Source organism: Urocitellus parryii, chromosome 13 (genome assembly GCF_045843805.1).
Source record: "Urocitellus parryii isolate mUroPar1 chromosome 13, mUroPar1.hap1, whole genome shotgun sequence".
NCBI lineage: Eukaryota > Metazoa > Chordata > Mammalia > Rodentia > Sciuridae > Urocitellus > Urocitellus parryii.
The window spans coordinates 30,544,053-30,832,410 of NC_135543.1; the positions used below are offsets into that span (position 1 = coordinate 30,544,053).

The 288,358-nt window shown below is 36.2% G+C and overlaps 1 protein-coding gene across 2 annotated transcripts; it reads right to left on the reverse strand.

Annotated features, from left to right (window-relative positions):
- Window positions 1–39,125: 39,125 nt before the first annotated feature.
- Pik3c3 (phosphatidylinositol 3-kinase catalytic subunit type 3) lies at window positions 39,126–160,940 on the reverse strand. Of its 2 annotated transcripts, XM_026409521.2 has the most exons (25): window positions 160,805–160,940; window positions 156,865–157,053; window positions 152,435–152,578; window positions 143,692–143,821; window positions 128,084–128,170; window positions 126,204–126,299; window positions 123,133–123,204; window positions 122,148–122,252; window positions 121,455–121,547; window positions 114,680–114,865; window positions 109,361–109,515; window positions 107,645–107,735; window positions 101,537–101,604; window positions 94,845–94,950; window positions 93,094–93,210; window positions 90,359–90,490; window positions 86,562–86,690; window positions 85,879–85,948; window positions 83,616–83,680; window positions 81,845–81,929; window positions 79,969–80,043; window positions 67,803–67,971; window positions 59,883–59,973; window positions 47,220–47,345; window positions 39,127–40,344 (listed from the first exon to the last, which is right to left on the reverse strand). In XM_026409521.2, exons 1-25 carry the CDS (start codon window positions 160,870–160,872, stop codon window positions 40,330–40,332), a joined length of 2,664 nt encoding a protein of 887 aa, XP_026265306.1. In that variant the 5' UTR covers window positions 160,873–160,940; the 3' UTR covers window positions 39,127–40,329. The 2 variants fall into 2 exon arrangements, with proteins under 2 accessions (XP_026265307.1, XP_026265306.1); XM_026409522.2 differs by lacking the exon at window positions 122,148–122,252 and having other exon boundaries at window positions 39,126–40,344.
- Window positions 160,941–288,358: the final 127,418 nt, after the last annotated feature.

Here is a 288,358-nt window from a genome sequence, read left to right on the forward strand (position 1 = left end):
ATCTCGGACTCTAATGCTGTTATAAAGGGGTCTCAACCAGGCCAATCTCTAAACTCCTTATAGCTCCTGGGGGAGTCCCTCCTCAGGCAGCAATGGCTAGGTTTGGGAACACCCACTGTGCTGGTCATAGGCTGGAAACAGCCTGGTGCGAATGATACAATTCATCACTAGGTGTGGCAGTTGAAGACTGTCAATCAACTGTGCCCTTACAGCAGGTACTCTGAAAAGGAGGTCTGAGTGGAACACTGTGCTGACCACCATATAGTGGGACTGTCAGTCAAATAACCCAACTCACAGACAGGGGGAAAGCAAGGCTGAACAGCATTTATCTGGAATTGAGGTACAGATATTAATAGAAAGCAGCTCTTTTTTTTCCACTGAGTAATCTGAAATGAGAAAACTCAGGGCTGCTAATTTGCCTTAGCTCATATAGAAATCCAAATTGCATCACAGAACACATAATATCAAACCAAAGAATGAAATAAAGTTCAAAGTTGTTGAGAAAGGGAGACCTGCAGTGAGAAACCATTGTCTTTTTTTCCCTTATTGAGTTGAGTTGTATTTCTGCCACAACTAAAATAGTATTCTGCTTAATACCTAGTAATGCTATGACTATTATCACTGAAAGACTGAGGTCATCTAGCCCTTACTGCACTTTACAACAATGAGGAACATTGTTTTCATGTCTAATTCTGGACCTCACTGTCTTCCAATTAAAATCCCTACTAGTGGAACTAACAAGGCAATTTGTTTATTAAAAATCTATAGATTATTCTGAAGTTGGCCCAAGGTTTAGAACCAACTTCATTTTGCAGATGCAGAAACTTAGGTTCAAACATAAAAAGTGGCTGGTCCCAAATAAACAGGCTCCTGGAGATAGAGCCAGGAACTAAACTCAAGTCTTCTAATCCAATACCTTTAAAAAAAATTATAATGTGTCTTCTTACCTGAGTGTAAACCATTTTTTTCATTCTAGAATAAAAAACCCTTTGTTCTTTAAGCCATCTAAGTCACTAATTCACTCCCAGTTCTTATGTTACTTATATAATTATCAGGGCAAGAAGAAGTTACCACGATCTCAAACAGGATCAAGGTATGAAACAGTGCATCACTGCCCCAGCATGCATCACCATTCCAACCTGTCATCGACGAGAATCCATCCCCTACTTCCATCTTTCAGTAAGACACTGGAGAGGGTGTGGAGGATCCAGCCTGATCCACACCATAGTATTGAATATCATCCATCAGGAATAAAGGTTGCTGGGTTTTACTGCAAACCGCTCTGACACACAATGGCCAATGAGAGTCTATAGCCCAATATAAAGATGCATCTCCTTTGCCACAGGAAACAGTGGTTTTTAGAACTCAATTGCTTTTGTACAATTAGCATGTAGAGGCTGCTCAACTTTGAGTCTTCTGAAAAGCCACCGTCTTTCTGGGTCTCTCTTTCTAAAGGCATTCTGGCATCATTAAACATGTTATCTTTCAAAATGTCAGTAGAAAAAAAAAAGAAGAAGAATGCAGAATTATCATTGTGATGTGATCACAGCTAAGTAAAATATATAAGAAAATATATAAGTTAATGATTCCCATGTCTGAGTCATGGAGTTTGAAAGCTATGACAATAGGACAGAAGCCAAATGGAATAGGCTCTGACCAGAAGTCTAGGCACACAGATGAATGAGATGATGACAGATGATTTGAAGACAGGGTCAGTTATTCCTTGATGAAGAAAAGCAGGGATAGTGGGTAGACACAGGAAAGATTAGGGATATAGGAAAGGATCAAACACCTACAAGGAGATTCATGTTTTAAGGGAAAATGTCATGTAACAATTAAGGAAAATAGACTGTCACCAATGCAATAATAATTGTACCAATAATTTAAAAAATATTTTTGAAGGATGAAGACAAAGAATAAGAACTCCTAATTATGTCCCTCATCAGCTTAATGACTTTAGAAAAGAAGTTTCATTTCTCTGGGCCACTGTATTATAACTAAGATAACAGGGTTAAAAAGATTAGTTATTCAACAAATATTTATGGAATATTTGTTTGGGCTAGCACTGTGCTAGACCGAGGACATGCTGTGATAAGGAAAACAGGCATTTTCCTGTCCTTAAAAAGCCTTAGGTTTAGTGTAATGATTGTACAAAATACATATGAAACCAGTGTGTGTCTGTGTGTAAGAGAGAGAGAGAGAGAAACAGAATTTTCATGAAACAATATCTAATCTTATTGTTGCTTTGGACTTTATTATTGTGGTTCTACTTTATTCTCTTTTTTATGCTGATGTTGAATCAATTTCATGCCTGACTAAAAGGTTATAAACAGTATTTTGGAAAACATAATTCTAGGAGATGCTCTAATAGTTTTTGACCTTTTAAATCTATGATTCCATCACGCTAGGATTTTTTCTCCTCTCTCAAGCTTCTCTAAACAAGTGACTGTCTACTTATTCTTTCCCTCAACACTTCAATTTCACAAAATAAATCACTGCTCACAGCAGAAGTTTCATCCAAGAAAACATGTCGAGTGTGTATTTCCCATAGAACCCCTTTCTTCCCTTGTCATTTCTCCCCTGGTAGAGCTTGGGATTACTAAAAGCACATTGTATCAAAAGCACTCTTCCTGAAATTCAAGTTACTTTTGAGACAGAGCTGTGAACAGAAATGAAAAATAATTACACTTTCTGATAGAGAAGTCATGCTTTTCTGGTTTTATGAAGAACAAATTGGGCCAAAGATGTTGTTTGGTTGCTTGTTAGTTTCCTGGGAGAAGAAGGGAATTTCTAAAGGGTAGTGGGGGGAAAAAAGGAATATTTCAAATATGTGCTATGAAGGTGAAAACTCATGTCCAAGAGGGTGTACCCCTCCCTTTCCCGACATTAGCTAGTATGGTAAATGGAAATGCCATAGAATCAGAGGCAGAAAATAAGAATTTGAGCCCAGCTTCTCTTACTTACAGGTTGATACAAATAATGATCAAAGATATATACTCTCCACCAAAGAATTTACAAAGCATGCAACAAAAATTCAAAAAAGATAATAAACAAGCTGGGTATGGTGCACACGCCAGCAATCCCAGCTACTCCGAAGCTGAGGCAGGAGAACTGAGAGTTCCAGGCCAGCCTGAGCAACTTAGTAGTACACTGTCACAAAATAAAAATTAAAAAAGACTGGAGATGTAGCTCAATGGAAGAGAACCCCTGGGTTCAATCCCCAGTGCCACAAGAAAAAAAAAAGTAATAAATAAGCAGAGCAAAGGGATTTGTGAAAAATTATGTGAAGAAAATGAATCCTTAGCACCTGGAACTCAATAAGCATCAGGCTTCTCCTCACAAACAGGAAGCAGCTGGCTTTGCCAACTCACAGGGAAGAGAGCAGTAGAGACTTAGGGAGAACTGGAGGCACCATATTAAAGGCTTTGATCCCACATGGATGATAGAGTTCTAGGTCCATCAGCAGGGGGCTCTGGCAATTATTTCACTCTGTAACAGTGAAAACATCATTCAGTTTAAATCAAAAATATTAGTTTGAGACCCACGTCCTTGGCCTTCAATCTCTGATCTCGACCACGTTCTCTTTGTATGACTCCACAGTCCTTTAATAAATTTTTTAAAAGGTTCATATTAGTTGCCCTCCTTTTATAATATTCTAGTTTTATCAGAAGAAATTATTGTTGGAAATACAAATGAACAATACTCACTCCACAACCGAGGTCTAAGAGGCTGGGCTAGGATCTCAGAGTCCAACTGTGAATTTCCGGTTACTTCCCTCCAACTCTTCTGAAGCTAAATGGAAGAAGAGAACCACGTGAGGTTTCCCCACAGAGCAGATGCACATGCAGGTTCATGAAAGATTAGAAAGTAGCTCACCATCCCCCAAATGCAGCAGAGTTGGGGAGGCATGGAGGGAAGAGAGACTTAATGGAAAAAGAAAATTCCCAAAGAAGAAATAGCCTGAACAGAGATCTATAGTCAGCTCATTCCCACATAGTTGCCCAGAATGGGGAGGCTGAATGTGCTGAGCTATTAATTGCCCCCCTAGATAGACGAAGGCAGTGTAAAGTGGCACATTCCATATCATATCGACAGAAGCATTCTAGGGTGCTGCTGCTGTGTCAAAGAGCAAAAAGTTAGCCAGGTAATACGGGAGATGTAAATCACACCTCAGAGCGAGGTACCAGTATGTGGACACAAGGGCACAGAAAAGCATGAGCATGCAGGGAGAAAACATGGCCAGACAGGGGGAGTACAAGCAGCCCAACCAATCTGTTTTATGTCAGTGGCCAGGGAAAATAAAGATGGCTCATGCATGGCTTTCAATAGAGAGCTAATGAGTGTATTCTTTATCCTGCAGGAGGCGGGGCACAGAAGAAAGTCTTCCAAAAAGACAAATGATACTGTTAGGAAGAATAATTCCGACAGCAGTAAGCTGGATAGAGAAGAAGTAAAAAGACTGGTTAGTTGGCTGCAGAAATAAACCAGGACTGAATGAAATCGTGACGGCCCAGGCTCAACTAGCAGCAGGAGATACATGTTTCTCCACCATCAGATGTAGGTGGGCTCTTTTATACTATCAGTTGATGCTATTAAATAAAGATGGATTTCTTGTATTTCAAAATTCTGATATCAAGGGCCGGAGATGTGGCTCAGTGATAGAGGGTCTGACATGCAAGGTGTCCTGGGTTGCATTCCAAGCACAGAAAAAAATAAAATTCAACACCAAGCAACTGCTCTAGTTTCAATGTGTGAAGCCATCAAAATTCGTGTTAAAACTTAATCGTCATGTCATTGTGGTAGTAGTAAGAAAAGAGGGTTTGGGGAAGAGATTAAGTTGCTAAATGGATTAGTGTCTCTTATATATATATATATATATATATATATATATATATATATATATATAAAATATCTCTATTAAGTCAATTGATTTGCATCTCATGAAAGGACTCAGGGGTGGGGGGACTAGTTCAGCCTTTACTCTTCCATTCCTTCCACCATGTAAGAACTCAGTGTTCATCCCCTTCAGAGGATGCAGACACAAAGTGCCATCTTAGAAGGGGAGACCAGGCCCTTCACCAACATTGAACTTCATATGGCCTTGATTTTGGACTTCCTAGCCTCTAAAACTGAAAAATATTTTTTTTCCATTTTTTAAAAATTATCTAGTCTCCAATATGATGTGATAGCAGCACAAATGGATAAAGACAGCAATATTCTACTGTTGATGCCTTAGTGTACATTAAAAAGATCATCATTAGCATCATTAAGCACTAGAAGATCATTAAGCTCAGCCCTAAAGTGGACCAACAAGGAAAATGAAGCCCAGAAAAGAGAGAAGACAGTCCTAAGGCACGAAAAATTAGTTGTAGATAGAGAATAGCCCCATTCTTGGGACTCTAATACTCCTCTTAGAACATCAAAATTTTATCTTGAAAAGTGTCAATCATCCTCCAGAGAGACCAAGATACAGACTGGGGATGTGCTCTTGACAGTGATGGTAGAAGTTCTCAGCTCCTGGCTCTGCTAGTCTCTCACAGCTCCAGGCAAAAACTTCAGGTCCCTCAGGCACAGCCCTCTGGAGTCTCTCATTACTGAACCCTGCTATGAAAGAGCTCCGGTCCTGCATGCTGGAAATGCAGGCACAAATAAATCCCAGGCTTTTGACAGAACTTACGTGAGTCCTTACTGAGATGGACAGCACTTTGCTGAAGTGGACAGCAAACCCAGGAGCTTGGAGCCACTGGAATTTGGAATTAACTTTTGCTGTCATTTAGTCTGGATGAGATCCATGTGTCCATTTCATGTGCTCATTGTGGTTAAAGTATTGATTTGAAATCCAGTCTTCCTTCTATGAGGTCCTTTAAAGTCTGCCTTGTAAATTTCTCTTCCTGGTCCCTGGGCCTTTGTCCCAAATCTTGAGCTACTAACTGGAGTCCCACTCAAACCAAACAGACAACCTGACATGTTCTGACTTTCAACATCCATACAATACTCATTGACACACACCCACATTTTAGCCTGATCAGAATCTCTTGAATTCTGCTTGAATTAAATCTCAGTTTAACATACATTCACATCATTTTCTTTACATATCACCTTCCTAGGGGTCATCTTGGTCAATTCCCCTAGTCCTAATGATGCCTGGTCCAAAGGGTTCCTCTTCACAACATCTCTGCTGCAGACCCAGATTGCATTAGAGCAGAATCACTGTAGAGCTGACAAAAATAACAGGTATGGGAGTCCCAGGAACCCCCAAATGAAATGGGTCTCCCCAACATTACCTAGATACTGGAAGCCTGTTCCAGGAAATAGGAGAAGAGACAGGGCAGGTCATATACAAACTCGTGAGGCCAGGAGACAAGCAGAGCCCAGGTGTTTACTTGTTGAAACCTGCTTCATTTTACTCAGAACTTATTTCATCTGGGTTCAATTGTCTCAATGTCTTTGGTGTTAAGAGTTTGGTGGGTTATTTATATGCATGTGTGAACCTGTTATGGGTATTCTTCACCTATAGCCACCAGTTTTATTTGTGTTTCAACCTATCACTGTGTTTCTCACAGCAAGATGAAAAGTAAAACAGAAATAAACCACCCAGAACCATCAAGGCGGGGCTTCTCCTTCCTCTAATGAGCCACCAGCAGCCAAACAAATGATGCTTTCTGATAATGCACACATATTGCTGTAGCCATGGAAACACACTTAGCAACAAAGAAACCTTGACCTTTCCCCATCTGTTTAGAATCTTTGCAATGACACATTAATTTCAACATATGAAAACAACAAAAAAAGAAGGGCGAAAATGTTACATTATATCTAATTCCCAGGCAGAGCCTAGCCCATGGTAGGTACAATTTCTAGATAGGGAAGGAATGGTGCAATGGCTTAAGGTGGAACGAGGGTGACATTTCACCGGCATTAGGAAGATGACTCAGACTTTCTCTGCTGCTAACGGAGAGACTCCGGGAAAGGTTTCAAAATTGGGCCCAGAGATGGACACTAGCCAGCGTAAATGCTCCCAAGAGACCATAATGGAGATCTACAATAACTGATATTCTGTGTGAGCAAAAGCTTTCTTTCCATGCAGGCTATTGTTAGCAGCCTAAGGCTGAAGACAATGGAGACAGATGCAGTCCAATCCTGTTCAATCCAATAAAGGTTTAAGGAGGTTGTCTCTCTTTTCACAGATAAGAATTGGGTATAAAGGTAGTGTGCCACAGAGGTTCTGCCTCCAAAATTGCACACTCTTTAAAAAAAAAAAAAAATATATATATATATATATATATATGGATATTAGCTCACTTAAATCAATTACCAAAACTCTGAAAGACATGATAAATGTTGCCAAAGTAATAAGGGACAGTCCTCACTTGTCACTTGACCTCAGTGTGAAGGAAACAGAGAGTTTTTCAAAAAGTTCATTTTATATGAGTAGACATATGGATCAAAGGGAAGGAACTGGCCTGGTGAACGCTGATTTGAAAAAGAAATTTGAGAAACTGATATATGTCAGTGGGATAAAAGGACAAGATTGAAAACTGATTAATGTCTGACATAGCAATAAAACCATAGCCTTTGGAGGTACCTGTTTTACCCAATAAAATCATTTGCAACATATCAACTACCCACAATTCCGCATCCAACTTTACAGAGTCGGAGTCCAAATTTAATAATAAATAATAAACTAAACAAAATTATCTTCTCCCACATGTGAGGTGACCTTTGAGTGGATTTGTTATAAAACACTCTTGTGTGACATCAAATGACACACAGGATCATTCTGCCTTGTTTCTAAGGTTTGGATAATTTTCCTTAACAATGACAGAACATAGGTAGAGAAAAACAGAGGAAACAAACATCATTAAAACTGAAGGAACAGTTGGTATGACAAGGTCATCCTTCAATTTTCCACTTAAGTGCATTATTAAGAAAATACAACACTCAGCTATGGATTGCTTAAGAGAAAAAAAAAGATTCAGTTTCAATCTGAACAATATAGGATTGAGCATTCAATATTTTACAGGATTAGAAATATGCTGAGAATCAATTTTTTTTCCATTTACTAAAAATCCTTGTAGGTTACAGACTAATAATGGAGTAGGAAATCAAAAGGAAATCACTTTTGAGATTTACTGACTCCATAGACAAAAATAAATCATGAGCTACATACAAAAAGGAATTTGATTTATTTGGTTCTGTTTCCCTGAGAGAAATATAAAGTGGTCAACACTGGCTATTTTTCATTAAGAGCTAACTAATATATTCAATACAACCAATACATACTCAAAATATATATTACTCTTCAATTTCATGTTTGTGTACGTTGAAACGGAAGAAAGGGGGGAAGGTAGGAAAAAGATAAGCGATGAGAAAAGAGTGGAAAGGAGGAATATGAATAAATTAGACAGGAATGAAAGAGGTCAAAATGAAAGGGTGGAGAAACCAGGAAAGAGGGGCATTGAGACAGGAGGAATCAGAAATCAGTTTATAACTATCTACAAGGAGGAACAAGGAGAGCAACATTTAGAAACAGAGATGCCAAAAGAGATGAGGTGACAATGAGATTCCACTACATGGGAAAACTTAGACCACTTACTCACAAGACCAAATGCAGGTGAGGATATGTAGCATCAGATGCTCTCATTCACCCCTGGTGGCATGGCACTTCGGCAGAGTTTGGTTATTTCCCACAAAATCCCTCTTAACCTTTGGCTTCATCAGTTTGAGTTTTTTTTTAAAAAAAGAATGCCATAGACTAGTGTCTTGAATAGCAAAACATTATTCTCACACTTATAGGAGCTGGAAGTCCAAAATCATGGTGCCAGCATAATTGGGTTCTGGGTGAGAGCCCTTCTTCTAGTTCACAGACCATTGCCATCTTGCTGTATCCTTAACAGAGAGAGAGAAAGATCATTTCTCATGCATCATTTCCTATAATGATCTCATTTGTGAGGGCACCACCTCATGACCTAATTATTTCGCAGAGATCTCACCTGTGAACACTAATGTACTGAGGACTAGTGCTTCAACATAAGAGTTTGAGGGGGACACAAATTTTGAGTTCATAGTTTTATATGATCAAATAGATGTGGCCCCTGAGGGTTGACCCAAAGGGGCCAAAAACATAGGTCCACCCCAAATCCTGCACAGAGATGTTTACAGCAGCTTTATTCATTGACATCCAAACTTGCCAGTAACATAGTAGGTGAATGGAAAAATAAACAGGTACACCCAGATAATAAAATGTTATTCAGCACTAAAAAGAAATGAGCTATCAAGCCATGAAAAGACATGGAGGAATTTGAAATGCATATTACTAAGCAAAAGAAGTCAAGCTGCAAAGAATACAGACTGTATGATTCCAACCATGAGACCTTCTGGAAAAGTCAAAACTATGAAGATTGACAAAAATCAGCAAGTGCCAGGAGTTAGCAAGGAAGGTGGAACATGGAAGATTTTTAAGCTAGTGAAACTATCTTGTGTAATTACGTGATAGTGCCTGTATGTACTGATTTGTCTTGAAAGGTGCCAGATTCTGTCACCCCAAAATATGTCATTTTGCATAACAATTATTTTTAGCAACAGTCACTTGAAAAACAAAAGATAAAAAAGTCACTCTGCGCATCCCATCCCAGTAAATTCTTAACCCCAGAGACAGGTGGAAACTTAGATGTGAATGGTGCCCTCCCTGATCAGGAAAAAAAAAAAAGAATTCTGTCACCAGAGATGGGAATAAAAGCTGAGAAAAAAAAATCTGTACATACAGACATGGTTAAAATAACTTCTCTCCTCCTTTGGCCTCCCCTACCTTTTTTGTTATTTTTCCACAATTGCTACTTTTGGTCCAACCTACTATATGAACACTTATGTTTTGCTACTTTAGTTTTATATTTTTCTGTGCCAGGTCCTGTATACATTTTTACATGTATACTTTTCTCCTGTTCATCTAGCTTTTGTCAATTTAATTCTCAGTCCAAGCCAGAGACACAAATAGGGTAGAGGAAAAGTTTTGCCGCCCTCTAGTCCAAAGCTATACAATGTACTTTACCAAGAGTGAAACCTAATGCAAACCAAGGACTTGGTGATAAGGGGGCATCAGTGCAGGCCCATCAATTAATAAACGGACTGCTCTGTTGGGGGCTGTTGATTGCAGAGGAGGTTATATAATTGTGGGGACAAAGACGTATGCAGGAAATCCTCATACCTTGTGTTTAATTTATCTTGTCAACTTTAAACTGCTATGAAACCAGTCTAATAAAAAGAGCTTACAGAGTGAGAGGATATAGTCATCCCTCCTTATCTTCAGGATATGTTCCATGCCCCCAGTGGATTCTGAACTGCAGATAGTATCAAACCCTATAGGTGCTAATTTTTCCTAAACACAAATAATTATGATAAAGTTTTATTGATAAATTAGGCATAGTAAGATATTAACAGGAATAACTAATAATCACAGAAAGCAAGTATAAAAATACATTGTAACAAAAGTTATTTGAATGCAGTCTCTCTATTAAAAAAGTCAAAACAATCTTTTCTGACCATGGCAGGCTGGGTAACGGAAATCTCAGAAAGCAAAACTATGAATAACAGGGAGTTAGTGTACCTGCAAAGAGAGCACGTCAATAGAAGTAGAAGGAAAAACAAGTTAAATAGAAGTAGAAGAAAAAGCAAGTTAAATGGTCTTTGTTTTTCATTTGCTTGCCCTGAATTTCTTTCACACTGTCACAAGCAGTGATCATATAATGGGCCAATATTCAAAGTTCTTTGGTTTCCTTATTCCTTAACCCTAGAGGGAAGAAATCTTACTCTGGTCCAAAAGTTAACACTACACTGACAATGAATTCAAGCTCAAGTCTGAGATTATTCCATGAGGTCACAGTTTCTGCTCCCAATAAAACACAACAGCTGGGGTCAGGGTGGCCAGGAACCCAAGCAAGACTCAGAAGCCCTGGCCATAATTTCATGTGGACACAACAATGTGCCCCATATCAAGGATGGAATAAAGTTCTGGTAAGATAACAAGACGATTCTTCACTGCCAGGTATTTGGTAGCCTTCCCCTCTCCAAGCAAGGCAGCTGCTTTCTGGATTGAGTGGGTTAGGACTGCATCCTCAAGACAGCAGGGCATAAGGGACAAGGCCAAAGCCATCCCTTCTCCTCTCCTCCTCTGTGTCAAAACCTTCTCCAGCCAGCTGTCCTTTCCCTTCAGTTACGGACACATCTGACTCTTCCTTTAAGAGGTTAATACAAGTTAGAGAGAAGACACTTGGAAGTTTTCTGCTTTTAATTTCTGCCTAATGACTTATTGGCCGGGGTACTATCATATTGTCTTACTTAACAGCCTCTCCTGCACAATAAACGGTGCTTGGTACCCACCTCGGCCCACAAACTCTACAATTAAGCGATCGTTTGTCCTCAGGAGCTTGACAGAAACAGGAGTCTGAGGCGGGCTGGGAGGAGCTCAGATTTATTAAAGTAATAAATAACCCAGAAGCCCCCACCAAGCCGCTGCCTCCCCTTCTTATTTACTTCCTTTTTGTGGCTTCTGAGATGGGGATATGGAGGACTTAATTGCTTGGAAAGAAAGTTGCCTAAGAACTGCACAACACTCGCATCCCAGAAACAATAAAATAAAACTGGGAGGCTCCAGGGCTATGGCTTAATAGGGGCCGAGCTCCTGGATCCTTGGCAAGCTCTACTCCTGCTGCTTCTAGAAGGGCCATGCTCACTTGTGCACATAAATGTACTCGGCAAGTGGAGAGCTGTTGCTGGCCAAAGGGAGACCCACTAAGCTGAGGCTCTTACTCACCTCCTCCTGGGTTCCATCTCCTATTTTGCTTTTAATTATAAGGATTAAAAAAAATCATTTGGCAAATATTACTTTAAATTGTATAAATCCCTAAATATTCCTTGTGCTTAATTTTTAATGTCATTTTTTCCCTCAGATATTCTCTCATTTGATCACAAATTTTTTCAATTATTATCACAATGTGTTTTTGTGGCTCAGAAACTACTAAGCTGGCCAGAATGAACCTGTCTAGAACACCTTCCTTTCCAAAGTATTATATTATAGAAAAGCATTCAACAAGGAAAACTGTGTTTTAGAAAGTCAAAAGAGACCCATATGTACCCGCAGTGGTGCCCACTTCTTAAAAAATTTTACTTTTATATGCAATCCTTACAAATGTACTTATTTTATTTTCCCATCCCACAGCCTGGAATATAGTAGTTCTTTCTACAGGATCACTATTAGAGGGCAGATTCTCCCCTTTCTTCTTTCCTTAATTAAGTTAAGCTTGTGAAATTCACATCTCATGAAAGGAGCCATTGTGAAGTGAATAATTGAATGACATTTAGAATACTCACAATATTGTCCAAACATTACCTCTATCTAGTTCCAAAATATTTTTGACAGTCCAAAATAAAAACCCCATACCCAATAAGCAATCACTTTTGATTTTCCCCTCAACCTAACACCAGGCAACCACCAATCTGTTTTTTATTCCTTTGGATTTATCTATTCTATTTCATCTAAATGGAATCAAACCTTTGTTTCTGGCTTCTTTTTGTTGAGTGGAAGGTTCAAGGTCCATCCACACTGTAGCATATATGAGTACTTCACTTCCTTTAAGAGTTGAATAAGATTCCATTATATATATATTGCACCTCTTGTTTATCCATTCATCTGTTGATGGACATGGATTGCTTTTAGTCTTTGACTACTGTGGGGCCAAACTATTTTCCATAATGACTGAACCATTTTGCTTTCTTATCAGCAATGTGCAAGGGTTCCAATGTCCCTAAATTTATTTTACACATGATTGTCATAAATATGTTCAGCTACTTTCCTCATCCTTCTTTCAGCTTCCTATTAGGGCCCAGTTCCCATCCAAGTTAAACTTCTTTCCAGAAACACATGTCTACTAAAGCACTTCAATGTTTTCCCCGAAGCTGGAAATTTCCATTAAAATGTACATAAAGATGTTGCAGAGGAACTTTGATATTTTTAAGCACCGAATTCTAAAAAGATATTTTCAGATATGAAAACCCCCCCATATTTTCACAATTCTATTCCACCCTGGATTACAGAGACAGGATTATTCAAGGTTGTCATTATCATATCCTCTCTGCTATGGGACCATCTTTTCAACATGGAGACTGTGTACCACCAAAATAAGGAATTAAACCAAAGAAGAAAACAGGAACTCTAGAACACAGGAAATCCAAATGGATGAAAATCAAAGAACTTTTCTAAAAGGCTAGTTTAAGAAATCCTGGGATGACCTATGGGCAAAATGCTTAGAGAACAATAAGCCCAGATAGAATGAAAATGAAAGTTTGCAGGTGAGATGACTCCAATAAAAAAATTGAAATTATTAAATTACCTCCTATAATTGGCTTTTTCCAAAACTGTTCTGAAGGCCCTTGCAAGGAGAGGAAAACAATTTAGTTCAAGAAAATTAGGCAGATTAAAAATCCAGGCAAGGGCTGGGGATGTGGCTCAAGCGGTAGCGCGCTCGCCTGGCATGCGTGCCGCCAGGGTTCTATCCTCAGCACCACATACCAACAAAGATGTTGTGTCCGCCGAGAACTAAAAAATAAATATTAAAAATTCTCCCTCTCTCTCTCTCTCTCTCTCTCTCTCTCTCTCTCTCTCCTCTCTCACTCTCTCTTTTAAAAAAAAAATCCAGGCAATTACTCAATCACTTAAAAAGATATAACGAGTAAGAAAGGGAACGATAAAAGTATACTACAGGCATAAGAATATAAGCTCAGTGATTAATTTAACCAAAATTTATAAAACAATGTCAGAAGGATAAGAAGAAATAGAGATCTTTATTTTCAATTTACCATAAAAGACAACAGATTTTGTTTAAAATTAACAGATTAAAAGATTGCAATATAGATGAATAGTTCAATCATCCAAAACTCAGCTTAAGACAACAACCATCCTTTATTATTATCTTTCACATGAATGGAGTTGATTCTGCCAGTAGTCTGGGACCTCAGTTGGGGATGTTGGCTAGAATACTAAAATGTTGGCTTTTCCATACTTTTTATGGATTTCCTTAGTGTATGGTGGCCTCAAACTTCTTACATGGGAGCTTATATCTCTAAAGTCAATTGTCCTAGAAGGATGAATCATTGTTTATGACTTGGTCACTGAAATCACAAATTCACAAAGTTTACCAAGTCAAAAGCCCACATTAATTCAAAGTGAAGAAATGTGGACACCAACTCTCAATGGGAGGCATTCAATGTTACACTGCAAGAAAAGCACAGGAGATGGAGACCTTATTGCAGATATTGTGAAAAACATAATTTGCCACATGTATTATTTAGAAAGACAATATTAAATCCAGAAAGAAAAGCTAAGAGTCTTAAATGTTTGCTTTAGGAGAAAGAAATTGGGGGTAGATTTTGGAAACTATTTGACTTCTCAAAATAATTGCATATATTACTTTGATGAGATTTTAAAATAATGTTAGAACAAAAAAGCCAATATTCCTCTCTAAATGGAATACCCTTCTCTAAATGGTACACAAAGCCACAGGCATTCCACAGGACATACTGTTGGGTTATGTCACGGTTACCACAGCTCTGCATCTTGTTGTCCTCTCTGAATTGGTAGTGTAGTCTAAAGGCTATATGCCAACACCAATTGTTTCAAATGTCTTTGTATGTGAAAATGAGAGCCCTCCGATTGCTGACACTTATATCAAAATGAACATGAACTGACACTGAATTAAACATACAGGAAGTCAATGATTGAATACTGTGGCCAATAAAATCTACCAACAATGGGCTGGAGTTGTGGCTCAGAGGTAGAGTGCTCACCTAGAATGTTGGAGGCCCTGGGTTCGATCCTCAGCACCCCATAAAATAAGTAAATAAAATAAAGGTATTGTGTCCAACTACAATTAAAAAAAACTACTGACAAGAATTCTAAGAAGCAATCTTACAAAATTTTGTTCCTTTCAACAATATCAAAACTTTGAATCCTTGAACAAAAGGAAGCAACAGTTGATATTTACAAATCACTTCATTGTTCAAAAATTTTTCTTTGCTATATCCTGTTCTTTCAAACCATTTGCCTACTGACATCAACCCTGAATAGGGTAAAATGATGAATGTAGTGGCTACAGTGAAAATTAGGAGAATTCTAGGGTCTCTGCTCAAACATCAGGGTTCTGGAATCAAACCAATGTAATTAGTAGTTTTTGTCATGTTCTGCCAATACAATTTTCAACCTATTAAGCAGAGACAACTAATTATAACCTGTAATTCTTTTCTTTTGGAATTTGTGCTTTCATCTCTGCCCACCTCCAACATAGTTGATATATCATAAATTGCTGTTACATTTCAATATTTTCCAAGTCGATAGATGTTGGACATGAGGGGGAAGCCCCTGCTGATACTTCGGTCAAACACTCTGGAAAAGCCCCAGCTTGCAGCTATGAACCTTTCAGGATAATTTTCTCTCCTCAAGTCACATGATACAGATGGCTGCATTGTACCGAGGAGGTGAAACTGATGGGTGATATGAAATGTGGAGGTAGGAAAAGATTTTCTCTTTTTTGATGCAGATAGTTTTCAAAGATACTATTCTAGAACTAGGGAGGAGATGTCCTCATCCTAGCTATATATAGTAGTATTGTGGCATACACATTCTCAGAATCCTATGAATCAGATAGTTCTTAGACTTCATAAGTTACTCCAGGGCTACCTCAGAAGGGGTCTGAGGTCTAGGACCAGTGAATAGGAACTAGATCTTCAAAAAAGAACTAGAAGCATACAAATGTGCACACACAGACACACACACACTCTCTCTCTATCTCTCTCTCTCTCTCTCTCTCTCTCTCCATTAACAAATGATCCCATCACTATCACTTCATGTAACACTGAATAAATCATTTACCTCCTATCAGCCTGAGTTTTTCAATCTGTGACACACAAAAAAATAATACCTTCTTAGCAATTTCACTGTTTCTTATTTTATTACCATGTCCTACATTGGCCAATTCTCTCTGTACCTCAGTTTCCTTTCTCCATATATACAATAAGAGTTTTGATCTCTAACAATTCTTCCAATTATAACATTTCTCCTAGAAAGAAATTTATAGCACCAATCATCTATATTAGAGAAAAAAATCCTCATTAATGACATTAACTTCCCACCTTAAGACACTAGAATCAGAATAATAAATAAAGCACAGTGAGAGCAGAAGAAGGGAAATAATAGATGGAGGTGGAAATCAATGAAAGATCTGAATTCCAAGATTTAAGAAGCACAATGATTTCTAAGTAAGACCAATGAAATGAATTTATATCACACACTTCTGAATAAAACTAAAGAATCTAAGAGAAAAAAGAGAAATTACCATTGCTACCAGAAAAAAAAAATCCTAAAAAGAGACGATAATTAGATTGATAATTATGTCAGTCAACTTTCTGTCCTGTGACTGTAATACCTGACAACAACAAACTTAAGGGCAGGGGTTGTGGCTCAGAGGTAGAGCACTTGCCTACCACGTGGAGGCACTGGGTTCGATCCTCAGCATCACATAAAAATAAAAATGAAGATATTGTGTCCATCTACAACTAAAAAATAAATATTAAAAAAAAGAACAAACTTAAAGTTTGTTTGGGTCTCATGGTTTCAGAGGTTCAGCCCACAGTTGACTAACTCCATCCTTCTTGGCCTAAGATGAGGCAGAACATCTTGGTGGAGGGTATGGTAGGGGAAAACAGCCCAGCTAATGGCAGTAGGGAAAAAGAGAGAGAAAAAACAGGAATCAGGGACAACAAATAATCTCCAAGGGCACACTCCTAGTGACTGACTTCCTCCAGCTTCGCCCCACCTGCTACAGTTACCACCCAGTAATCCATCCAATTTATTACTCCATCAAGTGGATTAATCCAGGCATGAGGTTACAGTTCTAATCATTGCTTAAAAGCCCCACTTCTGAACCTTGCCGCATTTGGGGACCACACTTGCAAAACAAAACCTTTTCAGGGAGCATTTCTAGAATCCTAGAATCAAACCATTACAGTGATATGTATTCTTATAAGCAATAATAAATGGAAGAAGACAAAAGACTGACATCTTCAAAGTAGTGTGAAAATAACTGTCAGAATAGATTGCAACAGAAAGCTAAATGATTATTCAAGACCAAAGTGCAGAATAAAAATATTTCCAGAAATACAAAAAAGGAAGTGTTAACTACTTACAAATCCTTAATGAAATAACAGAGATATAAGAGACATACTTTTATAAGATGGAAATTAAACCCAGAAGAAGTTTAATACAGAAAGCAATGAGCAAAAAATCATAAATATGTATTGAGAATTAAAAAAAAATAAATGAAAAGGTAATGGTGATTAAACTTGGTGAATATTTTAGAGGAGAAAAGATATTAATTGGGCTGGGGATGTAACTCTATGGAAGAACACTTGCCTAGCATGCAGGAGGCCCAGGATTCCAAAAGAAAGATCCTGGTTTATTTGTATAATTCTTAGGTTAAAATGTAATGGCAACCACCAGTAGACAAAATTCATATGTAAAACTTACCAGTAGAAGTTACAGTTGATTTTTAAAATCATAATGGAAGGGGCTGGGTATATAGCTCAGGTGGTAGAGTGCTTGCCTTGGATGCACAAGGCCCTGGTTCAATCCCCAGCACCACAAAAAATAAATAAATAAAACTGTAGTGGAAGGCAGAAATAGAGGTTAGTTGGAGGAAGACAAAAAGGGTAACAAAGTCGACTTTTGTTTGAGGGATCATGAAAGTTTCACTCAGGGGAGAGATATTTGGATTTTAATGACAGTTACCAGGCCTGCAAAAATCTGGGAGAGGAAGAATTTTGGAAACAGTTCTTGTCCTTTAGCTCTTACAGAAACTAGTGAGGTTGTTTGTGGGACAAGAGCCTCATCCAGGGGAGGAATGTATCAGAAAAGATACCCAAGAAGCAAACAAGGACAGAAAGAAAACCTGAGAATCTCATGTAAATGAAAACTGGTCTGCTGAGATGGAATCAGGAAGGGAGGGTGGAGATGACACAGGATCAGGCGATGAAGGTCGGTTAGTGACGGATGCCTCCCACACAGAGGAAAAACCAGGACACAAGCTCTAAGGTAAGCTAATTCCAAATCCTGGAGGCCACTCAATGTCAATTGAGATCAAAATATACTGAGTATACTGGTGAACCATCCCCATGATTCAGTCTCTCATCCTTGAACTTCTAAGTACTGTTTCCATTTATTCTATAAGTCCTTGTGTTTAGCCACCCTAATTCTCTGGTGTGTAGGACAGGAGGTCAGCCTCATTCTTTTCTATCCAAAATGTCAAACATTATCTGTAAGGCCGATTCTACCATAATTCCTAGCAGTTTTATTGACTGCCCCCAAATTTCTAGTCATCCTTTGTTCCTCCTTCTCCAAACTCACCAACTTGTATTCTTTTTCATTATTTTCTTTTTTTGTGTGCATTTTACTGTGTAGTATTCCAAAATTTATCTTGCTATTGACCTTACATAATTATGACTATATTAAGATAAGATTGAATATAACAGAATTTAAACAACAAACTCTTCATTTCTGACATGAATGTATATGAAGAATCAGAAAAATCCCCCATGATAGCATCCATGTAGAGAAACTCAGCTTCTAAAAAAAATCCATGTTTGTAATTTTCATCCATCAAATAGAAGCATCAGCCTACAAGCAACTTTACAAATAATCCAACCCAACTTCTTTGTATTTACATGTAAGCAAGTTGATGCTAAGAGAGGAAACTGTTCTCCCTGTTTGAGGCACAGCCTGCCTTGAAATCCAGAGGCTGTTTACCATGAAGAAGCTGTAGGAAGAAAGATAAGAAATCAAATTTTCTTGTTAGTTTTAAAATAGGTCTTAAAAGCAAGTCTTTCTAAGAGGATTAAAAGACAAGCCACACACGGGAAGGAAGTATTTGCAAAAGACATAGCTACTAAAGAACATGTATCAAAAAAAAAAATACAAAAAAGATTTGAATCTGGACAATAAAATAACAACCGAATTTAAAAGATGAGCAAGATCATATAGACCCCTCACAAAGAAGATATGCAGATAGCAAATAAGCATAGGAGAGGACATTCAACATCAGATGTCGTTGGGGAAATGAAAATTTAAAAAGCAGTGAGATACTACTATATGCCAAAATGGCCAAAATCCAGAACACTGACAACACTGAATCCTGGTGGCGATGTGAAGCTACAAGAACTCTCCTTCATACTGATGGGAATGCAAAATGGCAAAGTCACTTTGGAAGGCAATTTGGCAGCTTCTTAACCAAACTAAAAATATAATCTAGGAATCCTGCTCCTGTGCATTTATCAAAAGGAATCGTAAACTTATGCCCACGTAAAAACCTGCACTTAAATGGTTACAGCAGTTTTATTTATAGTGCCCAAAATCAGAAGCAAGAAGACGTTTTTCCATAGTGAGTGGATAAACAAACTGTGGTATGCCCACTTGATGGGTCTTCATTCAGCAATTTTTTTTTAGATGCCACAAAAAGACATGAGAAAATTTTAAATCCAATTGCCAAGAGAAAGAAGCCAGTCCCTAAAAGCCTAAATACTCTTTGATTTTAATTACATGGCATTCTGGGAAAGGCAAAACTACAGACAACAGTGTAAAAAAGGTCAGTGATTCCCAGGGGTTGGGCCTGGGAGAATGAGGAATGAATGGATGTAGCACAGAGAACATTTAGAGTGGTGAAATTATTCTGTATTGATTCTGTAATGGTGGATTAGTTAAAACCCCAAAAGTATGCAATGCAAAGAGTGAACCCTAAACTATGAATTTTAGTTAATAACAATGTGTCTTGATATTGTTTCACCAATTTTAATTAATATACCACACAAATGCAAGATATTAATAACAGAGGAACCTAGAGGGAGAAGAAGGAAATGAGAATACCCTTTACTTGCTGGCCAATTTTTCTGTAAACCTAAAACTGCTCTAAAATATAATTCTACTAAATATACAAAATAAAAATTTTAAAAAGCAACTATCAACAGTAACCAAGACAGAACTATGCAGTAACACAGAGTATACTCAGAACACAACCAATATTTGTTTATATTTATTAATAATATTTTTAAATATTTGGACTAGAAAGAGCATATTAACTAGGCACACAGAAACTGGAATTCTGCATAGTATTAACATTATTCCTTGTATGCCTGAAAAACATAGAAAATGAAATTTTAAGGTAATATTGCTCTTATTTATTCTGAATTATTACTATGAAAACCTTATCCAAATGGTATGTTTTTTCTCTCAATGGTATTGTTTTCAACTACTTAGCCTTGTTTCTATACATCCATATTTTGTCTGGGATGTAGAATTTCTTTTCTTGATATCTATATCCATTTTAATTGTGACAAAGTTTTTAAACAATCCAATCTTCAGAAATATATAAATGCTGCCTGCAAAACACCAGTCCTCTAGAAAAGAGCATATTCTTGGAGAAAGGCCACTTCAGATAGGTACAATGACACTGAAGGCACTAAACTATGGTTGAACCGAGACGTCATGGAAGACCCTTGCATGTATAATGTGGGCTGCTGCTTTTAGTTATTTAATGGGGAAACCTGCACTGAGCAAGCCCTGTGGACCATTGGCAGAGCAGCGCCTGGCTCCAGCCTCTAGCTTAGTGGGCAGCGCCATCTAGTGGAAAGAAGATGTTCTTAGTTTCCATTTTACCAACCATTAGCTAAATGACTTCAAGAAAATCATTCCACCTCTGCCTCAGCTGCTTCCTCTGCCTCAGCTGCTTCGTGTATAAAACTAAGGATGATAATGACTGCTCTGCCAATCTCCTTATAGTGACTGTTCTGCCTATCTTAGTTACTGAGGTAAAAAGAAATGAAGTAATGCAAACTCTCGGATCTTTATTGTTCATAGCTGCTCTTGAAAGAGGCAAGTGAATTTCTGCTCTAGGAAAAAGCAGAATTGTCAAGTCCCTGTGAGTGTAGATAAATTTGGCTGAAAGCTATTGGTTTTCTCTCCCTCTAGGATCATGACACATATAAAACTAATTAGTGCATCTGAAAGTTTATGAAGTGACTGGTTAGAGCCCAATAACCTTTATTGCATGTGGCCCACACAAGCCTATTATGAAGGAAAATTATGGGCGCCGTTGTGATGTAAGAGCGGGTAAATCTCAGAGGAGGCCACAAAAGGGACCCCATTCTCGGTAAGGAACCAGACAAAACCGGACTTAGACTTCTGCTGCTTGACAACAAGGTCATGCCTGGGATTCTGCAGGGATTGATGTGACCTGTCTGAGGCCCTCTAATTGCTTTTCTCTAGCCTCTGGGTCTCCTTTGTTTCCTCCTCTCTCATTCATATTCAAGAGCATGATTGGAAGCCTTGAACAGCTATGCAAAGTGTTTCTTAAATGTAGACAATTGAAATATAAATGTTCCTCCCATGCACTATTAATTATTTTATAGCTTTCCCCAAGCACCCTTTGTATATATAGCAATTTAAATGGTGACTATAAAATGTGAAGAGAACATTTTCCCAGTCTCTGCTTCTCAGTCCCCCACTCCATCTATACCCATTCATTGTCCCCTCTTTAAGTATTACATTTCAAGTGGGAAAAACTGCCTCAGAGGACATACTTTTTCTGTCTTTTTCAGTTGAGAGTGAAAAAAACCTGAAGATCTTTCAGTCCAATCACTGACACTAATCACAGGTGTGACCCTGGTTAAGCTGACCTAACACTTGGGCCACAGTTTCTCTATCTGAAAAATAAAGAGTAGGAACAAAGAGAGTTGGTGCGTATGCTATGCAGAAACTAGTTAGACCCATAGACAATTGTCTCCTGCAAATGAGTCAGTAAACTGCCCAGAGTCAAGAGTGAAAAACCAGCCTCTATCTCAGAGCAAAGCCTGTCTAAGGAAGGGTAATGACCTTAGTCCTTGGGAAGACCCACAGAGCACTCCTAGGCACATTCCCACCCTGCTAAGTTGTTTATCTACAAATAACAGGAGAAATCTGCTGCACTAGGTGTCCCTGACTCAGTCAGGCTAGGTGGGGATCCATAGCAGCCCCCTAGCAGCCACCAATCAGCATGAGTCAGGGAAATACCTAGGATGCCAGATGACCCTCCCAGTAGTTTATGGTGTTGGGAAACCATGTAGTTCAGCACTAACACCCCTCTTGGCTTAAACCAATCAGTTCAAATGAATCCCCCTCTTGTAGTAACCAATCACCCCTACCCAACTTGTTCCCGCCAGTGAATGTGCTAATCATGTTTTAGAGTTGTTATTTGATTTTCCCGTGGTGTGTGATGATTTGCTAAGTGATGCTATGATGTATGTGGGGGTCCCTGCCTTCTCCAAAGAATGTATAAAACTGGGACAAACCCTGAGCTCGGGGCCTCTCAGCGTCACCAGTTGCTGTGTGTGCGCGCGGAGGACTGAGCTAGCTTGCAATAAACACCTCTTTGCTGCTTACATCGATCTTGGTCTCTGGTGGTCTTTTGGGGGTCCCGAATTCGAGCATAACAAGAGTTCTTCCACAACATCTTGTGGAATTTCTTTTCTTTTTTTTTTTTTTTGAGAAAACTAATCAGTTTTCCTGAACTGAGCTCATTCTCATGAACAGTGTCAGCTGTGCCTGGCACAACATAAGAACTCAATGACATTTGTTTTTAATGTTTGGAGAGAGGAAGGCTTTACCTCATGTAAGAACCCAAACTTGATTGAGTCAACTTGCCATTCGATAATAGAGAAATCATGCTTATGTGAATTAAGGTTGGTTTTATTAACCCCAAGCCAAACTATGTGTAAACCTGAACTATCCTCTTACCTGGGTTTTCTTTGGACTCCAAATGAAGAAAGCAAGAATGTTAATGATCAGGAATACCATGTCTCCATTATTTCCTGCAAACCAGGAACAGTATAAGCACGTCTCAAATTTTCAGTTCTTCAATGTTTTTTTTTTTTTTTTCATTTTATGGAAGATGAAACTAGGAATCAGAGATATTAAGTACCTTGCAAAGATCACACAGTAGACAAATTTCTAGGCTGGATTAAAGTGAATTCTTTCTGATTCCAAGTCAGTTCTACTCCACTACTCTCTATCCTTCTAGATGAGGTAGTGCAGAAGGTCATCCTCAAAAGTATTAGTAAGCTTGCCTAACCAAAACAAACAAACAAACAAACAAACAACCTCTCTTCCTTTCCTATTGCCTGAAGTCCCAGCCCCATCCATCATTAGAGAAGAGAGAAGACTGCGGTTTCACGGTGGGAGGGCATTTCAAATGAGGTGGAACAAGCCTTCATATCTTGAGTCTGGAGCTCACAGTGAAAAACTAGCTGTCGCCTAGTTTGCTTTTGTTTTGTGGATTTTTAAAAATAACTATACTCTTTTTAATGTTGGACACTTTAGTCCTTCAAGAATGTTCATTTAAAACACTATAGAAGGGAGAGTGCATCTTCTATGGACAGCAAAACCCAGAATAAATCTTTGGGGACCTGGAAGGGCAGTCAATCTGTAGATGGGAGGTAACAAAAGAGAAAGGAATAGGGAAGCCTCCTATTTCACTAATATGACCATGTGCAGCATTGACCCTAAAAGATCACAGATCCCAAGTGCAAGGGGACCCCTAGAACTGGCATTGAGTCAATTGCCCTAAGCTTTTCATCTTAGTTTTAAATATTATTTTCCAAATAGAAGCTGGAATACTAAATCAACTAAGAGCATTCATCTGATAAAAGATATGCAAATATCTTTATAAATATACAGTATCATCTATAATGTTGACAGGTCAGATAAAGACACCGAGTTTCACTTAAAACTCTAAATTCCAAATACAGAATGCAAATACTGAGGCTACCCCTTCCCCCAAATACATACACACGCACACACACATGCACACACACATGCACACACAATCTATTTTATTTTCAGCTTTTACAGATGGTTACAAGTTGCATATATTATTCATATACTCCCCAACCCCAGCCTGCCTTCACATGCAAACCAAATTCAAATATTGTAGAAACCTCCAAAACACCATGACTTGAATTTTAAAAACCAACAGATTACCTGAACTGTCAAAAGTTGTTCTGAAAATACAATTAGGGCACATACCATCTTTGGATATGTTAAATAAAAACAGCAAAAAAATCCTATCAAAATAAAAAAACATGATAAACCTGGCCTCACATTTGCCAAGTGTTTTAGTCAGCTTTTTCATCACTTCCACCAAATGACCTGACAAGAACAATTGTAGAGGAGGAAAAATTTATTTGGGGCTCATGCCTCCAGAGGTCTCCAACGGACGTCATTGCTCCATGCCCAAGGTGAGACAGAGCATCATGGTGGAAGGTTTGTGGAGAAGGAAAGCAGCTCAGGACATGACAATCAGGAAGCAAAGAGACTAAGCTCAGCTCATCAGAGACAAAATATATACCTCAAAGTCACAACCCCATAACCTGCCTCCTCCAGCCACACCCTACGGTCGGTCATCATCCAGTTAATCCATTCAAGCAGATTACTGATTAAGTTAAGACTCTCCTAACATCATCATTTCACTTTTGAAGTTCCTTGCATTCATTGTCTTACAAATGAGACTTTGGGGGACACCAAGCAAAGCATCTATCTGCAGCAGCTGTCCATGGCTACCTACTGCTGTCTGACCATAGCCTGCATCAATTAGTCCTTTTGTCTTCTTAATAAATAATTTGGGTCTCAAGTCCCAGAAGGCAGTGGTGGGAAGTCCCCTCTGGGGAAAGCAGGGTGGCTGCCTGGGGCTGGCCCTGGGAAGAGACTGACAAGTGAATGACAAGTCAACTCTCACTTGGTCCGAGCCGCCTCTGAGCTGATTTCTGATCTGAGAGATGAAGAATGGCTTGGTATTGACTTTCCACAGTGAAGGTGGCTGTGCAGAGAGGTCCCCATTTGCAATTCTTTGTTCTTGTGTGTCTGTGAGCACTGACCTCTTCACTCCCTCCTCTTTGTTCCTTTCCCTCTCCCTCCTTAGGCTCCCCTTTGCCACATTATTCTACAGCGCCAAGAAAGAAAGGAGAATAAAAAGAAAGAAAATCAGGGTCAAAAGACCAGAGGGCCCATCTCTGATCTGTCCTTTGTGGCTGATGAGGCTTCAGGCTCCAGAGCATGTGACAAGACATCAATAAGATCAATGTGGCTAAATTAAAACATGTACAACATCCTGTGTTTTACATGCAGCTATTGGGAGAGAGGAGACACCATCAGTGTGACCTGACAATGCAAAGAGGAGCTGAGCTGATCTGCAAGGCTTCTGAAACTCTGCCAGCCAGGCCCACAGAGCTGATGAGAACGCAGGTCTGCGAGTCAGTGGAGAAAACAATTAAAATAGAGAAATATTGATTATAGTGCTTATTGGTTCAGGTTGGAGGGGATATTTTTCTTTTATAAAGAATGAGTTCATTTAGTAAAATTTGGAGAAGCTAGGACTTCTCAAAGATGGTGGACCCTCAGGGAATGGATGACTGTACCACACAGGTTACAGTATAGGGTGTTCCGCAAAGACTCACTGAGCATGTGCTGCCCAGTGGGACTCATGTTGGGTACCCAAGCTCTGCACCTTTCTGTAGCCTTAAGAACAAGAGCACAATGGCAGCTTGATGCCTAAAATGGACAAGGACCTTAGGGCTGATAGGTAGATATTGAGCGCCTGTGTGCTAATGATTGGACATCTTAATTCCTATTGAGGATTAATTTCTGCCCATATTTAACAAGTAGTATGCTCCATCTATGGTCTCTTTCAATTTGGCCAAATGCATAATGTTAATATTTCACTATCCAGCTATTTAACATCGCCTCTTCCTGAAGTCTTGCTCAAAAAAATTTCAGGAGTATTTGTTTTTAATTTGCTTCTCTCTGGCAAGTTAATAAACCTAAAATACTTAAGTGCCCTACTCTCAGTTCCTGGCCTTCTGTTCAAAATGAATCTTTTTTGCTTCTCCAGCCACACATCCGTGCTGAAAGTCCATGGAACTAGAAGGAGGAATGAGGAAGTTCATCTGCATGGCATCATAATTATGATAATAGCTGATACTTACATGGCAATTACTGTGTGCCAAGATCTGTTGTGCTTTCACACCTCCAGTCATTTAACCTTCACACAACCCTAGGAGATAGGACCTGTTATTATCTTCATTTTACATGTCTAGAAGGTCTCTGGAGTGGTCAGCTTTGAAAACTATAGTCTATTGAAAAGCGGAGAGAAGAAACACTAAGATCAAGGATATTTATTTAGGACTGAAAGGAAGAAGAGATCTGAGCCCAGCTTTTCTTTTCTCACTCAGTTTCTCCTGTGGTTCAGCTTCCCCCAGCAGCCCATCCCTGTAACTAAGTGCTAAAGAGAAGAGGCTCCAGGTAAGAACTCTGTGGGTCTCTGGTAGACAAGAGAGTGCTCAATAAACTGGTTCAGTCTTGGAAACTCATGGGATGATAGAAGGTTGGTATGTGGCTTCCGAGGGTAAGTAAAGGAGTCACTGCTCTGTTGGGGCCAAAAAATACATACAAATTTCTCATGGATCGAATGTCATGGGAGAAAGAGCTGGCCTGCAGCCAAGTTAGATCCCATGCAAAAAAAAAAAATCTGCCAGGAAGGGTCACAGGTCCAGGAGAGCATCTGTGATGTAAACTGTCAAGAAAACAGAAGGGCAGGGCAGTGCCTTGGGGGAAGTCATGGGTGATATCTTTAACAGAGACCCCTGAAAAGCCTTCTGGAGAGAGAGAGCTTCGGGCACACACTGGATGCTAACATCAAAGCTATCCCTGAGCAGAGCTGTTCACCTGGTGCCTTCCAGGTCCCTTACCTCTCCTTCACCACTTCTCTACCTTTGAAGGGTGGGAAATCTACCTTAGAAAGATGGTATAGGACAGGCGTACAAAGAAGTCAGATGATGGTTCCTCCATCCCCTTCACCAGTCATAGGGCTCCTGCCTACATCCTGTCCGCCTGTGGGAAGGGGAGCTTCTATCATTCTGGGCGAAGCTGGGATTGTGACCAAGTATTAAAATTCAAAGTGTGCTCTGTGCTTAAAACAACATCAGGAAACTTTATTACCTAAACATGAGAACCCATGAGATTCATCAAATTTCCATCTCAGAGCAGCAGAGGAATTAACCACAGATCAAGACTGAAGGAGTTGAGGGGGACAAATGAAGTGGCTCCCCTGATTGCACCCAAGAATTCTGCTTGCTCAGTATTGCCACTTAGAGCTTGCACTAATAGACCCCGAGTCACACAGCAAAGAAGCTGCAGGGCTGGGACAACACTGCTCCCTAGTCATGTCCTTCCCTTTTGTGATCTATAGAGAGAGCAAAAGCAGATCAGACTTCTAGCCACCTGAAAGCACTTGTGAAATATTCAGAAAAACTTACTTACTAGAACTAAAAGGTAAGCATGAAAAGTGGATTCTACTTTTCTGCACAAATACTAGATAAAGGGAAGTCCAGAGACTGTAATCATTGCTTCCAGAAGGGATTAACATCAACTTGGCATTGACTCAAAGCTGGAATTCCTAGAACCCATGCTAATACCATTCTTAATTTCTTAATTATTAATGTGTGCTTATCCTTTATTTTCATAGTTAAATTTCAAATTCCCTACAGTAGCCCTGCAAGATAATTGAAAATGAGCAAGGGCACAACAGCACAGTCAAGAAACAAGCGCAACGAGCAGATTACCACACATACCAGCCTGAGGAAAGCTCTGAAATGGAAAACAAGAGAGCAAAGGAACCAGGGAGAGTGAAGGAAACCTATTACTATAGGTTTGTCCGAAAAGTTGCCTCTGAGAGAGTGAAACTGTGCCTGAGACTTGGAGGGTGGGAAAACAGCCATGCAAAGGGCCAAGGAAGAGCAAGTCTGGCAGAGGGGATAGCATGTGGAAACGGCACTGAGGTAGGAAGGAGTCAGGCACATAGAGGGAGGTGATCCCAGTGTGATTGGGGAACAAAGGGAGGAAATAGATGAACTTACAGAGGCCAGGGAGGCCTGGATGCTGAGGCCCTGGTAGGTCATGGAATGAACCACTTTAGTCTAAGGGTGTGGCAAAGCTGGAATCGCTTTTAAGCACAGTGATATGACCTGATTAACATCTTCTTAAAGCCACCCGAAGTGCTTGCTGGAGAACAGACTGGAGGAAGGCAAAAATAAAAGATTCTTTTGAAGTCCATTGCAATCCTCCTGGCAGCGACAACATTGTTTTAAAAGGAGGAGACTCAGAAGGAGCCCTGGAGAGATAGGAGACCTACGTCTGCCATAATTTATCAGAGTGGCAAAACTGTAGGGTAGCCACCAGTGTGGGAGTGTAGGATGTATTTTGGTGGCTGGGGCTGTAGCTCAGTGGTAAAGCACTTGCCTCACATGAGTGAGGCACCATGTTTGATCTTCAGCCCCACATAAAAATAAATAAAGATACTGTGTGTTCATCTACAACTATATATATATATATATATATATATATATATATATATATATATATATATTTTATATATATATATAAAGAAAAAGAAACTGGGACTTTGACTTTGGGGTTAGTGTGAGTATAATGAATGAAAAGAGTAAAGAATCAAATTGAGGATGATCTCTGGCATAAAAAAATGGTGGACAGTGGTGCCGTCTACCATGATGGAAAAGACTAGAGAAGAACCAGCTTGGTCGTGGGAGACAGGGGGCTCCACTGGATAATGTGTTAATTTTGAGATCCCGGAGGTGGTGATGAGGAATGTCAGCAGTTGTCCATGAGTCTGGAATTTTGAGATAGAGATATAGTTGGAGAAGTCACTGTTACATAGATGGTATTCAATAGCAGAAGAAGGGATGGAATTATGTCAGGATAGAGTGTAGAGAAGGAAGAAGAGGTCTGGCAGAGGAGGAGGAGGAGACTCAGAAGGAGCTGTTAGAGAGGTAGGAGAAATACCGAAGAGTGCCATGTCAAGCAGATGAAGGTAGAACAGGTAGGAACAGAGATTGGCCAACACCCTTGAAAGCCTCTGAGAAGCTGATTAAGGTGACAACAGAAAGATACTCTCCACACCAGGGGAATTGTGCCCTCAGAAATTACTATCGAATGGGAGCTTTTCGCTGACGAGCACTGTGATGGTCAGCTTGACATGAGACTGTATAGGCAGTAATTCCATCATTCTGTCAAACACGTGCTTGATGTTGCTCTGAAAGTGTTTGTGGATGTGATAAGGTTCTCAATCAGCTGACTCTAGGAAATGGAGCTTATCCTAGATAATTGGATGGACCTGATTCAATCATATCTCTTTGAAAGCAGAACTGAGGTTCTCAGAAGAGACATTTTTGAAACAAGATTTCTAGCCTGCCCTTCCTGGTGGCCTGCCCTACATATTTTGGACTTAGTTCACCAGCCCCTTCAGCAATGTAAGTCAACTCCTTGCAATAAACCTAATGTAGACTTTTAGTAGTTTAGTTTCTCTTCACCCTTCCCTTTTTTTCTGGTTTTCTTTCAATTTCCTTTTTTTTTTTCTTGTTCCTGATTTTAAAACAAGTGCTCCTTATTCATTTAAAAGGATAAAAAATTAAGAATATGTGTTCTTTTTGATTCAATGAACTTCAGATTAAATGGAAAACCAGAGGCCATACATTTTATTTCACTGTTTCAAGAGAAAAAATTGAAGCTCAGAAAGGAAGGCTCAGAGTCATGCGCAATGGGAGACAGAGCCACTCCAAAGCCACTCAGGGCATGGAGTCTTCTCATTGACCCAGTTGGATGGTGTCTGGGAGACTGGAAGCACATCAGTAACCCCAGAATGCTCAGAGATCTGTGAATGCCATACGTTTGAAGTCTCTTAAAATTCCTTTGAAATGAAGTACATAGTAGATACCTAGAACAGGGAGAGGGTTTTTAATGTGGAAACTCTTGTAAACCAGATGGTCTGAGTTATGGCCCATTTTTCTTTGAATTCTTAGTTTTCCATAATAAAGCCATGACCATAGTAAGCTGGGCTTACAGAGTGGGCCTGACATAGGTGTTTCTCAATGAAAACAATGCTAGCAAAAGTAATGTCCGAAGAAGCACCAGAGGAGGCATATACAATGTCTCCCAAGGGCAGGCACAAAAGCTAAGGCCTACACAGAACTGAGTTTTGGAAAATGAGAGGGTGTGCAAGCAGCCAGGCAAGGAAGTCTGGGGTCTCATCACAGTTAGAGATGCCAGCTTTGTTGACTCACTAACTTAGCAAAGCTGTCTGCATCATGTGCTGCTAAAATATTACTGTATATTTCAGATTTGTATAATCTTATAAAACTATCACTACAAATTCTTGAATCTGAAATTCTACTTTCCCTGTAAATAAGTGCTCCTCTGTTCTTCCTAGCCCATGACTAGAGAAGTGACCCCAAAGTAAATAATTTGTGAAACTATGGCATTGATTGGTAATTCAAAGATTTTTAGAACAAAATTTATACAATCATCAGTTCCAAAAGATATTGATTTAAAGATGGTGCCAATCACAGGAGGCTGAGGCAGGAGGATCACAAGTTCAAAGCCAGCCTCAGCAACAGTGAGGCACTAAGCAACTCAGTGAGACACTGTATCTAAGTATAATACAAAATAGGGCTGGGGATGTGGCTCAATGTTTGAGTGTCCCTGGGTTCAATCCAGGGTACATCGAAAGAAAGAAAGAAAGAAAGAAAGAAAGAAAGAAAGAAAGAAAGAAAGAAAGAAAGAAAGAAAGAAAGAAAGGAAGGAAGGAAGGAAGGAAGGAAGGAAGGAAGGAAGGAAGGAAGGAAGGAAGGAAGAAACCTAGTACTACCCCTCCAAAAAAAACCTCATGGGAATAAAAAGAATACCAAAATTAGGATATTGATTAGCTCTACAAAGCAGAGAGGGAAATGAAACCAGAGTTGGGTTTGCAAGGGGCTTGAGCTATATTAGAAATGCTTTATTTCTTGAGTTTGGAAATGATGACTAGTTGTGCATTGTATCTGTCCTTATACCTTTTATATTTATTAAATATGATAAAAACAAATTTAAAAATAAAAATAAAGATGGTGCCAATGTTTCAAAATTTTAGCTTTCCTTTAAGAAAAAAAAAATTCACAGAACTATGTTGTTAAGACTTCAATTCTTCTGTGATTAGTTACTTTGTTCTGATTCAGTCCACAAACAGTTGTCACTAGTATCTTGTTTTTTTCCTCTGTTTGAACCTTCTAAGAAGCAAGTTCAAAATAACTATCTAGAATCTTTTTTCTTATGCAGCAACATTAAGCAGGCTAGATAATACAGATTCTGCGATCTCTTGCTTTCTGATCCCTTCATATTCAGCCCACTCATTTCTCAGGTTCCTGGAGAGGGCAGCTAGTATCTGGATACCTGATGATCCTTGGCCTTTCCTCCTCCTCTTTCAATGTCACTTCTGTTTTTCAAAACTCATTCTAGATGACTGGCTGAAAATTATCTTTGTGTTTTGTATTTTTCTCAAAGATGAGAACAGAGTAACAAAGGCAGTGGTCTTCATCTGATGGGGAACATATTCCTCATTTTACCTCTTTTCCTGTGGACCTGATGAAGTCTCAGGTCTCCCCTGCCAGAGTGTGCTAACCCGTCGCCAGAGCATTGGGTCCATCAGAACTGAGGCCGAATTTAAAAATCAGCTATGTGTATATTTTTAAATCTGGATTTTCAATAATTTCACTTTCTTACCCCAAAGTTGTGCATTTCTACTGATATCTCATTTGAAATTTCCTTTCAAAATACAGTTCATCCTGAGTTTAAAATAACTGCGACTACCAGGAAGCCTCTGCTCACTGTTTCTCATTCTTCCCAACCCCCCATACAAGATACTTTGTCCTAAGTTGCAGGTTTCTCCTGTGCCATTGCTCATTCCCAGCAAGATGTCCCTGACCCCTCCATTACCCAGCCCTTCTGACTTATAGCATTGATTATTTTTAGTTATTTTTTAATTGTATTTTTTAATGCTTAGGATTCTCTTATTATTAGTTGCTTCTTACAAAAGTTATGTACACTCATTATTAAAACATCTGAAAACGGACAGGCACAGTAATATGAAGAATATCCATCCTGCCCATAGGCCAGTCACCTGCTGATAGTACACTGGCATGTATCTCCTTTTTGACCTTTCTTTATGTGCATGATATTATTTTCTATTAAAATGGGATTATGCTATCTGTTATGTTCTGTAAACTACTTTTAATTGATTCAATAAATTTATCAGTTGTTGGAAAGATTGAGCCAACTTTACCCCATTACAAATAATACCAAATCAGAAATAAAAATTAAAAAAAAAAAAGAATAAAACCACACAAACCTGAAAAGAAAGAAAATGCTTAAAGCCTATTAAAAAGTTATAAAAACTACCCTATGGGTACCACAGTTACCAATACTAGAAAATCCTGGCTAAAAAGATATTTTTTATTTTTATTTTTTTTACACCAAATCTAAATTGCTTTCAGCTCAAAGTACTTGAGAATTCAATGTAGGTGGCTCCCACTTGCTCCAGTAGGCCTTCTCCAGATTTCCCCCTTCCATACACATGCAACTTGAGGGTGATTTCAGACTTACCATGTTCTGATTTGCTCTGCTATTTCCTTTTTCATTTTTGTTTTAACTATCCTAAGTTGAAGTGTTCTGCAGTGGCAAGTGCTCAGTAAATGAATAAAAACGACTAAAGTTGCATCTAATAATTAGGAAACTACTATACACTATGCTTGGAGTTTGATTTTTTTTTTTCCCTGATCTGGGTCTAGTTCCCAATTACATTAGTTAGGAGTCTTTCAGGTAGGGTGGTAGAAACTCCATTCAATTTAGCCTAAGCAAAAAGAAAATATATATATATATATATACATATATTTTTTCTGATGTAACTGGAAAGACCAGGAAGTTACTTCAGTCATATTTAGAACAGGGATTAAAGTGACTCTTCTTTTTCTTTCTCACTCTGCTGTTTATGACCTTAAACAAATGAAAATTCCTCTGACATAGTAAAGATGTTTTATACAACCAGTGGAATGCTTTAGTATCTGATGCATTTCAATGGCAACATTCATTTTCAATCACAATTAAGTGTTCTCAACTAAGCAGAATATATGTAACTGAGATATCTGTGAGAGTTAACTTTAGGAAACAGTGAGAAAGAAAAGCATATAAGAAGTTGTCCTGTCTATCATAAAACCCCCATGAAGTGCAACATCAACATATGTTTTTGAAGCCCAAAAGAAAGTTAGAATGTAGGAACAGGAGTAATGTACATGAAGACTTTCATAACTCCTATCATTCTTATCACAGTGGGCAGGAATGGGCTTGCAAAATAAGATCATTAGAAAAGTAGAATCAAGAATATGTCATTTCACTGCTAAGTTCAATTACGTATATGCCAAGAAATTGGATTGGCTGAGCCCCTCAGCAGAGCTGTTACCTACTGGCTGAAAAACAGAAGAGGACCAGCCACACTGGTTAAACATTTGAACTGTGGAAGAGACAGTTTTTCATCATTCCAGGCAACTTTTGGAGCTTCCCATGTCATGTTGAGTGAACCTGTTTCTTACCTCGAAGCAACTTGCACACTCTGGGAAAGGGAACCATGCTAACTACCCTCCTTTTACAATGGAAGAATCCCTCTCTTCTATTTAAGATCAATTTCTCTGCTTGGAGTGGCATGCCCTTCATCTTCTTGGGAATTACCCTCCTTTACTTACTGTTCTCCTCGAATTATTTGTGATGGCTATACTATCTTTTATGTTTAAAATGTATACACACACACATACACAACATATAGTGTGTATACACACACTCCCTTTGTCTAATATCCTCTACTAGCTGTCCCCTATCTGCTCATGCAATAGACAGAAAAGAGATGTCCATAATTACTGCCTCCAATCCTTCAGGTGGAGCCGTACCCTTACTACAACCCACCTGTCTGCTCTATCTCTGCTCTATTCCACATAAGTTGACATTGCCATCCATCTTCCTTCAAGGAGAAGGAAGATAGGAGATAAAGCTAATGTTACTTTGCCAAACCAATGGTTATCTGTTGGTTCTCAACTTCTCAGGTTCTTGGTAACATTTCTGCTGACCACTTTTTTTTTTTTTTTTTTTTTTTGTCAAACATTCCTAATTGACCTGAGTCACCACATACCCATACATTTTTCCTACTTTTCTGGCCATTCCATTCTTTGCCTATTCCTTCTCCCCACCCAAATTCGAAGCACTAAAATTTCTCACATATCAGACTTGTGTACCTTCTGCACCTTTGTCCCTAGGTTACCTTACCAATTTTTTAAATAAATGTTTTACTGAAATATGATTCACATATGATAATACAGAGTAATACAACCATTACCATTATTTTACTTTGTAATATTTTCATAAACCCCAAAGGAAATTCTATACACACTAGCACTCACTCCCTATTCCCTCTTCCTCCCCATCCTTTGGCAACTACTAATCCATTTTTGTCTCTATAAATTGCTTACTCTGAACATTGCTTATACACAGTGTCTTTTGTGCCTTCTTTCACTTTGGCATGTTTCCAAAGTTCAAATATCTGGACTTCATTTTTTAATTAACTAATACTTTCCATTGTATTATATACCACAGGTGTTTCTGCATTCATCAGTTAGTGGAAATTTGGGTTGCTTCCACTTTTTAGTTATTGCGAACAGGACTGCTATAAACATTTAGCTATGAAGGTTTGCATGGATAACTGTTTAGTTTGTGTGTCCCCATCACTTTCTTTTTTTTTATCATTTCATTATTATTTGGGTTTCTATTAGGTAAGAGACTATAAAGGAGGTAAAATGCTATTGCTACTCAATTGTTTGTGGAACAATAAAAAGTACATCAGCAAATTTCTCAGATTTAATTACATATGCTATTCTCATCCCTAGTCTGGCAAGCTAGAAGTTATCTATTTAATTGAACTACTATAACACATCTTTAACAAAAATGAATATCTCTTCATTTTAGTTTTGACATTTCAGAGCAATAAAAGAACATGAATAAACCTTGCTGAATGTTATTTGAAAAGAAAAAAATGAAATTTCAATAAAATATAGGATGATATCCTAATAAAAATGTGCTTGGCACCTTACAAAGTATAATATTATACAAATGTTTGAGAATATTATATTAATACTATAGTAATAAATATCTCACAATGACAGTTTAATTATAGATTACTGTCACATTAAGAAACTATAATAAAGCTAAGTTAACATTAACTGTCACTTTAATGGAAAATCACAAATGTGGACAAGTAATCGATTAAGCAAATTAAAAAAGGGAACTACCTTAGTTTAGTAAGTCATTACATTGCTTTAGCAGAATAAAGATACCTCCAGCTCTAGCAGAAAAGGCCTTCAAATGACCCCAAACAAAATATATATGCAAATGTCTCAGTTAATAGTTTAAATAATCTTTGCAGTTGTAGTCCAAGGTACTTGTCAAAAGTACTTCAACTGTTAGGGAAAGGGGCAGAAGGAAGGGGGAAGAGAGGACAAGAGGTTAGTAGAGAGGGTGGATACAGTCAAACTATAATATATGTGAGCATGGAAATAAGTGAAATCCACTTATTTGTATAATTAATATGATTGAATGATGATAATAAAAATTCCTCTCTAAAAATAAAAAAAATCATGCAAACTATATATATAGAAGCCAACTAAATATGCCTGATGGAATGTACAGCATTCTTCATACCACATACAGAAAACAAAACAATTAAAAGCTAAGGAAGATCTTCCTTGGCATGTTGTAAAACTATTTCCACCAAAACACACACAAACACAAACACACACAAACACAAACACACACACACCCTCTAAAAAGCTGTTGGCTTTAAACCTTTAAACACAAGGTTATACATTATCGCTTGTAGTTTAAGTACACCAGATATCCCTCATATTCCTTAAGAATTTTTGCCATGTTTTCCTCCCCATCTTCATCAAGTATTCTCTCATATTTATTATCAGACTACTAAAATATTGATTTGGTGATTATATCCTCATGTATAATCTGAATTATTTTAAAGTCCTCAGCAAGAAAAGCCTTTTCTTTTTTATTCAGGGATCCTTGTGCAGGAACTTCATGACTGAAAAAAATTAAAGAACCAACCACAGCCATTACTGAGTCACCTGGAATTTTTCCATTTACACACTGCATTTCTTCTAAATGGTTTTGCACCTGATACTCTTTCCTTTGTTCCAATCTACTTAACATTCTATGCACCTCTAAATTTCAAATCCTTGAGAAATGTCAGGATTTGGGTTAAATCCTGTTCAAGTCTTTGTTAGCACTTCAATGTTAAAACATTCACCAGATCCAACCTGAAACTGGAACTTCGTGGCTCTCCAAGATCTGAAAAACTCAGTTCAACATCTTGCTAATATTTTAGAACAAGTTTACACGCTTCTTCATCACCAAATGAAGGAAACATTCTTTAAAATAGTCAACCCAAACCCAGTAGTTTCTTGTTTGTTTGTGGTCCTGGGGATCGAAGCCAGGGGAACTCTACCATTGAGCAACATCCAACCCATCCTTTTTTTAAAATTTTGAGACAGGGTTTTACTGAATTGCCCAGGATGGCCTCAAACTTGCCAGCCAGATTGCTGCGATAATGAGCATGTGCCATCATGTCCAACTTTTTTTTTTTTTTTTAAGTTTGGTCTGTTATATTTCTGCTTTTTGCTCTATTTTGCAATCTCAAAAGTTTCTGAATTGTTAACCCTACATCTCATATTGAGGCTTAAATAATGCATCACACTTCCATTATAGATCCTGATTCCTCTTAGCAATTAGATTTGCTATTGAGTGCTGGGACTAGTCAACTATTTATGATCTTGACGGCTGCAGGAGGGTAGATTCCTCTCCTTCCTGGGCTTGGCTAGGTGGGTCCTTAACATTGTGTTTAGCCATGCTGTAAAATGTGGAAGCATGTAGGATGTCAGGGCAGAGAGGGCAGGGAAATAGCCAGGGGAAGCAGGTGAAGATCCAGAAGAGTCCAGACTGAAGCTGCAGCCAGGGCAAGGGGACCTGCAGAACGTGCCCATGCAGAGGTAGAGCCCGACCAGTTCTCCACATCTGCCTGTTCCGGGCTGGATAGATGTCAAATTTTTTTAAAAACTGGCTCTACTTTTAAGTGCCCATAAAACACATTCAACATATTCACCATGACTTCTAGCCAATGTAGAATTGTGCAACCATTATCCAAATCCACTTTTAGAAAAATTCCCCGATCCTTTAAAGTTCCCTGAACACCCCTTTCCAGTCTATTCCATTCCCACCCTCAGCCACCTGCATTCCCTAATCTGCATCCTGCCTTGAGATTCCCATTTTAGAAAGCAACTTAACAATATGTGTTTCTTTTATGTCTGGTGTGTCTTTATTTTTGAGGTTCTTCCAGATTGTCATAGTGTCTACCAGTGGTTTGGTCCCTTTTCCTAAATAACACTTGATCAATCTTCACATTAATTTTTAGCCATTTACCAATTGATAGTTTTAAGTTGTCCCACTTTTTGAGGCTATCATGAATCATGCCAAGAACACTTATATGTTAAAACTTTCATGTGGACATGTTTTCATTTTTCTTCTTGACTAAATACCAAGTAGAGCTGCAGTATTATAAATGAAATAGTTTTTTTTTAAAAAAACAACAAACCTAGGTCTTTCGATTTAAAGGGGATCTTTAATCAAGAATCTAAGGGAGAATACAGCTTTCCAGTCAAAAAGGTGTTAAGTAAGAAAGAAGCATCTCCATAAAAGAAAGACAATTGCTACAGTTTTGCTGAGAATGTTTTGGCTAAAAGGTGGTAAGCCCACATCAGAAAAAAAAAAATTGACTCATCAATCCATATTTTTATTGCTTAAAACAATATGGACTGGGGGATTACTCCCCCAGGGAGCAGAACTAAAACCTAGGCAAGAAACACATCCTACCCACAGAGGTGAGGACCCTGGAAACATCTGTCTGATAAGAATTAAAATTCTAGAGAACCTTGATTACTGCAAGGTTCCTACTCTTCCCTTTTGAGGGATGTGGAGGCCACAATGCTTATTTTTCTTTTTAAGTTTGCATGAAAAAAAAAAAAAAAGGTTACTCGTGATCAATCTTCCTTACTTGTTGTCAGTGTTTAGATTCTGAATTTCGTATTAATGCAAAATTTACTTACTGAGCCCTATTGGGGACATATCATAGTATCTATGCTGTGTTATGGAGTTTAAATCAATAAAATGATACAATTTTGCCTAGCAATGAATTAAATAAAACAGGGTCTGCAAATTATGGCCAGATCCATTCTGGCCATGCCTCATTGTTTACATGCTTCCAAAGCTGCATTTCCATCATATTATAACAGCAGAGATGATCTGCTCCTACTGAGATCAAGAGATCATGTACCTCTCAAAGACGAAGATATTTATCATGTTGTCCCTTTAAAGAAAAGTCTGCAATTCCCTGAAATAGAAGATGCAAGTATAACAATAATATCCAACTTTACTAAATAGCAATTAAAAACAAAAATTTCAGAAGTCCAGAAGTAGAGACCTTTTTCAACAGGGCTATTAGGAGAAAACTTTTGGAGGAGGTCCCAGTAGAAAAAAGACCAAAAGGACAAGTATGGTAGGTGTGAAAGCTTCCAGGCCAAAAAAAAAAAAAAAAAAAAAAATATATATATATATATATTATATATATATTATTCTATATATATTATATATATAAATATGTGAAGAAAAGAAAGAAAGAAGAGGATGGAACTTACCAATTAGTTTAAGTATAAACTCTTTTTAAGATGTATAAAAGGCTTTTTGTCTTTTACCATTTTTTAAAATCTGCATGTACATTATGCACAAATCATATTCCATACACCTGTAGGATGTCTCTTAATTATATGCCTGCTTTCCAGCTGGTAACCTCATTCTAAAGAGGCAAGCTCAAGGAGAATTTTGTGACAAATAAATATCATAATTAATGCAATTCTCAGAAACTGTGCTATAATTTAACCTTCATCTTTCTTGCCATTTGATACTTTAATATTTATTAAGCACAAAAAACCCGAAATATTCTTTTTCTTCCAAGACAAAGTTGTATGACTATGTAACTTCTATATGAAAACATTATTATGTTGCTCAGATTAGAGGAACTTCAAGTCCTAAAAGACCAAAACTTATTTTAATTCAATCAGAAAGGATGCATTACATTAACAAGTCTAGGTGAGCTATCTTAAAAACCTTTGAAAATTCAGCTTGTATCAAAAAAGAATTTATTGCAGAAAGATCACACTGTCTTACATGAATGTGTAATCTCTTATGCTCAATATGAAAATCTGCATCATATTACCTTCTATCCAGTTACAGATAACTATACTTCCACATTCTACTTTACATCATTACAACTTAGAATTGTGAGCTGTATCTAAAAATGAAACAAAAGACAACATGGCTCCCCAAAACACAACATTTATAAATAGAGAAAATGAGTATCACTTTGAAGTATAAATTTCTTTTTCCCACACCTCTAACTGCCCCATCTATAGGCTTCAGCAATGTCCCCAGGAACTGCAATGGCTCCTCAGCGTATCCTTGTATACAGCTTGGTGGCCTTCCAAAGCTTCTTGTACTGCCTACAGCAATGGTGAGAAGGGACAGGGGACAGAGAACACAGGGCCGATGCTTGAACCCACACATTATCAGCACCACTGGAGTTGGTGGGATCCCACCCACTCCACCCTGGAAAATAGAGGTTTTCTACAATCAGTTCTTCAAGGATAAAGAACGAGCTATGATGTGTAAAACTTTAATTTTTAAATAAAACTTTATGCAAATTATAGAAAACCAAATAAACAGAAATGGTAGAATAGGAGAGGTGAATGAGAGAGAAAAGGAGAAAGAAGAAAAAATAAACAACTTCTAGAAACAGAAATTAATCCTAATTCATATAACTCTGTCCCAGTGCAAAATATGAGATAAAAAAAGAGATTTTAAACTCATAGGTTAAAATGTTTTTTACTATTTCAACATGAAATTTCTCAAATTATGTACATAATTCTGGAATAAGATCCTCACTTCTTATTAACAAGCACATATTAGAAAAAAATATATACAATATTTTAACAAGTTCTTTAAGATCATATTTAAGCAGTGACATTCAAGGAAACGGAATTCAGACATTGTATAACATTTAAGAAGCGCTCTCTTCATTTTTTTGTTATTCTGAAGTCTTCATTATATACGGGATGCTTCTAATGCGGTTTTCTTACTGAGTCGTACATCTTCATGGGGCAAACTCAGTTTCATTTTCTCCAATACTACAAAAATTAAAAACAAACAAATTGAATATAATTTATTCACTGTTCATGAAGAAAGATAAACAGAAGTCTATACTTACAAAAATATTTCTATTAATATAAAAAGTGAATAATTTACTTTGCTAAAAGCTTTTACAGAGGATTTTAATTGACCACAGTGTACAGGGTTCCTGAGGCTTAACTTAAATACTTGAGGGAGGAGCTGTTTGCTGACTGTAAGCTCAAGATGACCCAATTACTATATGAGAAAAAAAATGGATTGTGTGGTGATCAGATGATTCATACTATAACTAGTGTCCTCACTTCTTGATGCCACATAATTTAGACAGGCTCTAACAACCTGTAGCTTATTACAGAGTTCAGCCACTTCATTCCACAAATTATCTGGAAGCCAAACCAAAGGAAGTAGTCCTGAAAGAAGAAAAGCAGCCAAGTGAACAGTTGATTTGGGGTAAATATGGCAATATGTTCAATATTAGGATATCAAGTGGAAAGCAAAGAAACAAAGATTTCTTGGTCTGAGTGAAGAGACAGTGATTCACACCCCATGCACCCTTTTGTTGTGTCTATGAACTGTACCTCATTATTCTGCTCAAAAAAAAAAAAAAAGTGAAGGGGGAGAAAATCTCACTGACATGTATGTATACACATACCCATGCATATGTAAAAATGTGAAAAATACGAAGATGTTGACTGATTTTAATCTCGTACAATTTATAGTAGCAATTCTAGAAAGAATATGGCAAGATTTACTTTTACAACTGTCATTTGTAATTTCAAAAACAACTTAAGTATTTTCACTAAAGGCAATATCGGAGTATAAAACCATATACATTTATTTGGTACCTATATGTGCCAGGAACTGGTTTAGGTTCTGTGGAAGATACCTAAGATGCTTCAGACTAAACCATGAAGACCAAATCTGTATACACAGGAAGAACCATAAAATATGTACACGCACTCAAAAGTAGAGTAAATGGGTGGGCAACACATTCTGGAAAAGCACAAAGAGTACAATGCTGGTGGGACTGCAGGGTTATCAGGTCTAAGGAAGTGTCACAACAGGCAGATAATCAGAGCTACAAAGGTTCTTTCTGAAGGCTGTTAGACAATGATAAAGGTTGAAAATGCAGGTAAAAGCCAAAGTGAAAATATCTACACTGACAAGCTAGAAGTCTAAGCTGGAAGCACTTGGGAAGCAAATAAAAACTGCATATGTGTATATGTACATTTTTATGTGTGAGGGAAAGAATGATACTGAACAGATGGCCTCTAATGTTTTTCTACAATATATTAAAATATCTGTATCCATGGAAAAGAATTAGTAATACTATGTAGCAGAGCTGGATCCGAATATTCAACTCCATCTTCATTTGAATAATTTTTATTTAAGTGTTTAACACACATAAAAGACAGGTGTTAAAAAAAAAACAATGACTATAAAACAACTTTGCTAGAAATAGTTAATGAATCAAACAAGGATATGTCTTAAGTGTTTTAAGTCTTCCTTAGAGAAGATAAGGAAACTAAATTTGTTTGCATAAAAAATAAACTTCAGCACATTTTAGATGAAAATTATTAAGCACTCTAATATCTGCTGCTGCTATTACAATAATTAACTACTTGGATGGCTTTAACACTTGTCATGTGATGAATGGGTACTATGTAGCAGTGCTGACTATAGATCAAAGATGGGACATGGGGTCAGTGAAATTCAAGACTGGTTGTGGCCAGTGTGAAAAATAAACGTTATACCATTTTATCATTTTTCTCAGATTAACTGGTACTGGTGACTCCACTGCTTATTATATTTTCTTGGCTATTAGAGCATTCAATTTTTTTCCATTTTGATAAAAAGATGAATGATTAAGGAAAGAAAAGAAAAAAACATTAAAATTTACAAGCATGTCTTTAAAAACACATTATGCACAATAAAATCTATTCATGTATAACAAATTAAAGCTTAGATGTATTATCAAGAAAAACATTATTTAGTGACTAACATATATTTTCAATATCACAGGTTTGGGTTTGAACCAGGAAACTGTCACCTTTTTGCTTGTTTTTCTCACCTGTAAAACAGTTCTGGTGATAAACCTACTTTAAAAGAGTGGGAATTAAATAAGGTGATACAGAGAATACACTTTATCTATTTCCCAGGACATTTATTTAAATGTTCAACAGGCTACGGATATTTTGACTATTATTGTTTCTTAGTTGTTATTATTATTTTTAATTCCTCCTAAGATAAACCAAATAAATTAGAAACAGATATGAGACATGAGAAGGTACAAAACAGATCTGTATTGAAGCCAGAATTAGGCAGTTAGGAGATAGGTAGATTGAGTCAGGTTGATCAAGGAGGCCAATTTAAAGACATGCTTTGAATGAGTCCAGGAAGCTGGAGACTACCCACTGAGGGACTGAAATGTTAATTCCTTCAGAGCCCTTCCTCCTCCCTAAGAACACACTCCCCAAAAAGCAAAACAAAACTGTTGCTAAGGTAACCTGTCCCAGGAATTGCCTCTCCCTACAGGGAGTTATAAAGTTGTTAATTAATGTGTCCTTGGTTGCTCCATCCTGTGCTTTCCCCCCTTGAACACCTAACTTCTTGTTAAATGGATGGCAGTGATGTGTTTCTACTACGTTGATTTGGAAAATTGGAAATTAGGTAAAATTTCTGAACTCAAACTGTTCTTACTGCTTTAGTTAGTTTACCAAAAAAAAAAAAAAAGTATCTCTAGCTCTAATCTGTACAGATTCAATTAGTTAGATTCAAGGTGTATTAAGATAAATGGAAACCACAGCCCAGGCTCACTATCAGTCAGTGACGAAACAGGGAAAAGCAGAAATGGAGGAAACACACTGGAATGTGAGAGACTGCCACTGAAAAACCTATTTTATTGCTTTAAGTGACACAAACTAGGTAACCTCTACCTTTCCGATGCAGACAAGACTATAAGGCCCTTTAAAGACCATTTCATTTAAAGAGTGAAGTTCTGGCATTTGCAGGTAAATGGATGGAGTTAGAGAAGATAAACTAAGATTAGAAGATTAGCTAAGTGAAGTTAGCTAATCCCAAATAACCAAATGTTCAATGTTTCCTCTGATATAAGGAGGCTGATTCATAGTGGGATAGGGAAAGGGAGCATAGGAGGAATAGAGGAATTCTAGATAGGACAGAGGGGTTGGAGAGGAAGGGAAGGGGCATGGGGTTATAAATGATGGTGGAATGTGATGATCATTATTATCCAAAGTCATATATGAAGACACAAATTGGTGTGAATATACTTTATATACAACCAGAGGTATGAAAAATTGTGCTCTATATGTGTAAAAAGAATTGTAATGCATTCCGCTGTTATATAAATAAAATTTTAAAAAAATTTAAAAGAGTGAAGTTCTGATAATGTAATTTCAAAGACAATGATCCAAATAAGTGTGTTTTTTTGTTTAAAATTTATACCACTAATAGATGGGTGTTGCTAGGCAACGAATATTACAGTGTTTAATCTCTATACTTCCTAAGAAATTGCATGATGGAAGAAAATAAGCCTTTTCAGCATTTCAAATAATAGTAGTATCAGGCAATTTTTATTCTTCTTTTGGCATATAATTTCTTTTATGCTAAAATAACTATAACTTTTGTTAACATATATCAACCTATCCCCATTTTTAAAACTTTAGGATTAATAATCCATAACAATGAACTGAAATGCACAAAAATTACAAATCAATTAGCAATTTTGAATTATTATTATAAATACTATGACAAAACCTGGATGTTGGACACAAGAATTTGAATGTGCATGTAATTTATTAATACTTAAACATTATGTGTGTGTGTGTGTTTTAAAGAGAAAATAAATTTCTCTTGAAATTAGATGAGAGAGTTGTGCCCCTATTATTTTGTAATTTAAAAAGACTTGTATGAAGCTTACTATGCCACATAGACTTTTAAGCTTAGGCAAGTTCCAATGATACAAATATACTTAGGTTATTCTTATTTTATTTTAATATTATTTCAGTTGTAAAATAGTATTGGCACAAGAAAGTCTAAACAACAGCATGAGCATTTTAAAACTCATCTCTAAGAATATGGAATTCTAGTAAAGAAGACCTGAATGTGATAAGAAACAACTTTTTATTTAGTAGAGTCTTCTGATCTATAATATGATGACTAAAACACATTTATATGGTTGAGGCCCAGAGACATAGGCAAACCAAGATCCCTCTATTATTCCTCCCCTGAGTAACAGTACAGCCCTCTTTATCTTTCTTCCTTTCTTTTTTTTTAAAATCAGGCTCTTTATCTTCTCTATCTTTAATACAGAGAATGAAGAAAAATGGCCCTTTTATTCTTAAATCCAGATAGCAAAACAGATATCTTCTATAAAATTAACAATAAAATTTAAAAACCAAACCACTAAAATAAAGTACGTAACAAATTTAACAGAACTTGAAGACTCAAACTCAAGGCAAGGCATGTTAAAATGCCACACTTAATTCAAAGTGCCAAATGTGGCATTTTGAATTAAAGATACCACACTTAATTCCTTCTCTCTCTGCATATGCTATCCTCTTCTCCCATCAAGAAGTTAAACTATTTCTTCTCCCTATGAATCTGGAGTGTGCTTATGACTCATTTTAAGAGGCCCACTTTTGCTTTCCTATACTCTCCTGCATCACAAACAACAAAACCTGGATGAGGGAATCAGTTTTAGTTCTGCCCCTTGTTAGGCACTTGATATTGGATAAGCCACTGTACCCTTCTGGGCTTTTTCCAATATAACTCTTAACATACTCTGCTATGCTAGATACGGACTGATAATCTGCTACTGGCGAACTCTATCATGCTATATGTAGATTCATATCCACAACTGGTTAAATGGTTGACTTAAGTCACTTCACTACTACTATCCGAGTTGAGTTTTAATCTCAATAAATGATTGGTTAGAATAATACAGAGGTGTAACACTTGTAATAAAAATGTAGTCCAAATAGCTAACATTTAGAAGAAGAAATTCCTTTATGTTCATTTGATATTTTTCAAGTATACAAAGCACGTACTACTATGTGACTGACAGAAGATCAGCCTTCATGAATTTTGCATTTTAGGAGTTAAAAGGCAATCCAAATATAGAAAGCAAAACGCAAGTACAACTCTTGAGATAAAAAGTACTAGGAAAATTCAGAGAAAGATGAATCAGAGTGGCATTAAAATAAATAGCTTTTGGAGGGTAGGTTGAATTTTGGTGGGCAGAAGCTTATAGCAGATGCATTATTAAAATGATAGACATTCTGAGCTAACGAAATAGCAGTAGCAAAGTGGCTAGTAAGGTGAAATAAAACAAGATAGAGAAAAAGAATTGGGAAAGTAGCTCAGAACACAGCATTCTGGAAGGTTTTGAACTGCTAAAGATTGGACTTCACTATCAGGCAATGGGGAAAATACTAAGCATATTTAAATTTTAAAAAGCAAAGTGAAATATTATTTTGTCAAAATGTATCTGACTGGAATATTTATAAGAATAAACATAAAAGTTGGGTATGGTGGTGCGTGTCTGTAATCCCAAGCTCATGCGGTTGAAATAGGACGATCATGAATTTGAAGCCAGCCTCTGCAATGGTGAGGTGCTAAGCAACTCAATGAGACCCTGTCTCTAAATAAAAATACAAAACAGAGCTGGGGATGGGGCTCAGTGGTTGAGTGCCTCTGAGGTTCAATACCTCCCACCAAAAGAAAAGAATAAACATAGGAAAGCTCAAAAAGACTTGAATCACCAGAAATGGTGGCACATGCCTGTACCTCTAGTGGCTAGGGAGGTTGAGGCAGGAGAAATGCAAGTTTGAGGCCAACCTCAGTATCTTCGCAAGGCCCAAAGCAACTGTCTCAAAATTCAAAGAAGTAAAAAAAGGCTGGGGACATGGCTCAGTGGTTAAGTGCCCCTGGATTTAAGCCCAGGTAGCCAAAAAAAAAAAAAAAAAAAAAAAAAGCAAAAGAGATGACAAATCTACTGGACACTGACTGGTGGTGATATCATAGACAGGCTTTAAGCTTGGGTGATTAGAAACATTATTTAGTGAATGTATGAAGTCAGGAAGGCATTCACAAGGAAAGCAGTCTAATTTTTCTATTTTGTTAACCATTTTCAGATCATTTGCACTATGAAATTCATAAATAAGGCAGATATTAAATCTGAATATCATCACAACAGGCTACTATTTAAAGATCTTCCCTTTTATATTTATATACATATATTCACATATTGCTAACAGTTAAGTATTGCGAGACCTTTATGGTGTGTGATGTGGATTGCTTTCCATGGATTCTAAACTCTTTAATTAGTATTTCAATGTTTATCAAAATCCAACAGAGGCTGAGCATGGTGGCACAGGCCTGTAATCCCAGAGGCTTGAGAGGCTGAGGCAGGAGGATAGGTAGTTCAAAGCCAGCCTCAGCAAAAGCAAGGCACTAAGCAACTCAGTGATACCCTGTCTCTAAATAAAATACAAAATAGGGCTGGGGATGTGGCTCAGTAGTCAACTGCCCCTGAGTTCAATCCCTAATAACCTCACCACTACTCGCCCCCAAAAACTCAACAAATACCTAAGTCTCATTTCCCAAAGCTTCTACCATACCCCAAATCATTCTCAAGAAATGGTATCTATGTATGTCCCCCCCAATTTAGTCCATGCTAAGAAAAATAAATGCTTTGAAGTTGATAATGCATGGAATATAGTCGCTTCAACTGGATGGCAAGATGCCATTGAGGCTTGACAAAACAACAGAGAAGATGACAATCAGGAGGCAAAAAGTAAGGCTCTCCAAAGACTCTTGAGGGAGACAAATGCACTGCCCTCCGAAAACTTACCTGGGCAAACTTGTGAATTTGTTCTACCACTGCAGCAAACAGAGCATGGACGCTTTCATCAATCAAACTCTGCATGTAATGCACCGCCTCTTCATCTGACAGGTCTAGACGAAATTTATCCTGAACCTACAAGATAATAGTCTATTAGTCTTTTTAATGAAGAAAAACATATATATTTTTGAACAGACAGACTCAAACTGATACAGATATTATTAAAATATATCAGGAGTTATTTATATGCCAAATAAGAGATTCATAGCTTATAAAAGGAACTCTGAGTATCATTCTTAATGCGTATGGAAATTTACTGGAAATTATTCCTTTCAAAAATAGGAAAAATAATTCTTTTAATTCAACTTATACTTTTTTTTTTTTTACAAAAATTAGATGTAGAACTACTTTGTGATTCAAATTGCAACACATTAATTAATTATTCCCTTCACTTTATCTCTGTCGTTCACTGTGGAATGGATATATCAAGGCCAGTCTTTAACATTCTCCCCACTTTCATTACCATAGTTCATAGGAACTATGTTAATCCCTGGCAAAATAAACTAAACCAGATCTTCTAAAATGTCTCCTTTTTTATTGCAGTTGCCAACAGCCCTGCAAAGAAGTACTTCAATGATCTGTAGTTTCCAAAGACTAGGGAATTTTTTCTTTTAGTTCATATTTAAAGTTATAATTGATCTTCAATAGCTTTAACTACTAGAAAAATCAGTTTATGTACATGTATCTGTATGTATTTAAGTGATGATCTCGATATTAAAAGCCAAAGTTCCTGAACAACTTTGTACAAAACTTTAGGCAAAGTACTACATATGCAACATTTCATCTGACTCCTTCATGGCCTCAAAATAGATAATATCTCCATCTATGAGGTAAAGAAATGAAGAGAATTTATAAAGCCAAAACAGGGACCTTAATTCACCATAAGTGATGCATGCTTATAGTCAATCTCACATCACTACAAATAACCATCACATCTTACTCTGTTCCCCTATTATAAATGATGCACATCTACTTCTGAAGAGCATATTAGGAGTAAATGGGATTTCCAAGTGGGTACAATGTGATCTACAGCAAGGCACTATGGTTTACATTTAATAATTCCAGTTACTCAGGAGGCCAAGGCAGGAGGATCACAAGTTCAAGGCCAGCCTAGATAACTTAGTGAGACCCTGTTTCAAAATAAAGTAAAAAGGGATGTGGATATAGCTCAGGGGTAGAGTGCTTGCCTAGTATGCATAAAACCCTGGGTTCAACCTCAGTACCAGAAATTAAAAAAAAAAAATGCAATCCATATTGAGTATTTCCTTTTAAGTACAGGATCTAACTACTAGAAAGCTAGGAAGATGAAAAGATATACCAAAAACCTATAGTCGTCATAGCTTAGTGCACTAGACTAGTATACACCATATAATTTGACAGCTCTGCAGCCTCAGAATAAAGAAATAAAAGTAGGTATAAAAAGTGAAGGGTAATTTGATGGAAGTGTGTATAAGGGTTTATATTCAATAACCTAATTCTTTCATTTCTAGATCCCAGATAATGACAACCATGTTATTTTAGCTTAATCCTTTGTTTTCATGATTTCTACTTTAGAGACAGCATGTGTGTTAAGAACATAAAAAATTACAGAGCCTGAGAAAAAAATATACTGCATGAAAAGAAAATGCTCTTAAAACTAATTATGAAAACATTCTCTTTAAAGAGGTATAATTTAAAAAAAAAAAAAAAGGATCTAAAACTACTAACTGGAACCAGGCGAGGTGGCGTATACCTGTAACCCCAGTGAACTGGGAGGCTAAGGCAGGAGGATAACAAGTTCAAAGACAGCCTCAGAGACTTAGGAAGGCACAAAGTAACTCAGCAAAACCCTGTCTCTAAATAAAATATAAAGAGAGCTGGGGATGTAGCTCAGTGGTTAAGTGGCCCTGGGTTCAATCCCCAGTACAAAAAAAAAAAAAAAAAAAAAAGGTCTAGGGGTTGGGGTTGTGGCTTAGCATTAGAGCGCTCGCCTGGCACACGCAAGGCACTGGGTTCGATCCTCAGTACCACATAAAAATAAATAAAATAAAGGTATTGTGTCCAACTACAACTAAATTTTTTTTTTCTATTTGGTATCACATTTACTACTATGTTAGACTACTGTTATTGTCTTCTAAGTTTTTAAGGTTTTCATCATTTTTTTTCCTTTTTCTTTTTAGTCCTAGAGATTGAACCCAGGGGCACTCTACAATTGAGCTATGTCTCCAGATCTGGCTCATCAGGTTGCTAAGGCTAGCCTTGAACTTGGCAATCCTCCTGCCTCAGCCTTCCAAGTTGCTGGAATTTCATAAGTGTGCTACCATACCTGGCTAATTCTAATCATTTTTATTGCATTACATTCTTTCTATTCTTCAGATTACATAATTTCTATTGATTTATCTTAAAGCTCTATAAGTCCTTCTTCTAATGTCATATCCAATCTGCTGTTAAGGCTATCCAACTACTTTTCATTTTAGCTAGTGTACAGTCCTAGAATTTAATTTCTACCTTTTCTCTGTTGAGAGATCCCTATATGCTAAGTCATTATATATTTTACCTTAGTCCTTGAACACATTCATAATAGCTGATTTAAAGCAGTTTTCTAATGGTTGTGACATGTGGGTCAGTCATCTCAGAGTTTCTACTGACTGCTTTCTTTTCATTGACTTTGTGTCATAATTGTTTTTCACATAGCTAGGGATTGTTTTTTTTTATCAGAATACTAGACATACCAAATGGTATGTTATAGAGACTGTAAATTCTGTTGCATTCCTAAGAAGATTCATTCTAGTAAGTGGCTACTGGCTAAAATAAAAACAGTGCAGTGTAGAATTCTCAGTTTTTTAAAGTTTCTAGCTGCTGCTTTTCCATCTGATGGAACCTTTAGTTTTGTAAAGTTCCATATTCTGTCAGGATTTGGGAAGATTTTGTATGGAGACTGGAACAACAATGAGCTTACTTCTGTGACGGTCACTTTTCCAGAATTTCTTTCCTAACTTCCTGCCTATCACACAAGCACCAAACACTGTCCTCTTATACTTCATCAGTATGCCTACACTCAAAACAATCTGGAAAGTACTTTCAAGCAAAAGGTTACCAACTTAAAAATCTCACCTTTGCTCTTCATCTTTAAAAGGTAGATACTCTTTGTGTTTATGTCTGGCTTTGGTTACTCCTTATGCTTCCAAAGAATACTCGTGGTTTTTTGCTTGTTTTTTTACTGCATTTTAAAATTATTATCTGGATCAATGACTTTCAAATAGGGTACTCTAATGCTTAGTGCATTGGGGATATGTCAGATTATTAAGAGAAATAACTTAATATTTGTTCACAGCTTTTACTGTAATGCAACCACCCCCCTCAGTCCTAATGATCCACTTACAATCTCACACCACACTAGAATCATTTCAATCACCAACCATTTGCAGAAAATAAAACAGCTCTGATAGTCATTAAATCAGTAATAAAATTTCAGCAGTGGCTAATTATGTTTTGAGGAGCCCATTTTACTATTACCATTACAAGCTGCTCTAATGAATCTAAAAGAACAGGTGAGCCAAAACATGGCCACTCATAAGGTTTCAGTCAATTATGGACCACATCCATGATGGTGATCCCCTAAGATTTATAATGGAACTGAAAAAGCCCTCACACCTAGTAATACCATAGAGGTCTAAATCACAGTGCAAAGCATTACTCATGCTTGTGGTGATGCTGGTGTAAAAAAAACTTTTGGTATTGCCACTTGTATACAAGTATAGCACACAAAATTATGTATAGTAATAATACTTCAAAATAAATCAATATGCTACTAGTTTATGTATCTGCTATAATTTTTATTATTATTTTGAGTACCATAATTAACTATCAAAACCTACATGTTCTACTTCCTAACAACAAAAGAAAGAAAAAGAAACTCTTACACAAAACAACACATCCTATTGTATAAGAAGTAATTTCAAACATCTTCTGTTTACCACATCTCTTGGTAACATTATTTTCTCTTTGTTAGATTTAACCTTGTGGATTTTGTTCATCATGTCTCTAGTGGCAACAGGCAATACTATATATACTTGTGTCACATAGCCTAAGTGTATAGTGAGTAGGCTGCCCATCTAGGCTGGTGTAAGATAAATAACGTTTAAACAATGATGAAACCACCAAATGGTGCCCTTCTCAGAACACTTTCTGTCATTAAGCAACACCTGAGTACATTTTTTCATTTTAGTTTTGCTCTTCAGAGTCACCTACGTTTGTATCTGTGTTGGGTTTTCTATATATTTTCTTTCACTCTGATTAAATTTCTCTCATGTCTTTTTGTGTTCCACAGATCAAAACCTTTAAATTACACTAGACATAGAGGATTACATCATGTTCATTTGAAGAGCTACAATCTTCCAAAGACAGTCTCACCAGCATTTTCTTTGCAAACAATAATTAGTATTGAATTTCACACCTAAGTACATGGTTGTATAACTTGTGTATAGAACAAAGGGAGAGGTTTAATCTGGACAAACCTTCCTTATATCAAGCCTATAGTAATTGATTTTTTTTTTTTAACTTACCAAAAGGTATTCCTACTTTCCATATCCAACACAAAAGGGTAACCTCAGAAATTGTGCTGGACAGGTAATTATTTATCCCCTTGGATTATCAGTCATATCATCAATTGAATTACCTACAAACTCTTGTTTTTGTTCCATCCATAATCAAATGATAACATAATGAATAAAGAGATATATTAGAATAACTTTATGGAAAAAAGGTACATATTTCTATATTTCTCACAAAAATATATAATAAGCAAAATCTACATGTTCTAAAAACATACTTTATCATTCAAGTGAAAGGATTTTAGAGCAGCTATAAATAATGACACACATACTCACTAGTCAAGTAGACAGTAAGCAAAAATAGGCAAGTCTCCTGAGTATTTAAATCCCAATTTCAGAGATCAATTGTACACTTACTATCTTTTAATTACAGAGAACATGTTTTCATTATAGCTTCACACTTCACATCTGAAAGAAGATTTACTAAAAACTAGTCCTTGGCAGCATGACTTTTAAAGAAAGCCATGGGCATTTCACAGCAGAGGCATCCACTGTAACCAATAGACAGCTGGAGATGCCTACTTTCAGCAATCGGCACAGAATATTCCTGAAGTTTACTAGTCCCTTGAATGTCAGTGAAATTATCAGTTGCTGATGTTCACTGGAAAGGTTATAATTGCCACTGAGCACATAATCAAGTTATATGACTTCTCTATTTTCAAAGCAGAAATTTGTCATATTAATTTTTCTTCCCATTAGCTTCATGAACCTCAATTTGGATCCATTTAAAAACTGAAAACTGGACAGCTTATTTTTCTATTAAAATGTATACACATTTAATGATTACAAAATAGAAATAAGTAATACATTTCCTTAAATTTGTTAGGCTAATTTAAAACTATATTATTCTAATCTGTCCCTGAGGGTTTAACATGCTATTATGAAAGAAACTATTGTTAAGGAAACAAAAGCCTGGGTGACTAAATCTGCTCTTCTAAAAAAATCTCTGGTGGCTGATACTAATTTTTAGATTTCTCATTCCTGGCAACAAAGATACCTTTACATTCCAGGTTGTTATTCTGAGTACCATAATTAACAACTATCTAAATGTGAAGAAGGTAGGACACCTTATTCCATCTCTGATCTGTTACTTTATTCTATTGCCAGACCAAACTCTGGAAGAAGTCAGGAGCCATTTGCTTTGTACACCAATAGGGTTGTCAAGGGGCAAAAGGCAATCTTACTTTTAAGGAAGAATTTATTAGTTATGAATTGAAACAATAGAAGAGTCATAGGTTAGCCTAAAGTTTCTGCACCATATGGAAATAAACAAATGTACGTTTTCTACACACACACACACACACACACACACACACACACACACCCCTAACGTTCCAATTATCTACTCCCCTCCCAAGGTGCTGGGGATCAAACCCAGGCCTTGCCTATGCCAGGCAAGTGCTCTACCACTGAGTTATACCCCCAGACTTTAACATTCCAATTATCACCTCACATTAAATTTTATCTCTAATATCATTTCAATGTACACTCTATTTTTTATATATGACAGCGGAATGTGTTGTAATCCTTATTACACATATAAACACAATTTTTCATATCTCGGGTTGTACACAAAGTATATTCACACCAATATGTCTTCATATATGTACTCTGGATAATAATAATCATCACATTCCACCACCATTTATAACCCCATGCCTCCTTCCTTACCCTACAACCCCTCTGCCCTAACTAGAGTTTGTCCATTCCTCCCATGCTCCCTCTCCTTGTCCCACTATGAATCAGCCTCCTTATACCAAAGAAAACATTCGGTATTTGGTTTTTGGGGATTGGCTAACTTCACTTAGCATTATCTTCTCTAATTCCATCCATTTACCTGCAAATGCCATGATTTTATTTCTTTAATTGCTGAGTAAAATTCCATTGTGTATATATGCCACATTTTTTAATCCATTCATCTATTGAAGGGGATCTAGGTTGGTTCCAGAGTTTAGCTATTGTGAATTGTGCTGCTATAAACATTGATGTGGCTATGTCCCGGTAGTATGTTATTTTTAAGTCCTTTGAGTATAGACTGAGAAGAGGGACAGCTGGGTCAAATGGTGGTTCCATTCCCAATTTTCCAAGAAATCTCTGTACTGCTTTCCATATTGGCTGCACCAATTTGCAGTCCCACCAGCAGTGTATGAGTGTACCCTTTTCTCCACATCCTTGCTAACACTTATTGTTGTTTGTATGCATAATAGCTGCCATTCTGACTGAAGTGAGATGAAATCTTAGAGTGGTTTTGATTTGCATTTCTCTAATTGCTAGTGATGATGAACATTTTTTCATATATTTGTTAAATGATTGTAAATCATCTTCTGAGAAGTGTCTGTTCAGGTCCTTGGGCCATTTATTGATTGGGTTATTTGTTTGGTGCTTATATTTTTGAGTTCTTTATATACCCTAGAGATTAGTGCTTTATCTGATGTATGAGGGGTAAAGATTTGCTCCCAAGATATAGGCTCTCTATTCACCCCACAGATTGTTTCTTTTGCTGAGAAGAAACTTTTTAGTAAAAATACTTAGGAATCAACTTAATGAAAGAAGTGAAAGATCTATATAATGAAAATTTTAGAACCCTAAAGAAGAAAGTCAAAGAAGACCTTAGAAGATAGAAAGATCTACCTTGCTCTTGGATAGGCAGAATTAATATTATCAAAATGACCATATTTCTAAAAGCACTATACAGATTTAATGCAATTCTGATCAAAATCCCAATGACATTCCTCATAGAAATAGAAAAAGCAATCATGAAATTCATCTGGAAAAATAAGAGACCCAGAATAACTAAAGCAATCCTTACAAGAAGAGTGAAGCAGGTGGCATCACAATACCACAAACTATACTATAGCGCAATATTAACAAAAACAGCATGGTATTGGCACCAAAACAGACTGGTAGACCAATGGTACCGAATACAGGACAGAGACTAACCCACAAAATTACAATTATCTTATATTAGACAAACATGCATTGAAGAAAAGGTAGCTTCTTCAACAAATGATGCTGGGAAAACTGGGAATCCATATGCAACAGAATGAAATTAAACCCCTGTCTCTCACCATGCACAAAACTCAACTCAAAATGGATCAAGGATTTAGGAATAAAACCAGAGACCCTGTGTCTAGTAGAAGAAAAAGTAGGCCCTAATCTCCATCATGTGGGATTAGGCCCCAACTTCCTTAATAAGACTCCTTTGGCACAAAAATTAAAATTAACTTACACTCTTTTGGCACCTACATTCTTAGGTGTACAATGCTATTCTGAAACAAAACCCTCAGCACAAGACTAAGCTATATACGCCTGCATAAGAAAAACAGTGTTATAACTAATCTTTACCCTTACATAACTCAAAATACAACATTTAAAAGACTAAATGTTAACATAGAAAAAAAAGATCTTTGTTTAAAATAATTTAGTGTTTAGCATCTCTAAAATAACAACTTTCATTAAAATAAGAAAAGCAGAGTCATAAAATTCTTCTTATTCAAAAAATTAGAATTAGAAAGTTTTTCCTGAACCAATTTAAAATAATTTAATCACAAAGTGATTACAACAAAGGAACAAATCTGATTCATTAGGATGAAAGGAAAAGTTTCAATGTAAACATTATTTTCTTGCTGAATTCATTTATTAACTGAGCATCATTAAAATTAAACAAAAATCCTTTACTTGAATGAAGACAAGAATTTAAAAAGAGTACTACTGCTAAAAGAGAATGCTGAAATTGTTTGAAGTAAAACATGACATATTACTATAAAGGAAAAAGAAAAACAACAACAAAAATCCAAAACACATTGCCAAAATTCCATCAGAGTAGGCACTATGATTTGTATACTTGTTAATCTTATAGGCATCAAAGGTGATTTAATTTTACAGGTCATTTGAAATAGATCCTCAGCTGTTTTGTAGCTGCTTATATTTAAATCCTTTGTTTTAAAGTTTAGTAAGACATAAATTTAGAGAAACATACCATTTAATTCTTCAAAACAAAATAGTTACCTAAAATTACTCTGAATAAACTTGTTACCATAATTTAAAATCTTTTTTTAATTATTAAAGGAACCATGAATCAAAAAGCACTGGGAGTTCAGCAATCATGTTTATATGCTTATTCACTGCACTTGGTCTTCTATTTATTGCTTTGTTTATTTTCCTAAAGAGTCCTATAAAAAAGCAGACATCTAAAACTCCTTGAAGGTACTGTTTTCTTTCAGTTACCCTAACCCTAGTAAACAAAGTTAATAATTGGTAGAGAATACATATTTTTTTTTGAATATCAAATGTTCTAAGGTTCCTTCATCCCAGTGTTATAGAAGTTTAAAAGAAGTCTTACCTCTAGACCACAGGATTATAAAATATCTCTGAATTTTCTCCAAAGAGTTCATATCTTCTCCTGGCTACCAAATCTAAAATTTCCAATGTCATTTCCAACTCAAAATTCATCCTTTTTAGTTTCCCTACAACATTGACCTTTACCTAATAGTAGATGTATTTACTTACTGATTTCTTGTCTGTTTCATTAACTAGAAGATAAGCTCCCTGAAGTCAGGGACATTTTTATCATATATATTTTTTTTCTACGACAAACACACTATGACAGTGCTTCACAGACAACAGAGAACAAAAAAAAAATACTAGAGTAAATGAATAAAGTATAGAATACATTCATAGGAAAATGATGCCCAAAGTATGAAAGTATGATTACCCTTATTAGAAAATGTGAATGGGCACAATTTAATACTGAGTATAGCATTTTCATTCATTAATAAAACATGATCTAATGTAAATAGGTAAAATGTTAACATTTGTTATAAATGACTGGTGAGTAATGGGCACTTGTTACATAAACATCTCTATTTTTGCATGACAAATATACTTGCTAATATTTGTAGGAATCATAAACATTATATTTACATACTATACTAATAAGATTGATTTGCTCATTGCTGAAAATTATTCTATCCACTAAGCTTTAGTTACACTAGCAGCACAATACTTTGTTTTTAACAGTATGTATTATTTTTTAGATACCTTTGCTATAAATGATTAGCTTTAAAGAATTAAAATAATTTTTTAAGTAAGCTTCTTACAGAACTATGCACTGCATGACACACTACAGTATAATAACCACTCAATTAACACTTTTTTGACTTATAACTTTATGTGTAAAATTTTGATCCTGTAGTGGGGGAAAAGATTTCTCACCCATCACAAGTTTCATGGCTACATAAAAAAAAACATATTAGCTTGGTGTGGTGGCATAGGCCTATAATTCCCAGTTAGGGTGGAGGCTGAGGCAGCCTGGGAAACTTTGCAAGACCCTATCTCAAAAATAAAAAAAACTCTGGGAATATAGCTCAGTGGTAAATTGCTCTTGGGTTAAACTACCAGTGGCCCCCCAACACCCGCCCTAAAATATTAACAAAGGAATATAATTTTATTTATAATATGTAATATAATGCTTTATGCAACACAGGAGCCTGCAGAATATGAAGATACTAAGAAACAGAAAAAACTGTATATATCTTATCTTAAATATGATACAAAATGGAATAGTTGTATAGAAATATGATTAGACAAACAAAAACGGGTATGATCAAATGGAAACGAAATGAAGGAAGCTGAATCTCTGTTCAGGTTTTTCTTGGCATCATTGTGTGACATTTCTTTTTCACAGGTTTAGAATAGGCCCACTCTGAAATGGTGGTCTTATGAACTATTTTTGGCCAGAGAATTCTTTTACCACCTGCTTTAGCACAGAATGGTAGGAGGTCAGAGAGAGACTTTCCTGTTTCTGCTATTTTTTGAAATGCCATATTTTGTTATTAAATCTCATCAAATCCATCTCACATTTTTGGACAGCCATATTTTCAAAAAAATAAATAATTCTGATTAACAAAAATGTCACATAACCTGTTTCCAAAAAGCTGAAAAAAATTGATACTATATTAAGTTATGGAGACAAAAAAGTATCATTGTCATGTTGTTATGATAACTCAAATAATATGAATAATCTACTTCTTTGAAAACAAACACTACTTTGTTTCTCTAGCTGGCTTTGATTTGAGGCCACTGTGGAAATTTTCCAATTAGTAACACTATGAAATAGTGTTAGTAATCATAATCATCAAAGTATAAAAATCTATTTCTTGAAAAATATCAACCAATATTAAACATAAATTTTAGCCAATCCCAATTTTTCAATATTATATTATTTAAATTCCAAGTTCACGTTGAAATTGATGACTTCACATTATTGATAAAACATCAGAAAATAAAAAAAAACTTATAATACTCTTTTAAGAAACAATATGCTCAAATGCTTTTTAAAAAATATTTACTTAACTGAAACCATAATAAACAACTAGAGAACTCTAGTCTAAAATAAAAATGACTAAATATGATGCTTTTGTTCTTTGCTTTTATCATGAAATGAATTGCTTTATGTTTTAAAACACAATATTATAAAGATAGCTGGTAACAACAGGGAACTCTCGGGACTTCCTAAAATAAACAGAGATGGATCTAATAAGCAGCAGAAGAAAACTGCTTAACTAGCCAAACAAACTGCCTCACTCAATTTGACAAATACTGCTAGAACTTTCATAAATGACTTTTGAACATTCTGTAGTCAAGGAAAAGTGAACATATGACAGACATCAGATAAATGGATTTAAAATAAACATCGAAAAGATCCTGAATATAATAGATTGAAACAACAAAAAAAGCAACATTTGAAATAGAAGAGTCATTGATTACAGCTAAAGAAATTTTCATCAACCAATATTTCCTGATAGATGAGTTTTAGTCAATAAAAAGAAATTCAATGATTAAAAAATAGGACATGCCAAAAAGTAGTGTGGTAAATAATCTATTTTTTGCTGAAGAAAAAATTAATTTTTATTGAATAGTGCTGGCTGAAAAAAATGAATAAATGGGAAAAGTCAATGTGCTATTGAGAAGAAAAAAGAAAGAGAAAAAGAATTTTGATAAAAGTATACTTTTCCAAAATGGTTTAATAATAAAATATTTATATTAAAATTCCTCATTGTTTGCTAATGATGTATAAAATTAGGAAAGATTACTCTCATTTGGTTCAGTCAGAGGTACCTAATATTGTTCAAAGTCAGATATATTAGAAATTAGAGCATTAAGGTGCTCTTTATAATTTTACAAACACCAGATCAATTCCACCTCTGAGAGTGCCAACACTCAAGAGATTTTTATACTTCTGTAAGTTGAAAATCATATCATATTGATATCTAATATCATCTTATGTTACCTTTGGATAAATAGTATGCTTTATTTATTGTTTTCCTTTCAATGATTTAGATAATGAGAAATTAATTCAGATAAGAACCTTCAACTCCACTGCTGTTCCTCCCATCTCTTGCTAGAATTCAAGATAAAATACCTGTGGAAAACTGACTACATGATGGCTTTCCTTTGATGTCCTTTCTCTTTTTTTATATAATTTTAAAATTGGTTTTAATTAGCTATACATGACAGTAGAATGCAATATGATACATCATACATAAATACTGTTCTCTTTTCAGGCTGAGTTAAAGAAGTCTCTACCCCTCTGACACAGTAACAAAACAAAAAAACATAATCCAAGGTATGGATGGAAAGGAAAAAAAGTGGCTATTTTCTCCTATATGATATTATAGTCTCTGCATTTTTCTCTTGGGAGTGCCATTAGTCTTATTTTAAATGTTAAATGAACAAAGAGCAAGCAAGGCTTGTAGTAATAAACTATCTCTCTAGATATGGTATCCTCTTCCTGAGACGTGGGCAGGAACAAGGCAGGGAGGAGAACAAACTGGATTCAGACAACTTGAGAGACTAGTGCATTCTAAAATTTGAAAAAAAAATCATACAAAAGGCCTCTTAGTTTTTATTACTTAATAATTCACAGGCTGAGACAATAAGGGGAAGTGAGTTGCTAAAACCCTAAACTTTTTTTATATATGAAAAGTAAACATGATATCTGAAGATGTACAAAAATTACCTTTTTCACAGTTTTATCTGGTTCAAGAGCAATATCTGGAATGTTTGCATCAACCATCAAAGAAAACAAGTTCAAAATCAGATTTGAATACCTAAAGGAGACCAAGAAAAAAAAGAAAAACACAGCGATGAATTAGAATCTGGCATTTCTTTACCATATTAAGAACATTTCTGTAAGTAGTGGTATTTGGATCTTTATAATGATTAATACTACTTCAGACTTTTCATTAGCTGTCTCAATAAAAAACAAGCCTTGAAAACAATCTTATCTTTGGGTGTTCATACAGTACCATTCCTAGGTCACTATAAAGTAGAATTTTAGAGTAACTGTCTAATAATGACATTCTTTTCATTGTTAAGGAAGTACATTCTTTTTAGACAGGACCTGAGAGGCATGCTAATCCTATTTAATTAGTACTTTATAATACTGAAGATCTGTTTTTGTTAGATGATAACTATTGGCTCTCCTAAGATTACTTCATTGTATCATGGCAAAATGAATGAGAGGGAAATAATTTCATTCCATGAGTCACACATTAGTATTCAGGGGTATGAATCATAATTTCAGGAACTACAGTGATTGGTTTGAATATAAGTAGTTAGTTTGAATATAAGTAGTTAGTAGTGGTTTGAACATAAGTGGTTAGTAGTCTACTGCTTTGAAACTGGTTAAGATATCTAATATTTTTGAATATGCTTGCCTCTAACAAAAACTAAGACTTTACTAATTCTCAAACTCTTCCTTTTTCCTTGAACAAGGAGAAAGGATGCTACTTATTCCAAATGCACATGTGGAGCCTTAGAGAAGTCTTAGTCTGCTCTGGACACACCCTGGCTCCTGCTCTACAACACTCTCTCTTGGAGCATTTATGTCCTAGGTGGGCCCTTCTTATTAGTTTGCTTGTGATAAAAAGGAATTCAAGTTTGAAAGTGAGGATAGACATGAGCACAAGAAGTTTTGGTTTTAAGCAATGAAGTTTTTAGCAGCTATTTTCAGAGAAAGTATCAATACAAGTGCCTTGCTTTGTCTTCTCTAGGGGACAGAGGTCGGAGTCTCAGTATGTAGTATCTTTTTTTTTAATATTTAATTTTTAGTTGTAGTTGGACACAATACCTTTATTTTTAGTGGTGCTGAGGATCAAACCCAGGGCTTCACACATGCTAGGCAAGTGCTCCTCCGCTGAGCTACAACCCCAGGCCTCAGTATGCAACATCTTTATCCTAGTCACCTACCTCTCTATAATAAAAAATGCACGAGCTGTTACAACTGTTTAATACTTGAACTTGAATACAATATGGCTATCTATGTATGGTTTTAAAAATTACCTATTTTATCATTATTTCTGAATTTTATATTGCCTATGAAAATCAAGAGGGACTAAAATGAAAACTTCTAACTTGATGTAGTTTTGTAATCAAATTGGTCCTAATCCACTTATACTTTTAAAAAGTTATAATAACAACTAAACAGCTTTAAACTACCTTTAAATTACTGATTTCCTGTGGGAACTGATAAGAGCATACTGCAGATATCCCATTTCTGCTCACACAATTTTATTCATTTACCCAACAAATACAATATATATTATTTTAGGCACTAGGGATATAGTAGTATACTGAATAAACAAGATTCTCACATTCATGAAATTTAAACTGTGGAGGAGGGTGGAGTCTCACATGATAAATTGATAAAGATACTTTTGTGTCTGGTTTATAAGTAAAATGATTTTTAAAAGGAAAACCACCCAGGGAAATGGGTCAGAAATTGATAGGGTTGGGGAAAAGGAGCATCCTAAAGAACTATGTTTTACTCCAAATGCACTGAGAAGCAATTGAGTTTGAAAAGTAGGTGATATACTCTGATATGCATTTTAAAAAAATCTCACCCTGGTCATCTTGTGGGGAGTATGAATGGAGGTAGGGAAACCTTAACAAAAACTTCCAGGTGAAAAAGACACAACATACAGGCTACTGGACTATATTTTGGGGATATAGTAGACCATACTACTGCTTAGTTCAACGGAGGTAGGGTGAGAAGACAGAGGAACAGAATGTTGCCAAGGAGATAGCTTAAGTAACTGAGAGTTACCCATCAAAACAGGAAAGTCTGAATGGAGGAAAAACAGGTTTTTAGTTAAGAAATCAAGAATTTCATTTTATACACACTGAGTTTAAGATGTCCACAAGTCTTAGGACAAAGATCAAGATAGGCTGCCAGATAAACATCAAGGGGTTACCAGGGCTGATTGTATGAGCTGGAAGCCATCAGCAGGGGATTCATGCTTAAAATTCATTGGACTGGATTAAAATGGGTAAAGAAAGACTTCAGTGGAAAGAAAAGATCTAACACTAAACCCTCTATAAAGTTAATAAAACTTCTATACAGTTCAATATGCAGAATGTAAGGCAAAAGGAAGAATAAATCAGTGAAGAAACAGGACTGTGCAGTAGGCAAAACAAAAACAGAGAAGTGGATTACAACAAATCTAAGGAACAAGGAGGTCAATTGTGTCAAAAGTTGCTAGGAAATAAAAATGGCTACTGTATTTGGTATAACTAATAATTCACTTTGATAAAAGTATTACTAGCATAATAGAAATGAAAGCCTTATGCAGAAGGCAGAAGAAATAAAAGGGGCTACAAAGGAGGTTAGTGGAGAGAGAACGCAGGTTTGCTATGAAGGAGCATGAAGAAAGACAGCAAAGTCATGTTCAGCAATAATCCTGGCCTCTCCCACTCAATGCCAGTGGCACTAATCCAGCTGTGACTACTAAAAATGTCTCCAGACATTATCAAAATGTGCCCTCCAGGGTAAAGGGAGTTCAAAATAGCCCCAAACTGACAACTAGTGATTTAAAACCCAGTGGTGAGAACATGATTATTGTTGGGATTTTCTTCAGTGGCATAGAATTGTCCCTCTGGACACATGACCAGAGCTGGGATTTTGGCAGATGAAGAAACAGCACTAGATAAAATTGCCAGATGGGATTTAGAGGGAAGGACAGTAAGAGTGATTGTATTCTTAGGCAATAAAATTTAGGGGGAAAGGGAAACAAAAAGACAACATGAGGTAGATGTATACACAGTGGTGGTAGACTAATGAGACAACATCATCAGTGAAGTAGAAGAATTACAGAAAGCAAGGCTCATCTAAAAATATGCTGAGAAATAGGGAACAGTGGCACGTGTCTGTAATCCAAGCTATTCAAGTGGCTAAGGGGGAGAGAATGGCTTGAGCCGAAGAGTTTAATGCCAGTCTGGGCAACATAGTGACACCCTGTCTTAGAAAAAGAATAAAAAGGATTAAAAAAAAAAAAAAACTAAAAAGAAACAAAGTTTTGCTTAGAGTATGAAATTAGGGATTAAGATTTTAGAGAGAAAAATTTTCTAATATTGATTAAAGAGAGTGGCCAAGGCAGACTCTATAAATGAGAAAGACAAGCCCCAAAAGACTAGCTCTATGTGGATGCTGAAGCCACAGCAGGAGTCATGAAGATGACAATGAAAGTTTTCACACAATGACAGTGCTGCAGAGGTAGGCAGATGGACACAGTATATGTATCTGACAGTGTCATCTTTAATAAAAGGTTCTGTCAATGCTTTCCAAATGAAGAAATGGGTTGAAAATATTAACAGGGAGCAAAAGGGGCACCAAGCCCTTCTCTTAAGAAAATAAAGATCCATTTGAGAGGGCCACAATGGAGGTGGTAGTAGAGTACAGCTAGCCATTTCATACTATGCGATTTAAAAAAAAGAAAAAAAAGAAGAAGATGATGCTCTCTCAACTAACCCTTGATTATTCATGCTCTGCTTTGTTATTTTATAGTTTCTTCCCATCTTTTTATGGGGAAATCCTTAGGAATCTACCATACACAGGAAGGAAATATAAGAATCAATTTTTAAAGTGATATATCAGAAGTTCTCAAACCTGGCTGCTCAGGGTTTTTTAAACATATTAAGGCCTGATCCTCATCCCGGGTCAATTAATTCTGAGGAGGACCTGAACTGTTCTCTCCTCAATACCCCAGAACCACAAGTAATTTAATGAAGAGTGAAGACCTACGTTAAAACACGTGACTTTAGCATAATGTGTGTTTCTTTTATGGCTGTTGTCATTAACTTGCATTTTCTACTTAAGTAAAAATACCTAAAATAAAAAGTATGGGGGCTGGGGCTGGGGCTCAGTGGTAGAGGGCTTGCCTAGCTTATGCGAGCACTGGGTTCGATCCTCAACACCACATAAAAAAATAAATAAATAAAATACAGGTATCATGTCCAACTAAAAAAATATTTTTAAAAAATAAAATACAAAGTATGTATTTAAGTAGGACATTCATTTAATCTTCTACTCAGCAAAATATGACTAAGGAATACAAGAAATCATTAAAATCAGTATTCAAAGACAAAAGATTAAAGTTAAAATATGATAGGGTAGGAAATTATGCAAAATTGAGTCTAGACATAGACTGAGGTTATAAAAGGAATAGGTCTGCTATAGTGTTCAAGGAAAACATACCCTATTTCTTATCTATTTTATATCAATCATTATGCTACCCACTAGTTAAATACAGATGGCTTAAATTTTTCAGGAAAAACCTTTAGTGTCAAAAAGTACATTTAATTACATGATGTAAAGATCATTCACTACATTTGAGGTCTAATTCTCCTATAATTAATCATTTTGCATGGGACAAACATTAGCTGAATTATGTAAAAATATTTAATAAGTATACTACTCCAAGAAGTAGAAACACTATAGTTAATGGAGAAAAGTGGGGAGACCAACAAATTCATTGATGTTCAATGATTCATCAAACATTCTTTGAGACAATATAAGAGTCTTACTTCATATAGTTAAGTGAATTCCTAATTTCTGCATTGGATGTTTTTACCCCTTTTGAGGTAAAAATGCAAAGCCATCTTTGCATCATTTGTGTCTATCATGCTATTTGCATAAACATGGGTTAGGAAGAAAAGCTATATTCTCCTTGAACACATAAGATTTAAAAATGTTTCAGCATTAGAATTGTTGCCATGAGAATTAAAAACTAGTGCAATATGTACTAATTTATAAGAGATGGTAAAATATTCTGTTGAATGAAAATCACCACACCATTAAATGCGTTCTCTCCTCTACACAACTGTAAACATTCATAGACTTAGTTCAAAAGGCATCCCAACAAACTTTTGACCATCTGGTTAAATTCTTATATTCCAAAGGCTTTTTTTAAAAATATTTTTTTAGTTGTACGTAGACACAACACCTATATTTATTTATTTATTTATTTTCACATGGTGCTGAGGATTGAACCCAGTGCCTCTCACATGCTAGGCAAGCACTCTATCAATGAACTACAACCCCAAACCCCCAAAGGCTTTTTATGAAGAGAAAAAAAATACATAAAGTTAATAAAAATTTTAGTAAGAAAAAAAAAAGTAAAGTCATGTTTGTTAAATTCAGGACATGTCTGATGATTAGTTAAAAATGACAGTATCTGCCAGGCATGGTGGTACAGACCTATAATCCCAGTAGCTTGGGAGGCTAAGGCAGGAGGATCGTGAGTTCAAAGGGAACCTCAGCAAAGTGAGGCACTAAGCAACTCAGTGAGACCCTGTCTCTAAATAAAAACTACAAAATAGGTCTGAGGATGAGGCTTCGTGGTCTAGTGCCCCTGAGTTCAATCCCCAACCCTCAACCCCCACCTCTGGCAAAATGACAGGATCATTTGACTCTAATGGTATTTCCAACCCAACTATATAATTTTCTTAGTCCAAAAGAAAGGTTTTTAAATAAATAAACCATACTCTAAAAAATAAGTATTAGCCAGGTGGATGGGGCACACCTATACTTGTAGTTACTTAGGAGGCTGAGGGAGGATGATCCAAGTTCAAGGCCAGGCAACTTAGCAAGACACTGTCTTAAAATTAAAAAAAAAAAAAAAAAAAAAGGACCCAGGATATAACTCAGGAGTAGAACATTTGCTTGGCATGTGAGAGACCCAGAGTTAAATCACCAGTGCTGGTGGAGGGTGGGGCAGCGTTTATCAAACATATTAGAGTCTACCTGATCTTAAATGACAGGAAAATTTTAAAAAGAAAAGAACAATTCTCATGAAAATCTAGCACAAGATTATTAAGATTAATCTCTTTGTGATATTTCTTTGTATTTAAGAAAGTTAACTTCATCTCCAGATTAATAACTTGCTTCTGTTTTCTCATTCTACTGAATTGTTACTAATCCATTATCAATGACAGTCTATAAAGCACATTGTTTTCCTTCTGCTTTCAGTAAGATAGAACACCTTTGACACTCTCTAGCTATCATTCCATAACATCCTGTCTGCCTCTTCACTGAAATCACCATGGTTCCATCTAGTTTTCTACAGGCTTTGACTATTTTAAATTACAAACCCCAGATATTTAAGTGGAACTCTCTTCTCTCTGAAAGTGTTATTGCATCACCAAGCAGAACAAAAAAACACTAATCATCTCATTTTTTTTTTTTTTAAGCATTGCTGGAGAGTAAAACTGAGTTATTCTGTCACCCAAAGTATAAATAAACCAGCTATTTGTAAAATGCACGGTGTAAAGTTTGTGACACATGAAAGAGTTTATAAAGTAAGTGCATTTAGCCCTTGCAAAAAGTGAAACCTGATTAATATAGTACTGCTATTCTTCTGAGACTAGCAGCATCAAAATCACTCAGGAACTTGACCTCAAAGCAAAGATTTTGGGGGTTTTCTTAAAATACTGAGAATTCTCATTCAAGAAACATACACTGACTGCCTATGTTTCAAGTCCAACACGAGTAACTGAGATTACAAAGAAAAACAAAACTGTAACGAAGCCAAATGCACAAGCAACTCTCTTCCTAATGATTAAATTTTCACCTGGAGAGTATGTGGGCATGTTTCCCACACTGGAATTTCCTGTTGGGCTAAAAAAATTCATTTTCCCACAGTTAGGTTAAAATACCCCTGGAGTCAAACAATCCTGTCATTTTTAACTAATCATAAGAACCATGTCCTGAATTTAATAAACATGACATTTTTTCCCTGATGATTCATTATTCAGTCTTATGCAAATCAGAATCAAGAAAGCAGAGACACTGAAGAAAAAAGAAGGGATAGAGAAAAAAAATCAACATTTTTATAGCAGAATGAGCGATGAGGCATTAAAAAAAGAGGAAATCATATATAACATTCACGCTTCAATCAATAAACAAAATTCTAAATGTTCCTGAAGAGCATTCAGAATTCAAATTGATAAAGGTGGTAAAGATCCAAATTAACTGAACTAATATCACTCTAAATAAGTTAAAGTCTTCATTCTTCAGACTCAAGCATGATGACTGAAACAATCCAGGACTGCCTTCAAGGAGATCTGAAAGGTATGAAGTGTCTCTAACCTTCTTTCTATCCTAGTACTGTCAAAATTGGCAAAGCATGTTCAGTAAGATGAGGTCATGCCCCTGACCTTGAAAGCTCCCTGTTTTCCTACACTTGCATAATGCCAACTTCCTAGTTGGCCAGATTTGGTAATATGATAATTAGTGGGAAAGCAAGAAATTGTATATCTTTCGCCTTTGATATCAGACTTTATCAAAATAGATGTCAAAATATAAATTAAGAAATACTGGGGGCTGGGATTATAGCTCAGTGGTAACGCACTTGCAGCTCACTGGTAAAGCACTTGCCTAGCTCATGTGAGGCACTGGGTTCGATCCTCAGCACCACATAAAAATAAATAAATAAGTAAACAAACAAAATAAAGTTATCATGTCTATCCACAACTAAACAATACTTTAAAAAATACTGTTTCCAGTATTTGAAAAAGAAAGTGATACTAATGATGCATTTGAATAACTTGTTCATGTGATCTATAAATACTAAAATTCTCTATATCAAGCAAATCCACTTACCTTCTAAGGTGGAGAAAAGCTGTGTAACACTGTTTCCGGAACTCTTGGTACTGCTCACTCTGTGTGCCCCCCATTCCTTCTACCATTTCTTTATTCAGCTTCATTGGAGGAGGAAGAGGCTTTGGATCTCGACCCAAAATATAACCAAAGTCTATGTGGAAGAGTTTACCTGGATGTAAATTAAAAACTTTATTTGTTTCCAGAATTACTTTTAAAACCCTGAAGATATGCCATACAATTGGTATAAACAGAGTCTCTTAATTAAAAGAAAAAAAAAAGTACTTCCAGATTTGAGAACACCCTTCAGAGTAAATTTTAGTCCATTTTAATTCACATTTGTTCTGATAAAATTAAACTCAAAATCATTCCACAGTAATTTAATTCAAAAATTTAAATCCTACTTTTCCAGATTGTCTTTTATTCTGGTATTTATTATGTCAAAGTCTGGACAACATTTTAAGGTATCAGCAAAGATAAGAATCTAGGGAGCAAATTTCCTATGACAATAAGTTAAAATGAACAGCTCTTAATGTGTAGAAGACCATTACTTTTATTTGAGTATTCTTGAGATGAATCTTTTCTTTATGACTACTCAAAAAAAGAAAGAAAAATCCCTCAATCTCAAATTATATGTGACTGTATGACCAATGTGATTCTACAATATGTATACTCAGAAAAATGAGAAATTGTATCAAAGTATATAAGTGCATTCTACTGTCATGTATAACAAATTAAAACAAATTAAGAAAAAAAAGAAAAAAGTATACAAATAAAAAAAAATTTCAAATTACATTGTTAGCTTCCTTTTCAACTATTTTTTTTTTCAGAACCATTTTCAACTAATCTGTGTCACTAATTAGCTTCAGACTAGGAAACCAAACACAGCATTCATGTCTGCCAAGCACTAAACACAGCTGTAGTTCCCGTTAAGAAAAAACCTACAGTAGTCATTAAATTCATACAGCAGGCATGCAAGAACATGGTAATTCACTTTAGAGGATGATTCACCACAGAATTCATAAAACATCTTGTAATTTACAAGTAGATATAAAGTATGGACACATTTTAACACAAAAAGTAACCTCATGGATCATACATTTAAGCTTTTCCAAGGCAGAGATTTAGGACTTAGGTGTGTTTAGTGCATTGCTTAGTGCCCAGCCTCAGAAGTTTCTGGCACATGATAGGCATTCATTAAATTAATTCACTTTAAAAGCTAACCAAAAAATTTCTCTAGGACAACCTACTTCTTTCTGTCTTGTAATATATTACAACCTGTTTCGTGTGGGAACTTAATGCTCCATTTTTATTTAAGGAACTTGAGTATTTCTCCCCTCAAAGCTACCAGCCAATAACTTTCCTTGTTCAATTGCATTTCCTAAATTTCTGAACAATTTTCCATCTTGCAAAATATTTTTACAAGTTGATTCTATCACTAAGATGTTAGTGATACCTTTCTCCCTACGACTTTGCCTGAGTTATCATTACTGTCATTAGGTGAATGTGAAACACATAAGAGAATGATAGGCATAGAACTGCCTCTGGTTATAAGGCAATGAAGTCCCAGGTCAATAGGGATGCACTGGCAGGTACTTGAAATCAGGACTGCAGTTGTCCTACTGTACAAAAGACATTTTTATATCTCAACTGATTAAGTGGCTTGACAAAGTTGCCTAACCTTTCTAACTCTTACTTTCTAAACTGAGAAACAGAATTATATTGCTAAACTATCTCATAAAGTAGAATTTAAAGGAAAAACAACTAATAGCACAGTACCTGGAACACAATAAACATCTAATATTAGTTTCTATTATTATTATTTATTCCAACAGAACTTTTTCAAAATTAAATCAAGCCATTTACTACCTCATGACCAGGTCTTTAAAAGTGGCTTACAAATATTTATATTACAAACCTCAAATACTACCTAAAAATTAAAATTCAGTACTTTGTCCAAAAATAAATATTAAAACAACCACTTTTAAAGCATTTGAATACACTAAATAGATATTTATATGTTCATTGTATCTGATGATCACAACTGCCAGAAACTAGTAAAACCAAATATTAAAGGGATAAACAACCTCACATTCACGGCAACTCCATTAGGTATTTTTTTTCACAAGAAAAATATAAATAATAAATTAAGCTGTACATTTTATATAACTTTGAAAGTTGAGTAGTTTTAAAAGTCTATTAGGTAATTATGACATTAACTTTAAGTAAAATTCTATATAAGATAGTAGCACTATTTTTAAACAAGAGTAAAGAAACTATGTTGCAACTTCTCTGGAATTTTACAAAAGTTGTGCCAAGTTTGGGACATGGGCTCCAAATAGAAAGAGAAATGATCTATGTATGAATATTCATCATAACAACTACCCCAAGGTCTATTACCTGCTGTAGAATAAGTACTAGCACACCAATTGCACAAATAACTAATTTTTCATTTATTCAAATCATCCATTTTTTCTTTTCTTTTTTAAATGTATTTATTTCTAACTGATTCCAGGTTAAATTGACCCAATTTGACCACTGGTCAAAATCTTCCAATAACTAGTTTTTTAAAAAAATGAATATTCCTAGTATAGTAAATGGCACATGGGGAGGTAAGATAGAGGGAATTACAAATAAAAATAAATAACAAGAAACTTATAGAATATAGAAACAAGGCTTTGTAAACAAAAACACAAAAAAAGTAGCAAATGCTTAGCTAAACAGTCCTCTAGCTTACATGTCTGTAGACATTGGTAAGCAGTTATTAATTAGGCTGCTATTTCACTTGTGCTTAACTCAACCCCTTAGCTAGGTACATTTGTACATTTACAAATAATTTTACCTTTCTCCCCAACTAACCTTTTAATGAGCCAGTAAAAGTTTTATAGTCAAGAATTAAGATTTACTTGTTATAGTCCTGAAACCTAAGATAATTTCTAAAATATAGGAGCACTCATTATATTTATTTTGCATTAAATAAATCTTAATGACCTCTTAATTCCACACTTTTAGCTAGGCAGCTTTTAATATTGCTGATACCAGAAATTTTCTTCTAGAAATGATATAGTTCTTTGTATTTGGAGGAGGGTGGTAACCAGGGATTGAATCTAGGGGTCCTCAACCACTGAGCCACATCCCCAGACCATTTTTATATTTTATTTTGTGACAGGGTCTTACTAAGTTGCTTAAGGCCTCACTAAGCTGCTGAGGCTGGCTTTGAAATTGTGCTCCTCTTGCCTCAGCCTCCCAAGCTGCTGGAATTACAGGTGTACACCACCATACCTGGCTTAGAAATGATACACTTTGTAAGAAAATTTTTCTTTATTTTCATCATGATCTATAATAAAATTAACAGATACCAAGTATGGATCATCTGAATGATCAGTATTTAGTATCCCCTATGATTTCAGTGTTTGGGGGTTGGTATCAAATGGCAATACTATTGCTGCCAGCTAATACTAACAAAGTAGAAACAGAATTAGTTATAAGGATACTCCTAGACATAGGATGGGGGTTATATCCCCACAAACCTACTGTAAGCTGAAAACACTATCAGTTAAACATGCATTTATTAAACTTAATCTACAAAATATCACAACTTAGCAACTCAGTACATTGTAGAACACTGACTGTTTATTTGGCTCCCTGCCACTGTCCAGCATAATGAGAGTATTATACCACACACTGCCATTCAGGAAAAGATCAAAAGTAAAAATTCACAATGCAGTTTTTAGTGACTATGTATAATTTTCATACCATCATAAAGTTGAAAGATTCTAAGTAGGAGACTGCACCTTAAAATTATAGGACAGCATTCTGAACAAACACAGGTTTTAAAGTACAAGCACAGAAAAATAGTTTAAGAATTTTTATTTGGGGTGTGACACTGCAGCTCAAACTCACTCTACGCTATCTGCATAATATTCACACTGTGAATGACAATTTAGTTTCAAAAGCGTATCATCTGTCACATTAATGTTGCTGAAATTAAATTTTATCAGTTTATACTATTGATTTAATTTATAAATCTGATTTTACTTTACAGTTATGTGAAAGTAGATACACAAAAAAGTAACATCGGGTTTTATGTAGTACCTGATAAAATTTTCAAATGTCACTGTTGGGAGTTTCATATCCATTTTAGAGACCTATGTATCACTTACTACTAAAAAACTCCTTTCAGGGGCTGGAGGTTTAACTAAGTTGATAGAGTGAATGCTTAGCATGTGCAAAGTGCTGGGTTAAATGCCTATCATAAAAAAAAAAAAAATTAAAGAAGAGAGAAAAAGAGGAAACTCCCTTTCAAAATCCCCAAATGGGCTTCAGTAGTCTCTAAATACAATGAAATCAAATTTGGGGAGAGCCATATACTTCACCAAATTCTTTAGGGAAATTAAGACCATGATTCAAAAAATATGAAGAATAGTTTCAGGACAGGAATTTGATAACTCACTGAAAAAGTGACATCTCCTAGTTTCTTAAGGTCCAAGGGGTATGCTATCAATTTAATTTACTATGTGGTGGTGAAGTCTATGGTCTACTTCTGTGAAGGATTTCACAGCCGTTAACTAACCAGACACTCTCTGTCCAACTATGGCAAACACTTCTCTTAGTGCTTCATTCTCATTCTGGAGTTCTATTTTTACCTTTTGGTCACAGACCATTTTACCCTTCAAGAGGTAAAAAGACTGAGAAGTTAATAGCATTCTAAATATAGATAAACTCTCTTTGCTTTATATAATTATTTAAATAACATTTTTGTTACCCTTGTAATTCCTAATGATTCTCAGTACTTGAGCAGATAACCAATATGATCAGTCTTTGGTACAAAACTGCAGTATGTAACACATGGATTCCTTAATGGGTGTCATGCTTTTAACAGGAAATCTAGTCCAATGTTCTTTATTTCACTACAAGCCACTACTGGAATTTCAATGTTGCCTATGCATCATTGTTTATAAATGAAGGGTATATTTCTATCCTTCTTGTAAGAAAACTCTCAAATAACAGGATTATGGCTCAATCATAAGGCATAAAAGATTCAGTATCTATCAATAAAGTCACTGTTATGCTTTGCAAGTTCAAAGACCCATGTATTTTGAAAAGAAGCTATTAATGTTTTAAGAAAATGCATCCTCATACATACCAAAGAAAATGTGCTTTTAAAAGTTAATATCTGTAAACAAAACTTGTAAGGGTCTTAAAAATGTGCTCTATGATATAAAACATATTTAATTAAGCAATTTAAGAAGTGAGATCTTATCACCTTAAACCATGAAGAAGTAAATTATATATATAAAACAAAGCAATCACTGACTATAATCATCTCCCATTGTCACCAACTTTACATATGGAATGAGGGTGCTAATCAAATTTTCCTGTTATTTATATAAGTGACAGGAACTTATTTCTAAAATTGATTCAAGACATTTGAGGTTCTGGAATTAAAGAGAATAGACACTACTGAAATTAAAAATATTTTAAGGCTGGGTGCCTGGCACACACCTGTAATCCCAGAGATTTGGGAAGCTAAAGCAGGAAGATCACGAGTTCATAAGGTAGCCTCAGCAAATTAGTGAGACGCTAAGCCACTCAGTGAGACCCTGTCTCTAAATAAAATTCTAAAAAATTAAAAGGCCCTGGATTCAATCCCCCGCCCAAAAAATATTTAATGGTAGAACTTTATTTTACATTTCCAATATTTTTATTTCACATTCAACTGTTAAGAAGGCATTCTTATAAATACAAACTTAAGCTAGTGAACCAGGAGAAACAATACCTACTTGGACAGTGTACCTGACTATATAGTCTAGTTCTATTCAAAAATATACAATTTAAAATGTTATGTATTTTCATTTTTCCTACAGTCTTCAAGGCAATAAAAATGTATTCCTTGCGTTATTCCTATTTTTTTGGACAACCATTTGAATGTCTAAAGTAGCTGGCACCTACTGAAAATTTAAAAAAAAAAAAAGCAGTCTCTGATGAGCAATTCTAAGATATTTGTCTCAGACCCCTTTTATCCACTTAAAATTGAGGACCCTTACAAAGTTTTTTTTTAAATGTGGGTTATACCTATCAATATTTATTATATTTAACATTAAAACTGAGTCCTTAAAAACATGTAAAAATGTTTATTACATTTTAACAATTTGCTTTTTGTAAAAAATATCTTTAAAAATAAAAAGGAGGCACCGTCTTATATTCTACCTTAATAGGAGATATTATGAGCTGAATTCTCATATTTGCTTTTTTTAAAATTCTATTATGTTGTTTTGACTGCACTTAAAAAAAGTGAATATAGTCTCAAACAGATAAGTATTTTTAAAAGGAAAGATAATTTTAATAGCTTTTTCAGATAACTATGGGTAGTTTTCTTTGCTACAAAAACAAATTCTTAAGCCCTACCACATATTCTAAGTAGTTTCAAAAACTCTAAGGCTGCAACCCAGCAATCTGAATCTTAACAAACTCCTTAGGAGACTGTGATACAAACTGAAGTTTGGGGACTTCTGGTCTAATTTATACTGACTAATACAATTCACAATTTCAATTAGATTATTGTAGAGAAATCCTAATAGGATGAATAACCTAAATGATTTAAAACTCATAGTCAAGACTAATAGATATGGTATGTTCTACAACCTCATTACCTTAACATTTGACATGTTTTGTTTAAAATGGCATTACGAAAGCATTAACTTTTTATTAATCTAGTTTATGGTTACTACTCTACGGCACAACATTTAGTGCCATACAGCCATTAAAATTTTGCTTCACTAAAAGTTATTCATTGCAAAGCAACACAGTATTTACCTAGCATTAAAGAATGCATCATCTGATATAAAAATGTGTATTTAAAATTTTAATATTACAAATATAGTTTTACTCCAATGCCTGGATTAAAGTTTGCCACATAAAAGATGATTCGAAAGGAAGTAAACTGATTTCCCCAAATTACTAAATAAGCCTAAACATTAGTCCAACAACAATGCTTATTTCAGTTTTGCTGCAGTGTGTGCTTTTCCTTCTCTGCATTCCATACAAGCCCAACACTTTTTTCATGACTTAGCCTTGGATACTTTGTTCATGAGGAAACTTCTACCTCCTTAGTAATGCATGGTATTGCACCTTATTTTTTTTATTCCTTTTTAAGAGAAACAAACAAAAACAGTCCTTCTAACACAAACTTTGGGGGAAAAAAGGTACTTTTATAGAAACCATTTTCATCTTTCTCGTGATAGGGCTAAGACTGATTTTTTCGATACTGAATATCCAAGCAATTTCCAAAGAAGACATTTTAATGTCTAAAAGAAAATGATAAAATATGAATACAAGTCCTAATTGTTAAACATCTGAAGGGATGATCGATAAAGACAAAGTGTGGATAACATGTACCTGTGACTGATTCTCTTATGCATATGTTGACCATGAATAAACCAGTGAAATAAGTAATTAATAGTAAAGTTAAGAAAAAAATGTTTACATAGAAACCCCAAAGGATAAAAATGACATGAAAAACCTAGTTTCTGTATTCATTTTAAAAGTATTTGCCTACTAAATACTTCAGACTTTTTGAATTCCTTCCCTTAACATCCCAGAAAGTAAGAAAGCACATTAAGTGTGTGGTCTTATACTTTATGGTATATTTAATATACCAAATTCAATAATTGAAAATGCAAATAGCCAAAGAGGCATCGCTATCTGAAGAACAATGAAGATCTTTCTATGTAAGAATGTTTTAAATATTATAAACTATACTATACCCGAGGAAAAAATAAAACAAGCATAGTAAATATCAGTTTTAAAATACAAAGGTTTACTTTAAAATATAGAAAGAATAACATTAAATCAATAATCACATTAACTGTTTCTCTTATAAACCCTCCTACATTGTTAAAGTATTACTCAAAAGAGAATAAGGAAGTACCTTAAAGAAGTTTGGATTTTAAAGGGTAGGAGAAAGAAATTTTTAAAACATATTAATGATTTTCTTTTTTCTCAATTTATGAGTTCAAATAACTACATAAGCTAAAGAAAGAATGACAGACACCCTTATCTCATGGTGGTAAAATAAACAAACAATACCTAACAGCTAGCCCTTAAGGAGTGTGCTCTGCGCTCAGTACCAAGTAGAACTCTATTATGTAACCTCATTCAACCCTCATACTACCACCAAGGACAAGATTTTAGTATTCCTACATTTAAATCAAGAAGGAGATATGAAGTACTTTACCCCAAATCTCCCAAAATTTGACTTTAGAGCTTTAATACATTGTTTTGTGAAACTTTTTCTCAGAATTAAAAAAAAAAAAAAGTTACTCAATTTCACATAAAATTAAGAAAAGACAAAGAAAATCATGATAGGAGATCAAAATGATTTTTCTTTATTTTGAGCTTTCTGAGAAAGTCTCAAAAGCCTATTACTGTAAAGTTCCAAGAGAGATGTATTTTTATACATTCCACCTCTTCCAGATGGAAAACTCAAGAGCAAAGGGCCCATCCTTAGAATCTCAACTAATTTTCCGTTTAGTAAAGATCCCATTTCCCTGTGACTCTTTCATTTATTTGCATATTAACTCTATTATAAAGTATATTTAACATGAAAAATGAATATTTTTAATATTATACTGAACTTTTCCCCCCTCAAGTTCTCAAAAATAAATACAAAAATCTTTCTCAACAAGGTTGGGATAAATTCGAACGGTTTTTCATTAGGATCCTACTAAATTCAATTTCCCTGAAGAAACTTCTTTTAAGCTTTTTCTAAGAACAATTCTGGGGGGGGGGGGGAATCTATTTTTTCAATCCCTCTCTATAGTTTAAATTTGCAACTTATTTCCCAGAGAATGTTATAGTGATGCACTAATACATGAACTATTATGCACTCCAAATCTGTTTCAGGAAAACAATGTTATGATTGACCACATGGCAGTACATGGACAAAGGAATTTCCTTGCTTTTACTTTCACCGTGGGCACACAGCGCCCTCTACTGCACAAGCTAAAGAAATGTCCACCAAGCTAAAAGCATCCAAAACTAAATAAAGCAAGGGCAATAGAAATTTCTGGGAAATCTAAATTTAGACTCATAGTTTGCATTTTAGTGTATTACCTTTGTATATTTTTATATTTTCCACACGCAGTGAATCATTTTCTTTTGCACATGCCTAGAGCTCTTAGCTGGATTCTTTTCTGGCTCATCTATATTCACAGGACAGAACAGCTTGAAAAGGTCAAGTTCTCAAAAAGATATCAGTGAAACGAAATCTGGATATCTCCCTTCTCTGGTCTGTCTCTCATGGCAGGGTACAGGATGTGGATGATACAAAGGAACTCTAGTTAACTATTCACAACCAGTTTCATCCAAAGCTGAGTCACACTCCAAACCTTTCCATGCTGGCAAACGACAACTGTAGACAAAAGTATTTTATTTTGAAGAACGAGAGAAATGTTGCTTGATAAATTAAAAAATGCTCCATCAGTTATTGAGAGACTGGACAATCCAAACTTCTAAATTTTCATTATGCTCTAAAATCTGTGTTAAATGCATAATGTACCCCAAATAAACAATGAAAGATACTTTATAGTAATATGAGTTATTTTTAAGGGCACTGAAATATATTTTGTGCAATGAGCCACATTCAAATTTCACTTTGTCCAAGCTATACATTTTAATATTTATGTGTATTTATATCATATATATAACTAATATAACTTGAAATTGCTTTGAAATATAATCAGTAAAAGACAACAACAGAAATTTAAAAAATAAATTTTTAGAAGTTGAGGGATACATTACTCTTTTATTTTTCTGTCTTAATTTTGTTCAAACTAAACTGAGAATTTGAAAACTTTTTCCTTAGTAAGGAAGACTTAAGATGCTACCACATAATATAATTGGGTAAAATAATTACAGAGCAGCTAAGTAAACTGAACTAAAAGAAATAAAAAGAATGTGCCTCTTATCTAGCTACATTTTAAAGGAAGTTTTTGTTTTTTAAAGGCAAATTTGGAGCACCCTCTAGTGGAAACCTCATGTAATAAGCTTAAAACTTCTGTTTCTGAAATTTTATAACTAAATTTTCAAAAATGAAATAACAGAGAAGGTACACTAAGTAGACTCCTCTTTCCAAATCTTGCTCTTAAAATTACTCTGACCAAACAGGAGAGAAAGCACTTCCCAAAATCCAACAAAAAACGGTCTACTACTTGAAAATTTGATTACAATTTTCAAAAGAAATAAGCAGGATCCCTAAATATTTTAGAGGTAATGATTTCTACTCAAGAGAAAATCCCATTGTGGATAATAAAATAATTACATTGTAGAAATAAAGAGAATCATTTTGGTAGCTTGATTCTTGGTGGCTAAAAGATTCAACCAAAAAAGAACTAATGAAAAACAAAACAAAAATACTGTATGAAAATACCTTCCAAATTACAATTCTCTCCAAACATACTGTAATGTGTTTAAAAATATCCTTTGGTAAATTAGTTGAGAATCTCCATAACCACCTGGTTATGCTCCTTTGGTCTTGGTCATTAAAGGGACTGCCTGGTCTGGACAGATATGACATCACAAATGCAAACTCCACATAACATGTGGAGATGACTCTTCACATGTAATAATTTTAAATGAATACATGAAATGCTAGATTATGTGAATTAATAGGGTTATCATGTAACTAGGCTACATTTGATGAGTGACATTAAATTATGGCTACCATAACACAAAGGAATACTAAAAAAAATAAAATAAAATAAATTTTAAAAAAACTTTATATGAGATCAATTTAAAAAGCAATTTGGAAATCTATTTACTGCTGAAGGCTGAAACTTGGATTATCTGACCCAAAGAAGAAAAGCTACTTAGAAGAGATGAGATATTCATTCATTCATTCATTCATTCATTCAATACTGCTTTGCTAAACACTTTAAATACATGGTGTTCAAGGTTCTAGAGGCATGGTAGAATCATGAATAGACAAGGTCTCTGTTGTAAGAGAACTTGCACCCAGAAAGGGATATCTATCAGTCATGAGCTCTGTAAATACAAGAATTTCTGTCCTATTTATATTGCTGTCTTCAGCATCTAATAGCTGCTCAATAAATATTCTTTGGATTAAATAAAAAAATACCTTAAGTTAGTGATAGGTGATATAAAGAAAACAAGTCATACAGAGAGAATAATAGAGGATAAGGCATATATGTTATTAGAGAAGAAGTAAGGGGCTTTCTAAGGAAATACTATTAGAACAAGGCTGATAATCAATGTCAGTCCTGCAAAGATCAAAGAAAAGAACTTTCCAAAAAAGAGGAGAAACAAAGGTACCTGCTGTGAGTCTCATCTGACATTCAGATTATAAAAATAGGCAAGCCACAGAATTATAGTAAAGAATTCAGATGTTATTCAAATTGAGAAAAATATGTTGGTGGCTTCAAGTAGGATAGAAGAGTAGAAATGCAGACAGTGGGCAACTTCATGATCTATTCTAGAAGTGAAGCATAAGTAAGATTTTCTAGTAGGTTTGTTAAGAGAGATGAAGTCAAGAGGGGTATTAAGATTGATTTTAAGGCTTAAACATGGATGGATAATATTGCTATTTATTTATTGAGATTGGAAAATGAGGTAAGAGGAGATTTCAGGAAGTTATAATACAGAAGAGGACAACGTTTATAACTGTCTATATATAATTAGGATTTCAAGAAAGCAGTTGGGTATTTTAATTTGGGTTAAATAAATGGATTTACATAGAGAACTTTTAGTTTAGTTTAAATACTGTTTGCAAAGACTAAAGTTATCAGAAAGAAGGGGGCTAAGAATGATTATTAGAGGTGGATGTTATTTTAGAGTGAAGCATATTTTTTAAAAGAAAGCATTTTTATTAGAGCTACACAGGAAGAAACTAAACAGCTCACATATATTACAGGCTTTTCACAGAGACACTGCAAGTTCAGAAATAGAGACTGGATGAGCATCCATCTGCAGGATTATTACTAAAGCAACTGTTACAAGGGATGGGAGTTTCCCTAAATGTTCTTCCAAGGTACCAATTTTTAAAATATACTATGCTTTATTTTAACTTATGCAACTTATTTTGTTAGTAAGTAAATACTAGAGTAAAAATCATTGGCATATAAAATGTGTGTGCTAGTAGCCATTCTGTTACCTGTTTTTGTTAACAAAAGGTTATCCAGATGCCTGTCTCCGACTCCAAGTATATATGTAATCACACAATATCCAGCTAAAATGAGATAAAAAAAATTTATGAAAAACATTAAATCAGGTTATGTATCCCACTGAATAAATATGAAAACAATGTGTGCTACTTTAATTTCAACTTGCTTTTTCATATCTAGTTTCTCACTAAATTTTCAAATTTGTAATTTCCTTTGGCTCTATTTAAAAAGTCTATGACTTGCTGGGCACAGTAGCACACGACTGTAATTCCAGCAGCACGGAAGCCGAGGCAGGAGGATCACAAGTTCAAAGCCAGACTCAGCATTTAGCAAGGCCCTAAGCAACTCAATGAGACCCTAATCTCTAAAATATAAAAAAGAGCTGGGAATGTGGCTCAGTGGTTAAGCAACCATGGGTTCAATTCCCAGTAGCAATTAAATAAGTAAATAAAAATCTATGATTTGAAACACAAAAGAGATTATCATTTACAATAGAAAGAAATCTTGTAGAATTTTGACAAATTATAAATAGTATTCCCATTAAAAAGTTAAACCAAGTTTCAAGAATCTCAATTATAACATATCTAGCATTTCTCAGTTCAAATTGAACACGTTAGCTGACATTGAAAAAGAATTATAATAAACTGTCAATCGCACCATAATTTAAAATTATGCTACCTAAATTAAAAGTAAATAAGTTTTGTTTTTGTTTTGTTTTAAATTATAGAGAAACAACCTTGATGTGCCAAAGACAGAAAATGTAATACACTCGAGTGGTAAGGGCACTTATTAACTTCACGTTAGTACCCTAACAATAATATAACCTGCAAATATATAAATTATAACGGCTTTTTCAAAACTACAATGTTGTTATATAATAGTATTTACAAAAACATGTTTATTTTAGCTCCTATGTAAAAATAAGATTAGACCACCTAATAATGACAGAAAATTGTCTTGTTCAAATTTTAAAAATATTAAGGTTCATTTGACTTAAGTTCCTGAGGACCAAAAAATTCTGAAATACTAGCTCATAGGAATGTTGGGAAAAAAAAAAAAAAAACTACGTATCAAAAAGCAATTTCTAGGGCTAGGAATGTGGCTCAAGAGGTAACGCACTCGCCTGGCATGCGCGGGGCGCTGGGTTTGATCCTCAGCACCACATAAAAATAAAATAAAAATGTTGTGTTCACCAAAAAATAAATATTAAAAAAAAAATTCTCTCTCTCTCTCCCCCCCCAAAAAAAGCAATTTCTAAAAACATAAAAAAATTCAATTTTAAATATAGCTGTCAAATATTCAAAAAGCCTTCCTCCTTCCAGCTTTGTTTGCTTATGTATAGGCATAAATATAAAACTAAATATAATATTTATAAAAAACAGTTATGACCATTATATACCATATATCATTCAGGGTTGAAATCTAGTATCAGGTTCTTTATCTTCCCTTAAACAATTTAGTTATAAACAAACAACTTAAGAGACAAAATACACAAGAACATAAGCTTTATAAAGATAGCAAAAATGACAGAAAAATATAAATTAATCCTTATAGCATGATACTACTTCTAGGAATGAACCAAGAGTACTGACTCCAAAATACTGTGAGAAATACTATTTTTACAGAGCACTTTTGGCTGAGCTCAGTTTTTATCTAAAGCACTCTTAGCTGAGTTCACTTTTTGTCCAAAGTTTTTATTGAAAGCACAATTATTTCTAACTAATACTTTCCCCATAGCCTGCCTACTGTCATTATTCAAAAATAGGATAAACTGACAGGTTCCAGGAAGAGGTAACTTATAATTTCATCAGATGGCTAGCTTTATTACTCAAACACATAAATGGAAAGCTAACCTGAAAAACTTACCACAGCTTTTAACATAAGTGTCCATGACTTCAGCACTGATCCCATTTGGTCCATTCTCACTTGGTGCATATTTTCTAAAAAAGTTCTGAAAAGACATTATTTACCCGTTTAAGAATTCAATGTATTCAAACAAATTAGGCATTTTGAAATTATAAAAAATGACCAATAAGTTTCTAGTCCAAAATTTAGTCAAAATACAATTAGATGCTTACTGAACCAAACAATAATGGTGGTTCAATAAATGCAATGGAGTGTACAAAGAGTCTGACAACGTTTGGAAAAACAATACTTAATGTCTTTCTTTCTTTTTTCCTTTTTAAGATTATCCACTTGACCTATTTCTTTACTTTCAAATGTTAAAGAAAAACACAACATTTTATTTCAAAGTATAATTAAAATAATTGTTAAAAATAGATTTATCCTGTTTTCAGTTTTTTGAACACTATGAATATTTAACCAAGTATTTTTATCTGGAATATATAAAGAATTCCTATAAACCAATAGGAAAACTACAAACAACTCAATAGGAACATGGACAAAAGATGGCAAGTGCTTCATTTCCTTCATATAGATTTTTAAATGTTAAACCTTACAGATATTCAGGGAATTACAAATTAAAACCACAACTGGATACCAAGAGCTAGAAATCTGATAATACTAAGATTAGGCAGGGATACATGGCAATGAGAAACAGAAAAGGAATAATTATTTTAGGAAAAAAATCAGTCTTTTAAATATAAACTACAGGTGAAGGTAACAATACCCTATGACCCACCCAAACTATTTACAGAGATCATAAATGTAGTCTAGAACCAGTATACACACTCTCCTCCTTTACAAAAATAATCCTGACCAGGCATTGTGGCGCACACCTGTAATCCCAGTGGCTCAGGAGGCTGAGACAGGAGGATCATGAGTTCAAAGCCAGTCTCAGCAACAGTGAGGTACTAAGCAACTCGCTGAGATCCTGTCTCTAATAAAATACAAAACTGGGCTGGGGATGTAGCTCAGTGGCTGAGTACCCCTGAGTTCACTCCCCGGTACCAAAAAAATAAATAAAATAAAAACTAATCCTAATTTCAGAATAATATACTTAATTGATAACTTTACAAAATAATGACTTCAAGACCACTAACAACTTGATTTGCTATAGGACCCACAGATTCAACATTTATTTGCACTACACCTAAGGTTTGTTATAGTGAAAGGATATAACATAAGAATGTCATAGAAAAAATACACACAAAAAAAAAAAGTGGAGAAATTCCAACAGGCCTCCAACTTTTCTGATGAGGGAACCTACTGAGCATATAAATTTCTTCAATAGAAAAATATTTTTAAAAGTTTTTCAATTGCAGTGCTATAAGCATAATTGTACAAAAGATGTATGAGTAAGAATGTCTCTACAATACTTTCTAAATAACAAAAATTGGAAATAAGCAAAATGTCCATCAATTAAATGTTACATAAATTATAGTATATCCTCACTTTGAAATATAATGCAATCATAAACTTTAACATAGTTTTAATTTTAATTCTAATCTTGTATTTTGTATGGCATGCATTACTCATAAAACTGACCACCTGAATACACTGACATGGAAGAATTTCCAACTACAAATAATGCTCACTTCTAAAGAAAAAAACCTGTATAAAGAAAGTGATAAAGGGAGACTTTCATTTAATTCCATATATTTTCCATGAAGACTTAAATTTTCATTATGAAGAATATATACATGAGTTTTATAAATATTTAAAATTGGTCCTATACCTGAATGCTTCCCTCAGTATCAAGAACTTCAGCAACAGGAACTGACTGGATAAACTGCATGAAACCTACACAGAAATGAACAAACATACTGTATCCATAATACCTTTTAGATAATAGAAATAAAGGTTCTACTAAGAATAACCTTCTTTTGTAATGGATACACTCTACATCTGAACAACTTAAAAAGGTCTGTGAACGCTATATTCAGTTTATTATGGCATTGACAACACTAACTACCAGGAAAATTTTTATGCTAATTAATCTGCTTATTTGTCTAGGCAAATTTCTATTATTGAACAAAAGAACACAAAGCAACAGACAAAGCTTCTTAAATTTATCATCAAAATTTTCTTCTTTCCATGGCTGGATAAGAGATAGTAATCAAAAACAGTATGAATTTAAGAGCATTCTAAGAATTCTGGAATATTATCACCTAAGCCAATTTGTATATGTCCAGTGGCTCCTTTTGTCTAACACTCCATCTTCTGTCATTTACTGGAAATGACTTGGGAAGAAGTACCTCCCAAGAACCTCAAACTACCAAGACAAATCAGGAGGGAACAGTATGTGAGATAATAAAAATGAAAAAAGTCTGGTAAATCTTGGAACAACAAAAGGAACATATAACAAACAATACATGAAAAAAAAATGAAAGACGAATGTGAAACATTATTTTAGAACTAGAAAGAGTCATGATCTGGTTTTGAGTCTTTTAACAATTTACACACAGATCATACACCTTTAGAGCAAGAAGTGTTTTATTTATTCTCATATCACAAATGTACAACAGTACACAGTAATTTGCTTAAGAAGTATTTGTTGTTTTTTACTATGGAGCATGAGCTGTCAAGTAAGCAAAAATACATGCTTGATCCTACCTACATATCTTAAACACTATGAATGAAAGCATGGCCTGAAAGTTCAGGGAGACTTAAGTTACAGAAGAATCAAAGGACATCTGGCAATTGAATCATGTTTTTATTATTTCAACAATAAAGTTAGTAGATAAAGCTATGTAGGAAAAGCTGTGTCAGATAGCGGTCATAGTATATGTAAAGGTCCCAAGAGCAAAAAGAGCATGGGGCATTAGAGAAAACAAAATGTAGCCATTTTGGGGGCTGAAGCTGTGGCTCAGTGTTAGAGCACTTGCCTTACAAGTGTGAAGCACTGGGTTCGATCGTAGCACCACATAAAAACAAATAAAGGCACTGAGTCCACAAACAACTAAAAAAAAAAAAAAATTTTTTTTTTAAATGTAGCCATTTTGGCTCAAGAAAGCAAAAGGACAGTGGCAAATGAAGAGGCTTGAGACAGGTACAGGGAGTCCTACAACTGAAGAATTTAAATCTAGGTAAAGCCTTTTGGTCTTTGTCCCAAGAGCAAATGAAAACTACCAAATAAACCTACGCAGGATAGTAAAGAAGCACATTTGCACTTCTATAAAAATCAATTTGAAGGAAAGTAAGAATAATAAAATCACCAAATAGTCTTGGAAGTAGCCAAGGGAAGGGCAAAAACTTAAAACAATTATTTTATTTTTTCAAGGTAACTGCAGATATAAAGCACAAGAGTATGGAATTTACAAAAAGCATTAGTCAAGCATTCTTAGGGAATTTGCCATCAAACTTCCAGAGGTTATTCTATTTTAAAAATACTTACATGCTATATACATGTATCCATGTTTGTATGTGAATGTGCAAGCACACATAGTCAAAATATATAAAAAAAAATTCAACTGACAACATAATTTGCTGAGTAGCTTTTATAAGCAGAGCACAGTGCAAAGCCTTTCTCAAAGGATTATTCTGAACAGATTACAATGCAATAAACATCTGTGGATTTTAATCAGTTTAAATGCAAAGAAATACATAACAGAGGTGTTAAATTTTCTCCAAAGGTGATGTTTTTATAATTTCAAGAGGTAAAAATACAAAGTGAGAGCATGTGTGCATGCACAACAGATATAGGGAGTGAGGGAACAGAGGGAAGAGAGAGGGGGAGAAACAGAGGGACAAGGATAAAAGGAAAGTAGGAAGGACTAAAGAAAAGGGAAGTGATGCAAGAGAGGAAAGAAGAGAAGGAGGAATGGAAAGAAGAAACAGAAGGGAAAGAGAAAAAAGGAGGAAGCAGAGAAGGAAAGATGGCCCAACTGGCCTGCAGTGCTACAAAAGTAAGTTTAATCTCTAACATTCTTCAGAATTTTCAGTTTAAAGAGTAGTCATTAGACATCAAAGTAAACAATCCTTATGTAATATAAACTCACCATGTTTTGTACTCGTGGCTAATACCTTATAAGGTGTCAATTTCAAATCCAGATTTTCTTTCCGTAACAGCTTTAAATCAAAAGATAAAATACTTTAAACAAATGTAAAAACTATTAGGAAACAGTTTTGTGGACAACTATTAGAGTCATTTAATATAATAAAGATATAACCTTAATGTAAGGTTAACTAAGTTAATTAAACTTAAATCATGGAAATAAATTCACTGATTTTTGATGATGTGATGAATTTTTTTATTCACTCTCTATGATGAGTTTTTAATAAACAGTAGGACATAAAGTACTTTATGGACATAAAGTACTTTAGAATATAAAAATTTTTTAAAATGAGGCCAACATTCCTTTGAAAGCCAAGACAATAATGGGATGTTTCCTTTTTTTAAAAAAAGATATAATAGACATTATAGAAATTACTAAAGCTTACAATGTGAGAATTTAAATTTGGAAAAAAGGTTTTATGGCACATATGAAGCTTCACACTCATCATAAGAATAATTCTGAAGTGTAGAAAAACAATTTTATTTGTTCAAGGATAAGTGGAGATTACTAAAAGATTTTTAGGACTGTAACTGAATAATACAAACACTTTTGTTTCCATAAGCAGTACTAAACCATAGTTTTCTAAAATAAAAACATGTCCCCTATCAATATAAAGTTATGCTCACCTTGTCCATAAGTGAAATGATTTGAAGAATGAGTTGATCTTGGCGTAAATCATCTCCATGCTTAAATATTACGGGATATTTGCCTCCATCTTCTGTCTTAAAGAACAACTGTGCAGGCATAAGGGCACTCTGGAAAAGAAATGTACTGTTTTCAAATTGAATGTAAATTAATGCATAAAGATTTACTATAGCCAGAAGAAAGTTCTGGCACATAATTTAAAAATAAGTGAACAAGACCTAAAGAAACAACATGAGTTGTCAATAAGATACATGAGGGTACCATGTAGAGAACAATGAACCAGCTAATAGGTAAATCACATGGTGGGAAAAGCACAAGCTTTGCAATTAAGCAATCCTGGCTCTGAATCCAGGCTTTGCCAGGTACCAGCCAAACAGTCCTATGAATAGTTTATAAAACAAAAATAGCATTTCCTCTGCTATGACAATCAGAAACTGTTGATGAGAAGGGTCTCACACTAGGCCTAACATAAAGCAGACATTCCATGTGTGTCTACTCCCATTATTTTTAGAGATATAATGGAGTAAATAAAGTAAAACAGTATAAAACAAAAATTTATCAGATGAAAAGAACATGGCCATTTTTAATATATATTTATTTATTATTAGTTATAGATGAACACAATATATTTTGTTTGTTTATTTTTATGTGGTGCTGAGGATCAAACCCAGTGCCTCACATGTGTGAGGCAAGTGCTCTGCCACTGAGCCACAACTCCAGCCCCACAGCCATGGTTTTTAATAGCAATTATATACTGTGAGACTCAAAATCTCAAAATTTTGAGTTCTCAAAATCCTGAGATTATTACTTTGGGGATACATGGTCAGAAAACGGCTCTGAGAAAGAGAGATCCTATGGATTTTGACCATGGATAGAAAATATTTTATAAGATGTAAATTTGGAGAAATTCATAATAATATACAGAAAATAAATGTGTCACAAAAGAAAAAAATGGCAATAACTCTAATTTACGTAAACCAAGAAAACAGCATAAAAAGCTTCACACAAAGGGATGAAGACACATGGCAAAGCAGACAAAGCAAAATATTAATGACAGAATGGAAGTAATGGAAGTGGTAGATACATAGTCACATACTGAAAAACCCCTTTAACTTTGCACTGTTTGAAAACTTTCCTATAGGGGCTGGGGATATGGCTCAGTAATAGAGCACTTGCCTAGCATGCATGAGGCCCTGGGTTAGATTGCCAGCACCACACACACACACACACACACACACGCACTCACGCACACAAAAAAAACTTTTCTATAACATGATGAGAAAAAAGGCATGAAAAAATTCTTCAAAGAATGTTAAGCTCAGAGCATAAATATTCTAGTGTACTAAAATTCTGAACCTTAAATTAACTTAAATTTAGAGAATCATTTTATCACCACTATCAAAATGTACTTATTACCTTAAGCCCTAATTTACAAAAGCACAAGAATAATTGTTGGAAGTGATCTTCCTAAATATGACAGGTAAAAGGATCTTTGATGTAATTTATTTTTTTTCAGATTCAAAGGTAAATATGAAATTTCAATTTCATCTAAAATCTGAAGCAAGGCGATGATGACCATAGTATAACTACCATTACTCCCAGTGCCTTAAGTGAACCATTCTCCATAATGATCCAACTTTGGTTCTTATACCAAGAACTACAAAAACTCCTTTAAAAATATTACACAAAGGGCTGGGGTTGTGGCTCAGTGGTAGAGGGTCTGCCTAGCACATGTGAGGTATTGGGTTCAAACCTGTCCACCTACAACTAAAAAATAAATATTAAAAAATATATTACACAAAAGAATTTTCAGAAGTTTATAAAAGTTATAAAAGTACAACAGGAATCCATGGGTTCCCTGCAACTATATGCAATATTTTCAATGTGTGAATAGAATAAGCAGATGGACTACTGAAAGAACATAATCCATCACTTTTTCAAGATTCTCAAAGGCATCCATGTCCCCAATTAAGAATTACTTCAAGTTATGTAATAACTCTATACAGAGATATATTATATAGCTAGTTACTCTACACATCTAAACAGTTATACACAGAAACTGTCTGAAGACCAGTATTTCTAAACTCCAATTCACTATGTTTAAGAATTCCATAGCTTAAGGCTAGAAAACAATAACAGGACTGTATATTCTTATCAAAAAGATTCCCCATATTTTGACTATTATAAAGTAAATAAACATAAAACAAAATTGTAATATTCTATAATTAAAAATAACACAGGCTTAGAATCCACTACCAATAATGGCAGATGTACATTCTTATATTCTATTCTTAAAACTCTTGCTCTGTCTTAGACATACTTTTCTACCCTGCTTGAAAACAAGGGTAAAAGTACCTTTTTAATTCACTCTTTTTAATTAGTGCTTAGAGAAACTGGTCTTGCTTGGGAGTTCTTGGGAGTTCGCTGTTTAACAACCAGCGAAATACTAGTTGTTAAAAGTATACTGCGTTATGCATAACTTTGTATTCTTGAGTCCTCCATGGAATGTAAGCATGAAGTAAGAAATATTTGCATTGCATCTCCTATACCTGTGTTTTCAAACTGTAAGTTGCAATCTATTAATGATTATTCAAATTTTTAAAAATTGGTTGTAAGAAACATTTAAATGTTAAAGCAATTAGAAAATATTTTTGAAAAATAGACACTATCATTCTATAACATGCAGTAAGATTAAGTACTATTTTATGAAACTTATGTTTCAGTTGTGTAACCTAGGCTGCCAATAAGTTGCCTTGACAACACACCTCTTCAAAAACTGTGAACTATTTTGTACTGTAACTACATCCTTTTTCATCTACACAAGTTGTTGCTCTATGATCTGTTTCTTATATTATGCAAAGTAATGTTCAATGCAACTTATGAACTTCCATCATTGGATTCACAAAACCTAAAACACCATGTCTCATAGAGATCTTTCTGTATGATGCCCCTCAGATAGTACTGCTTGGCAGGTATGATGCTCAGTCCTTTGTAGTATGATAAGAAAGGCAGCTGCATTCTATTTCTACCTGTGCAAGTGATGGCCAGACCTAAAGAAAGTTGAATGTGCTACTAAGAACTAAAAACAAGCCAGGCATGGAGGTGCAGTCTGTAATTCCAGCAGCTCTGAAGACTTGAGGCAGGAGGATGGTAAGTTCAAAACCCAGCCTCAGCAACTTGGCAAGGCCGGAATCAACTTTACGAGAACCTGTTTCAAAATAAAAAATAAACAGGGCTAGGGATGTGACTCATTGTTTAGGCAGGTGCCCAAGGGTTTAATCGCTGGTATCAAAAAACAAAAGAAAAGAAAATGAAGAAGTTTAATGTTCACAAGAACAAATATTGTGTTGAGAAATGTTGAAAAAAAAAAAGGTGGTGGTGGGGTAACTGGGCCTCATACCTAACAATCTGAACTTTCATGTAAGTTTTACAATTTGTTTATTAAAAAAAAAAAAAAATAGCCTCAAGGGAGAAAAGTAGTTGTGGCTCTGAATTACAATAATTAAGTAGTTTAAAAAAAAAGTTTTAAATAGAGATATATATTTTATACATTTTGTTTGTTTATACGTTTTGTTTGTAAAAAATGCTTATGTACTCATAACACAGAAGATCTTCAATGAAACCGCAGTGATAAATGAAAGGTCCTTTTTTCCCTCTGGTACTTCCTAAATCAAACAGAATTAGAAATATTCCTAGTAATGTACTAATTTTCCAAGGTAGTGTCGTGTTTTAAGGAATTAGATTCTAATCATATACATTAAAGATACCTCATAATTACCTTAAATAGCGTAGCTGTTTCTGGGATTATTCCTCTAATTTTCACCTGGGGTTCTAAAGGCAAAGGGATGAGTTCCACATCTGACAAATTCATCTTTTCGTTATCTCCAAGTAATGCCTGTAATCTCTCATTCTAGGAAAATGAATTAGAAGGAATTAATTTGGTTAAAAAAAAGCAGTTCATAAAACATAAAGATAGAAAAACTGATATTAAGATTTTTGCAGAGCATTACAAAATATATGAAGACTAACATAAAGCAGATAGTACATATGTGAGAGAGAGAAACACTTATAAATAATCCATGTAACAAAAGCAGCAGCATGTTTTTATTTTTCTTTTTGGAGGTGGGGGTGGGAGGGTGGCTATAACTGAGCTTTATCCTAGCCTTAGCAGTATCCTTTAAAAGAGTAGTCTCTGGGGGCTGGGGTTGTGGCTCAATGGTAGAGCACTAGCCTAGCATGTGCAAGGCGTGCTGGGTTCAATCCTCAGCACTACATAAAAATAAATAAATAAAATAAAGGTATTATGTCCAACTACAATAAAAAAATGTTAAAAAATAAAAGACTAGTCTCAAGAATACATTTAATTTGCCTCAAGATGGATTTAAAAGATTTGATTTCTATTTCCAAAGGATTTATGAAGCCAGAGAAAACCTAAATTTTATTTGAAATTTAATTTTGCATGACTAAATATTAACTGAAATTTTCATTATAATGCCCCAATGCATTTTTTGAATATAAGAAAGAAATTTTAACTAACTTGGAACTTGATCTGTCCCTACCTTCTACCTTTTACTGAAGGTAATCTAACTTTTTTTAAGATATCATCATCATTCAGTTTCTTCAGTTCATATGCAAATTGAACTGAGCCAGGCTCTCAGAAACTGAGAAATCAAGTCATGGTAAAACAGCTTTCACGTTGTTAAAAGCCCTTTTATTCAGTTTTTAAGAAACAATCTATCCTTTGAAAAGCTGAGAGAGTCTTGCATTCTTTAAACAGATGAGCTTGTACTTTAAAGAGGAAAACTTAACTTGCCAATCCCACTGACACAAAGCACTTCAACTGTAATGCAAGAAGCCTATACCAAAAAAGAATTCTGGAGTCAGGGATATACAGAAATTAAAAAAAAAAAAAAGTTTTAAGGATTGACATAAAATTATTTCCTTCCAGTAATATTCCAAATCTCCTTCTGATGATGACAAGTTCCAATTAGAATCAACTGAAAACTGGCATGAATTCCAATACATGCCTTATAAAAATCAAAAATCTGCTCCATAGTGAAGTGGATAGTCAAATATACTTATATGAAGAAATGTCAGTTAATCTGACTTTCGAGTTATTCTATCATAACCGATTTCTAGTTCATGTGCTGATAAACAATAAAATAACCAGAAGACAGATAATAAAGGTAAAAATATAGATTCTTCTCACACTGCTATCATTCCAGGAACATAGTCATTTCTTTTCTCATTTTGGTTATTACAATAGTGTCCTGACTGCTCTTTTCAACTTTTGCCTGCTATAGACTCATTAAAAACAGAGTACTGATGCTAAAACAAAATGCCCCAAAGTGTACACATCAAAGGTGCAGCTCCCCCCGATGGTGAATACTAGAGATCACAATACTTCTAGCAAGTATGGATTTATTTATTTAATCATGGTTTCTGATTCTTCTCAACAACAACAAAAAACAGCAACTGAATAAAACATGTTTTCCTTTCATTTTATATCCCCTCCCTAACTAGGTAAATAATATTTCCTTGCTTATATCTTTGCATTTCTTTAAACATGATCCATTGTCTTTGAATTTCTAATTCAATTCTTCATCTTATCCTTTTTCAACTTTCCTCTTTCAAGTCTAGAGAATAACAGTAGATAAGCTGTATTGTGTTATTTTGCAAAGATCAAGCAGAAAGACCTGGGGCTGTGGTTGTGGCTCAGTGGTAGAGAGATTGCCTAGCATTGGTGAGTCACTGGGTTCAATCTTCAGCACCACATAAAAGTAAATAAATAAAAAAATAAAGGTACTATGTCCATCTACAACAACAACAAAAAAAAAGAAAGAAAGAAAGAAAGAAAAAAAGAAGAAAAAAATCCTGCCTATTATCCTATTATCTAATGGGATCAGGAGAAAAAGAAGATACCAAATAAATCCTTCATATGATTTAAAGTACTGATCAGAAAATGACTTGTGAAGAATAGATACTCATCTAGTCTACTTATCAAGTGGAGGCTTCATGGTTCAAAGATTAATACACTGGCCAAGAGAACAGACATGAAGCCAGTGTTGTAACTATTTAACAATCTGTTCTGCAACCTTGAGCAAGTTGTTTCTAAGAATTCTACACTAAAGATTTCTAGACATACTTTGCATATCAAATATATTCTAAAATGAGAACCAGTAAAGTATGCATAAAAATATGGGTCCAAAATGCACAGGTACAAATCCTAAATCTTAACACTTAACTGGTTGTGTGACATGAACAAATTATTTAACCTCTCTATGCCTAATTTTCTTCACAATTAGGATAATACCTAATTTACAGAATTTGGTTTAAGTGCTTTGACATGCGTAAACTCAAAAAACAGGAACCCATACACAATCAGTGTTTATAAATGTTCCTGTAATTACATCATAAGAAATTCATATAATCTATTGACTCAATGAGAGAATGGTCAAAACTCACTATTTTACGATGCCACACCACTTTTAGACATAAACAGAAAGCATTTACCTTTTTCTTGCGATTTCCACTTTCACGCTGGACTGCTTTCATTAGATGCACCAACCGATCTACAAATGTCTGCTGTGCAGCCAGCAAAGAACGCATAACTCTGACAGACTTATCCCCCTGAAGGGAATCAAAGCAAAGGAAAATTAGTTCTATATCGCGTGATGATCAGGGTTTCTTTAAAAGCATGGATAATCTTTTTATCTCTTCTAATAGCTATAAACTTCAACACAAAGAAAAACTGAAAAACATTAATTATTTTGATTAAATATAATGAAAAATCTGATATAGTAGGTAAACATCACCAAACTGTTTGCAGCTGAAAATTCACTGTTTTCAGTGAACACTGGTCTAAAACAAAACATTTTTCCCCCACAAATAACCGTGTGACCAGATAGAATTTGTTCACCCCAAAATGCTTTCATTGACTAATTCAATAAATAACTGAAAACCGATGGTAGCTTTAGAAATGTGCTAGGCATACATATACAGGAGCAACTAAGATACTACCTTCAAGAAACTAAAAAATCTACTTACAGAAGAGAGGGAAGGCGCTGAGTATAGTAGCTGAGGTAGTTCAAAGCCAGCCTCAGCACTTAGTAAGACCCTATCTCAAAATAAAAAGGCTATAGAGATGTAGCTCAGTGATAACATGGCTGTGGGTTCAATCCCAGTATGGGGTGGGGTGGGGGGGGAGATTGTCAGGGAGATATACCCAAATAGTATCAAAATACATGCTTGTTCAGGAAAACATTAGGTAATTAAAAACAAGAAACTATAAAGTCTTATGTAATTATGTAATAATTGTCAGCTCATAAAATACTGTAAAAATCTACTCTCCTTTCATCTTCCTCTGCCCTGATAAGAGCGTTGGGGAAATGTTATCATCCCCTTAAAAAGATGAGAAAATTTAAGTTCAGAGAAACTGAAATGCCTTCACAAGGTGGCAAAAATTGTAAGTGACAAAAGTGAGATTAGAAGACCAACAGCTTATTAGCCAATCAGTTTAATACTAAGATGCTCTAAGCTCTGAGAATTATATACAAACTGAGTCTCAAAGTGTTTAATAAGATGTAATTTAAATTTTAAGAACTCAAAACATGAAACAGCAGGTAAAAGACGCTATGAAGTAAAATTTTCTGTAGCAACCATATTAAAGAACAATGTTTTCTTTTCACTGACTTGCACCCTCTGCTGGTTGATCTTGAATATTGCTTTATGATCAAAAGAAACCAAGCAAAACATGGCCTTATATTTCTCTACAAACTGTTGATGAAGCAAACACTTCAGTTGTATAGGGAATATGTACAATATGTACAATACGAATATTTCTAGATTTCTGAGGATGTACTTAAGTTATATAAGAAAAACACAAAGGAAAATTAAAAAGCAAAGCTTTTATTTTATTTTTTTTCCATGTAGAGGTTTATTTCATTAAAATTGGTCACCAAATTTCTGTAAAGTGTCAAAAAAATACATATTTTAGGTCTTTTTGGCAACAAAGTTTTCATTCCAAATATTCAACTGCTACTGTAGTGCAAAAACAGGCACAGACAATACATAATGAATGGGAATGACTATGTTACAAATAACTTGCATATAAACATTGAAATTTTAATTTAAAATACCTTTCATGTATCACAAAGTATTGCTCTTCTTTGGACTTGTTTTCAACCACTTAAAAAATGTAAAAATGATTCACAGGACATAATAATACAGGTAATAGGCCAGATCTGGCCCATTTGAATGGTTACCTTTAATAATGCTTGGCTGAATCTTCTCATTACATTCAAGTACATCTCATGGGTCTTTGGATCTCTCTGCTGAGTATCTTGATCTTCACATTCAACTATGACATACCTTTAAAATTACTGAAGTTACTCATATGATGTGAAATAAAACTTGGATTCATATTGTAAATATATCATTCCATTAAAACAGATACATATTTGAAAAAAATATTAAATGTGAATAAAGAAATGTATTTTATCATCATTCTCTAAAAAGTGAAAAATTAAAGGGTAGTATGCAAACCATTACATAAACAAAAATAATGTCTTGATTTCTGCAGTACTGTAAATTTTCTAAAAATTTTTCCAACCAAACAAGCCATTTTTCCTATTACTTTATGAAGTACTTAAAGTATCAATATCCTCTGAAATTATCTAAGTTCATATATCTACCAAGTAACTCAAGAAAAAAAGTTACTCAAGTAACAGCATAATATTTCTGGAGTTAAAAAAGGCTCTGCTATTCTGAAAAACACTAGTGCTACCTCTCTCATTAACATATTTGAAAGATTAATAAAATGTATTGAGTTTTTTCTTTCCCATCCAATTTCTCCATTTCTCAAAAAAAACATATATAATCTTAAATTTTTCTAAAACTGTTGTTTTAAAAAGTTAATAAAATCTTCAAGGTTTTCTTAAGCATAAACTCCTTATACAATTAAAAGAAATTGTATAACCCAAGATCTGAGTCACAGCTCATTAATCATGTGTTTCCAAATGTTCTGATGAGAAAAAAAAGAAACCAGAGTGAATTACATTTAATATCACAACTTGGTAAACATTGCTTTGTGTGTACATAGCTACATAAAAATGAGAGCAATACCCTATGAACAGTTTTGACATTTGCTAATATTTAATACTGATTCAATTCTATTTCATTTTTCTTTAAACACTAAAGGCTACATTGTAAGTTTTAACATTGCTTTCAATAGCTCATGACAAATAGTTCTCACTCCAGTCAGAATGGCATTTACTAAAAATATAAGTAACAATAAATTTTGGCAAGGATGTGAAGAAAAAGATTCATACATTGCTGGTGGGACTGCAGATTGGTACAACCACTCTGGAAAGCAGTATGGAGATTCCTCAGAAAACTTGGAATGAAACCATTTGACCAGCTATCCCCACTCCTCAGTTTATACCCAAAGGACTTAAAATCAGCACACTGCAGTGATGAAGCCACATTAATGTTTATAGCAGCTCAATTCACCATAGCCAACCTGTGGAACCAACTTAGGTGCCCTTCAACAGATGAATGAATAAAGAAAATGTGATGTATACACATAATGAATATTACTTGGCCAAAACCAAGAATGAAATTATGGCATTTGCTGGTAAATGGATGGAACTGAAGACTATCATGCTAAGTGAAATAAGCCAGTACTAAAAATCCAAAAGCTGAATGTTCTCCCTATGTGGATACTAACCCACATCAAGGAAAGGTAGGGAGGGGATGAATAGAAGTTCATTGCATAAGACAAAAGGGAATGAAGGGAAGGGAGGAGTGATGGGAATAAGAAAGATGGTAGGGCTGAGGTTGTGGCTCAGTTGATAGAGCGCTTGCCTCGAATGTGTGAGGCACTGGGTTCAATTCTCAGCACCACATATAAGTAAATAAATAAAGGTCAATCAACAACTGACGAAAAGAAAAAAGAATGGTATCCTAATTGGAATGGGTTGTACTCCATGTATATATGTGTCAAAATATACTCTACATGTATATCTAAAATGAATAAATTAAAAAAATAAGAAAAACATAAATCTAGATCAACTTTCTTCCTTTCTCAATAATGAAATTTAGAGAGGTTTTTCTTGGCAAGGATGACATAATTATGTGATTGTACAGCTGATCAGAACTCAGGACTTTGGGCCCACAGGCCAAAATTCTTTCTACTCTTCTAAATTGAATTTCACACTGTTTATTTTAAAAAACTATGTGAAACTTTTAAACCTCCTTAAGTGATAGCAGTTCTCACATGTCAATTCATAGATGCTTTTTATTATCTATTTTACCATTTCTAGGAAACAATATATTCAGCCATCTAGAAGTTCCTAAGAATAGAGTTCCTGTATTATTTTTTACTAAACTCTCAGCACTTCCATGCCTAGCTCACACAGATGTTCATTTTATTGTTGACTGAAGAAATTACCCCAATCTCATAGATTTAGCCATTATTTTGATATTGATAATTCAAGGCTGAATATACACTTAAGGTCTAATTTTGCATTATATTATGTGACTTGCCTTCATATTCAACTACAATGATTTTCAAGATACTGCCTGCTATTTTTAACAGAACATGTACAACACTGACTTTATCAAACTAACTACCCCTATGGAGAGTACTATCAATATCTCAGGCATTTGTAGAGCCCTGGGCAAGGAGGCACACAATTGAAACCCAGCAACTCAGGAGGCTGAGGCAGGAGGTTTGATGCCAACCTCAGTAAGTCAGCAAACTGTATCTCAAAATAAGAAATAAAAAATGACTAATGATTGTAGTTCAGGGTAAAGCACTCTTAGGTTCATACCTCATGCTGAAAAAAAACAAAAAAAAACTAAGCATTTGGAATGGAAATTTTCATATAACAGGATTCACAAACTCAAGTTTTCTCAAAGTCAGGCAGGAAACAAGTTTCTAAGAAAAGAAGGAGAAGCAGGACTGCAGCCAAACCATATAACCCAATCCTTATCTAAAACTCATTGACAGTTTTTGTAAAATTTGCAGGCTATACACATAGAGCCAAACTTAACTCACAGTCCCCTGCCTTAAATACGTATACTAAATTATTCAGCAGACACTGGATTTTTCCTATTAAATGCCTTTTACAATGGTTCTATACTATGGAGCCCTCTCTAGAATCTAACAGCAAATAACCTGAAATTTCCAATTCTAAAAACTACTCATTGCTTAATTCAGTCATCCTAATTTTCTCTTCTTTAAATTATCTTCATCACATTGATTTAAGTTCTTGACTGTCTTTATCACCTTTGTATATTCAATTTCTCTTCCTGTGTATCTATACTGCAAACTCATTTACAAATGAGCACAGAGATGATCATAATATATAGGATTAACTGTTGTGTTCAGGTCTTTTTGACCACCAAATAAAGACTATGGCTGTAGCTATTTCCTGTGATTAACGGTATATGTTAATCTTCACGATAATGGTCAAATATCAAACACATCTTATATTATTCAAGTCAAAGTTCTCCTGCAAAGAAAAAAGCCCATCTAAAATGACAGTGACATCAACAAATATCAAAGACAAGGTTAGATCAAGACTAGAACACACTGAGTCACTGTTCACGCCAATAAACTAGATTCTACAAAGCACTCAAAGGTATTCCCATGAAGGCTGTCATCTTAAAGTAGAAATGCAGACAAAATTGTCTAGGTACTCACTTTAAGATGACATCAGTGGGCTACCTGTTTCCTGGCAATTTCATTTTGTAGAGTAAATAACCTTTATTACCTTGAAAGGTCTTAAAAGTTATAGAAAACATGTCAAAGCATCCAAAGTTTACTTTCAATTTCAACACACTGGAATGACTATAAAAATAAAAAACTGGAACGATTTATAGATTCTGATGCCCAACATTTTACAGATTGGAGACTATAACTCCCCTCTGTGGCTTAAAAGGTTGACACTATTCATTCTAAAAGGATTGTCTGTAAAACTATCGGCCCCTAAGGACTTAGATACAGCAGGAATCCTGCTTAAATCACTGCAAAGGGAACAAATAAAAAAAGAAATCCAAAATATTTAAAAGGAAATAACACATCCAATTAAATTTATATTTTAATACATTTGTTATAAGAGGTAAGCTTAGTGAAAGGTATTTCAATTCTTACATTTGATTAACATTTTATATTATTCTGTCCATGTTCAAAGGAAAAGAATGATCATTCCAAACCAACCATTGGAATTTTTTTCTAAGTGTTATCCTACATTCCCCGAAGCAGTGCCTACTAAAGTCAAGAATCCACATGAAAGACCTTTTTCTCCATGAGTATTTCTGAAAATATAATATGCAGACTATAAATATGGTAAGAACAATTACTCCTTAGAGAAGGAACACCTGCAATTGTTTCAATGAATCAGAGATATAGTGGGAAAACACATATCAAATCTAAGTTTGATGGAATGTTTATAAGACTGGAAACTGAGGCTGCACTTTGTTTATTATCTACAGAGAAAACAAAGTGCTCTTTCTGAACAGAAACAGCTACCTTATTGGAAATTATTCATCTAATAAGTTTCCTCATGTTCAGCTTCTTTTAGAATGATTTGCAAGCTGTCCTAGTTGAAAAAAGAGATTAAAGATTCTATCAAAACTAATTAAAATTTTACAATAAAATCTACTCTACAGTCAAATCCAAAGATATAATTTCAAAATCACATAATTAGTATATACACCTAGTTTTTATAATAGTGACTACTTTAGACTATAAATTCTGAGCCAGAAAAAAACTTTCCATGAACATTACAAGGGGACAAAATATTGGGGCTGGGGATGTGGCTCAAGTGGTAGTGCGCTCGCCTGGTATGCGTGTGGCCCGGGTTCGATCCTCAGCACCACATACAAACAAAGATGTTGTGTCCACCGAAAACTAAAAAATAAATATTAAAATAAAAATTAAAAAAAACAAGGGGACAAAATATCTATAAAGAAATTCTCAGTAATGAATTAAAAAAAAACACATAAATCTTAACTTTAAAACACTTAAGATAGAAATACTCAAAAACTCAGCAACATGGCCTACTCATTTTTTCCTCTAGTTTCCTTTACCTATTAAATAGATTTTCAAGAGGAAATATTTTTCTGTAATACCAGTGAACAGACATACACATTACAATTCAAACTGGTATACAGAACATTAAGAAGCAAAATGTTATATTAAAAAGAAACAGAAATTTGGTAATATGAGAAATTCTGAGTAAACACTTCTAAGGAAAAATGTTTTGATTAACAACTAGCCAAAATATTCTGTAGATATATCTTCAATGGAATACTAAGATTTAATGTGAGGGAAATGTACTTTTATGAATATTATATTAAACTGCTAAAGCAAAAGCACGGAACTATTTTTCTTCCCACTACTAAAGGTCAACACAGGGGCAAAATAAATCACGGGTTCCAAACCATCCACAGGCAATTTCCACAGAAGGAGAAAATATCTGATTTAATTAAAATTGTTGATACTAATTCTTTTGTGTGGTAAAGAAAACCAAAAAGTCTTAAGCAAATATTGTTAATGTAGATAAAAGCACCTTGTCAGTTACCAGAGAGCTCTGATTTGGTTATCTATTTCTTGGCTACAGGGTGGTATCCAGGATATTATTTTCAGAGTATAGGAGAATGGAGTTAAGGACTGATTCAACCCATAGGACAGTTTCTCCAAAATGAGGCTAAAACACACTAGTATTTTGTTTAATTTGCTCATGAAAAGCAGAATGCCTTGTTGTTATTTTAAAATAACAAGCTTGGGCTGGGGATGTGGCTCAAGCAGTAGCGCACTCGCCTGGCATGTGTGCGGCCCGGGTTCGATCCTCAGCACCACATACCAACAAAGATGTTGTGTCCGCCGAGAACTAAAAAATAAATGTTAAAAAATTCTCTCTAAAAATAAAAAATAAAAAAAAATAAAATAACAAGCTTTAGAATGCACATCTACAAATCTGTACTTTTTAAGTTAAGGCTACAAATTAAACAGTAAGATTAGCTAATAGATCATTTTTATAGTCAAGCCAAAAACTATGTCAAGAAGTTTAAAAAGTGTTAAGTATTTTGTCAAATGTAAAGAAGGCTTCAGGTAGAGCTGATCCGGCTGGCTCGGTCCTCTGTATGCTCTGTAAAGCTGGATATAACTCTTTTACCTGGTGTTTAATCCTAATGCTTTCTTTTATTGAATCTAAATACTTCTCATGGTGCTTTAAGCTACTTGTCTTCTACCCTTCAAAATTCTATAACTTATAGATGGAGCCATGCTTTATGGTAACTGTGTCGCAGGAAGTCACCTTTTCTATAACTCAGTTTCTCTTTCCTTCTACTCACTGAGGATACTGTTCTTAGGTAACATAGAGATAGCTATACTTGCCCTATTCAACTACACAGTGAAAAATAAGACAAGCTCACTGAGAATATGTCAAAAATGGCAAAGTAATAGATAAATGATCTCATTCTAGATGAGGGCATACCAAGTTCAGTTATGGTATACCTCTTTATGGCATACATTCTTATCTTTAAGATGAAATAAGGTAACTTTGAATTCCAGTTTTTTTTATTTTTGCATGATTCAAATGTTTTGGTAAATAATGTGAAAACACACTCTTCAAAATTATATAAAGTATCATATATTATTTAAATAGCACAAAAGGCAAACAGAAAAAAAAATTATGAAAAAAGAAAAGAAGCAGTAGCATTAGATCACCCAGCTATATCTTAGCTCTTGAAAACATAGTAAAAGGAAGAGAAGCAGTGATGTTAACAAACATTTCCATAAACATAGCCATAAAGAAATGCACATGAATATAAATATTCTATCTAGGCTTTTAATGGTTGTTCACATCTTAATTTAAAATTGTCTTTATGTACAGCATGGTGAAAAATATTTCTTAAAAGGGATGAGAAAAAAATTATTTTCACATACCAGTATAAATAATTAGCCAGTGTTGAGTTTTTGCAGGCTCTTGATATCAAGAAGGTACAAAGATCTTGCTAAAAGAATAAAAAGAAATGTATACATATTACCATCTGCTATCAATAGGGACAGGGGATAAAAGAGCATACATTGGCATATGAGCTTTCAGCTATGTGTCTTAAATCATGGTTCAGATTTTATTTTATCCATTTCTTTCAACCCTTCCTCATTCCCCTCCTCCATCCATCAACCCATCTATCCATCCATCCATCCATCCATCCAATATTTATTCTAAATCAGACAACATAAAACAAGTTAGCATCATGGTTCAGAGTCCCTGGTCCTTCTGGAACTTCTGAAAGGAGAAAGACAAAAAATAATGGTCACAGTAATAATTAAGATTAAGAGGGCATAAAAGTTAATGATGAGGACATCACATTTAAACAAAATCAGGATGATACTATATACAAAGGCCCTGAACTTGGTTTGTTCAAGGAATTTTAAAAGGGCCCAATGTTGCTGAAATATAGTGAAAATTAAACGAAGAGGCTGAAAAGATAGACAATGCAAGATGATTAAGGTCATATTACTGAGTATGGATTTTACTTGAAAAGTAATGGATACCCAATGAAAGATCTTAAAAGGAGAGTGGGATGATCTGATTTACAGTTTATGAACATGACTCTGGTTGCTCAAAGAAGTACAGACCTGAGATCAGTTAGGATGCTATTATAGTACTCTAAAAAAGTAAAGAGAGAGAGAGAGAGAGAGAGAGAGAGAGAGAGAGAGAGACAGACAGACAGACAGACAACGGAACAAGACAAGTTTAAGAACTATTTTGTAAATATAATTAATAGGATTTGCTAATGAAGAGGAAGTAGGAAGGAATGATAACTCCCAAATTTCAGAATCTAGCAAACAGGCTGATTTATTATGTTGCAGAAGGAAATTTCATAGAAGAAGCAGGCTAAGAATTGAAGAGACAGGTATTTTGAAATATTGTTTGAAATGTCTGACAAATATATATCGAAGGGGATGGGGCTGTGGCTCAGTGGTACAGCTCTTGCCCAGCACATGTGGGGCACTGGGTTCAATCCACAGCACCACATAAAAACAAAATAAAGGTATTGTGTCCAACTACAACTAAAACAAAATGTTTAAAAATATATATACAGTGGAGATCAACTAAGTACTTGAATATATAATTTGAAACTTAAAATGAAAGAGCTGAGCAAAATGTTAATCTGAGTAAGTGTAAACTGAAAATATAGGATCCTAAGGAACATTAAGACATCAAGCAGAGGAGAGTGTGTTGATGAAGGAAACTGAAAAGAAACAGCGAGGTGACAAGGAATGTTTGGTATCATTAAAAACATGAGATGCTAGTTTTTCAAGAAGGGATTATTTGGAAAACACTCAATGGAACTGAAAACATGTGCAGCCACATTAAAGTCATTCAGTGATTTACTACAGTGAGTTTTAAGCAAAAGCCAAAATGATGTAGCTCAAAGATTGGAAAAGAAGGAAAAGATGAGTATACAAAAACAACTTTGGGAATCTTGATTGTGAAAGTAAGAAAATAAGTGTTATTTATGAGATATATCAAAGGAAAATTAATTTATTTTGCTTTTCTGGATTTTTAAGATGGGGATTCTAATACATATTTGTATATTTCTATCAGAAAAATAAAAGAGCTGGCTGAGGTTGTAGCTCATGATAGAATGCTTGCCTAGGATGGGTAAGGCCCTGGATTCAATCCTCAACACCACATTAAAACAAATAAACAATACAAACAAATAAATAAAAGTTAAATTCTTTTAAAAAAATAAGAAGCATATCTTTAAAGGAAACTGTTTCTTCTGTGTAAGAAGAAAGAAGGAAAAAATGACGAATTCAAGTCTATTTATTAAGTGGTCTATTAGTTTCCTTTAATTATGAAACAGAATTGTTACCTGGAGATTGAGAGACAGACAGGGTAGTAGGAAAAGAAGAATAAAGTACAAAAGAGTCACTAAAAGGCAGGAAGATTCATCATCACCTAGAGAAATGTAAGATGGCAACTGTATTAAATCCCATCTGAGGTTTGTGAATGTATCATAAATGTACAGTGATACTAATATGCGAAACTATGCATTTTTAAATAGTGGTATTCAAGCACAGAGAAATTAAGTAATTAATGAGGCTTAGCAAAAATTGAGATTTTGCCAAAGGAAATGAAAGCACTAATAAGAGAATGACTAAAATGATGAGCCATGGGCTACAAGTATATTCAGAGGAAAGCAAACACTGAAGAGGGCTGATGAACAAGAAAAAGGACAGGAATTAATGGATTAGACGTTATCAATGCAGTAGTGGTACTTAACAGCTACAGAAATCAGAGGTAGTTGTCATAGGTGGATGTGTCAATGCTTTCAGTTGTGGGTGGTAAGAATCGTATCTCCAATTTTAGAGTCTGAATGTGCCCCCCCAAAAAAATTTCAATAAGGAAAATCCTCAAGCAGAAAGCTATAATCAAAGTTGAATGCATGAATGAGTTCAAAAGGCAGATTGCAGGCTTCAAGACTATCTTTTGACTATGTTACAAGGATGTCACATTTTTATATAATGATGTATATATTTAAATAGAAAACATGTTTCATTTGACACTATGCTTTTTTCTATAAAATTATTCACAAGAGAATAAATAGGGAAGAATTAAATTTTTAACAACTATAAAGCATTTTATATATGTGATGCAACTTTTTAAACTCGATTTGGATAACCAATGCTTTAAAAATTTTAAACAATTTAAATAAAAAATACTATAGGAAAACAAAATCATCTCATGTTGCAGGTGACAGATACCAGAAGGAATGGTGCATAAGAACCTAAGTATCCTTTGAAGTAAATATTGTTAAATATTAATTGAGTATATACAATAATAATAACAATAATATTACTTAATTTAGAGAATAAAAATAAAACTAAATAATCATTGGGAATAAAAGGACATACAAGTAGAGAAGGGGTATGTACTGTTCTGGAGAAGAAGAATACTGATTATGCTAAACTAAAAATTAAAAACACAAGTAAAATATCCAGTATAACCAATAAAATAATTGATATCAACAATATGATTTACAAACTAGGGTTGAGGTAGAGGATGGTAAGAGAGATTTAGCCAAAGACTGTCAAGAAAAAAATTTTTTTAAATATATAGGAGACAGAATAGAAACTTCTACATAATTGATTAAATGCATGCAAATAGAGCAATAATCACAATAAAAACAAATAGGATAAAAGATCCAGTTAAAAAGAGAATACTAGGTGGACAAGGTTGTACATGCCTGTAATTCCAGCAATTCAGAGGCTGAGATAGGAGGGTCGTAAATTCAAAGCCAGCCTCCACAACTTAGTGAGGCCCTAAGGAAGGTCCTTTCTCAAAATAAAAAATCAAAAGGGCTAGGGATATAACTCAGTGGCTAATCATCCCTGGGTTTTTTTTTTAAGTTAAAACTGAATTTAAAAAGCAATATTTAGCCATAGATGTTTTTAAGATATGTTTAAAATATAAGGTCATGCTGAGTGTGGTGGGACACACCTATAATCCCAGCAGCTCAAAAACTGAGGAAGGAGGATCATAAGTTCAAAGCCAGCCCCAGCAAATGAGCAAGGCCCTAAGCAACTTAGCAAAACCCTGTCTCTAAATAAAAATATAAAAAAGAACTGGGGATAAGGCTCAGTGGTTAAGCACTGCTGGGTTCAATTCCCATTACCAAATAAATAAATTAAACATAAGGTCACAAAAATATTTAAAATATCAAAAAATTGACCACAGAATACTAATCATGACAACACTCTTTTAACATTTCATAAAACAGATTTTAGGGAGGGGGAACATTACACAGAAGATTACTAAATAGTGACAGAAGTTTTGAATTATTTGAATGCTCTTAGTAAAAAACCTTTAAAATATTTAAAGCAAACACAGAAAAAGTGATAATTCTATTATTCAGGGGAATTTTTTTCCCTAGTGTTTTCACAGATAGAGAGAAAAAAACTTTAGGAAAGGGTACAAGATTTCAGTAACACAACAAATTTACTCTGTGGCGTATGTACAATGCTGCATCCAATAGATGAGGTACATACCTTCTTTTCAAATAAAAATTATTTGAATTTATGAAATATGACCATCTTTAAACAATGAGAACTGAGTCACCATTTTTAAAATATCTTTTTTTGAGTTATCTTTTTTAAAATATGTGGCCACATTTACAAAATGGTCTTCTAAACCTCCATGAGAACACAGAAGAACATGAGACTATGCCAAAGTGTCAGGGAGGAGAAAAGATGGTTGGTATCTCAAGTTGTTTAATTACAATTTCAAGGTGACAACTGCTTATACAATGCTATTACTTTACTGGGATAGAGAAAAGGGAGGGAAATATCTATCAAAATAATTCCTATTGCTCTGTGATATACAGCTTGGATTACCTGAACTATCATTCAAGAAAAGGTTAAAGTGAATTGTTCATTGAGCAACAACATATAGGTTCATCATTCAAAAGAGTCATACACAAATACATGAACACTTTTTAAAATTTTTAACCTAAAAGTTTTGAATGAAAGGTAGTATAATAAATGATATTCTGAACATAGCTTTTAAAATTCAATCACTTCATTGCACTTCCAATGTTGTCCATCCTGGTTCATACCTCTAACCTGTCTCTTCTGAATTATTTCAATAGCTTCCAAGTAAAACTCATTTGGTTCAATGGCTTACAGGCCATACAAAACTGATCATCTAGTTCTCTCTCAGAAGGAGTCTTCTGCCTTGATCACTTACCCTCATTCCCCAAACAAGCTGGCCTCTGTTGGTACTCAAACATTTAAGGACTGGTCTTAAGGCATCTCTACTTGCCGTGACCTCTTTTTAAAATGTCCTTCCCTAAAATCTATGTCATTGTTCCCTCCTGTGCTTATTTTCCACAGATGTTACTCCTTCCGGGAAGCCTTTCCTGAGAAATCTTTGTGAAACTACAACCACCTTATACTACCAACATTCCCTATCATCCTCTGATTTATTTTCTCCTTTAAAAATAAGCACTTTTTCTTCACTTTTTCTTCTACATGAAGATATTATTGATTATTCTGCACAGTAACATTAGAGTATAAGCTCCATGGCAACAAAGATGGTAACTGTTATGTTTCTGCTTCATTAATATTAGCATCTAGAACAGTTTCTGGTTCATAAAAAAAGAACCAAAATTATGTGTCAATGACTAAACAAGTGAATCAATTTCTTAGCTTTCAAAGAGCAAAAGAGCCCTTTGAAGAAAGGTTTCTTAAAGAGATCACCTAAGGAGTCTATGATCTTTTTGATTTAAAGTTTTTTTACAGTTAAATATGGTCTGTTATGTTTGTATGTAACATTCAAATCTCTCTCACTAATTAATAGTTAAAACAAATGATTTATTAAATCATTAGTTTTTAAAATCTGACTGAAAGCTATATATATATGTGTATACACACACGTATTAAGAAACAAACTGAACTTTCTAATATTTAGATTGTTAAATATTAATGCAGTATTTGTTTTCAGCTTCTGGAGTATAAATGCTTCCTAAAAGTTATGGGGACAAATTTAATAATATGTTCTAGATCAGCTTTTAGAATGCACTTCCAAATAAACCTTTCAGAGTAGTACTAGCCTAAGAAAGAGAACTGTTTTATATCGAAAATGAGTCCACCTACCTGTAGAATTAAAAGCAGACACTCAGTATAGTATCCCTAGTGCCAAAGTTGTACATTTCTACAATGTAATCACACTGACAATTGCAATCCTGTTCATAAATGCATTAACCATAAATATTCGGTTTCCCTAATAAAATATTTAAGCCTAGTTTATTTTCACATTGCATATGAATCCATTTATATGCCCAAAGCACCAATAAAATGAATTGAATATTATCCAGCACATTATACTGAGGGGAAAAGTCATAAACATGTATCATAAAATAAGTTATTTAACAAAGTTATAATACTTAGATTAAACAAAATAAAGGTTTTGAAGACCAACGTAAGATGTTTATTTGGTAGGATCTCTCCTATAGCAAGCTTGAAAAGCTTTGTACTCACTTCCAGATTTTCACCATCCGAAACTTCTTTTGTTTTAGATGCAGGAGGAGGGGAAGACACTGGAGGAAGAGGGCTGGTTATAATTTGTGAGCTGAAAAAGTATTAGGAGAGATCACTGAAACATACTCTAAGATAAAACACTTTTTTTTTTTTTTTTAAGAATTCACTTTGATTGTGGCTGGTTAATGCATCACTTCCTAAAGTTTTCTTTTGTGCAACGCTAGAATCACATTATATTCCAGGGGAAAAAACCTCCAAGGTCAAAGATTATAGGTAACAGTATCTTGGAGATTTATGTGCAAGTCTGCATGTTTGCAGAGGTTTTCGTAAATACTACAGGGTTATATTTTGCTTTGTTGGACTTGGTTGTATTTTTGTTTAAGACCATTTAACATTAAATCCGCCTTCTCCAATCATATTTGACCACAAGATCATCCCACCACTTTGATCTTCTTAAAAATCACATAGAATAAGTGCCTAGCCAACCACAATTTGGGAAATATTGGTTTACAGTTTGCATCCTCTCATAAAATCTTGAAAAGACCTTTACTAGTTTGTCTTTCATGGTGGCACAAGTAAAGGTGGCATAAGTAAAGATCAGGCAAGTAAGAATGACTTGAGACTGAAGGGCTCCAATCTACAGTGGGTGTAAACATAGGGGTTTCTTCTCTTAAAACTATAGAAATATTTAGCAGTAATGGGAAACAGGATTAGTGTTTTCCTGTTTTCCAGCTCTTTGTACACACACATAAGATAGAGCATAGCAGTATCAAATACATGAAGAAAAATTCAGATTTCCAATCTTGGGACAATAAAATAAATTAAATGACTGAACTGATTCAGGAAATCTGAATTCTAAATCTAGTTTATTCATTAGTTTCCTCACCTTTACATTTTATATCATTTCTACCTCACTTTTTTTTATTTCAACAGAATATCCCATTTATTTCACATTTTTAAAATTTTATAAAAAAGAAGTGGCAAAGCAGAAGAATTTGGGAGTCAATGACAATTTGTAAGACATAAGCCTGAGCAATTTACTTAACATTATATCCTTCATCTCTAAATTAAGGATATAAATATCAACCTCAGAGACTGTCATAATAAGGTGACACTGGGTCAGGTACACAGTTGACACTTGGCACTGGGTCAGGTACACAGATGGGACTTTTTAGTTGTTACCATTTTTAATAGCTGACTTTCAGTCCAAATAACATGCTGTTTAATACACCAAAAAAGATGAAGACAACTAATTAAAAAATACATTTCATTAAACTACTTGAGCCAACTAACCTGCTCAAATGAACATATTTTAATAAGAATCGTAATAGTCGCTGACATTTACTGAACACTATATGCTAGACCATCTTTTAAATGCTTTATGTCTTAATTCATTTAATCTTCACACAACCTTTTATGATCAGTTACTAATGCTATACTAATTTTTATTATGAAAAGTGGGGCCACAAAAAATGTAACTTAAACAAGTTTGCTAAATGGCAGAATTGAGATTTTAACTAAGGTATTCCGACTTAATAGCTTGCAAAAATCTGCTCTATAAAACAGTATTTTGTGCTCAATGAATGTATATGCCATAATCCACAAAAGCAATAGAGTTTGGGTTTGGTATATCTGGGAAAAAAGTAAAGAAGGCAACAACTTGACCAGGGAGAAAATGATCAAATTTTAAAGCACATCCTCCAGGAATATCCTTACCTATCTATTTCTGCAGAATTTATTCCAGAATTCGACAAATTCTCTGATACTGAGCCCTGACTATCCTTTTTGGTAGGTTCCAATCCATTCTTTATGTCATCAAAATTTTCATATTTGAGAGCCTGAACCAGCTGCAGTAAGTACATCAACAAATCCTGAAAAATAAACCAAAAAAAAAGCTAATATTAGATAAAAAATAATTAGAGACACAATTTATTCCTAAATGTCAAGCTAACATTTTACTTTTATCTACTATTTTTCAGCTGTGTCACCTTTGGTATGTTACTAGGATAATTAACCTCTTGGTGCCTCATTGCATTCTTAGCTATAAAATGAACATAATAAAAACAGGAGAGTCATGAGCATTAAATCAGTTAACAAAAGAAAGCTACAGAAGAGGATTAGGCACACAGTAAATAGCATCAGAAAAGCATAAAATAAAACAAAACTGTAGATGGTTTATGTGAACTAAGAAATTTAAAGAAAGATTCTTTTTCCTAGCAGATTAGATAAATGCAACTTTAAAAATTACTACAGGGCTGAAGATGTGGCTCAAGTGGTAACGTGCTCACGTAACATGCGTGGGGCGCTGGGTTCGATCCTTAGCACCACATAAAAATAAAGATGTTGTGTCCACAGAAACTGAAAATAAATATTAAAAAAAATTCTCTCTCTTTAAAAATAAATAAATAAATAAATAGAAATTACTACATAAGCAACTTCAAATTTTCCAAGAATTTGTTTCATAATCTTTTCTCATTAATATTAAAATAAAATGAACTGATGACATTAAATATAAAGCCTACTTTCTTGTTACATAATCACATCTTGAAAAATATAAAATTCTTCCGAGTATGAAGGACAATTTTTTAAAAATTTTTTGCTTTGAATTTATTCAACTCAGTGGGACCCTTTTTCTAATAAAATATAAAAAAGGGCTGGGTGGTGGTTAAGCACTCCTGAGTTCAATCCCTGGTACCACTACCAACAACAACAAAAACAAAAAAATTAAAAAATAATAATAATAATTTAATGATCAAGTGACATCTGAGATCAACACTGATAGAAGTTTAAAATTTTCATAGTTTGAAGCTTATATTCCAAGTAGATAGAGCAATATAAGCAAAAGCAAGGAGATTGAAAAGTATAAGAAAAACAGAAAATATTTCACTTTCAAAAGAGCATGGGTATGTAGCTATTATAAAGGCAAAATTAGAATCCATGTCACTAACTGAAAATGCCTATATGAAGAGTTACTCTATATTCAATAAGGAATGGGAAGACAGTGAGTGATTTTGATGTGAAGCTTTGTATTCACACTCTGAAGTATTAGAATTAACTTGTTCTTTAGAAAAATGGTGATCTCTGCCTTGATAAAATGTTATGACTCCTGGGAAATTTTTACTGAATTGCCTGAGATGGAAACCTAATTTTGGGTATTTTTAAAATTTTTTGCTTTGATTTTACTCAAATCAAATTGCTTAGGGCCTCACTAAGTTGCTGAGACTGGCTTTGAACTCAGGATCCTCCCACCTCAGCCACTAGAGTGCTGGGATTATAGGCATGCACCACCGCACCAGGCTACTTCCTCATTAAATTCTAATGCAGAACTTCACTATGAACAAAACAACAGTAAGAGGACTTATTAAAAGTAGAATTGAATATTATCAAATTAAATTTAAAAAGGTGTTAAAAATTTATTTTACAAGTATATGCTTCATAAAACTTTAGGAAATTTAAAAAAAGAAAAAAACTTTTAGGAAATAGACTAACAATTTAAAGGTCAGAGACCATATGAACAAGTGCCAAAAGAATGATAATAAAGCCATTTTTTATTTAAACATACTCATAAGCACAGACAAAAAGAAATTTTCAACATAAATAAGAGTATTTGACTAAAACCAGTAAGAAATACACATTAGAGAGTAAAATATTAAAGTATTCCCATAAAATGACCAACAGTTATCATTTTTATAATTCATTATTCAATATCACTATTTTTATTCATCATTATTATTAGCACATTTGATGCAATGAAAGAAAAATAACATTTTTGAAAAAAGGATATTTTTTGGATAGCATGGTTCTACATCTAAGAAATATGAGAACCCTACCTGGTCTTTTAGAATCATTAAGAGAAATGGATTAAGTGACTAAAATAAAACAAATATTATATCACATATGTAATTAAAGAGAAGTGAAATAAAAGATTAAAAAGGGATGAGGCCATTTATAACTGTAAATGATTATGATGTGCATGAATAAAAAAATCTTATGTAGCTAAAAAAGAGAATTTGATATCATTAAGATAAAATATTTTTCTAATTCAACTCAAGACTCTGGTAAAATGGTATAAGAAAATGACAAAACCATTCTAAATTTCATGGAAAGCAATATCCAAAAACTATAAGGAAAATTTTTTAAAAGTAAGAGAAGGAAAGAATATCTAATCATACATTTAAAGTACTACAAAGCTGGTATAGTTTTAAAAGTACGATACAGGCACAAAAATAGAAGACTTATAGAGGGTTATCAGCAAGATGGTAAAATTGTATCTTTTGACCCAATAATTCCAATGCAAACAATTCATACATACACACACACTTATATTAAAAGACTGAAAATAACTGCCTGCCTACCTATATAAAGAAGCTCAATGTTTAAATTAAAATTATAAAATAAACTCATAGTGCAATATTATGCTATTGTTCAAAAAGAATAAGGTAGATCTACAGGTTTCAGAATACATCAAATATAGTGCCTCAGCATTCAAATATTTCAACTGAATATTTGAGTCAAATCCATATATCCTAAGTTTGAGAAAAAGCAGGGGCAGAAATGACTCTTTGGCTTCTTCTGAACTGTCCCTAAGACCCTAAGGTGAAAAGAGCCCTTCCTACACCTGGAGGCACGTTTATCTTAAGACAAAGGGACACTGGAGAGCTCTCTCAATAAACATGCTCTTCTTTCTCCATTCACTACTCTTGGCTTTTCTTCCTTTTGTTCTATAACATTTTCTGTGACTTTCCCCCTTTCATTAAACCTACTATAAAAATGCTCAGGTTTTAATTTAATTACAAAGGTTCCCGTAAGGAGGAACATTTTCCCGGAGGAAAAATGTTTTGTTTTGTTTTGTTTTGTTTTGTTTTTATTCCCTACAATAGTTGTCTATAAAATCCAGAACACAATATATTTTTTAAGAGGTTAAACATCCTTCACCATTTCATAGATAATTGTTTACTGATGCTTCTACACTTTATAGGTGGGAATTATATATAATAAGAAAACATCCAAGATAAACTTTCCATTTAATAATAAAGTTTTTAATAGTATAATCCTATTTATATTATCTTTAAGTGACAGTGCAGATAATATACACACATATTATTATAATTAATAAGAATATATTAGAAGCTACATAGGACACTGTTATATCAAAGAAATATATTTAGTCTACATCTCTGGTTCCTAGTCAGATCCCCTAAAACTAATAATTCCTAACTGATAAAGAGTCACACAGGTGAAAGGAGACTATCAGGCCCCTTTAAACCACACCTGAGTTAATTTTAATAAGGTAACTTTTGGAAAGTCACTGCAGATGGTAGCAGCCTGCCAGAAAAAGTGGCCATGTGATTGGAAGGCTGAAACCTCTAGGATATGGGGAAAAAAATGACTTAATGACTTAATCACCAATGGCCAGTGATTTCATCAATTATACCTTATAATGATGGATCCATAAAAATTAAAAATAACAGGATTTAAAAAGCTTCCAGATTGGTGAATAAGAATGTGTCTAGATAGCAGGAGGATGGGGTATCCCAACCACTTGGGAACTAAAGTTCCTGTGCTCAGGTCTTCCCACAATGTCTGGTCATTTGTATCCTTCATCTGTCTGCTCATTTGTATCCTTTAAAGCATCCTTAGTAATAAATAAGCAAAAGGAAGTAATGTTTCCCTGAGTTTTACAAGTCAGGACAAGAAATATCCAACCCAAGAGGGGATCCCAAGAACCCCTAATTTGTAGTCAATTGGTCAGAAGTAAGAGGGCATCCAAAATAAGTGGCTCTATAGATGACAACTGGTAAAGAAGGATGAATTATATGGGAGGGTTCACTACATTATTTATTTTATTGTTTGAAATTTACTTTAATTAAATACCTACATAGATTTAGACATTAATAATGGTTCATTTGCTTCTTGAAATTCAGAAGCCATTACTAATTCAAAATGATTTCACTATTTTTGTTTTTCCAGAGATCATTGACAATAGTTGTTCCATGTGATCAGCATTCATACATACATACACACACACACACACACACACACACACACACATATTTTTTTTTCTTCAGAGGAGTTATTTCATGCCCCATAAGCCTTATCATAAATTATTAGGTTACGTTTCAGGGTGCATTCACCCTATAAAAAGAAAATCTGATGGACTAGTTTACTTCACTAGAAATTGCAAACACTCAGGCGGGGCACGGTGGCACACACTTGTAATCCCAGCATCTCAGGAGGCTAAGACAAGGATCCTGAGTTCAAAGTCAGCCTAAGTAACAGCAAGGCGCTAAGCAATTCAGTGAGACCCTGTCTTTAATAAAAATACAAAATAGGGCTAGGGATGTGGTCCAGTGGTTAAGTGCCCCTAAATTCAATCCCCAGTACCAACAATAAATAAATAAATAAACAAACTAGAAACTGGGAATTGCTAACACTCAAACTCCAGCAATACTCTGTGTTAACTAGTGTTTCTTCCTTCCTAATGGCCTCACATGTGTATAAATATTCACATGTACACATAACTGTAAGTAGCTTAAAGTTTAAAGGAGGAGTTGAAGGAGAGTTAAGATGACCATGCATCTTTGTACTTTAAAGGCCCCAAAGCTTTTCAAAGCCACAATTAAATGTGGCTTGTTGTATACTGACTGATAGAGGGGATCTGAATTATTCCCTAGCCAGTGCTACATTAAACCATTTTTCATTAGAATTCCTTTTTCCAGACAGAGCAATACAAGCTCTGCTGCCAGGTAGGTGCCTTGGGAGAGATTGTCCTATCACGTAACAGATCAGGAAGTAAATTTTCATTTCACAGAGGAGTCCTTGGAGGAATATTTTAATTTTACTTCTGAAAATACACCCAGTATATCCTCTACCCTTCTAAAAAATCTCTGTGCATGTGCTCACAAGTGCTTACACTGTGCCCCACCCACACACACATACATATGTACATACATATATACACACATATATAGTCTATACTTAGGCTCTAGTTGAAAATGTACCTAGTCAAGACAGAAGTAATGAATAATAACACACCTCATCATCAGCCTGTCGGAGCCGGGCCACAGCATAACGCCTCACTGTTGGATTGGTGTAATGAGAAGACAACAGTTCCAAGGAATCTTCTACATCCATTGGCTTCCATTTTCCCAGAAGTTCCAATGCCTGTTTGGCCTCCTGAGGTAGATCCCAATTAACACATTTCAAGAATTTTGTCAAAGCCTAAAATCAGAAAAGATTTTAAAATTAGAAATAACATCCTATTGTGTGGGTTAAGAAAAATCAAGGGTTATTAGGCAGTATCAACACTGTGTCACAAAATACAGCAAACAAGCAAGGTAGACACTCCCACCACTAGTCTCACTCTCAATCATCTCCCTTGGGTATGATCACTGGCTTTCCTACATTCCCACCCATAGGGACTGAAACAAGAATAAATGTGTCTCTGAGAAGTAACTACTTGAAAAAAAAACGACATTCAATCCATCAAAATCTCAAAAAAAAAAAAAAGCATCAAAATGGATAAGTACAAATGCAGCAAGAGATAGTCTGATTCAACAGACTGCAGCATCTTTTTAGAAGCTTACTTCTTTAGATAGGCAGCACTGAAGTTTTCACAAGACTGTCAGCTAAGGAGGTATCATTCATGGTTGCATAAATACTGCCTGCTCTTTTAGAAAAAGGGTATACTTGTTTTCTACTTATAGCCAAGTCTCCTTTCTGGTGATACTTTCCTGGAAGAACACCAAGTGTTTTCTTCATATTTTTCTTCCACTACGAATTTATCTGTGAATTATCTCTTAAGCAAAAATAACTTTAAAATTTTAAATTTCTGCTCTGCCTAAATAAAATCATTTTATTAGTTAGGTTTTCAAAAATGTCCACATGGACAACAAAATACAATTTAGTATGACATAAAAGTAATCTTCGTGACCATCCCTATACTTATTCTTGATTTCACTAAATTAAAAATTTTAAAAAGGCACTAAGGAGATTATCTTGTCCGTTCTTTAAATTATATGTAACTTTGGCAAAGATAAAAGGTGCACCCATCACCTCAAAATGTGAATGAGCTAGACCTAGAATTCAGAATCAGCTCCAAGTTTCTCCCACCAGATGGTACCTACCATTCTCTAATTAGCCAAGCCCTGACCCTAGGAGCCATTCCATCACTTACACTGATTTTATACATCTATTACCATTTCCTGTCAATTAGTCCTAGCAATATTTCCTGAATTTCCACTCAGTTTGATTCTAATTATATCATATACCCAGAGTATGACAAGCCAGCAAAGAGCCTCAATACCAGTTTATGTCACACAAAAAGTTATACACTTAAAGCTATTAAGTGCCAGGTGCAATGGTGCATACCTGTAATCCAGTGGCTCAGGAGGCTGAGACAGGACAATAAGGAGTTCAAAGTCAGCCTCAGCAACTTAGAAAGGCCCTAAGCAACTTAGCCAGAACCCTGTCTCTACATAAAATATAAAAAAGGGATGGAATGTGGCTCAGTGGTTAAATGCCCCTGAGTTCAATCCCTGGTACAAAAAAATAAAGGAAAAAAAAGCTGTAAGTGATCCTAGCAATAACTACTGTCAGCAGAAATTTAACCTATGACATCTATGCCAAAAAGAAATCCAACATTTATTTACTTAATTCCAGTGAATACATTTCAAAGTACAAAGTAGCCACTACATTTATAGACAGCTAAAGCTTTTTGTTTGCTTTTACAATAATGGACCAAAAGACCCCAAAAAATGTTTTTATATATTTTTTTCCCATTGTTTCTGTTCATTCTCTGGAGATAATGAGAATAAACTTAATCCCACACATGGACAGCCCTTCTACTGTCTGCAGATGAATGCCACACTGATGATGAAGACACTCTAGTTTGTAAGTAAATTAAGTAAATAAATACATAAATAGATGAAAAAAAAACTCTTAGCTGTTTCTTAAAATACTCCACTGATACCCCCCCACCACAATCCAAGTCTCTATTCACTAAACTCTCATTACTCTTCTACGCATCAGTCAAGTTAACCCATCTTATGATAATTCTCCCTGTCTACAATTTTTTCTTAAGTTATTTTCTAAAACAGTATTATCACCTTTAAGGTCAGCTTGTACTCAGCTTTTCCAGAAAGTTTTCAGCAACTTTCAGTTTTTCCTTTAGTCTCTGGCTCAGATTTACAATTACAATTTAAATGATGTTTTTGTAACTGCCAAAAGTTTTTGTAAACTTTCTTATCTCTACAACTAGTGTCAGCATTCTCCGAGGATAGCTGTCCATTTCCTCTGTACCTCCTATAAGCAATTCAGAATAACGCACCCTCTCAATAGGAAACACAGATTATCATCCCAACTAATTCCATGCATTTATTTTTCACTTTGAAAATGTATTTATAGACTGAATGTGGAAACAAAGCAATACTTCTTAAAGTAACTACAGTCAAAGCTTTTCCATTTCGTAGTACATCAACAGTCTTAATAGGAATGAGTAGGTAGGTATTATCTTACAACATGCCAATGAACTTGATTCAACAACAAAAACAATCTAATTCCTAGATTTTTTCCAGTTTATATATTTATTAATAAGATTTAGTACACACTGCTGCCAAGGAATTAACCACACTGTACACACACACACAAAAAAAATCACAACTTTATAATGATAACTGTTACAAACAATAAACCAAGAGGTAAGGAAATGAAGAAGGGAACAAGAAAAAGAAAAATAAGAAAGAATAATAATTTGAAGACAAGAATAATGACGAAAATTTATCCTAGGCCTGCTCTTTTAAAAATGCTTTATTCATCTATGTAAAGATACAGGATTTAAGTGCAATTTTATTTGAGCCAGGGTGTCTGGGTTCAAATCCTAATTCCTGAATATGTCAATATATTAGCTGAATCACATAATTTAACTTTTAGGGAACCTATCTCATTAGGTTATGATGAAGATTAAATAAGTTAATGAAAGTAAAACATTTAGAACAGTGGCTTCCATATAATAAATACTTTGAAAAATGTTCATCATTTTATTTTCACTTATTGTTATTCTATTTTGTATGTTAAGTCTAGTATCAAATGTTCATTTTACTGCATTTATTATAATATTTCATATTAATAATTCTGATAATCTCTCCTCTGGATCTTAGAATTACCTATTATCTCCTACTACCAGAATCACAATTACACCAATGCCAAAAATACTATATTTACCATATATATATATTTTAGGTTTAACTGCTACCCAACTCAATTATTAGAAGTTTCTACTTTGTTCTTCTTCCAATACTTCCAATTCAAAATATTCAAAACTGGAAAACATATCCTCATCTGTCTTTCCACATACCCTATTTCCTTATTTCTGATACTTGGGCCTAACCTCTGCAACTTGTCTCCAAGTCAACTTAGTTGTACATTTTCCTCCCACTCCCTTGCCATTCACCACTGCTCTATAAATCAGTACATGAGCCTCTTAATTCTTCCTCCCTCCCTCCCTCCCTTCCTTCCTTCTTTTTATTTTTAATGGTGCTGAGGATTGAACCCAGGGCCTTGTGCATGCAAGGCAAGCACTCTACCAATTGAGCTATATCCCCAGCCCTAATTATGTCTTTTTAATAACCTGTCGGCTTTACTCCAAAGCGCTTAAATTCATCTTCCTAAAATATCACTTAAGACATTAGTAGTTTCCTGTTGGCTATAAAATCCAATTCCCAAGGGCTAAACTCAAGAACCAAAACAATCTGGTGCCTTCTTTTCTTTAAATAACCTTTCATACTAACTATTATTTTCTGAACAGACTGCCTTACTCATTGTTAGCTTCTCCATGAAAAAATGATCAAAGTAAATAATGTCGTAAGAGTATGCTCAAATTTAAGTACAATCTTTCCTCACACCACACCATAACGATCCTGCTACATTTAATATTTCCATTACAACAATCACCTTCATTTTTACTAAAAGAGTCACCCTTAATTACTATCCCCATACTTCTCCATATTAATGTGAAAACATCCTTTGCCTAAAACAAATTTCATTAATATAATATGTGGACATAATACCTAGAGCCTTGTACAATGCTAGGCAAAAAGTGAATAAATGCTTGTTGAACTTCAGCTATGGTTCTGCATCAACTTCTTATTAATAGACACAGATATGATTACTGTCCTATAGTCACTGTCTCACAAGAAGCCTCCTAAGAACAAGCAAGTGCATCACCATTATCTTTACTATATGTGACTCTTCCTATAGCTTCTTCTCCAAGGCATAATCAAGATCATGAAGTTAATATAACAATTATTTTCAACCAACACTTTTTAAAGAAAAGCTACTATGAAAAATAGCTTTTAAAAAATCACAACATTTACATTTTGGGGTCTACAAAAAAAATAAGTCACTTTCTATCTACTGTGGACTACAACTGGAAATAATTTTATTAGATCAATTTATTAATATAAACTTTATGGACAACATCATGTCAAGAGTAGAAGATTTTATCCAGAATATTCAAGACAAGCCATATAGAAAAAAAAATAGGTAGAAAGACCAAATTTAGTTAAAAAAATAAAAAATAAAAAAGGAAAACCTTGTAAGAACCAATTTTCTCCAATTTCTTTTCTGAGCACTGCCTTTTCTCTAGGAAAGCTCTTTAGCTGCTGGGCCCAAATGCTAAATCACAATTTATGAGAACCTAACATTAAAAGAATGTCTTTGTGTAAATGAATTAAGGAGTGGTTTGTGGGGCTATTTGTTTTCTACAAAATCCATTTTAAATTATTGCAAAGATACAAATGTGGCTGTGTAAATAATTCCTCTGGTCACTTCAAGGCCAATATACATTTGGTTTACTCAAAAGTTCTTCCCCAAAATTAAAAAATATCTTTCACTCTACTCTAGGCATCATTAGGAATCCTGTAATATGTCCTGAGAATTGAAGTTTCATCACCACCTTTCGAAAACTTGAAATCAACTAGTTAAATGAAACTTGTCACACACTTTATATCACTTGAGCATTTTATTTCTTTTGCACATATCTAGAAGTAATTGAATTTCAGTGGGAAGTGACTACTTGTTTAAACAAACAATTTTTCTTGCAAGCTTTTCTAAGAAAGTTCTGCTCTGTAAATCTATTCTATGCTTCTTGAACCTATACATACTAACAGGTTTAATTCAATATCTTACTGTGTGTTTTAGACAACACTGTGCTGCATTCAAGACGCAATTTCTGTGACCAAGGTTACTCTTCATTTAACACAGTATCATGATACTAACTTAATCTTTATAAAATGAAATCAGAAACCTGTGTTTTCGTTGATGAATATTTCCTTTCCTTCAGTGACGAAGAAAATAACACTCAAAGCTATAGTAAATCTCAAATTCCTCTCTCATTCTTACTATGGATATAAAGGAGAATAAATATGATTCATCTACAAAGAATTTCCCATGGTATCAATGAATGATAAAAAGAAAAGATCAAGAGTCAAGATCAGCTGTAACCAGATTTTTATCTTTACTTCAGAAGTTAAAGAAAGGAAAATGAGTTCAGAAAAATAAGTTAAAACAAAGTAGCTAAAAACCATCTCATGAGACTGTAAAACATATTAATTCATCTTCACATAATTATGTAACAGCTTCCTGACAGACATTATTTTTTCTAAAGCTTCTCTGCTCTGCTCCTAATGCTCTTCAGCATTCCTGCTAAGGAAATCTTGCACATAATGTTGGAAACATTTTCTCTACAAATTCTCCTTTCTTGTCTTCACTAACTCCCTTCTCTTCTATCTCATCAAGCACATCCAGAGGCACCATGTATAAGCTTTGTGATTCTTCAAACATTCCTCAATCTCTCTAAAGAACAAGTTTCTTCATCTGTAGAATAGTGTCAGCATTGTGCAAATTGTGGGGTTATTATGGAATTTAAAAGATCCCTGGCATACAGTAAATGTTTAAATAAATGCTGGTTATTATTTTTATACTTCAAAAGTTAATACTTGGCCATTTGTCATAAAGCATTACAGACTATACTAAGAACCAAAAGAGACATAAAATTCATACTACCAATTAAAAATCTCATATTTAACATGAGGAAACTAAAATTTAAAAAGGTGAAATAATTTGCCCATATTAAAAAAGCTTCTTGGTAATGCTAAGAAGATTCAAAACCAAATCTCTAGACTCAAATTTAGGGCGGATAACTTCATCACTTCTTTCTCCAGAAACTATCCACTCCGTGGTTTCACTATGGAAATCAAACATCTCAAATCACCGAACCTCTATTCTGCTTGCCACTTGACTAACTCAATTTCTACCTTTTCATTTATGTTCTTATTTCTCTCTAGCCACAACTCCAGAATTCTATAGTTCTTTTAATAGTGTAAACATTTTCCTATTAGTCCAAATTCAAAGAGGTAAGAACAATGGGATTTTAAAACAATAATATTCACTCTACACAAAGAACATACCAGGCGCTCTGCTAGGTTATTCATTTATATTATCTCACCTGTGAAAGAAAGCTGTCTCCACTAGAATAATAACAAAAAGTAATTTACTTCTTTCTAACATATACAAGTTGTTGTTTTCAGAAACTGAATTCAAGAGACTCTGACTTCAAAACCCATTCAGATATTGTCTATGCATCAACAAACATAAACATGCCCTGTGCTACCTCTTTATTTTTCTCCCTTAATGGAATATCAGACATATTTCTCTGTAATAAATTATAAGTTGATAATAACTGCATTTTGATTGCACTTTTACCTCATCTTGATCATTCCTAAAAAATTTTGACAATATTTAAGACACTCACTTTTTCTTGATTGGTAAGATAATATCTAAACTTCCAAACAAGATCTTGTTCTTCATATGTAAGTTGTTTGGTTGGTGGATAACTCACAATAATCTATAAAAAAGCAGAAAAAGAACTTCTTTGTTAAATATGTACTTCCTATATATTTCCATTTAATATTTTTCATTTATTAAATATTTCAATAATACAATCACTATACAAGCAAGAAGGTACATTCAGCCAAGCAACACTTAAATTTGTCATAGTTATCCATCAAGGATGTAAGGAGAAAAAGAAGATGAAAATGTCATACTTCATGTAAGTATATAACTACAAAGTTCATTTACTTCAACTAAAAACAAAATAAATGATGCCCCATCACAAAAAAGGAAGAACAAAAAGCAAAGCAAACTCTTATCAACTCAATACCTACAACAATGAACATTTACACATCATCTTGTCTCTCAGGCAATGTCTTAGAGCCATGTTCTAACAATGCTACATTGTGAAAGTAAAAACTATTTGTAGCTATTTCTAGAGTGAATACATTTACTAAAAGCCCCCACATAATTTTGTTTAAATGCAGACATGAAAAGTGTTGACATTATACAGAGCTGATCAACATGGAAAAGATGTGTATCTAAGTCATTGTTAAACTAATGTACCATCAGTTGCCACTGAAATACCCATCAAACTATTTTATAAGTGTCTTACATTTAGCTGATCTCTTGTGGCAGCATTGGGTTTGAGATCATGGTCAGAAGGTCCACTTCTTAAACTCCGGGCAAGCTTGTGGTGTTTGCTCTCAACTAAATTCTCCTATAAATTATTTTAAAATACTGAGAATGTAAACTTCACAAAAAAGAAAACTCGATAGCTATCTAGTCAGAAATATAAAATGGTTGCTTACTTAAAATCATTTTATAATACTTAACATTTTATTTTAGTACAATTTTAGTCCCTTATATATCTTTAAATAATATGTACCCATTTCAAGAGTGGAAAACTATGAATGACTTAAGCTCTACTAGTGTCAAAATATGCACATGCCATGTCAGCTTCTTAAAACTTCTGGTGTTGACTGTTTTACTCATGGTCAACATCATTAGTTTTAACCACATTATTATTGCTTAAGAAAATGTGTGTTTTTATATTTCCTTTGATTTCTTAACACATTTATTTTATTGGTTGACTGCAGGTGTGTGAATTGTCTGTTCATGTCTTTTTCCTAACTTCTGATTTTGATAATTTGTTCTTCAACTTTTTAGAGCTCTTTATATATCAGTAGTTCTAGTTGCTACAACCATCTTCCTTATTTTACAACAAAGTCTATCTTCCAAATATGCTTATCCATTAATCGAAGCTGTCAGATCCTAATTATACAAATTTTTCTTCTGCATAATGACCATCTTTCAAATACCTATTCTAATAAGTTCCCACTCTAACAACATTCCCCACCTCTTTTAAAAGGGATTCCTAACTCTATATTATCCTGACCTTGTTTTTAAGATGTCAGTGTACCCTGTGAAATTTCCATTTGATATCTGATCCTAGTAGCTAAAGTAGACTTATAAATCACTTCTAGCTAATTGAAGTGGATATATATTACTTTTTCAAAAGAAAAATGCACTTTATGGGTCTAAGTCATAATCATTAGGGAGAAAAGTACTTCCATTAAAAAATTACACAACAGAATTACCATAGACATCTGAGGGTCAGGAACTTTCACTAATTCAAAGCTTGTTAAAATTGGAGATGACTCATCACCATCCTGGATTACAGTGTAAGAAATGAAAAAAGAAAAGAACTTTAGTCAAATGATAAAAAGCAAAACATAATGCTATATACTATATTTTAATTCTATTCAATAAGCATCATTCTTTCCTACAAAAAAATCCTTATCCTGCCAGGCCCAGTGGTGCATGCCTATATCCCAGTGGCTCAGGAGGCTGAGGCAGGAGAATCCCAAATTCAAAACCAGCCTCACTCAGCAACTGAATGAGGCCCTAAACAACTCAGGGAGACCCTGTCTCTCAATTAAAAAAAAAGGTGGGGGGGCTGGGGATGTGGCTCAGTTATAAAGCGCCCATGGGTTCATTCCCTGGTACCAAAAATAATAACAATAACAACAATAGTAATAGTAATCCTTCTCTTTTTTCACCTATATTAGAAAATATATTTTCATATCTTTGGTTACTGATATTTTGGAAAAAATAAAATCTAATAAAAATGACATTTGCAGAGATATGGAGATATGAAAATTAGCAAATGTTTTTATTGCTTTATTTTTTAAAGAATTTATTATGACAGTTCATCAAAAATAAAAGTCCTAATACTCAAACTTGGAAAAATGAAATTACAGAGCACAATTAAAGTGTGGCACAACTGATATGTTTCACCATTTCCAAAAACCACATAAATGCTATTAACTTTTCAAGGGATCACAACTGAGATTCACTGAAAGGAATGGAATTTTAAGGGTGGGGTTAATGTTACTCAAATTTATACATAGCTAGAGATACAGAAATACTGCTCCTCAGAGGAACAACACAATGTAAACTTAAATAATAAAAATCAATCAATCAATTCTTAAGAAATAAAGCTGTCTCATTTTGTTGGTGTTATTTTTGAAGAATGCTGGCTTTTATTTTTATCCTATTCAGGCATGGAGGTAATTTAGCATAATAAATGTCACTGCCAAATATACTGGAAAAGGCTAAACTAATTAAAGTTGGAATTCATTTCCTCATGATTCTATACCAGCATCAAACTTTTCTGTCAATTTCCAAATGCTAGTAAGTTTTCAATTTTAGGTACATTCAACAAAATCAGGAGAGACTGCAAGAGGGGAACTATTGTGACTTAACTTTAGTTCAGTAATTGAGTCTTACAGAAAACCACAAATTCCCACAGCTGTTGTTTAACAGGCTTGTTCTCAGTCACAAAACCAGAAAACACATTTATCAGCCCAACTGTGACAAGTAATCTTCACTAGGGCTATCTGTCACAAAAGACAGGTGACAAGAAAGTCTATTTCCATTAGATTCAATACACTGGCCCAGCAATCTTTACACTAAGTGGAAATATGACAGGGTGGGCAGACAGGCATTAATTTACAACCAATTTTCTGGAAGCAGTAGAAAGGGGTCAAGAACCTTTTCAAAAATACTTGAAATTCTTCTAATTTCTATTCTGTTATTATTTCATCTATTATCAAAGCTGTCTTTCAAAAGATCCTTCACCCTCCATTAGCATGTTTTTGCAATGTAAGCTCCATATAAGCAGAAAATACTGCTTTTCATGATGTTATATGTAGTATAAAATATAAAATACAATTTTATTAAAATGTACTGGTGACAAAAAAGCCCCTTTTTTTGGACATACTTTTCTAATAAATCACTAAACAGTGTTAGATATATAATCTATCTTCCTATGTTCTGTTTTCTACCAGGCAGTATCATTTATAAAAGACCAAAAACTGTTAACTTTTCCTAATCTGCAACAAAGTGAAAAGGATACAAACTAAAAGAAAGACATAAATATTAACTTGAAAAATAACTATAAAAGTAATCATAAACTAAATAAACCCAAATCTTCTATTATGAAAAAATTTCAAAGAGCAATATACACTTTATTAAGTGTGAAACACACACACACACACACACACACACACACACACACACACACCAGACACTGTGGCACACACCTATAATCCCAGCAAGTCGGGAAGATGAGGCGAGAGGATTGCCAAGTTAAGGGGCATACTCAGCAATTTAGTGGGGCCTTAAGCAACTCAGCAACACCCTCAAATAAAAAATACAAAGGACTAAGGATGTATTTCAGTAGAAAAGCCCTCCTTGGGCTCAATACACTGTACCAAAAAAAAAAAAAAAAAAAAAGCACATATATTTAAAAATAATTTGTTACAGTATTAACAAATATGTAAGTGTAATTCAAAGTGCCACTTCAAATAAACAAAGATACTTTATGCAAACTAGGTTATATGCTACAATAAATATTAATTATGCTATGTATCAAAAGTCAGTTATCATTTCCTATGACTTTTCTACTATTTCCAACATAATAAAAGATACCTGGTTTAAATGGTTGCAAACTAAACATTTGATTATTTCTGTAGTATTTAAATGAAGCTTCTTCAGAGTACATATTTTTCAAGTACCTAATACATGTCAAACAAAAAACTATTTTCCTTTTCATAACAGACCATGACAAACCCATAACTGTGTTATTTGTTATTAAATCAGCCCAATGGCAACATGAGTTTTTAAATTTTGCATATATTATATATCTAAATGCACATTTAAAGTCTTTCATAAGTACACTCATTTAGGGCTACATATAGAACATATAGAATTCCAACATATTACATATATATTCAAACAATAAACCTTGCCTTGACTTTAAAACTATGATTTCCCCCTTTTACTTTTCAAATGAATAATAACTTTAAATAAAGCCAGTTTTTAGTGTTCTACTTGCAAATTTGTAGAACAATTAATCAAAAAGTTTTTAATCACTTGCATACTTATTGAATTTTTTAACCCAGAACTGCATTACATGAATGATTGGCTTTTGTAATCTTATTGTAGCTATATGATTTGATTTGTGTATACATAAACAGCTGCTGCTGACAGCTGTCTGCTGCTATCCTGCAACAAAATAATTCATCTCAGCAGGAACAACAGTGATTTTTTTAATGTTTCCCCTCCCCCCTTCTTCAGAAACCACAAACAGTTCCAAGGAAAATACCTTTTCATAATAAACAATTCCATACTCCTTATCATCACACTTGACACATCGAAATTCAACCATCAAATACATGAAATTAGAACTTCGTTTTTCACTCTGAAAAAACAAATTTATGAAAAATGATCACTTTCAACATTTTCTTAAAAATTAGTATGCATTGTTTTTCCCAATTCAAAAATAATGCATAAATCAAGTACAATTTAAGATATAACAAATTTTTCTTCATTATATGCATGTCCTGTTTTATATAGCACTGTTTTATATGTATCACTATTATTTTACCCAGTAGTATCTATTACTCACTCACAATCCCCTCCTCAAATTTAATAAAACTTTTTTGATTTATTCAGTCGTTCAGATTTTACAATATAAAGTCTTGAAAACATTCCATATATATATCTACATGACAACTGTTTTATTTAAAAAGCAAAGGTATTTTGTATTTCTAACAATGTTGGAAAAAGAATAATCCACCCTTAAACTGAGACTAATCCAACTATAGGAACTAATAAATTTTAAGAACAGGTAAAAAGAAAAAATAAAAGTACATAACTAAGAAGGAGGCCATTTGACCTTACCAAGTATAACTTTTAGAAGTTTTTCGTAATTTACAAATTGTCTTAAGACAACTTGTCATTTGTAATGTGTTTTGGGGGGCGAGTTTTTGGTGGTGCTGGGGGATGAAACCCAGGACTTCCGACATGCTGGCAAGCATTTTACCAACTTGGACTACATTGCCAATCCTTCATTTGTAATTTTATCAACATTGGGCAATAATTACTCCTTATTTCAACATAAAAAAAAGTTTATTCTTCATGTCAATATGTTCCCTTTATTAAAAAAAATAGGCAAACAGTATGACAATGAAGTGAAAAAAAATGGAGTCTAAAAGAGTTATTAGTCCTATCTAAACCAGCTTTATAAATGGCTTTAAATGAGATACAGAGAAAGTCAGTAAGTATTTTGGTGTACTTTCTTTTGGAATGTAGAATTATAAAAATTGAAAAGGTAAAGTTTTCTGTACATGAGAACAGATTATGAATAAATTTAGAAAAGACAACCAATAGCCCAAATGAACATAAATGTTAATCACCACTAAATTCATTTTTAAAAAGAGCAAAGGTTCATTGTAAAATTAAAAGCTTTCTACCTGCTGAGAACTGTTCAGAGAATATAAATTAAGTCACTTGTGGACTATGGTGGTCATTATGAGCCAGACAGTGATATTCTTCTTTCCTAATTTGATTAATATAATTGTTATTTTTATTCTCTCTATTTGTCTAAAGAATCAGGCCAAGCATCTGGTATTGTAAAACAAATCTAGAAAAAAGGAAAGCTTTCTTAAATAACATTCAGAAAGACTCTCATTGAAGTTATCTTTTAAAGATAATGTCATAAAACTGGCACAATTAACAAAGTGAAGGAAAACATAAACCACATAACTTTATCAAGGGTACAGAGTCCTATATGTGGAAACAAGAGAAACAATAACATCAATTGGAGAGAAGACTTCTTAAGGTGATATGTAGTAACGGAAATGAGTAAATAAGCAGTGTGCTGAAAGGAAGATTTATCCAACATTGATTTTAACTTAACATGAGCTGCCATTAGAGAGAACACACAAGTGAGGCAGCAAAATTCAACAGATTTAAATTTATATGATATTTAATATATTTACAATATAAATTACTATATCATGATTCAGCATATATTAGAATTGAAGAAAGGTAATATGCCAAGTTTTCTACTAACACAGAATTCACATCTATAAACATTTAAGCCCAATAACCCCACATGTGTTAGACACTTGACTATAAACAATTCTCAAAAAACTGATGTAGAAATAATGTTCTGAAATAAAAAAGATGTATATAACCCACCTCATTTATCATTTCTATTTCTCTAAATGTCAATCTGTCCAGCCAATCTACTTTCACCATGTGTCCCTGTCGATGAGCTTTGGTGAGCTGCAGAAAAAAATATAATGGAGAAAACCTTAACATAGATTTTAAAGAAAGAACTATAAAAAATGATATAGGTTAAGCATCCCTAATCTGAAAATCCAGATCTGTAATGTTCCAAACTCCAAAACTTTGTCGACATGACACAAGTGGAAAATTCTAAACCTAACCTCAAGTGGGGTCACGGTCAAAACAAAGGCGCACTTCAAATAATGAATTATTTTCAGTCTATATATAGAAAGGTGTATATAAAAAATAAATGAATTTTCTGTTTAAATGTGGGCCTCATTCATAAGGTATCTCATTATGTATATGGAAAAATTCCAAAATCCAAAATACTTCTGGTTTCAAGCATTTCAGAACAGGGATACTCAACCTGTAATATCAATTACACATATGAAATGTTCTTACATCAGAATCCTTATGTAACCGTTGTGATAAAAAACTTGGCATGAAAAAAATTTTAAAGAAAAGCCATTAAAAAATTTAAAAAATATAAAAGATCCACAATCTTGCAACACTTATTATGCTAAATTACAGACATTTCTTACATTTTTACCATTTTTACTATTATAGAGAGAAGAAATTATAATAACAACTCCTCTAAGAAAGAGTATGCAAACCACTTTTTCTTTTGTCCACATTTTTAATCTAACAAACATTATAAAAATGGCAGTCACAGACACATATTTCTCTAGCATGTATAAATTAAAACTTTAGGCACATACATATGCATGCATGTTTTTATTTTAGGAAACAATGTAAAAATATTTAAAATACCTAGAGTTGCTGTTGGTAGAGTACAATGATATCTTACATACCAATCTACCCTTAGTTTCATAAATTATATAACAATATATCAACTATTCAAATCCACAGAGAATTCACAATAAGTTCCAAGAGCCTCAAATTAGAATTAGTTTTTGTATTAGAACTAGCTTTGTTTTTTTTTTTTTTTTTGAGAGAGAGAGAGAATTTTTTTTTAATTGGTCGTTCAAAACATTACATAGTTCTTAATACATCATATTACACGGTTTGATTCAAGTGGGTTATGAACTCCCACTTTTACCCCATATACAGATTGCTGTATCACATCAGTTACCCTTCCATTGATTGACATATTGCCTTTCTAGTGTATGATGTATTCTGCTATCTGTCCTATAATATTTTATTCTTTAGTTCTCGGCAGACACAACATCTTTGTTGGTATGTGGTGCTGAGGATCGAACCCGGGCCGAACGCATGCCAGGCGAGCGCGCTACCGCTTGAGCCACATCCCCAGCCCAAGAACTAGTTTGTATTAGAAACCCCAGCTTCGTTTAATGTATCAAAACCTTTCTTTCTAAACAAATTCATAGCATAAAGCACAACTGGATATCAAAGTTTCATATAATAGGTTATCTATATTTGTTATCTTCCTCTTCATTGGCCATGTCATGACAATATTCTTATAAGGACAACACTACCACCAATTAGTATCTCTCTCACAGAACTAAAATTTTCAGCATCAATATTCATTATCTTCCTACACTCTCACCACAATTACAAGGATATACTATTTTGGAAATGAAAACAGTAACTGCACACAAAAAGTATGAAGTTCATTTTTTTTAAATATTTTTGTTTCAGTTGTTGATGGACCTTTATTTTTATTTATTTATTTGTTTCTATGTGGTGCTGAGAATTGAACCCAGTGCCTCACACATGCTAGGCAAGTGAACCCCAGCCCCACTGAGGTTCATTTTAATACATAAATAATATCAACAGCATTTTTACAAATAAACTCAAAAAAATTTTTATCTAAGGTAGTCTCTGAATGAACATGCATAAAAAGGTATCAATAAGTGCTTAGGCTAATTACTGTCACAAAGCAGGGAGTAAATATGTTGCTGAGTAATTAATGGTAGAGCATTAGATAAATATGCTAGCAATATGAAAGAGCCCAAGAAATGGACAATGAGGGAATCAAAGAAGATCGGGCAACGTGTACTAAAAGAAAGAGTACTAGACTGCGAGCCAGATACCTGGGTTCCAAACATAACACTCCATTTTCAAACTCTATCATTTTGAACCTGCAACAATAAGTTGAAAGTATTATATTCTATTCCTATTCTCCAAATTTAAGTAAGATAATGTATATAAAACATGACAGGTAGTCATGACAATAGCATCCATAATGACTATTCCTTGTAGTTCATTAAAGGTTTATATTCTTACTCACTTGGCAACATGTTCCAAACTGGTTTTCAAGATAAATAAATTTATAAAAGGCAACGTTACATCCTTCCCTTGTAAGAACAAAGTTAATAGTATAAATCAGTAAAATGAGTTTATATAATAAAGAAAGAAGGAAAAATAACATTTACATCCAAATTTTGGGCACTTATTATAATCACTCTTCTAAGAAGATAGTTTTGACCCTAGTTTACAAATGCTTGTTAATTACTACTATGAAGTGGCAGAGCTAGAACTTAAATCCAAGGTTTTCAAAGCCCATTTTCAGTTGGGCACAGCAATTCACACCTGTAATCTCAGTGACTCAGAAGGCTGAGGCAGGCGGATCAGAAGTTTTAGGCCAGTTTCAGGAACTTAGGGAGACCCTATATCAAAATTTAAAAAAAATAAATAAAAATTTAAGAAAGAACTGGTAGTAAAGCTCCCCTAGGTTCAAGACCCAGTACATAAAAATAAAAAGGCCCATTGTCCTTCTATCAGTCTTTGCCACTCATTCTCTATATTCATGCACTATTACTAAGAAACTTCAGTTCAACTAATTTCTCTCATTTGTTGAACAGTAGTTCCATATTCATAATACAATAGTTCTTCTCCCACTAATTTATTATGTGGAAAGAACTGGCAATAAAGTTTAGTTGTGGAAAATGTAGTGAGGCCTTTTCTCTCCTTTTTTAATTACTCAGACAAATCAGAAATGTCTGATCAGTATGGCAGCACTAAAACTGATAAAGCCATTATGGAGGGCAAGTTGAAATCATCCTGGAAACATTCACATTTGTTCTTTTTTTTTTTTTTTTTTTTTTTTTTTTTTGTAGAAGGACACAACACAATGCCTTTTTTTTTTTTTTTTTTAATGTGGTGCTGAGAATTGAACCTAGGTCCCGCCCGTGCTAGGCGAGCGCTCTACCGCTGAGCCACAATCCCAGCCCTTGTTCTCATTTTTAATACAAAAAAAAAAAAAAACACATATGGAAGAACGCACATATCCACTAACAGTGGGAAATGTTAAGTAAACCATGATACACACATACTACAAAATGCTAAAATTAGAAAGAATAAGGAAAATCTATATACTCAGTAGGGTAAAACAGTTTTGAGAGCTCAAGTAAGTACAAAATCATAGGTACTATTTATTCTATGATGACTGCTTACATATGTATTTCCTGCATTCGACTTTGAGATTAGGAGCAGAAATACTAGATATTTCTCTATTTAAATTAGTTTCATAATTTCTAGAGAACTGCACAGTTATTACCCTTTAGTAATAGATATACATAACAGGTGGCTAGAACTTCTTCTAGCCACCTGTTATGTATATCTATTACTAAAGAACAAACCACCCCAAAAGTTAGTGACTTATAATAGTATTCATTTTGTATTTCTCCATAAGTCATGAGAAATTACAAAATGAGACCCTCTTGATCTTATTTACAATTGCTCAGGAGAGCAGTAATTTGGTGGCTGGGGCTGGAGCATTCAAGATGGCTGTACTCACCTGTCTGATACCTTCATATTGAAAAGGGTGGGCTTAGCTGGGATATGAGGGTGGTGGGGCCACACTCCTTCCCTATTTGTTCTCTCTCGGTGGTGTTCCATCTTCAGTGGTTTTTCAACATGGTTACCACAAAACAATAGTTTAGTAGCTAGGTGTCCTCAAGAAGTGCAAAAACAAAAGCTGCCTAGGTGTCTTACCTAGAGCAGCACAGCATCACTTTTGCAGTACTATATCAATGAAAATAAGTCTCAAGGCTAAACAAGATTGACTGTGGAAGAGTATGAGTATCAGAAGGCATGCTTCATTGACAGCTAGTTAGAGACTAGCTAGTACAAGACTTATTAGTCCAAACACAAAATACAATTGATTGTATACTTTCTCCTTTGCAATTGAACAGAGTTTAAAAATGGCAAAGTCTGCTCTTAGCTGAACTATAGACAATAGGTAAAGTCTAGAATCAGCTGTGACAACTACAAAATGATCAGTCTCTGCCTTCTTCAAATAATCTCCCTCATACTACAAAATAATCCAGCCACACAATCTCTTTTGGTTCTCAGGACTAAAAAAACTTTTCTTTTTAGGGGCTTAATGAAATACTTAATAACTGTGAATAATTAAGTGGAAAATATTTTAAAATTGTATAGATTTATAAAACTATAAAGCACTACTAAAATTCTAAGCAACTATTTTAATTTGCCCATAACCTATATCACTTCATCTCTTATTGATGCTGATAACAATGTATTCAGACTTGGATAGTTTTCACCAGTCTAAAACAGCTTCTATTTAAATATCCCCAATCTCAGAACTTCTACAGATATTGAAGACCAAAAATAAACTTTAAAAACATAGGTAAAATTAGTTACTGACATAATAATTTATGTTTCATTTTGGGGTCTGAAATGTCAGTAACCTACATTATTTCCAAGGAGGAAAAATCTGCATTCTGTTAAACAGCAGGATAAAAGTAGTACAATCTGTTTTAAATTGCTTATGAGGAAATCATCCTCACTAGGGTGCCCATTCTAGTAAGGAGATAGGTCAAGAAAACAGTAAAAGTGTCATTCACTCTTTTTTAAGGAACACACAGGTTTCTAAAGAATTCACAAGAAGTCATATAGAGTTTGAAAGAAAAGCCTACTGTCACAAAAATGACACAATTATTGGGCCCTAACTTCTCCAAGAATTAAACAGCAAGAGGTTATAAAAGCTATTTAAATAAAAGAAACCCCAAGAACCAAATAACATGCCCAGAAAACTTTTTGGAGTACTAATCATGTATTATCAAATTTGATGGAAAGATAGGAATATGTGCTTGAGGAAGATGTCTCACATCAGTGGGTGTTTAATAAAAGTATCACAGACAAATCTACAAGTAGGCCAACTTGCCACACTGTATCTAGACTAAAAACAGCAGGGAAAAGGAATGTTAAACAGTGATCCTTGGGAACAGACAGTCCTCCAGGAGAACCGTAACTCTCAGAGGTCACTGCTGCTTATTTTTACTTATTGCACTGTTTTAAAAAGAGCAAGTATACAGACTTTAAAAATGGCAAAGTATACAGAGCTTTTTTCATGCTAAAGCTATGAAAGGACAGTAAAACCTAGCACTCATGGTTTAATGAAAATTTGAAAGAAATTTTATCTGGAAAGGTGACAAACAGGATGGAATAATAAATATTTGTAAACTTCTGAATTCTGCCCAAGAGGCTAGAGTTGGGAAAAGAGAAAGATATTTGAAAGGAGGAAGGAGAAAAAACATGATTCCTGCCCTTGATCAGTTTTTGCTAGAATTTTAGAGTTAACATAAATGTGTTACTTTATTGAAGTAATGACCTCTTATAAAATTTTCTGCCCTGGAGGTAAGTATAGCATCTTTATTAAAAGAACTGTAATGTGGGAAGAGTGAGGAGATTCAGATGTTAAGTGTTTATATGGTTAACTGCTTAGAGTTGTAACTATAAATCAAAAGTAATAGTGAGGGGGATGTGTGCTGAGGTCTCTCCCATAGATAAAATTTAACCAGAGACTTGAAAGGTAAGGAATCAGCCAAACAAACAGGATAACACCTTCCAAGCAGAAGAAATAGCTTGGTTGTCAGCAAATCAGCAAACCTGATCTGCCTAGGCATCTGAGACCAAAAATAGTAAGCCTTCACTAACAATTTACTGAATAAATCAAGTTCTCTTCAAAGTGGAGAGTAAGCAGATCTATATTAATATCAGATGTTACACTAAGAATTAGCTTTCTTGAGGTTCATCAGGGTCTAGAGTTTTACAATTTAAGCTAAAAGAGGGAGAAAAAAAAGAGTAAGAAGCACTGAAAAAACATGCTCATCTGTTTCAAGTCAGCCCATTAATCTGAGAATAGGCAAAAGGGGATAAAGACAGAAGGAAATAAGACATTTACGCAAAAGGAAATACGAGAGAACTAATTTCTGCTTTGTAACTGCTTTGTCAGTTTTTTTCCACATTCATATACTCACTTCATCTTTACAATAAACATCACTAAATACATATTTGTCACACAATACTAACATTGCTCAATTTCACAGATACTATAAAAGGTAGGGTAGCTTTGTTTCTTAAGAGATTGTATGATTGTATAAGAAATTTAATACTATAAGATAGATATAACTGATCCAACAAAAGAATTCACAGATGTTCCCTAAATGTTGATCTTAATTTATGTATTTACACATATTTTGTTACTGTCCAATCGGAAATACAAGATATAAGCAAATTATTTAAGTCATCTAAAAATAATTCAAAAGAACCAAGACTCACTTTTCAAACAAGGAGAAAATTTAAAGTGGACAATACCATAGTAACAGAACGGAATTGTAAATATTTTGAATTTCCAATCACAGAGCATTGATGAAATAAATTATGGCATATTCACAGTATGCGAATTTTTCAAATTCTTACAAAATAGGTTGTAGAAGTACCTTAAATGACCTAGAACAACTATGAGACACTACAAGTGTAAACAAAGGATTCTTTTGAACACACACACACACACACACACACACACACACACCAATCCCAATTTAAAAATCAACACATATCCATACATTCATGTATTTATTGGAAACATGTAAACTAAAATATTAATGATATTATCTCTGGGTGGTAGACTGGGGTAAGATTCCCACAGAGCCTCTATAAACATATTTTATATTTATAGAAAATTTATATTATCTTTGTAATAAGAAATATTAACAAAAGCTACTTAAAACCAAATGCTGTTTAAAAACAATTGTAGATAAATATGTTAAGAAAAATCACTAAAGATTAACATGTATAAAAATACAAATTTTAAAAAATACATAAAGAATCAAAAAATATCATCTTAAGATGATGTAAATTAAAATTTTAAGATGATGTGAATTAAAATGATTTTCCTTCATAATACTTAAATTCAAAGAATAAAGATGTATCTGATTAACTTAATCTGATCATCTGAAATCAAATCCAAGAATTAATAGAATTGTTCTATCTCAAGTTATTTTTTTCAAAGGTTTTTCCATTAGGTCTAACTAAAAAACTATATAAATCAGTGTTACAATTTTTCAGTATGTGCTTAATAAAAACTCTTTACAAGTGGATTTATATGCTTTAGGTATCAAAACTTACTTATGTCAAGAAACTTTGAGACAATAAAAAGATAAAGAAACTTTCCAAACAAATAGCTATACAACAAATAATTCTTAAGCCAGACAGCCATACACACACACAAACCCACACATATGTACACATTTTCCTGGAGATTCCAAGCAAAGAAAATTAATAAAACTTTACTTTTTTTTCCACTTCTCTGATACTTACTAAAAATAAACAAACAGCCTGCTGCAGTGGTGCATGCCGGTAATCCCAGCAACTAGGAAGGTTTAGGCAGGAGGATTACAAACTCAAGACCAGCCTTAGCAACTTAGCGAGACTGTCACAAAATAGAAAATAAAAAGGGCTAGGTATGTAGCTCAGTGGTAAAGCGCCTCTATATTCAATCTGTAGTACCTCCACTCCCCTCCCAAAGAAAAAGAAAAGAAATACATAAACAAAACCAATGTGGCTTGTCAAATTCACAGAGCATATGTGAATAACAGCAATTTTGCTAATAATAATACTGGGTAGTAACATATACAGATTTTTTTTTAGCACAATTATGCTGAATTGGATTTTTTCAACTATCTCATTTTTTCTTTCTCTAACTCCCCTCAATTAAAAGATCACAACTGAACTCTTATTAATTTTAATACTGCCCTGAGCCTATAATAGAACTGAGCAAAACAGTAAAACTAGAACAAAATATCATTATTGATCTACTAATATATTCACAGGATATACTATGGCTCATCGATTTCTATTAATAAAAAGTAAATTCTTCAAAAAACATAAGATGATGAGTCCTGTCTGTATTAAATCAAATGTAAGCTATAAAGTAATTTATACATACACACACACAAAAAAAAATTATATTTTGTGACAAAATATAGTAGTTGTATATAAGAATTCATTTGAATGATTGAGATTAAAAGAAGTGGTGTACATACAAGTGTGTGCATTTCAGAGCTTGCACATGGCTATATAATTCTTAGCAAACAAAGGGGTTTCTTCTGGTTCTATCTTTCTGATTAATGAAGTCTCGGTCACAATTCCTCAACTTTACTTTCAAGTTTTACACATAAATCTTATCATTCAAGAAGAACAGTATTTGCCTCATAAAAGTTTCATTTAGTTAAACTTCTCAGAGATTAATCTAGTTTTAAAAGCATGTTAACTTTCTACTTTTCTGGCAGGAACTACAGCTGTAAAAACAAACAATAGATTTTTTAGAACATAAATCAATACTGTTTTAGGGTTCAATCTTAAACTGGCAAAAACTAATTTAGTCTACTTTATACCATTAATTTTAAAACAAATCCAAAAGTGTTGACAGTCTTAAACCATAAACCAAATGACTAATAAAAAAGATGCTACCATGCAGCATGAGGAATAAATGTACAAGATATTGGCAACCCCTTGTTATAACACAAAAGAATGACAATGCATAATGACAGCAAATAAGCCACATTTATAAATGTTAAAATATTATTCATATAAAAGCCTATATTTAAGACTGGGGATATAGTTTAGTTGGTAGAGTGCTTGCCTTGCATGCATCAGGCCCAGGATTCAATTCCCAGCAACACACACATACACACACACACACACACACACACACACAAAAAAAAAAAAAACCTATATTTAAAAGTTTTTTTGCTGGCTGGGGATGTGGCTCAAGCGGTAGTGCGCTCGCCTGGCATGCGTGCGGCCCGGGGTTCGATCCTCAGCACCACATACCAACAAAGATGTTGTGTCCGCCGAGAATTAAAAAATAAATATTAAAAAAAAAATTCTCTCTCTCTCTCTCTCCCTCCTCTCTCACTCTCTCTCTAAAAAAAAAAAAAAAAAAAAGAATATAAAAGTTTTTTTGCTAATGTTAGTGGTACCACTGAACAAGTTTGCTGGCCCTGAATAATTTCAGCCATTACCATAATTTGTTGTTAAATTATTCATCATGTATTCATTAAATAGTCTAATCTTTTAACTGTTTTAGATTATGAATAAAATGTAAAAGTGACACACATAAACCAAAAAAACCCAGAGAGCAAAATACTGTATGTACCTTATATGTACTTTTTTACCTAGATGTGGATTACAGATTAGATTCACATTCCTAAAATGCTACACTTAGTTTAATATAGCACTGTATATACTGGTAAATTATAACTGGTGATAATTTATAAATGAATTAATGGAAAAGTGAAAAACTACAGATTATCAAGATACTTCAACTATGATATAAATCACTAAGTATTTACACTATAGAAAAAGGACACTTTTCTCTGCATGAAATATCTAACCAAGTGAAAGTTAACATACAGAGATATTTCTTAAAAAAATATCAACTTTTCCAGAAAAGTCCTAACAAGGAGACTCTATTAAACATACTTTTAGGAACTTCCTGTTATATTCTACAAACACTGGGTTACATAATTATTAAAGGGAAAAGAACATTATACATCCATCTAAGTTTCAGGCCAGACTCGGCAACTTAGCAAGACTCCGTCTCAAAATTAAAAAAAAAAAAAAAACGAATTGAAAATGTAGCTTAGTGGTTAAGTGTCCTGGAGTTCAATTCCTAGTACAAAATAAACAAAATAAACAAAAACCTTGATATAATTTTTTTTGTCTCAAAAAACTAATTATTCATGGATGAACTAATAAAATCCAGCTTGGATTCCTATTGCAATAATTCAACAAAGCTAAGATTCAGACCCTGAACCACAGTGAGCCCAGGCAGGCACTCGAGGTTCAGCCTAGAAAACCAACACGTCTTCATTGCAGCAATACACTCTCCTCAACATTCTCAAACCTATCTGTGTCACACGGACCACAAAGCATTTTTCATCTACTTGTTATTTTCTCTTTGCCTCCTCTTAATCAATTTGACAGAAACTAAAGCACATTCCAAAGGCATCAAGCAGAGCTGCTAAAATGAAAAGGAGACAGTAGAGAAGCATGCTTTTGCACTAACCTTTCATGTCCAAAGACATGGATTCAAATATAAATCAAACACTAAAGCAGGGTAGTCACATCCAAAACCCCAGGTGGATATGCATCCTAGTCATAAAATTCTCATAATATGACAAGTTGAAAATGAAATAGATGGGAACAACATGCAAACTGACTCAAGTTAAAGCCCACAATCAATTAAAAGGTTGGGTCATGGACAATGAAAGCTTAGCAAATGCCCAAGATGCCTGACCTTTTAATATTTTCACAAATCTATTCCAACAGAAAGATACCTTGTTAGTAAAAACAAATTAGGGAAATTTACAGACAGTAAAGAAAAAAATGATCAAGATGGGGGGAGGGGAGAATTATGTATTTTCAACATTCACTTCATTCTGTTCAAAGTCTAAGAAATCCAAGTTGTAATAAACAAGACCTAAATTGAGCACTATTCAGTTTTGTTTCCTTTTCTCATACTCATTTTTTCTCAAAGAAAAATAGGCATATTCATAAAATTACTAGATAAGTTAATTCCATTTTAATCATTTCAAAAGAATTTAACTTCTGAAAAAATGTCACACTTGGAAAGCAGTTTCTAAAACTTCAAGTTATTCATGTTGCAGTTAGAATTCAACTTCCATAGCTGAGAAATAAATCAGAGTAAGAATATTAAGTCCAGCCTGGAGTTGAGGTTCTTTGCTTAATAATTATCTAATAACATCTTTTCACAGGCCATTTAAATAGTTAATCTTCATTTCACAGTCCTCTTGTCCCATTACCCCTAGGCAACCAAGACGGAAGCAGTCTAAAACTTAATAAACTTTCCCATATTGTAGTTTGAAAATTGTCACTAAGCTATTTATTTAGGCTCAGGGATGCAATGCAGAGTAACTATGCTTTGCTATTATTAAGATTTATGTACACCTTTTACTCTTAAACCAAATGTCTTCTCAACAATTATATATACTCATAGTAAATTCACTGGCTGGAAAATCAAAATGTAACAAAAAAATAAATCATTCAGTTCTAACCACTTAAACTTCATGTATTTAAATACTCATTTTTTACTTAAAATGGCAGTAATGTTTCTTTTGTATTAAAATGAAGAGTGGAACATACAAACTCCTCCTAATTTTAAAAGTTGCACTAAAGACAATGTCAAAAATGTTTTTACAAAAACAATGTCAAGCTAACTGAACAAATATTTTTCAATGTGTAATCAGAAAAATAAGAACAACAGAGAAAGAAAGTGTGTGCACTTATTACTGTGGCACAATTTTAAGAAAACAATACCAAAGTATCTGGTAAACTATCAAGTTAAAATCATAATAAGTATGAAAGCACATTTTCACTGTTTTCAAGGCAAATGAACCTTCCTTTGGTTGAAGAAAAAGCTATTTCTAAGGAAGTCTGACTGAAACATTTAAGAACTAATCAAATGACAACAAAGTCTAAGAGCACTGCAATATCATTCACATTAGACAAGTACTGGAAAACACCCAAGTGTTTTGAAGAAAAGAAATGACATGATCATAACACCTCCACAACTGCAAACTAATAATCATAGTTTTGTTCTCTACTAAGATAGTAAATATAAAATTCAAGGAGATAAACCATCCCAATTACTTGCCATGTTGGAACTTTTAAAATAATAGAATGTGAAGAGCTACATGAGAAATCAATCATTCTACATTTCTTTTTTTGTTTGTTTGTCTGGTACCAGGGATTGGGCCCAGGATTGGGCCCAATTAAGGATTGGGCTTAACCACTGAGTCATATCCCCAGCCCTTTTTATTTATTTTTTTTTTATTCTGAGACAAGGTCTTGCTAAGTTGCTTAGGACCTCACTAAGTTGCTGAGGCTAGCTTGAAACTTGAGATTCTCTTGCCTCAGTCTCCCAAGCCACTGGAATGATAGGTGTACATGCTCAACCATTCTAAACTTATGATTTTATAATCTCAGAAACCATCTTCCTTGGGTTGGTAGGATAGCCAAAACTCTGACTCATAACACCATATTTCTTCCATGTAAATTGATGTTTAGTGTTCAAGCTTCCACCATCATCAAACCTAAGTGTGTTAGTCAGCTTTGCATCACTGTGACCAAAAATACCTGACAAGAACAACTTAGAAGAGAGAAAATGTATTTGGCTTACAGCTCAGATTCAGTTCAGGGCTGGCTTACTCCACTGCTGTGGGCCCAAGGTGAGAAAACACATCATGGTGGAAGCACTGCTATATTCATGGAAGCTAGGAAGCAGGAAGAGAGGAAAGAGGCCCAAGGAAGATGAAATCTTCAGGACATGCCCCTAGTGGCTTTTCTCCTTTAGCCATGCCTCTATAGTTACCACCCAGTCAGCCCACTCAAACCAGGATGAATTTATTAGGTTACAGCTCTCAGAATCTGATCACTTTACCTTTGAATATATCTGTATTAACACAGGAAATTTGGGAGGACACTTCCTATCCAAACCATAACACTAAGACATTGTTTTTAAACACAGTTCTTCAATAGCAGCAGGGATACAAAAGGTGCTAAAAACCTCAAAAGCACGACCAGCTGACCAGCTGTTGCATTGAGAAAAATGGAATATATTAGCCCAAAGCACCAAGAAATAGTTTTCTTCAAAGAAGGAGCAATTCCTTAACAATGCTAAAAACAGGATCCATTTTTTTCCCTTAAGTAATTACAGCTTGGATGGTTTCTATTTAGCCTTTGGGGAACATAAGTTAATACTAACACAAGCTGTCAGCACTTAGTAAGCTCTAAAGTCTCCACTCCATTCAGAAGTTTATCTTTTACAGCACAATCTACTAAGGAACAAAGGGGAGAAAAGTGCTAGGCTTCAGTTACCATCAATAAAACTATAAAAAGCTTATTTTCATTAAATTTTATACCCATTATAAAGATTTACACACTAATAAAGACTTATCTGAAAATGGATAAACCATTCTGGGCAAAACAGGTAGCACATGAATTTCAATAAATATCTCTTGAGTGGAGCCCAACTTGATAATTTGATGATTATTGGTAACAATTAATAAAAACATTAAGAAGGGGGCTGGGGTTGTGGCCAGCAGTAGAGAGCTTGACTAGCATGTTCGAGGACCTGGGTTCAATCCTCAGCACCACATAAGAATAAATAAGTAAATAAAATAAAGGTATTTGTCCAACTACAACTAAAAAATAAAATATTAAAAAAAATTAAGAAGGCCTCTTCCCATTACCTCATTTAGCTCTATTTATGCTCAGTGATCATTTGTAGAGTTGCTAATGTGTACAGGTAACTAAAAGCATAAATATGAACCAATACATCGCTTAAGGGTTACTACTTCAATCATGAACACATGGACACATACTTGATAATGATCAAGTAAGTCTCACCTTTTTTCTAGTATAAAATTCAGATGGTAAAAATGAGAAATATCTAACATAATGGTATATTAGAAAACCAGAAGTCTAACTTGAACAAATTCAGATGATTATACTGCATATACTAATGTTTGGAAAATGTCAGTTATAAAAAATAAATTTTGAGCCTTCCATCAAATATAATTAGGAAAAAAAATTAGGAACATGTGAACAAAAGTGCAAATAATTTGAAATAATAAATAAAGTGGATAAATTGCATTATATACAGCTTTATATATTTGACTCTTCCCATTACTACTCAAATTTAGAATTTCATACATACTATAAATCATAATGTAGCCTGCAAAAGAAAATTAAAGACCTTCTGTTTCTTCAATATAGTCCACGTTGCTCTACATTTAAGATTTAACCTTTTTCACTTTTTAATAACCAACAAATGATCTGAACCTAGTAAAATGTCTATTAACTACTCAAGGTTTGTAAAAGTTACAAATATTAGCTCATATAAAAGTTCATTGATAAAATAAACACTTAAAAGAGAAAGTATACACAAAAAGCTTATGAACTTTCCTATGTCATGTAAAATGTAAACAAGATCTAAAGTAAGTAACTGAAGTGAATATTAAATTTTATTTATTTAAACATAGAGAAAGGAGGTTGACCATAGGATACTCATCAATATACTTATTAGGTTGCAAAACATATCACATTTTCTTAAAACAATAATATACCAAATGGACATCATAACAAAAAATTTTGTTAAAGAAAAAAAGCCAAGCCTAAGCAAGTATTCCTCATAATCATGACTATTAGATTATTATTAGGAGAAGCAATAGGATGTTAATAGTTGACATCAAAACTTTCTCCAGACATTAGTTATTCTTGCTAATTAAATTCAAAGAAAAAAAGTACATGTAAAAACTAAAAGAAAGCCTTAACAAGATTGGTAAAAAGATTTTTTTTTTTTTTTTTTTTTTTTTGGATACCAGGTATTGAACTCAGGGGCACTCAACCACGGAGCAACATTCCCCAGTCTTATTTTGTATTTTATTTAAAGATGGGATCTCATTGAGTTGCTTACTGCCTCACTTTTGCTGAGGCTGGCTTTGAACTAAAAATCCTCATGCCTCAGCCTCTAGAGCCCCTGGGATTACAGGCATATACCACTACGCCAAACTAGTAAAAGGATCTTTAAATAGAATCTAACACAGTGCTTTGTAAAAGGGGATTTACAAAAAAAAAAAAAAAATTACTTTATTAAACAGAACTGAGTCTAATTTTGCACATTAAAACTATCTTGAAAGAAAAAAATGATAACTCAATCCACTTACAAAAAGGATGGATGATGCCCTTTTAAATTAGCTAGCTATATAACAAGTCTTCATTTCCCAAAATCCTAAGTATCACTAATATTTAAAACTTTCATCTTTAAAGCTATGTCACTGGAAAAAGTAGGGAGTCATTTAAAATAACAAAAGAATCACATTTTCAAATCTGGTAAGAGTTCAGACAAAAGGCCACATAATGTATGATTCCATTTATAGGCAATGTCCAGAACAGGCAAGATGGATGAAAACAGAAAGTAGATTAGCAGTTGTCAGCAGCCACAGGGAGAGGCAAATGAAGAGTGATTGCTAAAGAATACATGGTTTCTTTTAGGTGATTAAAATGTTCCAAAATTATACAGCAATGATGATTACACAACTCAATGAACTGCACACTTCTCAATAGTAAATTTTATGGTATGTGAATTATCTCAATAAAAATATTACTAAAAAGTTTAAATAAAAGCATATAATAATTCATCATATATACTACAACAGACATCATTCAGAGTACTTCACTGTTTCAAAAATCTTTTTTTATACCTTGGCAAGACGGCTCATCTGATCTTCTGAGAGAGTACTGCTTGTTCTGCCAGGAGTTTTTGTGGGTTCTGATCCATCCGCTTCTACATTAGGCCATACTTTCAAGTCATGCATCCCTTGGCGAAACATGCTAGTGAAAAAGATAGCATTCCAGATAGAAGTAAATTAAAGCAGTTAATTACAAGAAATTTTACATTCCTAAAAACAAAGAAAATTCTATGCAAAGACATACATGCCTTTATTGCCAAGCTTTAAGCCCCCAGTGGGTTGGATAGCAATGCACTAAGCAACTAAAATCCATGTAACATTCTTTTCTCCTCAAAGCAATCAGAACTATTACAGAAAAATCTACAGGCAAAGTGGAAGGAGAAAAGGAAGGAAGCATGCATGCTTCATCACTTCAGTGAAGCTCTTAGAAAGAAGAGACCAGATTTCTACCCAAAAGAGAAAAATATTACATTGACAATGACTGAAATAAAAATTTGTAAAGCATAACTGTGTTCTGCCAGTAATAATTTAGCATGCCTGCATGTGAATCCCAGTTATGCCATCTATGACATGAGTGTCCTTTGATAAGTTAAAATAATAACTTCACAGTAACCTCAGATTTTCTCATGTGTAATATGGGACTGATAAAAAATACTGTATCTCACAGAGTTGTTGTAAAACTTTTTAAAAATCATTATTAGCAAAAAGTATCTAGAATAGCGACTGGCACATAGTAAGTACTCCATAAAGGTTAGCTACTATGATCCTCTTCATTGTACAGGATGATTTTCCTCCTGTCTTCTTTTCCATAAGAGGGGCATTCTTAAAAATTTAGAAAAAGAAAAAAGAGGGATATTCTAAAGGAAATACTATAGTAAGTTCATGGAAAAAAAAAACTTTCCAATGTTTACAATTAGAAATTTAGTATATAGTCATGATTCAGCTAAGTCTGATAATCCTGATTTAAAGTGAAAGAACACATGCCCTCTCATCAAGTTTCCTTCAAAAAGCTATTATGAAAACCTAAAGCAAAGGTACATCAACTCATGAAGAGCTTTAGACAATAATGTGTTTTAATTATGCTACTGTCAAAAGTTTCTAAGTTTGTTTCTCATGAGGGGTTAAAGATGGCCATGAGTTAAGTGTGCTCTCTTTTTATGAGTATTTTTGATCAAGGTCTTTAAAATATAAAGTCTACTCAAACAGCATCTTCACCAAAACTGAAAAAACAAATTGACAACTCCAAAGGAAAGAAAAAGACTAGGAGTTTGTATAAGAGAATAGGAAATCTAAAGCATTTTACAATTTCACATTAAGTAATTTTTTGAAGAATAAAATATTCTAATTCTTTTTCAGTCTTCAAAAAAAATTGTCTACTTAATCCCAGCAGCTTGAGAGGCTGAGGCAGGAGGATCTTGAGTTCAAAGCCAGCTTCATCAACATGGTGAGGCCCTAAGCAACTCAGTGGACCCTGCATCTAAATAAAATACAAAAAAAATGGGATGGGGACGTGGCCCAGTGGTTAAGTGCCCAATACCCAGTACAAAAAAAAAGTCTACTTAAAAAATCTTACATAATTTTTTACCATTATTATGTTCTGACTAATAATAATGATAGGCTTCATAGAATTTGTATAATATGTATTATAATATGCATAGTGATGATACCATAAACATTTAGATTGGGAACTATAAAAAAGATAGTCAGGCTTGGTGGCACTTGCCTATAATACCAGAGATTTGGGAGATTGAGGCTAGTAGATCACAAGTTTAAGGCCACCCTTGGCAACTTAGTGAGATCCTGTCTCAAAATAAAAAATTGAAAATTAAAAGTGGCTGGGGAGATAGTTCAGCAGTAGAGTGCCCCCGGTTTCAATCCCTAATACTGCAAATAAATAAATAAATAAACTTAAGAAAAAAAAAGCTACAAGTCTATGATTACAAGAAGATTAATGACCATATCTGTTAATAAGGGATGTAGAAGGTAGGGGGAAGTCAAGTGACTTAAATGATCAAGTGAGCATATTACTTTCTTTTGACATTAATGGAACCTTGCAGAGTTATACAGCCTCCAGGTGGCAAGACAGAAGATACTCAGAGCATGATGTCCACTTGGGAAATTAAGCCAAATAGACAAGTCAATAGACACAGCACAGCAGGCCCTCTCTCAACTCCAGCATAGGCCCCAGCAACAGCTACTGCTGCTGTTCCAGCCTGGAGTGCCAAGCCACTACAGCACTAACTGCCTTGACTTCAGAATTCACATTTGGAAAAAACATCTGCAAGAGAAATCTGCAGCTTGCTTATTGTTCTTTGCCAATTCAGCCTAATGACCGATCCATTCTTAAGCTACTTAAGAAATCTCACAGGCTACAAGTTCAAATTAAGAACAATAAGCTACTGTAGACTTAGGCTAAAGAATCAGTCTTTCAATAATTCATTAGACCTCTCCAAGAAGTTCTGGTTCACGCTGACTCAAGTATACAAAGCAGATAGTAGCAAATAGCAAGAGTTGGTAGACACAAGATTAGCAATACTATAACATTATTTTAGATACTTTGAGGACCACTTTTCCAAGCTATTATGTGTGTGCTAAAATCTTTTAAGGAAAAAAAGTGAAGGGCAAATAGTGTTATTACACTGCATAAGAAACATCTGAGGAAGTTGTGGTGGTATCATTTTTTTTTTCAGCCATGAGAACAGTGCCAGCACAAGATATGACGTGTGGTGTGTGTGTGTGTGTGTGTGTGTGTGTGTGTGTGTGTGTGTGTGTGTGTGTGAGAGAGAGAGAATGGGAATTAAATCCAGGGCACTCTACCACTGAGCTACACCCCCAACACTTATTTGTTATTTTGAGACAGGGTCTTGCTAAATTGCCTATGTGGGCCTCAAATTTGCACTCCTCTTGTCTCCAGCTTCCAGCATCATGCTCAACCATATAATATGACTTCTGATGAAAGGTTGAGAAAATTAGCCCAGGCTTCCTACTGAGACCACTCAGAAGACTCATGTTATTTTATCTCCCTGGGTGTCAGCTGTGCCATGCAGAGAAGCAGCTGTGGCCCAGCAGGACAAGTAGATGTCTGTACACTACTGACGTATTTGAAACATTGAGAAGATCATATTCTTCCACAATTCAAACCTGTACCAGAAGTAATAGGCCTGCCAGGTGACACCTGGTTCTTCTCTACTACAACCACGCTCATCTCCAGAGTCAAGCCCCAGGACACAGGGAAGAAGGAATTGTCTTTCTTATATAGGGTTCCTTAGAATTCCTTCTTCTGAAGGTTAGGTCAATATAAGTGCCAGCCTAGTTGAGAACAGGAGCTGGCGATCTAGCATGTCTCTACTCCTTCCTTACTGCTCAAGGTATCCAAAAAGACCTAGATTAAAATCTAATGTTATCATTTGAATAACTGACCTACAACCATATATTAGTTGGTTGGATTAATAAAGAAAATGTTGACATAAAATCTCATCTTAACCTCAAATAACTGTGAAATGAATATTCTCTTACATCTGACTAGGCACAAACAGAATCATTCTAACAAAGGAACTTCTTTCTTTGCAGGTATTCCATGCATATTTTGCAAATCAAATATATTAACACTATTTTTTTAAGATCAATTTATTTTATTTATTTTTATGTGGTGCTGAGGATCGAACTCAGTCCCTTACGCGTGCTAGGCAAGCACTCTACCGCTGAGCCACAGCTCCAGCCCTATTATTATTTTAATATCATTTGTTTTCATTAGGTCTTTTGCTTCAATTTCTAAAATTTAATAACTTAGTTATTCTCATAGTATTTTACTAATACCACATAGCAAGAATATCAAGTTCTCCCTTTAATATAAATGGAAGTAAAAAAATAAGCTAGGTTAAATAATACTATCAAGTAGAGAAGAGTATACTTAGTACAGAGATTAGACTGACATTCTTAAAGTGATGAGTTTGAGAAACCAGGTCTAAGTAAAATGATTGCACATAATCAATATGGCTCTCTAACACATTTCCCTTGTATCTGAGATCTGGTGTGTTCAGGACATGGAAGAACAGCATGAACTGTTTTTAAGGTAGAGTTAAGAGAAAACTGATGGCCTTCCAAGATTCAAAGTCTTATCTTAGTTAATGACACCCCCCCAAAAAAATACAATAAATTTAAGTTCCAATTACTGCTACTACCTTTATAAAAATCTTTGGGGTTCAATAACCTTTTTAAACAAAATAAGTACTACTGATCTGTCATTCAGGCACATTTCCAGCTTGATTTGAATGGGATGTAATGGACATTTTACTCTCCTGAGATATGCATAGAATTACAAATGAAGAGGGAAGGAGTAAATGAAAAAGAAGGAAAAGAACTGTATGTATAAGTTGTACAAATAGACTACTAAGACAAAGAAAAACAGTGTTTCTCAAATTGTGGTCCACAACCTACCATTCACAGAATGTCTTGGGACCTCAGACTTATTGAACTAGTGAGACTGAAGAAGGCACTTCTCTAGTAAGCTTTCAAGATGATTCTTGTATATAGATTGACTACTACTGATAAAATGTACATTTCAAAATCTTGCCAAAAGACAAGTGTAATAGTGTATGTCAACCTGAGAAATCATTTATTTAGCTTCAGGCAGGTCATTTTGTTGCACTTCTGTAATTTATCCAGAAAATCTCCTTGAAATTTGATCCTAAGTTCATGTAAAATGTACACAAGTGTTAGAATAGGGGTTTTTATGACAACCCTCCAGCAGACATTCCAGAGGGTAAATCACTTGTAAAGAACTCTGAAAGAAAAAACTAGAGGTCTGCTATTTCTCAAAATCATTTAGCCACTAAGACTAATAAAGTGTTTTACATTTTTTTCTCTCTGTGGCAAACAAACCCTTCCGAGTAGAGAAAAATAAAAAGGAGTAATCACTCCAGAAAAACAACACTAATTTAATAATACGTCCATTTTGCTGTAACATTCAATATTATTAAAAATACATTTAAAAACCAGAAGTTGCAATGATTCTAATTATGTTTCAAGTATTATTTCTGTATGGATTTCAATAACAAATATCTCTTTAACAGCTACACTGAACTAAAATACATACCCATTAATAAGTAATCAAGGTATTTATGCAATTACATCTAGAAATTATTCATGAGTTGAAGCCATTCTTACACACCCTATTCCTAGACAGAAAAAAAATCAATATTATAAGTACATTAATCCTCTCCTTAATTAACATAAAATTACACTAAGATTTCCAAACAAAATAACAATGAGTTTAATTTCTAAATTGAGAAAATATTAAAATTTACCTGGAAAAACAAATATGGAGACTATCCAGATATATTTTAAAAGGAAGACTAATGATGACTATCTCTATTTAATATTATATATTTTACAATATCATTACAAAAGTAATGATAACTAATTTTAATGAGCCCATTACAACATTTATTAAATAATATACATATTATGTAACTTAGAATGTAGAAATATATTTACTGGACCCATTAAATCCACTTAGTAATTTAACCATCAAAAACTAAAAAGTAGATACTGGTATTTAAATTTACAAACCGAGACACAGAGTGATTAAATAACTTACCCAAGGATACACAGATATTAGACACAGAAGTTAGAATCTGAAGCCAAATAATCTATTTCTACAACTTATTTTTCTTACCACTATACAATATACTATATCTCCTTGCTCTTAAGACTTCAGTGCTCTCTCTTCCATGAACTGAAGAGCTTTGTCCCATTCCACCATGGTGTTCTACTTCACCTTGGGTCCATAGCTGTGGAGTTACCTAATCATGTACTGAACCTCTGAAACCATCTACAATGGGAAGATACAATAGAAAGGTCCTCACCACTAGGTGCCATGCCCTTGAACTTCTCAGACTCCAGAATTAGCAAGACCAGTGCCCAAATTCATTTTCAATCTCCTATTCCAAAGAAACAGTTGAAGAAAATTTCCCAAAGAGGTTAAGAAATTGTCAAGGTCCACAGATAAATCCAGACCCAGAGGAGGCTCCAGGGTTCCCTATTACCCCAAACTACCTTCTACTACATTGAATATTGGCCACCCTCCTCCTACTAGAGCCCAATAAAGTATTCCAGGCAACCATTAAAAAAAAAGAAAACTTTGGTACATAATGAACTGAATTTATATATTCAATCAAAAAATAGTTTATGAACTAAAGAGCATTGAGACAAATTATATAAACCATTTCTTTTGATTTTTCTATTTTTTAAAAGCTTATTTTTTGCACTATCATTCCTTTCAGAAACACAATTTTTTAGATTAATCAGGTTAAAACATGAAGGAATAAAGCAGAGCAGAAGACAGACAAACAAACAAACACAAACCTTAACTGGGAAAGGACTTTCTTTTTTGTTTGTTTGTTTGTTTAATTTTTATTTATTTTTTTCAGTCATACATGACAGTAGAATGAATTTTGATATGTAATACATACATGGAATGTATATACATCAATCATATTGTCTATTCGATTCTGCTGCCCTTCCTATCCTCCCTACTCTTCCCCTCTGGGAAAGGACTTTCTAAAACACGAAATTCACAGATTGAAAAGAAAACTAACCTGATAAATTCAACATAGGAATTTAAGATTCATAAATAGCAATCAAATACAGAATAATTAAAAAGAATAAACCTAAGAGACAAAAACAGTAATTTACAATATAACACACAAATGACTAATTTCATGCATCTACAATGGTTCTTACACCAACACAAAAATGACAACAAAAAAAATGCAAAGATTTTTATGGTATGTGAATTATCTCTATTGAAAATGGGCAAAGAGCATAAAAAGCAACTTACATGAAACAGTCAAGAACCATCATAATATGATTGTCCCCATTTGTATTTACTGATGTACAAAATAAGAAAATGGAAATATTTAAAATGAGTAAAAATGAAGACATCTGATAAAATAGACAATTAAAGTCCACAGCATTTTTCCCTGAAAGGAATCAAAACTTCTTTCAGTTTCCAGGTCTGGAATAGAAAATTACTCGATGAGTCTGGACTAGCCTATTTATCGAAAAACAAAGAAGCTACTAATGACCACTACTATACTATTGAAAGGACATGGGGGCTACTTGAACAGGTTACTATCGACCAACGGAACACTTTAAACACTATAAAGAAAGCAGTGGACTAAACCAATATCCAAAATGTTTAAGATGAAAAAAGTTCATGACAAACACAAAAAGCCATCATCATCACCTTTTCAGGTTACAAGGGTAAAGACAGGCATGGTGACACACACCTATAATCCCAGGGATCTGGAGGCTAAGGTCAGAGGATCCCAAGTTCCAAGCCAGCCTCAGCAAGTTAGCCAGGCCCTAAACAATTTAGCAAGACTCTGTTTCAAAATAAAAAACAACAAGGCCTGAAGATATAGCTCAGCAGTAGAGCATCTCTGGGTACAATATCTAGGTTCCCTACCCCCACCCCCGCCACGTCACTCACCATAAAAAGGTTACTAGGGTACCAACTCATTATTCTTAAAACTTGTAAATGAGAAAGTAAGTTCAACCATTTGTCTACGTCTTCTATATGAACCACATACCCATATAACTAAATATGGGATGATGAACAAAGTTCTTGAGAAAAATTCCAATCTATAAAATGTAAAAAAAAAAAAAAACACCAGAATGATTCCAATTAAAAAAAAAAAAGAAAGAAAGAAAAGTGATCTATCCAAGGGAAAAAGGGATAAAGAGATAAAGAGCTGGGGGTGTAGTTCAGTGGTAGAGCATTTGCCTAGCATGTGTGAAGCCCTGGGTTTAATCCCCAGTACTGGGGGAGGGGGGGGCTGTTCATTAGAACACACTTGTAATTCCAGTGGCTCAGGAGGCTGAGGTAGGACAAAGAGATAAGAGATAGAGGCTAGACTCAGCAACTTAGCAAGACCCTATCTCAAAATAAAAAATAAAATGGTCTGTGGATATGGCTCAGTGGTTAAATGCCACTGGGTTCAATCCCTGGTACCAGATTAAAAAAACAGAGACTTTTAAGATTATGAGTTGTTGTTGCTGTTGTTTAACAATAAACTATTACTTATATTGGCTATAAGTTTTTAAAAAAATTTATCAACTTTTCTGTTACAATCATTACCATCCATAGCAAATTAATACTTAAAAATTTAAAAGCCTTTATGTCTTCTTGTCATAATTATTACAAAACAGGAAAACTCTATAACAAAGAAGTCATAGTAAATGCCAAGTAAATGCCTAAACGCAAAGTTTTATTTCCCAATAACTTCTATTTTCTATTAGAAATCACATAACCAGTCAGGCACAGCGGCATACGCCTATAATTCCAGCAGCTTAGGAAGCTAAGGCAAGACGACAGCAAGCTCAAAGCCAACCTCAGCAACTCAGTGAGGCCCTATGAAATTTGGCAAGACTCTGTTTTAAAATAAACAATAAAAAGGGCTGTAGATGTGGTTCAGTGGCTATGCACCCTTGAGTTTAATCCCGGATCCCAGAAAAAAAAAAAATAATCACATGACCAGTAGCTAACAGTAGAGTAATATAAATGGTTTCTAATTAACCTTTCTGTATATCATATAGGAAACACATGAAATTCTCTATCAAGGAAGATGAAATCCTATGTACCTGGTTTTCACACAGGGAAGCATTTGGCATAAATAATTTAAACCCTCCAGAAAAGAAATAAAACAGAGAGCTAAAATATTTCTATAGATTAATTAAATAGAATACTTACCCATATTTTCCAAAGAGTGAAACAGTTGTTCCTCCTACAGGCACTGCTTTCCCTGGTCCATACACATCCCATATGGTCAGGGCCACTTGGGCATTCCTGGGCAGGTCAGGGTATTTCACAGGCAGTTTGAGCCATTCATTCCAGCTATAGAAATAATGTTGTCATAAATACATACATACATACCTACATACATACACACACATACACACAAATCTGTATTTACAAACCATACAAATTTACAAATTTATGAACCATACAAGAAGCTTTGTACAGAGAAAAGGTTCCAAAAACTAGGTCAATATTCCAGAAGATAAAGAGGCAGTCACCTCAATTACTTCAAGACATTTTTTTTTAATATAATGATAAATAACACTGCTAAATGCATTAATCACAAAACTCAGAGGCTGGGGAGGTAGCTCAGTAGTACAGCACTTGTCTAGTACGTGTAAAGCTCTGGGTTCAATTCCCAGTACCATAAAAGAACTACTAAAGTACAAAGAAAATGTTTTGAAAAGGTACAGGAAAACTTTTCAACATGTTAGAACTTTTTTCAACTGAAATTTTCTTTAACCATTCTCTAGAACAGATTTTTACATTATGAAGATAAAATAATCAAAAGTACTCATATCCAAAGCAGTCCTGAATATAATAAAGCAACCAAAACAACCAAACCACATGTCACAGTGCAGCATCTACTACCTTTATAAAATGAAAAATTACAAGTTTGTTTTACAGATATGTAAAGTCTTACACAAGGTTTTTTTTTGTTCAAATAATTTCATTAATACTGATACCACTTAGAAATGAATGCTTTATGCTTTCAAAGCATGTCTGTACATATTACCTCACAAAGAAAGAAATGTTTGTTCTTAATACATAATAACAGTTCTTTTTTCTTATTCATTTTTGTAAACTTTCTCCTACATTTAAAATGGATTCATAATTTCTACTCCCTTAAGCAGCAGACAGCTTTTAAAATCTGGAAAGAATACTATACAAATTATGAAAAAAAAATACTCAAAAGACACACAAAAGTCTATTTCTCTGTTTACTCAAAATTATCCTCAAAGGAGCTTATCTTAGTTTAGGTCAAATACATTTGATTGGGTAAAAAAGGAACAGAATTTGCAAAAGCTTAAGGAACACACTGCCATGCACCATATAAATGTAAGAACCTCCAAGAAAGTTGGAGATAACCATCAATTTCAAGAAGAAGCAAAAAATTATTAAAATCAATTTCTTCAATAACGTTCTGAAAAAAAATAAACTGCATGCTTAAGAAAGCCATTATCTCTATAGATAACACTTGAATAAATTAATCTAATTACTACCCACATGGTAGAACAGGCTAAAAAGGAAAATATTAAACAGGACAACCATAACCAAGAAGTTAACAAACTCTGGCTAAAACTAAAGAAAGCTGAACATAGTGGTCCAGACTGTAATCCCAGTAACCTGGCAATTTAGGAGACTGAGGAAGGAGAATTTCAAGTTTAGGACCAGACTCAGCAACCAAGGGAAACCCATCTCAAAAATAAAAAATACAAAGGCCTGGGGATGTAGCTCAATGGTGAAGCATCCCTGGATTCAATCACCAGAATGAGTAAAAGAAAGAAATTAAAAAGAAAACCCAGTGAATATTCAAAATGAACTATGAAATGTCTCACCTCTATGTCTGACATTTAATTTCTAGAAGACAATACCTAAGACCAAATGATCATTCATCTCAAACTCTGGCTATTTTCCTGGCCCCCAAAATCTCTATAAATCAAAGTAACTGCACTTTAATCTGTTTGACATATTTAGTTTCTGCACAATAGTACTTTTGAAGAAAATGGGCCTATAGTTGAAAAGTTTGAAAACTGCTCTAAATATTCTACAAAGTATGAAAAGATCTAGTCAGACACCAAAAAGCTATTTTAAACACCATTTTGTTCTCTTCTTTCCCATGTCATTCCTTTCTTAATTCTTAATCCTTCTCAACATCATAAAACCTAAATCTGGACGTTGCAATCCTCATAGTGGACCTTCACACCACTGTGTCACTCTCTAGTCTGATTAATAAATTTCTAAACCTAATTTTGTACTTTTTAAATTAAATTAGGTTGTTATTATATGTCTCCCTAAAGCCACTGAAAGTCTTATATGGGACAAGGTAGAATATAAATATTTTTAAAAATTTAAAACACCTGATTACAGAATAATACACAAAAAAATTAGCTTGCAATTTATAGATAAAAGTGAGAATTTACCTTAAGTATAATTAAAGAAAGAACAGGTTTCCTTCTCTATGGGATCTCTTATCATCTGGGATCTCATATTACCTCAAAATATTATATGATCTATGGAAATGAAAAAGTTCAGATGGCAAAAGATCCTTTTATGACCTATTTTTTTTTTCATACAATATTTCTTTTATAAAAGTTTGTATAAAGAATGATAGCTAGGCAAAGTTTTTGCCTCCATTCACTTTAACAGGGCAATTCTTTTTTGATATTGGTAATAAACTCAATTTTCAAATATTAATGAGCAATTTATATAAAATCTGCAATGTTTTCCCTTAATCTCCAAGCTTTTTAAAAGCCTATCTTTATGTTATGTACCCAATAAAAAGTAATTTTCTCAATCTATTTTCTGTACAGTTATCTTATACCTTTTAATTTCAAAAGGCCATGTATGATTCATCTCAGACATCTTATTTTACTAAGTAATTTCACTATTTAAAAAAATATATAAGTAAAGATGGGCTGGGGTTCTGGATCAGTGGGACAGCACTCGCCTTGTAAGTGTGAGGCACTGGGTTTGATTGTCAGCACCACATAAAAATAAATAAAATAAAGGTACTGTGTCCATCTACAACTAAAACAAAACAAAACTATATATATATATATATATATATATATATATATATATATATACACACATACATACATACACCATTTCTGCAACTACTCTTTCAATAAACGTTTAATGTAGTAGGCATGGAAGCCCGGAAGTGAAAGACAAATATATAAAACAAAAATAAAGATATTGTGTCCATAAAAAAAAAATGTTAAAAAGAAAAATTGTATTCACCATAGTTGTTGAACTTAGATATAAATTCATTCTACATTAAGGAATTGTGGTTCATTGTTCTACGTGTAATGATGGTACTGTAGTAATATTTTTAAAAAGACGTAAGCCAGGAGCAGTGGTGCATGTCTTATCATCCCCAGCAACTTGAGAGGCCAAAACAGAAGGAGGGCAAGTTCAAGGCCAGCCTCAGCAACTTAGTGAAGCTCTACGCAACTTAGCAAGACCATGTCTCAAAATAAAAAAATAAAAAGGAACTGGAGATGTGGCTGAGTGATTAAGCACCTCTGGGTTCAATTCCCAGTACCAAAAAAAAAAAAAAAAAAAAAACCAGATAGGATGATGTTTGGAATTTCTGTCAAAATAATGATAGAAATACAAGATTTTTTTATGAGTTAGGAATTAGTAATTTGATGATGGGGATTAGAAATTCATTGTAGTATTCTCTACTTTTGAAAACAGTTGAAATTCTCTGAATAAAAAGTATTAAATACACATAATATTTATATACCTACACACACACACACACAACCTACTTATCTGAAACAACCAGAATCCATAATAAAAATCTTATCTAAACAGATGATTAACAGACTTCCTTCTAAGATCTGACCTCCAAACAGCAAGCTGAATAGTTCAGACTACCTAGAAATGTTTATGTGTTCAAGGAAGCAGAACGATGAAGAGAATTTAAAGACACTACAGATATGTTCTGTTTGGTTCATGTTAAAATTCAATGCAGTGCTCCTCAAAAGTGTCAATATATTTAATACAAAAATAAATTCACTCACACTTCAGTTGCAATTATAGTACTTAACATATATTTTTCTGGGTATATTACTGACTTAAACTTTCTAATCAATGTATCTATATATACAATTAAGAAATCCCTGCACTAGGTATAATGGCACACACCTCAAATCCCAGCTCTTCAGGAGACTGAGGCAGCCACAGTGCAAGTTTCAGACCAGCCTCAGCAACTTAGCAAAATCCTGAGTCCAAAAAAAAAAAGTAAAAAGAGCCGAGAATGGTGAGATTGGGGTTGTAGCTCAGTGGTGGAGCACTTGCCTCGCACATGTGAGTCACTGGGTTCGATCCTCAGCACCACATAAAATAAAGGTACTTATTGTACCCATCTACAACTAAAAAAAAAAAAAAAATGTATTAAAAAAAAAAAAAAAAGACTGAGAATGTAGCTCAGTTCAATCCTCAGTACTGGGAGGGTGGGGAAGGAAGCTCTGTAATTCCTATTAAATTGTTCCCACTTGCATCATGCATCACCTAGAAAGGAAGGAGACAACAGTCTGTAATCTACCCTATGTGGAAACAAACAAAAGAAAAATAAAAACACAACTTACTTCCATCTTGTACTAAATGCCTTGTAAGATGTTCTCACTGGCAAGGCCAGAGGCTTCCCTTCTGCAAAAACTTGACAAGTAACATAAAGATCAGAGCATGTCTCTTGGTACAGCCCCGAAAATTTTAACATCGGATCTTCTAGGACAGCTTTATAACTCTTTTGTTCTCTCTTCCCTTCCAAGCTTCCTCTGAAAACACAAGAACAAAAATGTTATTGACATACATTTTTCAAGCATATATACAAATGCACAAGAAATACTAAGAAAAGCTTATGCCTGTCAAACTAATCTTATACTACTAATAAACATTTTTGTGGTTTATACATTAAAGATACTGTAACATATGATAAAGTTTTCTGAAAATCATAATATGTCCAAGATTATTCTATCTTCATCAACATATTTCTCAATTTTAGGCTTTTTCATCTCAAACCCTGAAACCAACTCTTGCCTTAGTTTCATTTTATTCAAGTTGACCACTTATGCAACTACTCTTTCAATAAACATTTAATATAGTAGGCATGGAACCCCAAAATAAACAATATAGTGTTACAAGCAAATGTTATGCCATAGCTTCTAGGATAAAAATTTATTTTTACTGGATATTCTCTTTTATATTTTATTTTTATGATACTTATTATCTGACCACTTCTTAAAATTAAAATATATAGTGTTATAAGTCATAAAAGATATGCACAGGATATTACTAAATAGAAAGAAGCATTTCTTAGACATCAAGTTTATATCAGATACTGTCCAAGCATTTTACATAATATTTCTTAATTATTTTCACCCATATTCTTATTTTGCAAATGAGAAAACTGAGACTATGAGAACAAACATATTGTCTAAGGTAATAAGGTAAGCAACAGAGAACAAAAACTAGGGCAAGGAGGCCAAAGCCAATATTCTTCCCTTCGCAGGAAGATAAATAAAGCCTCAAAAACACCTAACCTGGTTTTCGGGCATGGATCTAGGATCTCACATAGATGCCTGAAATAAATCTAAACAACACAGAAGAAAGGAGAGGGTAAGAGATAGGAAGTCATTTCAAAGAAAAAGAACAGTACATAGTTGGTCTCTCATGGGATATCCTGTACCACTCTAGAACTCTGCCATGAATCCCAGGAACGCTCTCCCCAGATGAAGTACCTCACTCAGCCTTAGAATTTCTGTCATGAGCTTTGTAATGTTTTGAACAACCAATAATACATAAATAAATAAATAAATAAAAATATGGATTAATAACCAATAGAAAAAAAAAAGAATTTCCAGTTGGTACAAATGGCAATGGGCAGTTTCAACTCTATGAAAAATTTCACATCAAAATACATCTGTGTGAGGCTGGGATTGTGGCTCAGTGATAGAGTGATCATCTAGCACGTGCAAGGCCCTGGGTTCGATCCTCAGCATCACATAAAAATAAAGGTATTGTGTCCTACTACTTCTAAAAAATATTTAAAAAAAAATACATCTGCGTGGAAGGGTAATCTCCATTTATTCAACTGTTTCTGGTCTCAGTTATAAAATAATCACTTCTGGGAATGCTTTTACCACTACTACCATTGTCATCATCCTATGAGACACAGATTTTACTATGTGCCACTATTTAACCAGAATATTCTTTGTATTATCAGATGTAAACAACCCTATGATGTTGAACTTTGGTATGTCTTGTATTTGTCCCCTGTGTTACTCCTGTCAGAGAGCACATTATCACATTTAATAAAAATTACCTGCTTATTGTTAAAAACAAGAAACAAATAACAACACATACAAAAGCAAATGCAAACAGGCAATATGGTATGTGTCAAGAAATGCCAAATTGTTTAGTACAGGTAAATGCAAAAGATAAAACTGAATGAAATATAGAAGCTAGACAGTGAACAGAAGTAGCCATCAAATTCACAAAATAAACATTTAAGAACTGGTAAGCTAGGTGTGGTGGCTCAAAATAATCCCAGCCACTCAGGAGGCTGAAGCAGGAGAGGATCAAAAGTTGAAAGCCAGCCTCAGCAACTTAGTGAGGTCCCAAGCAACTTAATGAGACCTTGTTTCAAAATAAAAGTTAAAAAGGGCTGGGGATATGCTTCAGTGATTAAGAAGCAATCTCCAGTTTAAATTTTTTTTTAAAGAAAAAAAAAGACCTGTTAACTTAAGTGAGAAAATAACATGATCAGACTGTATTTATACTTTTAGCATTAACATAAAAACATACAAACCAGAGGAGCAAGACTGAAATTGAGGAAATTCAGAAGACCTGGTATTAAAATAGAAAGAAAATAAGTATCCTACTACTGGAGCAGTGAGACAGAAAAAGTGGAAACGAACAAAGAAGTTTAGCAGTCAGATTTAAAATATCTTGCTGAATTACACAACAGAAACTGTGAGAAAGGGGTATCATTAATACTCAGTTTCCTGTCTTAACAAATTTTGATCATGCTAACAATCACCAAATAGAAAACACAGGAAGATTACAGCTAAGACAGGTAAGCTAATGATGAACTCAGGTTTGGACAAGTTTTCTTTTTCTTTTTCTTTTTAAAAGAGAGAGAGAGAGAGAGAGAGAGAGAGAGAGAGAGAATATGAATGAATTTATTTATTTTAGTTTTCGGCAGACACAACAACTTTGTATGTGGTGCTGAGGATCGAACCAGGCCGCCGCACAAATGCCAGGCGAGCACGCGCTACCGCTTGAGCCACATCCCCAGCCCTGGACAAGTTTTCTTTAAAATAATTTTGGATAATTGAAGTAACCATATTCTAAGGGCCCTAAGAAAATGTATTTATCACATGATTCAGCCCTTTGACAAATATGTACCTGATAATACTGATTAAAAATACACAATGTCAGGCATGGTTGCTCACACCTGTAACCCCAGCAGCCCAGGAGTCTGAGGCATGAAAATCAAAAATTTGATTTCCCTCAGCAACTTAGGGAGGCCCTGAGAAATTTAAAAATTTTCAAAATAAAAAATAAAAAAGGCTGGGAATGTAGCTCCCTGGGTTCAATCCCCAGTACCCGCCCCCCCACAAAAAAAATTGCCCACAATAAATATTTACTGATTATGAATTATACTGCAATTAATAATCTATAATAGCTTTAACAATAGCTCTACACATCTACCTTTTAAGGACATAATTTCCAACTCTATTCCTTATTATTGTATCAAATCCATTACTTGAAATAAAACACAGTACCCCAGGGTTTTCCCTGCAAGATGTTTTCTCATATATCTTCATGGTCCCTTTGCAACTGGCACCCTCATCTGAGACCTTCTCACAACAACTCTGCCTTAACAACGTCAGATTGCCCAAAGATTCAATCTATGCTTCTATCACCTCTAGTGCTGTTAATATGGCACACATGAGCTCATATTATTGACAACCACCACATCTAACGTGTCTATCTCTTCATAATTTCTGCGGTCTCTATTCTACCCTCCAAGCCTTCTGTTTGTTGGTGTTGCTGTTGCTGTTTTGGGGAGTCTTGAGGATCAAACCCAAGGCCTCATGCACGCAGGGAAACCTTTCTAACATTGGGCCACATCTCCAACCTTAAACCCTACTCTATAAAGATATTCCTCTTGTTTATGGCGGAAAGATTACTTTACACCTTGGATTGTCCATGTGTAAAATGAGAAAGTAATAACTCTTTAAAAAGTTGAAAAGCAAAATGCTTTGAAGACTGAAAACGCTGTGGAAGTTAGAGCTTGTCCCTATCTCTCAATCTATTACAGAAGCCAAGTCCTCAAACTTTCTCCCACACAGCCCCTCACAATCCGCTCTCCTCCACTTCTTTGGCCACAGTTCGCCGGGATGTCCCCAATCCTGGTCTTCAGAAAGTCACCATCTTCTCCCCGTCCCACGTCTCTTACAGGTCTCTGCCTACCCGTCCCTACACCCTAGCAATCCCACTCCTGTTCCCGGGTACTCTTACATCTTAAGCTGCACGTTGATGTCTAGGTCACAACTGTAGATGTAGTGGAACTTCTCGGCTTCGCCCATGATAACCTCAGTAAAAGCAGAATCTGCAGCGAGAAGCTAGGCACAGGAAAGACGCCAGAATTGAACCACTTGAGCTTCACAACACAGGTGCTTCCGGTTCCGCCCTCCCTTCTCACGCTACCAATCACTGCCCAGAGCGCATACTAACGCGCCGGAACTTCCCTCCCAAACGTTGCCTCTGCGCGTGTGCAAACCATCGCTCGCCATCTTGCTTAAGGGTAAATAGAATGCTAGAAACACAACCGATCTGGTTACATTCCAGTCTTCCTGCCTTTACAAGACTTTTTCCTTTTTAAAAGAGACAGAATCCATTTGAGTTTGCGCAGTACCTAGAAACACTCTAAAGGAAATTTGATTCCGGACAACTTTCATTGATCGCATATCATCAAACAGGCAACGACCGCAAAAATTAGAACTTTTTTTAAGTTTAAATTACAGTGGCCTTTCCAAAAATGGTAGATTTGACCACTATTGTCCAATTTCAGGCCAAGATCTTTCTCTTTTCTGTTACAAAGAGTACAGAAAAGATAAAAAAAAAAAAACAAAGAAATGTGGATTTTATTCTTGATACTACTGAGATTTATGTTACTTGGCCAAAGTACTGAGGTTTATTCATATTCAAAATAGGTAGCTTTCAAGACCCAATGCTAGTTAGTACTTAGAAACTTCCAGTACTACCTGCAGCACACAGATTTCTGAGCACTGAGTTCCTAGAATGCTTATAGTTATATTTAATATAATATAAAATTGTAATCTTTCTTTCCAATAATATTTAATATCCTGAAAACAAGAATAGTGTGCTATGTATTTTGTATTCCCCCCCCGCAGCCTAATATGTATCTGAATTAACAACTCGTACTATTGATTGTTACTGATGACATTGAAAGAAAATCTCCATTTTCTATGTTTATTTTTAAATGCTTAATTTTAAGAAAGACATCGTCCAAGTATGTGCAAATTAGGGCAAATAGAATATTGAGGAATCGGAGAAAAAAAAAGATTAAAAAAAAAAAAACTTTCAGAGATAGGTTGAAAGACAAGGAACTACTTAACCTGGAAAGGAATGGAATTAGATAGTGCACAATATTTTGCTTAAAGCAAGTTCTCAAAAATACTTGTTGAAGCCAGAAAATGATGCAAGCTGACAAAAGAAAAATGTGATCGTCTCTTATAACTGAAGGTTATAAAAAAGAACAGATTTGGTTTGTTCCTTAGATAACTACATCCAAATTAATAACTTATGTAAAATGTAATTCTAACAAAAAATAAAAATTGAAATTTCTAATAATCAGAGGCATGTAATAGTAAAACAAATTGTCACAACTGCTCTGCTTATAATTTCAGCAATGAGTGTGAGGTCTGATCTAAAACAGGTTTCTAAAACTTCAATAACATCTTGATATTGTGAAAAGAACTAACTTATCTAATTACGGTTCTTACTTAAATTAGTTTCATTATACTGTTACTTAATGTATGAACTCAAATAAAATATAAGGTAATAATATAACAGATAATGTCTTTTGGCTGAAAAGCTATTGCTTGCAGTGTGAATATGGCATAAGATTTTGGTTACTCCTACAGGCCTGGTTCTTTGAAATTCAGCACATCTATACTCTTCTATTCCAAATGGAAATTCACTTTTTGGGCCTCCTGAAGTCTTCATTAGTATAATCACCAAAAGGTCTTTTGGATTCAAGGTAGCTGCAAAGCATCTTTTTGTTTTAAAAGCCTAACTCTGTCCTTTTCTCATTACTTCATAATGATTAAATTAATATTAATTGCCCTTCCCCCAAAGGGTTGCAAAAACAATGCAGAAAAAGGCATGAAAATAAAATATCAGTACTTACACTCATTCAGAGAATTCTAGATTGAATTTCTAACAATATTCAAATTTTATTGTTGAGAAATTCTAGGCAATGTTAATATAATTTTTTACATACTTTAATGCATCAAGATAAGCAAATGCAATAATAAGGAGGAAAGTTTTGCTAAGTCATAGAAGCATGGTAAGAGTCAAAAGAAGCCTTTCCTGGAACAACCACAGGTCAGGGAGGTGTTAATTGGTAGATTTCAGTTCTATAGTCCAGTTGGCAAATCTACGTTTATAGGAGAAATGGAAGCTTCAGGCATCTTATTCTGAAAATTAAATGATTTTTTCTTCCCATTAATAAATACAACATACACATATAATTATAGAACAGACTTTGTACTACAAGAAACAACAATGGGCTGTCTGTAGAAAAATAATGTATTGACATCAGTATTCTTTTGTGTATGTAATAGCTTATTTCTTGACTACACAATGCCATACTAAATTTGCCCTTGAAATCACAGTTTTGATTTTGTGCTTCCTTTGTCATCTTGTTTCAATTTCATGTTTAATTATTCTAATTGCATATTTTAATAATGATTTAGAAATTGGTTGATTGTAGTCCATTCCTTCAATTGTTCAGTGATAATCAGGTTTGTTTTTGCCAGTTTCTATGACCCAATTTATTATTTTTAGCTTGTAATTTTAAAAATGCACTTAGAGCTTTAAAAACAACCATCTGTTATTGAGCTTCCATCAAGAAAAATGAATATGATATTGTAATATAAAAACTATTTTATAAATCTTTTATATATATGTATATATATGTATATATATATATATATTTAAGTTGGACACAATATCTTTATTTATTTATTTTTATGTGGTGCTGAGGATCAAACCCAGGACCTCGCATGTCCTAGGCGAGCGCTCTACCCCTGAGCCAGAACCCCACCCCCTATAAATCCTTTTTTTTTTTTTAAATTAAAATTTCCCCTACCGTGTAATATGATGTATTAAGAACTATGTAATATTTTGAAAGACCAATAATAAAAAAATAAAAAAAATAAAAAAAATTTCCCCTATAAGTTTTCTTATAACCCTGAGTATTTTAGAATTCAGTCACATATTGGGCTGGGGATGTGGCTCAAGCCTGGCATGCGTGCGGCCCGGGTTCGATCCTCAGCACCACATACCAACAAAGATGTTGTGTCCGCCGAGAACTAAAAATAAATATTAAAAATTCTCTCTCTCTCTCTCTCTCTCTCTCTCTCTCAAAAAAAAAAAGAATTCAGTCACATAATAGAAAAGACAATAATGCTAAGAAACTTGACAAATCCTACTTTTATCTTAGATTCTTGGACATTTGTGAAAGGACAATATGGAAAAGGTAGGTTTAATGCATAACTATGATTCATCCTAGTGCAGAAACCTCCAAGACCTAAGGAGTCCTTTTCAAAAAATCAAAAATACCTTTATGTCACTGCTAAAGGGAAAGATTTAAAAAATGAGTTATCCTGAAAAAAAAAAGTATTTCTTGCATGTGTGTTCTTTGGCTTTTGCCCAATTATATAAAGAAGCTCTGCCTCCCAGGCCCACAAATGAGAAAAGAAAACTTGGAATTGAATGGCAAAACTATCAAGCATGTTAACCTATAAAGAAGCAATAAAATTAGGTCATATTTTTCCCTAGGATATATGATCAGATTGTGCCAAGGATCGTGGTGGTGGATAGAGCTCTAGGTGTCTCCTCTCCCTTATGGGAAATTACTCCTGATATTCAGACCTTGGAAAGGGTAGCTGGATAACAGCATTGGAATGATCTTACTGTTATTTATATTATTTTGAGTCAAGATTTAAAAATATTTATGTTGAAAACATTTTGTTTGATTATGTTTTTATAGCTCTGAATTATTTTAGTCACTGACTTAAAAAGATTGAAGATCTGATAAATAAAAGAGCATTTTCACTGACTGTTGGCAAGAATTCCCTTAATTAACTACTAGAGTTAATTCCTATTTTGCTGATTTAGTGCTCCACAAACTTTCTTCTGAGTATAATTTGCCTTTTTTGTGTACTCTTTCTGGCTCAAGTGTGACATGTATTTTCTCATTTACCATAAGTCCCCAAATTCCCAGTTGCCTCAAGCAGGATCTGTTTTACTAGTTCAAATTTATCTGTGGGCATTTTAGTTTGGAACTCATGGTTAGATTTATCTCTTTACCTCTCTTTAAATAGCACTTAGCTGGTAAAATACCAGCTCTGCAAGTACAACATAACAGCAGGGCTTCGTACCTGTGCCCGGGCAGCACGTCACTAGTGAACAAAGTTCATAACAGGACTATCTGGTATAATTATAAATTCCTCATTGAATCAAACATCTTTCTATATTCTCTATGACCATGCAACAACTGTTTTCTCCTATCTTCAATCCTTAGATTTTTCTACTTGCTTTCCTCATTCTCTGCACATAATCTTGCCTCCTACTTCTCCAAGAAGGGAAAAGCTATGATCTAATGTTGTGGGGCAGGTCACTCAGCAAACACACAGAAGAGTCTTTATTCCAACTGGCCGGGACTGCTTCCTACAGGACCAAGTTGTCTCTGCAGAAAACATCCTCCAGCTTTAACATTTTAGGGTATTTAAAGGCAAAAACCACATCCTAGTTGAGGTAGCTGCAAGCAAGCAGGGGTACAGAAGCTGAATCCAGCAGTTAGCAGAACAATGCAATGGGTACATTGGTATTTCCCTTGGAACCTTCCAGGTTGGTGCAAGCAATCAGAAGGAAAGTGGGACAAAATGACCCTAGTTGAGTACAAGTTAGAGAATGATTACTAGCATCTAGACAATCTGACAGGGTATATTGCTGAAGAAAAATGGAAACCAAAGAGAGAACAATTTTGCATTGTATAAGAATTGCGATTTTGTGTTGCCAAGTATGCTATGCTAGGTGACTATTACTGGGAACAGAGGTGGGGCTTTCCCATGGGAGAAGCATTTATTACATGATATGGAGTCTCAGGGTAAAATGGAGTCTGTTTGGTCATTGCCCATATAGCCTGGCCCATAACAATAAGAACTTAACAACTTCCCCCTGCCAACCACCTCCTTCAAAAAGTTAAACATAGCCATCTGTCTATGCACCAATCTGCTCTTTTTTCTCTCTTTTGTACAATAAAAATGGCATAAATACCTTCATTTAAAGCCATTACCTATACCTGTGTAACAGGGGCTCACCTATAAGAGATATAGGTGCTTTGCCTATATCTCTTATCACTATGAAAATTACATGTTTTTTTCTTTTTCCTTAACCTTCTTCTTCCTGACCTTATCCTCCCTGATCTTCTTTTCTTGGATCTTCTCCTTCGATGTCCCTTACCTAATCTAATTTTCTCTGCATCACCTCTTTAAGAGCCCCATGTTCCTACTGATGGGCAGAATCACAGCCTTTAGGACAGGAGTTACCTGTGTTTCTCCTTTGCTAGCAAAACAATAAAACTTCTTTTTCCTTTTTCTCAAAACCATGTCCCCGGTATTGGATTGGCATCAGAGACAAGGATCCAGCTTTCAGCACACCTGTGCTCTGAATTCTAATACCTTCTGAATTTTCATCTTCTTAGGAAACTTGGAGGCATACCTTAGATCTTTTTCCTCCTGCTTATTTCTTTTTAGTGTTTAATCTTGCCCAAGACTTTTCCATTTGAACAATTAAAAGTCTTCTAATCCCCAATATTAATCACAAGCTACTATGAATTAAGAGTTCTAGAACTTTCGATGAACTAATATAGCAGAACCCTTTACCCTTGTATACACTATCAACTTAACCCCTAAATATTTTTTAATTTTGTCAGCTTTTTTCTACCTTCAGTACCTTCTCCTTGATCCAAGTACCATCACTTCTTCCCTACATTATTCTAATGGCTTCCTGCAATAGAGACAATATTGTGTGAATGTATAACTTCCTTCATTTTCCTTCAGACATACAGAAAAAGTACATTTCTTGACTTCATTGGTATATAAGCTGTAGTGATGGATGATAAAGGCCTGACCTTATACAATCTGGGAGATGGAATTTGGGCAAAACGAAAGTATAACTTTTCCAGACCTGGCCATAAAACCTCAGTGCAATTTATCACATTGTGTGTCTCTATATCCTACTCAGATGGATAAGTTCCAGTGGTGGTCTCTGAAAGTTTAAAATTGGGCAAACCAAAATGTAGAAAAATTGGGTTCTCCAAATCACTACTTGGAAGACCATCTACAAACACCTGTTGGGGTAGGATATGAACAAAAAATGCATTTTCTAAGATCATTAAAGCAATGAGATGTAGGATTAAATTATTAAAGCATTTAGCTACCTTGACTAATATACCTCCTAATTAGTTGCTTCATATCCCCTCTTTCTGACAATCTCATATGTCACTTCTTTGCTGAAAATCTTCTAATACTTTTCCTGTTTTAGAATGTGACCATAAACAAAGACCGACACATATAAGAACTTAAGAGTCTAGCATGGTGGCACATGCTTGTCATCTCAGTGACTCAAAAGGCTGAGAAGATCACAAATTCAAGGACAGCCTGGGAAATTAGTGAGACCATGTCTCTAAATAAATAAATAAATAGCCCTGGAGATTTAGCTTAGTGGAAGAGTGTCTCTGGGTTCAATCCCCAGTAATTAAAAGAAGAAGCGGGAGGAGAGGAAAGAAGGAGGAAGAAGAAGAAGAAAAACAGTTCATTCAGAACTTGCTGTGGCACTGGATTTCACCCCCATGGTTTGCGGTTAGTAAAAACTCAAACGCAAACAAGTAACCTAAAAGCTCTGTAGCAAAAAGGGAAGGCTTTCAACATACCCTAATTGGAGGTAAGAGGAAGCTGGAGTTCAATTAACTAGAAGTGGGACATTATTTGTCAAAGGTTAGAGGAACATATTTATCATTTTGTGGTTGGTCCTGAATTGAAGGAAGGAACAAAAGTTAGGAAGCTGGCAGGTACGAACTCCTGACTATTTGGTACGGATTGCAATGAGCGTTGTGATGAAGCTCCTTGAACTATGTTAGTGCAGAATGTGGGTCAGAGTTGTGTAAGGTCAGGCCTTTATCATCTGTATATTCAGTCTCTTAAAGACAAAGACCCAAGACTTCCATATGGTGTTGCCAATACTTTTGGTCACCTGTCCCTTCTGAATTTTTTTTTTTTTTTTTTTTTTTTTTGGTGTGTGTGTGTGGGTGTGGTTACTGAGGATTGAGCCAGGGGTGCTTTACAACTGAGCTACATCCCAAGTCCTTTTGAGTTTTTATTTTGAAACAGAGTCTCACTAAATGGCTTTGGGTCTCGCTCATTTGCTGAGGCTGGCCTGGAACTTGCCATCCTTTTTCTTTAATCTCCAAGTCCTTGGGATTATAGGCATCTACCACCAAGCCCAGCTGTCTTCTCCCAATCTTTAATTCCCTTTATCCTTTGGTAAGGGAGCCCCATTTGGGGTGGTGGGGGGGGGACCACCCTGCTCACCTTCCTTTCTTACACTGAAGGCTGAGGTAATAAAATGAAGTCTGGAGCTTTTGTGACCACCTGAAGACACTGAGATGTGAGCTTGATATTAAAAGCCAAAATACTTCAGTTGGAAGAGTGGAAGAACAAAAGTTCCCTGCATTTTTTAGAACAACATGGAATAATTCTGGAGTCATCTTCGCCTGATTTCTTTGTTTTCACTTTTTTCCTTTAGGGTACAAAGGATTGAACCTCAGGGGTGCTTTACCACTGAGCTATATTACCAGGTAATTTTATTTTCTGTTTTTAAGTCAGGGTGTTGCTAAATTCCTCAGAGTCTTGAAAAGTTGCTGAGGCTGGACTTGAACTTGCCATCCTCCTGCTACAGTCCCTGGAGTCACTGGAATTACAGGAGTGGACCATAACTTTTAATGCTGTGTTAGATTGGTATGTTTGGAGATTAAGGGGAGGGAAGAGGGCAAGGAGTGTAAAAAATATGGTGGAATGAGATGGACATCATTACCCTAAGTACATGTGTGAAGACACAAATGGTGTGAATATACTTTATATACAAGCAGAGACATGAAAAATTGTGCTCTATATGTGTAAGATGAATTGTAATGCATTCTTCTGTCATATATAACCAATTAGAATAAAAAAAATTAAAAGAAGATCAGTATGCTTTCAGCTATATGTAATAGAAATGATTTTTAGAAGAAAAGTGGTCTAACTTGGGCGCAGCAGCACACACCTGTAATCCCAGCAATTCAGAAGGCTGAGGCAGGAGTATTCAAGGTCCAGGACAGCTCAGATATTTAGTGAGACCCTAAGTAACTTAGGAAGACCCTCTCTCAAAATTAATGGTTTTTAAAAAACAGCGGGGCTAAGAATGTAGCTCAGTGGTAAAGCACTACTGGGATCAGTCTCCAAAACAAAACAAAAAATTTATGTTCTCACACTGCGTTCTTCAGGCACTCTGTACTTGTCTCAACCTAATGAGCAACTCGTAAGTTCCATCTAGTTTGGACTTTTATTTGTTTATCCATTTATTTTTATTAATTAGTTCATTTATTAATTCATTGATTTATTTTACAATACTGGGGATTAAGCCTGGGGCACTCTAACACCAACCTACATTCCAAGCCTTTTAAAATTTTTTTCTTGTGAGACAGGATCTCAGTTAAATTGCTGAAACTGGCCTTGAACTTGCCACTCTGCCTCAGCTTCTGGAGCTGCTGGAATTACAGGCTGTTTATTACTGTTCCTGGCAAATCTGAGCCTTTATAAAGTTGTGCTGAACCCTGGGAGAATTTTTATCCTCCTTCTCTATTCCTGCAAATCATTAATCTATGAATTGCAAGTCTAAGATTGCTCCTTTAGGGATGCCTCTTTTGAGGCTATTTCCTTTCCCCAACACTAGATAGGTTATCTCACTCAAAAATATATCCTGGCTGGGCGAAATGGTGCATGCCTGTAATTCAGGCAACTCAGAGGCCAAGGCAAGAGCATCACCAAGTTCAAGGACAGCCTCAGCAACTTAGTGAGATCTTGTCTCAGAAATTAAAAAAAAAAAAAAAGAAGAAAAGAAAAGGCCTGGGGATGTGGCTCAGCAGTAAATCACCCCTGGGTTAAATTCCTGGTACCAAAAATAGGTAGATAGATAGATAGATAGATAGATAGATAGATAGATAGATAGATAGATAAACAAACTATTCTTTCTTGTGTTCTTCAAGAGTATCTATCATAATAATTTGGTTGATGGAACTCTTCCTCTGGACTGCACATCTGTGAGGGGGGCTTGTGTTAATTTTATCTACTAACTATTGTGAACTGAAAGTTTGTATCCCCCCCAAATTCTTATTTTGTATCTAACCCCCAGTGTGATTGTATTTGAAAGCAGGGACTTTGGGGGTTAATTAAGTAAGAAAGGTGGAACCCTTATGAATGAATTGGTGTACTTCTAAGAGGAGGCCTGAGAACTCTTGTAGTCCTGCTACGTAAGGCTACAACGAGAGGTCAGCAGTCTGCAGCCTGCAGGAAAAGCCTCCCCTGAATCTGACCCTGTTGGCACCTTGATTCCAGAATTCCAGCCTCGGGATCTGTGAAAAATAAACATTAGTTGCTTAAGATACCCAATCTATGGTAATTTATTATACTAGCCCAAATTGACCAACATACCACTGTACCCTGTTGTTGACTTTAGTTCTTGGTGAAAATTAGGAAAGTAGGAAGTAAAATAACACTTGAAACATCACTCTTCATTTTAGATGATCTCATGTATATTCTTTTATTGAATTATTTCAACAAATTAGTGAAGTATGTGTTTATATTACCCTATTTCACGGAAAAGTATTTTGAAAGGTAGGTTAGGTGATTTGTATAGGAGTAATGGGTGATACGTGGCAAAGCCAGGTGTGTCTGATTTTCAAATTCATGATATTTTTATCCAACTATAAGAGAATATTGCAGAATAATTTCCAAACTTGCTTTTTGGAACAGAAAATAAATCACTAGTATTTTTAGCATCCTTCAGTGTCAGCCTCTCTACAGATTATTTTCTCAGGTAAACATCTTGACTTATTCTTTAGCTTTGTGGAGGAAGGTGATTTGGGTCCATTCAGAATCTTGCAGGTCATCCATTTATTTAACAAATGTTTACTGAGTACTTAAAATGTACCGCCACCTACACTAAGCACTATACTAACATTGACCTATGGTCTCACAAGGGAGAAAATATCTATCCCATTATGTATGGTACCACTCCTGATATCCCTTTGTGTATTTTTTTCTGTGTCATCAGCAACCTATCCTAGAAGATCATAGGCCAGAAAGAGTAATTTATTTTGTTCTATGAATATTGTGGGATTATAATGATTTTGGGTATTTCTGAGAACTCACTATTGTCAGGGAACCTGTTGCCCAGAGCATCTCCTCAGTCCACATTATGTTTGATCTGCATTCTGTTCTGTGTGCATTCTTTATTTTTGCATCTACATGCTCCACAGAACAGAGGTGCTGTTGTTATTTCTTGGTACTTCTTATAGCCTTGCCCTGTGTGCAATTGTGTTTATGCATGAATATTTAATCATGAAAAGGTTGCTGACCCACCACTCAGATTTGCATCTCTGAGCCAGAAGGAAAAAGGGCAATTAGAGCCTGTGACTCCACAGATGAAAATTAGTGATGCAAATAATTCCTTGTGATCACTGGCATCATTATGAGTATGTTGCCACCTATCCAGATTCTGTAAGTGCATAGAAAACAGTGACAGAGGCCCTAAAAAGAAGGTAAGACCGTCACTTTGTAGGAATAAATTTTTAGTGAGAAAAAGAACCAAAAGCTTCTGTATTAACCTTGAAATGAAAAGGGGATTAGTAGGGGGATTTTTTTTTTTTTGACGTGGGAATCTGTTTGAATTTCAGCTCTGAACTAGTTTAAGAATTCTGAAAGTTAATACTCCCTCTGTGAAGACAGAATGCTTGTCAGGGCTAAGGTGAGATTCCATAAGAGAAAAGGAAAAATTCAAATGACAAGACAAAACAAAAGTGTTATTTTATACTAGGCCTCTCCTCAGTGATTCAGAGAAAACAGAGGCTTTCCTGAACTTGAGGAATACACAAAAATTCAGCAAAGTTTTAGCTGTTTTGAAATTATTGCTATTTTTCTTTCCTCAGTGTTTGAGGACACTAGCTCTAGTAGATTTTCTCTTATCCTGTATTCATATCTTGCCTTCATCCTTACCCAGTAGCAGTAGAGTTGACTCGCTCTTTGTGATAGTGATGTTCTATAAAGCCATAGTGAACCATGAATTAGCAAATACTGAGCCATTGTTGCTAGGAGAAATAAAGGGTTACAGTTCTGTGAACCTCTGTCCACAACATTTTCATTAAATCACCAACACTCAGCACAAAATGCACGTACATGGCACTAAACGAACACAAAAAGGACAGTTGCTTACGGAATGAGAGTAGGCGAAAAGTATAACATTGCTTTATTTGACCTCTGCTGTGAACATGCCCATCATGCTTAAATTTTTTGCCACTTTGGACATGCCCACAAATGGTTGTAAGTATTGATTGTGGGTCACAAATGCATTTTATCCAGCAGGTAAATTTGTGGTGATGGAATCTGGGAATAATGAGAATCAACTCAGAAGGGAACGAAGCACTTCTCTGGACCAGTGTGCACAGTGTTCACTAGAGGAGCTTACTAAAGTGAAGATCATTTCAGGAGGTGTGGACCTTTTCAGTAGACCTGAAGTCTTCATTTCCTTTTTTCTTTCTTTCTTTTTTTTTTTTTTTTTTAGGTAGTGAGGATTAAGCCACATCCTGGGCTCCTGTTTATTTATTTTTTATTCTGAAGAAGGGTCTTGCTTAGGGCCTTTCTAATTTATGAAACTGGTCTCAAACTTGCAGTTCTCCTGCCTCAGCCTCCCAAGTCACTGTGATTACAGAGAGCACCACCAAAATTGGCTCTGAAGTCTGCATTTCTCATGAGAGGTTCAAATTGCCTTAAGTAGCACTAATCTCTGCCGCCCATTGCTGTTGGTTTAGAAATTAAATCTTGTAGCAAGTAAAGTAAATGCTGAGGGTCATACTGATAACTATGGAGTTGGAACTTCACTGCAATTTCCAGGAAGATTTCCTAGAAAAGATTGGACCACTGTGATGCTGACAAACACTTCTGTTCAGTTCATGCTAGGAACCTCTGACCAGATTTGGCTACTTTTTGCTTCTTCCTTTCTCCATCCATTTTCAAAATCTCTTTGAGTTTCTTGAAGGCCATCTCTAAGCTAGGGAGGGTCTTCTTTCACTTCTTTTTTTTTTAGAATGGTTGATAGATACCTATTTTTTAATATTTATTTTTTAGTTGTAGATGGACATAATAACTTTATTTCATTTGTATGTGGTGCTGAGGTTTGAACCCAGTGCCTACAAAACATCAGGCACAGTGGTGCATGCCTGTAATCCCAGTGGTGAGGGAGACTCAAGGCTAGCATAGCAATTTAGCAAGACCCTAAGCAATTTAGTGAAACTTCATCTCAAAATTAAAAAAAGAAAAAAAACCACCTGGGCATGTATCTCAGTGGATGTAGCTCAGTAGGAATGCACCCTGCGTTCAATAACCAGTACAAAAAAAAAAAGAGGTGACTTCACAGTAAGCTTTAATATCATGTCTATCCTTCCCTTGATCGAAACTAAATAGCTAATCACATCTGTTCAATAGCTAATCACATCTGATGGAGTAAAAGCCATTTCTCCTTTCTGGGAACATTTCATCTTCCAGATTTTATCTCTTCCTCTTTTGTTGTATTTTTTTCCCCTTTGCTTCCCATTGTTGACTTTCTGACAACCTCCCCACCACTTCCTCCTCCTCCTCCTTTTCAGGTACTGGGATTGACCTCAAGTGTGTTTTACCCTTGAGCTACATCCCTAGCCCTTTCTACTTTTTATTTCCAAACAAGATCTCATTTCAAGTTACTCAGGGCTCTATTAAATTGCTGAGGCTGGCCTCAAACTTATGATTCTCCTGTCTCAGCCTCTCAAGCTACTGGGATTATAGACCTGGCTCAGGATGGATCTTTGCTTTTTTCCAGTAGTGTGACTGGTCCATAGTCAGTAATAGACAGTCAGTAAATATTTGTTGAAACAACTGCAGTCCTCTATGCAAGGCAGGTTTCCCATGTATCTATTGCTAACACTCTATCCTCACCCCCAAATTCTTCTGTTCCTCGTTGTCCCACTTACTTTAAGAATCAGCTCATTCTATTTAGCCTTCTTTGATCTTCAGCCACAAATATTCCAAACTTATATATATCTTTGAAACCCCTATACTTATAGGCATATATATGTAGATAGGCATACACACACACACACACACACACACACACACATATGCATTTTGAGTTTTTTATGTTTTTTTTCAGTATTGGGGATTGAACTCAGGATGCACTACTACTTGAGCTACATCCTTAGCCATCTTTTTTTTTTAATTTTGAGATAGGATCTAATTTCCTGAAGCTGATCCTCCTGCCTCAGCTTCCCTAGTCACTGAGAGATGTGGGAAACAGGAGCCTGCACCACCACACTAGCTACATGTGCTTTTGGTATCTTATATAAGTAGCTGGGATAAAATTAATTTATCTTTGTATTTATTATTGAATATGCCAAACATTAACCCTTTCAACAAATATTTACTGACTGTCTATATTTACTGACTATGGACCAGTCACACTACTGGAAAAAAGCATAGTTACATAAATAAAGCCTCTTGTCTCTTTGAGTGTAGTCTAATAGGAAAGGCACAGTCATGCATATATTCTTAGAAATGTAATACTAATTTTGTCATTGTGCAAACATCACAGAGTACAATTACACAAATGTTGATGGTATAGCCTACTATATAACTTGACTATAAGGGGTGTGTGTGTGTGTGTGTGTGTGTGTGTGTGTGATAGACTATTACCTCTAGGACCAGGATAAGCAAAAATAAAGTGAGATTAAATTGAGCACCAAATAAAATGATGCAATCAATGGGTACAGGAAACATGAGCTGTGTGAGACTGCTGCTGGTGAAAACACCATACTGTTATTTAGCAATTTTTGTAAGTAGAAGGAGGACATTCCGAAATAATGAAAAAAGTATAGCATAGTAAGTACATAAACCAGTAAAATAGTCTTATATGATCATGTATTATGTACTGTACAGATATGTATATGCTGTATTCTGTATGACGAGTGGTGCAGAAGGTTTATTTACATGAGTGTCCCCACAAACCACATGATTATTGTGCTGTGCCCCAATGTTAATGAGGGATAGAATATCACGGGGCATGTTTTAGTCAACTTTTTCACCGTTATGACAAGAGACCTGATAAGAACAATTTTAAAGGAGGAAAAGTTTATTTAGGGCTCATGGTTTCAGAGATCTCAGTCCATAGACAGTGGACTCCATTCCTTGGAGCCTGAGGTGAGGGCAGGACATTATGGCAAAAGGATGTGCTGGAAGAACGCAGTCAGACATTGCACCAGGAAGTAGAGAGGGAGAGCACTCTGCTCACCAGGAACAAAATATATACTCCAAAGGTAGGCTCCAATAACCCACCTCCTCCAACTGTACCCCACCTGCCTACAGTTACCATCCAGTCTGTCCCTATCAGGGGATGAATGCACAGATTAGGTTAAGGCTCTCAGAACCCAATCATTTCACCTCTGAACTTTCTTGCATTGTTTCACAAGTGAGCTTTTGGGTACCTTAAAACATAACATAGGCAATACTATTACAAGGCAATAGGAAATTTTCAGCTCTGTTATCTTATGGGAACACCAACATACATGTGGTCCATCATTGATGGAAATATTGTTATGCAACACATGATGAATTGATCTTCATTAGTCATGTATTATTTATTTTGCTAATTTCTATCTTGCTACAATTTGTATGTAATGCCAAAATGAATATATATAAAGCTTTAGCAGTTATTCATGGATACATGATAAGCAGCAAAGAATTTGAATTGCCCAATGCACATATTACCAAAAGAGATAAAAAGGCAAAGCTCTATCTACTTATTTCAGTTCTCTTACAATAAACAAGTATGCTCACTATCATCTACTTAGAGTTTTGTTTTGTTTTTGCATTTTGTGTATTTTGTTGGAAATTTCACTGTTCAAAATGATGTCCAAGTATAATACTTAGAGGCCACTGTGTAGTGTTCCTAAGTATAAAGGCTGTGATGTGCATCATGGGAAAAATTCCTGTGGTAGGTAACCTTCCTTGAGGCATTAGTTTAGTACTGCTGGCTAAAAGTTAAATATTAGTTAATTAACAATAAATAAGTTGTTAACTTATTTATGAATATATAACCTTGCATACAAAGCAAGGTTATATATTCATCATTTAGTGAAAATGTTGTAATCAGTGACTTGCAGGAATCTGAACCTGAATTTTCCCTAGGAACAATGGTTTAGTATTTGCTTATTTAGTGCTCAAAATTAGTTTATAGCACATGTCCTTAACAAATAACCAGAATCACCTATAGTTAGCTGTGATAAATGTGGGAAGTACTAGAGTGTTTCAAGGGAACACATCAGAGCAGTACTCCGCATTTGTGATGGGCAGGTGAGACAAGGAAGGCCTTTCAGAGGAAGAAAGAATGAAACAGTGGTCTGAAGGATGAGTAGAAGATGACTTGATGCATAGAGAGAAACATTGAAGGGCAGGAAGAAAGAAAAGTATTCTGGGCAGAGAAAAGAGTCTGGGTTCCTCAAGGGAGTTTTAGCTTGAAAGAATCACAATGTGGTGGAATAGAATATATCAGTTTTTTTTTTTTATGGTAGATGCAACAGTGTATCATAAAACAAGAGGCATCCACAATGAAAGTGTTATGGTTTGGGTGTGAAATATCCTTCAGAAGCTCCTGTGTTAATACAGAAATGATGGTAGATAAAGTGAATTATGAGATCTGTAACTCAATCAGTCCATCTTAGTTTGAATGGAGGGATGGTAAGGTCAGGCAGGTGGGGCGTGGCTGGAGAAGGTGAGGCAGTGGGGCTGCCCTGGAAGGGTGCAGCTTCCGGTGGCCCCTCCCACTCCCTCTAGGCTTCCTTGCTGCCAGGAGGGGAGCAGCTTCCCTCTGCCATCCACCTCACCCATGACTGCTACCTTGCTCTGGGGCCAGAGCTATGGAGTCCCTATCTATAGATGGATGCCTCTGAAACCATGAGCCCCAAATAAACTTTACCTCCTCTAAATTGTTCTCATCGGGGATTTTGGTCACAGCAAAGAAAAGCTAACTAAAACAATAAGTGTATTGCCTTATTGTTCTGGAGGCTAAAAGACCAAAGTCAAAGGGTCAACAAGTTCTTTCTGGCATTCTGAGGAAGAATCTGTTTTCCTGTTGTTCCTTCAACTTCTGGTGCCTTTTTTTTAAAGCATGTGTTTCTTGGCTTATGTAAGTATTACCCTGATTTGTATTTTCACCTTCACCTTCACCTGGTGTTCTTCCTGTTTTTGCTGGGGTCCAAATTCCCCTTTAAATAAAAGGACAGCAGTTATATCAGAAAAGGGAAACATCCTAATTCAGTATGACCTCATCTTAACTAATGACAACGACAATTATCCTATTTTCAAATTAGCTCACATTAGGAGGTAACTGAGAGGACTTCACCGTAAATATTTGGTGGGAGCTGGGTGTGGTGGCATACACCTGTCATTCCAGCAGCTTGGGAGACTGAGGCAGGAGGATGGCAAGTTTGAAGCTAGACTTCGCAATTTAGCAAAACTCTAACAACTTAGCAAGACCATGTATCAAAATAAAAAATAAAAAGGGCTGGGGATGTGGGTTCAATCCCCAGTACCCTCTCCTCAAAAAATTTCATGGGAGAAATACAATTCAACCCATACAAGGGAAGAAAGACAATGAAAGAGGGGTGAGAGGTAAGAGCTAGGTCCTGGAAGACAACTCTAAAAAGTGTTTTTGTCTTTATTTTAAAGATAATGTAGAAAGAAAATGTGCTTTAGTGAGCTATGCACTGCTTAGTGACACTTTCAAGTTATCTGATTCTTGTCTTTCATTGTCCTTGATCTATTTTAATGCTTTGCAAATATAAGACAACCATGATTTACAATGCAAAATAATCCCGATAGCCAAATTCGATGGACTTCCCTTACATACCTTTGGAAAAATAAGTTTTGCTATATCAAAAAAAAATAAGTTTTGCATATCATTTCAATATTCCTGACTTAAAATTATTAATGATATTCTTTGAATTCACTTTTATTTATTCTTTTTTTTTTTTTTTTTTTGGTACTGGGAATTACACCAAGGGGTGCTTCATCACTGAGCCACACCCCAGCCCTTTTTATTTGGGGACAAGGTATCACTAAGCTTCTCAGGGCCTCATTAAATTTCTGAGGTTTTCCTTGAACTTGCAATCCTCCTCCCTCAGTCTCCAGAGCCCCTGTGATTACAGACGTGCCTCACCATGCCTGGCTTGAATTCATTTTTTAGCTTGTTATAACAGTCGCCTTATTCCACTTACCTCATTGATTAACAATTGAAATGAATTTATTAATACATACTCGTTTTATATCTGAGTTAGAGCCATCGTTTTGCCTTTTCCTGAAAGTTATCTTTCATAGCTACAAGAAGTCTTCAGAGCTGGGGTTGTAGCTCAGTGGTAGAGCGCTTGCCTACCACGTGTAAGACATTGGGTTCAATTCCCATGAGCACACATAAATAAATAAAGGTCCATCAACAACTAAAAAATATTAAAAAAAGAAAATATAAGTCTTCAATGAGTGATCCACTAACAAATGAACAATTGTAGACTAAGTCAGGTTTTATACTAGGCAAACACAAAAGAGAAAAGATACTTTAGTTCTAGTTAACACTAAACTCAATATGACAATACTGAACTTGTTTGAGCTCCACATTTTTGGAAAACAGGGATGGTTAAAAAAAAAAAAACACTCTATGATCTGAGACAATGGCTTACTGCCAAGAACCATCCCTTCCCCTAGGAGTTGATAAAACTTGCTAATTAAACCCTTTTTAACTGTGACAAGACCAGACATAGGACTTCCAAATTCCCATTATCTCATAAATGATTACCTAAAATGTATGTCTTTCCCAAATTAGCTAGACACAGAGAGAAATACTTCCTATTCAGTTGACTCCTGATTATAAAAATAATCCCAAAGGTTAAAAATCACTCCACCTATAAATTGTCTACTCCTCTTGGTAGAAGTCTGAGATAAAACTGTCCAGCTGAGAAACTCAGGTCTGGGGTATTCTCCTTATTGCAATATCTCAGGTAAAATCAATTTCCTTAATTTTTTTTATTCCATATTCCAAGATCCTTCAAGTAGCTCTGGAGTAAGATCTAGGACTTAATGAACAATTTATGGATTCAGTGAGATTATTCTTTCCTTTCCAACCTTAGTTCAACTCTATTCAACTTTTTCTTTTTTTCAGTGCAAAGTAAAGACACTCTGGATTTCTCTTCCTCTTCCCTCCTTTTTCTTTGATATTGGGGATTGAACTCAGGAGCATTCAACCACTGAACCATATCCCCAACCCCGTTTTTATATTTTATTTGGAGACAGGGTTTTACTGAGTTGTTTGGCCTCACCAAATTGCTGAGGCTGGCTTTGAACTCGTGGTCCTCCTGCCTCAGCCTCCCATGGATTTTCCTTTTTAAAGGCTAATTTTTAGCACACTTACTAGTCAAGTGGTGATTTAGAATTTTTTTGTGGTTTATTGATTTATTCTTTCTTTCATTTAATGAAAATGATCTCAGCTCAACAGGAAAAAGACCTCACCCTTTTTTATTTCACTGAAACCTGAGATTTACATGTTATTTGGGTAAGATGAACAGAACTACAAAATGGTATATTTCAGGTGAGTGCTACCATACAAACTATAAGCTTTAATTATTTAACACATGGATCTGATCTCTGAGTGCGTAAGATGTGTTACTATGCCTGTTGGTGCTTTTTAATTAGCATGCTGCCTTTTTTTTTCCTTTTGCTATTTTTACATATATATTTACCTTTCTACCCTCCATTGATCAGCATGAATATAACATTTGCTTTCTAATGTTCACTAAATATCCCAGAACAGTGTCAGACAGATATTGACACTTAAAAGTATTGATGTTAAAATTGTTCATCTTTTGAAGTAATTGCTTCTAGGTGGGTGACAGTGAACATTCGTGAATCCCCATTTATTAATCATTAATCTTTTAAGTAGTGCCACCGTAGTAAACTAAATACCCTCAGAGCAACCCACAGAAGACACTCAGAGGAAAGTTTTTTTTTTTCCCAAAAGTGAGCCAGTAAACCAGACAAGGTGAGATATGCCTATAATCCCAGCAACTAGAGAGGCTGATAAAGGAAGATCACAAGTTTGAGGCCAGCCTCAGTAACTTAATGAGGCTCTAAGCAACTCTGCAAGACCCTGTCTCAAAATAAAAAAATAAAAAGAACTTGAGATGTAGCTCAGTGCTAAAGTGCCCCTGAGTTCAATTCCCAGCCAATAATAATAAAAAACAAATTAAAAAAAAAAAAAGGTGAGCCAATAAGTTCAATGTTCCCGGTGACTTAGGGATGAGTGGTAATTAAAACCAAAACACAACAAAACAAAATCAACAGGGATTTTTTCATTTTCATTTCTGTTTTGCCTTATGGAAGAAGGTCAGGGTGGCAGTAATGAGACTTGATTTTGCAGGTTCAGTAGGTTAAGAGATTGGACCACAGATTAGGAGAAAGAGAGACATCCACACATATAGTACTGATCTCTGAGATGACCAATTTTATACTGAAGAAGGCAGGGGCTGGGGGGCCCTGATGTGATTAGAATCTCAGAATGAATTCATAAACTCTTTTAGTCGTTTTCCTTTTCCTTCCCAAACTCCATCAATCAGAGATGGTATCTGCACAGAGGCAGCTCCAACACTCTGAAGCTGGGCTGCTTCCTAATGTAAATCTGTATTTTAACAAAGGGGGGAAGACAGACTGAGAGATGGAGAGATGCCTGGGGCAGGGTCATTCTCTGACCCCAGGCAATCCTTCTTCCTTACAGAACAGGCCCAGGACCCAGCTGAAGCTAAAACAAACACAAGTGCCCCATCAGCGCCTCTAACTTGCCTCCTGCCTTTTGAAGCAGAGGTTGCTCCTTCTCCTGCCTAATGAGCTGCCTGCCACTCTCAGGCTGGCTTGTGCAGCAGTCAAGGGCCCCCTGCACACGTTGTGCGCTCTCTTCTCTATTTTGCACTTCAAGAACTTAGGAAGCTTCAGGGGAAATAAGGATTCAGGATCACTTTTTTTCTACCTCCATTTTGATGAGCATTTGCTTTCCCTATAGGATGTGTTGAGGCACCTTGAAAACCCACATGCTGCTTTCAGAGGCAGTGGGTTGTGGTCTGCTGAACCAAGGATGGATTGCAAGGAGGAGGTGGGAGGTGGTGCTGGGGATTGAACCGAGGCAAACACTGTACCCCTGGGCTACACCTCTAGCCCCTAGAGTAGCAGCTAGGCCTGGCGTGAAGCCATCTGTCCCTCCCTTCCCTCATCCAGCCCTGCCAGCAAATGTAAATGGTGAAAACCCCAAGCTGGGTTGTGTTGTCCTCAGCCTCAATTTTTTTGCTACCCCCATCTCTGCCTTTTCCTGTTCTTCTCATCAGGCCTTGCTAGGCCCTTACAGGCTCAGTCTCTTCCCAGTGTCTGAGATGATCCTGAATGAACAGGAAATACTGTTTCAACCTCATCCCTCACCCTATCCTTATCCTTCAATTCTGCACCCGCTTATGAACACACATCTATCCCTTCTCCAGTCCAGTGGAGAGACTAGTCTAGAAATGGGGGTCTCTCAAAGTCATTGTTTTAATACATAGTGGGCCCAACCCTAGATACTACACAGTCTGGATAGTGGTAAAAATAATGGCCTGGAACTCAGGTCCTCAATAAGTAGAGGCAGATCTCTGTTCCTTAAATAGTGAGTAATGGAATGGAGGTGTTGACCCTGATGGCTGAAGCTTAGAAAGAGAAGCTGTGACTCCTTGGCCCTAAGCACATCAGCCACTCCCTTCCTTCACGTGAAAAAAATTCTAAACAGGTTTTTTACAACTGTGTTAGGATAGGATGAATGTAGTTCAGGTTGAATAATATGCATTTTTTTTCTTCTGAATTTGTAACTAAAAGTTCTTTCGGTCTTTGTCCCCAATGCCAATCCAATAACAAGGACGTTTTTTGAGAAAAAGGAAAAAAAAAAAAAGGTTTTATTGCTTTGCTAGCAAAGAAGAAACACAGAGGACTCCTGTTCCAAAAGCTGTGATTCTCCCCATCAGGAGGGACAGGGGGCTTTTAAAGGAACTCTTCAAGGATTGCAGTCCAGGTGTGCTCTGGTAGGGGGTACCAGAGTTCCCTGATGACATGTTAGGATTCACTTGTTAATTTGGGAGATATTCACTTCCCAGATCCTCAGCAGGCATCTCCTTCCTGTAGTGGGTGTGTTCAAAGGGGAAGAAAAAGATAACACTGTCTCCCTAATATTATTAGGGAGGGGGAGATGGGAGAGGAAAACAAAATATGTTCTTTAAAAAAATAAGCCTCAGAGCAATGAGGGCTTTTTAAAATTGTTACAATTTTAAAAGAAATTGAAATATTTTCCTAGTCCTCTAAAAATATCATGATCTCTGTACCTACTATGCCCAAGTGGATACATTGGCCTTCATTTAAAGGGAGATGCAGGAGAGATTGTTGGAAGCAGGAATGGGGGAAAAGAATATAACTAATCCACTCATGGCCCTTAAATGGATTGTATAAAATGGAAAACAGAAATAACGGCAGTTATGGTGGTGCATACCTGTAATCCCAGCAGCTTGAAAGGCTGAGGCAGGAGGATTTCGAATTCAAAGCCAGCCTCAGCAATTTATCGAGGCCCTAATCAACTCAGTGAGACCCTGTCTGTAAATAAAATACAAAAAAGGGCTGGATAGGTCATTCAGTGGTTAAGTATCCCTGGATTCAATTCCTGAAGCAAAGAAAGAAGGAAGGAAGGAAGGAAGGAAGGAAGGAAGGAAGGAAGGAAGAGAAAGAAAGAAATTGTTGCCAAAAGCTGGGTCCTTGTTCCCCACGCCAATCCAATAACAAGGACAACTTTTTGAGAAAAAGGAAACAGAAGGTTTATTGCTTTGCTAGCAAAGGAGAAACACAGGGGACTCCTGTTCCAAAGGCTATGATTCTGCCCATCTGTAGAAACAGGGGACTTTTATAGAAGTGATTCAGAGAAAATGAGATTAAGGAGGAGAGATCAGTGCCAAAGTCTGGGCTTGGCACTGAAATCACGAGCCACCACACACCTTGTAGATTCAAAGAGCAATTCTTTATTCCCGAACTCACAGCTCCCTCCACACGGGTTCAGGGGAAATCTCCATCTGCCCGCACAATTCACCTACTCCACGAGGCTTTTTCCCAAAACCCATTTTAATCTCACGAGAACTCAACGGGAACAAGCAGCAGGAACACCCTAATCCCAGCAGCAATAATCTTCAACCTCCAACTTCCCTAAAACCCCTATTGTCTTAAACCGGGAACGCCTTAAACCGGGAACACCCTAAACCCAAGGACCCGGATACTTCCTCAAACCTGCAGGATACTGCCTCAAACCTGGATCTACCCTCGATCACCTTGAGCAGGGTCATCTTTCTCAAACACACATGCAAGGTCGCAGCAAATTTCCAAGACAAGTCCATTTAACATGGGGTACGCTGGCAAGGAAATATCGATGCGTCATACCTACTTGGCAATGGCCCTCAGCAGATCAGGACGAAGTTTAGGGAAAAGAAGTTTGGGAAAAAGAAAAAAAAAAACATGTAAGTTTCAAAGCCACAGGGATATAGTCAAAGCATCAAGTGAACTTCTGTTACAAAACAACAGCATCCATCTGAAAAGGAGACGGTCATCCTTAGAACACAGACATGTTACCTGTATGGCACAAAGATTAAGAACCATTCCGAAACAAGGCACAAGGCTAAGGTTTCTACTCTGATTTCATACTAACATTCCAGAAGGCCCAGTGAAAGGATTGGGAGGACAAAGGGAGGAAACTGAGTTAGATTAGGGCTGGTATGGCCAAATGGAAATGAAAATTCAGGTAGTGATGGATGACCTGGACTTCTAGAAATAAGGAGTGATATGTACACACACACACACACACACACACACACACTCACTCACACACACACACACACACACACACACACGTGTTAGCATAATTGTAGCCATCTTCTTTTCCCCCATCCTCACTTTATGAATACGGTTCTTATTCCCAAGAAATAGAAAGGAGCCTGAGATAAAACCTACCAGCCTGGAGACATATTTGTCTCTCCCTGTCTCTCGTTATTGTCAGGCTACTGACAATAAACCAGCTTCTTATTCCAGGTGTGTGTGTGATTGATCAGCCCTGAGCCACTTTTCTTTCATGTGTAGAGTGTTATTGGGGATTGAACCCAGAATTAGGGGCACTCTACCATTGAGCTATATCTCCAGTCCTTTTTATTTATTTATTTGTTTTTATTTTGAGACAGGATCTCACTAAGGTGCCCAGACAGGCCTTGAACTGGTGATCCTCCTGGTTCAGCCTCCTGAATGGCTTAGTTTACAGACATGCACCTCAGCAACTGACCAAAAACATCTTTCCTCTTCCCATCCTAGGGTTATGGCTGAGAACTATATAACAACAGACTTACTAATAAGAAAAAGCATATTTAATATTAAAAAAGTCTCTAATATGTTTTACATGATACTAGAGTCTTTAAAAGTAAATAAAATCTTGAAGAACTGGTTTTTAAAAATTTTTTTTGTAGTTGTAGATGGACAGAATGCCTTTATTTCTTTGTTTGTATTTATATGGTGCTTAGGATTGAACCCAGTGCCTCACACATGCTAGGCAAGCACTCTGCCACTGACCTATAGCTCTAGTCTGAAGAAATGTTTTGAATTATGAATTTTTATGTTTGGTCTGATGGAAAAAGAACAGATATGGAGAATTATAATTGAGCAAAAGAAATGATCTAAGGATAATAGATTCGAGGAAACTTAGCATTAGGGCTTAGATCTGAAATGTCCCTCAAAAGCTCATGTGTTGAAGGCTTGGTCCCCAGTGCAGTAATGTCCAAGGTGGTCTTTTGGGAAGTGATTGTGTCATGGGGTCTCTACACTTACAAGTGGATCAATCATTTGATGGATTGATAATTTGAATGGACCTCTGAGAGGAGGTAGGAACTAGGCAAGCGGGGCAAGGTTAGAGAAAGGTGGTCACTGGGGCATGCCCTTGGGGACTGTATCTTGTCCCTGCTCCCCCCTACTGCTTCCTGGCTGCCATTAACTGACAATTTTCCTGTGCCACAGCCTTCCATTCATGAAGTTCTCTCTCAGCTCAGACCTAGAGCAATGGACTCAGTTGACTATAGTCTGAAACTATGAAACTATGAACCTGTCCACCTCCACATTGTTTATGTCGGGTATTTTGGTCACAGTGATGAAACGTTGACTAACACACATAATAAGACATATTTGTTCAAATTCTTCTCTGTGACCCTTTGCCTTCAGAATGAGCCTTTCCTCTGAGTTGGAAAGGCATATCCCATGTGAAGATCTTGTTCTCTGCTTTAGGAGATCAGAAAACTTTCCTAGGTTTTTATGGCATGCTTTATGGTAGAGGAGCAGGGGAAGGGGAGGGTGACTTTCCTGCTTCTGCTGTGTTCTTAGATGCATGGCACCATATTGTGAGGCCTTGAGTCCTGAACCATTAGAGGCAAACATAAATGTGAAGATTAGGGTGGGTTAGTTATAAACATTGTTTAGAAGTATGTGGACAGTTGGTGAGAGGTCTGCTCTGGGAATTCAGCGCTCTGTAATGCTAAACACAGCCTCAGAGGGACTGTTTCCTCTTGGTACGATGATGTGTGTAATGACCAATAAAAGCACTTTTTACACTTTATCTAATTTAATTCTCACTAAAGCCTATTTACAAACATGTACACACATATACATACATATTTATATATATATATATGTATATGTATGTGTATATATATATATATATATATATATATATATATGAATATGAATATGTCTGAGCTTTTAAGTGCAATATGGAAAGTGGGACTAAGTATTATTTTATGGTCTACTAAAATATTAGTGAAATGTTTTTATTCTCAAGGTTATATGGTTTGTCTGTTTATTTGTTTGTTTTGGTTACTAGAGATTGAACTCAGGAGCACTTGACCACTAAGCCACATCCTCAGTCCTTTTTTGTATTTTATTTAGAGACAGAGTCTCACAGAGTTGCTTATTGCCTCGCCATTGCTGAAGCTGGCTTTGAACTCACGATCCTCCAGCCTCAGTCTCCTGAGTCACTGGGATTACAGGCATGCTACTGCACCCTGCGTATACACACACACACACACACACACACACACACACACGCAATATATATACTTATATTATATACAAAACATATATATTTATATATACATATAATTATGTGCAAAATATACACATACATATTTTACATATTTGTGTGTCCCATAATGTAAGTGCCCTGGATTCTAACTTCTTAGAAGGAAGGAAATTTTAGTGTACATAAATGTTAAATAATATTTTGTGATAGTAAAAAGATACATGTTTAAGTTTCTTATATTAAAATTATTAGTTTTTGGTTACCTGTAGTCATAGCTGGTTATCACAATGAGGCGAGATCAAGGGAGCTTTCTATATTCATTGGACATATGTGGAAGGAATTATTGCTTGTCAGAAGACTGCTCTAGGGGCTAGACTTTACCCAAGTACTTGGTGACCCTGGACCAATTACTTAATCAACCTCTGTGTGTATTATCCATGTAAAATCACTTAACAGAGTTCCTGGGTATAGCTCAATAAGTATCAGCAATAATAATTCTTGTTGAATGCCAACAACATCATGGGTACTCTGTAAGGTCTTAGGGATTCAAAGAAATTCTTGAGCAGTTTATAATCAAGTGAAGAGACAGTCAAACCAAGAATGTATCACTTCCTTCCCACAAGGATATGATGGAAGTATGTAGCAGACTTGCTCACTACAGTGGAAGTAATTAAAAAAAAAAAAAAAAGAGCCAGAGAATTCTTGGTAATATGGTGGCAATTAGTTTAATTTTGTGTGTTCAGGCATGGGGTGACATAACTGTCCTGAGGATATTGACCTTTTTAATATGAGCTGTTTAAGATTCCCTGTCCAGTCCCACACCAATTAGGAAAGAAAATAGAAGAAAACTGATGTCTGCCATTTGTGGTCTTCTCTGTTTTTTTTTTTTTTAAAGAGAGAGTGAGAGAGGGAAAGAGAGTAAGAGAGAGAGAGAATTTTTTTAATATTTATTTTTTAGTTCTCGGCGGACACAACATCTTTGTTTGTATGTGGTGCTGAGGATCGAACCCGGGCCGCACGCATGCCAGACGAGCGTGCTACCGCTTGAGCCACATCCCCAGCCCTCTTTTTTTTTTTTTTTAATTGTTGTTTTGTTTGTTTGTTGTTGTTTTGTTTTTTGATAACAAGGATTGAGCTGAGCAGTGCTCACATTCCCAGCTCTTTTTATTTATTTACTTATTTATTAATTTTTTGAGTAAAATTAATTTTATTTCTATATATTAGCAAAAATCAAAACAGTCTGAAAGGGATGACTGTTTCAATAGACAATAGCAATGAAAAATGCTAAAACTGTTTTTTAAAATATACTTGTTCTAATCAGTTATATGCTAAAACTATTTCTTTATTATTCTAATTTATTATACATGATGGCATATTGCAATTCATTTCATATTACATATATAGAGCACAATTTTTCAAGACACTGATTATACACAGAATATTTTCACACCACTGGTGTCTTAGGGTAATGATATCTAACTCATTCCACCATCATTCCTACCCCCTTGTCCCCTCTTTTCCCCTCCCCTCCCCGTTGCCCTATCTAAAGTTCCTCCGTTCCTCCCATGCTCTCCCTCCTCATCGCCATTATAAGTCAGCATACTCATATCAAAGATATGTTTTTTTGGGATTGGCTTACTTTACTTAGCATTATATTTTCCAACTTCATTCATTTACCAGCAAATGCCATGATTTTATTCTTTTTTAATACTGAGGGAAAAAGGCACACTCATACATTGCTGGTGGGACTGCAAATTGGTGCAACCAATCTGGAAAACAGTATGAAGATTCCTTGGAAAAATTGGAATGGAACCACCATTTGACCCAGCTATCCCACTCCTTGGTTTATACCCAAAGGACTTAAAAACCGAATACTACAGGGACACAACCATATCAATATTTATAGCTGCACAATTCACAATAGTTAAATTATGGAACCAACCTAGATGCCCTGCAGTAGATGAATGGATAGAGAAACTTTGGTATATTTACATATGGAATATTACTCAGCATTAAAAGGAAATAAAATTATGGTACTTATTTATTTTTGAGACAGGCTCTTGCTAAGTTGCTTAGAGCCTCACTAAATTGCTCAGATTAGCTTTGAATTTGCAATCCTCCTGGGTCAGCCTCCTGAGCTGTGCCATTATGGCTTGTTTCCTGGTCTTCTCTGGATGAAGTGAGAAGCATGGAGGTATAAGCAACATCCCAGCAGCTTGCAGTTCTCACTTGGTGCCTCATTCTTCGCCCTTCCTCCTCTTCCCATCCTCCTCTCTTATAGGCAGTCACCCTATGAGAGTGGAACAGAGTACCTTATCACCCATGTCCTGCGTGGGCGATGGAGTCAGAGTCACTCTGGTGTACTGGGATGGCAATGAAAAGACCACACAAACCCAGAAATTCCTTTTTCTGGGTTCAAGGACGGCTCTGAGGCCTTAGCTCTCATGCTGGAAGGCAAGGGGAACAAGGGAGGGAAGAGGCCAGAGAGTGAGCACACCCTGAACCCTTGTTTTTATATAAGGGGGAGACATTCACTAGAAAATTCCACCCAAATAGGGCAATGGATTGTATTACAGTAAACATAGAGGTGTAGCCCAGTCCCATTGGGTGACGCCTACTCCCACAGCTGCACTTCCTTGAAGGTGATGCCCACTTGCAGTGGGTTGCCAGTTCCACACCCCCCATTACTCAAGGCTAAGGGGACATGCTCAGCTCCTGTTCAGGGTAGCCCCCAACAGTACCTGGTCATGAGATATGTGTTATTTTTGTTTTGTTTGTGTGTTTGCAGTGCTGGGAATTGAACCTAGGGCCTCACATTTCCTAGGCAACTGCTCTGCCAGTGAGCTGCAGAACCAGCCCCAGGGTCCTTATATATAGGAGTGAAGGATAACACAAGGACACAAGGAAGTGCTTCCTATATAGTTTCTTTTTTTCCCCCTTCTCTTTGTGTAAGTTTATTTTTGCTAAACGAGCTGCAAGAACCCCCAAACTTACTGCTTCTCAGAATCAACAGTAAAGAACCCTGCACTGCTGACAATGTTTGGAGTTTTTCTCTCTCTGGGATTACAGGCCTTTTCACCATGCTGATGCACGGTTTTTAGCTATGTTAGTTCTGTAATGTTAGTTCTGAATGTTTTCATAATATTCCCCTGGTAGTGAGAAGCAGGGAAAGATTTATTTTAAAGGGAAAAAAAGAGATCATTATTTCAGCCCCAGAGTCACAAGTTAAGAAAGGAAACTTGGAAAGTGTAAATGCAATCCTCCCAGCTCAAACTCCAAACCACCTCGGGTTCTGCCCTGCTCCATTTATTTATCATTTCAATTGCAGAAGAGATCTGTTGTTACCAGGAGCCATGTTGTATCTATTTTCTAAAGGAAGAAAGGGCAATTTAAGAAAATTTAATCTTTAAATTCTTTTATTCAAATATTTATTCTACCATGGAACATTTTAGAAAATGAACTTACCCACGACCAGTTTCTTTTCTTCAAATAATCTGAATGCAAACAATTTGTTTCATTTTTTTGGTGATATTTTTTGTACCCATGTCTACTGAAGCTTAATTATTATGCCTTATAACGTTAAACAGTTTCACCTTAAAAAATCATGCAATTCTGAAAAGCCAAAGATATTTAAAAATTTCACTAATTTATATGATGCTTATGTCTGTTTTCAAACAAATTGTGTATTCAACAGTGTTTTTTTTCTACTAGACAATAAACAATTCATATGGCATGTATTTTCTCATGATAAAGACCTAACATTGCAAATAGCAAAACAACCCCCACAAACTAAAATGACAACAATCACAGGTTCAGGTATATTTTAAAGACGCTGTTCATTATTTTAGGATAAAATGAAATCTTTACCTTTTAGTGGGAAAATCAGGCATGTCAGCTAAGATTCACTCAGAGTAATAATGGAGACCAGTGAAAAATCTGCAAGTTCTAATAAAGCCATGGAATATCATAATAATAAGGATATAAATATGTACTAGAATCATGAAGTTTTTACTTTCAATGTAACTGCTTGTACACATTTATATGATTTTACATTGTACTGAAAAGTACATTGGAGAAAAACTAGAAAGTTGACTGCTTCTCCACCTTTTCTGAACACACCAAAATACCGGCATTAACAATATGGGATGAGATTGTCCTTCAAAATAAAGGTGGAAGACAAACAATCTTCCTGAAAGAAGTTATATAATTGTATAACTCTAAACATTTGTTCAAAACATTACACTTTGCAGCAGTATTCACAGCAGCAAAAAATAAAAATAAAGAAGCTGTTTAGATGTTCAGAGAGAATTGTCCAAGTAAAATCAGAGTCATCCCTAAGATAGCAAACCCTGCCACCAGTATAATAAATGTTCTCAACTTATAATAAAATGGTCAGGATACAGGATTAATGAAAAAAGCAGAATTTAAAACAATATATATATATATATATATATATATATATATATATATACACACACACACACACACACATACATATCTTTATATCTATATTATATGAATACAATTAATGTAGCTCTGTAAAAATACAAAACAGTCTGGACAAACAGAATATTCCAAAATAATAACATTAGTAAGATTAAAATATTTTTAGTTTTTTTCTTTAAATCTTTCTAGATTTTAAAGTTTTCCATAATAAGCATATATGGCTTTTCTTTCTTCATACCAATTGTCCCTAGTTATAGGAATTAAATATTTTTAAAGTTTTACATTGCTGTATATTCAAAGATTTGTTTTATTAATATGCAATAAGGGCTTAGAAATTTTAGTTGTTATTCCTTAATTGGTAAATATGGTTAACTATGGAATATATTTACTGCCTCGAGTGAATGTCCTTTATAAAATGACTAATTTGAGAGTAATGTGTCCTCTGTAACTTTGCACTGTTTTTTAAAAAAACTGTAGAGGACCAACAAAAAGCCAAGCAAGTTCATAATAAGATTGCACTAATCATTTAATGGAGCAGTTTTTGACTGAGAATCAGAAGTCGAAAGAGTACTTTCATTGCTTTAATCTCATTGAAGGCATTTATTACTACATACTACAGCATTTTTGTAGGCTATTATTTTCATTTTTAGCTCTTCAGAAACTTGAATATTTAAGCTTGTACACAACCTTGTGTTTTGCTATCCTTTTTACTATAAAATGTAAATATTTTAAGTGATATTTTGATTCTAAATATGATAAAAAGAATTTTTCACCTAAAAAAATCTTAAAAGCAAATTTGAAGACCAGCATTAGGTTAATAAGTTAGTATTTATTCTTTAAAATTTTGAAATGTATATATTATCATTAAGTATAGAATTGTTTTATGCTCATTTGTCTAGTTGTTTTAGTAAAATGTCTTTTTGTTTTAAAATGAAAATAAAGACTGGTTACGTTAAATCACATGAAAGTGGATGAGAGTGAGATAAAACTTCTCGGTAAATCAAGTGGCAATGACTGAAATTTTAACTCACTGATTCATTCATTCCTCCAAACACGTTGGCTTGGGAAGATGGCTAGTTGGGCCTGCTCCTTCCTATGAATCTGGGGAATGTCTCAGATGTCCCAATTAAGAAATTATCCCCGGAACTTCTGAATCTGGCCAAGATAGACATCAATTGGGAAACTTTGTATGTCACTGAACAAACAGAAGATTTGAGCTGGCATTGTGGTGCATGCCTGTAATCCCAGCGACTCAGAAGGCTGAGGAAAGAGAAAGTTCAAGGTGAGTCTGGGCAACTTAGTGAGACCGTCTCAAAAGTGGTAAAGTGGTAAAGTGCCCCTGTGTTCAATCCTCAGCACCAACAACAAAACAATAACACATAAAACATGAAAGGTAGAAAGGAGGCCACTGCCTGGGGACCTCAAGACTTGAGACTCAGTGAGTTTCCTGGATTTCCTTATTGTTCCTCATATACCTAGGATGAGGCCCTGCAGAAGCCTTCAACCTGGAAGCACTATCAGGCACAAAAAAGTCTGTTTCCCCTAGCCAAACAACTGGGAACAACACACAAAACCCATGCAGGTGCCCACTGAGGTTTTGAATTTCAGTGGAGTTGAGCAGGGTGCTAATCTTTCACTCCAGCCCCAGTTCTACAATTCTCCTATGAGACCCTATGAGTGGCAGATCCCCCATCCTCTGCACAATGAAACAAACAGTGATCCTGCTCAGCAGCAGGGCCCAATGGCAGGCTGAGCCTCCACCATCACCAGGCTGCTGCAAGACACTGAGATGGCAGGGTAGAGGTTTCAGTCACCAGGTACTTCACTCCTCCGCAGTCCAACTGTTGAACCCAGGGCCAAGTGAGGCACTGGTAATGAGACTGAACGAGGCAGAGTAAGCGAGTTCCCCCTCCTGCCGCTAGCCTCCCCAAACCTGGCGTCAACCAGAACAGAAGGAGTTAGTGAGAGGCAGAAGTGTTTGGCATTCCATGCTTTCTCCTACACTCTGGGCTTCCCAGCTTGGAGGTGAGTTTATGTCCCAATGGGGGCAATGCTGTGGTACTAGTGTTGTTCCACTTATTCAGAAAGGTGGCAACTTGGTCAATATTCTCATTATTACAGTTTTCATTTTACCCAATAATAAAACAAAATCTTCCATTATAAGTAAGGATCTTCTTTTGTATTTTTAGGTCCTTAATTCTTGCTTTATGTCTTTTTAGGTCATGACATCAGGTGCACATGCATAAAGAATTGTCTTTTTTTGATGAATTGAACTTTTTATTTTATTTTATTTTTTTGTAGTTGGACACAATACCTTTGTTTTTATTTATTTTTTTGTGGTGCTGGGGATTGAACCCAGGGCCTTGTGCATGCGAGGCATGGGTTGTTTGTTGTTGTTGTTTTCCTAAGACAGTCTGACATTTTTGTCTTTTGATCAAATGGCTGGTTCTACATGCTGCTGATGACTTTCTATTCATACCCAAAAGTATGACATTTATTATCTTTCTTGCAATGGTTGCATTGATTATTTGTCTACTTTTTGCATCTGCTGTATTTTCTTATAAGTCACACATTGTTTTACTTTTCTGTAGTGATAGGGTAAAGAGTATCACTTATTATTAACTATTAATCTGAAAAATAGGCTGAAAAAATAAACAGAGTCTCAGGGGTCTGAGCTAACCTTTGTAGCATTAACGTCTTCAAAAGAGAGGAGACACAGAAAAATTATTCAAAGAAACAATGGCTAACATATTCCCAGATTTGGTGAAAAGACATAAACCTACACATTAAAGAGCATTATTACACAGGGGGTGTGATACTAGGCAGGCCAACGCAGGCTGAGCCTCCACCTGTGATGTACAGGAATGAATAGTAAAATCACCTGGCCTAGAGAGAAAGGCATATTGTATTGCTCAAGGATGCCTATTGTTTTATTGTTTGTTTGTTTGTTTATAGAAAAACAAACAACAAAAAACCCCTGTCCTTGGGTTCACTGGGAACTTTCATTCCAAGCTACTCATCTGCATGTTTACTTTTCTTTTCTTTTTTCCTTTCTATTTCTTCTCAGTACTAGAGATTGAACACAGGACAGGAGGATTCTACCACTGAGCTACATCCCCAGCCTTTTGTGTGTTTTGTTTTGAGACAGGCTCTCTCTAGGTTGCCCAGGCTGGTTTTGAAGTTGTAAACCTCCTGCCTAACCCTCCCAAGTAAACGGCATGATTACTTTTCAAATTTTTGTTTATCTTCCTTTCTTCACTTTTTCTTTCTTTCTTTCTTTCTTTCTTTCTTTCTTTCTTTCTTTCTTTCTTTCTTTCTTTCTTTCTTTCTTTCTTTCTTTGAGTATTTGTTTTTTGAAGATATGGTTTGTATCTAATTTACCCAATAAACATTTATTAAATGTCTACTAAATTCTGTGTTAGTCAATGTAAAATATTTGAGTGACAAAAAAAAAAAAAGGGTGGTGGGTGGGGAGACAAATACCTTCATTTTAGAATTTCAGAGTTCAATAAGGGAGACCAGCATTAATATGACCATATGGTAAGAGATATCATTAAAAGTGTGTCAAAGAGAGTCATTGTTTATACTAACGAAGGTTTGGTTCTTGTGGGAAAACATATATTTGAACATTTGGGTACCAAACCTACTATTAAGATGGCGGAAAGGACTATTATCATGTATGGAAACCTTTCTGTTGGCTAATAGGTGGTGACAGATGACATAACCCCAGTACAGGACAATGAATCAGATCAGTAAATAAGTAGTGGTCAACTTCCCAAACATCATCTTCCTGTAAGTTGCCTAACACCTGCACCCAAGTTCAGATTCTTTGATGTCCACCCTTGGATTTTGTTATGTCCTTTTCAACGCAGAGCACACAGAGGGAGCACAGAAGAGGGCAGAATTCTTCTCTTTGGGCTCAGCCTTGTGGTAGAACCAGTGATGCCTAGCTAAGAATGCCACTCCACACAGTGGCATAGGACTGAGGAGACACATGGTCACCAGCTCTTAAGCCTGAACCAGGCAATGCTCACTGGTGTTGTTTAAAACCCTATTTGTTAAATATCTCTAGAAATGACTATCTCTATAGGGAAAAAAAGATTCTGACTGGCTAAATCCTTTGCTCAAGGTCTCTAAACGAAGAGACACAGAATTACAATTTCAGAGTAATCTTTTCACTTATCCAGCGAGGGTCCTCTTCACCTCATTAAAATATCATTCCTTGCAGGATTGAATCCAAAGAGGACATAAATTCTGAATGAAAAAAAATATGAGAAAATATATTATTCATAGCTTGAAAAGTTAAACAGCAAACTCTTCTGACTTAAATGTTTAAAGAGAAGGGAAATTCCCATTAATAACCAGAGAGAAGGCATCAATGTTTTATTTACTAATGTTATGAGGTGTATGTGTATTTATCTTTAAAATTTGAGAAACTAACTGGATCAGCTCCATTTAAAAATATCCTTTGTCACCCTAAATACTCCTGTGACGGGATAAGAAATAGAGCAATCCCCCGTTTCTAGGTCCAGTGACATCAAACAAGAAATAATCATTAGTGTTGACATGATTTAACTGAATTTCTCTTGATACTTATTTTTGTTTTAAAATGAAAGTTGATTTTACTAGGACACATGTTCAATGGTATCTCTCTTTTTTTTCCTATTTTTTGAGACATGATTTTGTTAAGTTGCTTAGAGCCTTGCTAGGTTGCTGAGGCTTGCTTTGAACTTGTCATTCTCTTGCCTTAGACCCCCAGACACTGGCATTACCCACTTGCACCACCATGACCAACAGTATCTCTTTTTAAATCTTCTCTGCTCTGATCTATTTTGATCTTGAACTATTCTGCTCCATATTATCAAGATAATTTTCCTGAAATAGCTTATATCGTATTATTTACCTTTCTCTTGTTGTATAAAGTATCATTTGCTAATTCTTCTACAGTGCATAGTGGACAAATGCAGAGGGCTAGTGGAGCCCCATGGGCCACCTCCTTTTGGGTATGAACTTCCAGCAGCTGTATGGGGACCTCAGGATCCACCCTCCTGGAGTGCAGTTGATTGGGTTGGTGGGAGATGCCTGACCTGGGCAACACTCATCTCTCTGTAGATTTGGCAGTGAAATTTACAATTGTCTAATCTACTATATCTGAAATTGAAAAAATATAAACAGAAACTGATAAAGCCAGGGGAGAGAGAGAGAGAGAGAGGGAGGGGAGAGAGAGAGAGAGAGAGAGAGAGAGAGAGAGAGAGAGAGAGAGAGAGAGAGAGAGAGAAGTCAAAAAGTCAAAGGGATAGAGGTAAGTATGGAAATACTTCTATCGTTTTTCTTAGGTCTGATTCTCAACCTTTTCTGAGTTTTGGAGATGTTCTTGCACTTGTATTCCTTTAAACCCTTTCATATCATCTTAATAATTTCCAGCTTTATTTTAAGCTATCTCAACTGGCTTCTATCACTTGCAGTTAGTGGGTCTTATGTAATTCTGGGGATTGTAAAGGCTCTGTAAGTCTGGACCTATCCTATGAGGCCAGCCATATTCCCTGATGTTTTTTATGCATTCTTTACATACTTCATTCTCCTCTTTTACTTATGTGGATGTCATTTCATTCTTCTTGCTCAAGTTGCATATCCCAACCCAGAATGCTTCTCTTCCACATAACAACCATTCTTGACATTGCTCAAGTTGAACATCCTTTCCATAGAGATCTGCTCCATCTTTTAGACTCATAACCTATATTTGTCTGGATTGGTAGATTATGTTGTGATAACAAATGCCAATTTAAGTTTTATTTGTAATAGTCTAAGACTGAAATGTTGGGAAAACAAAAAAGGAAAAGGAACGAGTTGGGGGGAAATTTTTATCTGCAGTTTTTCTTTTCTTTTCTTTCTTTTTTTTTTTTTTTGGTACCAGGGATTGAACCCCAGGGTGCTTAACCACTAAGCCATATCCCTGGCCCTTTTTATATTTTATTTTGAAACAGGGTCTCACTAAATTGCATAGTGCCTCACTAAGTTGCTGAGGCTGGCTTTGAACTTTCAATCCTCCTGCCTCTGCCTCTCAAACTGCTAGATTACAGGTGTGTGCCACTGTGCTTAGCTGCAGATATTTTTTTTCCTTTAATAAAAAAATAGAAGTCAAGCCCCTTCCAAGATGAAAGAGACTACAGGAATAAAAGTAGAACCCTATTTGGGCGACATGATGCAGTCAGACAAATATCCTAATTTATGTTATATATCTAAGAAAGATTAAGAAACTAATAGTATGATAATTTCCCATATGTTTGCTTAAGCCTTTGAAGGAAATAAGTCAAGATAAGGACCCTTACTCCTGGCTTCCAGTTTCCTTCTTATCTCCTAAAATCCTTTCCCATCACCCTTACCATCTTTAGTGAAAAAATATTACTGAGAAGGGAGGAGATGGGAGAAGGGAGGAGATGGGAGAAGGGAGTTTGGTCACAGAATGTGGCTGCTGGGAGTGGTATTTTACCCATGTTATGAAAATCAAATCTTAGTACACATCACAATTCCCCTGGCTATCCTTGGTACTGAAAAAGAAGTGGACCTGTCCATCCTTCAGCCTTGAGTCCACCGCAAGCCATACATACAGAGGAATTACTGATGGTACTTAAGATCCCCCAGCCGTCAGTTAAATGTGGATGAAGTAGAATTGTGGGAATAAAGGCAGTGGCTCTTTATTTTCATTTTTTTTTATATAAAAATACTTTTAAAAAATGGGACTGAGATGAAAGAATTTGTTTGACTGAAACATTTGTGGAGGGATAGGAAGACATGAAACAATCCCAAACATATGAAAGCTTTCGTGGAGCTCATCCTGGAATGACAACAGCAGTCAGTGATGGCTGACAGCCTGGGAGGAGATGACACTCAATCTAGTACAGAGTCAGACAGTGCATAATAAATAGTGAATTTCAGGGAATGCATAATCATAATGCTGACTCCATCCACTTCATGTAAAAATAGTGGGTGTGGTTCTTGGCTTCAAAAGTCATCGAAGAAAACCATTTTTTCCCCTGTTTTCTTTTTGTATTGGGAACTGAGCCATATCCTCAGCTCTTTTTTTTTTTTTTTTAATTTTGATACAAGGTTGTGTTAAGCTGCTTAGGGCCTTGCTAAGTTGCTGAGGCTGGCTCCAGACCTGTGATCCTCTTGCCTCAGCCTTCTGAGTTGCAGGATTACAAGGGAGTGGCACCATACGTGGTCAAAGAAGCATTTTCAAGGTATTGCTATGAAGTATGATTTAGGAAAACACAATATGGGCTTGGTTGCAGGTAAGTTTCAGTTACTTTGTGTAGATGCCTATATGGAACACCTTCTTCCTTAATAATGGTGGGTACTTGGATTTCCACAAAGGGTTTTCCTCAAATCTCATGAGAAAGAAAATACATTTTGTATTTAGAAATAAATCCCAAGAAGGAAATGGAAGAAAAGTCAATATTTGGTAATAGAAGTTTTAGGTTTATTATTGAATAAAACTAGAAGAAATCTCATAAAATTGTATGAATGAATCTCATAACCTTAGACAAAAAATGTCAAAGGATGTCAAGGCAGGTTGTAACACATTCTCTTTTGGAAGCCTTCTATGATAATGACCCCATACATTTTCTTATAGCTTTGCTAGGAAACTCTAATAATTGTGGTAATCAGGCTATTCTTTATAAAAACCTAACCTAAAATTTTCCTCTTTAAATTTTAAAATATCATCTTATTGAGATATCAATGACATACCTTAACACATACCCTTTTTTTAAAAAAAAGTTTTTGTAGTTGTAGATGGACAGAATGCCCTTATTTTATTATTATTATTTTTTTAATTTTTATGTGATGCTGGGGATCAAACCCAGTGCCTCATGCATACTAGGCAAGCACTCTGCCTTTAAGCTATAGCCCCAGCCCAACACATACCCTTTTAAAGTGTACAATTCAGTTTTAGTATATTGAGTTGTACATCTATCACTATTATTATTATATTTTGGAATGAAGATTGGACCCAGGGGCATTTTACCATTAAGCTACATCCCCAGTAATTTTATTTTTTAGTTTGAGACAGGGTCTCACTAAATTGCTCAGGCTGACTTTAACTTTGGATCAGACTTTCAAGTTTCTGGAATTATAGGCATGTGACATTGTGCCTAACAGCACTATCTAATTTTAAACATCTTAATCATTTTCAAAAGACATCTTCTACCCACTATTAGTCCCTCCCCACACTCCCTTTCCTTACTAACTGAAAATCATAATCTATTTTGCTGTAGGTTTATCTATTTTGTGCTTTTCATATAAATTGAATCATACATTATATGACTATCATAGTGCATTCAGGCTGCTATAGCAAAATATTATAAAATAATTAGTCATGAAGGCACGCACCTGTAATCCAGCTACTCAGGGGGCTGAGGCAGGAGGATCCCAAGTTCGAGGCCAGCTTGGGAAACTCAGTGAGACCCTGTCTCAAAAATAAAATTAAAAAGAGCTGGTGGTGTGGGTCAGTGATAGAGGTCCTCTGGGTTTAATTCTCATTACCATATACATACAAAGATATAAACTGTGTAAACAGCAGATATTCATTTCTTACAGCTCTAGGGACTGGGAAGTCCAGCATCAATGAACTGGGATATTGGTGTCTGGTGAAGTCCTATCTTCTGGTTCACATATGTCATCTTTAATCTGTGTCTTCCCATGGTGGAAGATACAAGTAGTCTTGGGCCTCTTTTATAAAAGCATTAATATCATTCACCAGTGCATGAACTTATGACCTCACAAGGTCCATATCTCCTAGTACCATCACTGTGGTGGTAAGATTTTTAGCACATAAATTTGGAGTGGTGAAAGACACAAATATTCAGACTACAGCAATAGCCTTATATGCTGAGATTCTTTTAATTAACATAATGTTTTTAAGATTTATTCATGTTGTAGTGTGTATCAGTATTTTATTACTTTATATGGCTAAGTAATACTGCATTGCATGGATACATCACATTTGTCTATCCATTCAACAGTTGATAGACATTTGGGTTGTTTCAACTTTGGCTATTTGTGACTAGTGCTGCTATGAGCATTTGTGTATTATTCAATTCTTTTGGGCACATACTCAGGTATGGAATTTCTGGGTCATATGGTAACACTATGTTAACTTCTTTTTCTTTTTTTTTTTTTGCAGTAGGGGGTTGAACTCTGAGCTTTGTACCTGTCATGCATGCTAGGCAAGTGCTGTGCCACTGAGCTATACCCCTACCCCAACACTGTATTTAACTTTTTGAGAAGCCACCACTCTGTTTTGTAAAGTGACTTCATCAGTTTAAATTCCTGCCACCAGTGCAAGAGGTTCCTAGTTTCTATCATTGGCAACACTAGTTATTGTTTATCTTTTTTGATTGTAGACATGCTAGTAGTATCTCATAGTTGCTTTAATTTGAGTTTCCCTAATGACTAATCACATTGAGCATCTTTTCATGTGTTTATTGCTCATCTGTATATAAATTGTACTATATTTGCATATGGAGAAATGTCTGTTAAAAACTTTGCCCATTTTAAGTTTCATGTTATTTGTTTTTATATTATTGACTTGTAAAAATTATTTATATACTTTTGATATAAGACATAGGACGTACAAGTGTTTTTCTCATTCTCAGTGTTGCCCTTTTCTTTTCTTTCTTTTTCTTTTTTCTTTTTTTTTTTTTTTTGGCATTGGGGATTGAACCCAGGGAGGCTCTATCACTGAGCTACTTCTCCAACCTATTTATTTATTTGTACCAAGGATTAAACCCAGGAATATTTAACCACTGAGCCACATCCCCATCACGTTTTACTTTTTATTTTGAGACAGGGTTTCACTGAGTTACTTAAGGCTTCTATTAATTGCTGAGGCTGGCCTCCAACTATAATCCTCCTGTCTCAGCTTGCTGAATTGCTGGGATTACAGGCCCCTGCCTGGGCTCTTTTAACTTTCTTGATTGTATCTGTTGAATCATGAAATTTTAAAATTTTGATGTAATCCATTTTGTTTTTCTTTTGTATCTTTTCTTCTAGTGTCCTATCTAAGAAATTCAAGGTCACAACAATTTAGTCCTATTTTTTTTTTTCTAGAAGGTTTACAATTTTATCTCTGTCGTGTATAGGGGCTTATTTTGAGTTAGTTTTTATGAATAAATGAAGTATTAGTCCAACTTTATTTCTGTGCATGTGAACACTCAGTTGTTCCAGTATCATTTGTTGAAAGACTCATGTCTTTCTCCACTGAATGGTCTTGGCACCCTTGTTGAAAATCCATTGATCTTAAGCATAAGGGTTTATTTCTGGACTCTCAATTCTATTTCATTGATCTACATGTCTACCCTTATGCCAGTTCCACACTGTCTTGATACTGGAGACTTTGTAGTATTCCTCCTTAAATTTAAATTGATTTCTTCTTTCTTTAACAGAGAGAACAACTTGACTGGCTCACCCCATCATTATACATTCGTCTTATCACAGAGTTATGGATTCTCTCAGCTGGAAAGGAACTTGGTGATTAGCTGGTCCAGTCACTTCATTTTACAGATGGTGAGTCTAAGCCCCAGAGACCTGTCTACGTGATGTGATTACATGGGCCTTCCTGTATACATAACACCAAGTTAAGGAGATCTAACTTATTTGTCGTGTTTGCTTCAGCTTTTTGTGAAAGAGAACAAATAATGTAGACTGCGACATTCCTGTCTAATTCTGTTCTTATTCTCATTCCAGAGAAAAACCTACCATTATTTCATGTTTTTGTTCTTTAAAGAACCATTACAAAGTAGTATAATACTTTTTTATAATTCAGCAATGTATTTTCTTATTTTAACTTGTAAGATTTATTCATGTTGATACTCAGAGCTTTCATTCATTCACTTAAAAATTCTATCATATGCCATCTAATGAATATACCACTTTTATGTATCCATTCTGTTGAAAGACAATTTTTTTTTTCCTGTTATAAGCAATGCTGTAGTAAGTCCTCAAGTTCAGGTGTGACAGTATCTGTAGTGGAGAAATGTCACTGCACAGTAGCTGAAAATTTGGTCTCTGAAGTTCTTATCACAACTCCTGCTTTTCCATCCTCACTGGTATTGTTTAGTGTTACTCTTATTTTTAATTAATTTATTTATTCATTATAATTATGTATAAATGACAGCAGAATGCATTTTGATTCATTGTACACAATTGCAACACAACTTTTCATTTCTCTGATTGTACACGATGTATCGTTGCACCATATGTGCAGTCATACATGTACCTAGGGTAATGACGTCTGTATCATTCCACCATCTTTCTTGCCCCCATGCCTCCTCCCCTTTCTTCCCTCCCCTTTGCCCAATATCACTTCCTCCATTTTTCCAATGTAGTATCACCCTTTTTAATGTTTGCCTTTCAATGGGTGCATGATATTATCTCATGATTTAATTTGCATTTCTCTGGTCACTAATAAAATTGAACTTTTTTCATGTTTATTTGCTATTTGTTTTTTTGCCTCCCATTGCATGCTTAATAAAAACACATTGCAGAATATTGAGGGTTTTTTCCCCACACAACATGAAATTGCTTTTCTTGTTTAGCTTATAGTTAAATCTGACTCCACAAAGACTAGTCTATTGTGACTGCTGTTTTGCTGCTGCTGCTGGGGCCACCACCTACATGTCTGCTACTATTGTTTACTGAGTAACTGCTAGGTGCCCAGAATGCTTATATTGTAATTTTATTTATTTATTTATTTATTTATTTATTTTTGGTACAAAGGATTGAACACAGGGGCACTCAATTGCTGAGTCACATTCCCAGCCCTATTTCGTATTATATTTAAAGACAGAGTCCCACTAAATTGCTTAGCGACTTGCCATTGCTGAGGCTGGGCTTGAGCTTGCGATCCTCCATTCTTAGCCTCCTGAGCTGCTGAGATTACAGGCGTGTGCTACCACGCCTGGCTCCTTATATTGTAATTCTCAACAGAAATGTTCAGAGATGTACAGGTAGAGCACCCCTTATTTGAGATGCTTGCAATCAGAAGTAATTCAGTTTTACATTTAAAAATTATTTTGGAGTATTTGCATCTGCATAATGAAATGTTTGGGACTAGGATCCATATCCAAATGCAGACTTCATGTTCTATTTCATGTATACCATATATACAGAGCACAGGGGTAATTTTATTCAATATTTTTGGAGTGCCTGCATTTTGATGACAACTCCAAATGAGCCCTGGTGTAGAATTTTCCACTTGTGGCATCATGTTGAAATTCAAATATTCCAGATTTTGGAGCATTTTGGATTTCAGATACTTTGGTTTAAGGAATGTCAGTGGGTATTACAATTTCCATTTTAAAAGAAAAGAGTTTTTCTCTGATATGTGTATACTAACACACAAAAGGGGGGGTTGTTTCTCTCATATGTGGATGCTAACACACAACAAGAGGAATAGAAGTTCATTGGATTAGACACAGGAGAATGAAGGGAAGGGAGAGGGACAGGAATAGGAAAGACAGTAGAATGAATAGGACATAACTTGACTCTGTTCATATATGAAATTCACTACTGGAGTATACTAATCCCACATTAGACTGGGATTCTAATTAGAATAAGGTGTACTCCATATATGTATGAATATGTCAAAATAACCTTTACTGTCATGTATAACTAAAAAGAACAAATTAGAAAAAAGAAAACAGGTTGAGAGAGGCTAATTGATGTATATAAAATTAAATAGCAAGAAAGGGATGAATTTTTTTTCAAATTTAAGCATATTTGTTTAAAAAATTCCTTTTGTTTCTAAAGGATCTTTCTTTCATCTGGTTCTTTCTCCTTATTTAGTTTCTCTAAATGGGTTATTATGATCGATTCGTTGATTTGGGGTTATTTTAAACAACTTTTCAAATTTGCCAAGGACATTTCAAATTTTCCTTCAGATTTCTAATACTTTGAGGTACATTGAAATTTCTTAACCATGGTTTTGAATATAGACTTTTGTAAAAATTTGGTCATTGTTTCCAAAAAGTATATTGGATAGAACAGGTACCAATGATGGGTCATTAGGGACACCACTGGGAATTGTCAGGTGAAGAGTGGATCATGGTTAACTAAAGCCAATTCAAGCAATCCCAGGTAGCATTGATGGAAACAATTTCATGCTTCCGTGAGTGTTAACATGGGGATCTCCTCTAACACCTTACTGAAATTCACGTCACATTTCTCTTTTAACTGTGATCTGTGCTTAATCATAGGGAGTATCTCTACCAGTCTAAAATGGTGTGTTCTTCTGGAAACCACGTTGATGCTTGTGTGACATTTTATGCATAGGGTAATTGATACGTGATTATGATTTTTCTGGTATTTTTAGGTAATGATGGTAATATGGCTTAACTTGTCTGTATTCGTTAATTCTATTCAACAAACCTATATTTAGTTCCCATTATGTGACAGGTACTGTGTATAGTTCTGAGGATAATAATCCATCCTCTAATATTTATTGAGTATCTGCTATGTGCGGGGCCGTGGGATAGGTGCTTTATATTAAACTTCTCCAGTCACTTGAGAGTTATTGACCCAATTTTATTTTTTTTTCTTTTTACAAATGATGAAACTAGGGCTTAAGATACTGGGCAAATATGATCAAGGGTACAAAATGTGTAGGTAGTGAGCACTTGATCAGTTACATGTATTACTCAGTTGATTTCTACAGTAAGCTATTGTTAGGTCAAATTATTGCATGTGATTTCCTCTGTCAGAGTCTTGAAAGACAGGAAGAGGAGAGCTCAGCACTGTGGTACATGCCTGTAATCTCAGCAACTCAGGAGGCTTGAGAGTTCAAAGCCAGGCTCAACAACTTAGTGAGGTTTTAAGCAACTTAGCAAGACCCTGTATCCAAATAAAAAAATAAAAATGGCTGGGTGTGGCTCAGTGGTAAAGCACCTCTGGGTTCAATCCCCAGTACTATGAAAAGGTAAGTACCACTAGAGTATGAGAAATGAAGTGGTTAGGTCTAACTTGAGGCATCTGAAGGTAGGCACTTGGGAAATTGCTTAGCCCACCATTGTAGATTCTGAGGCTTGGAAGTTGGGGAAGCAAAGATAAGCTCAAAATTCTATTGTTAGAATTTTGCATCTAACAATATCTGCTGTTACCGTTAGTTGCTGGAGGTGGGTGGAATAGAGAACGAAGACTTGGCTCCTTAAATGAAAATGAATAACTTATGCATATATCTTCAGTTGTCTATTATTATTATTATTATTATTATTATTTTACTATTAATCCACCAGAGATTTTATTTATAGTAAGTGATCTTAACAAAGAGCCACATACTGGTCCATAAACTATTATATCCAGGCTCACTTGTTGGAAGCTGTTCTTTGATCTACATTGCTTTGCAATGGATTCTGAATGTGACACAAAAGGATTTTATCATTATTATCATCACTGTTTTTATTAAAGGTGAAATATGACAAAGAAGATTAATGCTTGTCAACAAGGCTACTTAGCACTGCATAGTTTTTCTTTTCAAATGTGCTTTTGCAAATATTAACCAGACAAATAATTCTACTGTGATGTGAATAGAAGCCACACAGTTGTAACTCCATGGACTCTGTGAATATGTTCCCTGCAATGTCAATTAATTTTGCTTCCTGAAGCATATTCTTTCATGTATAGTTTCATCCATGCTGTGCGTTCTGCCTGGAATGATTAGAGACCTGCTAACGTGGATAAAAATAACAAATTAAAAACAGAAAAAAACAACAAAACATAATAGCTTTTTAGGAGCAAGGCCAGAACTCAGAGTCTGTTTTCTTTCCATTTTCTATGTTTTAATTTATAGTGTAAATTAATCGCCTTTCTCCCACCCCTTGATAAGAATGGTCTTTTGCACTCTATTAACCCCAGGTTCTAGAGAAAGGCAATTTCCTAACAGGTGAATTAACACTAGATAACATTACCTCAAATGCCAAGTCATTTAATGTGTAATTGAAAAAAAAATTTTTAGAAGGGAGTAAGGCAGAATCTTAACTTTTAAAAAAAAAATTATAAAGAGTCTTTACAAACTAACTCTGGACTCCCAACCTCCCGAGAGTGATTTGCCTATTAACAAAGCACAAGAACAACTCCCACTACCAGTACATGAAGAAATAGCCCCCAATTTCCAATTACTTTTGCTGCTGACAGTTCACTGGACTGTTAAGACGCATTCTGCACCATTGTGTGGATGTGGTGAAGCTAGGCAGCCGTGTATGCTTTTCTGTTTGATTATGCGGTAATTAGACTGTTCCACTAATGGAAGGAGGGAAAGAAGTTTCTAGAGAAAATGACATCCAGCGCAGCACACTTTGAAAAAAAATCACTGGCACAAAAGAATAAAGAGTAACCTTTTGTCATGAACACTGAAAGGTTTTCTGTGTTAACTAAGCAGCGTTAAAAATGAAAAGTTGGAATCTCAAATTAGCTCAGGCATAATTGTATGTTTGCTTGCAAATAATAAAGCAAATAGGTGATTCAGACAAGCTCATTAGTCAATAATAAGGCCTTTCAGAGATGCACATAAGAGACTTTCTGGATGTGGATGAGCGTCTCTAAGAAATCCAGATTCCACGATTCTGCCCTGTGAATTCATTAGAGTTCCCTTGACAGTATCCAGAGAGAGGGAGCTTGCCCTTTTGTCCTTGAACCGGCTTCACCTGAGAGCTCAGCTCTTTCTGTAGGTTATTAATGTATTAGTCACCCTATAAAAGTTCCCTTGATTTATTTTTCTGGTGGAGAATTTAATTCCTACTCCTCTTAAAATTAAAAACTCAATTCGGTCTCCCTGCTCTTTCAGTCTTGCCCCGACACCCACAGATTTCTTTTCCCCTTTTCTTCCCTCTCACTTTTTTCTTCACTTAACTTTGTATTTTTAGTATTTTTGTGTGAATGTGACATTTTCCTTTTTACCTATAGAATTTTCCTGTTCTCTCTCCCAGTGTGAATTGAAAATGGCAATTCTTTATTCAGTGCACTCCAAATGACTGGCAATCTATTGCAGGTACGAATATAACCAAATGTCTCCCCTTTGGGTCTTTTAAATTCTTAGAAGCTTGGATGCCCTTTGCAGTTGCTTCCTTCATTCCTTCTTTCCATCCTCCCTCCCTCCCTCCTTTCTTCCCTTCCTTCTTTCCTTCTCTCCTTTTCTCTCTTTCTTTCTGTTAACAGATATGGTAAAAAAAAAAAAAGAGTTTGGAGAGGGAAAATGTTGAAATTATGACTTAAATGTCTTGCTATTATGAAGGAGAATTTTAATTGATCTGGGTTTCCATATTATTGGTGCATATCTGATTTGTATCTGATTAAATGTCTGTGTAATGGTTCTCTGGTTCCATTTGTATATCATATGACAATAAGCAAACATTATATTTTTAGTATATTTCTATGGTGACCATATTTTGCAAACAAAAATTCAGGATTCAGAATTTTTGACAAAAGACTTTGTGCCAATTCTGCCACTGGGAAGCACATTGCTGGATTCAGATTGTGACAGATTTGAATGCCGGGATCTTTCCTTGTTTATTAGATGACAAGCCATTTGAAATGAGGACATATGAAAGTTTGTCACCTTGGGATTGAAGTATGGACCAAACAGAAGGAATTTATGTGCAAGTTTCAACATACTAGTTATATCTTCATTTTCCTGCTCTTGGCGAACATAATTTGAAAGAAAGTGAGTGCTGATATTGCTCCTGATAGAGCCTCAAATAAGCTGGTTTAAAATCACATTTTAAAGGCATTTTCTCTATTAACACCTAATTACATCACACACTAAGACTACTCCTTAAGTACTTCCTTCCTGTTAAGATCAAATGAGCATGTCATGACACCTTGGTTGAGAACTGGTGGTATTCATTCTGATCCTCCGTGTCAAGGAAAATAGTGTAGCTTGAAATTATTCATTTCTCCACTTATTGTTACCAGTGGAGGAAGAAGAAAATAAAAGGAGGAAATGAAAAATTTAAAAGGCCCATTTCAAAAATATGATTTTTCATTTTGCCTGTCTTAAATACCCTGCCTTCCACATTATTACTATCATTAAAATCATTAGCTTGATCTCTGCCATCACCAGATCCTGAAAATCTGGGAATCACAGACCAAAAGAACACTATGGATCTCTGCTCTTCAGGGCCTTACATTCTTGTCAACATCAACATAAAACAAAACAAAAAAATCCCCAAATACTTTTCAACACATACGTAGAAAATATATTTTTAAATTGGTTAATTTACTTTCAAATAAGTTCTGTTGGAGTTCTCTGGTATATATTTTACCACACATATGCCATTCATTGTTCAGCCATGTGACGTTTAAATTAGGGTTGGAAACGCTGAGATTCAATGACACACAAAACAGAGCTGCTTGATGCAATATTGGCATGAGGTAAGTGTTTGTCAGAGGAAGAACATTTTAATTGAAGCATGCTTCCACATGTAGCTAGGCTGTTCCATTTTGAGTTTACTTTGCAGCAAGTTACCTATTGAATAGCATACATTTTTTAAAGATGGGAATAATTGCTGCCCAGCAATTATTTTTGATGTTTTAGGTGTCCATATTTTCTTATGTGGTCTTTTAAAAGTTTGACACCATTCATGTGCAACCTTTTTGTTTCATTGGGTTAACAAGGAATATACAATGAAACATGTGCTTGAGGAAGATTCTGATTTCTCTAAACTGTGGAGGAACTTGTTAGCACTTGATCTTGTATATAGGCATATATTTATGAATTTATATAGGAACTCAGATGCAGAGGGTTGACCATTATCATTCTCAGTTTGCAGCATAACATCATTAGTTGGCCCCATTCCCCACTCCTGTCATGTATTTCCATAGCCACTTTATTTTATTTGTATTTTAAGTATACATTAACAGTGTTAGTATAATATTCTGTTTTTTCCCCTAAGCATTCTCTTTTGTATCATTTTGAAAATAAAGTGAATATTTAGAAGTTAAGGAGGAAGCAAGCAAGCAGACAGCCTTGACTCTAGGATAGAGTAAGAGAAGTCTTAGTCTTGGAATGTGGAAGAAGATATCTATCAGAATCCAAGGTTGATATTAAGGCTCACAAAAGCATCATTATAGAACTTTATTAAGTACAAAAATATAAAGTGCATGGTAAAACTGGACATGAGTGTGTAGCACAGGGAAATCAGGAAGGGGTGTGAAGATAAAAGGAAGCTAGAAATTGAAGGACGCACAACTGGAAAAATCCAGCAGGTAAAGATTGACGAGTTGGCTGCTTGTGGTGGCACATGCCTGTAATCCCAGGGCTCAGGAGGCTGAGGCAGGAGGATCAGGAGTTCAAAGCCAGTCTCAGCAAATGCGAGGCACTAAGCAACTCACTGAGACCCTGTCTCTAAATGAAATCCAAAACAGGGTGGGTATGCGGCTCAGTGGTTGAGTGCCTCTGAATTCAATCCCCAACCCCTTCCCCCACCAAAAAAAAAAAAAAAAAAAAAATTGAGGATTTGAACTTGGTGGATGGAGGAGTGACATTGTAGTCATATGAGTGAAGGCACAAACTTGGAGGTGGCATTATGACAGGTAGTGAGAAATAATTTAACTAATGCTTCCCAGACATACAGCAAGGTCGGACAGGTGTTTTTGCTATTATGCTTTCCATGGACCTCCTCTGTCTTCTTTGTTCATACCTACTTCTTATCTAAATTTTACCATCTCCTCTGCTTTCCTTTTGTGGCTGGAGAAGACTGTGGCAAAGGCCCTTGTTCCCATAGAGGTGCATTTCACATCATTACCTGTAATGACGAATGTCAGATAATCTTAAGACAATCAAATCCACATTTATTCTTTAGAACTCAGAAAATTTATTAATTCATTATTCCATTGTTCATTAAGATAAATGGATGCATGTAGGTCTGGACCACAGTAAGGGTAAATGTCAATAGATGATCAGGTCCAATTTTCCTTATGTACCTAACGTGCAAATGAGTCATGAGGAATCATTTCAGTTGTCAAATTCTCCAATTCTCACAAGTTTATTGCCCTGTATAGCATTCAACAACTTCATCTGTAATCTAAATACCTCAACCAGGACTGAAATTTTACTAAATGAATATTTTAATGTTTTATTCTGGGTATAATTGGTCTTGAGTTAGAATATAAAAGACTGATACTCAGCAACTGGAAAATAACATTTTGATGGTAGTTGAAATTTTGGGGAAAAAAACAATAGCCATAACAACAACAACCAAAAAAAAAAAAAAAATCCAACTCACCACAGTTCCTGTCAATATTCAGCTGACAGAGGCTACTCTTGCTTGTTTCGAGAGAATATTTTCAATCTGTCTGCAACTAGCTGCCAAAACTTTTGGATGAATAGGGAAGATTTCAGTCAATCACCCAGATGTTCCTCCTGCAGGAGGCCACACACCCAGCTATTTGAAACAACCAGGTGCCTGGAACATAAAGGCAACTCATCTGGAATGTGTGTGTATTTGAACTTTTTGAGGGGATAGAGTGATATGTTGAAACAGTTTTAATCCCTCTTTAAATGCCCAACTTTGAAATTAAAGTATGTATGATATAGTTTAGAGGAATGTTTGCATAGAATTCATATAATATGTTAGTCTTATGACAAAATGTGGACTGTTCTATGTCAGGTTAATGAATGCTGATTATCCAATGTCTGATCCAACTTAGATATAGAATATTGATCATTTCCTCCTTGCTATGGTTTACTAAGCATTGCACCTACTGCTGCTGGTTTTTTTTTTTGTTTGTTTGTTTTTGTTTTTGACTTCCTTCAACTATTCTATTCCAAGGTCATCTCATTCTCAGTGAATTCAAATGATAAAGATTTTTTTTCTGAATAACTCAGAAAATGTGAATTAAAACAAGATGTGTTGTAAGTATTTTCAACAGGAGGCAGATATGGCCCAAATGCTATTTAAAACTTTGGTTCAAGATATAAAACAGCTGGGTGCAGTGGCCTAAAATCCCAGTGACTCAGGAGCCTGAGGCAGGAAGATCGCAAGTTCAAAGCCAGCTTCAGCAATTTATCAAGGCCCTAGGTAACTTAATGAGACCTGCTCAAAATAAAAAGGGCTGGGAAAGTAGCTCAGTGGTAAAGCACCTCTGGGTTTAATTCCTCAGTACCATTCTTCCCCTTCTTCCTCCAACATATAAGAACAAAATATGACAATTTGGTATTTGGAAACATTACAATAGACTGGTCTAGCAAAATACTGAAAACTGATGCTGCAGTTTTAATCTTAGACACTTTGGAATTTCAGAGTCCCAATCTTACTTGGACAGAGGTAGTGAGTGGCAGGTTATGAAGCCAGGACATAGAATCAAGGAACACGAAAGGTGATCTGTTACCAAAGCAAGTCCTAAAGAGAGGAAGGCAAATGGGAGTTGATTTCATGTGAAGAATAGTCTAAAATACACTTACTCCATGTGTTCATCAGCTTTCCATCCCAGTGACAAATACCTGAGAGAGACATCTTAAAAGGAGGAAAAGTTTATTTTAGCTCATAGTTTTAGAAGTTTCAGTCCACTATTATTTGACCCTGTTGTACTGGGCCTGTGACAACACAGTATATCACAGTAGGAATGAGTGACAGAAGAGGTCTGTTCAGGGCTGCCAGGAAGAAAGAGAGAGGAGAAGGACCTGGGGTCCCAGTACCTCCTTCAAGGACATGCCCCCAGTGATCTAGCTTCCTTCCACTAGACCCCACTTCCTAAAAATTCCACCACTGGTAAATAGTGCCACAGGCCATTGGCCAAGCTTTTAGCATATGGCTTTGGGGGGACATTTCAGATTCAAACATACTGGGTGTGGTGGAAGTTGCCGGGAATCACAGCAATTTGGGAGGCTGAGGCGGGAAGATTGCAAAGTTGATGCCATCTTGGGCAAGTTAGGGAGACTCTGTCTCAAATCAAGAGACTGGGAATGTAGCTCAGTGGTAGAGTGCCCCTTGGCTCAATCCAAATCATAATACTACCCAAACGGTAGAGGTAGTGATAGGATCTGTGGTGAAGCAAACATTTGACTCTGGAGTCTGGAGGCAGGGCTGTTTCTGCAGCTTATGCCCTGTGGCAGCTCGCCTTGGCCAAGTCTATACCACATGACTGAGGTCTGCATATCAGCAGTTTTCTCCCAATTCCCACTTCCCACTTGTTGAAAATACTTACCAGGCATCTTGTTTTAATTCACATTTTCTGAGTTACTTGGGAGAAATCTTCCCCAGCATGTATTTGTGAATGGGACTTAAAATTTTATTGTCTTACAGCTGGTGCCAGAATTCTACTTAAAGAAAAGTCATTATTTAAGAAAATATCTGAGTAAGGTTCAGAGACAAAAGTGAGACCTTTACTGGTTCTGCAGAAACCCGAGCTACAAATGAGATGACTTCCTTGTTCTGAGTTGGAATTAATGAGAAATTGAATTAAGAGAGAGGAGAAAAAGGAGGGAGGAGTTAGGGAGATGACACAGGGCTGAGGCATCACAGGGAAAAGTGGCCTGTGGAAAAAATTTGCTGTGGAATGAAGTAAAAGTTATTTAAGAACAAGCCTACCGGAAAGGCCAACATTCATTTCAAGGTTGTTTGCAGTTGTGTAGTATAAGCTTCTTTTCTCTTTTCCCCAAAACTCATGTGACTTTTTTAAGGTTAACAAGCCTTCATACTTGGGTTGGTGGGGTACAGAATGAAGAGTGTACACTTGAGAAGCAGGAATAAAACTTCCAAGCTATGGGTCACCAAGAGGACATTTCCCTGTCCTATCCACTCCCATCAGCTCAAGAATTTAGAGAAAATATGGTGAGGGTTTTGGATTCCCATAGTATACTGAATGGAATTGGGGCCACTTACATTCATAAAAGACATAGATTCTAAAGGGCAGGGATCCCTGAGCTGACATCTGGGCTATGATGTAGGTCTGGATCTCCTATTCTCTTCCTGTTAAAATTGTAAATGATTTTTCTCCTTTAAGAAATAAATTTAATGCAACAGCTGAGCACTGTGATAAATTGTCTGAAACTAGTGTGGACCATCTGGCTGTCATGAATAGTCTTAAATAAATCGAACCAAAAGTAAGAAATATAAGAAGACAGTACTTTCCATCTTACTTGAGTTTAAGAGAATGTGCAAAGTTTATAAAACATGCTTTGGTTTTCAGGGGCTTGTTCATCGCAATGTGGAATATAGACTTGTCATAGATAATTATGACACCGTGACAGCTGTAGAGAATCAAAGCAAAAACAGGGTTGCAACTCAGATGCAGTGACTCGCTCCTGTAATCCTAGCAACTTGGGGGGCTGAGGCAGGAGGATTGCAAGTTCAAGGACAGCCTCAGTAACTTATCAAGGCTCTAAACAACTTAGCAAGACCTTGTCTCAAATTAAAAAAAGAAAAAATGGGGGGTGGTGGGAATGTGGCTCAGAAGTTAAGCATCCCTGGGTTCAATCCCCAGTACCAAAATAGAAAAAAAAAATGTTTGTAAAAAATTCACAAATTTCAGAATGCTAGAAACAACCTCCAGATAATCATTCATTACTCTGTTCTCATAAGTTAGAGTTACATGTTTAGGTTTTATTTGGTACTAATGGAAACTTAGTGATGTTAGGACCACTACCTCTTAATGATTTATTTTTCTTTCTTTCTTTTTTTTTTAATTTTTGGTACAGGGATTGAACTCAGGGACATACGACCACTGAGCCACATCCCCAGAATTATTTTAGATTTTATTTAGAGACAGGGTCTCAGTGAGTTGCTTAGTGCCTCACATTTGCTGAGGCTGGTTTTGAACTCGTGATCCTCCTGCCTTAGCCTCCTGAGCCACTGTGATTACAGGCATGTACCACTGTGCCCTGATAATTTCTTTTTCTTATAGGTCCAAATATAAAAGTATCCATCTACTTATTTGTATATTCATTCTCAATCAATTATTAATATTTACTATGTGTCACATACTGTTACATAGTACTAAGCATATACAGGAAAGCAAGACAAGGTCTCTATGTTCAGGACCACATAGTCTAGTGAAAACATAATATCTAAACAATATTAATGGAATTAGCAGCCATGAAGTTGGGCAAAACTTTAGTGCATGTTAGAGATGAGAGCCAACTCTGCCTAGGGATGATGGAGGGAACTTCAAGGCAGGAGCTACTTGTGGTAAAAGCACAAAAGGGCCAGAATCAGGCACTTAAAGTACCTTTTAGGGAAAAAAAATAGGTTTCTTCAACTAAGATGAAGCCTAGACATATGGAAGGCCTAGTTTTATTAGTAGATACTGTGTTTCCCACCATTATTCTAAACATAGAGAAAAAGTATCAGTGAGAATGAAGACACATCCACACATGGCTGAAGGCATATCCTAACTCACCTCTTTCGTAAATATGTGGAATATTATGTTAGTTAATGTAAGTTAAGCTATTGTAATAAGTAGACTTAGCTTCATTGGCTTAACAAACATTTTATTTCTTGCTCGTGTAATTCCATGGTAGGTATTCTAGGGAAGAAGGTAGCTCTTCTCTGCACAGATTCAAGGGACCAACTCCTGCCTATGGCTCTGTCATAGTCAATAATTTCTTGTCAACAGTATCATTAATACTGTCATCATGTCCAGGTTCAAGACTCAGGAGGGAAAGAAATGGTCAAGAGTAGGCTGCTGCTGCCTTAAAGCTCCCTGCTGTGGTCTGAATGTTTCCCTTAAAATTAATGTGTTGAAACTTAATTGCCAATGTGATGGTAGTAAGAGGTGGCCCCTTTAGCAGAGGACTATGTCTTGAGGGTGGAGCCCCCATGGACAGGATTAGTGCCCTTTCATCTCTTCTACAAATTGAGAACCTAGCATTTGTTCCTTTGGTCCTTCCACCTTCTACTATGTGAAGAAGCAGAGTTTGTGCCTTTCTGCCCTCTTGCTTTCTGCCACGTGAGGACCCAGCATCCAACCCCTCTGTGGGATGCAGCAACCAGGTAGCATCTTGGAATCAGGGAATAGTAATTACTAACCACTGACTCTGCCAACACCTTGAACTTGGGCATCCAGCCTCCAGAACTATTAGAGAATAAATGAGAATAAATTTCTGTTGTTTATATATTACTTAGTTTTTTGTTTAAGCAGCACAAATGGAACTAAAACACTCTCTAAATTAATATACACATTTTCACTCATATTCAGTGGGCTAGAAACAATTTTCATAGTAGTATTTAATACAGGGAGGCTGGGAAAGGCAATCTGGTCATGGAGCCAGAAGAAGAAAATAGATTTCTGGTTGTCAGCAAACATCCTCTGCTACAGATGCAACACTGACATTGATAAAAATTTATGTAATCTAGGTAATTCTAAACAAGTCTAAACTTATAAGATTTATCATTATAGTATATAAATTATTTCATTGAGGCTAAAAAAAATGTACTGAATAAGCCAAATTAATGTTCATGGGGAAAAAGACCTGGAGATTTTGTTTGAAAACTAATTCAACATATGCTCACAGTCTGATGTGGTTCCTAAAAACAAACACAGAAACAAGTGAAATAGTGAATACAATTATAGGCTGCATAATACATGTATATAGGGAGGAAATGGATTCTGCTCCAGAAATGTTTAATTCAACATGTTTTGATAGCATTCTGGTGTTAATATTAAGAGGCACATGAGGAAGCAAAAGAAGTCTAGGATGAGAGGGATCTAGAAACCATATTGTGTAAAGAAGGGCAGTGAAGAAGCTAGGTTCTGTCTCAAGGAAGAGCTACCATAATGGTAGAAGGGTGTGTGTGTGTGTGTGTGTGTGTGTGTGTGTGTGTGAGAGAGAGAGAGAGAGAGAGAGAGAGAGAGAGAGAGAGAGAGAGAGAGAGAGAGATGGGAAAAGGTACAGATTAAAGTAGTCTTTAAAATTCAAAGAAATTTAAAGTTTAAGTGCTTGAAGGTTAGCCATATGGAAAAGAGAATAGATTCATTCTCTTCTGCATCATGGAACCAAGGATCATTTTGGCGTAATATGAAGATCTGCATAATAATTGAAGCTATCCAAGAATGGTGGAATGGGCTGCTTAGAGAATTATTGAGACTCACATCACTGGAAGTGCTTGATCAGAAGCTGAATGACCTCATGTCAAGGATGCTGCAGATTTTCCTTTTAGAGCGGACCAGATGATGCTTAAAATGTTTTCTAATTCTAGGTGAACCATTTCTACTCCCAACACTTCTGATGAAATATATGGGATTTTTTTTCCACACCAACAACCAATTCTCCAACTCCTCGGATACCAAGTGGGTGTCCAACAATTATTATAATTATATACAATTGTAATTATTCAATTATGACATTTATCAGAATTAGCAGCAGATCCCACAGGCTAAGAGCTCTGTCCTACAAGTCTGCATCCACTTCAAAAGTCAGTTGCAATCCCAGGCCTCTTGTTCTTCTGACTAACTAGCTGTTCATTTGAGGTTCGTATGACCCTGTCCTTGGGCTAGATAATTTGCTAGAATGACTCACAGTATTCATGAAAATATTTCACTTACTATTTATTACTTATTTATTATAAAGGATACAACTCAGGAAGAGCCAAATGAAAGAGACACCTGGAGCAAATTAATAAGGATCATGAATTTCCATACCCTCTCGAGGATTGCCATCCTCCTATTACTTCAATGTGTTCACCCATTTGTAAACTTGCAAAGCCCAGGAGTTTGAGAGTTTTAGTGGAGACTTTACTGCATAGGCATAATTGTTTAAATCATTGACCATTCATAATGGCTTCCATGGATATTGAGAGGTAAAGGCAGATAATTCCAACCCTCTACTCAGATCTTGGTCTTTCTGATAGCCAGACTCCATCCTGCAGCTATCTAGACACTGGAAGCCACCCGTTATCTTATTAGCATATAAGAGACACTAGTCACTTCAGAGACTCCAAGAGTCTTAGAAACTCTAGTGTTAGAAATCAAGAACTATGACCAGATGTAGTAATAAAAGGAGTTCCTGTGACTCTTGTCATTCAGAAAATTATGAGCCTTTTAAGATCTTTGGGCCAGAGACAGAAACCAAATATGTATTTCTTATTATATCACAGTATCATGTTAGGATTTGTCAGTTTGCATGACTACTATGGCTCTTCTGGATGATTCAGGCCAAAATGAAATTTCTATGGAGGTATATGACTGCAGGTGGATACTGTCAACTTGGCCCAGACATAAAGAGTATGGTCAATCACAACCACCCCTTTTCCAACTGAAAGCACGCCTTTACAATCATTTAATTAGTAGATTTTTAAAATAGAAGACACCATCAAACTGACAGAAAAATTTTGACTATTCAGACTTGAGAATTTGACAAATGTGAGCATTGTGAGTCTGTCACCTCAAGGAAGCTATGAATATAGCTGTTGCTAATGAAAACATTTGTGATTTTAAGCAAAAATTAGCTATATGCCTGTGATCCCAGAGATTCAGGGGCTGAGGCAGGAGGATCTCAAGTTTGTGGTCAGCTGCAGCCACTTAGCTAGGCCCTAAGTAACTTAGGAAGACCCTGTCTCAAAATAGAAAATGAAAAGGGCTGGGGATGTGGCTCAGTAGTTAAGTGCCCCTGGGTTTGATCCCCAGTACTGAATAAATAAATAGATCCATCAATAAATAGATAAATAAATAAATAATTGCAGGGAGCATTTATAGCAGCCACATGACCATGATAGCATCCCAGTACAAGATTTTTTTGATGAGACCAGGGATATTAACAAATGTAACTTGTTTGATACTATGAAACCAAATTTGCCACATTTGAATGGCCTGTATAACTCAATGAGTAAAGATTTTTCAAATGACTAATATGTAAAAAGCTATAAAATGATGCATGCATGAAAGATCCACTTGAATTGCACAGTAAACCAATGAAATTTTTGTGTAACACATAACAAAAATGTTGATATGATCTTAGGTTACACACCTGTTGAGTTTTGATGGAATATTAAGATATCCAAGATTTTATAAAATCACTCCTCCCTCATTCAACTTCCTATGTGTTGGAGGCCAAATTTTCTTTAGGTTCTATTAGCAAAATCATGTATTGCAATAGATTGAATCCTGAAATGGTTAATTTGAATTATCAACTTGATTGGCTTAAGATACGCCTAAGATTAAGAGGCTTCTGGGTATATCAATAAGGCTGTTTCTAGGAATGATTGGCATGTGGGATAGCAAACTGAGGTAGAGACCTAAACTAAGTGTGGACAGCACCATCTGGTAGGTGGGGGACCTGGGTGAAAAAAATGTTGGAAGAACAAGAAGCTGCAGATGGAAGCTTGATTGTTCTCAAGCTAGTTCTTGATGGCTGCTGTGACTACCTGAGGGCGTCAGACTCTAGCCCTTTCACTCTTTCAAAGCAGATTTCTTCCCAGGCCTTCAGTCTGAGACTTCATTGATCCCTCTAGTTCTGAGGCTCCAGCTTCTTGAATTGAGCAGATCCTGGTTCCTCCAACACTCCAGCCTGCAAACTGCCATTGTGGGGGTTATTCAACTTCTAGTTTTGTTAGCCAATCTAATAAATCTCCTTTAATAATTATATATATATATATATATATATATAATTATATATGTATGTGTGTATGTATGTATACATATTTATATATAAATATATATTCTGTTGGTTGTTCCTCTAGAGAATCCTAACATATACAAATATATAAAAAAAACACTGCAAAAGCAAGGGAAAAAACAAACAAACGATGCCACTTGTCTTCTTAAATTATTTTATTTTGAAAAATGCAGTATTTTTCACACAAATGTATTATTATATAACTATGAATACATTTATTATAAAAATAATTATTATAAATGAATTAAAACATTTTAAATAATTTTAATTTTGTGTGTATGGATGTGCTGGAGATTGACCCCATGGGCACCCCACTGAGCTACACCTTCAGCCCTTTATATTTTTTACTTTGAGACAAAGGCTCACCAAGTTGCTGAGGTTTGTCTTGAACTTGGAATCCTCCTGCCTCAGACTCCTGAGTCACTGGGATTAAAGGCATGTGTTAGTGCACCTGGCTAAAGCTTTTTAATTTCTAATATAATAAATGTTTTTAAAAAATCCCCTTGATTTGTGTTAATTCTTTAATATTTTTGATAATGATGGGCTTGGGTATCATTATCATATTTTATTTTATTTTTTTTTTGTAAAAATAAGGAAGAGCTTCAGAGAGGTTATGGGACATTCTTGAGGTCATACAGTGAGTCAAAAAATTTATTCCGGTTTATTGTCTTTAACTCCAGATAGACTTTATGCCTTCTGATGAGCAAAGGCCAAATCAACTTAGAGAAAAAAGAGAGGACAATGGTTGAAGGGGTACCTGAATCTGCTGCATTAAGGGGGAAACAGAAGGGAATCATTTGGAACTTCCGATGCTCTCAAGACATAATTATTAAACAACTTGACTTATTTTTCAATACCCATTCAAACATGCACTGCAGACCCTATAGTTGTCTTTAAGTTTGAATGAAAACTGAAGCCTGGTCCAAGTTGATTCTTGGCAAATCTGCAGCTGCAAAAGTGGTTCCAGTTCAGTTATTGGTGTTTCTAGGAGGAAAAAAAAAAAAGGCAAAACTTCTCTTGAAATTACAGTCTCCACCACTCTACTGCAAGATAAGTTAGGTCTTGCAAAGGGTGAGGGAGCTGGTATCTTTTTCCTCCCCCTAGTGTGCTGCTCTCAGCTCACCTTCCTTAACACAAATTATAATGGAGGGAGCTGCAGGTGGTGGTAGTGAAGGACTCAGTGGCAATAAGAACATTTTTACGTGACTGATGGTATTTCTGTGATCTAAGCTTTTGCACCAAAGGCATTCTCTTTTAGAGGTGCTCTGTGGTTATCTAGAACCCCATCCATCCCTCCTTCTGCCTGCCAATCTAAGGATCTTGGAACTTCAACTTTTTCAAAATGAGCAATTGTTTTTCTTTTACAACTGGTCACTTGGCTTTTAGGCATCCTGTGGTACACATTTTGCTTGTTTTTGCCTATGTTCTTCTCATTGTTAGATTTTCATTGCCCTTTTGATAAGGATCCAAGACAAATTCAGGTGATCTCTCTGCAACTCTTGGTTCACATCTATTTCACAGAAAGAATTTGAGAGACACATCGAGTTCTTTAAGCGGTCTCCCCAGCTGGCCCTGGTGGAACATATCTGTCATCCCAGCAACTTGGGAAGCTGGGGCAGGAGGCTGGGGCAGAAGAGTCACAAATTGCAGGCCAATCTCAGCGACTTAGTGAGGCCCCATGTAATTCAGCAAGACCCTTTCTCAAAATAAAAACAAAATAAAAAGGGCTGGGGATGTAGCTTAGTGGTAAAGTGCCTCTGGTTTCAATCTGCACTACGAAAACTAATAAATAAATAACATAGAGGTAGGATCTCAAAAAATTATCTTTCTAGTCTTTAGTTTAAGGACAGGCATTCCTTGCCCTTCATCTTTGTGTTTGTATTGCAGGAGTGTGAGTTATATTCTAAGTACAGCACCTCACCTGATCTCCAACTCCTGATGAGAGGGACAAATTAATAACAGGTTCTGCAGATGGGCTTTCACCTCATTGTGAAATGAAGCACCCTTTGAGCCCTTGAGGTAAACTGATTGCAGAAATAACCATTTTTTCTTTACTTATCCAAACCCTATGCCATGTATCTTTACATTTTATCCTATCAGAACATGGATTCTAATTCTTCATAATTTGCACCGATCTTCTAATTTTCTTGGGTCAACTGCATAAGATGTCAGCGACAAGGTGCTGGTTCCAAGTCTGGATCTCGAGTGTTCTTGCACAGTTCACTACCCAGCTACTCCTCAGACTTGTGAATTGTAATAGAAACTTGTAGTTTAAAGCCACTAAGTTTGGGGAGGATTTGTTATGTAGCAAAACTAATCACTACAGGTCTCAATAAAACCCAGATCATCTTGCTACAATAAAATGTAGCTTGCAGTGTGAGCAGGGATGAATAAGCAGGAAGGGGAGGGGAATAATACCAGATTGGAGAGAGAGAGAGAGAGCAAGAGTAAAAAAAGGAAGACAGGCTAAAATTTGTGCTTATTCAGGAGTCAAGAGATAAGTTAATGTGCAGATAAAACTTTTTGGCAGGGTGCAAGAGAAAAAGGCTAGAAAGGTGAGTTTGGGTCAGATGGTAGGGACTTCAGTTTGGAGCAACCACATGGAGGGATGGGTGTGGCTTCTTCAACCTCCATTCTCACATCTCCCTCTCCTTCCAGCCACCACTGAGCCCTGGGGTGTTTGCTAGAGTAACAGAGGCAGTAGAACCGACTCCATTTCATTTCACAAAGTAGTGACTGGCAATAAAGGACACATTCTCGCTGTGCTTCCTTGTAATAAACCCCAGCCTACATTTTATGGTTCGAAGTGTACTTTAACAGAAATTGAGCCAAGATACTTCTATCCTGACCAAACAGAAACAGATGGAAGAAATAGTTTCCTCTAAAAAGAATGCAAATATGGAAAAATTGCCCTGTTTAAATAAGAAAGATAAAAACACGTTTGCTTATTCATGAAAGGCTTTTAAGTCTTTCCTTGTTTATTCTTAAAGAGCCATGTTAGTTTATTGGTGGCCACTAGATGGCACTTGTGTACAGCATTTGAAATTGATTTCAGTGAAAACCCGAGAACCTGCGGTGAGACTAGAATTTGAGGTTTTGCTCTTATGCAGCCCACTTCCTCTCCCACCCTGCATCAAGAAGGGTGTAGGAGAGAAAGCTTAAATCTCTTCTGTGCCTTTTCACTTATAAAGAAAAATGAACATGGCAGAAGTGTTCCTGATTAGATCCGGAGAAAAAGGATGAAGTATTCTTGCTAGATGAATCAGGAGAGATGATGTTCTGTCATTCTTTAGATATAGACCTGAAATACGAACTTTAAATTTATGGTTGCTGGTATGAGCCATGGTTCTCTATTTACCCAGTTAGCGCATTTGGGTGAAGCATGAAGAGTAGGTCTTCCAATTGGTTACTTTATCACACTGACGATTTCAGATGCTGTAATCACTCTTACCCCTTAGGATGGGGGAAAAAAAATGGATCTCACAAGTCTTCTTATCAGATCACCATAGTTTGATTCATCTTCATGAGAGTTGTCTGCCTGGTTGTTCATTGCTGCTGTCTACTCATCTGGACATTTTCAGATGATGCAAACAGTGATGGCGACTGTGAATGTCATCCACAATTGTCATACTGAGAGACTAGTCTAGGATACATCTTCAAAAGAAGAACGACGACAATAAGCAAGAGGCAAGTAAACAAAGAAACAAAATCACAAATGATTTAAGACACTTCAGTGGGGGTCCAGAGTTTTTGACATTTTGCCTGACCTGTGCCTCTCATTTCTCTGGCCCTGGAGCTGTTATCAACATTTAGAACCATCCAGGAAACCAGGACTCCTTGTCTGGGAGGTAAGATGCTGGCAATCTGCCAGTCACAGCTTTGCCAACTCCATTAGCTTGTCACCACTGAGCTGATGCTGATCTCTCTCAGGGCTCCTCTAATCTGGCCTTTCAGTAGCCTCAGCTTTCTCCTGTTTAGCCTAAGCTGCTATAAGCACATGCTTTGAAGCATCACCAGATCTGATATAAAAGGGACATCTGTCCTAAAGAAGATTAGGGTAAGGTCAGGGAATCCAAAGAGGGCAAAAAGAAAAGAGCAGATTGGGTCATAAGTGTAAAAGAAATCAGAAACAAAAATGTAGGTACTGGGGATGTGCAAGACCAGACACATGACCTCTCTTTGATGTCTCTGGTCCTGTGTCTTTGACCTTCAGGATGGCATCTCTGGTCCTCTTCTTGCTTACCTGGAGCTTGCCTGCTCTTTTCCTGACAGAGTTTTAAAATTCTACCTTAGGAAGAGGATTGATAAACCAATTCTAACTAAAGATTTTCAGCTTAAACAGGGGACAAAGCATGGATTTGATAAAACAATGGAATCAAATCCTAATGGTAGGAATGCAAATGTTGGCAAGCAATGTCAAAGATAATGTCCTTTCATTTGTGAAGACACCATTGAAGCTATATAATTTGGGTTTTACTAAAAACTAGCCCTAGGCACATAAATTAATATATGAACAGGAGCCTAGATGACTTTCTGGTTTCTTTTCTTTTTTGTGATACACAGGATTGAACCCAGGCCTTTGCACATGCTCGACGAGCACTCTACCACTAAGCTGCATCCCTAACTCCTTTTATTTTGAGACAGAGTCTTACTAAGTTTCTGAGGCTGGCTTCAAATTTGCCATCCTCCTGCTTTAATCTCCTGAGTAGCTGGGATTATAGGTGTGCATTATAGTTTCCATCAAACCAAATATACTCAACTTATAGAGGAAATAAATAGAGCCAAATTACTGGAAAAGTGATGGAATTGTGGGAGGGCTACACATGAGAACATGGAAAAAAAAAGAATATACTTTGATGATGATGATGCATGGAATGCTAGAGGATCATTAGGACCTGGAGACTACAAAGTGGCTTGGAGTCCAGCTGAATTGAGGCAATACAGAATTTCCCTTAACATTATAGAAGAAAAAAAATCACATTTAAGGAAGGTTAAAGCAGGGGTCACAGGTTCAATAGGCCATCAGTTTCTAGAGCTAGCAAGGTCAGTGTAAAACAACCCCGATGACCCCAAACTCTGTCAGATACAGTGAGCTGGCTGAAGGGTGGAGCCTCATTTGCCTCCTGTTTTGTTAATCATCCTAACTTAGCATGGTGGTCCTGAACACATAGGCATTAAGCACTGCTCAAAGAAAGTCTGAAGATTTTGATATCTTAGTCTGTTTGGGTGGCTATAACAGAATATTGTAGACTGGATAAATTATAAACAACAGAAACTTACTTCTCACACTTTTGGAGGCTGGGGAGTTCAAGACACCAGATTTAGTGTCTGGTGTTGGTCTACCTCCTGGATCATAGATGACCTCTTATTATTATGTCTCCCCAACCCATGATGGATTTTTCTGGGGCTTTTAAATTTTTTTATTGGTGCATTGTGATTATATGTAACAGTGAATACATTGTTATATATTCATACATGTAAATAATATAACAATACAATTTAGTCAATTTCATTGTTTGGGGCCTTCTTTAAGGACACTTATTTTATTTATGAGGGATCAGTCTTTAAAATCTAATCATCTATCAAATGTCCCACCTCTGATTGCCCTATATTGGGAAGTAGATTTTAATATACGAATTGTGGAGAACACAAACATTCCAATTACAGCATTTTTCCCTTGGATCCCCAAATTCATGCCTCTCTTGCATGCAAAATATATTTACTCCATTCCAATATCCCCAAATCTTAACTCAGTCCAGAGTCAACCCAAAAGTCTTAACAACAAATACAAACAACAAATATTGTCTAAATCAGGAATGCATGATAGTCAAAGTGGGATTCATTCTAAGGCAAATTGTTCTTCATCTGTATACCTGTGAACTTAGGTGAATGCTTCTAAAATACAATGGTGTAACAGACGTAGAACAGGCATTGTCATTTCCAAAGGGGGGCGGGGAGAAAGAAGTCAGAACAACAGATCCATTACCCAGTGGGGCAAATAACATTGAACTCTAAAGCTCAAGAATAATCCTTTTGGGCTCCATGCTCTGCCCTCCTGGACCACTGAGGTGGGAGTCACATCCCTGTGGCTCTGGGAGGCCTTTTTTCATGTAGTAGCTTTGTGCCTGAACCCTGCCCCTGCTGCAGCTCTCCGTGTGTCTCCAGTTCCACAGTGGTTCTGCGCCCATGTCACATGCCCAAGGATTCCCGGAGCTAGAATCACAGATAAGTGGCCCTAAATTTCCTCTGGGCATTGTCCTAAGGAGGTTCCTCTGTGGTGGTCCTGGGCTTGCTGGGGTTTTTTCACCCTAGTTCAATGATGGGAAGGTCAGCCTTCATTGTGTCTCAGTTGCCTTTGGGGTCATCCTTTCATTGTCTGGGACATCAGCTCCCAGTTTCTGTTTAGATGGCGGAGTGGGAGCGATCTTATTAAATGCTCTCTCATCAGAACTTTCATTTTCTCTCCTGACCAGCCTTTCTTATTTTTTTCAGTATGGATATGTAGACAATTTTTCAGATGTTCTGCTTCCTTGCTGGTGAACAATCACATGTTTAAATCATTTCTCTCTTCTGCCTTCTTTCTATAAATAGTCAAGAGGAACCAGGACACTCCTTCAACACTTCACTTAGCTATTTCCTCAGCCAATTTCCTCAGCTATTTCATAGCTTGGGAGTTCTACCTTCCACAAAATTTTTGGGCTCAAAGCAATTCGGTCAAATTCTTTGTCCTCTTAATAACAAGGATGGTCTTTTATGTGTTGTCCAATCACATCAAAACGAACTTTACCATCCATACTGCTATCAATGTTTCTGTGCAGTATTATTTACTTAGATATTCTCTAAGTTGATTGAGTCTTCTCTACTGCTCTCTTCTTTCCTTTCAAAGCCAGGAATCTGTTCTCAGCAGCCCCTTGACAGCAACATCTTTTTCTAGTATGCATCTCAAAACTCTTCTAGCCTCCACCCATTATCTGGTTCCAAAATTGCTTCTGCATTCTAGGGTTTTTGTTATAGCAGCTGCTCCACTTGTCAGTGCCAATTGTCTACCATAGTCTATTAGGGTTATAAGAGAACATCCTAGACTAGGTAGTTTAAAAACAACAGAAGGCATTTTTTTCCCACTTTGGAGGCTGGGAAGTCAAAGTCAAGTTGCTGGCAGATTTGTTGTCTGGTTATGGCTTATCTCCTGATTCATAACTTCTTTCTGTTGTGTCCTCATAGGGCAGAAGGATGAGGAGTTTCTCTTGGGCCTCTTTTACAAGGTCACTAACCCCGTTAGTGAAGGCTTATCCATCATGAACTGAATGTATTCCAAAGGCTCTACCTCTGAAAACACCCTGGGTATTAGGTATAATGTATAAATTTAAGAAGAAACAAATATTTGTATGGGAAATCCTTGCTATTATTATCATCAGTGAAAACCAAAGAAATAACCAGAAGATTCCTATGTAAAATGAAGTGGATTCAGGTCATCTATGAGAAATGGTCATTTGCAGACTCAAGGGCTTTTTGTACTGGACCTTTATTCCTTCTCTGCCCAGCTATTTTTCCCTTTTCTTCACCTGGGATATTTCTTCCTTTGACTTTATTCTACCCTGTGTGGTTCTTTTGGGTCTGCCAAAGATAGTGTGTCAATATTCTGGTTACAAGTTAAGCATGTTGTCAGAACTTATCAATCATAGTATCTGGTATATAACTGGATTAAGGTCCAAAGCCAACCATAGCTCTTCCTGGGATTTTATTTGGGTCAAAATACTATCTTTTTATCTTGAGCTGCAAGGCTGGAATGAAGGGATCCTGGGACTTTTGGTAGTATTTCTATCTCCTTCCCTTGCTTGATGGAGAAAGACTGTATGAATTTGTAGAGAAAAAAGCAGAGATGTGAGTTGGGCTGAGGGAGACGTGATAAAATGGGTGCATTTCTGACCCTCCTAGTCAAATGATACAATATATTCCCTTTAATTCAAACTATATTGAGTGGGGTTTCCATCACTGACAACCTGGAGGATTTTGATTAGTATGTTTCTCAGCCAGTCCAACTGAGTCTCCTAATATGACACATGCAATGCTGCTATGAATTCCATTTAGAGCAGTATGTCTTCTGATTCTAATAGAGATAACAGTGAGTATCTGTGCAAGAAAATAAAACTATAATTCTAATTTGTTCATCTTGACTCATTATCACTTCATGACCTGAAGCACAAGTATTAGCTTTTCCTGTAAGAGGTGGTATTTAGAACAGAATCAAATAATATTTGCAGCAGTTTACTACATTTTATAAGGAAACAATGAATTATTTTTTCACCAGCCTCTGGGTTTTTTTTTTCTTAAATACTGTGATAACTGGTGAAGTCCTGGGCCTGCCAACATTCTTCTTTCATGTTTCTTCCTAACAAGGACCAAAAATAGAATGGCAGAAAGATTTCTTGGAGTTTAAACCTAATAGCAATGAGATTAAAAGAAGGAAAAACAGGCATCAGCATGAACTTGAATGAAACGTATTGCTTTTGGGTTCTATAGACTTTTCCCCTTTTACACACACCCTTCCCACCACCCTAGTAGAAATGACAGGGAACTTAGTCTAATTTCCTTATTTTGTAGAAGAGGAGAGCCAAGAGGCTAATTAAATGACCTAAGCAATGTCACAAAGAAAGTTTATAAAGAACCAAGAATCCTAGTCTTCTTTTGATATACCAAATTGCATGTAAATACTTGTTATGAGATAAATTATGTTATTTTAAATGGTTATTTTCTCCAATTAATGAAGCTCAGCTAGCAGATGAAAAAAAGTGTTAGGCAACCTCTATACAAACATAAAAGTTAAAAAATGCTTTTGTAGTTTATCACTATTTCAAAGCAATATTTTCCCCCCATCCTCTGGGTTTGCCTTAGTTTCCCAACTTGGAGTCACTACTTTTGTTGTTTGCATCTGTTGGAATAGCCTCGCTGCCCCGAAGTCTGGTTCAACATACATCTCTTGCTAGGATGAACACAATTAGTAAATGATAAGCTGGGGTTACAAAGTAGGTCTGTCTAAACTCCAATGATATATTATTTCTCTTTCTTGTGTCTTCCCATGTGCTTTCAGGCAATAATGCAGCTGCAAGATAAATGACCACTAATCTGGAGGAAAGTCCCTTGAAGCAAATCTCAGGGCTCTATGCAGGACCTTGTCCAGCTACTTATTGAAGACCTGTGTGAGGACAGTGAGAATGCTGATCAAATTTGTAAGTGGCACAAGGCTAGGCTGAATATTTAATATGTTAGGGGTCAAAATCAAGGCTCAAAGAGGTCTTTAGATGCTGAAGTAACGGCCTAAATCCAATAAGACAAAACTTACAGAGAATAATGTGAGGTCTTACACTTCAGCCAGAAAACTCAATTGGGGGAGACATAGTTTAACAGCAGATTTGTGAAAAAAAATCTCAAGGGGGGTCTTAGCTGACTATAAACTTGATATGAATCCATAGTAACAGGATTGTTCAAAAAAGATAAGTCAGTCTTGGGTTGCATCCATGATGTTTAGCATCCAGGATGAGAGTAGTAATCAATTTCGCTCTTTGTGCTTGCTGGACAATACCTGGAGTTTTCATTCCATGTTGGGTCCAATACTTTAGCAGGGACAAAGACATATGAGGGCATGGCCATCATAGGACAAGAACACTTGGAACCATTCATTCATTCATTTACTTATTTATTTAGCAGATCGTTACTTATTCATTTGGTCTACCTCTTCTCAGTGCACATCACATTCCCAGAACTTCTCTTGGCACTAGGAATTAGTGAATAAGGAAGATAATCTTTGAAGGAGTCCAGGGAATGAACTTGGTAAATATATAGTATTTCCCCAAATTTGAAGGTTCTAGCATCTTTTTAGATTCTCTCTCTCTCTCTCTCTCTCTCTCTCACACACACACACACTTATGTTAAAATAGTGTATTATCTGGGATATAAATTTATGTTGATTAAAAGTATTCATGGATGGATTGTTTGCTTTCCAACTGGTGCACAGAAGCATATGTTAATTGATCTCTCATAGGCCATAGAAGGAAATCAAATACAGCAAAATCTTGTGATAATGAGCCCCTGGTGATTTTCATGTAATGTATTTGACAATTGGCTCCTCTGTCCATTTTTTTTTCCTAAAAAGAAGGTGGGTACATTTTATTTTATTATTTTTATTTATTTACTTTTTGTGGTGCTGGGGATTGAACCTAGGGCCTTATTCTTATGAGGCAAGCACTCTACCAACTGAGCTATATCCCCAGTTCCAAATTTTATCTTTTAAGGGTGGAGGAGTGGAGGAGCCCACTGGGATAGAACAGGGGAGTGAAGTTAAACAGGGAAATAATAGACAACCCCATCAGGGGAAGTAGGTTTATATTTCCCAGGTCCACTATCTCCTACCAGGTTTGTGGAAATGGTGTTATCTAATTAAATTATTCTTAGAATTGCTTTAGTTATCTAAGAAGTCCCAGCCAACCCCACCAGTTTTAATCTGGAATATATAACCACAATCATGGCACTAAACCATAAATAGAATCTGGATCGATCCAGATTGTACTATCAAACGATATGCCACGCTTATTTCATTAATTTCACAATCATGCACCTAGTGACATTATGCGATAGAAAATTTTGAAATATTTTCAAATTATGATGGGATTTTACTGTACATAAAGGGTTGCTGGACTACATTACCACTAAAATTCTATCCAGTCCTATGTTTATCTAACTATGATTATCCTAATTCTGGAGTGATCTACTCATCTATCATGGGTTACTTTAGGTGCTATGCTATAATGTCTGGTCTGTCTCTTCCAGTCAGAAATAATTTTTCTTTCTCTGTATTTCGATGGATTTTTTTTCATATTTATTCTCAAACAGTTATTAAATTACATTACAATTCCCCAGCCCAAATACATTCATCAGTAAATATTTGTCAAGCACCTGCTCTTGCACAAGGAGAAGTAATTGAAGTTGATCTTAAGGGACTTTCAGGACAACTGGCAGATAGATCAGACCAACACGGACCTTCACACAACTCTGCTGGGAGGACTCCTAAGGGTTGTTGAATGATGGGCACTGAGAGGCACATTCTTCAGAGACAGGAGAGGTTTGTGGGGACCGAGGAGAGAAGAAGATTCCGGGGGAAACTTGGACATCTCACTGCTCAGATTATTCTGCTGGGGGACTCCTGGGTTTTTCACAGCAAGACTTGATCCCAGGACCTATTTTCCCCCAGATGAATAGTGGGCCGAACTGATGATAGATGAGAACACACACAGACACAAACTCATGTGCACACACCCTTGAGGCTATGGGCTCAGTTTCTCAAGATTTATGCCAGTAAGTCAGCAAATATTCAAATATTATATTTTAGCGACTATAGCTCCATCAAAAAACAAACTCGCTGATGATGCAAAAGTATTATTTTCTTGATAGAGAAGTGTCAGAAAATCATTGTCAATATAACTGCTTTTAGACACAGAAATTTGAAACAGGACCATTTCTCCAAACACTGTTTGCTTTTTTTTTTATCCAAGACTTTGGCTTTACCTTTTTATATTAACTTATTAACTGTGTGCCTCTAAGCCAGCTTTTTTATCTTTCTGAATCTCAGAGTTGTCGTATGTAGAAATCTCCTGCTTTCAGGAGTATCGAGATGATCAAATACAGTGCTTAATATCAGATTAATGCTCACTGTGAAATTATAGTGAAAATGTTCTTTTAGAGGTATTTTCTTTGCCAGGTAGTTGCTGCCTCAGTTTCCCATTTTCTCAGTGCTTATTTTCTTAGTTTCTGTCTGTCATTGACTTTGCTTGGTGGTTTAATTGCTTGTTTTCCAAGATCAATTGCTGTGGGCAAATCTCTCCAAATACCTCATTTTTTTTCCATCAATAAATAAGGGATTATAATTATTTTATTGAGTGTGAAGCAGTGTATTGGTCTTTGGGAGGATTGCAGATGATCTGAAGAAGACAGGGTCCATGCCCTCCAGAAATCAATAGTCTCATGGGTGTATTAACCAAGACACAAATTTTCTATACATAATACATATGTATTTCATCACCTAGAATTTATCCTAGCAAGTCACAAAATGATTGTGGCAGCTCCTAGCTCTTCTTTTTAGAATCACAGAGTTAGAATCATTTCCAAAATACCCTGATTCTTCTCAAGAAAAAGCTCTAGTTCTGCTATCTATGAATTCATAGCAAGCATATTAAATGCTATTTTAAAAATTTCTAACTGATATTATAGCTTGTGAGATTTTGTTATGTATTATGCTTTACTCTACTGCTTACTTCACATGCATGACAATTATTACATCTAATAATTGTACTCATCCCCTTTTACTATATCCTTATAATAACTTTCAGAGGGATGAGACTCTGATAGCCCCCAATTTCCAGCTGATCACATAGAGGATGTTTGTGTGTGTGTCTTTTTGTACATGTGCATACACATACCAAGAATTGAACTCATGGGTGCTTAACGATTGAGCTATATCCTCAGCCCTATTTATTTATTTATTTTTTTATTTTGAGACAGGTCCTCACTACATTGCTGAGGCTAGCTTTGAACTTGTGATCCTCCTGTCTCAGCCTCCTCAGTCACAAGATTAAAGGCATGTGTCACCACACTGGCTACATTGCAGCTTTTTGGGAGGTATTTTTGTCTTTGGGCACACTTAGAATAAGTAAAAATGTTGGGATTCTGATGCAGGTATTCTGATTGTAGGATTTATCTGCATGACATCTATGCTAAACTGCTTCAATAGCAGCTTTTATTTTAAGGTTGCTTCTTATAAATTTCAGATGTCTTTCCAGTACTTTCCCAATTCCAAAATTCTGCAATGTCATAAATTCTCTCCCCTACCATTGCAAACCTTTTGTGAAAAAAAAAAGAATTGCAGTGAAATGGAAGCACCTTGGTTTAAGAATTGGAAGCCCTCCAAATTTGGCTTCACCAATAAATGGATAAATGTGGGCATCTCACTTCTCTGATTTTGTCTGAAAACCAGACAGAAATGCTGTCACATGTGTAACTTATGCAAGGCTAAAACTAACACATGAAACTTAATAGTAAAAGGGGTGAGTACAATTATTAGATATAATAATAAAAAAATTTAATTGATTTCAACCATGCCAGTCTTGCACATCCTTTGAATCTTTATAGTTTGAGACAGAGGAATTACCTCCAGTTTTGAAAATCTTAGATATCTATTCTGGATCTTCCAGAACAGCACAAAGAATTTTGGAAGTAGATATACTAAGCGAAAGATGCTCTCTTTTTATTTTCTCATTTTTGGTCATAAAAAAATGCTTTTCTTTTTGATCCCTCCAAAAGGTTCAGAGACAGGTGAATAAGTTCTAAGACACTGAAGGGTCAAATTTGTGCAGCAGGGAAGGATGAGATCATCTCAGTTAACTTATAAGTGATAGTTGAGGGCTGCACTAGCACTCAGCTAACTTGATGCACCTATTATTAGCATGCAATCCTACATTTTCCACCTACAGAATTATCTGAGGTGGTGCATTGTGCCTGAGAATAAATTTCTGTGAGTGAAAATTACAAAGTGGGAAGTTATTTGTATTAGTCCAAGTGTAATATCAATTATTATATTGTAATTATATTATATCATTATACCATAATGATATCCAATCATTATACCAATGTATTATAATATTTAAGTTTCCCTGTCAACTGCTGAAGACTAGGATGGAGTGGAATGTTAGCAAAAATTTTAAGAGTAAGTTGAAGCTTGTGTTAATGCCCAGACCACACAGGCAACCATCTATCAAGAGGCAGAAGAGACCTGATGAATTTGAGTGGGAAAACTGCAGGACTGACAAAGGGGAACAGCTCCACTCTATGCTACTTTTAGATGGGGGACACAGATTAACCCGATACCCCATTTTTCTTGTAATTACTTCTAGTAGCTCACTCAATTGAGAGGATGGGCATGAAGAACAAACCTCTTGAAGATGGAGTAGATTTCATCTCAAAATTTAAGAGGGGCACCCTGCTGTTTGATCAATTGCACAAAAGCTCAGTGACCTTTCCTGGTACCCACAGCAGGGAGGACATGCTTACCCTTCAGCTATTAATAGAGGGGAGCTAATAGATGGTTAAGAGGCTATGTACCATCACTATATCTTCTCCTTCTTGAAGTCTCCTTGTTTATCTCTTTAATATTTAACTCTCTCTCTCTCTCTCTGTGTGTGTGTGTGTATGTGTGTGTAGAGCAAGCCTTCATAAAGTGAAGGTACATTGTTTAGAGCCTTGAAGTTTATACCCAATATACCCAAGATAAAGGACATCCTATCAGTCCTATGTTGTAGACAGATTGAAGAGGTGGCTTGGAAAGCTGAGATGGTGGTCTGGGATCAGAAAATCTTTCTTAGAGTAAAAATCTTTCTTAGAGTACACGATGCTTGAGTAGGGTCTAGAAACATGAGCTCTATATGCAGTGACAACACAATGGAATCTTTTTTTTTTTTTTTTTTTTTTTTTTTTTTTTTTTTTTTTATTGGTCGTTCATAACATTACATAGTTCTTAATACATCATATTACACGGTATGATTCAAGTGGATTATGAACTCCCGCTTTTACCCCGTATACAAATTGCTGTATCACATCAGTTACCCTTCCATTGATTGACATATTGCCTTTCTAGTGTCTGATGTATTCTGCTGTCTGTCCTATTGTCTACTATCCCCCCTCCCCTCCCCTCCCCTCCCCTCCCCTTTTCTCTCTCTACCCCTTTTACTGTAAATCATGTCTTCCATTTGTATTCTCTTGACTTACCCCTCCTTACCTCTTATATGACATTTTGTATAACCCTGAGGATCGCCTTCCATTTCCATGCAATTTCCCTTCTCACTCCCTTTCCCTCCCACCTCTCATCCCTGTTTACTGTAAATATTCTTCTCAAGCTCTTCGTCCCTACCCTGTCTTTGTTTACACCCCTTATATCAAAGGAGTCATTTGGTATTTGTTTTTTAAAGATTGACTAGCTTCACTTAGCATAATCTGCTCTAATGCCATCCATTTCCCTCCAAATTCTATAATTTTGTCATTTTTTAATGCAGAGTAATACTCCATAGTGTATAAATGCCACATTTTTTTTATCCATTCATCTATTGAAGGGCATCTAGGCTGGTTCCACAGTCTTGCTATCGTGAATTGAGCTGCTATGAACATCGATGTAGCAGTGTCCCTGTAGCATGCTCTTGTTAGGGCTTTAGGGAATAGACCGAGAAGGGGAATAGCTGGGTCAAATGGTGGTTCCATTCCCAGCTTTCCGAGAAATCTCCATACTGCTTTCCAAATTGGCTGCACCAATTTGCAGTCCCACCAGCAATGAACAAGAGTGCCCTTTTCCCCGCATCCTCTCCAGCACTTATTGTTGTTTGACTTCCTAATGGCTGCCAGTCTTACTGGAGTGAGATGGTATCTTAGGGTAGTTTTGATTTGCATTTCTCTGACTGCTAGCGATGGTGAGCATTTTTTCATGTACTTGTTGATTGATTGTATGTCCTCCTCTGAGAAGTGTCTGTTCAGGTCCTTGGCCCATTTATTGATTGGGTTATTTGTTATCTTATTGTCTAATTTTTTGAGTTCTTTGTATATTCTGGTTATTAGGGCTCTATCTGAAGTGTGTGGAGTAAAGATTTGTTCCCAGGATGTAGGCTCCCTATTTATCTCTCTTATTGTTTCTTTTGCTGAGAAAAAACTTTTTAGTTTGAGTAAGTCCCATTTGTTGATTCTATTTGTTAACTCTAGCGCTATGGGTGTCCTATTGAGGAATTTGGAGCCCGATCCCACAGCGTGTAGATCATAACCAACTTTTTTTTCTATCAGATGCCGTGTCTCTGATTTAATATCAAGCTCCTTGATCCATTTTGAGTTAACTTTTGTGCACGGCGAGAGATAGGGATTCTGATTCATTTTGGTGCAAATGGATTTCCAGTTTTCCCAGCACCATTTGTTGAAGATGCTATCCTTCCTCCATTGCATGCTTTTAGCCCCTTTATCAAAAATAAGATAGTTGTAGTTTTGTGGATTGGTTACTGTGTCCTCTATTCTGTACCATTGGTCCACCCGCCTGTTTTGGTACCAGTACCATGCTGTTTTTGTTACTATTGCTCTGTAGTATAGCTTGAAGTCTGGTATCGCTATACCGCCTGATTCACACTTCCTGCTTAGTATTGTTTTTGCTATTCTGGGTCTTTTATTATTCCATATGAATTTCATGATTCTTTTATCTATTTCTACAAGATATGCTGTTGGGATTTTGATTGGCATTGCATTGAACTTATAGAGAACTTTTGGTAATATCGCCATTTTGATGATGTTAGTTCTGCCTATCCATGAGCAGGGTATGTTTTTCCATCTTCTAAGGTCTTCTTCTATGTCTTTCTTTAGGGTTCTGTAATTTTCATTGTATAAATCTTTCACCTCTTTTGTTAGGTTGATTCCCAAGTATTTTATTTTTTGGGGGGATATTGTGAATGGAGTAGTTGTCCTCATTTCCGTTTCAGAGGATTTGTCGCTCATATACAGGAACGCCTTTGATTTATGCGTGTTGATCTTATATCCTGCCACTTTGCTGAATTCATTTATTAGCTCTAATAGCTTCTTTGTAGACCCTTTTGGGTCTGCTAGGTATAGAATCATATCATCTGCAAATAGTGATAATTTAAGTTCTTCTTTTCCTATTTTTATGCCTTTAATTTCTTTTGACTGTCTAATTGCTCTGGCCAGTGTTTCGAGGACTATGTTGAACAGAAGTGGTGAGAGAGGGCATCCCTGTCTTGTACCAGATCTTAGAGGGAATGCCTTCAATTTTTCTCCATTCAGAATGATGCTGGCCTGTGGCTTATCATAGATTGCTTTTACAATGTTGAGGTATGATCCTGTTATCCCTAATTTTTCTAGCGTTTTGAACATAAAGGGATGCTGTACTTTGTCGAATGCTTTTTCTGCATCTATTGAGATGATCATATGGTTCTTATTTTTAAGTCTATTGATGTGGTGAATAACATTTATTGATTTCCGTATATTAAACCAGCCTTGCATCCCAGGGATGAATCCTACTTGATCATGATGTATAATTTTTTTGATATGTATTTGAATCCGATTCGCCAGAATTTTATTGAGGATTTTTGCGTCAAGGTTCATTAGAGATATTGGTCTGTAGTTTTCCTTCTTTGATGTGTCTTTGTCTGGTTTCGGAATCAGGGTGATGTTGGCCTCGTAGAATGAATTTGGAAGTTCTCCCTCTTTTTCTATTTCCTGAAATAGCTTGAAAAGTATTGGTGTTAGTTCCTCTTTAAAGGTTTTGTAAAACTCTGCTGTATACCCATCCGGTCCTGGGCTTTTCTTAGTTGGTAGTCTTTTGATGGTTTCTTCTATTTCCTCTATTGTTATTGGTCTGTTTAGGTTGTCTATATCCTCCTGGCTCAATCTGGGCAGATCATAGGACTCAAGGAATTTATCTATGCCTTCACTATCTTCTATTTTATTGGAGTATAAGGATTCAAAGTAATTTCTGATTATCTTCTGTATTTCTGAAGTGTCTGTTGTGATATTGCCTTTTTCATCCCGTATGCTAGTAATTTGGGTTCTCTCTCTTCTTCTCTTCGTTAGCATGGCTAAGGGTCTGTCAATTTTATTTATTTTTTCAAAGAACCAGCTTTTAGTTTTGTCAATTTTTTCAATTGTTTCTTTTGTTTCAATTTCATTAATTTCAGCTCTGATTTTAATTATTTCTTGCCTTCTACTTCTTTTGCTGTTGTTTTGCTCTTCTTTTTCTAGGATTTTGAGATGAAGTATGAGATCATTTATTTGTTGGTTTTTTCTTTTTTTGAGGAATGAACTCCAAGCAATGAATTTTCCTCTTAGAACTGCTTTCAATGTGTCCCATAGATTCCGATATGTTGTGTCTGTGTTTTCATTTAACTCTAGGAATTTTTTAATTTCCTCCTTGATGTCTTCTAAAACCCATTGATCACTCAGCAACCTATTGTTCATTCTCCAGGTGATGCTTGCTTTTTCCTTTCTTCTTTTATCATTGATTTTCAGTTTCATTCCATTATGATCAGATAAGATGCATGGTATTATCTCTACCCCTTTGTATTGTCTAAGAGTTGCCCTGTGACATAGTATATGGTCTATTTTTGAGAAGGTTCCATGTGCTGCTGAGAAAAAAGTGTAGCTACTTGATGTTGGGTGGTATAGTCTATATATGTCAATTAAGTCTAGGTTGTTAATTGTGTTATTGAGTTCTATAGTTTCCTTATTTAACTTTTGTTTGGAAGATCTGTCCAGTGGTGAGAGAGGTGTGTTGAAGTCTCCCATGATTATTGTATGTTGGTCTATTAGACTCTTGAACTTGAGAAGAGTTTGCTTGATGAATACAGCTGCACCATTATTTGGGGCATATATATTTATGATTGTTATGTCTTGTTGGTGTATGGTTCCCTTGAGCAGTATGAAGTGTCCTTCTATATCCCTTTTGATTAGCTTTGGCTTGAAATCTATTTTATTAGATATGAGTATGGACACTCCTGCTTGTTTCCGCGGTCCATATGAGTGATATGATTTTTCCCAACCTTTCACCTTCAGTCTATGTATATCTTTTCCTATCAAATGCGTCTCCTGTAGACAGCATATTGTTGGGTCTTGTTTTTTGATCCATTCTACTAGCCTGTGTCTCTTAATTGGTGAGTTTAAGCCATTAACATTTAGGGTTATTATTGAGATATGGTTTGTTCTTCTATCCATATTTGTTTATTGATGTTACTAAACCTGATTTGTTATCCTCTTTGACTACTTTCCCCCCTTTACTGTCCTACCTCCCATTGTTGGTTTTCAATGTTGTTTTCCATTTCCTCTTCCTGTAATGTTTTGCCAAGGATTTTTTGAAGAGATGGTTTTCTAGCTGCGAATTCTTTTAACTTTTGTTTATTGTGGAAGGTTTTAATTTCATCTTCTAACCTGAAGCTTAATTTCGCCGGATACACGATTCTTGGTTGGAGCCCATTGTCTTTCAGTGTTTGAAATATGTTATTCCAGGATCTTCTAGCTTTCAGAGTCTGTGTTGAGAGATCAGCTGTTATCCTGATTGGTTTACCCCTAAATGTAATCTGCTTTCTTTCTCTTGCAGCTTTTAAAATTCTCTCCTTATTCTGTATGTTGGACATCTTCATTATAATGTGTCTAGGTGTGGATCTCTTATGATTTTGCACATTCGGCGTCCTGTAGGCTTCTAGGATTTGGGATTCTGTCTCAATCTTCAATTCTGGGAAGTTTTCTCGTATTATTTCACTGAATAGACTGTTTATTCCTTTGGAATGGAGCTCTGTGCCTTCCTGTATCCCAATGACTCTTAAATTTGGTCTTTTGATATTGTCCCATAATTCTTGGATGTTCTGCTCATGGTTTCTTAGCAGACTTGCTGAGCTGTCTATGTTCTTTTCCAGTTGAAATACTTTGTCTTCATTGTCTGATGTTCTCTCTTCTAAGTGATCTACTCTGCTGGTAGTATTCTCAATTGAGTTTTTAAGTTGGTTTATTGTTTCCTGCATTTCTAGAATTTCAATTTGTTTGTTTTTTATTACCTCTATCTCCCTGTGAAATTGATCTTTTACTTCCTGGATTTGTTTGTCAATGTGATCTTTCATTGTCTGATTTTGCTGTCTCATGTCTTCCTTGAGACTCCAGATCATCTGAAGCATATATATCCTGAACTCTTTGTCTGATATTCCATCTGTTGCAGCTATTACCTCTTCTAAAGTTGAGTTTACCTGCATTGCTTGTGGTCCTTTCTTTCCTTGTCTTTTCATACTGCCCGCGTTTCTTTCTGCTTGGTGCAACTGTTGTGTTTTGAAATTTACCCCCTATTTATTTATGTTGCTCTTGTATACTTGAAAAGTCTCCCTTGCAGGTGCGGGCGGCGGCTGTGCCCCTACTCCAATTGGGGTGACGTGTCTACCACGCTGGCGGCTCTCTGGGCCTGTTCCGGGAGTGGAAGGCGGCTCTGCTCTGTCCCTATTCCAATTGGGGTGTCGTGACTACAATGCTGGCAGATCGCTGGGCCTGTTCCGGGCGTGGGCGGTGGGCTTGGCTGGCGGGATTCCACCTAATGGCAGTCCCTAACCTCCCTGCTTGCTAATTAATGGCTTCTCTGAGGCGCCACGCCTTCTGTAGCTGCGGGGCAGGCCGCGCGAATCAGTTGGCCTGGATTTCCGGGGTCCTGCTGATGGCTGTTTTGATGTTGCAAGCTGTTGGAGAGTGGTGGTGTATTCTTCAGCTTTCCCGGATGGTGGCCACTGACTGCCTGGATGGAGTGTCCGCTGTTTTGATGTTGCACTCTGAAGGAGAGTGGCGGTGTATCCTTCAGCTTTCCCGGATGGTGGCCGCTGACTGCCTCGGCGGAGTGTCCGCTGTGGGGGATGGGACTGTACCGCTTCCTTCCCCTTCTGAGAACCCGTGCTCGGCCCAAGGGTCCGTGTGGGCTTGGCTGGTGGGATTCCACCTAATGGCCTTCCCTAACCTCCCTGCTTGCCAATTAATGGCTTCACTGAGGCGCCACGCCTTCTGTAGCCGCAGGGCAGGCCACGCGAATCAGTTGGCCTGGCTCTCCGGGCCCTGCTGCAGGCTGCTGGGATCCCTGGCACTCTATCACTTTGATTTTTTCTGCTTGCCCCTCCCCCAGCGCTGGCTAGCCAGGTTTCCTTTTGGCTGCTACTGGGAGGAGGGGTTGGAGGTCAGGTGTCTCTGGTTTCCCCCTAGCCTGTATGGAGGCTCAGCTTGATACTCCCTCTCCCGGCAAGCCTAGGAGAGATTTTATGCGAATTCCCGCTGTCTGGGGGGTGAGCTGAATGACACCGACCTGTTTTGATGTCGCACTCTGAAGGAGAGTGGCGGTGTATCCTTCAGCTTTCCCGGATGGTGGCCGCTGACTGCCTCGGCGGAGTGTCCGCTGTGGGGGATGGGACTGTACCGCTTCCTTCCCCTTCTGAGAACCCGTGCTCGGCCCAAGGGTCCGTGTGGGCTTGGCTGGTGGGATTCCACCTAATGGCCTTCCCTAACCTCCCTGCTTGCCGATTAATGGCTTCACTGAGGCGCCACGCCTTCTGTAGCCGCAGGGCAGGCCACGCGAATCAGTTGGCCTGGCTCTCCGGGCCCTGCTGCAGGCTGCTGGGATCCCTGGCACTCTATCACTTTGATTTTTTCTGCTTGCCCCTCCCCCAGCGCTGGCTAGCCAGGTTTCCTTTTGGCTGCTACTGGGAGGAGGGGTTGGAGGTCAGGTGTCTCTGGTTTCCCCCTAGCCTGTATGGAGGCTCAGCTTGATACTCCCTCTCCCGGCAAGCCTAGGAGAGATTTTATGCGAATTCCCGCTGTCTGGGGGGTGAGCTGAATGACACCGACCTGTTTTGATGTCGCACTCTGAAGGAGAGTGGCGGTGTATCCTTCAGCTTTCCCGGATGGTGGCCGCTGACTGCCTCGGCGGAGTGTCCGCTGTGGGGGATGGGACTGTACCGCTTCCTTCCCCTTCTGAGAACCCGTGCTCGGCCCAAGGGTCCGTGTGGGCTTGGCTGGTGGGATTCCACCTAATGGCCTTCCCTAACCTCCCTGCTTGCCGATTAATGGCTTCACTGAGGCGCCACGCCTTCTGTAGCCGCAGGGCAGGCCACGCGAATCAGTTGGCCTGGCTCTCCTGGCCCTGCTGCAGGCTGCTGGGATCCCTGGCACTCTATCACTTTGAATTTTTCTGCTTGCCCCTCCCCCAGCGCTGGCTAGCCAGGTTTCCTTTTGGCTGCTACTGGGAGGAGGGGTTGGAGGTCAGGTGTCTCTGGTTTCCCCCTAGCCTGTATGGAGGCTCAGCTTGATACTCCCTCTCCCGGCAAGCCTAGGAGAGATTTTATGCGAATTCCCGCTGTCTGGGGGGTGAGCTGAATGACACCGACCTGTTTTGATGTCGCACTCTGAAGGAGAGTGGCGGTGTATCCTTCAGCTTTCCCGGATGGTGGCCGCTGACTGCCTCGGCGGAGTGTCCGCTGTGGGGGATGGGACTGTACCGCTTCCTTCCCCTTCTGAGAACCCGTGCTCGGCCCAAGGGTCCGTGTGGGCTTGGCTGGTGGGATTCCACCTAATGGCCTTCCCTAACCTCCCTGCTTGCCGATTAATGGCTTCACTGAGGCGCCACGCCTTCTGTAGCCGCAGGGCAGGCCACGCGAATCAGTTGGCCTGGCTCTCCTGGCCCTGCTGCAGGCTGCTGGGATCCCTGGCACTCTATCACTTTGAATTTTTCTGCTTGCCCCTCCCCCAGCGCTGGCTAGCCAGGTTTCCTTTTGGCTGCTACTGGGAGGAGGGGTTGGAGGTCAGGTGTCTCTGGTTTCCCCCTAGCCTGTATGGAGGCTCAGCTTGATACTCCCTCTCCCGGCAAGCCTAGGAGAGATTTTATGCGAATTCCCGCTGTCTGGGGGGTGAGCTGAATGACACCGACCTGTTTTGATGTCGCACTCTGAAGGAGAGTGGCGGTGTATCCTTCAGCTTTCCCGGATGGTGGCCGCTGACTGCCTCGGCGGAGTGTCCGCTGTGGGGGATGGGACTGTACCGCTTCCTTCCCCTTCTGAGAACCCGTGCTCGGCCCAAGGGTCCGTGTGGGCTTGGCTGGTGGGATTCCACCTAATGGCCTTCCCTAACCTCCCTGCTTGCCGATTAATGGCTTCACTGAGGCGCCACGCCTTCTGTAGCCGCAGGGCAGGCCACGCGAATCAGTTGGCCTGGCTCTCCGGGCCCTGCTGCAGGCTGCTGGGATCCCTGGCACTCTATCACTTTGATTTTTTCTGCTTGCCCCTCCCCCAGCGCTGGCTAGCCAGGTTTCCTTTTGGCTGCTACTGGGAGGAGGGGTTGGAGGTCAGGTGTCTCTGGTTTCCCCCTAGCCTGTATGGAGGCTCAGCTTGATACTCCCTCTCCCGGCAAGCCTAGGAGAGATTTTATGCGAATTCCCGCTGTCTGGGGGGTGAGCTGAATGACACCGACCTGTTTTGATGTCGCACTCTGAAGGAGAGTGGCGGTGTATCCTTCAGCTTTCCCGGATGGTGGCCGCTGACTGCCTCGGCGGAGTGTCCGCTGTGGGGGATGGGACTGTACCGCTTCCTTCCCCTTCTGAGAACCCGTGCTCGGCCCAAGGGTCCGTGTGGGCTTGGCTGGTGGGATTCCACCTAATGGCCTTCCCTAACCTCCCTGCTTGCCGATTAATGGCTTCACTGAGGCGCCACGCCTTCTGTAGCCGCAGGGCAGGCCACGCGAATCAGTTGGCCTGGCTCTCCGGGCCCTGCTGCAGGCTGCTGGGATCCCTGGCACTCTATCACTTTGATTTTTTCTGCTTGCCCCTCCCCCAGCGCTGGCTAGCCAGGTTTCCTTTTGGCTGCTACTGGGAGGAGGGGTTGGAGGTCAGGTGTCTCTGGTTTCCCCCTAGCCTGTATGGAGGCTCAGCTTGATACTCCCTCTCCCGGCAAGCCTAGGAGAGATTTTATGCGAATTCCCGCTGTCTGGGGGGTGAGCTGAATGACACCGACCTGTTTTGATGTCGCACTCTGAAGGAGAGTGGCGGTGTATCCTTCAGCTTTCCCGGATGGTGGCCGCTGACTGCCTCGGCGGAGTGTCCGCTGTGGGGGATGGGACTGTACCGCTTCCTTCCCCTTCTGAGAACCCGTGCTCGGCCCAAGGGTCCGTGTGGGCTTGGCTGGTGGGATTCCACCTAATGGCCTTCCCTAACCTCCCTGCTTGCCGATTAATGGCTTCACTGAGGCGCCACGCCTTCTGTAGCCGCAGGGCAGGCCACGCGAATCAGTTGGCCTGGCTCTCCTGGCCCTGCTGCAGGCCGCTGGGATCCCTGGCACTCTATCACTTTGATTTTTTCTGCTTGCCCCTCCCCCAGCGCTGGCTAGCCAGGTTTCCTTTTGGCTGCTACTGGGAGGAGGGGTTGGAGGTCAGGTGTCTCTGGTTTCCCCCTAGCCTGTATGGAGGCTCAGCTTGATACTCCCTCTCCCGGCAAGCCTAGGAGAGATTTTATGCGAATTCCCGCTGTCTGGGGGGTGAGCTGAATGACACCGACCTGTTTTGATGTCGCACTCTGAAGGAGAGTGGCGGTGTATCCTTCAGCTTTCCCGGATGGTGGCCGCTGACTGCCTCGGCGGAGTGTCCGCTGTGGGGGACACAATGGAATCTTAAAGGTAGCTACAGTGAGCATGTTTTCATCATGGAAATCAGCAAAAACTACAAATCAGGTCTTGATTTATTATTTTGTCAATTGTCTAGATTCAAAAAATATTAGTGAAGATGATGATAATGCAAATGAAGCCTAAAAGTGTGTTTCTCTATAGTCATTACATCATGAATGCAACAAATTTGAGAAAATATTCTCCTACTATTCAAAAACTACCATCTGATTGAGCCAAAAAATCTCACACCAACTATTCTATGGTTTTACTCCCATATTATTAACATTTAATTTTTCTCTTGAGAACCAGTTATTAAACATGTGCCAGCATGTCATGACTCTTAGGTTGTCATTCACTAAGAAAGACACTCACTATAGAAGGGCACAAAGCTCAGGAGTGGAGTGGGGACTATTGCTGCACCGGCCGTGTACACAATGGCAGTAGACAGCGGCAATATGATACTTGAACATGAGAGGACAAGTTTCATTAGGGAGGTAAAAATTGCTATGGAAATCAGTGATAAAGACAATCACAACTAACAAGTGGGGAAAAGTTTATGGATTAGGAAGCATTTTCCTTGAATGACACAGAAACGAGGGTCCTTTCCATAGGTGGAGATGATAGGGAAAAAAAAAAAAAAACATTTCAGGTCAAGAGAACAGTGGAAACAAAGTTATTTGGAAGCGAGACTATGGGGTGACTTCAGGACATGGGAGTCAAATGGGTCTAAAAATTATGGCTTTTATAAGAGGTAAGTTGTAGAAGATTTTCTTGGATAAATTAGGGTTATATCAGGAAGGTCATTGATAGTTCGTGGAGGACCTATTGAATTGCAATGAGATAAATGGCAAGTTTTTTTTTAATGCTATGAAAAATGAATAGTTTCAGGGAATCTTGAATAGATTTCTAAATTTACAATTTTAGAGCTGGAAGGAGCATTATTCATTTAGTCCTGCTCCCTAATTTTTATATAAAAAACAAAAATGTAGACAGATTTTTTTTTTAAAGGCAGATTCAAATTTAGAACCTCAGTCCTCTAGATGATCATACCAGTTTTCTTTTTCAACTGTGGCTACTGAGTTTCTCAACTCAGTATTTTCTTGAATTTATGTTATTTGTTTTCATGGGATGTTGGCAACTTAATTGGCATCCAGCACAGTGCCTGGCACATAGTAGGAGCTCAATAAATATGATAGTTTTAAAAATGCATGAACATTCATGAGTGGTGACATACTATATATATACTGGAAGGGCTGGGGAGCCAAAAAACACATGCTCAGAGAAGTGACAAAAAATCCAGAGCTCATCTCTTGAGCCTAATAATCCATTATAAGTAAAAGAAAAATCCAGAAAAAAAATCACCCTGGGCACAAATGATCTTGCTAGCATCAAGAATGAATATTTGGAAACTAGGAAAAAGACATAAAGTTAAAAAAAATTATCTGGTCTGGTAAAAATTTACTCTTGGCTGGATAACATTGCTACATTGGACAGACTTATGAGATCAAGGAACGTTTAAGTAAGCTTTAATGGGTAGGAGTTTGTGCTCAGACCTGTTGTATAGCATGTCTTGATTCTTTGTAAATTAGCCCAGTGCACATAAGACTCAAACGTCCAGAGCCTGACTCAAGGGCCAGGTACAGACCCTTTCATTAATTGAGTTTGGGGTAAATGTAGAAATGGGAATTGGTGAAATGCCCTACAAATGGTTTTCCAAGTGGAGATTTGAATTCACCCATAGATTACTAGGAAAGATTTGGTACATTTATTTGATTTGGGATAGAAATTAGAAATAGGATCCCACAGTGGTGATTATTTTTTAGGTATCAATGGAATTTTCTAGGTTGTTGAGACTGGAGTATTGATAAAGGGGCACAGCTCTTTTTGAGGAATTTTTCTAACTTATAATTCTGGATATAGGTTAGTAAGTTTTCAATATGTCTTCATTACATTTCACTGAATGTCCTAATTCTTCACCTTATTAAAGCTAGCATTCCATGTTGGTCCTTTCATTATTCTTTTACATCTTAGAGTATTTAATTACAGTATGCTAGAAGTTGTGTTTGCTGCTAGAAAATCAAATGGCAATACTATTTTTGTTAAGGGACTGGTCTAAACTTAATTTCTTTTTCCAAGTTGAGAGTTGGGTAGTCTAAGTCAGGGCTTTGAAATCAGATGTGGGAGTCAAATTTCATCTCAGCCATATAGCCTTGGGAATGTCATTTTACCCATTCCTAGTTGCCTTTTACTTTTCTGCCAATACCACATCTGCCACCTGTGCCTGCTGCCTGACGTGCTCTTCCCCACCCACAGTCACCTGGATGACATTGAGTTATCTAAGACACTGCACCTCCATGCTTTCCACACAATCTTCTCTGTCCCGCCCCACCACCTCCACATACATACATGGTCTCAGTCCTCCAAAATAACCCATTTCCACTTGCTTTCATGGCTTTTCTGTATCTAGTTATTTCTTTATCTTCCCTGAACTTTCATAGAGCAGTATTTGAAATTCTGTTATGACATTTAAATGTTCCTGAATATAATTGCCTCTGTTTGTGTGTTAATGGATCTACAGATTCAAGAGAGAGCTCAACTTTGATCCACCTTCCCTTGCTCTCTTCATGGGGCTTGAGTTATGTTAATGAATTAATATTTCTCAGGATAATATGAATATTCTTTGACTTTCAATGTTGTTGCTTCCTGATGAACCCTTAGTTAAGTGGAAAATATTATGTGAAAAAGCATTTCATGTATCTAACTGAGGAACATCGGAGCTCGGTAACATCACACACTGGAGAGAGCGTTGGTTGTTTACTCTCAAGATTGCTCCGCTGATTTGAGGCTGTAGCTCACTGCCATTGCCCAGCATTGCAAGAGAGTACACAGCCTATTGCTAGCCAGGGAAAAGATCAAAATTACAAATTTGAAGCATGATTTCTACTGGATGCATACTGCTTTGGCACCACCATGGAGTAAAAAAAATCCAAGTAGAACAATAGTCAGGGCCTGTTTGTATTGTATTCCCCTGTTTATCTTTTATCCCTGTTCCACTTGCTTACATTTTGAACTTAACTAGCCTTACATCTCAAAATACAGGACAAATACTAACAGAGCAGTCATCTGTACTGAGCACTTAGCATGTACCATCAGACACGAAGTTTTCTTTCTATTCTCTCATTTAATCCTTATGACAACCTTGTGGCGTAGGTGCTGTTATTATCTTCATTTTATGCTTGAAATTACTGATCTGAGTAATAAGAATCCAAGTCTCTTTCTGTTTCTGCCACCTTTAGCATTTTTTGATAATAAAACCAGCATTTTTTCCACTTTCTCCTACTCCCATTTCTGTTCTTTATAATTACATAGCATATATGATCTATTTCTCCAGTTGATTCTCTAGTCAATAGTTCTCATTCAAATGCTTGATGAAATGTCTTGCTCTTTGTTTTTGTTTTCATTTATATTCCTAAGTCTAGCAATTAGTATCATGCATTCTCTGATCATCAGTCAATCAATAGGTGAGTATTTATTGGATTGGTACACACCATTTGCCTTTGGTATCAGTTGGAGATATCTTGGGTTTTGCTTTAGTCTCTATTCTTTGTTTGGGGTAAGAAGTTATTTTTAATCTCTAAGTGGTCATCATAGGGAGTTGAAATGGGAGTACCCAGAGAAACAGAACTTATGGAATGTGTGTGAATGTGTGTATAAACTCATTTACATAAAAGGAGATCTTATATAATCTTATAAAAATAAATATGTATACCATATTTGTATATGTATATACGCACACATACATGTGGGATGGTGAGAATGAGGGTAAAAGCAAGAAAGAGGGAAAGAGAGAGACAGAGAGAGAGGAGAGATTTAATACAAGGAATAGTTCTCACAATTTTGCAGTTACTGCTTCCAAAATTAGTAGAGCAAGGAGACCCAGGAGTGCTGATATTCCAGTTGGAGTCCAAAGACTGCGTGGTTTTGAGCCATAAAAAACCTATGTTACAGATGAAGTCTGAAGGCAATCTGGAGAATTCTCTGTCTTGAGACAGAGGCTTGAGGAGACTGTTTTTGTTTGTTCTATTCAGCTTTTTATCTGTTTGGAGGAGGCCCATTCACATTATGGGGGGTAATCTACTTTACTCAAAGTCTACATATTTAAATGTAAACTGTATCCCAAAACATCCTCACAGAAACCCCAAGAATATGTTTGACCAAATATATTGGTACTCAAGAGCCCAGCTAAGTTGACACATGAAATTAAGCATCACAGAAGTGTTTATAGCCGTTTGAGTTGGAATTTGTGGGATGTTGGGAGCTCCTGGAAGAAAGAGATGAGGCAGATTGGTTCGGTAGACATGGGGGGACGGGGGGCAGGAAGCTGACTGTGGTATTTGTTGTGGCCCTCATCTCTCTGGGAGGAACTGGGAGTGGAAAGTACAAAGTACCAAAGGCAGACTTAACTCAAGTTCAATCCCAGCTGATTGTCAATACAACAATGAGATCATTTAATAGCAGCTAAAAAATGACATCATTTCTTTGTGTACTTGTTTATTGTCTGTCTCTCCCACTGTGCATATTCAATTTTGTTTGCATGAATATCACAATTTTCTAGTGACTGGCATACAGTGCTATTCAATAACTTTCTGTTATTGTTGAAGGACAGGAGCTGCGATAGGAAGCAAGGGCTTCTTAATGCTGGCAATTTGCAGTGTCTGGCTTAGAATTGTGGTTTAGAGAGGACTATCCAGGTGGGAATGATGAGACTAGACAAGGGAGCCAGTCCTGGGAGAAAGGGTGAGGCTGAGAGGGGAGAAGAGGTGCTCAGACTCCAGTTGACCAACAAGGCTTCGTGGCAAGAGTAGAAGCAAAACAAACAAACAAACAAAAAAACAGGCCAGAAGGAATTGGCTGCATGCAGTGAAGGTTAACTGGGAAAAACTGTAACAAGATAATCAGACTGAGTACAGCTGATTCCTCAACAGGACCCTGGACCTAAAGAGCAGTGTATGACCTGACTCCCATCTTTAGTTTCCAATATGCTTTTAGGAAGTTTGGCATCCACCTGGATTGCCCTGTCAATGACTACCGATGCTGCAACTTAGACAAGGCGCACGGTGAAAGAGACTTTGGGGATGAGTGTCTTGAGTTTCACCACTTTATCTTATCCATCATTTCTATATGAGTACATGCTTATCTATACTCAGAATTACAGACGTAATTTTACTCCATGGCCTTCTATGAGCCTGGTATGGAACTCTGCATGGGGAGCATGCTACATGAATAATTTTGAATAGATTGTGCAAATGACTGGAAATGTTGTTTGAATCCCTTTGGGTGGTTCTGTGAGAAACATCTTTATAGAGATATTTTTAAGGCTCAATCCCCTTTTCCCCTTTTGGGTAGTGCTTGAAGGTGATCTTTGGAGGCATTTGCTTCCTAGGGGCCATTTATGTTGATCTTTGGAAGTTGATCAGTTAGCTATAACAAATAACTGAGAGCCACTGTTGACGGTGTTATAGAGGGTTGAAGGTCAACAGAAGTCTCAGTGCTGAGGATAAGGTTAAGGAGACCTTATCCTTAATTCTAAGTCAGTGCTCACTCTTCCAGGACTACTCGCCCCTTGCCTTCTTACTTTCTTTGATCCCTGAGGGTAGCATAAAAGAACAAGGGCCATGAGCTGAACATTTATAATGGCCCTGAGACAGTCTCTCTAGTCCTTCACTTTCTGCTTTCACTCCACGTCCTAGGAAATCATATTACCTCCATGATCACTAAAAAGCTCTTTTGTCACTGCCACTGCAGAAGCTGTCTTTATACCAGTGTTGCTCTTATTAAGTGACCATTAGTATTTATCTGAATTTATTTGTATTAGTAACATGCCATGGGTATTTTAAAATTGTCCATGAAACTTTTCTTTTTTGAAACATTTTTGACTAACAGAGAATTGCAAATATAGTATAGTACAAATTACTGTCATATACCCTTCACATGGCTTTTCCAAATGTTAAATTTTGCAGAACCATAGTACAATTAGCAAAACTCAGAGTTAACATCCTATTAATTTATAATGCTATTGTTTTTAAATTAGGCTTCCCACAGGGTGGCTGAATTTTCAGATCTCTCAGCATATTCTGTCCATAAATTGAAGATGTCCCCTCAGGGTCCCTTCCAATATGTGGTCTTGTGCCCCTCCCATGAGCTGTGGCTCCAGAGAAAAGACCACATGCTCTAGCATGGTTGTGATACTTTGACTGAAAAAAAAAAAACAACAACAACAACCGTAGCTCAGGCATGACAATTGTTTATTTGTTCCTCACCCAATTTTTGTAAGACATTAGATGTAGAAGAAAATAATAGCTCAGGGTTAAAAATAAACCTCGGTAGTTACTCCTGAATCATTTTAGGCACTTGAGAAATGACTCACTATGATAATGTAGGAAAAAAAATAAGCTAGAATAATAAATTGGTACTTTTGTTTCACAGTCTCCAGGATTCTGTTGTTGTACATCAGGTACTGTCAGCTGCATGGAGCCAGAGAGTCAAGACCAAGGGCAAAGATCATGTTTCTTTCCTATATTTATAAATGTGTATTGTGTGTTTTATGTGCCAGATGCTATGCGATGCTAATGGTGCAATAGTGAGCAAAAGAGCAAGAGGCGTGGTTTGGGGTCCTTATGGAGCTCACTAGAGTAAGCAGCAAGAAAAAGCATTTGCCATGTGTACCTATCAAGCAGGTAGTCTATTAATCATCCTTTTTAAAAATTTCAGTACTGGGGATTGAACTCTGGGCCTTGTACTTGCTATGCAAGTGCTCTACCACTGAGTTACCTGTCCAGTGCTTTGGTCATCTCCTTTTATGAAAGGATACAGAGTAAATTGGTAAGGAATGAGAGCAGCAGCAGAATTGATATTTTTACTTTTTATTCTTGGTACCAGGTATTGAACCCAGGGACACTTAGCCATTGAGCCACATCCCTAGCCCTTTTAATTTTTTTAAAATTTTTAAATTTTGAGACAGGGTTTTGCTAAGGGCCTCACCAAGTTGCTGAGGCTGGCTTTGAATCTGAGATCCTCCTGCTTCAGACTCCAAAGTCGCTGGGTTTATATTCCTCAGAATTGGGAGCTTTGAATTTGCAAGTTTGGCTCCAGGATTTGTGCTATTAACCCTTTTTTTTGAACTGCCTCTGGTGCAAATTTGTTTTGAAAAAAAAAATGCAGTATGAAACAAGAACATACAACTAACCTACTTGGTTTTTTTTTTTTTGATGTTGATATGTTGATTTCATTTATTAAGGCAGTGTGTTAATTATTTGGTTGATTCAAAGAGGACATGTACTTGCAGGGAACAAGGAGTTGGAATCAAGGATTTCATGTTGAATTTGTTCTGTGTCTGTCTGTGTTACTCATTAGCACATCAGAGTCTGATTGATAAAGTATTGCAAATTTACATATTCCACCTGGTCTTTTATTCACTCACCAAACTAATTGAACAACTGTTAGGTTACATCCGAGATTTGTATGTTGAAGATAAAATGTTTAAAAAACAGTTTTGATTGCTGTCATCAGGCAGCATACATCTAATAGTCTCCAATTTACAGCTGGTTTACTTGGAGTTCAAAATTGACCGTTCACAAGGCTGACGTGCGGATACTTTTTTGGACCTCCAGTTTAGGACTCTCCAATTAAGCTCTGACTATGCACTATACCACAGTCTAGTCCTCACGAAAAACTTTTACCCATATTCATCAGGTGAATTACTTATCTCTAAAGCTTATATCCACAATATGTAGTTTTGAGAATCACCTGAATGCTTTAAGAAAATGCTAAGTTCCATGGAGGTTGTGATTCTGTACTAACCTACTTCATTTTAAATTGATTATTATTGTTGTTATTACTATTTTGGTGCTGAGGATTGAACCCAGAGACCCACACATGATAAGAACTCATTGTATCTCTGGGTTAGACTATCTTAGATGAAAAAGTTAGGTTTCAGATAAAATGACCTCTTCATACCCTAGGGCTTAGATGGTATAAAATAGGAAAGAGAGTGTTTGTGGGTGAGTGCTGGGGAATAAGAGAGAAAGGAAAGATCCTTGTGAGCACAGAAGAGTATGCACAAAGGTCTTGAATAAAGAACAAATGAGATATGTTTGGAGAACCAAAGTTCCTACGTGCTGAATCAGGAGAGTAAGCTGGAGAATGTTGCCATGAAGAGTCTTGTAAGTCATGATCAAGATTTGTAGACTTTATTATCCTGAGGACAATCAGCAGCTATCTAAGGCAAAGATTCTGAAACTTTCTTGGATCATAGCACCTTTAGGTCAAGAGATTTACCTAAAAGCTCCTTTTACTTACTAGTAGTTAGATTCAAATAGCTTATGTGATCTAATAGCTTAGGATTTTAAAAAAAATAATAATCTATACAAGTAGAGAGAAAACATATTTTATTTTTATTGTTAAATAGTACAATAATTTATTAATTATACATGTTTTCCTATTTGGCACTACAGAGTTTCTCAAACCTTAGAATCAGGTTGGACACTTCCACCCTTGTTTCCTATTCCACAAGGATCACCTGTCATATTGGCTTTCTCGTTACAGCAATCACAGGAAACCCAGCTTCATAAATTTATGACATCACTGGAAACATGGTGTAATCCAATGTTGCTTTCCTTGAAAGTTAAAAACAGATCAAGAACTCTCATGAGTTTGAAAGGAGACACAGGGCACCTTAGTATACATTTTGAAAACTGTGACTTTTAAGAGTTTTCAGTGGGAGATTCATATGAACAGACTGTGTTTTAAAGAAACCACTCTGGTCTTTGGGTTGAATAAAAGCAAAAATGGAACTAGGGGCGATGTCCAGAAGCTCTTGCTAGGACTCAGCAAGGTAAAATCATGGTGACATAGTCTTCCTAGGGTAGTGCTAATGAAGATGGCGGATAGGTGAAGTTCAGAAACATTTAAGAGGAAAGTCAATAAAACGCAAGGTTTGGAGGTATAACAAAATGCAGGACAAATGCAGAATTTGGACACAGATGATTCATTTTGGATGTATTATTTTTGAAATATATATTGATAATGAGTTCTGTCTGACCCAGGTGTAAATATTCATTCTCTTGTTCCTTTACATTGCAAATAATTTTTCTAATCCTTTGTGGTGAAAATTATCTGTAACTCTTGTTTCCCCAGACCTCTGCCCCAGGATAAATTGAGATTCATGTGATACACAGAGAAGTCTCTGGGTTGTGTCTAGTTGTAGCAAGTTCAACACCCTGAAATGGAGGAATGGCCCCTTTTCTTCATGTCTTTCATTCCAGAGTCACAAACAACTCAGTTAAGATTGTAGAACAGGACAAAGAGTCTTAGGGGCTACATAGCTCTATCACCACCTGGCCTCATGAATCTCAGATGGGTACCTGAACATCAACTTCTGTTAGTATTGTCTTTTGCCTCCTTGTTGAGCTGGAGCTCTTGCTAAAATATCCTTCCCTCTGTTTGTGGGGATGCAGACGTCCATCTGTTCCATGGACAGTTGCCATTTTGTCTCTGAGTGCAGAAATTCTTTCAACCAGCAGTGGTCAACTTGGACTTTAATACCAGTTCTTTGGATCCCTGAGAGTTGCTTTTGGTCCTCTGGGTGATTGCTTCCTCCATCAGGTCTCCTAAGAAACAATGAGGTCATTACTGAGAACTCTGTGCTATGTCCTTGTAACAAGAGAAATACCACTTTAGAAATTCTGACCATGACCCAGGCCACTGGCAGGACCATGATCCATGAAATTGTCCTACTTCAAGGACAAGTGACTGCCTTCCTAGGATTCATATCTATGCATGAGGAAATGGATATCTTACCTTGTTTGTGAAAATGTACTAGGTCTGAGTATAGTGTCCTAATTGTAAATCCCCAAGTCCTCTTCATGGCTGTATCCAGAAGGTCTGAGGGTCTGTCTCAGGTTTTCATGAGCCCCATGATAGGAAGGCAATGACATGTTGACCTGGTGAACATACAATCCCTAATTCATCCACATACTCTTCCTGAAAATTTAAGGAAAGTATGAGTTCACTTCCCCTGCCTTAGAAGTGAGATCACCCAAGCCTATGTTAAATGCATTCCCCAGAATATCTATTTCTCTGCTTATTCATGTGAAGGGTCTTATTTTCTTTGGAGATTCAGGGCTAGGAGTTGGAACCTCACAAACTCAACTATCTTCAAAGGAGTGAAACATCTAGGGTTTACTACTGTCTACCTCAAAGGCCAAATAACTCTAAATGGAACAGGTTCCTGGCATTTACCCTAAACCCACAGTGCTCATATAAACTGGACCTCTACAATTAACGTGGGTATGTCGTGTGAGGAAGTTGTGGGACAGACACTGTATTCAAAACCAGTGTAGGAACGACAGTCTAATTGTGTGTTGGGTTTTGCAAATGTCCACTTCTGGTCAGACACAGCCCCGTTGAGAGACTCTTGGCTTTGAAATCTAAGGAATCTGAAATGGTATTTTTGGAATGGAAGCAACCAACGGATCAGCATTTGTGAGGTGCTGGCAAGATGACTTCAAGCTGTAAAGCCGGGCCTTGACAGACGGATTTAGCACCATTAGCAGTGGCTTGTTGAAAAACAAAAATGACTTCAAAACTCTTCCCTCTCAACCAGAATGTTACATTCATCCCTTCGTTAAAACATCCGTTATTTGCTGACTTGTTTTCTGTTGCCCCCACCCCCGACCCCCCAGCCTCTCACTCTTTTGTGTCGGAGCTAATGTTCCCAGCGTCTACACTGTGTAGGCCCTGATTATTTGTGAGACAGAGTGAGTTAATGCAGATTTGCAAGCTGTTCCCATTTGTTAAATGTCAGAAAAACACATGCAAGTCACTGGCTTTAGCACTTAGCTGCCAGCTGGCTCTTCTGGAGGCAGGGGACAAATGACAGTCTATCACACAGCATGCTTTCAAAGAAAGAGGGGACCTATTCCAGAACCGCAGCATCAGAGCCGCTTTTAACAACATAAGCAAAATAAGAAGCCAACATCAGTTTTTTTTTCCTCCCTTATTTCTCCCCCTGTTGTTGAATGAATGGCAGCACAACATTTGGGAGCTTTTTAAAGCCTTGGGAATATGGATTCCACTGCCCACCATCTGAGAGAGAGATGGGATAATGGGAGCTTCCCCGAGAGCTGCACATTCTCTGGCGAGCCGTGATGGAGACACCCTTCGAGCCTTGGGGGAGAGGGTGCGCCCCTCCCCACCCCATCCTTCAGGTGGCTTTAGCTCCTTCCTTCCCACTGCCAACCTCTCTGCAGGTATCTGGAATAAAGTTGAATTCCGCCCTCCCACCCCCATTTGCAGTTCTATCTGAGTCCTAGATTCTACTATTTAGAGCCTTTCACCCCACCTCCCTAAGATGATTTAAAAAAATAATGAGTAAGAAATCATGTAAATAATGTACAAAAACTTCCTTAATTCATCCACACATTCATCCAGCAGTTATTTACTGAATATCTAGAATATATTGGGTACTGTGGAGGCCAAAAAGAAATAGGACATATGGATTGTTTTCAAAGGCAAGATCTAAGAGGATTATTGGTGATTTTTTTTTTTTAAAGGAATCAATCCTACCTGAAAGTACAAATAGGTGCAAATGGTGACAGGAGGAGAGCAAAGGCCTGATTCTCTGATATGGGAGGAAAACTTCACGAAATGAGTGGATAGTGAGTGCACGAGGCTTAAAAGGACAGGAAAGATTTCAATAGCCAGAAAGAAACAAGATGGGCATGTGATGTGGGGTGATTCCATAGAAGGACCTGAATCTGTGGAGGTGGGAGAAGGTTCTAGCTGTGAAGACCAGCCTATTTAGAGCAGAAAGTTAGTTACAACACAGTGGGAGAAAATGAAAAACTAAGTTGAAGTCAGGGTCAGGAAAGTGACCTTTTAATGGAGTTTGAATCAAAGAGTGCCATTTCAGAACAGTGTTTCAGATGATTTTTATACACTTAGCCATGTGCGATCCAATTCATTGCTCTGATATACCTAAGTGATTTATGCATAGGAGTAAATAAGGCATTCTGCATGCTAAGCCCGAAGAGAGCATATTACAGAGAACAATTGCATGGTTAGATTAGTGCATTTTCCTTAGAGATTCAATGTGGTTCTTATTGCAAGCAGGGTTTTCTGCTAAATCCACCATCTCCTTCCTTCTAACAGAGATGCTTTTCTTGTGAAATTTTGTCAGCATTTTGTTAATTCCTCATCGCTGCTTCCAGATCATTACCCTTCCACTATTCTGGAAAATTCTCCTACAGGTTCAGGCAACTGTGCCTACCCTTTACTGCCTTCTCATTTAGGACTCTGGTGGTGGCCTCACTTTCTTTATCTCACTAAGGTCCTAGGCTACTTCAATATTCATGCAGAGATATTCAATATTCATGAACCTAAGCTAAGGGTGTCAAAAACTTGTTCTAGTCCTATGTCTTTACTTTTACTATCTCAGTGCATACATTTCGCATTGACTATGACACTTTCTTCCATTCAGCCTCTGTGGATGCTTAGGATCCTTGTCAACATAACATGTCATGAGGGCCAAACATATTTGACCTTCCTGTTCTAGCTTAAAACTTATAACAACATTTATCCTTTGTTATAGTCTCATAAATTCCCCATCACACCACAGGTTTTTGGTTTCCCTTAAGTCAATCAAAATATTAAATGGTCTCTGTGGTCTCTGAACTTGGGATGGACTTCCGATTCTCTCCATTCTCCAGGTTACAGCCCAGCCTGATTTTTGCCTCCTTATCTAGCCCATGATCCTTATATCTGCAAAGGTAAGGCCAGCTGCAACCTTCACAAAACTCTAATGGTCCAAGGATCACTTTATAATGTCTACAAAACCTTTACTCTCATAGCAGGTGACCTTGATTTTTACTTTCTGATAAATTTATATCTTCACCCCAGCTCCTTTCCTTTCCTGAGAAGCAAGATAATCCCTCCAGAGCCCCTCTAACCCATCCCCACCCCCCATCTTGCTCCTAAGATATTGTCCTTTTCTGTTTCTCTTCTCATTTTTAATTTCTCCTTCTTTATTTTTTTCTTCCTTATGCTATAAATGTTTTCAAACCTCTCATTTCTTAAAAAAAAAACAAAACCCATCAAAACAACCAGGTGTACTCTGGAAATCATCTTCTTTCTCTCCTTTGTATGAGAGCCAAGCATCTCGACCTCACTTTCAGGCTCTAACTCACTATCTTCTGATTTTCATCCCTGCCTGTCACTTCAACATCCCTAGCAGAGCATGAAGGACCATCTAAGACTCAACCCTGCAGACTTTTCAAGCTTCAACTTATTTTATTTCTCAGAAATGTTTAACCTTATTGAATATGACAAGATTTCATCAATTTCCTTATAAAGCCCCACTGACGATTATGGGCTTGGACTGTGCAGGGTAACAGGAATGACTTGCAAAATATGCTTTGGTGTCAGGATAGGCTTTACAAAAACATTTTTAAAAACTACTTCTCAGGCTTGTCTGAGATGCTAATATATTGCTTCTTCCCAAGATGTTGGCATAACTGTCATAGCAGGTGCTTAGTAAGTCTTGGCTGAATAAATCAAGGAGGTCAGCAGAGAATCTAAATAATAGATAAACTCTTTGGACTCTTGCCTTCATAATGTTCACTGTGGAGGTTTCCAGAGAGGATGAATACTGAATTTGGGGTGGTGGGAATGGAACCTGGTATTGGGAAAAAGGAAGAATATGTGACGCAGACTATAGTTTTGGCAATATATCCAACTCTTGTTGAACTAGTGGAGTAAGACTTACTCCACTAGTTGGAGGGCATGTCTCATGTGACATTGCTTTTATCTCTCTTCCTTCTCAATCTTTGATGGTTCTTCCTCTTCTACTTGCTCTTTAAATGTTATAATAATGAACACAGTAACCTTGATGACAAACTTATTCTTTGGTTTGCTGTGTTATTAGTCGTCATAACATTAATCTATTGAAAAAATGTTGAGTGTTTACCACATACCTACCGTTGACTTTGATTTTGTTATGTAAAAATGGAAAGCTAGTCCCTGTTTAAGTAAGTTCATGCACAAAAACATACATGCCACTGTGACACAGATAATTTGATGCCTAGAACATAGCAGATACTCAGTCAATTTCTATTAACTAACCTAATAAAATCATGGAGTTATTGGAAATTGTAAAACTGGCTTCCATTCCTCATTCTAATCCCTACCCCTACTGCAGGACTGCAGGACCCTTTCTCTCTAGCTACGTGTATCTGTGCATAAGTATGGACTTCAAATGAATAGATGAAAATGGCATTTATATAAAGAGGTATTCTAGGCTTTTTCATGTAGTCAGACACAGTCAATCCTTTGCTCTTCCCTAGCCAGCATTGAGAAGGTGGTTCAAATGATTCCACCTTCTCAATATTCTTTCCAGCCCTGTGAATCAGGAGACTGAGGCAGGAGGATTGCAAGTTTGAGGTCAGCCAGCCTCAGCAATTTAGTGAGGGCCTAAGCAAATTAGTGAGAACCTGTCTCAAAAAAATAAAAAGGGCTGAGGATGTGACACAGTGGTTAAGTGCTCCTGGGTTCAATTCCTGGTAACAAAAAGAAGAAGAAGAAGGGAAAGAGGAGGAGCAGGAGGAGGAGGAGGAATTATTCCTTTCAGTTGTCCAAGATACAGAAAAAATTCCATATCCGAAAAGAATCTTGTATTAATGCATTCAGCAAGAAAAGAAGGTCAGAAGAAAACAGTATAAATGGCCTTGGTGATCTCAGTTTGCAGATATTCTCTCTCTGCTTTTATCTACTTCTATACCTACACCACGTACAAATCAATACCCACATATATCTATTCCTGTTAATGTTGCTTACAAAATTTGTCTTCATAAATTACCATAAATCCCTCACCACTACTTCCAAAGAATAAGAATGGGTAGGCAACTAACTCCCTGGACATTTGAAATGTTTTCCATCATTTATGTAAACACAAAAGAGCTTTCTGGATGCAGCAGAAGAAATCATTATTATATATATTTTTTTCTGTGTCATGCAGGTCATGATAAAATTATGGTAAAGAACTGCAAGAAGTGGGCCAAAAAACACAGCACAACACAACACAACAACAACAACAACAATAAAAATTCATGATGGTGTGAAGAAGAAAACAGAATATCTAATGGAATTATTTTCCAGAGATAAGAGACCTGGAGAGGAGAAAAATTACAATCTATACCTAGAGTCAATTCTATTGGTCTTTGTAACAGGATTATGTCATCCTGAAAAATGTTTGGTAGATGCCCTGGATACTCAAGTCTGCAGACAAGTCAGAATGCATTTGTGGCTCTGGTGCCAATAGGCTTTTTTTCTGTGCCGGTGTCCATATTTTTTTCCCAGAGGAAAAGAGAGTCCACAGAGAAACTTTTACAAGTGAGACTGATTTGTGATAGTGTTCAGTGATGGTGGCAATGATGTTTGTTTGCTCAGCGCTTTATTCTTTTCAAAGCTTATTCAAAAACATTGCCTCTCTTTTAGAATATCCATTGCATTCCATGTTTGTTTATTAAGAATATTCTTGTATTTGTGTCTTATTTCCCACTTTTTATCTTATGCATAGGCTCTGCTTTATCCAAAATTGGTCTTTGACCCTTGAAATTGACTTGTCCTTTCCAGCCTTTTTCTTTTTTTTTACCCTCTTGCTGGCAATATCCTCTCTTCTCCTTTGTATCTTCCAAAATTCTTAAAATTATAGTTTACGCTCCACCTTCTTTGGAAAGTCTTGAACTTCTATCCTGAGTGCTCCTAACTCTCATTATCTCTAGATCTCACTTGGTAGGTGTCTCTATATATTAGTCATAGCTGGAAGAGAACTAACTAATAGAAACACAACTCCAACTATCTTAAACAAGAAAATGATATATATATATATATATATATATATATATATATATATATATATATCTCCATTGATTGTTTCATAAATATAGCCATGGTTTTGGGAGTGGAGTGAGAGTTCTGGGGAGAATTTGGAAATGATTCTCTGCAAGTCTAATCCCTTTATTGAGAAGTAGTTCTGTGTGTACTTTCTGATGCTCTATTATCTCCACAAGAGAAAACATGGTGGAAGACATAGAATAGATAACTATAACTTCAGAAGCAGATGAATTTAGTGGTTGTTATCATTTGGATCTGGAATGTCCCCCAAAGACTCATGCACTGAAAGTTTGATGCCCAATGCAGCAAGATTCAGAGGTAGGGATTTGGGGAAGTAATGGGATCATGAGGACTCTGACCTTAGTAGATTAATGCATTGAGGGATTCATAGCTCATGGAATGATTGGGAGATGATGAAAATTGTAGGAGGTGCAACCGAGTTACAGGGACTAGGTCTTTGCGGGTGTACCCTTGGGACTATATTGGTACTTGCTTCCTCTTTTATCTCTGCTTCCCAGAGGCCAAGAGGTGAGCAGCTTTTCTCTGCCACTCTGCCACCACGATGCTCTGCATCACCTCAGGCCCAAAGCAATGGAACCTGCTAACCCAGGAACTGTAAGCCAAAATAAATTTTCCTCCTTCAAGATGATCTTTCCAGGTATTTTCTCCCAGTGACAAAAAGCTGACCAAGACAATGATTTAATGATATTGTCAGGGATCTTGAATTTTTATCACTTTCTTACTCTGGCTTCTTTCTCTGCCAGACTCTCCAAGTTATCATTGAGCAAGTTATGATTGGCAGTCTCAGACCCTTATTCTCCCAGGTTAGTATACATTCTGATGATCATGGGGAATCTTCCCAGAAACCACTAGTGTAAAAGTACTGGGAAGAATCCTAATTTTCCAAACCTGGATCACTTCTGCATCAACTGTTCTAGTCAGGAGTACAGGTGACTGTGGGGTCAGTGCCATCTGAACCACAGAGAGAATGCTCTCTGTTGGAGCAGAAGAATGAAGGCAGGCAGGTGAGAACAAAGCATATCCATGATGCTTAGTAGTATAAAGTTGTCATGTGTTTCACAGCTTCCCTCTACCAAGAATGCAAAATTATACCGTTTGGGAGTCTGTCTCAAATGCCTTTGATTCCCTGATTATTTCTTATACATAAGGGGTGTTAAAAATATGTCAAGGTGCTTTTGGAGTAATCATGTAATATGTCTGCAGATGCTTATTAAGGATTGTTAGGGACTGGTTTTATAGGGATCAAAGTATGGACTGTTATCTTCACTAAGGCCACTTACTGGTACTTTCTTTTAGGCCATACATTATTCCTATACCTCCATTGGCTGTTTCATAAATATAGCCATGGGTTTGGGAGTGGAGTGAGAGTTCTGGGGAGAATTTGGAAGTGGTTCCCTGCAAGTCTAATCCCTTTGTTGAGAAGCAGTTCTGTGTGTACATTCGGATGCTGTATTATCTCCACAAGAGAAAACATGATTAATAGTACCACATAAGATGTGACTCTAAGATGGCTGGGGAAAAAAGCCAATTTTCTATTCAGCATTTGGACCCCCCTGAAAGTGAGTTGTATTGTAAATTCGAGAGAGTCTTGTATAAATCTGCTAAAATTTCTATTGGAATAGATGACCTATTTAGTCTATTACATCTCTAGTTTCTACAATTCCGAGATTCCTTGGGGCGTGTGCAGAATGGAGCAATCGAAGAACAGCAAATTTCACAGTATGGTCCACCATCTGTATAGGAAAAGCAAGAAAACTGATGGGATTTCTCTCCCTGGCAGATATTTATTTCTCAAGTGCCTTTAAAACAGGAGGTCTGAAAAATTCTTCATGAGTGGTTAAAACATGAAGATTGATTTACAAATGTATATTTACTAGGCAGAAATATTTCACGATGTGTCTAAAATTTCCATTAAAAATCTAACCAAATATTTCTAGCTCTCCCTAGACTCCTTTGCTCCTACAATTTTAATAAATCAAGGAACATTTGTAAGTGCTAAATGTTAAATGGTTATTCACAGTTAATTTTTAATCAACTAACAACAGTTATGTGTTAATTGAATGCCATTAACAAACCATAACTTGATGCATTAGTTCTTTTTGTAATGCAAAGAAACTTTTCCCTAAAGCTTTTATATATTGTCTGATTTCCTTCTAAATAGAACATCAATATCTATAAGTCTATAAATTTAACAAATGTGTTTGTTGACACTAGGTATGTATCTCTATATGTGTGTCTCTGTACCCACTTAAAACAAATCAGAATGTGCTGAAGTACTGAAAATGAAAGAGCAATACAAATAAAGTCCCATAAATGAAATTAGGTAAGCACTAACCAAAAGAGAAGGCAATTTGACATTTGGGAATTATAATGTAACTCCTACTTTTTTACTTTGATTTTCTGAGTTTTGCTTAATATTTCTGTGGCTTTTATTTTCTAGAATTGCTTTTGAAAACACTGCAAGATTGATTTTGATAGGTGATATTTCTTCATTATAGACTGAAAAAGAAAATTAACTCAACTCGAACGAGTAATACAAAGCTAATATGTATCATTACTCTAATGTATTTCTGAAATTGTAGCATTGTTTTGTGGTCAAAAGAAGGTAGAGCCTGGGCCATAGTAGGCAAACCATCATAGCTCCAGTGGAATAGACTGAGCAAGGTCCAGTGGGAGATGAGGAAATGATGCTGGGGTGTCCATGCCTGGTGGCCTAATGGCCTTGGAAATCTTGTTCTTTATCCACTTTTCAGGCATCAAGTGATGTGAGAAAATCTAAAAGGGTTTTAAAGCCTTGATCTGTTTCCCTAAAGTAGCAGAGTTAATTGGATCCACATTTAAGGCCTTGTTTCATCACTTAACATGTGAGTGACTTGAGCAAATCATGTAACCATCTTTAGGTGGGAGAATTTCTACTTGCTTACTGGGGGTTATGAGAACCAAATGAGGTAAAGGTTTTTAAAAATCCTACACAGAGCTACACAAATATTAGTTATCATTATGGAAATGTGCCCAGTGTGCCTGGTGGAAGCCCTCTAACATTGGTGCTGGACATAGAACTAAATGTTTTTTTTTGTTGTTGTTTTGCAAAGACTTTAAACTCTGGGAAAATAAGACCTATATAAAATTAAAAGTCAAGATCTAGGCACATTTCCACATGTGAGGCTATAAACACCCTCAGTGTGTATTACCTTTCAAATAGTGAAACATTAGTACATGGGATGGGAGTCAGCCCAGCCTTTTTAGGAGACAGAATTCAATGGTATTAATTAATTAATTAATTTGTTCTAATTCCTTATACATAGAATTCAATAGTATTTAGATGAACAGAATACTTCCCATGCTTTCAGGAAGAACTACCAAAAAACTTTTTCTAAATATCTGATCGGTTAGAACTCTTTCATATGTCATAATCCTAACAGGATTAAATACCTTTTGATAGAACCAGTATATCTTCTAATTACAGCATAAAAACACAAGGTGCAAAGCATTATATTTTCCTTTAAACATGCTTTAAAGATCTTACACCTGGCTACAACAAGTCTATTTATAAGGCTAATGGATGACTACTCTGGGTCAATAAAAAATTAATTGGTAATAACTGAGTTGATTTCAAATTTATTATAAGGATATTCCAAAGGATCAAATTAGCAACATTCAGTTTTAGTGTGAATTGTTCCTGTTGCCTTAATTAATCTCATCCCAATTCTTCGTAATGAGGACTTGAGGTTTTCTGTGTATCTTTAGAACTGATCAGAGGGCAGGGTAAGAGTCAAGGCTGGCTTTATGGACGCTTGCAGTGTCCCAGTCTCAGAAAGTCTCCATATTTAATGTTCTCTACATTATTAATTTTATCTTTGAACTGTGTCTTATAAGTCAGTCCCATGGGACAATGGAGCATGTGGATAACCTGAGGAAATAAATGGAGGAAAAGAAAAGGCTGTGTAGTTTAGGACCTTTCAATAGTTCATTTTGGTCTAAGTTGGCCAATGACTGTATTGCAGAGCAGCCCTGAGACAGGATGCATTGTAGTGAGGTTTTCTGAAGACACAATGCTTTAAATTTTAGTGTTTTGAAAGCCGTTTTCTACTGGAGAGAAATTTAGACACTCTGATAAGCAAATGTTAGGGAAATTATAAAATATAAGAGCACTATTTTTAATTGCAAGGACTTCGAAATTTTTATTTTTATGCATTAGAGTTATGCACAATAGTGGGGATTCATTTTGATATATTCTTAAATGCAAATCGGTTTTTCCTTTTCAAACCCCAGGATTATCTTTTCCCCTCCCTCCTCCCTCCCATGACCCCCTTCTTCTACTCTATTGGTCTTTCTTATATTTATTTCTCTATTTTTAACTGATGAATTATAGTTATATAAAAAACTGGACTTCATTGTTGTATGTTCATGCACGCACCTAGTGTAATTTGGTCTATTTCACCCCCCAGTTCTTCCCCTTTCAAGAGTACTTTTTTGTTCATATAAATTGGACACTCCAACCATCTGCCAAAGTGCAGATGTGCCACTGACTTTTATAGAAAAATAAGAGACTTCTAGAAAGAGACATTCTCCTTAGCCATGTTTACCATGGGCACTGGGACCTTTTATATTCGGTCTAACTCTATTATGCCCATAGACTGCGTTTTTCCTATGTCAGCTAGCACTTGGGGTGGGTGTCTTCTGAGAGGCCATCGTATGGCCAGGGAAAGACACATCTGCAAGGCTAGGGACCTGGCTGTGTGACCCTGGATCATTGTTTTGCTTCAGTTCTCTCAGCCATAAAATACACTTGTCTCTCTCAAGACTGGAGTCCTTGGCATCCAAATTTGTGACATATGATGTAGTGGGGTTCATGAGTTTTGGTAGATTTAATGTCCCAGAATCTCGGTTTCACCATAAAGAGGGTTGGTTGTGTGATCGTTTGGGATTCTTCCAGCAATATCCTTGTATTTATTTGAAGGCAGTAATTACTTGCCTTTCAGTTTCCCTTGGTTTTATCATTTGGGGAATAATTTTATGGATTAAAAAAGCCCAAATCTTTGTTCCTTTCTTTAATATGTTTATGAAAATATTTTTTGATCAGGTAGTTTTTGAGTTACTAATTATTAAGCGAAGAATGAAATATTCAGGCCTCCCAAACCTACCAACATCTCTTTAAATTGCTTTTTTCTTCCTCACAGCTAGATCTACATCTGTAAACGCCTAAGTCCTGCTGCCAGCCAATCTTGCCGACAGCTACTTGATTCTGGGGGCGCCTTCTATAAAACTGGTTATAGCATCTCTCTGCCCCATGGTGGAAAAAAATAATGTAGTGTGATATGGTAAAGCACTGATTGAATACGCGGAATAGGAGTGTCTGTCATCAGATTAGAGGGGGCAAAAAAGACGGGCTTTCTTCTTTCTCTGGGGTGAGGAGGGTCTGAGAATTGCTGAGATATTCATTGAGATATGTTCCCTGGTATTTTCTGTGAAATCATTTTGTTATCAAAGCTTTGCCCCCTTTCAGCTGCCAGTGAACATTTCCAGCCCCCAAGTAGTGTGTGTGCATTGTGTGATAGTGGAGAATGGGAAAATGAAAAAGGATTAGTATTTGCTCATTCATTCACTGATAATTTCTATTTATGTTAATTGAGCACCTAGCCTCTTGCTAAGTGTCTGGCACCCAGTGGGTGTTGAATTAAACTACCTAATGTTGAAAACAAAGGTTTCTAATCCAATGAAATAAAGTATAAACAAAATGAAAATTTTATTTTTGAGTGAAATGGATTGGAATTGGGGTTCTGTGGATAGGAAAGCAAGGGCCTAGTCAACTCTTCTCATGGAGAATGTAATCCCATTGATGAAATGGGATTTGCACAAAAATAGTGACATTGTGAGGAAATCATTAAAATGATGACAAGAAAGCTGTTTTAAGATGGATGGTACATGGGGCTGGGGTTGTGGCTCGCCTAGTACATGTGGGGGGTGGGTTAGATACTCAGCACCACATAAAAATAAATAAACAAAATGAAGGTATTATGTCCAACTATAACTAAAACAAAATATTAAAAAGAAAAAAGATGCATGATTCAGAGTTGACTGGCTTCCTTTGTTATTCCATAGAGAGGGAGCTGCCTACCAGTCTTTAAGGGAAAGTGGGCAGGGAAAAGTACACTTGAAAGAAGGATATATTTTAGAATATTTGAGTATCTATAATATGTCAAACCCTTAAAATGTTAAGTCCTAAGCATGTAACAATAAGATGTAGGACATGAAAAAACTTAGAATTTACATGAATGGTTCTCAAAATTTTATAGCTTGAAATTTACCATGGGTGACAATACAGATTTGCTGGCCTCTCCCAGAGAGCGTCATCTTCAGCAAGTCTGGAGTAGAACATAGGAAGCCATGCTTTGACAATCACCTGGCGTGACTGAGGGCATGTTGTCTAAGGATCGTGTCTTGGGAGACACTGATATATAGCAGTATGGCAGTACTCAATGTGTGGCCTCCAGACACAGAGGCATCTGGGAACTTGGAAATTATGGACATTTGCCTTAGATCTACTGAATCACAGTCTATGAGAGTGGCCCAGCAATTTGTAATTCTGATGCTTGATGAAGTCTGATGAGTAGGCCTAGGAGATGTCATAGAATTGGAGATGAATTTTGCCTCCTTCACAATTCTTCTGGGTTGATCAATGAATAATAATTATGTTTTGGATATGTGTTTACACTATGTAGTTCAGTCCAAAGACAAAGGGTGGTATAAAACATCCACTAATCATTCTTTGTGTGAAATTAAGACCCAGAGAAATGAGCTGGGTGCCATGGCGCATGCTTATAATCCCAGCGGCTAAGGAGGCTGAGACATGAGGATCCTGAGTACAAAGCCAGCCTCGGCAATGGCGAGGCACTAAGCTACTCAGTCAGACCCTGTCTCTAAATAAAATCCAAAATAGGGTTGGGGATGTGGCTCAGTGGTCTAGTGCACCTGAGTGCAATCCTTGGTACCAAACAACAACAACAACAATAACAACAACAAAACCCAAAGAAAAATGGTCTAGATTAAAGAAAATTAGCTTAGTTGGAAAGAGCTTCATAAAACCGGGCATGTGTTTGTTCATTGGTACATAGTGGATCAGATTTTAATTAAATCAGAGAACTCAGTCATCAAGGAAGTCCTTGTTCCAGTTTTCCATATTTGTACTTTTTCCCCCACCATTGTATGCTTTTTTTGTCACTGACACTATAGAAGGACAGTGTGATGTGGGGCTAAAATACTACAAATATGAATGTCTGGAATTGATGGCCTTCCTAGCTCTGTCACCCCTTGCAACTAACAGTTTCTCTCAGCCTTAGTTTTCTCTTTAATGTATAAATGATGTGTGCCTTATCTACTTCACAGGGTTGTAAAGATGATAATAGGAATAGCTAACATTTATTGAGGACTTACTCTGTGCCAGACACTGTGTTAAGTGCTTTACATGAATTATCTCTTTTAATCTTCCCAAGAATCCTATTATCATTGTTGTACAAATGAGGAAATTGAGGCTTGGTGAGATTAAGAAAATTGCCTGAGGTCACACAGCTGGAAAATGGTAAAGCCAGGATTTAAATTCAAAGTGTCTGATTCAGAACTCAAGCATATAACTGCCATGCTGGACTATAAAGTTTGAAATGAGATGGAATATAAACTGTAGAGTTCAATTTACACTGAGAAAAAGGAAAATGTCCACGTACTTTGTTTGTTCATAGCATCATCCAATATTTTGTGATACGTAGTAGGACCTCAATCAAAAACATTAATGCAACTATATGTTCTTTAACTTTTTTTCCCTAAGTCACAGGCCTTGTCTGATTGTGGTTTTGATATTAAATAACAAACTCTAAATAGGAATAAAATTTTTGAGAAGCATCTGACAGTTCTTACTGAAATACAGGGACTGAGAATATTCATACAATTTCTGCCCAGCTCTTGGTTTCTCCCATCTAGTGTACATCTCTAGAGCAAATGGCATGTGTGATGTGTGGTTCTATCTTCTTATCCTAATTGGAGCTCTTGTGGGTTACTCTTTTACATATAGGTTTTCAAACTGAAAATTAATTATCAGTAAATTGGTTAAACATAAGATACTGATTTCTACATGTACCCAGAACTGTGTTAAGCCCTGTGGGATGTGAAAAAAAATTATATCTTGTAGCTATGGAACTACTCAAGGACTTTATAATCAATTGGACAGGCAGGATGAAGGATAAGGTGTGCAAAATAAAACAATAATGAATAATATAGTCTATAATGGTAGTTTAATAATGACATAATAAAGATTTATAGAGACATAATTACCAGAGGTACTGGAAAGAATTCTGGAAAAAAGCCTATGTAGTATGAGTCTAATAAATGTTTGTTAAGTAAATGAATGAATGGATAGACAGCTTAGAATTGGAATACTTGGACTCTGGTTAAAGCCATTATGACTATTGCTATGATTTAGAAGAAGTTATTTAATCTTTTTGGGCCTGTTTCTCATTTGCAAAATGGATAATATAATGGTAACTCTAGCACCTTCTGAAATGCATGATGCTAACTAAATAAAATAATGGATGTAAAAGTATGCTGTAACTGGAGAATGACATTCAATTGTAAATGTTATTTAATTTTCAAATATTTACAGCATATGAAAATATTTTAAAATCATTGTCTTAAAATGTGCAACTTCAATAAAGGTAAATGAAAAAAATATAAAAATAAAATGAGATTGAGCCTTGTGAACGAATTCAGGCCGATGTGCTCCTTGGCTGACAATAGGCTGAAAGGAGCAATGGTTCCCTACATAGAGCTTGACTCCTGGTGCTTTGTTGGCTGAATCAGACAAGCCAGGCTCAGACCTGTCTCCACATCTAAACTGGACACATTCAGATAGGATCTCAGAATTGGAACTCAGCATCTTTATTTAATGCAAAGTGTAACAGAAACAATAAACCCCTATGGCCAACACCCCTTTTGAATTTTAGAAATTAAATAAAATGCAAAATAAAGCCCCACACACCCCAAACCAGAAACCTACATCAATTTTAATCTTTATATTATAATATAGAATAATTATAATAATTAATATATAATTATAATTATATTTAGATTTATAATTACATTATATATTATTATAATTGGTTTAAAATTAAATAATATAATTTAATAATATATATTTATTATATGATTAGATAATAATTATACAAGTGACTCATGGATTAATTCTTCTTTTCAAGAAGGAAAATTAAAATAGTAAGAAAAAGAGGGCTCTCATCTTCTATTCTAGTTCTTTTCCCCCCTCACCAGAGGGGATCACGATCATGCAAATGATGCATGTATCCTCAGTTCCCATACAGAATTTTGTTTCATATGCCTTTAATTTAGCACCCACATGAATGGCACATGATGTAATTTGTTCTGTCATCTCTCTTTTGCTAACTGATGTGCTTTTGATTTCCAGCTGGTGGAAATATAAATATTTAGCTAATTTCTCTTAAGTAGACAATCACTTATTAAAAATACATTTTAAAACCATGTTGACTTTGTCTTCCCAACAGGCTCATTGCATTTTAGAGGAGAAAGCAGTCAGCACAGCTCCAGGACACATGCCTTCCCCTTTCCAGTAGGACAGGCAGAGCCTGACCGAAAAGGTAAAGAACTACTGAGGATGATCCGTAATCAATATCATGAAACACAATTCAAACAATGGCTTGCTTCTGAGAGTCACTGTTCAGTTGACCTGAAAATAATCTCTTCTCCCTCCCCATGCCCATGCTCTGTCCTCCGCCCCATCGTCCCTCCCCGGAGTCTTTGTGTGCTGAATCCAAATGAGTGGAGTTTGAACTCTAGCTGCTCTCCCAAGAGTATTATTATTCCCCTCCCTTTAAACGGAAGGGTGCTAATTAATGTAGGAAAAGTTATATGCCAAGTTTGCTTTGCCTGTGGTTTCCTTAGATTAAAGGCTACTGGCAACTCCAGCTCTGTCAGAAGAGCCAGCGCTGTATTCTTATCCCCTGAAGGAGGTTTCAGCTCTGCTGACTCAAGAAGACATCAGCTTTTGATTTGGAGTTATTGGATATTGACCCATCACTCACAGCAGAGTTATGGGCCTGCTTTCCCGGACCCAGGGAACTGGGCTCCGGCTTTGCCTACAGCATCCCCCACCCCTCCCTTCAGTTTCTGTTGAACCTCAGCCTGTAAATGTCAATTTCATTTTGTAAAGGCCAGGCAGCTGTCAGTTCTTCCTGGGGATTCAGGGAGAAGGAGCACAGGATGATGCCCTCAGTAACACAGACATTTTATAGTATTTTACTGTGGGCTCTCCAACTTCACCAACTTCCTACATCCTTGTCCTGGTATTGTCAAACCACCTTGTCTTCTCTCACTTTGGAAATTATCAGTGAGCCAGGTCTCCAACTGGAAATATAACCAGTTTTCAACGACTCCAGTATCTGGCAGATCTAATGCGACAAAATGAAGAACATGGTTTGGATACCGCCTCCTCTGTAAGAGACTGCTCTTAAAAACATAATCTTGCTTAAACAGATAATGAGACTGATCAAAAGTGGTAATTCAGATAATCTTCTGACAAGGAAAATCCTTACTCAACTTTCAACTTCACCTTTATGATGAATCCAGTTATTTCTCTCATTCTGATTGTGGCATGATCCCAGTTTGAGATGACATTCCTATCTGTCTGTGCCTACCCATCAGCCATAGTTTAGGCTATGCCAGGAGGAATTTAGATAAATGATAATCAGTCTTTTGGAAAAAAAAAAAATCTTACATTAAGGGTAGAAGAAACTAAGCATGATGACTTTGACCTAGTGGCAAAGCCTCATGTTTGCCTCGTGCATAGAATGATGCTGAGACCACAGGTACAAGACAGGAAAGGTGCTCCTACGGTATCTTGTAACATTGAAGGCCTCAGCAACCATATGAACAGACTTTGACACAGAAAGAAATAGAAACATAGAAGCCTTTCTTCCTTCTCTGGTCACCTTCCCTCTGTCATGCCAAGCACTTAGGCTCTTTAAATAATTCACTGTACCTTTACTGGTACCTGGTGAGAGGTACAGGAAATAGAAGGGCTGCTACAAACACGGTGGCTCCTGAACAACAAAGTGCACAGATTGAAGGATGCACATGATACAATTTGTTCTGTCATGGAAGTACTCAGCAAAAGTGAGCACTGTGGCATGAGTACTGAAATTTTGCTGAAGCTTCCTCAGTGCCTCATGGATGTGTTGGGACCCAGCAGAGAAAAAAAAAAATTAGGGGGGCAGGATAGGTAAGCACTACACAAGTAATGGCACTGCCCCTTGTAGGCAGATACCAGGGAGAAGCAGGTGGCCAATACCACAAGAGATTTATCTGTGGCTTGCAAAGCTATGGGAAGGATCCACACCAGTATCACAACTCGATGAGGCAAGAAAGCCACCTCAAAGAGACAGAGAGCAATGAGGCAGAGGCACAGAGAGAAGCCCCACACAATTCAAGCTGTGGTTTTATCTTCTTCTCGTCTATCCTTCTAAATTTGATTTCAAAATGTAGATTGATTTGGATTTTCTTTGCAATCAAAAGGCTCTTAAATTTTGGCAGATTTGAGGTCAGGTAGGGAATAGTGAAAAGTCCCTAGAGTGAGAATGAAAATTTCCTGTACACTAGTGAGAAGGGGCTTGGGAACCCAGAACAAGGCAGAATCTCTTTATTAAGTATCAATGAGTTGGAGCCAAAGCTTGATGGGGAACCTTGCAGCTCATATCCAGGGAAAACTAAGAGTGAGGGTTTAGTGTGCAACTGTAAATTCTTGGTTATTACCATTCTCAAGTTTGTATGACCCTGGGAACTGTGGTGGAGCAAAACTATTGTAGCGGAAGGTAAAGAGAGTCTATATTATACCATAACAGTGGAGAGTCAGGGTGAAGACCAGGGCTGACTGACACACCATGAATACTTGAACTCTCCAATAGAACCTGTGGGGATTCCTGACATTTAGTGAGCATCTGCTATGTGAATCACAGGCTTTCTTTTCTTTTTTTTCTGTAGTTTTTTTTTTTTTTTGGTGCATTATAATTGTTCATAATGGTGAAATTTATTGTTACATGTACATGCACACAATAATAACAGTATATGTAATTTGGCTAATATCATTCTCTTGCATTTCCCCTTTTCCCTCCCTTCTCCCTGGTCCATTTCCTTAACTCTATTTATCACCCTTCATGAGTCACAGGTTTTCATGTAAGGCCTTGTCTATGACACAATCAAGTTTCCAAGTCCTTATCCATTTTATGCATAGATTAAGGCATCAGTAACCTTTTGTCCCCACTCTGAGAGCTAAACTATTCTGAAGATACAAAATAGTGTCTGCTTTTCTACCATCATCATTATAGTTTAGATAGGCCTCCTAGTTAATGTGGATAATACTGTAAAAGGCATACTTTCTAGAATTTAGAGTTAAAAAGAGTCAACAGCTACATAATAATAGCACTTTATTTCTTGACAACATTATTGCTCTCTCTCTCTCTCTCTTTTTTTTTTTTGTCTTGCAAAATTCCTGTTTTAATGAACATCTCATTTAATCCTTCCAATAATCCTGCAGGGAAGGTGAGATAGAGGTTTCTCTTATTTTGCAGATGAAAGATGAAACTCACAGGAAATGTGAATGACTTGGCAGAAGTTACTTAGCAAGTTAGTTCCAGAACAAACTAGATTTCCTCCCAAGAGAAGGGAGACCCTGATCCAACTTCCGTCCTCTATGGACCATGCATTTGACATGTGACTTTCCTGGATTTTCACAACAGGTCTGCAAGGTAGGCTTTATTATTCCTTCTTCTAGATCAGGAAATTGAATGCCAATGAATAAACAATTTATGATTTCTCACTCATTTAGGGGATAAAGTTGGGTTGAGCTTGCATTAATCGTTCTAGCTTGAAAGCCATGTTCATATTACTGTCCCAGCCTTCCTCCATCCTCCAGGCTTCCTGCTGTCCCCCCTGCTGAGAAAGGAAACACTCATGTATTACAGCTCTAACACTGTAGAGGATTCTTTTCATGGAACTGGGATGTTGGCGAAGCAGAACTGGAATTCAGTGGAGCAGAGCCGTCTGTAAGAAGTACCACTAGTTTCCAGTTTATAGGGGAGACTGGCAGGAGAGGGGAATAAAATATGGTTTGTGAACAAATTCAGGAGCTGAAGGGATGTGTGGGCACCCTTGAGATAGTGACCTCGGCCCATGCCTGGATGGGGACAGAAGGGTTGTTCCCACTCAGCACTTACCCAGCTGTACAATTCAGAGCACAGAAAAGTTCCCTCCTGATCTGGGATCGGCTTAAGCCCTGAAGCATGAAATGTGAATACCTTTTGCACAGCATCCATTAAATAAATGTTATTCTTCTCCCTGGCAGAAAACACAAATTTCTCTGCTCAGAGCCAGAGTGTAGCAGAAGGACCACAATTTACAATATCTCTCTTTACGATAATGGCTCTCACCTTCCAAGGAAATGAGCTTGGAGGAAAGGAGCACCATTGAGTGCCCAATGACAAGTCTTCGAGGCTTGCCACTGCTGCTAATTATCTGGCAGGGAGGAAAGGCTGTGTCCCTCGAATACGGAGAAGGGCTTGTGAACTCTGGAGAAGGGGCAAGGCGCTTTGGTGTCTCTGTTATGCAAACTGGAGAATGGCCCCATAGGGTCGTGCCTGACCTTTACCTCTTCTCCATGATGGAGCAGACATTTTTGCCAATTACGATCCTAAACACGCTGAAAAGTACCCTTGGCCACTGACAGTTTGCAAGGGAGAAGCAATGCCTCTGGAATAATACCATGCTCAGGACAAAGAGGAAGGGTAAACAAAGCATTACTTTGTGTTGCAAATAGACGGCTTTGTTAAATACTGAAGAAATCCCCTTGGTGTCCACCTTACACAGCTCTGATAAAAATGCATTTGCAATACGCTCCGTGTCAAGAAATCACATCTTACAGGGCCAAGGAGGTTAAGAGCATCTCCCCAACTACAGAATAAAACTCATTAAAATCGTCTTTCCAGTAAGAGAAGGCCCTGTTTGCTCTCCTCCCCACAGCCTCCTCTTTTTTTTTTCTCTTAAGCTAATGTTTTTCAGAACTAGAGACACAATCAAAAAAACACAATACACATTTGTGTTAAAAATAATAAGCATGATAAATATGGGAGGAAATATTAATGGTAAACAGAATCAGCAAACAGCAGAGACAGAAGTGAACTTAATAGAACATACTTGACCGGCAGGTAACACATTAAAATGCCATTTTGGCAGACAGAATTGACAGCAGACTTGCTGAAAGAAAATCTGGTCCAAAAAGAGGACAAATACAATCCTCATCCCCTTTTCCTGCCACATGTTGCAGATGAGTAAAACACAGGGGGAAAATTCTGCAAATAGGTGTGAGTCCAGAGGAAAAATTAAGTTGACTATTTACAAATTTTTCTTTCAAGCATGAAAAGGGAACTAGAAAACAGGTCATTTAAAAAAAAAAAATTCAAGTCTGGTGTTTTCTACCTGTTAATATAGTTGCCTGAGAAGAGGGGTATAAGGAAAGGCTGATTTCCAACCCAGGAAACATCTCTCAGAAATAAAGACAGTATGAAATGACTTTTGTCAGACAAGCAATATGAGAAAATCTAATATTGAGAGGAGACAATATTTTTTTCCTGCTGCCCAGTGAGTACTGATGGACTGGCAGCAGCTTGGGTTTGTTATGGGACTACTGACGGGAATCAGAGAGGGGAGCCAGGGAGGGGCTCTGCTGTTAGTGACAGGAAGGACTGTCATGGGCATGAGATAACCAACCTCAGGAACATTCTCCTTCAGTTCAGGAGTTTTCTAAGCATCTAGATACAGTCTTTGATACCTACATGAGATTTGTTGATCTTGTACTACAGCTATCTTTGCTCTTCTAAAGGAAAGGTAGCCTCCAAGTATGTGTACACTCTTGTAGGCAATGATCTGTTACATAATAGGGCCGTAGATTGACCAGCTAGAATGTGGAGATTGAAAAGAACTCCAAGGAAAAAGATACACAGACAATCCAATTCATGATAGTTCATCTAACAATTTTTGAATTTATGATGGTGTGAAAGTGATATGGTTTCAATAGCAAGTGTACTTTGAATTTCAGTCTTTCTCTGGGATAGCAGTATGTGAAATGATAGTTTCCTATGAAGCTGGGCGGCAGCAATGAGCCCAAGCTCCCAGTCAGCCACTTGAACATGAGGGCAAACAATGGATATTAGGTACAGTTTTAACAGCGTGTTTTGGATTCAGGCTTTCAATTCATCACCTGAGATATTCTACATGTTATTATAAAACAGACTTTATGCTTGATGATTTTCTCTAACTGTAGGCTCTCCAAATGCCCTCAACACATTTAGTGTAGGCTACGTAACTCGTGATCCTGAGTAGATTAAATATATTTAAAAATTATATATATTTGGTATTGGAAATTGAAACAAGGGATGCTTAATCATTGAGCTTCATCCATGGGCCATTTTTTATTTTTTATTTTGAGACAGGATCTCAACAAGTTGTTTACAGGGCTTTGCTAAATTACTGAGGTTGGCTTTGAATTTGTGATTTTCCTGCTTCAGCTTCCTGAGCTGCTGGGATTATAGGCATGTTTCACGATGCCCAACCTATTAAATACATTTTAAACTTATAACATATTTTTAGTTTATGATGGGTTTATTGAGGCATAACTCCATCAAAAGTTAAGAAGCAACTAACTCTCAGGTGGTTCCTGAGAAATAGGGTGATCATGGTCCAAAAAGAAAGTGAATTTGAACTATATATGCTTGTGTCTTTGTTCAATGAGGAAGTCTGGGAGCTGGAGTTCTAGTCTTATTCTTCAGTAGTTCCTGTCTTTCTCTTTTCAATATCAACTCTCTTTGTATTATAGACAAGTCACTTTCAACTAGAATAAACATATTTTGCTGTATGCTCTGGAGAGTCCTATGTTATGTCTAATGTCACTATCAATAATCCCCCTCATTCTCAAAAGTATCCTGTTTTGGATGAAAATTCTATGGTCACACTACTTATAATAAACTCTCTGGGGCTCAATTTTTATAAATGAAAATAAAGAGATTGTTCTAGAAAGCATTACCCTGAACTTACACAAAGGTTTCTTGTGTACTGCTATGTGAAGTATGCTTTTAATCAGTCGGTATGGTTTACAAGTGTCAACAAATAAGCTGGGGCAAATTAAGATATTGTTCCCATCAAGGATATTTCCTTTTAATGGAGGGCTTTTGAAAACAATATTTTTATAGTTTCGAACTTAATATTTAATGGTGAAATTACAACTTCAGACATATACTATTTTGCTTTCTTGGAGAATCACTAAACATTGGGCTAACCTTCGGTGGGAAGCTCAGGAGACCCTAAAAACCAATCCTGGGCAGGCTGTAGGCAAATAACCTGAGAAATTAAAATGCAACATGATTTTGGGCCTGATACTTCAAGATTTTAGTGACTTGAATTTATATATTTAAAAGTTCCCTTAAGTTTTTTCTGATACAAAGCTGGTCCTGGAAACATTGATATATCCCAGAATCTTCGCTTTACACATATAGAGACTGTGGCTCGGGAGGTAACAGCCATAACAATGAATCTTTGCCTTGTCTTTGTTATTTACCAAGTATGAGTGGGTGGTGGTTCCTTCAATTTTATCAAAATCCTGTGGTATTTTAAATATGAATCCTGTTTTACAGATGATACTATGAAACAAAATAAAAGAATGGTGCCCAACGTTTTGTGGCTACTTAGTAGTAGAATCACAATTGTTTATTTTATTTATTTATTTAGTCTCCTGATTCCTATCCTGGTCTCTGTCACATCATAATGACCTAGGTTGTTTGTGGAAGGCTTGAATTTTCTACCATAAAGCTGCCTTAAGTACTCATTTCGCATTCTGTCCTTCTTTTCCAGAAAGATGCGTATTTAGGAGTTTTTGTTTTCTCCCTGGTTTTTTTTTTTTTTTTTTTTTGGACCAACATTTAATTTTGCTCTTCCCCCTCCCTGAGCCTGTAGTGGGCTGCCTGGCAGAGATGGCAGGAGATGTTTTCATGCGCAATCAAGGGCATAGATGCATTGGCTGTCAGCCTCAGGCAGGGACACAGACTTGTCTCCCACTAGCAGAGCGATGATGCGTTTCCCCAAAATGTTCCAAGAATGGCCTGGAATGTGACTAGACAAGGTCCATGCGGCCCCATGAATGGCTTCACAGTGCACTGGCCAGAAAACAAACACAACAGTAATTCTTGGATTAGCATGAAAACACTTCCAAAGGGGGCTCAAAGACAGCCTTTTGTCCCTTTTATAAAAGGGAAGAGATGAGGTGTGACAAATGGCCTGTTGGTTGGCTTTCTGTGCCAGGCAGAGGTCATCCTGGAAGGGCACCACAGACACAATCAGTCTAACAAAGAAGAAGCAGAATGAAAACCAAAGGACAAAGAACATTTCAGAAGAGGCAAGGTGGTGTCTAAAGAAGACAATGCCAATTAAATAGGTAAGAGGGATAGTAGGACTCACACATTTAAGCAATTATGCCGCCTTTTGCACTGAGACATGATGTGAAATGTATGGTGCAAACAAGGAGGATGTGGGCAGCAGACGCAGGTATTCCCAACCTTAGCTGAGACCCTCAGATGTTCTGGACTTGTGTTTTTACATTGATAAAATGAAGGTAATAAGACCTACCTTGCTTGGTTGCTGTAATGGCTAAATAAGATCAGAGCTACGAAGTCAGGAAGAATAGTGGTTTAGTGGAGAGAGGCTGTGATGAGACATTGACGACTTGGGCAGTGTCCTTGTTTCTCAGTGATATGGTGACAATGTGGCAACTCATTTTGCCTGAGTGTCTCTTACATTTTTTCACATCTTCATAAGTATTTATGTCGAACCACAATTTAACAAACAAAATGCTAAGAAGAAAGAAGATAGATGTGGAGCTACCATGTTTGAAGCAAGGGCCCACTGGGAGGGTGTGCTGACTTCTCCCCTCCTCTCTTCACTTCCTATCTCTTCTTTCCACCATGATAATTAACACCTGAGACAGCTCATCTCCTTCTATACTCTAGGATTTGGTTGCTGTTCACTTCTTATAACTTTCTAAATATATTTTTCATTATAGATAGACACAATATCTTTATTTTGTTTATTGATTTTCATGTGGTGCTGAGGATTGAACCCAGTGTCTCACATGTACAAGGCCAGTACTCTGCCACTGAGCCACAACCCCATCCCCAATTTCTTGAGTTTAATAGCATGAAGAACAAAGGAATCCTTTCCAAACTTCTGTCTTCAGAAATTTCAGTGGACTGGCCAAACTTCCTCATCTTAGATGAGGGTGGTGTATGAACACACAGAAAAAGGAGATCCAGGAGGTTGATATTTGGAAGACAGAATTAAACATTCCTGATTGACTTAGTGCTACTTCCTACAGCATGGGATCTAAAAAATTTCTCCAGATTTGTAGACACAAAACTCTCATTATGATCTAAAATTGTCATTAATTAATTCATTCGTTCATTCATTCATTCATTTAGAGGAAAGAGAAATAGGAATCTGGGTGGGAATCTCACAGCTAAGGAGTCACTTTGAACTTCAGGTGACCTAAGTGAATGTCTATAAACAACTAATCCCAGACTAAAGTCAATAGTGCCACATAAAAAATAAATGATTTTCTGACTTTCGTTTTCATAGCAGGATCTATCACATGACCCTCCTGTTATTTCACGTCTGTGTGTGTGTACACGTGTCTGCACTCACAAACACTGCCATAGCGAGCCTTCTATCCTCATAATGCCTATTACTTCAAAAGCATTTCTTTGGTCGTCTGCTTTAGGATCTATCTGTTTCTTTATTTATGGAGATTAGATAAACCTTCAAAGCCCCAAAGAAGTGAGGATTATATATTTGGAGACATTCCAAGAAAAATGAACAAGGGACCCCTATTTGATGTGCCTTATAAAATAAATATGTCTTAATCCTGTGCCCTGAGTTTTGTCTCCACCAGGCTCTCAATATGTAATCCTGGATTACATATGTAATCCCCTTGAACCTGGGGTTTAGTTTCCCTCATCTGTAAAATGGGGATAAATAATATCTTGTGAGAACCAAATGAGACATAATACATTTTGTTTTGGAAAGTTAAAAATGTCTGCCAAATGAGATTTTTACATGAAAAAATTTTAAAAAAAAGAGAGTGACAGTAGTTATGACCTGGGCAGACATATTTTTAATGAAAAGATGGAAAGGAGACCTGTTCTCCTTTTTGTTAATATCTGGAGCCATGCAAATTCATAACTGGTAATAAATAAATTCATGACTGGTAGTCTTTGTACACACGGGGTATTACTGAAGCTTAGAGGGCTTACCTGGAGTGGTTTGTAATGCAAACACAATGCTCTGTTGCTTGTTAGAGTCCTCTGAGGCCTTTTGGGTTAACTCTTGGTTGAATCAGGAGAACTTTGAAGTCATAAGTCAACTTTATTCCTCAATTGTTGCCCTGTGACCTCTGGTGGGAAGTCATAGGTGTCTCCAGGTTTAGGCTCTTCCCCAGGTGTCAAAGGGGATGTAAGAATAGAAGCCATCCTTTGGAAACAGCTCCAAACAGAGAAAATTGTGTACCTGGGAGTGCTAGCATCAGCCGTGCCTTTAGTTTGCTTGCTTTCCCAGCACTCATCCCTCTTTGTGAGGAGGAATGTAATCTGATAAATCAATCCATTTAGAAAGGTTTGTAACTGGATGGAGCTTCTTGTGAATCCTAAAAGAGAATACCTGGGGCTGGTGGTGAGGCCAAATTTACCTGAAAGGCATGGCTGAGAATGAGGGACTGGGTGATGTTTAGAAAGCTTCAAGATTCTACAAGGAAGAGGAACTGTTGATGAGCAGCTTCAAAAATCAAACCAAAACAAATACTTTCTCTTATTTGTTTAGTTACAGTTCTCCCCCACTTTGGCCTCCTTGTCTCTGGTGACAATTTGAGCTGGCTTTCTGTTGGTGCCCCTGAAATGTGGCATTACTGTCATGGAGGACTCATTGGATCAAGTCAGGGGAAAAGCTCTTATAGGCATTGATGAGCTGAATGACCTTGGTCTGGCTCCCCTCACACCTGTAAAAAACGTGCAAATTTAAGGTGAACATTTATGTATTTTTATATGCATACATAAATGTATGTACATTTATGATTTGATATATGCATACACTGAGAAATAATCACCATCATCAAGATCAAGTTAATTAACTTATCTATCACCTCCTATGGTTACTTTTTTTTTTTTTTTAATTTGTGGTGATCACACTTAGGAGCTACCTTCTTGGCAATGTCCAATATATAGTAGTATATTATTGGCCCTAGTCATCATGCTATGCATGAGATCTCCAGAACTTATTCATATGACTTGCCATTTTTGTAAAATGAGTTAGTATATAGAGATTTCCCAAGGTGCCTTCCAGTTCTAAATACCGTAATTACTTTACTTTCTGTCTATCGAGTACTGTAGATGGTGTGCAGCTTAATTGTGATATGTGGGTTACCACTCAAAATAACAGGGTGATGAAAAACACAGCAATGAAAGTTGACCACGGTGTGTGTCCTTCATCTGGATCCTTTTCACCTCCAGCACGGCAGGGCAGGAGTGATGTATTCCAAGTGCGCAGCACAGATGAATATCTGCCACGAGATTCTTGATCATTATAAGTGATGTTCAGATCAAGATAGCTCAGGTGAGCACAGACAATAACTGCAAGAGGAATGTTATTGCTCTAGCCGGTCTTCTCGTTCTTTTAATGACTGGGAAATGAAAAACCCCACTCCATTCTGGAAATGTAAATGGAGTGAACTGGCTCTTCTCCTTGAATGGCTTAGACTGCAGACTCAACCACAGGCAAGAAGAGACACAAGTTGACCTCTGGAGTCCTAGCATAGCCTCTCCATTCTCTAAAATGTTGGCCCTGGAGGAAAAGTGTCACACGTCTTCTTGTATGTCCTGTCGCACACTGAGTAATGTTGCCCCTCGGCCCCCAGCAGAGCATTTTAATGATAACGGCTGTCTTCAGGGACAGATTGTGACTTGTCTTTTAAAGGAAGATGAAATCTATTAAGACAGTGAGGACAGAAAAGAAAAGCTATGTCCCTGGGAAGAGAGAGCTCAAAAGCAGAGCACATTAGTGCCTTTCTCTCCCCCACCCCCTTTGTGAGAAGAGCGTACCCTTCAACTGTTCTGTTTTGTGTCTGGATTATTATGGTTGTTGGTGTATAAAATTGCTGCTTGGTGTGTATAATTTATAAGCTCTAAAAAATGATAAATCGTCTCAAGTAAGAAGAGTGATTTGTGTTAAAGTCCTCAGGGTACTTTTGTAAAGGAATTTAATTTCTTGGGGGAAATTGTCTATAACTTCCTGTGGAATATTAGTTAACTCATTCAGAGCTGGGATTTATTTCCTATTGTCTCTATGTATGTGTGTGTGTGTGTGTGTGTGTATGTTTACATTTTCAGTTATTGGTTTGAATAGGTTTTACCTGGGCAAATGAGACAATATATAGTCAAGTTTGATAACCTGGGCAGTTTAATAGACAGCCTAGTTAATTTATTTTTCATTATTTTGGTGCAAACCAATTTTTTAGGATTTTCTTTAGGTTGAGGTTATTTTTGTGCTCTTGTCCAGTGGTTCTCAACCAGGAACAACTTTGCCAGCTGGGAGATACATGCTTGGTTGTCATGACTCAGGGTTGCAGCTGGCATCTAGTGGGTAGAAATCACAAATGCTGCTACCTATCCTCTAAAGCACAAAAGAGCTCCCTATAACAAAGTTGTACGCCAAACATTTCTAGGTCTACTCTAATGGGTAGGCCCCAGGGAACATAACTCAAAATATTTCTACCAAGGATTTTCTACAGAATCCCGCCTTTTTTTTTTTCAATTTCTCATCACCAAGAATGGGAGGTGGGAGGCAAGAAGAAGTTGCAGCTGGGCAAAATGAGAATGGATCCTATGGTATCGAGTCCAGGGTGTGCTTGATTTTTTTTTTAAAGAAATGCATGATCATAATACTCTTCTCTCTCTCTCTCTCTCTCTCTCTCTCTCTCTCTCTCTCTCTCTCTCTCTCTCTCTCTTTTTGTGTGTGTGTTTCCTTAATACTTAGGTTCAATTCTTGATGAAAATAAAAGATATTGGCTAATAAAAGGGAAATACAGGCTTCTTGAAAATACTTCTCCATAAAGGACGATCAAGCATGGAAACTTGTGGTTTTAAACTTGTGTTGTACGTGAACTATGAAGATTCAGGTCCAAGATTGGGTGAGATGTGTTTAAGTGTAGGAGGAGATGTTAGGTGCAAAGATCATGCTGTCTAATATCCTTTATGCTTTGCCTAGCACTGAGACTGACAGTTATAGAGGTTAATGGATTAACTGAATATGTAGTAAGTACCATTTAAATATTAGTCTTCAATTATGCAAATGTGAATAGCTTCAAACTTTTTAGCCTGATGTTCAAGACTCACTACCACCCGATTCATCTTACTTCTTACTCACTCTCCTACTTAGATCTTTTGCTCTAGTCAAGCTTTTGTACTCAGGACTTTGTAAACTCAGCATGCATGTTCATAGAGAGTCATAAACTTGCACTTTGTGCCAATTCTTTCTCTACTGGCTGTGAACATTTTAACTGTCCTTCAAGAGTGAGAATGAAACTCTGCCTTCTTTGTGAAGAAAAGTGTTGGTTTCTTTCCCTCCCTCCCTGTCTTCCTTCCTTCCATGATTAAATAATAACATTTATTAACTATGAGAGGTTAGCCTCTAATTTTGACTTTTTTTTCTGTATTTAACCCCCTCCCCAAAATGCGGGGGGAACATAATGAGTTAGGGGACCTCCCCCCAGTTCCAAGCATCACACTGACAAAACTCATCTTCTAACCCAGGACAAATCAGTCAACCTCTCTGATTCTCAGGTTTTTTAAATCTACAAAGTAGGCAGGATAATCCTCACTCTACTTCTCTTAAAAGATTTGGATCAAATGAGATGATGAACACAAAAAACCCTCTGAAAAATATAAAGGACTACACAAATGTAAGGCATTATCGTTGTCACCATTTACAAAACTAAAGTGAATCCCACAAAGTGCTAATGTTGTACATATTCTGCAAAGCACTTAGCCGTAGTTGGCACTTAATAAACGAGAGCTCACACAAAAGCATTGTTTCCATGGTTAAGACACACTGGCATGAGCTGCATTAGAGAAGGGAGGCTGGGAAAAGGTTCCTCCCTGTATTGATGGAGGAACTATTAAAAGCAGAATGTGATTTTTAACATCCCCAGGACTATGATAGAAATGAATAAAATTTTGTGTGCTTTATCATTTGTGACCTAGAAAAGAGAACCCCGAAGGCATGAAAAGTCTTAAAATAAATTATTTGTGTGCAAAAGGAGGCAACATATTCCACTGTTTTGGCAATTTCAGTTTCTCCATTAAGGGTACAAACAGCGGATGGGGTCACCTAAGCAAAATGCTCCCTGATTTGTTAAAGGCTTTTCTGGCTACAAATTAATAAGCCTGAATTTATTTTTTGTGGTTCATATACTGGCTCAGGATATGAATTTCCTTTTGCAATTGGTGGGAGGAGGCTGGTGTAGGAGGTGGGTGTGAGTTTGTGCTTGGGAAGTGGGCACAGCTGGTTTACCATGGCTCAGCAGGGTCACAGAAGCTCCAGGGTCACAAGTACATGCAGTTACTCTGCACCATGACTGGCAAAAGGAGTTCTCAGTAATTGTTAACCTTTGCTACTGGATGGTTAGCAAATTAAAGCAAGAAAAGACTCATCTTGTACCTCTCCCTCCTCTTCTTCCCTACCTATGTCTGTTTAAGAAAATACTTAGAAGTGAAACTCTGTAAAAGATTACCACTTCTGTCATTACCACTCAATGTTTGTCCCGCATACCAGTAGCATTGGCATTGCCTGGCACCTCATTAGGAATGCACAATTTCCACCTCACTGTACCTGATTCTGCATATTAACAGGGCCCCAGGTGAGTCCTGTGTGTATTGAAGTCTGTGCAGTGTCACTCTGGAGCAATGACACAATCAGGAATTTTCTAAAGAATGAATGAACAAGTGAATGAATGAATAAATGAGAAGGCATATACAGTTGGGCAGTTTGAAATTGTATGGCCCTAATGTGTTGGATCAAAATACAGACTTAAAATGTCAGGATAAAAGTGAGATGTTATCCAGACGGAGTAGCACACACCTGTAATCCCAGCGACTCAGGAGGGTGAGGGAAGAGGATCACAAGCTCAAAGCCAGCCTCAGCAACTTACCAAGGCCCTAAGTAACCTAGCAAGATCCTTTCTCAAAATGGTCGAGTGCCTCTGGGTTCAATCACTAGTACAAAAAAAAAAAAAAAAAAAAAAATAGATGTTAACTCAATGCAGTTGCAACTGCAGCTTATTTATGGTAAGATTTGGTAAAGGTGGACACAGCATAGCAAGACTTAAGGAAGAGACAACACTGGAGAAATTTTTGAGAAGAAATTGCTTGTTAAGCAGTGTCCATGTTTCTCTAGTGAAAATAAAGGAATCAGAAGAATTAAAATTCAATTATTTACCAGGGAGAGAAAGAGTTGATTAGAAAGAAAGTTTGAGGGAATTATGGGGCAGAGGAATATCAAATGACTCTACACATATAGATTTATTTATTCAGTGCTATTATGTTGGCAGTACTGGTCATGGATCTATATAAGAAATAAAATGCCAGGGCCCAGGGATGAGGAGTGTGCTAACGAAAGGAACATGACAGCTTCTCTGTCCTTAAGGGGAAATAGTTTTATTCCTGAGATCCTTGTAGTAAATGAAGATGTGGGAAGAAATGTGCTCAGGTTTATCAAATTTGTTGAATAATTTGTAGGTTTATTCTCCAGTGGCTGATATTTAAAGTCATACTAGGTTCCCATCAAAGGTTGGGGGCACTACAAAATTCTGAATGAGTAGAGCTGCTTATTCTTTCACGAGCTGGGACCATCACTCACCAGGGCTTTCACTGAGGTAGACTTATTAAATCAATACTCCTTTTGTGTCCACATTTTGAGGTACTGTTTATCATTGGAACAGAGACCATGATGAGACATATGAGATGAGAGGAAGTGAATGAGAATCTAGAAAAACAAAATTGACCAATGTTGATCATCACCCAAGCTAGATGATGACTATGGAGAGTATATACCTCTTCCACTTTGATTATGATGATATTCACTGAATGTTTGAACTACTTCCCCTATGTGCAGTTAAAAATTGCCATGAACTAAAAGAAAAAAAACTCATTTTTATTCTCATTATCAATTCAGTTTGAGCTCTTATCACCTCTAAAGCCCTGTAACAGATCTTCTTGACTCTTTTCTCTCCTCAATTGTTTTTGCAGTGTTTCTAGATAAAGATCTCTTACTAAACCAATCATGCCACTTAAAGAACAAAGCCTACCTTTCTTACTTCCAAAAACAGACAAACAAACAAACAAATGAAAAACAAATTCTTAGCTCTCTTTATAGCCTATCCATCAGACTTATCTCTATTCCTGTCTAAGAATCATTATCCTCAACCATCTTACATACTTAGAGGACTCTTTGATTTTGCTGCAACTCTTTCATCAGAAAATTCCTGCTAGATTTTAAGTGCCATCTTAAATACCAGCTTTCCTAGGAACTGAACCAAAAGACAACTTTTGCATGTATGTATGTCTTCCACTTTGATGATAATGATATTCACTGAATGTTTGCTAATAAATGGATAGATATTTCTCTGGCCCAATAATACAGTGGTAAAATGAAAAATTATTTTTCATAATATGGTGTGGATGTCTTATGTTTCCAACTCTTAGAGAATGGTAAAAATACATTTTTGGTAGTGTATTTAACACCTAGCATACATATTCTAAATAAATTTTATATATATATATATATATATATATATATATATATAGAGAGAGAGAGAGAGAGAGAGAGAGAGAGAGATCAAGTATCTGTAGAATTAAACGAATACGCACGTGAAAAAAAATGACTTTATATGGGATTGATTTATAAGAATAGAGGCTTCAGTTTGTTGAGCATTTACTATGTGTCAAATACTGCTAAGTGCTTACTTATAAGGGCTCATGAAATTCTTGTAACAATATTATAAAGTAGTTGCTCTCATCCATAATTTAAAGATAATAATATTGGGCTTCAATGGAGGCAAGAGACTTTCTCTCACTTTTGTAGTGTTTAGTCAATGCTAGAAATGAGACTCTGAGACATTTAACAACTGTGCTATTTCCCCTTGCCAGATAATAAGCAGGCTATGATTGTACTCTCCATTACGTGTGTGGGGAAGAGACCCCAGGAGAGACCCCAGCATTAGACTCTGGGTGAAAAGATCAAAGATAACTAGAACCTCCCTGTGTGACACCTTGAAGAATTTTTATTTCCCCCAGGTTTTTGGTTTGGGTTTGCATTTAGTATTCCCTATGGGGGAATGACATTGAACCCACATCATAATAAAGTGGCCAGATTTCACTTCAGCTAGTGAGACCAATAGAAGGCTTTGTAATTTGAATTCTACTTTTTCTAAAATCCCTTCCTGGCCCTCTGCCTGCTCTGATTTCTCCTTTCTCCTGAGCAATGTTTGGGTGTTTATTGCACATATAATGTACGCATGCTACCATATGGCTTGATGCCAGTTTTAGTCTGTTTTCTTCTTAAACCTAGGTTGGTTTACATATCATTCAATGCTCTGCATAAACTCCAATACATCCGACACCTTCCCCAAGATTTATGAGACTTCTGAGATTTTCAAGTGTGGTCCTTGTTGTCAAGATTAATGTCTGGCTTCAAATCTTTACCTTTTCTGAATTTTTAAATTTTATTTTGTGTTTTATCCCTGTTTCTTTCTATTTGGATTTTAGAGATGACTTTATTGAAAGTTTGGGGAGAACAAAGGAGTTTATATCCTAACAAAGTGAAATCTTATAATCAAATGGTTGCCCTGTGTCTCATAAAAAATTCTTCATATTTCTTGGTGTTGCTGGGCCATTTTCTCTTTTCTCCTTCCCTCTTTATTCTCTGTCCCCGTCCCAAGAAAACTGAATACTTATCCCCATTTTATTAGGTAAAGAAATTTAACTATTTACTGTCCTTCCCCCCAGATTGTGATCTTGGTATTTCTTTGTAGAACTGAACACTCTGCAAAGTTTCTTAGTTATCAGAGTTTTCTGGAGAAAGCAAGGATTTCCTTTTCTATTTATGAATTAATATGTGCATAATTCTCATCTGTCCATCCATAAGCAAACTTCCTTAAGGTCAGAATTCTCCTTCTCTGCCAATATTGTAGCCTGAAGCTAAAAAGGTAAAAATTGGTTCATTCATACATTTTGCATTGAATATATAGACAAGAAAAAGGAATAGGGATTCACATGTAGTGGGGAAAGGAAATAGTACAGAAAAAACAGTTGGTCCCATTGTCCCACCTGTTATTCTGTGGGCCTAGAAATCATTGTTGAAGGCCCATCTAATAGTGTCCTAGTGTCTGTGGTGCTTGAGAGACAGCTGATACCCAATGACTTAATTACTTATTTTCTCTGCCTCAAAATGCTTCTTGCTTTCTGCCTCTCTTCTTGGAGTCTCTCCTTTTCCTTTAATACTTTCCTTTTTCTTTTACTTGAGTATTTGCTGTTATTTTGACTAATCTACTTTCCAGCTAAGGAGATGAGTGTTTCTTGGGTGGAAAAGATTTTAGGAACTCTATTGATGAGGCTTCCCACAGTTGGGGACTAGAGCTGGGAGTTCTGGACTACAAAATTAAGAGTTCTAAGTAAAATAAATACAGTATGGAAAATCAGAATTATGAAGAACCAGATCAGGAGGCCAGAGGCTCATCTAAACAAAAGTGAACCTAGGCATCATATGAAGCCAGGTTACAAAGCTAAGACTTCTAAAATGACACAAACAATAAAATGAACTTGGAGCACCTCTATGCAATGGAGAAGTAGACATTATGTGTGTCAACCAATTTGTTAGGATACCCATTGTTTTTAATTTTTTCGTTTTTGCTTTTTCCAAGTAAAAGGACATTCATGTTTTGGCTGAAAGGGTAGAGAGTAGGATAGAAACTGGATCTTCTAAACAACTTATATTCTTTAAATATAAGTTTTTTTTTTAAATGTCTATTGAAAGTCAACTATATACAGAAAATTACATGAGTTTTTATTCTTTTTAAGTTTTTATGATACAAACTTACATGTACTCACTATAAAAGCACCAGATAATGATATTGTATGTGTGTACATAAATGTATGTATGTATGTGGGGAGGGGGTTGAAGAGGAAAATGAGAGAATGTTAAAAAAAAAAAAACAGAGTAAAAACTCCTTGTTCATCTCGGTACCCTCTACCCCAATAAGATTCCATTATGTAGAGGTTCCACTGTTAACAACACTGTCACTATTGCTAAGACTCAGAATACTCCATTTATTTGACACCAAGAGAAAACATGTTCCTTTTCTCTTCTGACCACCAAAGGGAACTTGTCTTTTGTTCTCATGAAATAGTCTCCACAAAGTTTCCTTCAGTTGTGACCTGTGGTTTCAGACCCCACATGTGCTCAGGTTCAAACCTATGGTCAGTCCTCAACATATGAAACTGTGTGTGTGGTTTTCCACGGTGCTATTTTGTTGTGGCATTGCAAGCTCCTATGTGGGTGGAACTAGGGTATCTCTTGCTGCATTGTTTGCAATGGGAAATATCAGGGTCATGAGAAGTTATTTCACAGTTCAGCCAAGCCATAGCATATAAGCACTATTGTATTGATGTCTTATTATGAGATACCAACATAGGATAAAAGAAAATGATTGTTTAAATGAAGACAAAAACATATGGTTCACTGAAGGAAGCAGAAATATCACTTGTTACTTCAAACTTGGACCATCTGACCAAACATTTGCAATGCTTTATTTGCTGCCTATCAAAAAGGTTTTATTCTTTTTAAGTTTTTATGACACAAACTTACATGTACTCACTATAAAAGCACCAGATAATGATGTTGTATGTGTGTGCATAAATAGTTCCAACAGTGTGATTTGAATTTGTGAGTTCAGCATAGGAAAAATTAAAAAGAAAATGAAAGCATAAGAGACAAACATATATCTACATGTTCTTATGATTTTAAAAGTTGTCAAGTGGGCCCCATAATTGGTGAAGAAACCAGTTCATAAGCTGGGACTATGGTCAAGACGAGGAAGGGCTGAGGCAGAACCCAGGCCATACCACTCACATTCCATCTGTTCAGTTATTGGGCATCACTGCTTGCTTTTCCTCAGTAGCTTGCTAATTCCTAATCAGGACGCTTTGGGCTTTAGTATTCTTGTATGCAATTAAGAAGCTATGGTTAAAAATAATTGCACTTTTTTTACCCATTTTTCCTACCGACAGACGAATAGGCTTATGTCATGAGTGGATTAGGTTTGCTAGGTGCTGTCTTAAGGATAAGCACTGAACTTTATTTATTGTTTGTTTGTTGTTTGAAATCGCCATCACAACTAGCATATCCAACTGGAACCAGGTAGAAACTCTGTAATATATATTTTGTGTTTGTTTTTCATTTGCTGTTGTTAAATATAAATAGAATTAACTGACTATCTGATTCTGATTGACGTATACTGGGAGCTACTGAACAGAAAGTAGATTCATGTCAACCTGAGATTGCTCAGGTGCATGTTATGTGAATGTTGAACAAAGAGCCAAATGCCCACTAAACTCTCTTCTCAATGAAGAAATTCACTATTCAATCTGAATACTTATGATAAACTCTGTAATAGAAGGAAACAATCATAAAATGACCCTTTTCCAATTGCTTCAGAGACAATCAAATTAACACTTTGTCACAGACCCA

What these genes read in the sequence shown, in the direction of transcription:
- Pik3c3 (XM_026409521.2), bottom strand. Translation starts at nt 160,872, where the DNA reads ATGGGCGAAGCCGAGAAGTTCCACTACATCTACAGTTGTGACCTAGAC. An exon ending in ATCTTACCAATCAAGAAAAA is followed by an intron (nt 114,866 to 121,454) that starts GTGAGTGTCTTA and finishes TTCTGATTTTAG; the next exon opens with GCTTTGACAAAATTCTTGAA. An exon ending in CCTTTTGTTAACAAAAACAG is followed by an intron (nt 67,972 to 79,968) that starts GTAACAGAATGG and finishes ATTTACATCCAG; the next exon opens with GTAAACTCTTCCACATAGAC.